Raw genomic sequence first — 244,072 nt, 5'->3', positions numbered from 1 at the left:
GTTCCCAGTGTGCCAAGTATGTGATGTGTATGCTCAGTCACTCAGTTGTGTCTCTTTGTGGTTCCTTGAAATGTCACTGCCAGGCTCCTCTGTCCATGGGATATTCCAGCAAGAATATTGGAGTGGGTTGCCATTCCCTCTTCCAGGGAATCTTCCTGACCCAGGGGTTAAACCTGAGTCTCTTGTGTCACTTCCACTGGCAAGCAGATTCTTTACCACTAGCACCACCTGGGAAGCCCTGTGCATAGCATGATCTGCTTCTATTAAAATTTGTACAACCATCCTATGGTATACCTATGCAGTAGATATTAATATTCTCATTTCATAAGAAATGAAGGCTTATCAGTATTCAGCAATTGGTCTAAGGTCTCAGTAAGCAGTTTAGCCACCCAATGAGAAGAGCTGACTTGTTTGAAAAGACCCTGATGCTGGGAAAGATTGAAGGTAGGAGGAGAAGGGGACGACAGAGGATGAGATGGTTGGATGGCATCACTGAGTCAATGGACACGAGTTTGGGTAAACTCTGGGAGTTGGTGATGGGAGGGAGGCCTGGTGTGCTGCAGTCCATGGGGTTGCAAAGAGTTGGAGACAACTGAGCAACTGAACTGAACTGAACTAATAGATCTGAGGGGTACAAGCCCAAAAGTCCAGAATTCCAGGTTCACTGGGCCCAAATTAAAGTGTCTAGAGACATTCCAGGGCTGCTCCTGAAGGCTATGGGAGAAGTCTTACTCATCTCTTCCACTTCTGGTGGTTCCTGGCATTCCCTGGATTGTGGCTGTATCCCTCGTCCCCCATGGTTACGCTGCTTCCTCTCTTCTGTTTTACTTAATCTTTAATCTTCCTCTAACTTCTTCATAGAGTCCTGCCCCAAGGCCACAGGTGCTAAGCATTTCACCAATGCCATTTAAGTGGACCCCAGAACCAAGGTCACCTCTGGATCTGACTAAGCCCCTTTGTGGGGCTTCCCAGGTGGTGCTAGTGGTAAAGAACCCATCTGCCAACTCAGGAGACATAGAAGACTTGGGTTCACATCCTGAGTTGGAAAGATCCCCTGGAGAAGGGCATAGCAACTCACTTCAGTATTCTTCCCTGGAGAATCCCATGGATAGAGCAACCTGCAGGCTACAGTCTATATGGTTCCACACGTTTGGACATGACTTAAGTGACTTAGCATGCAAGCCCCTTTGTAACCCTTACCAAAAGCCTCCTCCCTGGCCACCAATCACCACTACCAACAAGCTTCCTGATCCCATTTTAGGCAAAAATGCCCACCCCAGTGCTCACCCCATAACACTCTGACCAATCACCTATGTCACCCTTCCAGCAGGACTTCTGTCTTGAGGCTATAAAAATTGGCTACTAACCCAGGAAAAGCATCTGCTCTCCCTTGAGCAGTGATGCTATAGCTGTCCTAACAGCCCCCAGTCCACTGTGCTAGCAGCGCCCTCATTATCTCCGCTCCTATTCTCAAGAAAATCCCTTCTGAAATACTGTGTGTGGAAATTATTTTCCAACTGCCACTCAAACTGCCTAGACATGTGATTGCATTTAGGGGCTATTCTTATAATCAAGATCCAATCAGTCCATTCTAAAGGAGATCAGCCTTGGGTGTTCTTTGGAAGGAATGATGCTAAAGCTGAAATTCCAGTAGTTTGGCCACCTCATGCGAAGAGTTGACTCATTGGAAAAGACTGATGCTGGGAGGGATTGGGGGCAGGAGGAAAAGGGGACAACAGAGGATGAGATGGCTGGATGGCATCACCGACTCGATGGATATGAGTTTGAGTGAACTCCGGGAGTTGGTAATGGACAGGGAGGCCTGGCGTGCTGCGATTCATGGGGTCGCAAGGAGTCGGACACGACTAAGCGACTGAACTGAACTGAACTTATAATCCGGGATAGGTTCTACATCTCGAAAATCTTAACTATCTAAAAGGACTGTTTCCATTTAAGGTAACATTTACAGGTTCCAGGCATTAGGGCCTGGATCCCTGGTGGCTCAGATGGTAAAGCGTCTGCCTACAATGTGGGAGACCTGGGATTGATCCCTGCGTTGGGAAGATCCTCTGGAGAAGGAAATGGCAACTCACTCCAGTACCCTTGCCTGGAAAATCCCATGGATGGAAGAGTGTGGTAGACTAGTCCATGGGGTCGCAAAGAGTCAGACACGACTGAGCAACTTTCACTTTCAATGCTGCCGATTACACTGAATGTTGTTAGAAGGAGATCTGCCAAGGCCAGCAAAGGACTGAGCACAGCATCTGCCAATAGAAACCGAGTACATGTCAGTCCGTTTCCGCTTTTAAAAAATGGTTTCTAAGGAAGCCTCCCTAATATGGCTGCGATAAGGGCCAAAGCACAGCTGGAACACGTAGTAGGGTGTAAGAGACTAAATTTTTAGTTTCGGTTCAGCCGCTCAGTCGTGTCCGACTCTTTGTGACCCCATGAATTGCAGCACGCCAGGCCTCCCTGACTATCACCGACTCCCAGAGTTTACTCAAACTCATGTCCATTGAGTCGGTGATGCTATCCAACCATCTCATCCTCTGTCGTCCCCTTCTCCTCCCGCTTTCAATTTTTCCCAGCATCAGGGTTTAAAGAATGAAATAAAAGCAGAAGCGCTAACAGTTTGGCTCTCGCTACTTGGGTTTGCACATCACGCAGTCCCGGCTGCCTGCTAATAAGAGTCAGTCGTGTCTGACTCTGCGACCCCAAGGATTGTAGCCTGCCAGGCTCCTCTGTCTATGGGATTCTCCAGACAAGATACTGGAGAGGGTTTGTTTCCGCGCCCTCGTCCAGAGGATTTTCCCCATCCAGGGATGGAACCCAAGTCTCTTAGCTCTGCTGCACTGGCAGGAAAGCTCTTTATCCTTAGCGCCACCTGGAGCTGCCTGAGACCTCGCCTTCTCACAGTCTCACTCCCTCCCAGGAGGCGTCTCCATCTCTAGGTCCCGCCTCCTCCACGCACTCGACCCCCCTTCGCCCCGCCCACCTAGCTGGCCGTCCTCCTTCCGTAAAGTGTTGAAGGCGTGAGGACTTTCGCGGGGTGTTCATCTTACTGCCTATCAAACCCTCGCCCATTCTATCCAAGTAGGTCATCTTTTTCGGCCTCCAGTTTATTCTCCCAACGAATTAGATTTAATGAGCTTCATGGTGGCAACTCACCTGCTTTCAAATGAAAGTCGGGAGGAGGAACTGTGAGAATTAGACTGGCAATATTCAAGACAGCCCGCACGGAAGGGTCGGGTCCTATACACAGACCGGTCGCCTAGCCCGGGCCCGCGCTCCGCGCAGGCGCAGTGGGCCGGACTCGCCATGCCGACTGTCAGCGTGAAGCGAGATCTGCTCTTCCGAGCCCTGGGCCGGACCTACAGTGAGTGTGCGCCCCGTAGCCTGTACTCTGCGCCTCTCCTCGGAGGCTGGGACCCTCTTGCAAAAAGGCATTGTGGCCACGTTTATGCTGCGCGCAGGTTTTGGCCTCGGGCGTTCGGGGTCCAGCTAGGGTAGGCCAACCGCGTTTGTATTGCAGCCTCTGGGAACAGAGTTTGCCGCGGGTGTCAGGGCAGCACCCGCACGTGCTGGGCTCGCAGTGTCATTCATTCACGGGTCTCTTACGGAGCGCCTCCGGCGTACCTGATGCCAGGCGGTAGAACAGGAGTGAAGCTCCGGATGGCATTCCAAGTGTAGCCAGTGCAAGAAGAGCGCTCTGGGAGCTCCATTTGTGAGCAGGAGCAGGAGGGACAGCTTGCTTTCCTTCCTAGTTTTGTTTTATTCACGTTTACCTAACTCCGGTTATGTCCCATGTATTGTTCTTGGCGTTTTGGGAATACAGCGGTGCACAGGGCGCCGAAGGTCCACCACGTTCACATTTCTGATGAAAGGGGCAGATAATAAAACCAGCTTAGTAACTGTGCTGGTTTGGATACTGTTACATGCTAGCAGGGAAACAAAAAAGATACTGTGTTTGGAAAAACATTAATTAGGTGGTAGCCCTGAGTGACGAGGAGTCGACTCGGAGGACCTAGTCTTTAGGCTGCCCTTCATCTCTTCAGTGTTAAAAAAAACACTGCCACTGGAAAAAACGGGAATATAAAGTACACTTACCAATTATCCTATACATGTAGCAGTTGGAGTGACATCTGCCGTGTCCAGTGTTATCAGCTTGTGTAACGAGTGTAATAATTGGTTTGTGAGAGCTGTTTTTAGTTCAAGTACTGCTCTCTACAATAAGATACTACTGTGGAAATAAAGTTAGCTTTTAAAAACTAAAAGCTCTTCAGGTGTGCTTTTAGATACTGTGGTGCAGCTAAGCCTTGAACAGTCCAAGTTTGAACTGAGCGGGTCCACTTATAGAAGGTTTTATTTTCAGCAGTAAATACTGAAGTTCTACCTAATTTGTGGTTGTTGAATCCTCCCATGCAGACCGCAGGAGGGCCAACTGTAAGTTATACAGAGATTTCGGACCTGGTGGAGGGATTCGAACCCGAATCCCTACCTCCTTCAAGGGTTACCTGTATTCTTAAAATGTTATTCTCCCTAGTCTTTTGTCCTTGTTTAGTCGCTAAGTCTTGCCTGACTTTTGCTTCCCCATGGACTGTAGCCCTCCAGCCTCCTCTGTCCATGGGATTTCCCGAGCAAGAATCCTGGGAGGTGGGTTGCCATTTCCTTCTCCAGGGGATCTTCCGCACCCAGGGATGGATCCTGAGTCTCCCGCATTGGCAGGTGGAATCTTTACCACTGAGCCCCCTGGAAAGCCCGGTGTTTTGCCCTAAGTCCCTGAAAATAGTTGTAATGCTCTTGTCCTCTAAATGGGGCTCTTATTCGCGACACTGTTTATTTCATGCTGTGCTTTTTTATATTTCTTACCCATCCTTCTAAACCGTATTCTCATTAATTGTTTATGATATATCTGAATTACACAAGGTGGTATGTTGCAAAATTTGTTCAGGACAACTATGGTGAATTCCCACTTGGATATCCATATCTGGGAAAGTAAGAAATAATCTAGGTTTTAAAAATGGTAAGATTTATAGCCTATTTACCATCATCTGATGTTTTATTCTCTAGCTGCCCTCTCCCTTTTTTTCATATTGAGAGATATCAGGTAAACTTGATTATTCATAAATATCTGTTGACTGCTGGCTCATTAAAGTTTCACTCAGGAAGACTGATGTTGGTGTACTTCAGACAGTTCAGGAATAATACTCATCATTATTTATATTTTACGTGTTCCTAATGTTTTAAATGTTAATTAAATTAAGGTTGGATTCTGTACCACTGAGCCATCAGGGAATCCCTCAACCTACTTTTATTCTATTCATATTGCTCTTCTGGGCCAGTTTTGTCTCCTTAGTCCATCTGTTTTTTTTATCACTTTTCTGTTAAGATGTTTTCCTCTTGCCACTCGTTTTCTTGTTAACTGATTTGTTTTCACGGTTCTTCAATTCTGGGCCTGTCCTGCCTTGGTGTAATTGCTTGCAATGCTGCCAGAGCCACTTCTGTATATCATATAAACCCCAAAGATGTAGTTACTTAGGAGTGTCATTTTGTTAGAGGGAATTATTAAACATGATTTATTATTAGTTCTTCCTTGCATTTAATTGGTGAAATACAGCTGAACGGGATAAAACAAATTGTATGATAATTAGGACTCAGTAAAGGATTCAGTATATTTTAATGAGTCCAAACAATTTGGTCAGTAATCATTTAGTTATCTATAGATAATCCTCAAATTTAGCACCTTAAAACAATGGTCATTTGGTATATATTTCTGAGGCTCAAGGATTGGGGAGTGACTTAGCTGAGTGGTTCTGACTTTCACCTGGTTGTAGTAAAGGTGTCAGGTGTATACTCATCTCAAGGTCTAATAGGCTGGAGAGTCTTAATTCCAGGTTCACTCAAGTGCCTGTGGGCAGACAGCAGTTCCTTGCTGAGTTTTGGTCAGAGATTTCAGTGCTTCCCACCTTGACCTCTCCATAGGACTGCTTGCAACATGGTGACTCGTTTGTCCCAGAGTGAGAGGTCCAGGAGAGCAGATAGTCAAGAGAGAGCTCACAATAGAAGCCATAGTTTTTCCTAACGTATCAGAAGTGATATACCATCCCTGGCCATATCCTCTGGGTCACAGAGACCAGTTCTGGCACTGTGCAAGTGGAGACTGCAAAGGATGTTGGTACCAGAAGACCAGAGGCAAGTGTTCTTGGAGGCCAGCTTGGGAACTGACTAGTCCCGTCTGTCCTGTGGCCCCCAGTGATTCATGTTCCTCCCACATGCAACATGCACTCCCTCCCAAAGCCCCAAGAAGTGTCATCGCATTTCAGCAGCAGCTCAGAACCCAGTCTCTTCATCTAAATCAGGTCCAGCTGCGGACGAGGCTCTTCAGTGTAGTTCCCTAAGTACAGCTCCTCGAGTATAATTACTCTTGACCCGAGAGACTAAAGAGACAGGTTATCTGCTCCACGTGCGCCTAGGGCATTGTTTTTCAAAAGAGAAAGATGGGAGACACAAAGGAGTTACTGGTCCATGGTAGTTCTGAAATTGAGCTGGTAAATGTTGGAGATTCTTGATTAGAACTTCAGGCCTGGGATCTTTGTCCTTGGTTCTGCCCTACCCTCTAGTCTCTTGGTTCTACCCTCTGAGTGATGCTCGTTACTTTATTTTTTTGGTGAAAAGAAAGGACTCTTTACAACTGATTGGTTTCCTCAGTCTTCTTCCCACGAACCGATTTTTGAGTGTTCATTTCTTCCCATCTTTATCCCTTTTAGCTCCAGCTTGCAATGTTTGTGCATATGTATTTCTTTAAAAAAAAAAAAAAAAAACAACAACTCTGGATCTTCAGTCAGTTTTGTTGGTTTCCACTTCCTTGGTCAAAAGCCACACCACCCACGGATCTCTGAAATAAGCTGTTTTGTTCCTTGGGCTTCTGGTGACACAGTGCTCTTATTTAGACTCAGTTGGGTGACTGAATAAATTTGTGAGGCATATCCTTCATTTCTTGATCCATAGTGCCTTTTGTCTGAGTGAACAGTGTTTTTGATTTTGCTGAGTCTCTGAAGTGACTTAGCAGCAGCAGCAGCAGCAGCAGCAGCAGCAGCAGCAGCAAGAGTTTACAGTCACATTCTTGATTTCATCTTTAGACCATGTCTCCCTGGCAATGTTCTGGATTTGCTCTTTGCTCAGAAGTCATTTTTTAATCTTAGCATTTGTTACATCTGGGGAGACTGAGAATTTTTAAAACCGTCAAGTCCCAGCTTCTTATTGTTTGCTAGTCTTCCTCTCTCCTCTCACATTATAAACCACTGTGTCAGCACTGGATGGAAAGCTTAGTTACCATCACCTTGTTGAGTGGATGCATTTTCTTGAATCCCAGTAACCGTCAGCAACAGTGTTGCTAAGCTTGGCCTCTACATAAAAAGGATGCTGGGTCTGTCAGTTTCCAGTAACACTTCCTCACTTTCTCCATATGCTTACCTGCCTCTTTGTCAGAGGCTGAGGCTTCAAGTAACAGCTTTGTCAGGCACTTGAGGTTTTGTTTACCCTGTCAAAGCCCACCTCCTGACTCCAGAGCCTCTCTTGGTTTTGTTACGGCAGCACAGGGACCAAAGTCTGTGTTAGTTATTTACTGCTAGATCACTGATTGCACCAGTACGTAGGAGGCTAAAATGACAAGGCTTTATTATTTCGCACAGTTTCTGAGAGAGGAATCGAGGGAGGAGCTGCGTAGCTGGGAGAGCTGGCCCTGGGTCTCCCACTGGGTTGCAGGCAAGTTGTCAGCTGGGCGTGCAGTCATCTCAGAGCTGGGCTGGGCTGGACAGTATGCTTCCAGGTTCATTCATGTGGTTGTTTGAGACCTCAGTTAACAGGGTGCGAGCACCAGGAGGAGGGATCATTGGAGGCCTCTTTCACCTCCTGCCCTAGTTAATGATACCCCCCCCCCCATCTACACGTTCACCCCCACCAGGGACCTGGGAGCCATCCTAGGCACCTCCTGCTCACTCACTCTTCCCACCTCCCAGTCAGACTTTGAGCCTTACAGATTCTACCTGCCCCATTTCTCATATTCTTCCTTCTCCCTCACACTCACTGCTGCTGCTTTAATGAATTCCTCACCATCTCACTTGTTTGCCGTTGATTCTCTGCTCCAGTTCGTCTGCCACCCTGCCACCGTTATTTATTTATTGTTTTTGGCTGCACCATGCAGCACGTGGGATCTTAGTTCCCTGACCAGGGATCGAACCTGTGTCCCCTGCATTAGGATCGCAGTCTTAACCACTGGGGATGCCACGGAAGTCCCCTGCCAGCATTCTTTAAAGCAGGGGTCCCCGACCTCTGGGATCTAATGCCTGATTTTTCTGAGGTGGCGCTGATGTAATAAAAAGAGAAATAAAGTACATTAAATGTAATGTGCTTGAATCATCCTCCTAGGTCTGTGGAAAAACTGTCTTCCACAAAACCGGTCCCTGGTGCCAAAAAGGTTGGGTACCACTGCTCTAATAAGTGCAGATCTGATCATGCTGTTGCCCGGTTGGAAGTCCTGAAGTGTAACTCCCTGTTGCCTCAGGCAGGACGGAGGGCAAATCCCTTGGCATCAGGAGATGACTTCTCTCTACTTCTCCCATCATATCTCTTCCTGACATGAGCCTCATGCAGCATTCATATGGAATGTGCCAGATTTCTCATGCTGTTGTCTAACTCCCCACGGTCCCTGCCTAATGGACTCCTTTCTGTGAAGTTTTTCCTGACCCTCAGTTGATGACTTCCTTTGTGCCAACTCTGTACCTTGCACTCAACATATCTGTATTTATATATCTGGTTTGTTTACTGAAGTAGGGAGTAGTTACGGCAGGAATTGTATTTTATTTATCTTTGTAGCCCTGGCACCTAGTATAGTGCCAACTCATAGAAGATGCTCAATAAATGTTAACTTGGATTGAACTTCAATGTCGGGATCAGAGATCTTAAGACCAGCTTAACACTAGAATATACTGGTAATGATGGTTTGTGTTCCATTCTTTGTAACATGAAAACCCTGACAATGCTGTGTATCAGGTAGCAAAGCAGAATAAGATATAATTTAAAAGTAAGGAAGAGGACTATTAGTGCAGACCTGCTGTGTTTCAGGACACGAGGTGAAGCCCGTTATCTGCATGAACTCATTTAAATCTTTCCAACAGTTGCATGCATGGCTGTAAAATACTACTTTATGAGACATAGGAATCAGAAAGTTTCCATAAGGTAAGCTCTCAGGACTAGTGGAACAGTCAGAAATTGAACTCCGATTGAGCTGGCTCCAAAGCCAGATGTCAGGCCACCTCAGACAATTTGAAATGATAGCGTTTATATGACATGATTCCATTGTGTTGGATCTGTGATTTGGACCCACTTTACATTAGATCCCTGCTCGCACGTTGTTTTTTCTTCCAAGTAAATGTAAACTCCCCATGCTTACAATCAGGTAATCTGATTCTATAGCTGATATTAGTTAGGTGAATCAGCCCTTTTTTTTAATAGTTTTGTTTTTCTTTCTTTAAAAACTGTTTTTGATCAGGCTTTTTTTGTTTTTAAATGGTGATATGTGATGCCTGATATCTAGTATGTTCAGTGTAAGACAGTTAAAAAGATGCAGTATTTATGTGCTATTTGCATTTGTACCGAACAGATTAAAATTTGTAATCTCTTTTTTCCCCTAGCTGACGAAGAATTTGATGAACTGTGTTTTGAATTTGGACTGGAACTTGATGAAATTGTATGTATTAGATATTTCCTTAATATTCTGTGTCTCAGTTCATTACATTTTATCTTTGTTACCTTACGGTTAGACTAAGAGGAAACATTTGTGGGCCCTGGTGGTTTCTGTGTTCTCTGAGTTATGAGACTAAACTGATTCTAAGGTGTTGCTTTATGTAAAATCTCCGAAGGGGTTCATGCCTTTACTCGGATGCCGTCCCCTCGAGTCATCAGGAAGGGGTCTGGGAGCAGTGGAAACTGAGCTTCAGCCAGAGTTGCTGTCTCCTTGGCCTCTGGCCCCTCCTCCTCCCTTTCCTCTGAGCCCCAACCCACCTCTTCCCGTGCTTGTTCCAGTGTGAATTCATTCTTCATTTATTACTCTGTACATTGATGTTGTAAAATGAGCTCCTGCCTTTTGAAGAATTGCTTGTAAAAATGATTTTGAAACATTTTCCTGGTCTTTTGATTGTACAGTGATTGAAATGTTTAAAAAATAGCTTTATTTACCAAATAGATAACTAATATTGATTATGTATTGGAGACATTGTGCTTGTAACTAAAAAGACAACTTAATATTTCTTGGTAATTAGTGTTATTTTTTCCCCCCAAGCCTTCTTAATCTGTTCAGTGTATAATAACACTATAAGGTTAAAAAAGCCTTCAGACTGACAAAAACCTGTGTTGTCTTGTCATATTTTTCCTGCTGTTTCTTTACTAATGTTACAAAAAAGAATTTTTTAATGTTAATGAGCATCTATATGCTTGAGAAGTCAGCTGAGATTTCTATAGTATATATTAATTTTATTAGACTCAAAACTATGTTTGAGGTTTTGTAATATCTAAGCATTGGACTGAAGGTCAGAAAAATGAAGTATTAGTTTGAGCTCCCACATTTACTAGCTGTGGAACCATGGACATTACGTTGCCTTTCTGGGCCTATTTTTCTTCTGTGAAATAAGGAGTTTACATGTATGATCCTTTCAGGGATCCCTGTAGATCCTGCTGGGCTTCCCTGGTGGCTCAGACAGTAGAGAGTCTGCCTGCAATGCAGGAGGCCCAGGTTCGATCCCTGGGTCAGGACGATCTCCTGACCTGGAGAAGAAATGGCAGCCCATTCCAGTATTCTTGCCTGGAGAATCCTATGGACAGAGGAGCCTGGCAGGCTACAGTCCATGGGGTTGCAAAGAGGTGGACACGTCTGAGGGACTAACACTTTAACTTTCGCTTATCATAGATCCCTCTGGCTCTGAAGTTTCTGTGGTTATTGATTTCCATAACATTTTTGTTAGCATTGATAAACCTGCATTGATCACAGTCATCACCTGTGATCTTTGTATGAACTGAGATACTGAAAATGGGAGAAGGCTTAGGCAGCTATGTCTTTTTTGCAAAGGATCTCTAGTTATGTTTTCTCCCCTTCTTTATATGGGGTCTTGCCTGAAATCCAGCACCCCGATGAAGTGACTCATCTTCCTTCACTAAAACATTAGCAATTTTGTTGACCCTTTTGATGGAACTCAGTTGAAATTTTAATTTTTCCTGCCTCTTCTCACATCCTCCCCCGGCTCTCCCCCATTTCTTTTCTCCTCTTCCTCTCCTGCCCCCTTCTCTTCCCTTTGCTCTTTATCCTCTTCTTTGTTTAATTTTTTTGTTTCTTTAAAAAAAAAACACAACTTATTTTCCAGTTTAGTTCAGTTGCTCAGTCGTATCCGACTCTGTCCATAGGATTCTCCAGGCAAGAATACTGGAATGGATAACTAGTGGGTAACATTAGTGGTTGGAGTATGACTTCTAAAGAATTTGATTGGAAATAAATATATAGACAGTTTCCTGCCATGGTAAATGTAGAGAACAGAATTTAACTTCTTGGCAATGACTGTTTTTAAGAAAGTCTCTACAGTGTGGTGATTGAGATATTCCAAGCTTTTTATTCTGCACTGAATTTATTCTAGTGGTATTTCTTCTCCTTTCTCCCTCATTTGTTTTTGCTCTTGCTGCTCTATAGCCTTTACTGTCCTTAGGCCTCTTCCCATTGTACCTGTGAGTGAGTGAGTGAAAGTCACTCAGTTGTGTCCAGCTCTTTGCAACCCCATGGACTATACACCTATAATCCCTTCTGATTTATACCACAGCTTCTGATGATCTCTTCAAATGTTTTTGTTTGCTTTTATAGTATTATTCTCATCTTCATGTTGCTTCTAGTCTTGGGTGCCCATAGGATTTAGCTTTTAGAGTCATTATCTTATAAAAAGTTGCATATCTTTTCATTTTTTTTTCTTTTTTCTTTCTCTCTCTTTTTTTGTTGATTGGCTTGTGGGGTCTTAGTTCCCTGACCAGGGTTTGAACCCAGGCCCTCAGCAGTGAAAGTGTGGCAACCTAACCTCTGGACCGCCAGGGAATTCCCAACATAGCTTTTATTTGGTGAATTTCCTTTACTTTGTCTCATTGACACTTTCGTTTAGTAGGCAAAGTTTAGCCCATGCCTTGCTTTAGACAGCTTTCTGCTGCTCTGGAAAGAGCATGAATAGTGTAGTTACTTCTTTATAGGACTGATAATGACTTTTTTGAAAAAAAAATAGATTTATTTAGTTTTATTTTAATTTTGGGGTTTGTTTTAGACATCTGAAAAGGAAATTATAAGTAAGGAACAAGGTAATGAAAAGGCCCATGGGGCCTCTGATGTTGTTCTCTACAAAATCGACGTCCCTGCCAATAGATATGACCTGCTGTGTCTGGAAGGATTGGTTCGAGGACTTCAAGTCTTCAAAGAAAGGTAAGGGAGTGTATTCATTAAACCCGTGGCTAAGTGGGATTTCTTTTTTCTTTGCCTGTCATTATCAACAACCGTGTCTAAGTTTCTGGAAAAAAGCTTGTTGGACAGATCCACAGCTTTGGGTCTACATGGAGAGCTGACTGGAGCCTGTAGATGTAGTCATTGGAAAATTGAAAAAAAGAGTCATAGTCTTTCATTTGGGGAGCATATTTTAAAACTGGAGTGGTTAATGATTTTTATGGCTTCTTTAACAACTCTTTAGTGGGTTCGTGTGAGTTCCTTCCGTAATCCAGTTGGAATAGATAGTTCATGGAGTTGGTTAAAGGTTGGGAGAAAAGCAGAAGGCTACAACCCTATATGCTGTTTTTTTAAGAATTTTGAGGAAGCTCAGAAATGGAGCTTCCTGACTGGAAAACTGAAGATCTCATGACAGCTGTGAGCAAGTTAATTGACTTCTCTAGTTTCAAGCTTGTAATTTATAATGAAAGTCCCTTTCTGACTCTTCATGTAATATGTATAGAAAGTGATGAATATGTAAAGTGAAAAAGAGGTGAAACAGTAAAGCTATCAAAAATAATTATAAAGAACAGACTGTTGGACTCTGTGGGAAAAGGCGAGGGTGGGATGATTTGAGAGAATAGCATTGAAACATGTATATTATCGTATATGAAATAGATCACCAGTCCAGATTTGATGCATGAGGCAGGGTGCTCAGGGCTGGTGCACTGGGATGACCCTGACGGGTGGGATGGGGAGGGAGGTGGAAGGGAGGGTCAGGATGGGGAACACAGGTACACCCATGGCTGATTCATGTGAATGTATGTCAAAAACCACCACAATATTGTAAAGTAATTAGCCTCCAATTAAATAAATAATGGACATGGAAAAAATAATTATTTTTTGATTACTTACCCATTATCTTGTCAGATGCAAAAGAATATGAGCCTCAGGCTGATAGGCTAGACTTTGAAACTGTGAGGCCGTCAGACGAGAGACATGTGTTGGTGAAAGGGTGATAATAAGGCATTTGGTTAATAAGATGGTTAAAATTTGAGGGTTGACCCAGTTGCTTCTCTGCATGACAATCAGATGTTTATTTTTTATTCTTTGGTTGCTTTGGGTCTTCGTTGCTGTCCACAGGCTTTCCTCTAGATATGGAGATTCGGGACTACTCTCTAGTTGTGGTATGAGGGCTGCTCATTGTGGTGGCTTTTCATGAGATGCGGGTTTGATCTTTGGGTTGGGAAGATATCCTGGAGAAGGAAATGGCAACCCATTCCGATATTCTTATCTGGGAAATCCCATGGACAGAGGAGCCTGGTGGGCCTCAGTTCTTGGGTCGCAAGAGTCAGACAGGACTTAGCGACTAAAGCACCAACGCCGTCTCTTGTTGTAGAGCACAGGCGTATGGGCTTCAGTAGTTGCGGCATGCGTGCTCAGTAGTTGTGGCCCATGGGCTGAATTGCACCAAGGCGTGTGGAATCTTCCCAGATCAGGGATCGAACCCATGTCCCCTTGCATTGACAGGCAGATTCTTATCCACTATACCACCAGGGAAGTCCAGATGTTTATATTTTAGGGTCAGGGATAATCTCCTTACATTGTGTTTCCCAAACCTGCCTGATAGGAATTTAACAGGCACCTCATATGATTTTTATGATGAGAGAAAATTAGGAAAATGACTTAAAACCTTTGCTGCTCGAAGTGTGGACCAAGGACCAGCATCTGTGACACCTGGAAGCCTGTTAGAACTGCAGAATCTGTTTCTACCCCAGACCTCTTGAATCAGAATATATGCTTTAACAAATTCACCAGTTGATTGTAGGCACCTTGAGGTTTGAAAAGCACTGTTAAATCAATGATTCCCACCCTCGCTTGATATAACAATCACCTGAACTACCTTCAGAATGTACCATTTACCAGGCCTTTCTCTTGAATATCCTGATTCATTAGGTCCAGGTGGGGCCAGACCATCTGTGTCTGTAAGAAGCTCTGTTTTTCTGAGAAGTTCAAACTCTCATGGTTGGAATAAAAGTTAAAGGTTATTTAATCCAGCCCCTCAGCTGATGTTTAAGGGCCTCCATACAGTTTGCTTAATTAAAGGTTTTCTAGTCTCCTGAGATCCAGTGATGATAATATGCATTACCACGAGGCATCGTAGCCCATTTTTAAACAGCTAGAAATGTTAGAATATTTGTTAGGATTTTATTTTTAAATACTCAGCCCAAATTTGATTTGCTGTAACTTTAACCCATTGTCCTACTTCTGTGCATTTTGTATACTTTCTATACACAGAATAAATTAGTTTCAAATGTTTTGATTAGTAATGAACACATTTATTTTAATATTTTAGGATAAAGACTCCGATGTATAAACGGGTAATGCCTAAAGGAGAAGTCCAGAAGTTGATCATCACAGAAGAGGTAATAAGGATCAATTCTTATTTTTCGTTTAAAAACATCCCTTGTGTGTATGTATCTCTAAGGTGGGACAGAGTTGACCCTTCTGCCAAATGTAGTTTTCTTTGATCATTGTATATTTAGCCTCTAGATTGAAAACTGTCATTTTGTTTTTACCAAAAAGTGAAAGGGGACAGCATCTGTTTTCTGTGAATAATTTTGGAAAGTAACATCCAAATGTTTGCTTAAAATACTTTTGAGATAATTATTTAAATTGTGGTATGTTAATAACATTTAGAAAGAAAATCTCTTGGGGAAAGGCTGTTTTGGTAGAAATACTATGAGCAAACTGCTTGAAAGGTTGATTTTTTAAATCAATAATTCAGTAAATTTTCAGAGATCTTGCCGAAATGTAAATTCCATGAGGACAGTGACTTCCTCTTCTATCACCACTGTATTTTACTGTTGATTGAAAATTTGTGACAGCTGACTTTCTATTACAAGATATTATTACAAAGCCTTCATATTTACCATCTCTACTGATAAAATGAATTTCAGACAGCTAAAATACGCCCGTACGCTGTTGCAGCGGTTCTCCGAAACATAAAGTTTACAAAAGATAGATATGACAGCTTCATTGAACTTCAGGAGAAATTACATCAGAACATTTGCAGGTTTGTGAATGTATCTCTTTCTTGGTTGCTTCTCCCTCTTTCTCCTCCTTCCCTCCCCTTCTCTCTTCCTCTTTTCCTCCCTCTTTCCTTTCTTCCCCTGACCCCTGCAGACTTTAAAAAATTTTTTTCTAAAATAAATATATGTGAGAATAACAAGAAAGTTTACTGAAATTTAAATTTAAGTAAGTTTAAATTTGGGGGCTTTCGTGTGGCTCAGATGGTAAAGAATCTACCTGCAATGTGAGAGACCTCAGTTTGATGTCTGGGTTGAGAGGATTCCTTGGAGAAGGGAATGGCAATCCACACCATCTCCCAGAGCTTGCTCAAACTCATGTTCATTGAGTTGGTGATGCCATCCAACCATCTCATCCTCTGTCCTCCGCTTCTTCTCCTGCTTTCTATCTTTTCCAGCATCAGGGTCTTTTCTAATGAGTCAGCTCTTCTCATCATGTGACCAAAGTGTTGGCTCTTCAGCCTCAGCATCAGTCCTTCCAATGAATATTCAGGGTTGATTTCCTTTAAGAATGATTGGTTGGATCTCCTTGCAGTCCAAGGGACTCTCAAGAGTCTTCTCCAACACCACAGTTCAAAAGCATCAATTCTTTGGTGTTCAGCTTCTTTATAGTCTAACTCTCATATCTATGGACTTTCCATATGGCTCAGCAGGTATAGAATCCACCTGCAATGTAGGATACCTGTGTTTGATCCCTCGGTTGGGAAGAACCTCTGGAGAAGGGAAAGGCTACCCACTCCTATTCTGGCCTGGAGAATACCATGGACTGTTTAGTCCATGGGGTCTCAAAGAGTCAGACCCGACTGAACGACTTTCACTTTCTCATATCCATACATGACTGCTGGAAAAACCATAGCTTTAACTATATGGACCTTTGGTGGCAAAGCTTTTTAATATGCTGTCTAGGTTTGTTATAACTTTTCTTCCAAAGAGCAGGTACCTTTTAGATTTTTTAACTGTGTTTTCTCTTTAGAGATTTTTAAATAACTGAATTTTCTTATTCTGTCTTTGACATTGCTATACATCATTTCCCATACAGCTCCCTTTAGTGTGATGATCTTCAGATCAGTTTAATTCCTCAACTCCTAAAGGTCAAAGAAGGTAACAGTGGGAGTCCTTGAACTAATGTCAGTTTTTCAAAAATCCTAATAAAAGTTACTGATAGGAAACATCAGTCTTTGGCTAACATACCAAGTTTTTATATGTGGTCCTAAAATATAGCAACATAAGTTACCTCATACTAATCAAAGGTATGATTAATACTTACATATGTCTTGAATATAAAAGGAAAAAATTCTTATTTTTTAGTAATTGCAGTGATTGCAATTTGGTAAACTGTGGAAACTAAAAGAGGTTTGTGTGCAAGGGATGGGCTGGACACAGGGTTGGGAGGAGACCTTGGGTGTTTTCTGCTGGTGTGAAAAGTATTTTAAAAATAAAACACCTGTGGTTAAGTTCACACAGTTTATTTTCTTGAAACATTTTCGGGTACATGGTAGAAGAAGCTTTTTCTAAGATTCTGAATAACATTTATTCCAAGTTGTTTTATAGAATCTTGAAAATATGTCACTCTTAAGCAAAACAATAAGAATTTAAATATAGTTTCACCATATAGGACAAGATAGAGGATTTCTGATAGGCATTAATATAGCTAGTAAGTACTGGAGCCCTGTTATCTGTTCTGGTCATTTGAAGAATCTAATTTTTTAATCTAAATTGTAAGTTATTTCTTTACTTAATTCAGCTTTAAGTTGTGTTTTATGCAGTATTTCTGGAAATCATGAGCTTTTTCTAAGGGGATTTATAAATTATATCCTAATACTCTGATATGCCAGAGTCAGTAAATCCTAATTTGTATTTTTCAAGAGATATAATCATTTCACTTAAATTATAAGTGATTTATAGTAAACTTTTATTGGCATGAAAGTTGTTGATCTTCCCTTATTATCCTTTAATAGCTACAGTATCTGTATCCATATCGCCTCTTTTATGCCTGGGTCTTCTCTTTCCCCTTTGATCAGTGTAGCTAGAAGTTTTATCTGTTGCTTTAGTGGATATCTTTGTGTGTCAGTTTTCACAGATCTGGCTTTTGGTTTCGCTGATTTTTCTCTGCTTGTGTGTGTGTTTCTGTTTTTGTTGATTGTATAGTGTTCTGTCTAGGGCTAGTTAGTCCTTACTACTGAGGCAAGACCGTGTTCCTACTTCATCCGTGGCCCTGTGAAGGACGGGGTTTTCGGTCTGCGTTGGATGGTCCTTTCCCCTGCCTTGGGTGGTTTCCTCACATGCTCACCCTGACTGACACTCAGCAAGTTCTTGAGGGGCCCTCTGCACATCGCAGAGCTCTCTGTGTAGCTCTGTCATCTCTAGTACTCTGTGTGGGGACCTCTGGCCGCCAGCTTGGTCTCTCTCGGCTCTCAGCTGTGTCTCTTCAACTTCGGGAGTTCACTGGGCTCCTGCCTGACCCCCTTTCCTGCCTTGTGACTTGAAGTCCCTCCAGGCAGTCAGCTGGGCAGTCGTAGGGCTTACCTTACCTGTTTCCTGTCTCTCATCTCCCGTATCTCTTTCCTGTCCTTCATCACCTGAGGTCCAGTGCCGGCCTTGTCTTCCCTCTTTTGTGATTGTGTCAGGCAAGAGAGTCAGTCTAGTCTCTGTTACTCCTGGAAGTATCTAGCAAACTTTTTACTGCAATTATTTTATTGTTTCTCTCTCTAGAATCTCTTTGGTTCCTTTTTAACAAAGTTTCTCTTTTTTTCGCTAGGTTCCTTCAGTTGCTGCTTTTTCACAGCAAGACCTTACCAAAATTTTTGCCAGTATAATAAGTAGAATCTTGATTTCTATTTTTAGTTTTCATATCTTTTTATTTGGGGGATATTAATCCTTTTTCTTTACGTATGTAGTAGACCTTTTCTCTCAGTGTCTTTTGACTTATGGGGTCTTTTGATTGTATAAAGTTTACAATTTGGGTATAGTCAGTATTTATCAGTCTTCCTATATGACTTTTGTGTTTTGTGTCTTAAGGGATGTCCTTCTCCACAGTTTTAATTAAGCATTGTTCATCTATGTTTTCTCTGAATAATGTTTATGGTTCCTTGTTTGTGTATATATATGTGTGTATGTACCTATGTTTGCTCTTTGTTTTTCAAAATGCATAGCTCTCTGATCCATCCAGAATTTTTTTGTGATTGGCTTGAAGTTGAAATTTAGCGACACTTTTGAGATACTGTTTTCGGATTAAAAAACCAACATTAATGTCCAAGAAAACATGGATTTTCTTACTCATGGGTTTATCAGTTGTTGATTTATCTAAACTTACTGGACCATTGTAGTAGCTTTTTTGGTAGTGGTAGTAGTATTTTAAAAATCTGCATGGTGATTTGAAAATCCAGGTCATCTTTAGCAGTGAGTTTTATGGGTTGGTTTGTTGGGAGTATGTTGTGTTTCCGTTTTCATATGCACTGCTTTCTGATTGTGTACAGAATAAATTGTTATGGTAGAGGCTTTTGATTTTGTTCTTTTTCTCTGAGGAGTGGTTTCTGTGGCAGGCCATGGGTATATTTCTACCTGTGCTGACTTCTCAGGTTGTGCAGTGGTAAAGAATCCACCTGCTGATGCCGGAGACGCAGGTTCAATCACTGGGTTGGAAAGATCCCCTGGAGAAGGGAATGGCTACCCATTCCAGTATTCTTGACTGGGATATCTCATGAACAGAGGAGCCTGGCAGGCTACAGTCCATGGGGTTGCAAAGAGTTGGACTCAACTGAGCATGCACACATCTGATGCTAGCATATAAACATGTAACTCATTGAGTACAGTAACACTCCCTCTAGGCTTGTCAACAGCTCTGTTCAAGTCACCCATTAAAATCCTAGTCACCTGTCTTAGAGATTGAACAAAAGATTTATTCAGTTAGTTGATGTATAATGCTGTGTTAATTTGAGAATGAACAAAATTTGTTTCAACAAAATTTCAAAGCTATTTCATAGTTCATGTAATGTGAACTCAACACATTCCTTGATAACTAATGGTTTTATCCATTTGATATTTAGTTTAGACCTGCATAGTCTAAAACACATTTGAAGCCTTCTTAAGAATATCATAAATTCTGATTTCAGTTTCTCTTTTTGGATTGTCTGTTGGAAAGCTTAGAGTGAAATTTGTAATCTTCTGTGATAAGACTGTAGGCCTTGAGATTCTAATTTAGTATTGGCATTGTTCCTGGCTCCATTTTATATTCCTACTTCTGTTTCTTTCTTGCCTACTATATATCTTTAAGTTCCTAAAATTACCTTAAATCCTTAGAACAAATGAAATGAATAGCTCTTGAAATTTCCTTATTCAGTTTTAAAAGTAATTCTCAGTTCTTAAAATTAATTTCCATTAATAAAGCAATATAGCTATGTGACAGGAAATTTAGGAAAATATAGAAAAGCCAAAAAAAACAGAGGAGTTTTTGGGTGGTTTATTCTAACTTAATAAAACATTTATGTTTACTTGAGGACATTAGAGGAAATAGGATAAAGGGAAATATTAAAAAAAAGATAAAGGGTATGTTAATGTCCTATTAATAATAACATAGTACTTGGGAAAACTAGTAGAAGGAATTTCAGCTACTAAAATAATATGTTTTCAGTAGCTTTATAATTTCTTATATTTTTAATGGTTGTAAAGGTGTCATATAGTAACAGACTATTTTAAGGAATTGTCTACAAATAATTTTTAAAAACCTGTAGTCTTAAGTTTTGAGATCTTCAAATCTCTTCTTTTTCTCACTCTCTCTCCCGCTCTCCACATTTAGGAAAAGATCCTTGGTTGCTATTGGTACCCATGATTTGGACTCTTTGTCAGGTCCATTTACTTACACTGCAAAGAAACCTTCTGATATCAAATTCAAGCCTCTAAATAAGAGTAAAGAGTATACAGCCTGTGAACTGATGAACATATACAAGGTAAAGGTTGTTTTATCTTTGCATAAATCATGAAATTCCTCCAAAACCAAGTTATAATTAGGGTGATGTCATGAGTGCTTTTGAAAAAAATAACAGTGTCTGGGCTCCAACCCAGAGATACTGGTTCATTTGATCTAGAGTGAGTTCTGGCTCTAGTTTTATTATTACTTTTTTTAATCCTCTCGATATTTGTAATGTATACCTAGGATCAAGAACCACTTACATAGGTGCTACTGCACTGTAATATTCATATTTATGTATAATTAAAACTCATGCAAATATAAGGCACAATAAGATTTAGCTAGATTTTATGTGTGTGTGTGTGTGTGTGTGTGTGTGATGCACTATTGCAAAGTGCCTGCCTTCCACGATTAGCACTTTTGAGTCCAGCAGTGAAAATGAATTCAGTTGTCACTTTAAACTGCATTTAACAAATAGTAGAAGAGGTAGGTATCTTTTGGGAAAAGCAGCTGTTTATCTAAATAGTTTTGTATGGTTTGTCTTTTGCTTAAGGTGATTCAGGCTTACTCTGCAAATCTGTTTTGAGTCTTGAAAAATAGTTGTGGTCTCATCTTTCCTCAGTGGTAAAGAATCCGCCTGCTAGTGCAGGAGACATAGGTTTGATCCCTGGATTGGAGAGATCTCCTGGAGAAGGGAATGGCGACCCAGTCCAGTATGCTTGCCTGGGAAATCCCTTGGACAGAGGAGCCTGGTGGACCCAGAGTCCATGAGGTCAACAGAAGAGTCGGATATGACTTAGCGACTAAACAACAACTCATCTTTCCTCAGTAGGAGATGAGGCTGTATGAAGATTCTGAGACATTACTTTATATTAGAAAATATCATACATTTAAAACTTTGGGGCATGTTTTGTTATTTTTCTGACCACCCCCCCCCTTTTTATGCTAGGCATGTATGTAAACTAATTATACTGATAGAAATAAGTTAATTTTGTTTGTCTTAATTTTTTTTCAGACTGACAACCAGCTTAAACATTATTTACATATAATTGAAAATAAACCTCTGTACCCAGTTATCTATGATAGCAATGGTGTCGTCCTTTCCATGCCTCCAATCATCAATGGTGAGTTATTTCTTAAGTACCATAGGCGTTTTGCTATTTCCTTCTTAATCTTTAGCATTTCTGTGGAATTCTCAATTGTCTTGGCTGAATCAGTCAGAAGACTCAGTCTGAGAATCTGAGGTCTTTTGTGGATTTTATTGTAATAGTTCTTTTCATTTTTTCAATATTTTACTGGTGATTTTTATATAGTTCATAAATGTATACCTACTTATAAGGCTTCCTTGATAGCTCAGTTGGTAAAGAATCCTCCTTCAATGCAGGATAGCCAAGTTTGATTCCTGGGTCAGGAAGATCTGCTGGAGAAGGGATAGGCTACCCACTCCAGTATTCTTGGACTTCCTTGGTGACTCAGCTGGTAAAGAATCCACCTGCAATGCAGGAGACCCCGCTTTGTTCCCGAGGTTGGGAGGATCACCTGGAGAAGGGAAAAGCTAAGTTTATAAATATGTTCTGGTGCTAGTTCTCTAGATTCTGTTCTTCCAAAAGGTGTCGATATTTTGGTTTTAGCCTGTAATTCATTTCGTTAAAGTGGAATTCTGCTTGGCCTGCTGTTCTACAAATTAAAATTTCAGAACTGAAATTTACCCTCTTAATTTCTTTCTGAAGCTTTTGTTGAGAAGCAACTTGAATGTATTTACGAAATTTAGTGATGTCAAAGCCGTAGATGTTTGCCTTTCTGGAGGTGAGAGGGGGGTTTAGTTGCTTCACAATGGGAAGGAGAAACTTCCTCCTCCATATCTTGGACTCGAGTACTCATCGTGGGCTCTGGAGTGAGCCAGATCCAGGCCCAAATCTTAGCCTTGTTGTTTAATAGCTTGTGATCCTGGGCAGTGAGCTTAATCGTTGAATCTTACTTGTCCTGCCTGCAGCCCTGTCTTAGTGTTATGATGCAAATGAGACGAGGTGGCGTCTGTTAAGCAGCATACTGTGTAATGCACTCTGTAAAGCCTTTTTTAACATTGTTTTTTATTTTGTCTTTATTCTCCAGCTTATAATGGGAGATTAGAATAAAAGTTATGTATCTCCTTACCTCTGAGGTGTCAGCTTGTATTTGTAGAGTTCTTTAGTGCACCTTTATTTCTGAAACTGATTGCTTTGTTGTTACTGTTTTGTGTTTGTTGCAGGAAACCATTCCAAAATAACAGTAAATACGAAAAATGTATTTATTGAGTGCACAGGAACTGACTTCACTAAGGTAAATAAAACTTTTATTTTATTTTTGTTCTGTCAAGATAGATTCTTACCTCTGAGCCAAGACCACGTGACTGAACTTCAAAATTTGTTTATTTTTTAAATGGGACTGTATTTTAGAAATTTAGAAAATGAGAAAGGTGCTTGTGTTCTGTACTTTGGTTGTAGTGTGTGCTAAGTCACTTCAGTCACGTCCTACTCTTTGCAACCCTATGGACTCCAGCCCACCAGGCTCCTCTGTCCATGGGATTCTCCAGGCAAGAACACTGGAGTGGATTGCTGTGCCCTCCTCCAGGGGATCTTGCCAGCCCAGGAATCAAACCAGCATCTCTTACATCTCCTGCACTGGCAGGCGAGTTCTTCACCCACTAGTGCTACCTGGGAAGCCCCTTGGTTATGGTGCTTTCATTCAATTGACAAATGTTTAGTGAGCACCTACTCTCTTTCTCCGATGCCATGAATTTAACAATGAGTTACTTGTTCTTGATTTCAAGGAACTCATCATCTTTGTGAGAGAATTAGCCACATACATTAAAACAGTAAAATTGAGAATGGGATCCACATTGTAATGCCGTCTTTATAAGGAGTTCATCTTAGTTGGCTTAATTTGAATCCTAATTTTGTACTTTTGTGTACTTGGTAAAAAAAAAGAAATTAGGACCAGCTGGCTATAAAGTCTTATTTAGCAAACTGATAAAGAGTTTACACACACACACAAATATATTCAGAAAATCTAGAATACTAGTCATTCACACTTTTCATCACCACATATCAGATTGGAACATCATGACAGCTATTTTCTATAGCATAAGATTTCTTTCCACGTGTTAAGTAAGGCGTAGAGTTAGGTGGTAGTGAAGCAGATTAAGAAAGGTAGACTTGAATGGTTATAACTTTTATATATCAAATGTCGCTGGAGGAGTGCATGGCAACCCACTCCAGTATCCTTGCCCAGAGAGTCCCATGGACAGAGGACCCTGGAAGACTACAGTCCATAGGGTCACACAGGGACAGACATGACTTAGCATGGTATGGCATACCAAATGTACATTCAGAAATAGTGTTAGGTAATATATAATACCTGTTCCTGTTAAAAACTTTTTAAAATTTGTACATTAGCAGACCTTGGTTATCTTTCCAGAAGTTTGTATATAAGTATGAAATATATAAAACGCAAAGCATGTATACCAATGAGATTACTGTGTTTTTTCCTAAGCATTTCTTTTAATTTAAAAATGAACAAATCAATAGGGCCATCACTATGTGCCAAGCATTGTTCTATGTATTTTACACACACACACACACACACACACACACACACACACACACACACACACACACACACACACACACACTCTTTCTCTCTCTCTCTCTCTTAATCTTCATGTTAACCAAATGACGTAGGAACTTTTTTTATGTCTACTTAACAGACAGACTAAGGTACAGTGACAGTAAGTAACTTGTCCCAAATCAGACTGATGGTAAGTGATTGGGCCAGGGATCTGGTGTCTGGCTGCAGAGGCTTATGGGACTGATAAGGTTTACTGCTGTCGTTAGCCATCTGTCTTCTTGAAATCTGGTGAACCCAAGGGAGGGGGGTGGGGGAAATAAATGATTTGTCTCAGTCATGGATTGTAACTCTCAGAGAACTTCATAAATGCAGAACACCTGACAATAAGGTCAGGCCCATTCAAGCTCAGTTTTTATTCCATTTCTTTCTTTAAAATTTGTGTATGCAGGTTCATTTTTATATATTTGGAGACTAAATTATATTAAATATTAATTCATTTCCATTTGAGGGAAGAGAGGATTTTCATGTGTTACTATAATATTGTATTTTTTTCCTTTGCAGGCAAAAATAGTTCTTGATGTCATTGTTACCATGTTCAGTGAATATTGTGAGAATCAGTTTACGTAAGTTCATTTGGTATTTTTATCAATCATTGCCTGTTGTTCTGAAGTCAAAGCACTAGGGTCTTGTGCTAAATATAAAGATAAAAAATACAATTCCTGTAATTGGAATACATAATCTCTTTGGGGAGCTAAGACATGAATTAATAATGTAAAAGGTGATAAGTACTTTAAAAAGTTTCAGTGATGTTCTGGCTGTTTGTAAGGGCACATTACTGCCCTTACAGACCTCTTAGAGGCAGTGACAGGCTTTTTGTAAGGATCACTGGATTTGAGAATATAAACATGGAGCAATAGCAAAAGGAACAGCTGAACAAAGAGAATCATATATAAAAGCATTGTATCTTATATATACCAGTAAGACTACTGTATTTGTTCCAAGGCTAAGTTTTTATATAAAAAATTACTTCCCAAACCTATGTGGCCCTTACTGTATGCTAACATCTTTTTTTTTAAGTTGATTTGCATTTTAGTGGTTGTGTCAGTCAGCTTTCCTTGTATAACAACATGACTCTGGTAAAGCCTGGAACGTGCGTATCAGTATCAGCAGGGAGTTCATCGAGGATGTGTGCTTGGCAGGACTGGGAGATACACTGATCAAGGAGAGACGCAAGAGCCACAGGAAATAGAATAGTAATGTTGGGTCTTGGGAGGATTAATCTAGACAGCAGTGTGGGACACGAATAGACTGTGTTGATTCTACAGTTGTAGACCAAGGGAACGTTGTGTTAACCTCATGCATTCCTAGAATGTATGGCTCTTTTTTCCCTGTTAGGTTTTTGTTTTTATTTTTTTAATTCTATTTCTGTCTTTATTTTTGTTTTCAGGGTTGAAGCAGCTGAGGTCGTTTTTCCTAATGGAAAATTACATACCTTTCCAGTAAGTATAGAAGTGACTTGATGGTGATGACTTTGACAACAGTAGCAGCAATGATAATAGATATAGAGTGCTTGTGGTCTTTCTGTGAGTCCATCTACCCACCTACATGCCAGGCGTGATGCCATGTGCATCACGTGGCCTTAATCTTCACATTAACCCTATAAGGTTGGGTGCCACTATTAGGCCCTTGACCTTGAGATGTTAAATAGCTTGCTTGCCTATTACTATTGGTGGAGCTAGTGGCTTGCCTGCCTTATTACTAGTGGTAGAGCTAAGATTTAAGCTTGACAGTCCCAACACTATTTTATAGCACACTTCACTCCTGACACACTCCGTTATATCACAGGAGTTATACACTGTAATTCCTGTGGTTTATACCCTTATCAACTAGGTAACTGGGTAATTTATAGTTTCACCCCTTTTAAGGTTATACCAACTTGATAGACATGAGTTTGAACAAGCTCCGGGAGTTGATGATGGACAGGGAAGCCTGGTGTGTTACAGTCCATGGGGTTGCAAAGAGTCAGACACAGCTGAGCAACTGAACTGAAGGTTACTCAGCCTTTCAAACTTAGTCTATTCACATTTGATTTACCAGTTGCGAAAGGCCATCACTGTAACTAATAAAATTACATCTAGATGTGTTAATAAAACTAATTTGCTAGTAAGCAAAATTACTGTGAAGATACAGGATCTTGATAAAAAATTCAAACTAGCATTCTTAAACAACTGAGCTTCTTTCCCCCAAGATGGCTTCGCATACACAGGGTGGCCACTCTAACACATTCTTTCAGTGTCACTGTCAGTCTGGTTCTGATTCAGTGAGGACATTCTTTGATGAGCTCTTTATCTTTGGATTTTTCACAATTCCTCTATTACTTATGAGGTGAGTCAGAGCCCAGAATAGTTTCTGCTATTCAAATGGTTTTTAGAGTAGATAAAACCTGCCAAGATCAAAACCTTTCCCTTCCTGAAAACATTAGTATTTGGCATCGTATATTATTCTAGAGTATTTATTATAATTCGAAACAAATGTATAACTGTAGAAAGAAAATATTAGTCGCTCAGTCATGTCTGACTCTTTGCGACCGAATGGACTGTAGCCCACTGGACTCCTCTGTCCGTTGGCTTTTCCAGGCAGTACCAGAGTGCGTTGCCATTTTCCAGGGGAATCTTCCTGACCCAGGGATTGAACCTGGGTCTCCTGCATTGCCAGGCAGATTCTTTACTGTCTGAGCCACTAGGGAAGCATAACTGAAATTTTGGGCTGTAGCTATTTTTTGTTTTTTTTAATTGATTTTAGTTACTGTTACCAGTTAGCCTTTTTTATGTAACTACCCCAAGATTTACTGACTTAAGACAAGAATTATTTGTTTGTATCATGGTTCTGTGGTCAGCTGGGTAGTCTCCTAGGCTCGTCCCTGCCAGGCTCCTTCAGCTGGTCGGTCGGCTTGGCAGCTGGACGACCTGGGTCGTCCTCTCTTTCATGTTGCTTCTTGGCAGTGGGGCAAACAGGTCAAGTGTCTCGTCACCCAGCAACCTAACTTGGATTTCTTTACCTAGTGGTGGTTACACTTGGGTTGTAATGATGCTTCTGCTCTCAGAACTGCATTTTTTAGAAAATTTTGTATTGGGGTATAGCCAATTAGCAAGCAATGAATGTTGTGGTAGTTTCAGGTGAACAGCAAAGGGACTCAGCTATGCATATACATGTATCCATTCTCCCCCAAACTCCTCTCCCATCCAGGCTGCCCCATTAACAGTGAGCAGAGTTCTGTGTGCTATACTGTAGGTCCTTGTTGGCTATCCATTTTAAATACAGTAGTGTGTACACATCCGTCCCAAACTCCCTAACTATCCCTGCCCTTCAGCCTTCCCCCTGGCAACCCTAACCTGAGAACGGCATTTTGATTAGCAGGACTCTGGCCCACTGTCCTTACCTGAGTCCAAACAGGTGTTAAATTTATGGCCCTTTTGCTAGGGGCAGTTAAACTTCTGAGAATAATTCAGTGATAAGAAATACTCATAGGTAAAGCCTGGATTTTATGTGTGTGTGTTCCTGTCTCACAAGGTAGAGTTGTGTACTGTTTGAAGGAGAGTGAGGGCTAGTTCATCAGATGCTCCCAGGCCGGCTGGCTCCTGGAGCACGTTGATAGCTCGGACTGGAGCCTGGTTCCGTTCCCCGCCCCCTTAAAAAAAAAAAAAAAGAAGAGGAATGACTTCATAATACTCTTGGATTTAGTATGCTGGATAGTACAGTGCAATACATGAGTTATTCTTTTTTGGTCATAAACACCTACTTGCATGAGAGGAAATTGAAAGTCTTCAGCAGGATTTGTAAGCAGTGTAGAAATGATGTAATGCACCAGTATTTTGCTGAGGAAAATGGTGATTGACCATATAAAAGCAAAACACGTTTGGCATTTTGTAACATTTCTAAGCTTCTGGTTGTCTACGAATATCAATAGAATGTTCATTTACGAATATGATGTAGCAACTCATGTTCTGAAATACCTAGTTTACTTTTGATGTCTGGCTCTAATGGCAGTTGCTTGGTGGGGGTTAATGAAACTGCAACAACAACAAATTGAATTAGAAAGAAGCTAAGGCTGTATCTGGCAGAAGTGATTTAAGCTTCTCCGACTCTTTCTCTCTCTTAGGAACTGGCTTATCGAAAGGAGATGGTGAGAGCTGACCTAATTAACAAAAAAGTTGGGATCAGGTACACTCTGCATGCTTCATTTATTTATTTACTGTTGAATTCAAGAATGAAGTGCACACATGACTGCTTAATTTTTCCTGAATGAATGCTTAGAGAGGTTTTTCTGTCCCTTCAGAGAAAGTTAAGTGATGACAGAACCTCAGTTAGGATGTCGGGGGTCTTTTGGAATTCACAAAGACAGATTACTGTTTCAGGTAGTAGCATATTTTAAAACCAAATATAAACACGTTTTAAATAATCCAATGACATTTATGGTTTGTATGTTCTTGTTTCAGAGAAACTCCAGAAAATCTTGCTAAGCTTCTGACCAGGATGTGTTTAAAGTCGGAAGTCATAGGCGATGGGAATCAGATCGAGGTTGAAATCCCTCCGACCAGAGCTGACATTATCCACGCCTGTGATATCATAGAAGACGCAGCTATTGCTTATGGATATAACAACATTCAGATGACTCTGCCGAAAACGTACACCATAGCTAATCAAGTAAGATTGCACCCTTAAATAAACACTCCTTATTGTTAGAAACTGATTATTGAATGCCAGGAAGGCTTGGAGAGAAACAGAGCCTAGGAATTAAGCAGTCTTGGACATGCTTTGCTCTGAGAGGCATTTGCTGTGGAGAGGATACAAAACAGATGCCCCATTGATTAGAGTTCGTTAAAAACCTGTGATGACTGGCTCTTTGAAGAAAGACAGGTTTTGAGTTTGGAGCCCTCCTTGCGTCTCTAAGTAGGAGGTTCATTTTCTGATCCTGGGCCTGAAGGCAGAATGGTGTGTGGGGGAGAGCGAGGGAGGGTTTTTACCTTGAAGGAGGGGTGGTGGGGTGGGGGGGAGGGGATGGTGAGGTAGCACAGTAATGATGGGACTAGAACATATTAGGGTGGAAGGGCGGTTTCCTTTAAATGACAAGTTTTATAATTTTTTTTTTAAGTGGGAAATTTTGTTGAAGTGAAATGATTTCCTTCCCCCAGTTTCCCCTAAATAAACTCACAGAACTCCTGAGACAGGACATGGCAGCTGCCGGATTCACCGAAGCACTTACCTTTGCTCTGGTATGTTGTACACGTGTTTTCTGTCCTGCTAATGGTTTTCTTTAACTCTCTAGATTCCTTGTTCCGTGATGCTTTACATGAATTTATTAAGACTTACAAAATTTCCAAGCTCTAGAAGAATAACTTTTGTTACTTAGAGATTGTATAATTTCTGATACAGAAACGAAGATTTCTTTACTTAGTCACAGAAAAGCGTGAAGGACTAAACTAGTATCTGAGATGACAGACGACAGTGTATTTTAGAGTTTCATGTCATTGTTGAGGGCTCACGGTGAATTTCGTAACCAGAGTTATTACATTAAAATTTTTAGTCTTGATTCAGTTGTGGTGTGCCCGCTAGATGCCGCCCTGGTTGAGGGCTTGTGGACTGTTCCACATTAAACTTGTTTCTTTGTCTTTGAACATGTTCACAAACATTTGCTTTGAGTTGAAAAGCTGACATAAAAGGCCTGAATCAGGAAATGAATTTTATTACAAAATCAGACGGAAATCTCCTTGCCCCAGCAGATTGACCATTTGAAGGAAGGGAAATGTGTGTGCAATTTGTAGTTTCTTTTTCTCTTTTGCTGAGCTTTTCTGTGGTGCCCACAGGATAGTTCTTGAGAATTCAAGTCCGTTAGCGACGTAGGGTAAAAACCAAAACAACCAGGAAAGCTCCCCCCAACTCAATTCCAGCCCTAAAGTTCTCAGACTTTGATTTGCAGAAGAAAAGTAGTGGGAGTCACGACCAGTACATGGAGGGTTGGTGCGGCGATGCGGCCTGTCTCACGTCATTTTATTGATCATTTGTAATTCGTAGGATGTTCATGTTGGGAGGGACCTTCCAGACCTAGTCGGCTTAGTCGTTTCTCTGGCTTAGCAAGTCGTTCATTGAACAATATTTATGGAACATCTGTTATATGCCAGGTACTGCACTGGTGTCAGAGCCTGGGGCTGAGAGAATAAGCACCCGGCAATGCATACACAGAGAGCAGCAGTGTGACCAAAATCTGGCCTTTTCACTTCTAGAGGAGTGCTTTTTCCTTAGGTCGGACTGTGAAGGAACATTAGGTTTGAATACGGTGTTCATATATATGGACCATATATACATATGCTGTCAGGAACAGCAATGATTTCATGTAAAATGATACACACAGAAAGTTGCATAAGGAAATGAGTTTTTTTTGAAAGTGTGTTGTTTTTTTAAATTACAGTAAGTGGCAAGGGAAGTGACTTTGTAAGTACATAGCCCCACGCATCTCAGGGGAGACCAGTACCTACACTGCAAAGAGAATGGGTCTGGTGTGAAGGGCTTTATGTCTGAGATTCTGTCTCTCAGGGCAGCCCTGTGAAGTAGGTGTTTCTGTCTCTCACAGCAGTTAATTGAGGTAACCTGCTCCACTCCATGCAGCCAGTTGGCTGTGCACCAGGGATTCCAGACCAGGTCTGGCTACACCCCAGGCCTGTGACTGATGGACTCCCACTAGGAGTCCATTCAGCTGTCCCAGGTCATGTCAATACATTGTCACAGTTCAGGGTGGGAGAAGTTAGGTGCTAGAGAGTTTCAGATTTGTAGTAACAGTTTTCCTATAGGAATGTCAACATTACAGATATTTATGGTTACATACTTTATGAGCAGACCTTACGGAGCCTTATATATCTAGTTTTGCATGAGAATAACAGCCCTTCTTTTCATAAAACTCAGCCCTTGATTTCCCAAGCATAAGTACCTCACATAGCATCATGATTTCTGCTATATTTCCAAAAGTAGTAATATTTTCTTTTATGTTAGCTCACTTTTAAAACTAAAAACCTTCTTTAACCTTATTATAAGAATAGTATTCATAAAAATTATGAGCTTCATTTACTCGATACATTTTTTTCTAGCATTTTAAAACACATAAATATTAACATTGATAAACATTTCATCCTGTATACCCCACTACTACCCCTTCAGGATACCTGATTTAAATTTCTTCTTATCTCTGTCCTTTGTCATCCATCATAACAATAAAATAGAAGTCACTCAGATACCTAGCTGGGTAAGCTGTGTGTCTGTGGGGCCATTTTCATTTATACAGACAGTACTGGTTCTGTTTGAGAATAGATAGCATCGTGTTAATTGCGTTTCCTAGTTGATTGGTCACATTGTATCTAAATCTTGTTTTAAAAATTTCTCCATGTTATGGAGGAAAAAACGTTTATTCCCAGTGTGCCTGCCGCTGTTCCCCACCACTGCAGCTGTGGTGGTTCAGGAGCTCTTTTCTGCTGTGCCTGAATGTGTCTTCAGAATCTTTTCCAAAAGAGTGAAGCAGAAGTCTTCAGAACTGACAGTGGCATAAAATCCATCTAAACCCATTCGTTTTTTCTAAGTGAAATACAGACCACTAGTCCTTGACAATTTTGTAGAACAGTGCAATGAATATCACCCAATGTTGGAAAACATAAAAGAGTAATCTGATGATACATCAGTTTTCAAGTTAATTTTTAAACTCAGAATGTTAGCATTAAAACATGTGATAATTGTTTATTCTTAATAGTGAATTATTACCATCATTAATGGGCTTCCCTGGTAGTTCCAATGGTAAAGAACCCGCCTGCAGTGCAACAGGCCTGAGTTTGATTACTGGGTCGGGAAGATCCCCTGGAGAAGGAAATGGGAACCCATTTCAGTATTCTTGCCTAGAGAATCCCCATGGACAGAGGAGCCTGGTGGGCTACAGTCCGTGGGGCCGCAAGAGCCAGACACGACTTAGTGACTAAACCACCACTGCCAGTCATCATTAATATTTTTTGATCACTTACTTTGTGCCAAGCATTCTATTTCTTTATCTCATTACATTTATTTGACTTGCTGTATCTCCTAGTCATTGAGTTTTATTTTCATAATTCTGCCTACCATCCTGGTTTTTAAGAGTGAGTGGTGGGTGAGTGGGTTTTGGTAGGTGAGTGCTTAGGAGTTTCTTTATGACCCGGAGCTTCATCAAGCACGTATGCACAGAAGTTAAATGATGTAACTCAGGCCACTTGAATTCTTTTCTCAGTTCCACCCACTGTTCTGCCACAAGTCAGTGTGGATTTTGCAGAGGTTACAATAGTAGTCAAAACAGAAAGCTGTGTGAACACCAAGGAGGGAGAGAATTTCTTCCTGGAGTCATTAGGGATATTTTTATGGAAGAGATGTCTTTTAAGTAGAATCTTGGTGGGAGGTGGTAGACACAAGTTGGGCGGGAAGGCATTTCAGGTAAAGGTATGGAAAAGTAAACAGTTCAGGGAATGAGAAGGGAATTGTCGGAGATTGGACTGCTAAGGTCAATGTAGGAGGGCCCAAGTACAGGCTGTACCACCAACTCCATGTGAAAAAATGTGCTTTAGCTCTGCTCCATGGTTAGAACTCTGGTAAGGGAACTATTAATGTTGAATTGCATCTGCTGTGGACCTGAATGTAATTGAAATATGCTTATTCTTGGTTTACTCATTTATATCTTCTGCATCGCCATGAGACCATTACAAGTTGTTACAGCATTACATACTTTAAGGTTTAGTCACTGTGTTTCCATATTGATCTATTTTCATGTATTCCTTAGTGTTCCCAAGAAGATATTGCTGACAAACTGGGTATGGATATCTCTGCAACCAAGGCTGTCCACATAAGTAATCCTAAAACAGCCGAATTCCAGGTAAGGGTTTTAAGTAGATAAGAAAATGGGTAAAAACTGAGAGGAAGTACATGAGTTATGAAGTCTTGTCAGTTGTTTTATCTCAGGGGGCAGAATTTTAGAGCTTCTTTAGAATCTCTTCTTGGATAAGTTTATGTTGGGTTCTTATATACTTTGCTGACAAAACTTCTTAGGACATTTTATAATCTTTTCTTGATTAGCTGTATAGGTGGTTCTTATTTGCTTAGTGCTAACTAGCCCATCCTTTCTTATCTCAACTTTTCATTTCACAATTAATTAAAAAAAAATATTTTCAGGTTTCACCTCTTTTCTACCTGTGTATGAGTGAATCAACACCTGTTCCCAGAGCCTCCATTAAGTCTTTCGCTTTGAAATGAGTCGTTATACCAGTTCTAGACTCTGCTGACTGTGCCTTTCATTGTGATTGTCTCGTGTTTTGGCAGTTTCATGTCAAGGTTATGATACATATTTAAATGAGAGTGATGCTCCCTTAGAAGTAAATGTTAAGTGATATACATTATAGATTAGTGCACAAACTATAAAAAGAGCATTTCAAAGTTATAATGTCTTATTAATAAGTTTGAATTGTCTTATCTTTCATACTTTAATAAGCTCACTCTTTTTTCTTATGTATGCATATCTGTGATTTGTCTGGGCTTCCCCCATGGCTCAGCAGTAAAGAATCCACCTGCCAATGCAGGAGACGTGAGTTCGACCCTTGGGTTGGGAAGATCCCCTGAAGGAGGGCACAGCAACCCACTCCAGTTTTCTTACCTGGAGAATCCCATGGACAGAGGAGCCTGGCAGGCTACAGACCATGCAGTTGCAAAAACTCAGATACAACTGAAGCAACTGAGCATGCATGCATGATTTGTTTAACTGAGGCTTTAGAGAAGATCATGTCTATTAGATTCATTCTGGCATCAAAGGGAATGTTAGAATTGGAAAGAAATTCTTTTAAGAAAGTTAATTTCATCTGAATTTTGTGATTTGTGAGTTTCTTTGGATCTTGATTTTCACTTTTAAAAGTAGTAGCTGAATTAGTTTTTGACATTCTAAAGTTCTAAAAATGTTAAAATTTAGATTTTTTTTTAAAAGTTAGATTTAATCAGTAGAACTACTTACAAGTAGAACAGAGAAGCCTAATGCGCTGCAGTCCATGGGGTCACAGTCTGACATGACTGAGTGACTGAAGAGCAACCAAATGTGCAGATTAGAGCTAAACTAAGTAACTAATTGGCAATAATATGCATCAAGGACTTGAGTTCTGTCTCTGTATTGAGTGTCAAAACTTTGAAAAATCCTTATGCTAGTTTAGAAGGATTGTAGTAATGAGTTTATATATTTTGTTTTCTGAGGCCCACTGGCTTTTGTAAGATGTCGTAGGTGTTCTTTTTAATAAGAGGTACTCAAATTCATTTGGATAGAATGGAACAGGTGTTGATTCACTCATTATAAGTGGGTGGAAATTTTTCAGTAAATCTTAATGGATTTTTGAGTGTTTTTCCAAGTGTTTTTTTTTTTCTTCTAGGTTCACTTATCAAGCTTGATAGATATCTTACAGTGTGATAATGTTAGGTTCTTTAGGGTTTACATCCTGCCTATTTTATATAAGTGGAAAGAAAATAAATCAGAAGCACATTAAACGTCACTGTAAATAGCTGTACTTTAGCATGCATAAGAATCAATATTTCTCCGTTAAATACATGAGAGATGAGAGTCTGTGTGTTAGATTTGGCAGATTCTGTATTTTACCGTCACTTTACGAATAGCTATGTCCTACCATTACTAATGTGGCTAACAAATTATATTTATTTATGGTTAAAATAAATGTACATTGTTCATGGTCTTCTATCAGCTTATTGTCTAAGCTTATTCTTTCTTTTGCTCAATTCTTAACTTTGGGCTATTTTTTGGTAGTAGATATGTTAGAAAATGGATGAAATAAGAGAAGTGTTATTTATTGAAGTATGTGAAATTTAACTATAATTGTAAAGACAATTACAGAATATTACCATACCCCCTTAAATTAACAATAGTATTCCTAATATCCTTAAATATCTAATTATTGTTCAAATTTTCTCAAGGTTCTTTTATTTTTTTTAATTTTTTAATTAAAAGATAATTGCTTTATAGAATTTTGTTGTTTTCTGTCAAACCTCCACATGAGTCAGCCATAGGTATACATATGTCCCCTCCCTCTCATTTTAATTGTTTGTTTGATTTGGGATTCAAATGAAGTTCATACTTCAATGTGATATTGATTGATGTGCTTCTTAGTCTCTCTTAATCCACAGGTTGTCCCTCCATCCATTCCTCTCTTCCTCTGTCTCTTCCTCCTTTCACTTTGTGGAAGAAACTGGATCACTTACCCTGTGGAGTTCTCACATTTAGGGTTTTGCTGACTATATTTTGGTGGTCCCCTTATCAGTTCAGTTCTGTTCAGTTGCTCAGTCGTGTCCGACTCTTTGCCACCCCATGAATCGCAGCACGCCAGGCCTCCCTGTCCATCACCAACTCCCGGAGTTCACTCAGACTCACGTCCATCGAGTCCATGATGCCATCCAGCCATCTCATCCTCTGTCGTCCCCTTCTCCTCCTGCCCCCAATCCCTCCCAGCATCAGAATCTTTTCCAGTGAGTCAACTCTTTGCATGAGGTGGCCAAAGTACTGGAGTTTCAGCTTTAGCATCATTCCTTCCAAAGAACACCCAAGGCTGATCTCCTTCAGAATGGACTGGTTGGATCTTCATTAAGAATGAAATAACTATGCACGTTTTGCTGTTTGTTTTGGCTACTAAGCTGAAAACTGTGGTCATATAGCAGCTCATGGCAGCTTCATGGTTTTTTGTAGTGCCTACGTATTTGTATCCTGTTTTCCTCATTGTCCAGGTATTTTTTTATTGCATTTACATTTTCCCTGGTCCTAGTTTTTAAACATGTGATTTAATTTATGTTTAATCTATATAAAATATTTGTATTTTTTGTAATCTACTTCAATTACTTTGTGAAATAAAGCAGAACATGAAGTCCTGAAATTAAAAATTAAAAATGACTGGGATATTTAGGCATTGCATTTTCCAAAAGTCTTCCTGTGAGACCACAAAGTCTTGAGCTGAACATTTAATTCCTATTTGGTCAGTGCAATTTCACGTCTTCTCCTGCAGGTGGCACGCACGACCCTTCTTCCTGGCCTCCTCAAGACCCTAGCTGCCAATCGGAAGATGCCACTTCCTCTGAAGCTGTTTGAAATCTCTGACATTGTAATAAAAGATTCTAGCAGAGGTAAGAATGAGTCACCTTTGATTTGTATATTTAAAGCATTTTTTATTATGAAAATTTCAACTGTATATAAAAGTAGAGAAAATAATGTAACTACTCCTGTGATTCCAGCACCCAGCTTCAACAGTTATCAACACACACGTGGCCAGGCTTCCTTCATGTCTACTGCAACCCATTGCCCCATATTAGAGTAGTGTAAATCCTAGACATCATATAATTTCAGCAGCAAACACTTTAGTTTCTGTTTCTGAAAGATAAGGAATATCACTGGTTTGGCTTTTTTTTTTTTTAATAACCCAACACTGTTATTATATTATATCATTAAATATCTAGCTAGTGTTTGAATTTTTCCAGTTGTTTCATAAATTTAATTTTCATTACTGATTTGTGTGAATCAATTCAAGCAAGGGCCAGCTACTTGACTGTAGTATCTCTTATTTTTAATAGGAAACAAATTTTAACTGAATTTAGTAATATTTATGAAGAGCCCTATTAAAACCTCAACCTGAAAAGCACTGCGGAGTACTTTTTTCCTTATGTTGTGATTTATATGTGTATCATTTTGACATACTTTATATCTTACCATTCTGGTTTAGCAGTGATTGTTCCTATCAGTGTTGTCCAGTGATTATAAATCTGTTTTACCAGTTTTTGCTTCTTTTGAGTATGGTCTGATCTTGTTAGTACAGCAGGTTGTTTCATCTAGTATTTGGAATATAGTGGTTATTTAATAAATATATTAAGTATGTATTAAGTACTTAAACCTGATTTCCCAGAAAGCCAGTCTCATTCAGCTTTCTCCATATCTTCAGCTTTATATTAAAGTTTGACTTGACTGTTTGGAGTTGGTGAGCAGTGCCCTGAAAGGACTAAATGACTGGCAGTGTTTCTTTTGAGTCCCTGGATTTAACCGCTGAAGTCCCAGCAGTATTTATTCAGTCTACTGTAGACTCTGCAGAATTCAGTGTGTTGCTCTGAATCAGTTCACAAAAGAAGAGGCCTTTTCCTCAGTTTCTCCTGAAGAGGACAGTATGGTGTCATTGTGACTACCAGAAAGTAGTCAAGAACCACTGACTGTAAACCGGCCTGTGTTAGAGGTACAGCCATCTTGAGTGTTTGTGGTGGACTGTCCATCGCAAACCTTCCAGCCAAAGGCTGGATTCCGTCTGCTCCCCAGTATGTAGCCTGTCTTCAGTTAACAGTGTCACCGTGCGTTTGTACAGTGCTTTTTGCCTTTCAAAAAAAGTTTTTTTAAGGTACTTTCTCTTTTTTGATTGTTAAAACATCTCAGAGGCAAGTGGGACAAAATATTGTCCCCATTTAATATGCTGGAAAATTAAGACAAAAAACTGGTAATTTGTTCAGAGTCACTTAAAAATGAGGAACTTAGGGCTCGGCCAGGATTTTGGTCTCAGTGCTCATATCCTTAGAGAATAAAAGTTCATTTTCATATCAGTCCCTGTAGAATGTTCTTTGGGTGATAAATCTGCTGTAACAGAAAAGACATCTTCAGTGCCAGCTGCAAATAGTTTTGAGGGTTCTTACTGCCTCTAACCATCCTTTGGTATAGATAACTGAGAATTTGTTATTATCCCAACGTCAATTTTTTCTGTTAACTTTGACTTGTTATCTATCATACTAGTTCTTTGAGTTTTCTGTTTTCATCCTTGATGATCCATTCATATTTCTAAATATAGCTGCTGCTGCTGCTAAGTCGCTTCAGTCGTCTCCGATTCTGTGAAGTGGGTTGCCATTTCCTTCTCCAGTGCATGAAAGTGAAAAGTGAAAGTGAAGTCGCTCTGACTCTTAGTGACCCCATGGACTGCAGCCTACTAGGCTCCTTCATCCATGGGATTTTCCAGGCAAGAGTACTGGAGTGGGGTGCCATTGCTTTCTAAATATAGGGTTAGGTTAATTACTTGAGATTTCGTCAAAAGTTCTGTAATACTATTTCAGCACCAGGCCTCTTCCCTAGTAGCAGAGGCTCCTTGCGGGGCTCCCCTGCTCTCAGGCAGGCAACTTGGAGCCTGGAGGGTGTGGGTGAGAGGCGAGCTGCGGTCCCCACAGTTGCCATGGGCAGGCTTTACCATAGGTGTGGAGCATTTCACTCTACTGCGGTGCTGGGTAGGGTGCCTTTGCTGGGTTTCTTTTTCTCTGTGTTTCTTGGAAAGGCCCCAAGGCCTATGCGTGGAGGTTGAAAGAGAGTTGTTCTTAAATATGAGTGCCATAGGCCATCATTGTACCAATCCCCCTGGTGATGCTTCAGAAACCCCATCCATATATGTACTTCTTAACTTGAAGATTTGTATTTCTGCTGCACTTTTGTTTCCTCAGAAAGACTAGTTCTTCTCTCTGCAGCAGACCTCTTTTATAATGGTGTTTAGTCGTGATCATTCTGCTCTGTTTTCCACATCAATCCATTTTTTAACTGCTACTACTTTGGTCTTGCACCATTATGGCTTATTCTTTTTCCTTAAAATTTTCTGTCATACCAATGGCATTCGAGGAAGAAAGAAGGGGTAAATGTGCTCAGGAAGTCTACCATCTTGAAAACATAGGTTTGCTTTAATTTATGTGGCGTGTGTTTCCTGTTTAGGTAGGCCTGGATTCTGTTTCATAGCAAAAGAAGCGTTTCTGGTGGATTATTCTCACTGTGGACCTGTTGCCTCCCTGCCTGTCATCTGCTGTGCAGAGAGGACTCTGCAGGAGAGGCAGCCCGGCTCCGCAGGTCCTCGAGGGACTCTGCAGCCAGAGCGCCCGCATTTGAGCCCTGGTTCTGCCATTTGTTGTTCTGTTGCTAAGTCATATCCAACTCCCTGTAACCCCGTGGACTGCATGCAGCATGTCAGGATTCCCTGTCTTTCACTATTTCCCGGAGCTTGCTCAAACTCATGTCCATTGAGTCAGTGATGCCATCCAACCCATCTCATTCTCTGTCGGTCTTACCAGCTGCTTAACTTTAGACAGTTTAATTTTTCATTGCCTCAGTTTCCTTATCTGTACAGTGAGAACAACAATAGAACTTTATTCATGAGATTTGTTGTAAAAGTTAAGCCACATAGAAAGTTGCAGCCACATAATAAGCACTGTTTAGTGTGTGCTCTGTCAGGGTATTAGCAGTCCCTAAGGCCAGATACCTAGCATCTTGAGGTCTCTGGAAATTTTGAGAATGAATTAAAAATTGGCTCGTCATTAAAGGCTTAAGACAAGTGGGACTCACTTTTATCCAAACTTTTGACTTAATTGGTTTTTCTTCTGTTGTACACTTTTTTTTTTTTTTTTTTAAGGAAAAGAAAACCCAAACATACTGTGGGAATTTACTTAAAATAAGAAGGTTGGTTTTTAGCAGTTTATCACCCACTTCTTTTCAATGAATTAGTGGTGTTTTTACTGTCTCTCAAACCAGGAATCTTCTCTCTTTTGGATTTACATTAGCGAATTCCTCCTAAATAATGAAACAGTTTTGAAGAAAAAAATCTAGATCATCAAAGGTAAAATGATAGAGCAGTCTTCCAGTTAGCTATAAAAATGTCCCAGCTTTTCACTGGTGAGGGCAGTACTCAAACTATTGATTGAAAAAGGGTGAAGGTGTGTGGGAAGAGTGGTCAAGACATTCTCATTCGTTGTACTGCTTGAATGTATTTTTCAAGTTCCTTTTCTTCGCCAGGGACCTGCTTGGAATGAGAGAAAGGTTGCCAGCTTTGAGACAGACCAGTGAACAGTTTTTACAGGTGGTGTTGCAAGGGAGTGTGTAAGACACCCTGATCACACAGAGAAGGGAGTGATAACTGCCACTAACTGGTTTTGTGATGTTAGGGAAAGCCCAGCTCTCAGCGTCCCTTCAGTTTTGTGTAGCCAAGCATGTCTTCCAAGATGGAAATGGAAAGGGACTCTGTGCTGGAGTCAGTGTGACTCCCACAAATTCTGTCTGGCCTGCATTCCTGTAAGAGTGGATGAAAGCCCCTCAGCCCCCATTTGACCTCATCAGAGAGTTTCGTATGCCATTGTGGACTTTTCCACTGTCCATGACATGGGGCTGGCATCCTGCCCAGTGAGAGACTCGGGCACCCTCCTCAGTGAGGGTTTCCCCTCTGAGTCAGACACACTCTTGTTCTTTGAAGCTGAGCTCGTCACTGCATTTGTTGAATCATAAGATCTGCAGTTGCTGCAACGTTTAAAAAAAAAAAAATTAGTCCTGACTCAAGGGACTAAGCTGATTTATCCTTTTTAATGGGTAGAGTGATGTGTGTCTCTGAAACGAGAAGTTAAATGTAGACTCTGCTGTGGGGTAAATTATCAGCTTTATTGTAACAACGAAGCCCAATAGAGGCTGAACTGAAACCATCAGATCAGACTGCCGTGTGACTAACTGGTCTTTTTCAGTTGTTACGTTTGTCTTTTCAGTGTGGAGGAGAAACTCCAGACAATAGTAGAAGATCACTTCAGAAGAGCAGTTGTGGAGTGGGATTGCTAACCTTTGTGCCCACAAATGCAAATATATTTTGCCAAGTCCCACACTCTGGCTTTTTATTAAGTGCAGATTGAATTCTGCCTGTCACAGTTTATTCCACAGTGGTCCTTGAAGCTGCCAGGATGCCTCGAAGCTCACAATAATGGCAGGAGAACAAGCGTCATAGGGCTGAGTCTAGGTTTAAAAGGAATGATAGAAGGAAGACTTAGGTTGGCTTTGTAGAGCAAGTATATAGGGTGATTTACATTTAGCATGGTATGGACTTCCCTGGTGGTCCAATGGCTAAGGCTCCATGCCCCCAATGCAGGGGGCCCGGGTTTGATCCCTAGTCAGGGAACTAGATCCCATGTGCTGCAACTAAAGAGTCACATGCTGCATCTAAGGCCTGGCACAGCCAAGTCAATAAATACATTAAACTATATTTTAAAGGAAACATTTATATTTAAATAAATACATTTAGCATAATGCAGTCATCCAGTTGTCCGTTGACATATATCAGTGATGATCATATTGTGCCTTAAAGAATTTTTGTTTTATGCTTAGTCACTGAGTCCTGCCCAAATCTTTGTGACCCCATGGACTATAGCCCGCCAGGCTCCTCTGTCCATGGGGATTTTCCAGGCAGGAATACTGGAGTGGATAGCCTTGCCCTCCTCCAGGGGATCTTCCCAACCCAGGTATTGAAGCCAGGTCTCCTGTACTGCAGACAGATTCTTTACTGTCTGAGCCACTAGGGAAGAATTTGGGTTTCTAATACTTGTTCTAGTAGGAGAAATGGGTTAAAGGCCCTTGACCTGAGGAAGGTACAGTTATCTCACTGGGCTCAGCAAGGACGCTTGCTCCAAACCTTCAGTTCTTGCTCAGACCATTCCTGCAGAGCATTGCTTCAGTTGTGATTCAGTTCAGTTTAGTTCAGTCGCTCAGTCGTGTCCGACTCTTTGCGACCCCATGAATCGCAGCACGCCAGGCCTCCCTGTCCGTCACTAACTCCCGGAGTTCACTCAGACTCACATCCATCAAGTCCGTGATGCCATCCAGCCATCTCATCCTCGGTCGTCCCCTTCTCCTCCTGCCCCCAATCCCTCCCAGCATCAGAGTCTTTTCCAGTGAGTCAACTCTTCACATGAGGTGGCCAAAGTACTGGAGTTTCAGCTTTAGCATCATTCCTTCCAAAGAAATCCCAGGGTTGATCTCCTTCAGAATGGACTGGTTGGATCTCCTTGCAGTCCAAGGGACTCTCAAGAGTCTTCTCCAACAACCGCAGTTCAAAAGCATCAATTCTTTGGTGCTCAGCCTTCTTCACAGTCCAACTCTCACATCCATACATGACCACAGGAAAAACCATAGCCTTGACTAGACGGACCTTAGTCAGCAAAGTAATGTCTCTGCTTTTGAATATACTGTCTAGGTTGGTCATAACTTTTCTTCCAAGGAGTAAGTGTCTTTTAATTTCATGGCTGCAGTCACCATCTACAGTGATTTTGGAGCCCCCAAAAATAAAGTCTGACACTGTTTCCACTGTTTCCCCATCTATTTCCCATGAAGTGATGGGACCAGATGCCATGATTTTTGTTTTCTGAATGTTGAGCTTTAAGCCAACTTTTTCGCTCTCCTCTTTTCACTTTCATCAAGAGGCTTTTTAACTCCTCTTCCCTTTCTGCCATAAGGGTGGTGTCATCTGCATATCTGAGGTGATTGATATTTCTCCCAGCAATCTTGATTCCAGCTTGTGTTTCTTCCAGTCCAGCGTTTCTCATGATACACTCTGCATAGAAGTTAAATAAGCAGGGTGACAATATACAGCCTTGACGTACTCCTTTTCCTATTTGGAACCAGTCTGTTGTTCCATGTCCAGTTCTAACTGTTGCTTCCTGACCTGCATACAGATTTCTCAAGAAGCAGGTTAGGTGGTCTGGTATTCCATTGTGGTAGGGCTGTATTTCTTCTGCCCTGCCAAATTGCTGCTTAAATAGTTCTTAAACCTTCTCATTCTCCCTGCAGCTTTTCTAAATCAGAGAATGCTCTACTTCTTACCCTGCTTAGCTTGGATGTGGAAATCCAGAAATTTTTTTTTTAAACTTTGGAAGGTAATTTTTTAAAAATCTTATTTAAGATTCTTGTCTGTTCTGCTCCCTGCACCACCGTGGCTCCTGAAGCATAGCTGATTCACTGTTCTTCTATGATTTGGTTTGTTCCTTCTTTTTGCTGTTGGTTTGCACCTTTTATGTTTCTGTTCTATATTGTAACCTACTAAAATAAAGGGGCCCAATCTTTGTAGTTTTTTGTATAATTCTTTGCTGGATAAAAAGCTCAGTGGAAGCATTTTCATTATGAACTTGTAAAATACTTCACCTCTGAGAAATTGTCCATTAATTCTGCAGCCATTAAATATTAGGAGATTATCTAGCATCCACATGTGGAATGTGGCTCTCTGAAGAGGCTTATGTCATCAGTCTGGATTAATTTAATTTTACTACTTTATATTTTTGGCATGTAGAACTTCCAATTAATAATTCAAAAAGTATGGGTGTAGGGAACATTGACCTTAACAATATTTGAAGTAGCATCATTCACATGTGTGATGGCATCTTAACTGGGTAAATAACATCATTTTTAATACAGAAAGTTATTTTAGTACATTTGGCTCAACATAGTTAAGATCTCCTAACGTGACTATAATGTGCTCTGTCATGCGTTGAATATTGTATTTTTTTAACAGATAAAAATCCATTCCAGGTTCATGTTAACAAAATAAAAGCCAACCCACAAGGATGTAGCTTTTTCCTTCATGCATTGAGAAGGTCATAGTTTTTTTCCTCACATTTGTTTCTTGGCCTTCAGCATTATTTGAAAAAGAAAAGTCTCTACTTCAGTGCTGTAATATAGAAGTTAAGGGAAATTGTTCTTAAGTTTTATTATGTTTGTTTTTAAAATTGCAAATGTATTTGTAATATCTTTAAGAACTTTCCCAAATACATATTTTTAACTGTAATTCTATTTTCACATTAAAAATTAAAACCACGTGTCCACCTTTTCCCAAATCCTGCTCCTTTAATTAGTTGCCAGATATTCTCTACATGTTTAACTGTGTGTTTTACATTTCTGTATGTAGCCGCAGATCCAGGTACTTTTTAGTGTTCATTCAAATAGAATTGTGCTTTTTCTGTCTTGTTCTGTACTTTTGCCCTGTGAATGCATTCTGTCTACCTCATTGCTTGTTGTTGTTGTGTGTGTGTTTTCTTCATTTCTTGGCTTCGGCATGTGGGATCTTAATTCCCCGACCAGCGATTGAACTTGTGCCCCCCCTGCATTAGAAGGTGGAGTCTTAACCACTGGACCAACAGGGAAGGCCCCCTCCCCGCACCTCATTCTTTTTAATGGCTGCATAGCATTCCATTGTGTGGATATACTGTAATGTATTTACTCAGACTGTTATGATGACTTTAGATTGTTACCAGGGTTTTGCTAAAATACATCTACTGTAATGAGCATCCTAGTAGCCTTATACAAATACGTATTTTTTGAAGTTGGTCAGTCCATAGGTTTGAGCATTAAATGTTTGCTACCTTGTCAAATTCTCTACTAAAAAGGATTTTTTTAAAAAACACAAATTTGCAGTCCTATCAAAAGTGCTTAAAAGTTCCTGTTCTTCCACATTAGATCTAATTTTTAATGGTGTGTCTTAACGAGATTCTTACAGCTTTTGTGAATCATTAGGCCTACTCCAAATTTCTTCTGAAGGTAAGTAAAATTTGCAATATAAGCTATCATCTCATGGGTACCACCAATGTTAAAGAAATTTGTTGGATGGAATAAACTAAAGATCAGGATGATTTGTTATGTTCTGAGCTTGGCCAGACAGTTATTCTCAAGCTCAGTATCAGCCACCAGTTGACCTGGGAGCTTTGTTGGTTTCCCAGTAGGCTTTCTCCTAGTATCTTCATTTGGGCTTCTCTGTGAATGTGAGAAGAGAGATGGAAAGATTGACCTGGAGACTCTGTCCTTTTCCATTCTGTGCCATTTATGATAACTTAACGTAACACCCCTAATTTGTTTTTAATCATTCGTCCTTTGGTGAAAGAGAGTCTACACTAAGCAGAAGCCTGTTCTAAAAATTTGAATTGTATGCAATAGTCATTTACTAAGGGACTTTGTGTATCACTTTTCCCCTTTTTTTCTTCCTTTATAAAATCATTTGGCATGTTCTTGCAGCTTCCAGAGTTGTAGCAGCTACCCCTCCTCTTGGTGGTTTAGATCAGCCTCTCCAGGCATTACTTTGAAGTATGAAAGACACTGGTAATTTAGGCTGACATACTTGGCAGGCCCATTTAAAAGGCAGAATTGTGTGATGGCATGACACAAGAGGTCTGTTAACTGAGTTATAAAGAACTGAACATTTCCAACAAACCCTAGTTTTGGCATGAAATTTAAATAGTTCTTATTTTGTGGCATGCAGTCAGTGAACTTCCTGTGATGTAATATTGTCCCTCAGTGCAAAATCCTAGGAAGTGGAAATTTTACTAAACCTAGCAGTTTCTCCAAGACATTTCTGGGTGGAAGTGAAGTATATGGTTTTCTTCTCTTTCAATTCAGTCCAGTTAATTCAGAGGAAGTATTTTAGCAGGATGTGATGAAGCAGGTCTACAGGGACTGGTAGCATTTGGAAGAGAAAAAATAGCCCATCGGTGGGGGCTGCGAGAGGGCACCTTTTCAATGTGTTTAATCTAGTTCTTATGGTGGGTTTAGTATAAAGCCCTGAAATCAATGGCCTTTCTTAAAAATACTGTGACATTGAATTAAAAAATAAACAGCTTATTACTCTATATGTGTATGCTGCAAACATCCTGAAATCTTTCTTGATTGGAGTATAATTTTTTTTTAAGTCCTGTATTTTTATCCTAATTTCATTATTCTCATCATCAAAATCAATTTTTTAAAAAAAATTCTAAGTCTTTAAACCAGATGTTGTTTCTCTTATCAGAAAGGCAAGTTTTACATAATGTGGAGATCAGGACAGAAGTATTCCAAGGCAAAGGTTACCAAAATAGAGCTTCCAGTTTGTGTTACTAAGCTCTCTGAATGGTGGCATTACCATGGGGCTCTTCTCTCACAGCAAGAATGGGGCTGCAACGTAGTTTCAATACATATCTGTGTGTTAAAGTGGAAGCATGTGACACCAACAAATGGGTACCACATGGTAGAGATACCCAGGAGCAAGTCCGTAATATGAAAGGGATAAATTAGTTCTATTTCATTCCATGTTTTTCTCTTCAAGGGGAAGTGGGCGGGGGGTGGGGGATGGGGTGGGCGGGGGGTGGGGGATGGGGTGGGCGGGGTGAGCAGAGAGAGGGAAGAGAGAGGGAGAAGAGGAGAGGAGAGAGGGGTGTGTGTGTTTGTGTGTCGGTGTGCCTGTGTTCCTACAGAGCAATCAGTTCCCTCATTTTAATTAATGCATGTGGTTGATTAGTGAGGTTTGATGCCTGCCTGGGTGTAATATTAATTTTTATTCTGACGGCTTCGATTATAGCTTTTAGATAGCAAATATCTTTATCCGTACACGTGGAAGTGATAGACAATGAGGCTGGCACAGTACTGACTCTCCAACATCAGCTGGCTCTTGGGCAGGCTTAGAATGTGGCCACTGTCTGGTCCTGGCCTTGTTTAATTCTGTATATGCTTTGCTTTCTTTCCAGGCTTTATTGATTTATTCAAAAAATAATCATTGAGCATTTAGTCTGTGCAGGCCCTATGCTGGCTCTGACCTCTACCCTCTAGGGATACTTAGTGTAGAGTGTTTTGAACATAGTGGGTGCTAAGAAATGTTACATGGCAGGGACAGTTATTTCGCTATGTATGTTCAGTCCAAAGTTTAACTTAGAATATAATTTATATGAGTTACAACACTGATGATAGCTAGAAACTTTAGTTAACTCACTTTCAGAAATAATCTATTTCAGTTGCTTAACTAAAAGTCTTAAACATGAAAACTTTTGAAAATAAAAGCATCTGTTTAACATATCAAAAACATTTCAAGAATGCACATCTCTGACTATACAAGTATATTCATACATAAGTTTGCGCTTATACTTTCTTTATCTTCATCTAAATCCTTTAGAGATTTCTTCTAAATCCTTTAGAGATTAAGAGATTTCTGCTGTACAGTGGAGAGGGTGTGGGTTTTAAAGTTAGGCAGTCCTGGTCCAGTCTTGGTTTTGTAACTTATTAGCTGTGTAATTAATTACAGTTAGCTCCAGGCAGTTAGCTTGACTTTGGGCAAAACCTTTCTGAGCTTTTGTTTCTTCATCTTAGTTTCCCTGTGCATTTTCATGATACAATAAAAACCTAGCTAACACAATTGTCTTGAGAATTAAGATGACAAATAGGCTGATAGCTGCTAAGTCCTGGCACATAGTAGATAATTCATTCATGTTAGTTTTCCTTTCCTTTTACCATTTATGGACTCATTTTTATATTACTTTAATAGTAAAACACAATGCATTAAAATACTCATTTGTTTACTTGGATGTCTGGAAGGCAAAAGATATTGTATATTTTATGCAAATTATGGCTGTGAGAATAAGTCTGTGGAAGAACTTTTGCTCAATACATGCTAATATGAAGCAGCTTTTTATTTTGTTTGTTCCCCCAGATAGACATTAATTTGTTCTTTTTCTAATTTGAAAGGTAAAATGAAGCCAACGTTTGTTGTTTATGTAGAGCAGCAGTCTCCTCCAGAATTTATTAAAGGGCCACGAGTGTGTTTATCTGTTAGAAAGTTAAATGATCTCCAATGAATTTGAGTCTGTCTTTGTATGCTAATTTATTAATAAATTAGTTTTAAATTTTTCTAATCATCACTACAGATACAAAACAGTCCTATCACATCCCTAGACCCACATGTTGTCCCACTGTAGTCACATTCCCCCACCTCCCATCTAACCCTGGTGACTGTCTTGTTCTCTGTAGCCTTGAGTGTGTGCATGCTAAGTGCCTTCACTCGTGTCCAACTCTTTGCAACCCTATGGATTGTGGCCCTCCAGGCTCCTCTGTCCATGGGATTCTCCAGATATGAATACTGGAGTGGGTTGCCATGCCCTCCTCTAGGGGATCTTCCTGACCTAGGGATCAAACCCGCATCTCTTAAATCTTCTGCATTGGCAGGCAGGTTCTTTCCTGCTCGTGCCACCTGGGAAGCCCTCTTTGTTGCCTTAGTTTTCCCTTTTCCAGCATGTCACATAAATGGACTTACATTGTCCACTTACATTGCTGTATAAAACTGGCTTCTTTTCATTCATCTTAGTACCTTGAGATACATCTAATTTATCAAGACTACCTTATTACTGAGTAGTGTTCCATTGTATGGGTGAGCCAGTTTGTTATCTAGTCATTTGCATTTTTGCGATTCTTTTAAAAAATATTACATTTGTGGGACTTCCCTTGTGGTCTAGTGGCTAAGACTCCACACTCCAGTGCAGGGGGCCCAGGTTCAATCCATCCGTGGTTAGTGAACTAGATCTCACATGCTGTAACTAAGACCTGGCAAAACCAAATAAATAACTTTTTAAAATATCATAAGTTTGTTCTGATTTTCAAAGTAGAAAAAAAAAATTAATCAAGGAAGGTTGGAAAATAGATAAACTTTAAAAAATTTAATCCTACCCAAACATTACCTCTGTTAACATTCAGGTACATTTCTTTACATACTTTTTCCTGTGAATGGAATTTTTTGGTTTGTGGTTACATTCACGTAGTTGTATCCTTCTTAAATTGCTGTTTTTTTCATACTTTAATTGTGATGTGTAAATATGACATAGATAATTTAAAAAGATTATAAAGCAGACACTGGTTTAACCATCCAAGTTAAGAAATGAAATGTTGCCAGTGTCATAAGCTGCTCGTAAGACCCATCTCTATCGTATCACCTTCCTTTAACTGGACAGTCACTGTCCTGACTTTGATGACAGTCACTTCCCTGGTAGCTCAGTCAGTAAAGAATCTGCCTGCAGCACAAGAGACCCAGGTTCCGATCCCTGGGTCGCAAAGATCCCCTGGAGAAGGAAATGGCAACCCACTCCAGTGTCCTTGCCTGGAAAGTCCCATGAACAGAGGAGTCTGGTGGGCTGCAGTCCATGGGGTCACAGAGTCGGGCAGAACTGAGCAACTAACACTTTCACTCCCTTACTCGTTTCATAGTTTCCCAACCCGCCTGCACTCTTTAGACAGTGTGATTTGGCTTCGTTTCTTTTTGAACTTCATGGCCTCCCTTTTTTTGTTTCATTTACCATTATAAGTATTTGTTCTAGCTCTGCTATAATGAATCTTCATAAAGGTGCTTTTTGGAGAAGGAAATGGCAACCCACTCCAGTATTCTTGTCTGGAAAATCCCATGACAGAGGAGCTTGGTGGGCTGCAGTCTATGGGCTCCCAAAGAGTTGGACACAACTGAGTGACTAACACTTTCACTTTCAAAGATGCCTTTTAGCCCCATAGTATTCTGATGAGTGATTGTGTTGTAACTATGTAGCCATTTCCTAATTTGGGTTGTTTCTAATTTTCACTGTTGAAACTAACGCTTTATGTAGAAGTTATAGCTTTCTGTATGAATCCTTTTTTTTTGTATTTAAGATTATTTCTTTCGGATAGTTTTCTGCCTTAAAGAGTATGAAATTTTAAGGCTCTGAAAAATGTTGCTAAATACTAAACCAGTTCATACCACAATGAAGCCTATTGTTCACGGGCCAGCCTTGAGGGTTTTCCATACCTCCCCCAAGTAAAAACACTTCAGGGAACTTGATGGTTGAAAAATCATCTTGTCTTTCTGAGGTTGATTGTTTCTCCATATGCTTACTAATCGGTGTCCTTTTTTGTTGATTTTGCCTGAGTTTGTGTTGGGGTAAATCTGCTTCTTAGGTGATGATTAGCGTATCCTTCTGACCATTTCTTTTATTTTTTTATTTTTTCAGATGTGGGTGCAAGAAACTACAGGCATCTCTGTGCTATTTATTACAACAAGAATCCTGGGTTTGAGATAATCCATGGGCTTCTGGATAGAATCATGCAGCTGCTTGACGTGCCTCCTGGTGAAAAGAAGGGAGGATATGCGATCAAAGCATCAGAAGGTAAGACAGATCCATTGTCTAGAGTCAGCAATGCCGTAATGAGGAGCCCAAGCCCTGTTTGTGATAAAACTTTTTGGCTTGATGGCGGAGAGGGGGGACGACAGGGAAGTAGGAAATAGAGCTTCATATCAATTCGGCCCAGTTCAGTCGCTCAGTTGTGTCTGACTCTTTGCAACCCCATGGACTACAACATGCCAGGCTTCCCTGTCCATCACCAAACCCATGTCCATTGAGTCGGTAATGCCATCCAACCATCTCATCCTCTGTTGTCTCCTCCTCCTCTTGCCTTCAATCTTTCCGAGCATCAGGGTCTTTGCTAATGAGTCAGCTCTTCGCATCAGGTGGCCAAAGTATTGGAGCTTCAGCATCAGTCCTTCCACTGAATATTCAGGACTGATTTCCTTTAGGAGTCAATGGTTGGATTTCCTTGCAGTCCAAGGGACTCTTAGGAGTCTTCTCCAACTCCACAGTTCAAAAGCATCAATGCTGTGGTGCTCAGCTTTCTTTAAGGTCCAACTGTCACATCCATACATGACTACTGGAAAAACCATAGCTTTGACTGGACAGACTTTTATTAGCAAAGTAATGTCTCTGCTTTTTAATATGCTCTCTAGGTTGATCATAGCTTTTCTTCCAAGGAGTAAGCGTCTTTTATTTCCATGGCCGCAACTGCCATCTGTAGTGATTTTGGAGCCCAAGAAAATAAGTCTTCCATTGTTTCTCCATTTACTTGCCATGAAGTGATAGGACTGGATGCCATGATCTTCATTTTTTGAATGTTGAGCTTTAAGCCTACTTTTTATTCTCCTCTTTCACTTTCATCAAGAGGCTCTTTAGTTCCTTAAATCAATTAATTGTCCATATTTTCTAGAAAAACCTTTTTTTCATCCAGCATTTTGAGAAAACGCTTTTCAGAGCTCTTCCAGCACCACACAGTATACTTTTGTTCCGGCCGAGTGCCAGTAACCTCTAGTTACTGGCACCGTCAAGCCATGGCCAACCCACAGTCCTAACTGGAAACTGAGAGAACCTCAACTCATGACTTATGCTTACAGCCACCTATGTGAAGCCTTTAAGAAAAGGGAGAGAGAGTTGAAGTTAGGCTAGCTTAATGGTATATAGACTCCTAACACGCTAGTTTCTTGTCTGAGGAATTCTGAAATTTTTGCTTTTCATATCCCTATATCTTGAATCAGTGTATTTTGTTAGACAAGAAATCCAGAAAAGCTTGCAAGAAACATTTTACCACTTTATTTCCACTGTTTGCCTGACAGTTTTATAACTCTGGCATCTTAAATTTCTGTTGGAAAATTCACTTTTTCTTGAAGTGTTATTTAGCAGTACTTGTAGTGGTCTGAAATTTGGGGGGATATATTTTTGTTTTCCCCTTAGATTTATTTTTCTTAGTCCTCAAAGATAGCTTTTTACTGTTGTCTATTTATTTATGTTTAATTTGGAAGCTTATTTGAAAATGCAGTAGCCCTAAATAGATGAGCTTTTTTAAGTTGAAGATTTGTGGAGTTACATAAATTTTTTTAATAAAATTGAAAGATTACATACTGCAGGGAGTTACAGCCTTCTGTCACACCTCTCATTAACAGTCATCCAGTGAAGATATGTATTATTACACTTACAGAATTTTCAAGTGTTGGAAGTGGGTCTTGGAGTTCATCAGGTCCAGTTCCTTAGTCGGACAAGTGCGGGAGCCGAGGACAGGCAGGTTAAGTGAGTTGTGCTGGGTCACACGTGTAGAACCCAGGGCTCCTGCTTCCCAGTGCTCTGTCCACAGGGCCAGGTTGCCTGCCTTTATAGTGGGTTTCCGTACTCATTCACCAACTGATGCTTCTAGAATTCTGCTTTAAGGTCTGGTCATCCATGTTAACAGCAATCTGAGAGCTGATGTGACACCCTTTTTTTTTTTAAACCTTATATACAGTCTCTTCTCAGAAATTTTATATTTCATATAGAGATTAGCTAGATAAAAATCTGTTCACTGAAACATTGTGCCATTCCGAGATTAACTTTGTTTCTTGCTTGAAAGGTTGCAAAGATCTGACATGAAACATAGGAGCTTAATTTGTTGTGGCTATGACACTTTTATATGTAACAGTTATACTAATGACGTTTCTATAAGCCATAAACCAGTGTCTTAATAATGACTCTCCTGCCTCAGTCAGTTCCTTAGAGGTATTTCTCAGAAGAATCTGAGCTCCCAGTCGTGAGATAGGCTACATGAAGCCTGAGTAAGTAGAATACAGGTCATTCTGTCAAGGGACCTACGGGGGAATGACCATTGCACACCAACTCTCACACCTTGCTGCTAAGGCCAGTGCCTTGACCTTTCCAGAGAGGGATATGGTGTAGCTTCTTCAGGGTGTCTGGGAAAACACTAGTGAGTTTCTGGGAGGTCACATGAGCCTTTGAACGAATAGGTGAGAGACTGGAAGCAAGGCAGACCACTGGAGCAAAGCCAGAAATGACGGGAAACAAGGCCTAGTGCAGTTCTATTTGACTATAGGGTAAGGAAGAAGCTTGGGACCACAGTGTCCTGAGTGCTAGGATAAGGAATTTCAGCTAACTAACTGGAAAATTTTGAAGGTGCTGCTACTTCCCCTCCCCGCCCTTAAGTGAGTGATATGATTAGATCTGTACTTTGAAGGGATTAATCTGACAGCAATATGTAAGTTGGATGGCATAGAGAGTAGAGGGGAAGAGAATGGTGGAAAGGTGTTATAGTGTGTTTTAAAGCAGTGAGAATAAGAATTGAACTTGAATGTTGGCCAAAGCTACTGCAAGGAGAAGACTGATTTAAGAAGCTGGATGAAGGTAGAAGCTAAAGTTCTATTCTTAACATTCTAAACCTGTGAAATTATAATTTTAATCCTTATATCTTTTAGCATCAAGACAATACTTAATTTTTTTAATATATAGATGTCTGTTTTGGTTTGGAGAGAGTATGTGTGTGTGTCAGAAGTTGCATTCATAAACTGTAACCACTTATGATGTGGTTGTAGATCTTCATGTTCAGTTTTTTAGCCGACTTGTTATTGCTGTTTGATACAGAGGCCATATGTGTTTTCTTTTGAATTTACTTTGGCTCTCAGAATATTATAATGTTTTATTACATTTTGATTAATGACGAGCATGACTACTTTTTTTTGTTTTTTTTTTAATCTTTTTTTCTGATTGCCTTTTTTTTTTAAACGGTTAAAGAAACGGACCTAAAGAAGTGCCATTGTTAGAGTAAGTCAGCAGTAAAGTTGGTATAAGTTCTTCATCTAAAATTTCATATATATTTATCTCCTGAGTAAATTTCTACACAGGAGTTTGGTTGCTGAGGCATGTTTAGCTATATCATTTCCTCAGGTTTATTGTTAATTGCATATAGTTTTTTCTTCTTCAAGAAAAGGTCTTCCGAGTATCAAAATGTCAAGTAGAAACAGATGAAGAGCTACCGTTTCCTGCCATTCTTGATCACTGTGCTGTCTTCTGTTACTCTGGCATATGGTTTACCTTTTAATAATTAAAAGTCCCTGGTGGCCCTGCCATTGTAATTGAGCAAAGTCTGGTCACCAGAGAGCCATGCTAATGTCAGTTCACTGGCAGGTGTACCCAGTCTCTCTCTGTCCATTCTAGCAAACACCACTGACTGCCTTTCATGCCGCTTTGTTTGGTGGCAGAGGGGGAACAGACTTGATTCCCGTTTAAGAAACTTGGCCCTGTCCATTGTGAGAGAAATCTGGAGACTCATTTCATTGATCATCACATTGATCCCAGGGAGTTCTGGTGACATTTGCATGTAACCTTGCTTGATGCAGGCAGCAGACCTCTGCCTCCCCAGAGTCTCTGAGAAGCACTCTTGAGGCCTGTGACTGCAGCCACCGTTAGAAGCCATAGGCACTTAGTCTCACATAGTTTTTATTTGCTGAGCATCATGGCAGTTAAGAACACAAAAGGAACTAGGATGTCAAACTGCCAGTAAAATAAAGGCAACCATTGAGTGGGAAAAAAGAAAGCAAACCTTCAACCTTTTGAATCTGCCTGCCAATGCAGGAGATGTGGGTTCGATCCCTGGGTTGGGAAGATCCCCTGTAGAAGGAAATGGCAACCCACTCCCGTATTCTTGGCTGGAAAAATCCCATGGACAGGAGCCTGGTGGGCTACAGTCCATTGGGTCACGAAGACTCAGACACGACTGAGTGACTGAACAAGAGAGCATTGTGAGTGCTTCAGACATCTCATAGTGTTTCACTGGCATCAGATCAGGTCATTACAGCATATGTATATGCTTTTTTCTCAGACTTCTTCCCTCTGTTTTTGTGGTTTGTTGCAAACTAAATTATGTATGTTAAAATGCATTTGTCCTTTTCAAAAACCACCTCTGGGCAAGGAAAATTCCCAGCATTTTTGTGTTTACATCAGTTATGTGGTTCCTGGGCAAATTATGGTGAAAATCACTTCTTATAGAAGATTGCATTGACTCAAGTGTGTGTGTGTGTGTTTTCCCCTTTGTTACTATTTCAGTTTTGTTTATTCACAAATCTATGGAAAACATCAGTTTAACCTGAGACAAGATGGAAAAACAGAAGTTTTAGTACTTTAGTTTTGACAATTCTAATTTTCATGCTGCTCAGAATCCATTTTGTGAAATGAAAAATAACCTTGCAAGTAATAGGCACATTTAATCCTGTACCATATGTACTTATAGAGGGTATTTAAATACCTTCTGTTAGTGTCACCTAATGATCATTGACTTGACCTGTAGGTCATGACCTTTTCCCTTTTTCAGGACACCTGGGAAAGATTGCAGATGCTAAAAAATATGGGTGAAATTGTGACGTCTCCCTGGTCTTCACACTGGTTTTTAGTATAACATGAGCTTGGAAATACACGAGAATCATATATATTGAACAGTTTCTTGGAGTAAAAGTGTCCCGTTTATAGTCCCATTTATACAAGACATCTAGACTGGAGGAAGGAGTGATCTTTGTGGCATCTCCAAATTTTTAGTTACTGTCAACAAAGACTGTTAAGGCACCAATTTTAAAAGAAAAAATGTTTGGAAGTTTGTATGCTTCTGACCTTGTTACTGTGTGTAAAAAAATGTCCTTCATCCTCTGATTCTCTGCTTTTTTGGTGTTGGAGGCAGGCTTTCAGATACTGCTGTTTTTGTTATCTTCTTTGTGGGCTTTCTTAAGCGCAGTATTAAGTGCATCAGCAGGAATCACCCCACATCCAAGCAACAGGATGACATGGGGCCAAGGTGCTCATAAAAACCTGAGCTGTGAGCATGGTTCACGTAGTCCTGAGTTTCCTTTGTTTGTTTTTACTTTTTATTCATTTATAGAAAGTGTTCTTTTTGGCTGCGCTGGGTTTCCATTGCTGTGAGAGCTTTTCTCTAGTTGTGGCAAGCAGGGGGCTACTCTCTAGTTGCAGTGCGTGGGTTTCTCGCTGCGATGGCTTCTGTTGCTTTGGTCGGAGGTTCTAGAATGCAGGCTCAGGAGTTGCTGTACTTGGGCTTGGTTGCTCCAAGGCATGTGGGATCCTTCTGGACCAAGGATCGAACTGGATGTCCCTTGCATTGGCAGGCAGATTCTTAACCACTGGACCATGAGGGAGGTTGTGTTCTCGAGCATGCTTGTTTGTTTCCTTGCCTCACTCCCTCTTATACGTATGAGGCAAAGTTCTCTCCATGCGTGCTCAACACCCCGTGCTGTTGGTGAGCCGAGGAACCCACTTGACGACTCAGTGCTCAGTGCTGAGGTGGGTGCTGCACACCATGCCACTTGAATGTCTTGGTGGGCTCACTTTCCCACCTGATAGATCTTATTGAAACACAGTGTGTCTCAAGTTTTTTTAATCACTCCCTTAAGAAACGTTTTTGCACTTTTTCCCTAATTGCCCCTCCATAAAATGTTAATTTATAACAGTTTATACAAGAGTATAGCATTAAAAGCTATGCAGCAGATACAAAGTTAAATGTTAGTAGTTTTTTTCATGCAAGCTGCTAGGCTTGAAGGATCTCACTTCCCCAACCAGGGATTGAACCTGGGTTGCAGCAGTGAAAGCCCAGAGTCTTAACTACTAGGTCACCAGAATTTTCTAATTTAACTGTTGACTTAAAAGTACTTACTTATTCCTAACCCTGAACTGAATTTTAAAAATAAGGTTTATACTTTTTTACGTATGAGCCCAGACATGCAGACTGTTGTGCTACAGTCCATGGGATCGCAAAGAGTCAGACATGACTTAGCGACTGAACTGAACTGAAAATGTTAATACTGCTGGTATATTGCATATTTATTATGTACTCCATGAATATCTGGGCTTCATACATAAAAAAAATATAAACCTTATTTTTAAAATTCAGTTCAGGGTTAAGAATAAGTATGTACTTTTAAGTCAAGAGTTAAATTAGGAAATTCTGGTGACCTAGTCGTTAGGACTCTGGGCTTTCACCGCTGGGACCCAGGTTCAATCCCTGGTTGGGGAAGTGAGATCCTTCAAGCCTAGCAGCTTACATGAAAAAACTACTAACCTTTAACTTTGTATCTGCTGCATAGCATTTAATGTTATACTCTTGAATGAATTGTAGTGTATCAAATTATACATGCCAGTTGGCGATTGATTTAAATACATAACTGTAATCAAAAGTTTTTAAAAAACATTCAAAACTCACTTTTCCAGTGAAAGTAAAACACTTGAAAATTTTCTTAAAAAGTATTTTCAGGAAAAAAAAAGTATTTTCAGTGAATTTAACTTTTCCTTGATAAGAGAAAACTTTTAATTAGCTGGTAGTCAGGTGAAAGTGTTAGTTGCTCAGTCATGTTCAACTCTGCAATCCCATGGACTTGCAGCTCGCCAGGCTACAGTAGTCCATGGGATTTCCCAGGCCAGAATACTGGAGTGGATAGCCATTCCCTTCTCCACAAGATCTTCCCAACCCAGGGATTGAACCCAGGTCTCCTGCATTGCAGGCAGATTCTTCACCCTCTGAGCCATCAGGAAAGCCCCTGATAGTCAGGTATGTTGATGTTTTTTTCAGTGCAGCGCTTGATGTACTTAATGATGTGTTGCATAATAACTCTTTAAATTAGAAACTGATTTTATTTAATTCTCAAAGCCTGAGCTATGGACAGAAGCTCTCAGAATCATACATAAACAACATCCACAAGGCAGCCTATGGTGGCTCCTGGCACATGCAGGTCACCTCTTAACATGACCTCGAAGTTGAGCACTTGATACAGTCTTCCAGTCACAGGACCTGAGCCACCTGTCACCGTGGTTATGGAACACTGGTCTTGCACACATTAGCTATGTTTTCCACACCAGTGCTGCTCCCATGAAGCCCAAGACAAGCCAGTGAGATGAACTGAATACTAAGGAGAACAGTTTTGTTAAGTAGGGTTCAGCTTTGGGGGTCTCTAAACCATTGTAATGTAAGATTGTTTTCATACCTGCCTCCCCCACCAAGAACCAGTTTTCATCCCCCACTGAAAGTGCATGCTGTGACTTACAGTGTACTTTGGAGTTACTTCAGTTTAACTGTATGTGCTGGCCAAAAAAGAGAGAGAAAGGTATTTTTGTTTAACACCATATACTCCTTTTTTTCCTGCTTCTTAGACCTTGGCCTCCACTGTTCTGTAGAAAAGACTATGGCCCAAATACAAAGAGATGCAAAAGAAATTCATTTTGCAGTTTCAGGGACCCAAATCCTGAAAGTCGAAATGGTTTTTAGGGTGATTTGTATTACTCAGGTTTTTGGGTTTTTTTTTTTGTCTTTTTCTGATTCTTTTCCATTTTAGCTTTTACAAGATACTGAATATAGTTCCCGGTGCTGTACAGTAAATCCTTGTTTATTTTATGTATGGTAGTATGCATCTGTTAATCCCATACTCCCAGTTTATCCCACCACCTTCCCCTTTGGTAGCCATCAGATTGTTTTCTTTCTCTCTGAGTTGGTTTTGTAAATCAGTTCATTTGTACTGTTGTTTAGATTACACATGTGATAGAATATTCGTCTTTCTCTGTCCTCTCCTAATATGACAATCTCTAGGTCCATCCATGTTGCTGCAAATGGCATTATTTCATCCTTTTATGACTGAGTAGTATTCCATTGACTTTATATGCCACATATTCTTTGTCCATTTATCTGTTGATGGACATGTAGGTTGAGTCCATGTCTTGGCTATTGTAAATAGTGCTGCTATGAACATTGGGGTACACTAATCTATTTTAATTAGAGTTTTGTTCAGATATATGCCTAGGAGTGGGATTGCTGGATCATATGGTAATTCTACTTTTAGTTTTCTGAGGAACTTCCATACTGTTCTCCATAGTGATGTACCTGTTCGTTTTTCTCCACACCTTCTCCAACATTTATTATTCATACACTTTGATGGCCCTGCTGACCATGTGATGTAATACCTCATTGTAGTTTTGGTTTGCATTTCTCTGCTAGTTAGCAGTGTTGAGCGTATTTTCATGTGCCTGTTGGCTATCTGTATGTCTTTGGAGAAATGTCTGTTTAGGTCTTCTGCCCAATTTTATTCGGTTATTCTTTGTTGTTGTTACTGAGTTGCATGATCTTTTTGTATATATTGGACGTTAATCCCTTGTCAGTCACATTGTTTGCAAATGTTTTCTCTCAGTCTTTGTTCGTGGTTTCCTTTGCTGTGCGAAAGCTTCTATAAAAGTTTTGAAACAGTTACAAGCTTATTAAAAAAAAAAGCAGACGCAAGACAAAATACTGTTTTCTGAACTGTTTAAGAGTAAGTTGCCAACCTATACCCCTTAATACATTAGTGTGTATTTCTTGCAAACAAGGACATTGTGTCCTCCATAACCATAATATAATCATCAAAACCAGAAAAATATCTTTCATGTTAATGTTAACCCCATCTAATCCTTACACCGTGTGCAAGTTTTATCAGTTATCCTGTATATCACAGAATCACTTGTTGCCTTTAGCTGTCATGTCATGTCATTAGCCTCCTTCTGGAGAGTTCTAGAATAGTCAGTCTCTCCTTGCCTTTCATGACCCTGACACTTTTATTTCATAGTGTGTCCCTCAGGTTGGGGTTGTCGGATGTTTTCTTCCCAGTAGATTCAAGTTAGGCATCTTTGAAAGGATGTTGCAGACATCCTGTCTTCTTGGTGCATCCTGCCAGTGGCACCCAGTTTCTGTTTATCTCACAGCTGAGGAAGTCAACTTGACTCACTTGATCAAGGGTTTCTTTACTGTCAACTTATTCCTCTCTCCCTTACTATTAATAAGCGTTTTGGAGAGAAGAGCATTGAAATTATGCAAACATTCTGTTCCTAATCAGTGTTCCTATATGTTTATCTATCTCAGTACAGATTCATTATTTCCCATTTTATCCAATGTATTTTGTTGTTGTTCAGTCGCTCAGTCCTGTCTGCTTCTTTGTGACCCCATTGACTGCAACACGCCAGGCTTTCCTGTCCTCCAGAATCTCCTGGAGTTTACTCAAACTCATTTCCGTTGAGTTGCATCCAACTATCTCATCCTCTGTCACTCCCTTCTTCTGCTTTCAGTCTTTCCCAGGGTCTTTTCCAGTGAATCAGCTCTTTGCATCAGGAGGCCAAAGTATTGTAGCTTCAGCTTCAGCAGCAGCAGCAGCAGTCCTTCTAATGAATATTCAGGGTTGATTTCCTTTAGGATTGGCTGGTTTGATCTCCTTGCTGTCCAAGGGACTCTCAAGAGTCTTCTCCAGCACCATAGTTCAAAAGCATCAGTTAATCCAGCAGTCAGCTTTCTTTATGGTCCAACTCTCACATCCGTACATGACTACTGGAAAAACCATAGCTTTGACTAGATGGACTTTTGTCAGCCAAGTGATATCTATGCTTTTTAACATACTGTCTGGGTTTGTCATAGCTTTTCTTCCAAGGAGCAGTGTCTTTTAATCCGTTACTTATTCTGATGCTCATGTTGTCCTCACTTTGGCCAGTGGGAATCCCTTCAAGCTGGCTTCTGTGTCCTTTTAACATGTTCCTATTATTCTTTATTATTGTTAGCATGCTCTTGCTTTGGGCATAAGAGGATATTCCAGGCTTATCGTGAACTTTTCATTGTCCCATTTCTCCATCCTGGTTCCTTTTAGTGGGGAGTGGTGTCTGAAAGCCAAGATTTAGGCTTCTAGGTGCACACAGACATACCTGTATCTACTAATTTACTCCTACATCTATGTGTTTTGAAAACTATAAGCCCATATTAATATCTCCATTCCAATTCAACGCCTTAGGGTTCATTGCAGTTTTCTCCCTTTCAGTATTTGTACCTCACTTCTCCAACAGTGAAAAACCCAGTTCCCATGATTCGTCATTTATTCACTTACTTGCTCATTGCCCCTGTTTGTAACTGAACCCTCTCTTGTACCCTTAGTGTCTGCCCAGCTCATCACTCACTCTCAGACTCTAGCGGCCCTGTGCCTTCTCACTTGGGGCTGCCCCCTCTCATCTGTGGATGCCCTCCTTGCCCCCTGTAGCTCTGACACCCAGTGCCCACCCCAAGAATGGGGATCTCTGCCTTCCTTGGCCCCTTTAGGGCTACATTGTTCTGGAAGCGGGGAGAGGACTTTGTAGGTCTTAAGAAACTTTTCTTGGCAGGGAGGCTGTTACTAAAGTGAAAGGGAGAAAGTAGTTATATATGGTGGTGCTTTTTTGGAAGTGGTATAATATAGGAGATATACTTCTGGGCTTATCTTATATAGTTTCTGCCTTAGACCTGGAATCAGCTATATTGCCAAGTGGCCCTGGTTTCCTTTAGTGAGAAATCAAATTTAGATCACAATCTAGGCACTAAGGTTGCTCATTGCTACTGAGTGAGTCTTTGTTTCTAGGACTTTTCAAAATGCAGAGCTGAGGAAAACCTTTTTGTAAAAAAAATCCTATTTTTTAAAGAAAAGCATTGATTTCATATGGACAGTTCCAGTTTATATTTAGGATTAGAGGATTTTTACTTAATATGTTGGGCATTATCTTTATAAGGTTGTTTTTTTCACATTGAAAATCTTGGTTCCTGATGAATTTATATTATTATTCTATCTGTCTTTATTCAGAATAATAGTTATTATTACTAATAATATAATTGTTAGAAACAGTTTAAAGCTTTATCTTCAGTTCTTTTTGTATTTAGATAGCCTACAATAAAGTACATTTTGACCATTATTTTCCCAGTATTTTTATTTTTCTTTTTTTTTTCCTTTCAGACATTTATTTTTAGAACATCACTGATATTTCCCAGTATTTTTAACAGGCAAGACTGTAGAAGCCTTAAACAATGCTTGTGCTGGTATTTTGTAAATCTCATATTAATTCAGAGTCTGCTTTGTTTAAAAATGAGAAATGCATATTTTACTGTGGACTCTGGGGCTGTATGGAAGCAGAACCTTAATCAAGTATCTATTAATATCTGTCTTCTCTGGAGTTTCTTTCATCTGTCAGCACATTTCTCCTGTCCCCCTGTTAGGCTGCCTTTAGAGAGATAGACTTCTATATATTATATCATTGCTGGAATCCCACAGATTAACATTCATTTAAAGCATTCCTGATAATTCTCTATAAATGACAGGCAGACGATCTGACTCCATTCAGGCAGGTCCCTGTTGTGGTTTAGATCTTGATGAATTAGTTTGCTTTATCTTAGTGTTCATTAGCTGTGGTCTAGGCTCCCCCTCTTGAGAAATAAAGTGTAATAGTCACTTGGGTGACTTGGACAACCTGTCCCCCTCCTAGAAACATCTCCAAGCACCCACCAGCCCTGGTTGGTCGTGGGTCAGGGTCAGGAATGTCATCGTCTTGCCGGGGGTTCTTCGAGGCCAGATAGGCTGCGTGTGAGGTGGGCGGTTTGTCTTCAGACCCCAGCCCTCCAGCACTTAAAGCCTTGGTGGCCCATCCTATGTCTTGGTTTTTCCTTCTTCCATTCCTTCCCACCCCTCCAGGACTCTCATTGTAAACATTCTGCCTTTTTTTAAAAAAGGAAAATTTCATTTCAAGAAAGGATCTGACTTGAGGTTCAGTTGATACATACCAGTGTGAACTTGCTTTAATTTTTAGCACTTTCTCATTGTAAAAGGAGAAAATTTGGTCCCTTTATGGAAATGTTAGGTTATTAGCTTTAAAAAGGGTAGGCCAAATTTAGTGGAATAGAATAACTCTCTCCACCTTCTGAAACGACACCTGTTTGACAGCCATGCACACACTTCCTTATGTTTAGGAACAGGGGAAAGGAGAAATGTGGGAAACAGCAACGCGGCCCAGTATATTAGCAAATGTTGTTGTTGTTTAGTTGCTAAGTTGTATCTAACTCTCTGCAACCCATGGACTGTAGCCCATCAGGCTCCTCTGTCCATGGGATTTTCCAGGCAAGAATAGTGGAATGAGTTGCCACTTCCTTCTCCAGGGGATCTTCCCGACCCAGGGATCGAACCCAGGTCTCCTGCATTGCAGGCAGACGCTTTACCATCTGAGCCACAAGGGAAGCATCAGCAAATAGATAGACATCAATTAATTATTTGCCTTTCGTTAAACAGTAAACTGTGACTGTAGTTACAGTATTTTTATTTTGAGTGATGTTGAGGCCAGCCATAAAGAATAAATAGTTGAGCAAAAATAGATGATAAAATGCCTTGCTCTGAATGTCTCTAGGACTTCCTATTTCCTGTTCTGTGAGACCAGTTTTGATGTGCCCAGTATTCATCAGTAGCTGTTAAATGTTTTATCAGTGTTGTTATCACAGCCACTGTACCTTGGTATTCTTCTTCCAGAAGACAAAGTTTTCTGCTCATTCTCTTAATTCCCAAAGGGTCCTAGCTTGTTTATGAATTGTATTCTCTGAGCAAAGATTCTCCCTTAGAATTATCTTCCTGGACTGCTTTGATGCTTTTTTTTTTTCAGTTCCACAAGTAATTGGTACTATACAAGGGACAATTTTTAAAAAAAATCAGTGTTTTACAGAGCAAGATCAGTTCAGTTCAGTAGCTCAGTTGTATTTGACTTTGTGACTCCATGGACTGCAGCACACCAGGCTTCCCTGTCCATCACCACCTCCCGGAGCTTACTCAAACTCATGTCCATTGAGTCAGTGATGCCATCCAGCCATCAGGATAATCATATTTAGTTTGTGGTTTGTTAGTCCTACTATTGCTAGAAGTCCATCGTTTAACATTTTGATATGTAATGAACTATACAATAATTAGCATTGTTTTACTTGTGTGGTACTACCTTTGGTGAAGAAAGAGCAAGAAGTATTAATAACATATATGTTACAAGAACCCTATTTGTAGTAATGAATAACTGGAAACACTGCCAAGATTAAATACTTGAAAAACAGTTTGGCAAATGACATATAAATATAATGGAATGTGATAAACATGTAAATATAAACTAAGCTGGAAAAGCAGATGTTAAGATGATACAAATTCTTACTAAAATGCAAGGGAAGAATGTACTTTATTGGGCCCTAGGGGGCATGATCGCCAGTGAGGTATCACCTGTGATGGATTATAGTAACAGTAACTCCTGTGTGTTGGGTCAGGTTCTTCTGTAGTGTTAGCCCAGGTGATTTAGGACTTAATCCCTTTGTGCCAGTTTCTTCATCTGTAAAATGGGAATGATAGTATCTGTCCTGTCTCTACAGGGAGAGACAGACTGAGAACTTGGAAAGCATTTTGGAATGGCTGATCAATCCCCAGAGTTCCCTCAGGGTAGATGTTAGATCTGCCCTTCAGAAAGTCATCTTTGGCTAAAAGTCACAGACTCAAGAAGGAACTGGGTTCTCAGCTTGACTGTTACCTGGCTGGCTGGTTTTAACCTCTTTGGTATCCATTTTCTCATATCTGAGATAAACCTGGACAAAATCACTGCCAGGGTCATTTCCAGTTTTAAGATTCTGCAGGAGTTTAAATGTGTCAGAAGTAGCCTCTGCCACAGGGTCTAACGTAACAGCGCACTTTCTTCCCCGTTTTAGATGGTGTTACTGTGGTGCTTCTTTATCCACTCAAATTATTCCAGCCTTGTTTCAGGAATCTGAAACTTACTCTTTAAGGATGCCTGTCTTAGATGGGATAAGCTCTAGGTTTGTCCGTATTATGGTAATAATATTGCAGAGCATATGTTATTACGTCCTAAGGCTAGCGGTTGTTGGTCTTTTATTTAAGTGTTGTTCGTTTATTTAATTTTAAACTAGAAGAAGTTTGCACACAGGAAATGGACAGCTTGACCAAAAGTTTGAAAACACTATTCGTAGGCCTTCTGTGCCTCAGGCCACACACCGAGGTGCTCACTCTTGGGCCTATACTGTTGCCTGCCTCGGGCAGGTCTACTAATCTTCTTGTGCTTTGCTTTTTCCATCTGTAACTTGCTTGTCCTTGGGGGCTTGGCCAGGGCTGCATTGGGACCGAGTCACTCCCTTTACTGGGGATGGAAGATGAGTTGAAAGTAGGGTACTTTGTTTTCACAATCTCATTATTGTCTTCTTTCATGCCCTACTTGTCAGCTGGAATTTAATTCTGAAACTACAGCACATCTGTCCTAATGGCATGCTTGAAGTTATGTTTATTCCATGTTGGCCAAAAGTCTCAATTGAAAAGTTAACTAATTGTGAAGTTATAGATACAGTCTCAAATACACACCATTTCCAGTCTTTCCTTAATTAGCATAGAATAGTCTCTTTATTGTTGTTTTTATTCTTTCATTATAACTGTGGAGAAAGTAATAAATTCTGCATATTTTGCTGTCCTTTGACAGTTTTTATCAGATGAAAGAGTTGGAAAGACCCATTTTATTGATCCTGGGAAGCAGGATCTATACCTTTTATTTTTGAAGTTGTGATTCTGTATCTGTCCTGTGAACATTTAAGAAATGTGAAAATTTGGGGGGAAATGATTTAAGTGCAAGACAGATACAGGATGAGGGCGTTATTTTAGAATTTTGTTCAGTCACTCAGGTCATAAGTAAAAGACATGGGGGATTTGCTGCCAAGGATTCAGGGACATTTCGGGCACCCAGGCTAGGAGGACCTTCACAAAGACTGGAACGAGGTGCCAGCATGGAGCTGTCTTTCCAGGTCAGCTGCCTGCATTGCGTAGCCTCTCTGTGCGACTGCTTTCCTCCTCTCTTGTGAGCGCTCAGCAGTAACGCTGTAACAGGGAAGAGTGAAACCTGACTCCAGGCTGGATCTGTTTCTTTGACGTTGTTGTTGTTCAGTCGCGCAGTCAAGTCTGACTCTTTGCGACCCCAGGGACTGCAGTGCGCCAGGCTTCCCTGTCCATCACAGTTTGCTGGAGTTTGCTCAAACTCATGTCCATTGAGTGGGTGAGGCCATCCAACCATCTCATCCTCTGTCACCCCCTTCTCCAGCCCCCCAGTCTTTCCTTGGTATGTATGAGAGAAACATAGTTAAGATTAGACTTTAAAATAGATTCTAAGAGTGGTGATCATTTTGTGATGTATAGAAATATTGAGTCAACATGCTGTGCCCCTGGAACTAGCACGGTGTTGTAGGTCAGTTACACTGTAATAAAAAAAAAAGTTAATAAAATGACAAATATCAAAAGGTGATAGCCATGGAAATAAATTATAAATTTCCTTATACTAAGTAAAACTGGGAAATTTTGCAGTCAAGATTCTAAATGTTTAGTCATCAGGTGACTGTGGTGATCTATTAAAAAAAATAGTTCCTTGTTGAAGACATTTCTCCATTAGTTAGAAGCTAGGTAATCTGGACTTTGCTGATTTCCTTTTTAAGCATAAAGCCCAACAGGACTCAGTCCTTATTTGCAGGACAGATTTTGCCCTGCCCTGTTGATAGAAATACACTCATCTCACACATTAGCAAAGTAATGCTCAAAATTCTCCAAGCCAGGCTTCAAAGTATGTGAACCATGAACTTCCAGATGTTCAAGCAGGATTTAGAAAAGGCAGAGGACCCAGAGATCAAATTGCCAATATCCGTTGGATCATCAAAAAAGCAAGAGTTCCAGAAAAACATCTACTTTTGCTTTATTGACTACACCAAAGCCTTTGACTGTGTGGATCACAACAAACTGTTAAAGAAATGGGACTACCAGACACCTTACGTGCCTCCTGAGAAATCTGTATGCAGGTCAAGAAGCAAAAATTAGAACTGGACATAGAACAACAGACTGGTTCCAAATCAGGAAAGAAGTATGTCAAGGCTGTATATTGTCACCCTGCTTACTTAACTTATATGCAGAAGACATCATGTGAAATGCCGGGCTGGATGAAGCACAAGCTGGAAAAACTGGGAAAAACATCAATAACCTCAGATATGCAGATGTCACCACCCTTATGGCAGAAAGTGAAAAAGAACTAAAAAGTCTCTTGATGACAGTGAAGGAAAAGAGTGAAAAAATTGGCTTAAAACTCAACATTCAGAAAACTAAGATCATGGCATCCAGTCCCTTCACTTCATGGCAAATAGACGGGGAAACAGTGGAAACAGTGTCAGACTTTATTTTGGGGGGCTCCAAAATCACTGCAGATGGTGATTGCAGCCATGAAATTAAAAGACGCTTGCTCCTTAGAAGAAAAACTATGACCAACCTAGACAGCATATTAAAAAGCAGACAACATTACTTTGCCAACAAAAGTCCGTCTAGTCAAAGCTATGGTTTTTCCAGTAGTCATGTATGGATGTGAGAGTTGGACTATGAAGAAAACTGAGCACCGAAGAATTGATACTTTTGAACTGTGGTATTGGAAAAGACTCTTGAGAGTTCCTTGGACTGCAAGGAGATCCAACCAGTCAATCCTAAGGGAAATCAGTCTTGAATATTCAGTGGAAGGACTGATGCTGAAGCTCCAATACTTTGGCCACTTGATGCTAAGAACTGACTCATTGGAAAAGACCCTGATGATGGGAAAGATTGAAGGCGGGAGGAGAAAGGGACGACAGAGGATGAGATGGTTGGATGGCATCACCAACTCAATGGACATGAGTTTAAATAAGCTCTAAGAGTTGGTGATGGACAGGGAAGCATGGCGTGCTGCAGTCCTTTGAGTTGCAAAGAGTCAGACTCGACTGAGTGACTGAACTGAACTGATTGATAAAATGTCACTGTGAGCACAGGCTCCCTCTCTGAGCCCGTGCGGTGGGGGTAAGTGGGCCCACTGCTCTCCTGTCCAGTTGCCTACGACTCACTATGAGCACAGGCTCCCTCTCTGATCCCGTGCGGTGGGGGTAAGTGGGCCCACTGCTCTCCTGTCCAGTTGCCTACGACTTAAGGGTTAATGATGTCTGCAGGTGTGTGTTGGGATTAGCACTGTAAAGTTGTGTAAGGGGCTTTTCTTTCTTTTGATCTTCAGAAAGGGATGAAAGATAGCCATTACACTCAAGGGATTAGGCCCCCTCTCTTTAAAGACTTTAGGTGCCATAAATATTTCACATCATATGTAAGGTGAAGACTTCTGTATGTCTGGGGAAAGTGGGTGTTTTATATTACCAGTTGGAAATTATTTAGTCTCCACTTACAAATTAAATGGTCTTTGCAGAGAACTTTTCTTCCAGTCTGGAGTATACTAAGATCTGGAAAAAAACGTGTGTGTTTATATCATGGTAGTTACGGCAGTTTTTCCTCCTGATGTTCCTAAACATTTTTCTTTTTATGAGTTAATGTCTTACCTATATTGTGCCTTTCCCCCTTGGGTGGTCCCTCATTGCATTGAGGCACTCTAGAAAACAATAAAAAAAACTCCTGGTTCTAAAACTTTGAGAACCTCCACCCTTAAGAATGATACCTTGCTCATATAAGTGTGTGGTCAGTTTTCTTAAGCCCTATATTTTATCTTCCTTTTTCCTTTAAATTATTTAGAAAAGGAAAGTGAGGTTGATGTGCTCGCAACATAGTCATAGTTACTACCTTATCAAAAACTGGGGGGAAACCAGGAAAAAGTCCTTCGTGGAAAATTATGATCAGAGCCCCATTCTGCTCTTGGCCTGTCACCTAGTCTGTCAGTTTCACTCCAGAAATAGAACACTGGGTTTTCTTTTTTTTCCCTTTCGTGTGATTTCCTAGGCTGGGTTATTGGACCACGGACTGGATAATTTTATATATATCTAGTTGTATTAGAATTAGAGACTTGGTAGATGGAAAGGATTGGGTTTGAGTGGGTGCTGGCCCAAGAGTCAGCCTGTTAAGTGATTTTTCCTTCCTCCCATCCTATATTATTTACATAGTCATTTAGAACAGATTTAAAACGCTTTCTCTTGGCCCAGTGGCTTACTCTATCTATATAACTTTGCATTTTGTGTTTGTCCCTGAATTCAGAGGCTTATGGATGGTTATTTTTATTAAAGCTCATGACAGTAGCTTCTGTTACTTGCTGTGATGTGTATGATATACTGACTTTCCTTCTCCAGTGTTCTTCACCCTCCTTTTAATTCTGTTCTTTGCATTATGGAAAATTTGAATGATAAAGTACCAGATTGCCAGCAGTTACAGTTACGTGGGTGTGAACCTCGAAGCATATACTAGTGATGTGAAGAAAGGGAAAAGTAAAACTGTGCAAGTAGGTGCTTTTTAGAGATGGATTAAATAAAGTACCAAATGAATTAGTGGAAAACAGTCGATGGCGGGCAGGGGGGTGGTGGGTGGGCAGTGGGCAGAGGGGTGTTAAAGATTAAGGAATTAAGAGCTTCATGCTTGATAACACCAAGGAGCTTTCAGATTAGGGGTCTGCTCAGTTACCGCCTTAAGCTTCTGCTTCCGATGCTTCACACAATTACAGGAATAAACTCTATGCGTCAAGCTTATCCAAACTTTGGGCCTATAATATTACTCCGAAAGAAAAATGAGGGCAAAAAGAAACTGTGAAAGGTGTTTGGCAACGAGCAAGAGAGGGAGCTCACAAACTCTTTGAAGGTCAATTAGCCAGAAAATGTGCTAAAGACTGGGTGCTGTGCCGGATTACTGGCCCAAGAATTCCCCCAAGGTCCTCACAGTGGTCCTGCCGTTTCAGCACAGGAGACAATTACAGACCTGGAGGAGATGCTACAAAAGCTTTAATTAAGGGACTTACTTACACCCCACTAAGTTCTGGAAATTAAATTCTTGTTTGTGCTTAACTGACGTTTCTTTTGTGTGGGTTTCCACATGTATTTCAACAGAGAACACTCATTTTCCCCAAATCTGTTTTTCCGTTGGAAGCCATTTTGCTGTGATGGATACCATCAAAGCTGAGGGGTTTAATCAGGATAAAGAACTGGGTAGAAAACTGGGCTGAGAGGTTTTTTGGCTGGAGAGGTTTTGGTCACAGGTTGAAAATTGTAGTATTTATGTACCTTGGTACAACAGTAAACCAGGAACTCTGGGCTTAAATGAATAATTAAAAGAAGGCAGTTTGTAGAACTCACGTTTCAGAATCCCCCTTCACAAGGCAGCGTGGTTTCACTTGAATTTAATAACTTTATGATTCTGTACCCAGTAGGCTTCTCTTTCTCCAAAAATAATTTTGTTTACTGGTGAGATAAAAGGGGCCTCCGGCTATCATCCAGGTCTGATTTTTCATAAGCTTACACCCATGTTTAGGTTCCATTCAGATGTGATTTCTTTTACTTCTGGAAAGACTGATTCAGGTTGCCTGGCTTCTGGCTGGAGCACACTGATGTGCTGAGTGCCCCCCTCCTGCTGATGAAGGAGGCGCGCCTATCTTTGAACTCGGCCCTAATTGCTGCCTTAGCGGGGGTGTGTTCACTTTTTTTGTTGTTGTTAGTGAAGCATTTCTCTCTCTCATCCGCCCTTCTTTGAAGCCATTCACTTCTGCCTGCAAAGTTTGGTTTGAACCATGAAGATTTTTTTTAAAGCACTAAGAAATGCTTATGTTCTAGTAACTTGAAATTTTCTTTCAGTATGTCTGGTTCACATACAGCATCAGTCAGGTGGTACAGTGTCTCTCTGTACCCCTTACAAACTGGAAGGCACTTTTGTGTGCCTCTCAATTTATGTCTGAAGAAGAGAGGCCTTCAGCCTTCCGCTAACTTAACAGAGGCATCAATCAAAAAATTGTAAGACTTTGTTAAACATGAAAAAGGGCAAGAAAAGTGAAAATTGTCATCACGGTTTAAAACGGTTTTTGACACAGTGAAGTTATACAGAAACCCCACCACTGGGTTTAGTTTTTACGTGTGGATGGGCAGGGGAGGATCGGCATTGGATGCGAGGGCGAAGGATCCCCTTGGGAGCCCCGCACTGGGCAGCAGCTCCTCTGCAGGGAGGCCCTCTGACCCCAGGCAGTTGTGGAGGCTGAGACTTTTGATATTGGTGTCATTGACCATGTTCCCACACTTGGATATATTTGAAATAATGCATGATATGGTTTTCAGTTCTTTTTGCCTTTCTTTGGAAAGGAGGAACATTCTCTCTGGTGATATGAATGTTTTTGTTTGATCAAGTTTTTAACCAGTTAGTGAGCTCTAGTAGAGTTCAGTGCCGACTTCTGGAGAGAGGGCCAGCTGGCATTGTCATGCTTGCTAGCTAAAGAAGAACGTCACTGAATTTTGCTTTAAAAAGCGCTGATTTGAAAAGTTGTTTTATGAACTAAAAATTCAAAGTTCTTATCTCGCGGGCTTTATTTTGCTAACATTGTAGAACAGCACATCTGGCTTAGATTCTAAAATAGTTTGGTTTTATGCTTCAGTTAAAATGAATCCAATCAAATTGGAATTGGAAGACAGATAAAAAGGGAGGATTTTGGTACAGTGAGGATTCTTAAACATAGCAAGGTTATCAGGAAAGTTCTTCAAAACTTCCTCTCTGAATGGCCTTTAAAAATAGGGTTTTTTAGATACTGTGGTTTATTCAGATAGAATTCTATGTAAGGGTTGTAACTCTACAGTTCTTGGTTATACTGCTCACCACCAACCCTTTTAAAAACTTGTCATTTGAAGATTTATTTGGTGTGAGAGGGGGTGGTCTTTTTTTTGGGGGGGGGTCACATTGTATGGCGTGCGGAATCTTAGTTCCCCAACCAGGAGCTGAACCCTTGTCCCCTGCATTGGGAGCACTGATTCTTAACCACTGGACTGCCAGCAAAGTCAAACTTAAGTTCGTTTGGCCTGTTTTTTGTCTTTTAAGTTAGGTTTTTATTTTGACAGAATTAAAACATGCAATCTTTGTCAGATTTAACAGTGTTGGTAGTCACTAAGACCATACATTATCAATGAGTATGCTTTCTGTATTATTTCATGTGACCCCTCTCTCCAAGTGTGGATTAATGCACACAGCCAAACCATTATGAACTTCAAATGCAGTTCATTGAAATTCTTGCTTTTAATAGTAAAGCAGAATTACTTAGTTTGGGGAGATATGAGAAGCAGACCACCTTATATTTCAGCTGGGTTGCTTTGGGGTTCTTTAAGAATGATAGTTAAAAATGTTTTTCAGGAATGGAAACAAACACCCTTCCTAAGTCTCCAGCAGACTCTGACTTGATGGTAACTGCCCCCCCAACCCCCCTCCACCAGTTCTGCGTTTCTTCATTGTCCTGACCTTGGAGCCATTAGCAGGGACTCTGCCGGCTACTCTTTCATAAATAATGCACTCGCTCAGAAACGGCAGGCTGGAGGCTTGTGGCCCGGTGTTTTTATAGTTCATACGAGTAGACGTTTTGGTTGAGTCAGTGGGGAGCTGTGGACCTGATCCATTTTCAAGCTGGTGGTGAGAGAAATGAGTCAGCGTTTGCTTTCCCTCAGTAGAGTGTGGAGCGTTGCGACATGACTGTGCGGGGGGCTGGGTGTCTGTCTGCTCGTCTTTTAGCTGTTTAAACCTCAAGAACTGTTTCTGGGCTAGTCAGCCATATCTGTGTCATTGGCACCCGAGTGAAGACGGAACTTTCTGCCTGTCTTGAGTAAATCAGGGGTCAGGCCAGCCCTGTGTTGGGGCTAGCCTTTGCCGCGGTTTACAGTAGATGGTACCAGAATTTCTCAGAAGGTTCTTTTGCCCACAGGAATGTGGGTCACATTCTGGTCCAAGGCCTGCGCCTGCCGAGGACAGTGTAGCTTGTGTTCTCTGTGGAATGAGGTAGAAAAGAGTGCTGTCCTGAACAGGACGTGAATTCAGTGTAGACTCTGCATCCAGCAAGCATTACTATGAAGAACCTGTTTCAGAACAGGTTCTTCGCAGGCACAGTGGGGGTTGGTCTTACATTTCATTTTCCCTTTGTCCTCTTTCGGAGCAGTTCCTCGTCTGCACACCCACCCCCCGCCCCAAGTCTCCTCCCAGCTCCGCTCCTTCAGTCTCCTCCTCTTCATCCTGTCTGGACCACTGCAATAAAAACACAGGGTCCCCACTTTCATGTTTGCCCCTAACCTTTTCCTTATAAAGGTATCTTGAAGAAAATGCATCTTTTTAAGACCAGAGAGTGCGAGGGAGCACTGTGGTTTCATGGCCAGGAGTTTTAAAGAATAGTTATTTTTTAAAGGCGACTAGCAAGCTTTCGGTGTTAAATGTCTTGACATTTTCGCCTGGGGAAGCACTGATTCTTCTCTCCCTGTCCTTCAGGCCCTGTGTTTTTCCCCGGGCGATGTGCGGAGATCTTTGCCCGGGGTCAGAGCATCGGGAAGCTGGGAGTCCTTCATCCTGACGTTATCACCAAGTTCGAGCTGACTATGCCCTGCTCCTGCGTGGAAATCAACATTGAGCCGTTTTTGTGAAGATGAATCTCTGCTGTGGGGTTGTCTACCCGAGGGTCTTTTTCCTCCTGGATGCCCTTTAGTCGTCCCCACAGGAAGTCCACTTGTGCATTGATGTTGAATAAAGTAGAAAGCAGTGTCTGGCTCCGTGGGTGATGATACCATTCCCACGACCAGCCAGCTTGTACCACACACATGGGGTGTCTGTGTGAAGCTGCCTTGTCCGTGAAGGCCAGCAGGAGAGCCAGTCCAGAGAATCAGGAATGCTCCTCACATGTCAGAGCTTCCGCCATCGCCATCACTTCTGCAACCCGGGATCCCGTTCTTTGCCCTGATGAAATGAGAGAGCTGATTAGCGCACACGTTTGAGGTCAACTCGGGATTTTTATTTTTTGACATTTGATGTGTGTTCATCATTGGGAAACAATAATATAACAGCTTTTTAGAAAACCTTTAGGAATCGGTGATGGTCTAGTAGTTACAGCCTTTGGAGTCATTTAAAAGAAAAATGCACACATATTCAAAATATTTGAGCGTGGATACGTGGAGACAGCTAGAAGAGTTTAAAGGGAGACACTGGTACCTGGGCCCTGTGAATGTTAAACAGTATAAAGCTTACTTTTGCCCTAGGCCCCACATTTTACTGTGGTCAGTGTTAGAAAGTCATGGTTTTAAATACTCAGTAGAGCTAGTAGTTTCTGTTGTATTTTATAGGGAGGTATTAGATCTCTCTTCTGAAGCGAAGCTTCTGCCAGTCTGCCTTGTCTTACCCCCTCACTTACTTTAATATTTTGATCTAGAATCCTCCAGTAGGTACCATGTATTTCAAAAGCTAGATGAAATGTTTGAGAAAAGTTCTTAATTACCACCAAGATGAGATATGAAACAAAATAAAATGTAAAACTCTAAAAGTCCCCATAGAAATAGCTAACAAGGATAGACAGAAATTATGTTTATGGAGTTTTGGTGGCACCTAATACTGAGACCATATTCCTACCATGAATCAGGGCAGCAGTGTCCAACTTAGCAAGGTTTATGAACACACAGACTGTCGTCGGTTCCTTCCCAATCCTGTTGTAAGCAGATCTTCACATTTTCAGTAATGAAGTGAGGTACAACCATAAAAAATAATGCTCTTCAAAGGGTTTGTATCTAGCAAGAAATCTATAAAATTTCTTATAACTTGACAACCCAATTTTTAAAAATAGACAAAAGATTTGAACACACATTTTCCTAAAGAAGATAAATAAGCACATGAGAAGATGCTTAACATCACTCGTCATCAGGGAAATGCAAATAAAAAAATTAAAATGGCTAAAATTTTTAAAAACTGACTAGCAAGTGTTGGTGTGACTGGAGCAACTGGAACTGTCATGTGTGGCTGGTGGGAATGTATAGAGATACAGCCACTTTGGAAAATAGTTTGGCAGTGTGTTACATCATGAAACATACATCTGCCATCTAGCTGTTCTGCTCCTAGGCTTGCTTATGGCCATACAGAGAGTTTTATGTGGCTATTCACAGCAGTGTTATTCAGATGACTGGATACAAACAGATGAACAGATAAATATAGTATATTTATACTATGGAATACATCACAGCCCCAAAATACATCACATTCCTTTTTTAAAGGAATGAACTATTGATACTCAAAACATGAATGACTCTCTAAGCACTACATTAAGTGAAAGAAGCCAGACACAAGACTACGTGTGATTGCATTTATATGAAGAGCTGGAAAAGTCAAAGGCAGATTGATTGGCTGGAGCCTGTGGAAGGGAAATGGACTGCAAAAAATTAAGAGTTAACTCGGGTTTGGGGTAATCGGAATATCTGTATCTTAAATAAGGTGGTTTTAGTAGTTAAGTAGGTTATACCTCATTAAAGCTAGGAGACAAAAGTTAGTGCAACTTTTGTATTTTGATGTGAACGCCAGCAGATGTACGCTTAGGGTAGAAGAGCATGAATTTCAGAATCAGCATGTCAGCTTGTGATGGCTTACTGCTCCACTACCATTAGTGAGACATTGTTTCCCAGGTTCAAGTTCACTGATTGCAGTCAGGGTTTGTGAGTCAGGATAGCCATTGTTGAAGTGGGTGGAACCATTAATTCTGTTGGCAGCCACTGATACCTGTGTATCCCAGCAGGAAAGGGGAACAATCAACTCCAGCCACCATGTGGCATTCCTGCCCTCTGAAGCAGGAAGCAGTAGGAAGAAAAACAGTATTGGGTACATTAGATGGAGAACCTTCACTTACAAGTCGAGGCTCCACAGCAAGATGGTCTTATACTTGTGCCTGTTAGTGTTTCGAACTGGAGCCAGAGCAGTCTGTGGGCACTGCCTGCCAGAAAGCTTTCACTGGAGAAGACACACCTGCCTAGTAAAAACTGGGAGCCCTCATATTAAAAGGGAAGTTAGATATAATTGATTTTTGTTCTAGCTTACAGATAATTTCTTCAGCCTGATTTTCCTGCATTATTCTAGTTTATTGAGTATTTTCACATGTGATTTTTGTCTCAACGCATTAATTCTTTGGTTTAACAGTTGTAGGTCAGAGTTAGAATAGGGATTCTCCCTGACTTATAGGAAGAGAACAGCTGACATTCAGAGAAATTAATAATGTGCCCAGAAGTCACACGGCAATAAGTGGATTTGTGACACCTGGTAGAGGGACGTGGGACCCACATCTGAGTGTTTTGTGTTATTTACCTATTTATCCAAACGTGTTTTTTTAAATAAGTTTTGTTTTTTATATATAAAATACTAAGAAAATTAAGAACTCTTCACTACTTTAAAAAACTATACCAAGTAAGACCATCCAAGTAAGGGTAAGCTAATCTACCCTTCCTCCTGCAATCCTCTATCTAATCATTGTTAACGATTTAGTTTATGTTGTTCCTGACATTTTCCTTAGTTTGAACAGTCAGACCCATATACATGCTCAGAGTTCTGGGGTCATGCTCTACTTACTGGTTTGCAACGAGTTTTGGCTTCTACTTTCCATAGTGCAGTCTCATGACATTTCACTTAATACGCCCCATTTTTCCAGGCCAGTGCCTTCCTTTAGAAACCTACCTCATTCTTCTATATCATGCAAAAGTCTTGTGTGATGTCCACAATCTGGGCAGCTATGCTTGTTGATGAATCTTCAGTTGTTTCCAACTCCGCAAGAGTAAGCAGTGCTGCTCCGGTCGACTTCCCTATCCCTCCCCCTAAAACAACAGTCTTAGGGACCACGAGAAACCTGCCCTAAAGCACACAAGACTATAAACATCCACATTTGGTATTATCTTAGGTACCCGAATACCACACTGGCAAGGCGCAGAGCTAGCAGACTTCAGAAACCATGATGGGGAGTGTACCCAGAAGGGCCTTGCCTCCGGAGTGGGGAGAAGACTCGAGACTAAATGTCACTCTAGTTCCACCTAAAAAATCTTAAGACCCAGAAGAATCAAAACTATTTTCAAGGAATGAATTGCATCCTGGAACAAAGCTTAAGAATATGTATAGCCAGACAAGATACCCAGCACCCAAGAATCTCAACTTCACAGTATCTGGCATCCAATAAAAAATTATGAGGCAGGTGAAGTCGCCAATACAACCAGTAAGGAGGAAAGTGAATTTCAAGAATTAAAAATGACATAGCTGGTCAAACTAGTAGATAACTCTCTTCCATATGTTTAAGAAGCCAGAGGAAAGACTGAACAGGTAGAGACATGGAAGATGGGTATTTTAAATTAATATCAGTGAAAAAAATTATGATGTCTGAGATAAAACAGAAATACCCTGATGAAAATACTAATACCGATTGAATGGCAGCAGAATTGACGGACTGGCTTTGTAACAAATTTATGTTAAGCTGTGATTTTATTCCCCCCACAAGAAAAAGTCTTCCAGCCAAATATTTTTATTGGTACCTAGTTCAGATGATAAAAATGCTCTGGGTTTAGTGTGCCCTATGCAGTTTCCCTTCTCACGGCATCATCCATCTAGTTCCCAGGAGACAGACACTGGACTGGAAGCCCAGGAGGCTCTGCTCCTATTTAGGCTCACAGATGCAGGTTGATGGCATGACAGCAGTACCAACTGTCACCCTACCCCACCCCAAACACATTAAGGCTGGCTTTGTGTGTGTTAAGGAGACACTGACATTCTTTGAAACTCTCCAATGGGAAAGAATCTGGCTTGTGCTCCATCCATGGGGACCCTGATGTCATAGCAAGAGAGCAGGACCAGCAAGTGTGTTGAGTGGGTACAGGGAAGAAGCATCCCAGCTGAAACGCCAGCTACATCCTCGCTTGTCTTGCTGGCTTCTGCATGCCATGTAGACAGGTGTGGAAAAGGAAAAAGGGGTTTGGCTTTGTATGGCTTTCCCTTGTCTCACAAGGCTCCAGTTTTAAGAACTTAACTTTCTGTTCATGGTCCACATTGAGCTCTCATTCTTCTTAACATGCATCCTGTAAATAGTCAAGTCTGCACTGCAGGGCGGAGAAGACAATGGCACCCCACTCCAGTACTCTTGCCTGGAAAATCCCATGGATGGAGGAGCCTGGAAGGCTGCAGTCCATGGGGTCGCTGAGGGTCGGACACGACTGAGCGACTTTACTTTCACTTTTCACTTTTATGTATTGGAGAAGGAGATGGCAACCCACTCCAGTGTTCTTGCCTGGAGAATCCCAGGGACGGCGGAGCCTGGTGGGCTGCTATCTATGGGGTCGCACAGAGTCGGACACGACTGAAGCGACTTAGCAGCAGAAGCAGCAGCACTGCGGGGGTGCCCTACTTGCAGAAAACAATGCATGTGCGCTATATCCTAAAGACTCTATTAGGGAGCCTTATGTTCACAGGAATGAAGAGCTGCCATATGATTTTTAAGCAGCAAACTCCATAGTGCACTTAAAGTTCAAGCTTAACCAACCAAAACAGAGGCAGCTTTTATGAAAAGATCTATTTCCTAAAATGAGATATGTCTGCACCCTCATTCCACTTTGTTCTGGTTAACCTCATACTAGAGAACCAGGGCTTTATTTGTAATCATTTATTTCCAGTTGGTATGTGCTAAGTCGCTTCAGTCATGTCCAACTCTTTGTGACCTTAGGGACTGTAGCCCACCAGGCTCCTCTGTCCATGGGCTTCTCCAGGCAAGAATACTGAAGTGGGCTGCTACGGCCTCCTCCAGGGCACCTTCCTAACCCTGGGATTGAACTCGTGTCTCTTACATCCTCTGCATTTGTCAGACGGGTTCTTTACCACTAGTGCCACTTGGGAAGCCACTGGGTATGATTTGTAATCAATAAAGAACAACATGGAGTATTTACAGGTCCCTCAGAGAGACAGGATCATGGCAAAATATTTTTTAAAAAAGTTTCATGGCACTTAGCTCAAGGAACTGAACAGACAGGCGGGAGGGAGGTGTGGACACCAAGGACACAGATTGAGTCCCTTGCTGCTGTCATAACTGCCGAGAGATGAACAAAGGATGTGGGAGCTAAAGGTTCATTGACAGCATAGGGAAAGGCAACCCAAAGGTGAATATTTGAGTGAAGAGACTGAAATCACCTGTAGATGACACCTCCTCTGGATTATCCCATGTGGAGGCAAGGAAAAGAATTAAGGAGCTTCTTAGGCTCCCTTCCTGTTCTCGTGATCAGGTTCTGCCCCATCAAAGCCTCTTGCTCACTGTTTATCCCAGCCCTGCCATCACTGTTAACTCCCACACACATGCACACCACCATGGGTGTGGTCTGGCTCTTCCTTGTAAGAGCTGGAGGTGTTGTGGAAGTGTCTCTCGCAAGCTGTGCCCTCACCATAGAGCATCATCTTGTACCTACTTTGCATCACGTCTCCATGCAAACTCCATCTGTTCTTTAAGCCTGGCTCACACATTACCTCTCCTATGAGCCTCTGTTGAGTTGCAGAACTCAATTCCCACTGGGAGCTTATTTTTACCCTACAGCCTTAACAACTTTGGATCTTGGTTTGTAATTTCTGAGCCTGAGTCTTCTCTCTGCAGAGACCTCCATTTGGCAGACGAGGTCTCATCTAGCCTCACATGCCCATGGGAAGCAGCAAATTAGGTATTATGAAATAACATAGTGTTCAAGGTACAAACAGGATCCTAACTTAGCCTTGCAAATAAGAGTGTCAGCTTTCAAAACCATTTCAAAAAGCAAGGGATGCCTAAGGGGAGAGCATATCATTGCAATGATGTGACTGTAAAGTGGGGTCATGTCCATTTCATTCAGCAGACAGTGCAGTCACCTGTGAAAACCTTTTGCTTGGGTTTCCCTAGTGGTCCAGTGGTTAAGAGTCTGCCTGCCAACAAAGGGTTTGATCCCTGGTCTGGGAGGATCCCACATTCCGAGAGGCAACCAAGCACAGGCATCACAGCTACTGAGCCTGTGCTATGCAACAGAAGAAGCCACAATGAGAAGTCCAAACACAACTGGAGAGTAGCCCCCACTCTGCAACTGGAGAAAGCCCAAATGCAGCAACAAAGACAAGCGCAGCCGTAAATAAATTTTTAAAAAGAGAGCATTTTGCTTATCCAATATATAGCGACATTTATCTCCGAATATGGTAAGAGGATGCTCTTCAGTATCGAGGAGCTGAAGGAGGGGAATGAGTCATGCCATCGTACTGCTTCCTTTCTTTTCATCATACCTGTGGCTCCCGGGGTGCTCACCAATCTGCATGTGGCTGGGTCATGACGGCACTAGAGAACTGTATCCATTGTAGTTTACTCGTTTTGCAACTCCAAGGACTGTAGCCCACCAGGCTCCTCCGTCCATGGGATTCTCCAGGCAAGAATACTGGAGTGGGTTGCCATCTCATTCTCTAGGGGATCTTCCTGACCCAGGGATTGAACCCACATCTCCTGTGTTGGCAGGCAGATTCTGTACCAGTGAACCACCTGGGAAGCCCCAGAGAACTGTATAGCTGCTGTTTATTTTTGTCGCCTCTTTTCAACTCAGGTCCCATAAACCCTGAGGATCTAGGGGGGAAAAAATTGCAAGGAAGCAGAACACTGGCTTTTAAAGCATTTAATAAATCATAATCAAACGAAAATGATTTTAAAAAGAATAAATTTACATACAGTACATAAGTAAGACAGCTGAAGGTTTCCAAAATAGAAAACCAGAGCATATGGCCCTGAAACACCACATGCTTTGGTTATACTCGGGAAGCGTGAGTTGCCTATTTGGGCAAGAAAATTCTGTTACAGTGTGATCTGCAGGCATGTTGAGGGGTGAGTTCAGTCGTTGAGGGTTTTTTGTTCATGGTCTCCTCTGTCGTTTTTTCTACTGCATGATCTGGTTTGGTGGGAGTCTGGGCAAAACTGGTCTGGAATGATGGCTGTTTAGAATGACACTCACAAGAGGAAATGCCGTGGTCCAGAGTGCTTGTGGGTTGGGGGCAGGAGGGCAGTCAGGAAAAGCACATGCCGTTCTACCTGGAGGGGCTGATGATGCCAAGCGTCATCACGTCCAAATGCAGGGCTGGCCAGACCACAGCTTCTAAGCTTAGACTGGACACATCAAGATGAGCTGGATTTTGAAACTTAATCTCTAACTTCTGCTCAGCAGAGGCTCTGGACCAAGACAGGGCTATGCCGGCAGGGGGCAGTCTACCCCCAGAGAGAAAATCCAAAGATCAGAGATGGAAGGTGTAGTCTTGGGGGTTGGGGGTGGGGTTTGTGTGTGTTTGTGTGAAGGGCTGGGTAAAGTGAATGAGGAGGGCTGTGTGTGTGTGTTGCAGTTTGAAGCCATTAAAATGGTCTTTCTAAACAGTTTCTGCCTGATTCTAGGCCACAGAGCCGTCATGCTCAAAAACTAAGCTTGGCCTCACCAATATGCACTTTTTATTCTTTGGTTGATGTAACAAGTGACCAATCTGTGAGTCTTTCTTTACTGAGCTATGGCTACCATATTCATCCTCAATCCAAATTGTATAAATAACAGCCTTGAATACATCAATACAGCCGACTGCAGTTCTGTTGTTGGGGCTTAAAACTAAAGAGATGGCAGTAAGATTTATATACACACACAAATGAATTGCTCACACCCACTGCTATGACAATAATTACCACCCTTCTCAAGGATACAAGTGGGAAAAGCTGATCCTTTTGCCCGTTGGCTTCAGAGAAATCAACTAAAATCATTTTGTCTAAATATTACCCAGGGCTGTGATCTCAGGTCTGGCAGCCCACGGGGACAGGGGTATAGAGAGTGCCGCGTGCACTGCAATGTGGGGTGGTCTCGGGTGGGGGTGCCCGTGACCTGGGGCATCCCCCTACCAAAGTGCCACAGATGCTGGTCAGAGGATGATGTAAAAACAGGGAAACGGCAAGTCATTTTGACCCCTGCCTTCTAACTGTGAAAAATGTCAGAAGCATGAAGTCAAACATCAGAGATGATCGCAACCAAAAGGCCAGGGTGCGTCTTTGAAATCAGGACAAATGGGTGTTCAGTTTTCACGCTGGATGAGGAGGTAAGAACCTAACTGACCAGACCGGCAGATTTCCCCTCAAAGCGTGTGAGTGGTGAGGACGCAGGAAGTTATCAAGTATTGGCTTCAGCAGCTCAGGAGCTCCACCACAGGACACTTTGTTAACTGCCCACTGACACTCGCTTTTAAGAACACTGTTGACAGCTGTTCAGCTGTTCCTCTTCATTCTTGTTCCTCCTCCTCAAGGAGCCCCTGCAGGAGGGTGTTTGCCTAATGATCACCTTCCTAAGTCTAATAAGGACTTGCCTGGGGTCTAAAGGATGCTTGTTCCATAGAGAGGCTGACATTAATTACCCTTAAAATTGCCAAAAGATATGAGGTGGGGGGCATGGAAAGGGGGCCCTTGATTCTATTTAGCAGATGAGAAAATGGATTTAGGAAAAGTAATGGAGAAGGAAATGGCAACCCGCTCCAGTGTTCTTGCCTGGAGAATCCCAGGGACGGGGGAGCCTGGTGGGCTGCCGTCTATGGGGTCGCACAGAGTCGGACACGACTGAAGTGACTTAGTAGTAGTAGTAGTAGTAGTAGTAGTAGTAATGAAGAAACACTGGCCAGGAGGGAGGTCTAGGGCCCCAAGAAGGATTTCATTCACTGTTCTTCTACTGATCCACTTTAACAGGCCCACAACAGTGCCTTCCCAGTTTGTAAGAAAGCGAAAAAAGCTGGAGAAGGGCAGAGGGCTAGTCCCAAGTCACTCTGATGCAGGAGAGAGCCGCACACCCAGAGGAACCCGGATGAAGTGAGTTGGGAGCAGCCAGTCGGGTTCATGGTTCAGAAGAGGATAGAAACAAATGGTACCCAAATCCTGCAAAGTGTACAGACAAGGAGAAGTAGATGCCCCGCCGTCCAATGCGCACCTGACAGAGACCAGGACACATAGGGAAAGCAGTTTCTTGCCTAGGACCTCAGGGCTTTGCCCCGCCTTTCACACTTCCCGGGGAGGTTTACAGCACTCTTTCCCTGTGAGCTGGCACGGTCTCATGTGATCATAACGACAGAAAGTCACCCCGTCCAAGGAACGTCACCCTTCCTCTCGGACCAACACTGAGACTCGACGATGGGCAGGGTCATAATTGAAAAGAAAACCCGATGTCCAGCTTTCTGGGTCATGCTCTCCAGAACCCAGGGTGTTTGTGGCCACTCCTAAGCCAGGCTGCAATTCCTGCCAGCCCAGGGCTGGCCCAAAGTCCATGTAACAGGGTGGGGGACCCCAAAAGAGGTCAACTGTGGGTTTAGCCTGGCTTCATCCGTGACATGACCCTTACAGGCAAGTGGTTCCTGCAAGACAACTTTCCCCGCCATACAGCAGCAACATTTATCTTAGATATTATTAGCAAAATAGACATGTGACTTAAGGACAGTTTTTTTTTTTTAAAGAAAAATGTGTCATCAAGACTTCCCCACTCAACTTTTTGATGTCTCATCTAGTGATTGTTTGAGGGTCAGAGTAATCCCAGAAACCTGTGGAGCATTGGCACGAAGGTGGTAGCGCAGATGCCAACAGACGTGTAGGTGACAAACTTGTAAGGCACTTCGATCTCCAGTCTCCGCCTGGCCTCCTTGTTTCTGGTGACCACCTTGAACCAGGAGTACAACACTTGCAGCGAGAGCTTTTGTACAAGCTGACGGACCAGGAGGATCAGCACAATTCCCACAGTGAATTTGGCCAGACCCAAAACTAACAGGTCAGTGGTGAGCGGTGGGATGTTCTGAATAACAGGGAGAGATTCCATGGGCTCAGACACGAGCTGGAAAAAATGATTGATCCAGAACCCTATGGTCACCCCAGCCCCAGCAGCCATGATGGTGGTGGTGTCCGCCCTGGTCGGGCTGTAGTAATCGGACACGGGGTAGTTGTAACACAGGAAGAACGGCACCACTAGAACACACACGGGGAAGAGGGGACTGGCCGAGTCCAGGCGATCGATAAGGGTCCAGGCAGGGTAAGTGAGGACAATGAGGATGGCGGTGATCAGGATGCCGCCCAGCACATCCTGCGGGAAGGAGAGCAAAGAATGGTGAGAGCTCTTGCTGTATTAATTTCAAGTCAAGTAAAACTGATTTGATGTTTAAAACACAATTTTTACATTTATTTTATAATACTATTTGTTTAAGACTTTTTTTTGATGTGGACCATTTTTTAAGTCTTTCCTAAATGTGCTACAATATTGTTTCTATTTTATGTTTTGGTTTTTTGGCCTCAAGGAATACGGGACCTTACCTCTCTGAGCAAGGGATCAAACCCACACCCCTGGCACTGGAAGGTGAAGTCTTCCACTGAGCTACCAGGGAAGTCCCTTATAATACATGTATTTTTTAAAATGTTTGGTTCTAAACATTTTAAAAGTAGGAAAAACACAATCATGCTATTATTCATGATTGTATTGCTATTCATGATATGTCTTCCAGTTTTTCCATCTTTTAGAATAAATTTTATGTTTATTTTCTTAATGCATGGCTATAACCACACTTTCTTCAACCTTTTTTTTTTTTTTTTCATTCTATACTTTTAAAAAATTTGCTTTTTGGCCATATACTATGTGGTTTGCAGGATCTCAGTTCCCCAATCAGGGGCTGAACCCAGGCAACTGCCGTGAAAGCACTGAGTCCTAACCACTGGACCACCAAGGAATTCCCTTCAATCTATTATTTTTTATTTAATATTAGGTCACAGGGCTTCTCTGGTTGTTCAGATGGTAGAGAATCTGCCTGCAGTACAGGAGACGCGGCTTTACTCGCTGGGTTGGGAAGATCCCCTGGAGAAGTGAATAGCAACCCACTCCAGTATTCTTGCCTGGAGAATTCTATGGACAGAGGAGCCTGATGGGCTACAGTCCACAGGGGTCACAAGGAGTTGGACACCCCTGAGCAACCAGTACACCCACACCTTAAGTCATAAGGATTGTCATAATCTTCACAAAGATGGTGTCATTCTTTCTTGGCAGGCAGAGGGTGGAGGAGGAAGTCACTTTCTGCGGGAGCCATGTTAAAAGCAAGCGCACCATCATTACTTACGGAGTGCATTTATTTGGGGTGGTCTGGGAAGATATTTTAGATGTGGTGGTATCGAAGTTCCACTGTGCCCATCTGGGCACTACCACTGTCTTCAGAGACAGAGCTTCAGATAGTGTACATATTTCACTGGGTGCATGCACGATGCTTAATCAGTCCTTCAGGACACTTTAGACTCTGGTTTTCTTTCTTTGTTCCCATGTCTCTCTCTCCTTCTTTTCCTATTTTTTCTCTTTCTCCCCTTCCCTACTTTGCCTCCTTCCTTAAAGGCATGTTTAAAATATTTTTAACTCCTTAATGTCCTCCATTTTCTTCTTCCTTAGTGTTTTCACAGCAAAATTCATTAGGTGAAGTCTCAACATAACCAATTGGTTAATACATTTAAGTCAGAGAATGAGAAGCTTGCTATGGTTTTGTTACAGTTTCATGTGGGTTATTTTGAAATTTTATAATTGAAAAATTGAAACACTTTCTTCAATGCATTGGAAAATCTGGAAAACAAAAAGTAAAACATATGCATTGTAGAAAATCTGGGAAGCACCAAAAAGTATAAGAAAAAACAGATCCTTATTTCCGCTACCTACTGTCAACTGTGTCTATATTTTGGCATGTTGCCCTCCCACTCTTTTTTTCCCCATAAATATAAAATAGAATTCTAAAGAGTTGGTCTTTTTTATCCCCCCTAATTCTTCATTCATTATTGCTTTTGTTTAGTTTCTAATAAAATGACATCTGATTCAGGTAAACAATGAGTGAGAATCAGACCTTAGAAGTAAACACTGAGGCTAGAGCATTTTTCAGATTAGAGGGTACCCATTCATCCTTCCAATGTCCACATGTGTGAGCCCCTGCTGTACGCCACATTGCTAGAGGATCCAGTCTGAGCTAAACCATCACAATCCATGACTATGGGCAGCTTACAGTCTAGAGAAGAGACAGAGGATTGCCATTGTTGAAGAGGAAAAGTGGTCAGCTTGTGGATTGTGATGGTTTTAGGGCGCTGAAGAGTAAAGGGTCAACACAGGCAGGAAGTCCACAGGGTCCTAAAATCCAATCCACTTTGGAAAGCTTACATCGAGGGAACAACATGAAACCATTGACATGGCTCTCACTGGGTACCAACAAGACAAGATTTTATGACCGCAGTGGTGAGAAGGGATACAAGAAGGGCAAGAGTATGGGGATGGGGAGGCCACTTGCCTTCTCAGAGGAAGCCTTGTACTCTGCATGTCCTCCATGTGACCCCTGAGCTTCACCTGCTGTTACTTCTGCCATCCTTCTCCTCAATGACCCCTCAGGCCGCGTGGTCTTCATGATCACAGTCCCCATGACCATCCCCTGTGCTATGATTATCCATGGGTGTTGTCTTTGTATCTCCTGGTTATCCCGATTGGTCCAGGGATGGTCATGTGACCTGCACCAGTCCAATCAGACAAAACTGGAGGGTTTTGCTTGGGATTCTGGGAAAGAAATGTTCTTTCTTTTTCTGAACACTGGGCCCTGTGGGTTTACACCCTTTACTTAGTAGGCCTTCAATATTCAGCTTTTGTTAGTATTACCCTGCACCATCATGGCTTTTCTCTGACCTCCGAGAGGTCTCCTGCTTAGTTTCCTCCTTCAGATCCTAAACAGGGCATTCCCACAGATTCTGTCTTCAGACTGTCTTTTTTCCCCTCCATTTAGAGCTTGTGTAGATCCATGGCCCCATCTCTCCATTCTCTACCAGAGTAACTCTACCTAAAATCTTTTGTTTTCAGACATTTTTCTCTCAAACTTTGGTCCCACCTTTTTAAACTAACAGCTATTTTCATTCAGATGCCTGTCAACTCCCCTAACCAACTTGTCTAAAAGTCATCAACACCCAAACAGAAAAATAAGGAAATGAACACTTTATAGAAAAGGACCTATGAATGCCTTATAAACATGAAAATATACCTAAACTTACTCATCATCATAAGTGAAAATCAAACTAAGCTGAGGAGAAATTAAAATTTACATTCACACAAAAACAAGTATGCAAATGTTTACAGCCATTCTATTAATAATGTCCCCAAACTGGGAACAACCTCCATGTCACTCAAGGGGTAAACAAACTGTGCTATGTTCTTGCAATGGACTATTTCTTGGCAATAAAAAGCAACAAAATACAAATGCAGGCAACAGCTTGGATGAAGTCTCCAGGAAATCACGCTGAATGGAAAAAGCAGTCTCCAAGGGTAACATACTGTATGGTTCTATTTTTATGACATTCTCTGAAAGACAGAACTACAGGACTGGGGAACAGATCAGTGGCTGCCAGGGTCTGGGGGAGGGAGGGTGCAACTGCAAGGGGAGAGCATGGGGGACTCTGTGGGGTGACAGAGCTGTCCTGTGTTATGGCGGCAGTTACTCACACCGATCCTGGTATTCAAATCCAGAGAACTGGGACTTCCTGCTGATCCCGTGGCAAGCAAGACTCCGTGCTCCCAGTGTGGGGGGAGCCTGGTCAGGGAGCTAGATCCTACATGCCGTAACAAAGACCAGGTGTAGCCAAACAAATAAATATGTCTTTAAATATCCAGAGAACCATAAACCCAAGGCAAAATCAATTTTACTGTTCATTTAACACATGAAATTAAAAATGACATTTTAGACAAAAATAAGAAAGCTGGTGGGCGCTTTTGTTTTTGCTCATTAACAGTGCTGCATGTCCCATGTGTGAAGCAGTGCTCTGGCCATCCAGAGGTTCCCAACCCAGCCCTCTCTCCCCTCCCCCACAAACTGCTGATAAGGTACCCCTCACCCATCTGCATTAACAAAAATCCAGAAGTCTGACAGCATTCTGTTGATGAAACAGTAGGTGGGGGCAAAGGGACTCCTGTCTCTTAATTGTATGAATGCAAAATGGAGCAACACTTACGAGGAGGAACCTCGTGATATGTTTTTAAAAATTACACATTCACTTAACCTGACTTGCCATCTCACTAGGACTTGACCATGGAGATATACACCTGCCTGTGTCTATAATGAGCTCTTTACAAATTGTCCATTGTAGCATCATCTGTAACAGCAAAAGCCTGGGAAAATGCCAAGTTCTACCTGTAGGGAGCAGTTACATATAACCCTACAAACAAACACTCTGCAGCTGTAGAAAGAGTGAGGAAGCTCTCATATAGAATTGTAAAAAGCATGGTATAGAACAGCATGCTACCATTTTCCATGTTTAAAAAGCTGGTAAACTATACAGTACATTTTAACTTTAAACACAAATAGGTTCACTTGAAGGGCAGGGGATGGAGGTGGGAGGACTTTTCACAGGATACCCCTGTGTACCTTTTGAATTATATAAATGTACTGCCTCTGGGTTTCCCAGGTGGTGCTAGCAGTAAAGAACCCGCCTGCCAATACAGGAGACATGAGAGACGCCGGATTTGATCTCTGGGTGGGGAAGACCCCTGGAGGAGGGCATGGCAACCCACTCCAGTATTCTTGCCTGGAAAATCCCTTGGGCAGAGGAGCCTGGCAGACTGCAGACCATAGGATCACAAAGAGTCGGACAGGACTGAAGCGACCTAGCACAGACTGCCTCTGTTAAAAAATTAAGTGAAATAATTTTTGTCTCTTTTCTTCCAAACACAATTTGCCTTTCAATCCCCATGTGAAGTGGGGATCTCAGGTGATCTCATGGTATCCTCCACAGGGGACTGGTCAGATATAGTGATGGGGGGAGAGTGCAGCTGGCCTGCCAAAGCATCACCTGCTGGGAACAGAGGGTGTCTCGTGTTTTAGAGGAACATACATTTTGAGGGGAGGAGGAGGGCCAGGCACAATGAACTCAATACCCCAACACAAGCCTCTACTTTCTCAGTGGGGATAGGAGGTTCTGCCTCTCAGGGTGTATCCTGGCAGCCCCACTGAACTGATGTCTGAGCCCTGAAGAAGTTAGAGAGGATGAAAGCATTTTGCCTCCATCTACAAAACACAGAGCTAAAGAGGGCTGCTTGGAGATCCTTCTGGCAGAGGGCTAGCCAAAGAGAAGAATCCAGTCTTCCTCATCCCTTTAGGCCACAGTGCCCCATGTGGGCACTTTATGATACCACCTGGCAGGACATAAGTATAGCATCCAGATCATCCACTGTATCTGTTTGGCCTGGTGAGGCGGCCAAAGAGATGCTGGTGACACGCAAATCAGCAAGGAAGGATGCTGGCGGGGCAGGAACTACAGAACTTACAGCGACAACGGCATCTCCCAGACTGGCTGATGGGACAGTATCAGAAAGCTACTGGGCCTGGAGGGCAGTAAGCAAGTTCAAGGTGCTCATGGGTCACAGCCTGGGCAGAGAGCAAGGGACCCAGCAAAGCAGTCTTCACATCATGACGTCCAGCAGGACAACGTGGTACTCAGATGGGTTCATGAGCACATGTGAGATGCCCTCGGCAAAGTCCAGGCATTTTTTTTTTTGCATAAGCATTTATGTTAGAGGTGGGGGTTAAACACAGCTTTGCAGAGGGCTAGAGGTTCAGACTGACCCTGGAGGTGTTCAGGGAAATTCATTTATTATACATATTTCTGCTGGTGCCACCCCCATGAGTCCTAATGACTGCTCCTCTCTGTTACTACCTCTGGCCACCAGTCACTTCCACAGACTCCCCTCCTCCTTGATTCACAAGCTCCTGCACCTGCTGTCACTGCTGAATTTCCCTGCCTGCTGGCCATTCACCTGCCCACAGCATTCACTGACTGCCTTCCTGGTTGCCGTTTCAATGCAAATATTCACCAGTTTTAGTGTTAGTGTGCACTGGAAAAGTGAAAGTGAAAGTCGCTCAGTTGTGTCCAACTTTTTGTCACCCCATGGACTATACAGTCCATTTAATTCTCTAGGCCAGAGTACTGGAGTGGGTAGCCATTGCCTTCTCCAGGGGATCTTCCCAACCCAGGGATCGAACCCAGGTCTTCCACACTGCAGGTGGATTCTTTACCAGCTGAGCCACAAGGGAACCCCTGGAATTTAGTGTGCACTGGAATCACTAAATCAAATTTTCAGATAATTTTAAAGATGCAGATTTCAGAGGCCTGCCTTCTGATTCTGACTTGCAGCGTGGCCCAGGAGTCTGCATTTTTACATCCCAACATAATGCTCACGTAGTGAGTCAAAACAGAAACAACTCTGAGAAATACCAGCCTCTCAGTTGAGAGTCTGAGTCCTGCATGGTCTGGGTTTAATTAACCAATCATATCAGGGTTTCTCTCAGTCCTTTTCCGTTTGAACTTTCCACACCAGTCAGATAGGTCTATTTGCTTTCCCCAAAATGCCTGGCACAATTTTATCAGAATTCTGCATCCCTTTCATGTACATTTTTAGCCATCTTTATCTCTCAAGATATTATCAGCTCATCTAAGGCTCAGCTCAAAAGCTACTTCCTTTGCAGAGTATCTTCCTCTGCCTCCACAGTTGGAAATAGCCTGTCTCTGAACTGAATGTAAAGGCATTTGCTTAACAGCACTCAAAAAGCCCCTCTCTTAAATTGCCTTCGCTGTAGTTCTCTGTTCACATGCCTTTCTCCTGAGTTGACTGTAACACTGACTGGCAAGGAGGAAGTTCTCCTGAAACTTGACCTTATTCATCAAAGCTCCCAGCACAGTGCCTAACATGTCACAGATATTCAACTACAGAGATCTGGAGAATGTACCGCCTTTCTCTCAATGGACTATCCATAATACTTAAAACCCATTGTTAGGATTAGGACTTCCCTTGGTGGTTCAGTGGTTGAGAATCCACCTGCCATTGCAGGGGACATGGGTTTGATCCCTGATCTGGGAAGATTCCACATGCTGCATGGCAACTAAGCTCATATGCCACAAGGACTGAAGCCCAAGCCCTAGGGCTCTGCAACAAGAGACGTGACCATGGTGAAAAGCCCAGGCATCACAACTAGAGAGTAGCCCCCAATTGTCACAGCTAGAGAATGCCCACATGTGTTGATGAAGACCCATCACCAAAGAGAAATAACACATAATAATAATTTAAAAAACCCACACTGTTATACAATGGGCTTCTCTGGTGGCTCAGATGGTAAAGAATCTGCCCCCAGTGTGGGGGACCTGGGTTTGATCCCTAGGCTGGGAAGGTCTCCTGGAGAAGGAAATGGCTACCCACTCCAGTATTCTTGCCTGTAGAATCCCATGGACAGAGGATCTGGCAGGCTATAGTCCATGGGATCACAAAGAATCGAGCATGACCGAGTAACACTTTCACTGTTTTAATACATAGAAGACAATTTGCCTTCCTTCCCTCCCTTCCTTTGTACCTGCAGTTTACTTAGGAAATGAGACTATTTTTGGTCCACAGCCCTAGCATTTGAGGTGAAAGTAATTTTGGCCAACATGCCTGCTGCTGTGGAGCTTCTTTCTTTCTATCCACATAGTTGGGTTTTGGGCCATAACGCGAAAGTGAAGTTGCTCAGTCATGTCCAACTCTGCGACCCATGGACTGTAGCCCACCAAGCTCCTCCATCCATGGAATTCTCCAGGCAAGAATACTGGAGTGGGTTGCCATTTCCTTCTCCAGGGGATCTTCCCGACCCAGGGATCGAACCCAGGTCTCCCACATTGCAGGCAGACGCTTTAACCTCTGCACTGCCAGGGAAGCCCTTTCGGGCCATAAATGGTGGTGCTGTATAAAGGCAATTTAGATATTTTTGTAAGAAAAATACTTGAACCAGTTCTAATGAACTTTCTACGTTCATTTGGGGTCTCTACATTTCTGATAATAAACTTCTAAACAGCTTCCGCAGGATCATCAAAAAAGCAACAGAGTTCCAGAAAAACATCTACTTCTGCTTTATTGACTGTGCCAAAGCCTTTGACTGTGTGGATCACAATAAACTGTGGAAAATTCTGAAAGAGATGGGAATACCAGACCACCTGACCTGCCTCTTGAGAAACCTGTATGCAGGTCAGGAAGCAACAGTTAGAACTTGACATGGAACAACAGACTGGTTCCAAATAGGAAAAGGTATACGTCAAGGCTGTATATTGTCACCCTGCTTGTTTAACTTCTATGCAGAGTACATCATGAGAAACGCTGGGCTGGAAGAAACACAAGCTGGAATCAAGATTGCTGGGAGAAATATCAATAACCTCAGATATGCAAATGACACCACCCTTATGGCAGAAAGTGAAGAGGAACTAAAAAGCCTCTTGATGAAAGTGAAAGTGGAGAGTGAAAAAGTTGGCTTAAAGCTCAACATTCAGAAAACGAAGATCATGGCATCTGGTCCCATCACTTCATGGGAAATAGATGGGGAAACAGTGGAAACAGTGGCAGATTTTATTTTTTTGGGCTCCAAAATCACTGCAAATGGTGACTGCAGCCATGAAATTAAAAGACTCTTACTCCTTGGAAGGAAAGTTATGACCAACCTAAATATTACATTGGAAAGCAGAGATATTACTTTGCCGACTAAGGTCCGTCTAGTCAAGGCTATGGTTTTTCCAGTGGTCGTGTATAGATGTGAGAGTTGGACTGTGAAGAAAGCTGAGCGCCGAAGAATTGATGTTTTTGAACTGTGGTGTTGGAGCAGACTGTTGAGAGTCCCTTGGACTGCAAGGAGATCCAACCAGTCCATCCTAACGGAGACCAGTCCTGGGTGTTCATTGGAAGGACTGATGCTGAAGCTGAAACTCCGATACTTTGGTCACCTCATGTGAAGAGTTGACTCATTGGAAAATACTCTGATGCTGGGAGGGATTGGGGGCAGGAGGAGAAGGGGATGACAGAAGATGAGATGGCTGGATGGCATCACCGACTCGATGGACGAGTTGAGTGAACTCCAGGAGTTGGCACTGGACAGGGAGGCCTAATGTGCTGTGATTCATGGGGCTGCAAAGAGTTGGACACGACTGAGCGACTGAACTGAACTGAAACAGCTTCTAAAAAATAATGCTTGAAAATTCAAGGACAACTTTTTATACTAATTTTTTCAAGCTACTAAATTTATAGAAACAAAAAACTCACAAAATCCTCATCTGAGGATAGTATCTGACATTTTGATTTTGGTAGATTCTCAATGAGGAGGTGATCTTCATGTGTTTGGCACAGTACGTGGGACAAGAGGTCACTGTTCTCTGGGATGGCGAAGGTGAGCGGTGACGCTGAGGACAGGGTGTTCCTGTTCAGTCACTAAGTTGTGTCCTACTCTTTGTGAGCCCACGAACTGCAGCACACCAAGCTCCTTTGTCATTCGCTATCTCCCGGAGTTTGCCCAAATTCATGCTCCTTGAGTCAGCGGTGCTATCTAACCATACAGCATCCTCTGCAGCCCCCTTTTCCTTTTGCCTTCAGTCTTTCCAGGCATCACGGTCTTTTCCAGTGAGTCAGTGAACACAGAAGTGGGAGCCACTGGATAGCACTGGGATAATGATGTCCAGAAAAATGTGTATTTGGAGGTGGGGGAAGAGAAAAAAGTGTGCGTGGTTTATAAGGAGATAGGAACTCTATGGAAGATGGGAAAAGTAATGATGCAACAAAGCCTGATAAAGCAAAGACTTGAGGGCAAAAATGGCTGAATAAATGTGTTTTACTTTGTAGAAAACACATTTAAAACTCACTTTCAAGAAGAATGCAATTAGACTGCAAAGAGTACAAAATACACAAAATATTCACCACTTAGACCCAGTGATGGCCCTCCTAGGAATTTATCCTAAGAAAATGATCCGAGAAAAAGCTGCTCACAAAGGCTCTTAGATTGGAATGCTTCTTGTTATTTCAGTCTATACTGATGAAGTCCAAAAAGTTAACAGTGCTCCACTATAGGACAATCGGAAAACACAAATAAGCAAAAAGATGATAAAGAATGGAGCATATGTTGTAAAAAGAGTCTGGAAAGACATAAATCAAGCATAGTATAATGTTATTTACACCAAAAAGGAGATAAAATTGAAGACTGCTTTCTTATTTAATAACATAGCAGGAATATTTCCATTTGAAAAGATACATTTTTGCACCCTCTGCCTTTTTTTAAAAATAGTTTCAAAGTATCTGTAAGTGAGAATATCAAGCAGAATACAAACTCTACATGAAGGATGATCCTAATTTTAGATAAATCTACATTATCATGGAAGGATAAAATATCAGGAAACAGATGAATATATTAAGAGTAGTTTTCTTCTCTTTGGATATCACAGATGATGATTACCTTCTTCAGGCTTTGCAAATATTTTCTAAGTCTTCTAGTCAACACCTTTATTACGATAAAAATAAAATCAATGCAAAAAGTCAGGATGTTAAAATCAGGCTTTCAAAATAGACAAAAATGAAAATAATTAATTGATGCTTACAAATTTTTACATCATCCAAAATAATGAAATGCCCCCAAGAATCTATATGATAATCAAGATACCATCCTTCTATGATGTCGGTAACTTTTAAAATAAAGGCATAAAAAAAGGCATATAAATTGTGTGGCCAGTGTTATCCTAAAGATCACACTGAAATTTAATAAATCTTTAATTCAATTTACCATCAAGGCTCAAATGAAGCCTTTTAAATTATTTGGGGAAAAATAAATGATTACATGAACCTAATATTTTTAAAGTTAAAGTGCAGGAAGATCTATCTTAATGCCTTTGATTTTTGTACCTATTCTCATTTTCAGTTATAAAAGTTAATATACAGATAAAAGCTTGGGCTTTTATTATACCTCATACAGAAAACAATAATGAAGACCAGCAATCTAAAGTGTTTAGGAAAGAATCCTAATGGAGCTGTCCCAGGCATCAGAACAAATTTTAGTGAAAGCTCACACAAACACAAAAAACAACGTTTTTTTTTTCTGAGCCAAACAGAAACACTCTTCCTTTTGGTAAACTTCTCTAGATATTTCATCAGGCAGGCCTTGCGAACTCCCCGCAGTTGTGAATTCTAACCCTAGATCACATTCCCATATGCGGTTTACTGGGGCACATTTATATTCTACCCCAAATATCTTCACTGAAGAATGCCCTTGAACAGACCAACACAACACAAGGTTAGCTCACCAGAAAGAAGGGGAGAACAAACCCATTCATTCAATTGTTAGGAAAGAATGCATTCAGATCTTGGAACTATTTATGCTGAGAACTCTATGATTCTGGCATCTTCCCCTCGGCCAGGTCCCCTGCTGAGAATGTGAAGGGCCCTCTCTGCCCTTGGCTGCCTTTGGAGAGCAAGCTGAAGTCAGGAGCGGCGTAAAAAGCCAAGACCCTCTTCTTTGTAGATGTAGTGAATGCTCTGAATGCAAGCAGACCCTGACATTAAAACAAACTTTAACAAAACCCACACACCCGACAATTATTTTAAAAAATAATTTTTAGTTATAGATCAATGTTTCCTAGTTAATATACTCTTCTTCCATGCTAGCTCACAATTAATTCAATTTCTGAGAATAATGCAGATGAGATTCGATGGAAACCAAACAGCAAGAGGGAGGAAGCACTGTTCATGAATATGAATATAAACGATTACAGAGAGAAACCTACATGTCATGTAATTAGCATATGTATAGGGAAGAAGGAGTGAGTGCTTAATTTCAAAAATATTAATTTCCTACTGAAACACGCCAGCGTCCACAGAGAACCAAAAGCAGGGACCAGATTTACCTTGCCACGTGGTGTGAGTGTCAACAGTAGAACCTCCTGATATTCACACCTCTTTGAGTGGGCACTCTGTCATGACCGTTCTCTGAGCCATCTCAGATAGCCAAGCACAAGTTGAGCACTCAGGATCACTAGGTATGGAAATCTACAGTTATTCTGAAAACCTACTGGTGTTCAGGAGTAATTACAGGATGTAGAAAAAAGTATGCCAACTTTCACCTTCTGCTGTTTTAGAATAAATGCCCACTTGGAAAGTGAGCATATGCAATCCTTCATTAGAAATGATGTTGACATTTTTAACAGAAAATGGTTTTCTATAAGTGTAAGAAAAATTATATAAAATTTGTATGTTAGGTAAGGCAGAAAACCTCATTTCCACGTCTTCTGGGGGCACAGACCATTCAAAGATAATAGAAGGAATAATACTTTGTTTACTCCACTCTTTAACATTGATTAAAATTCTCAGAGTTTGTGAAAGAACAGGCTAAGTGATAGATTTGGGGGGGTGGTTAGAGATACAAATAATTGCTGTTAACCTCAAAGGTAACAGTTTGTTGCCCTGTAGAGCAGTACCAGTTTTGTATATAACCCAGCAATCATAAAGTAATATTTATCAAGCTGCCTGTAAATATTTAGTCCCTCTTTATATTTGACTGGTTCCTTCATTAATTAATCAGTTGAATAAAATCTTTGACACATTCATTTTATATTTGGACAAGCGTTATGATTTTACCATTTAAAAGTTATATTCTAACAAGTAGATAATTTTTCAATTGTTTATTCATATGACTAATTGTCTTGAATGATTGAATATGCATAATCCATGCAATGTAGGAATTTTTTATATTGTTTTCCTGTGTATACTCTCTTTAAACGGCACTGGTTTGCTCAAAAAGTAAATAAGGCAGGTATTAACGTTTCTTGACGTGGTAATATAATGAAGACATTATTGCATGCTTTTTATAATATCAACTAGAAAGGATTCAGGTAGACTATATATTTCTAAACTCCATATACAGTATGATTTAGGAAATAATCACTTCCTTGTCTCGGTTTCACAGAATCTAACAAGTCCAAACAGTAGATCTTCATGAAACAAGCTTCCCCACCCGTACTTCACATTAATATGAACAGTTCTAACTATAACGAATCACAGGGCTTGGCAGGTCAACAGGATTATGACATCAGATCAAACAAGCTTCCCAGGCAGGTTATAACATTGTCTGCTAAGCGGCTTGCAAGAATGACAAGCATAGGGAAGGGCAATCTGCTAGAAGACACAAAAGACACTGTCAAACATTTAAACGACTTTCCTCAGATCTGGGTGGGCAGAGGGGCCTCTGAGCAACAAGCGAACAGATGAAACTCATGTTCAGATGTAATATGATTGTTGAACAGGCCCACGCAAGTTGAAATGTAATTGCCATTGTCACCATACAGGCTAGAAAGCTGTGTAAAAACTGCTTCAGGGTTTTTGTGACTCCATCTTGCACTGGAGCCCACTGGGAACGTGTTAAAATGCAGAATCTAATTCAGCAGGTCCAGGTGGGGCCACAGGGTCTGCATTTCTAAGAAGGTCCCAGAAGATGCTGGGGCTCGAGCCGAGGGGACCACACTGGGAATGGTGAAGACTATCTCACCTTGCTAAATTCCAGAGGCCAGTATGGACTCCTCAAGCTGAACACGGTACAGTCGGAGCCCCCTGAGTGCTTTCGTGAAGTACACATTAAAAAAATAAAAAGCCTTCTGAATTATATGAGTACCATAAAATATATTCATACAGTACTTCAGTGAGTACTAATCCACTTTCCAATGCAAGGGAAATGGGTTCGATTCTTAGTTGGAGAAATAAGATCCTGCGTGTCACATGACTAGGGAGCCCACATGCTGCAACTACTGGGCCAGCGCTGTAGTGCTCACACGCCACAACCAAAGATCCTGCGTGCCACAACTAAGACCCTAGGAAACCAAACAAATATATAAATAAAATATTTTTTAAAGGTGATAGTAAATTTTGAAGGCCTTCGAGCGATGTGCCAATGAAGAAACATTTAAGTATAAAGCAGTCCCAGAGAAAGATCTTAAAAGTCTTCGTAGACTTGGTGACATGAGTACTCACATTAGAGGAAAATTAACTCTGCCTCAGTTCTTTGTCACTCACCCCGGGGAATGATGGCTCAAACAGTTGAGTCCTGCCTTCTTGTGTAGAAACAGAACTTCCTGGGGGGAATCCTTTGCAGCTTGTGTATCACAAGAGGAACTGGAGATTACTGGAGAATTTAAAAATGGCAGTCCTGCTCTGCAGACTGTTCTAGGTGTGCCCGATGTGGCCACACAATGTTTATGATGAGGCCGAGGGTGTGCGTGCTAAGTCATTTCAGTTGTGTCCGACTCTTTGAGACCCTCTGGACTGTAGCCCACCAGTCTCCTCTGTCTGTGGAGATTCTCTAGGCAAGAATACTAGAGTGGGTTGCCATGCTCTCCTCCAGGGGATCTTCCTGACCCAGGGATCGAACCCACATTTCCTATGCCTTCTGCACTGGCAGGTGGGTTTTTACCACTAGGATCACCTGGGAAGCTCCTATGAGGAAGCTGGACAATCTCAATTACAGGGATGGTCAAGTCCAAGTCATTGTGAGTGAAGTGAAGATGGTAACACCATGTAATTATTAAAGTGGAGAAATGAGATCCAAGACACAGTGAGGCACAGGACTGCAGTACATGCATGACCCTTTGTTTTCACATGTGGTGAGAGCTCAGGGATGTGGTGTGGAATCCAAACTGTGCCATAAACCTGTATACATGGAATAATTTTATGGAGGTTTCAGGGTCAGAAAAAAATCAAATAAACTACAGCACTTACAAGAAGCCCTGTATGCATTTAAAAATATGATACATGAAGAGTTTATTTCCTTTCCCCAGTGAATATGTTTTAAGGAACATTCCTATAGATACACACAAACACAGTCCTCAGTTATGTTTTGCAATTAAAATTAAGTACTCAACCTTCAGCTGATTTTCAGAGTATAGGATGCAAGGCAGCTAATTCACTCCTCTACATATCTGTCTGCTGTGTCCCAATCAGTGTTTATTTGATCACTAACCAGGCATACTTTGGTAATGAGACGAATTCTTAGGCAGTTTCATGGTTGTGATGGATGAACCATCCATCTGCCCTTTATGGCAATGTAGATACTACTATTTCTCTCTACAGGTAACTTGGCCCACCTTATCTCTCTAAACCCTTCAAGGTGAATTTCTTATTTTGAAACAGCATCACAGAGAAGATGGGTGGATATTAATTCTGTGGAGAACTTGGTTCCCTTTCTCAATCAGATCTAGGATGCAGGGTTATAACAACAAAGAGAAATTTTGAAAATCAATGGTTTGTGAACTGATTCCCAAACAATAAAAGGACCACAGACAAAAGCACTTTGAAATCCATGTATTTGTTTTATTGCCAAAATCCACATTAAGTGCTCTGTTTAAAAAAAGGAAAAAAAGACAGTACCAGGGAAGATATAAAAAATACAAGTATACAACCAATGAAGAGTTATTATTCATCACAGCAAAGTCTAGAATCTTCCTTCTCTTATAGGAAATTCTTATGTAAATAATAATGGAGCTCAAATATTTCTCTATTAATTCATTCAATAGTTATCTCATGGTTTTATTTTCAATTGGTTATTATGCTCCAAGAAATATATTCAGATAGAAGAAGAAGATATAACCTCTGTCCCTTAAATAAAAATAGCTTTATTGCTTTTGTCAAAAACTATTCAGGTTTACTATTACAGACACACTTCTGAGCCTTCTTCCATAACCAGCTTCCCTTCCCACACACATAATTTTACAGCTAATGAACCCATACTGTACAAGCTGTTCTGTAACCTGTTTTTCATTGACTGGATGTCATACACATTATTTCATTACTATAGAACTACATTATAATGGCTATATCACATTCTACTCTATGGAAACACCTTAGTTAACTACCTCTGATTGATGGACATTTACTGTTCTCATGTTTGCTACAAAATGCATTAATGAGCACCCTGGAGGGGCAGTATAGAATGGTAATTAAAAGCATGGATTCTCAACTCAAGAATGCTCAGTCTGAAGGCTCAGTTCATCTCTTACCAACCGTATAATCTTGGTCAGGTTTCTTAACCTAATCAGTGAGTCTGGAATAATAACAGTACCTTCACAGGGTCACTGTTAATTACCCTGATGAGGTCATTAATACACATAAAGCACTTAGAATGGTGCCTAGCAGATAAGTACTTTATAAATGGTTGCTATTATTTTTACTTTTACACCTGTGTAATTATATGCATTGGGAAATGGGCTAAGTAGTTTAGAAGGCTATGTATGTACACTTTAGATCTTTATACAGTCTACAAAGTGCCCTCCCAAAAGCTTATACTAATGGATTATCCATACTTTTGAAAGTAATCATTCTTGCTTGGCAGGTATGAGACCTGGAAACTCACTGCCATATGACCAAGATGGCTACACTGATTTAAGTGTACACTGTAAGCAAGTGGAAATGGTAAGATTCCAGTTCAGGGACACTAGAGGAAATGAGTCAGAGAACGCTAAACCTAGCAAAATGGAAGTGAAATGAAGACATTTCCAGAATAAACAAAAACTGAGAGAACTCACTACCAGCAGAACTATGCTAAAAGATATATGCTAAATAGAGTTATTTTAGGCAGAAGGAATCAGATGCCAGATGGCAGAATAAAACTGTAGGAAGGAATGAGGAACAACAGAAAGGATAAATATGTGGATAAACTTAAAATTATATTAAGTATACAACAATAAAAAATAAATCCTTGAGGGCAAATATTTGTAGAACTAAACGTCATTTAATAACCCATTCTTCTCAGGAAGTAGTAAAAGTACTAATTGCATTTGATGCTTATAAATCAAGGATATATATTATAATCTCTTGGGGAACCTCTAAAAGAATTATGCAGACTTCATAACAAGCTAATAGAGGAAGGGTAAGGGGAGAATTAAAATACTTGATTAATACACATGAAAGCAAAAGAAAAGATGAAGAACAGGGGGAGAAAGTTAACAAAGAACAATGTGGTCAATTTAAATCCAAATATATCAGATTACATTAAGTAACAATAGACTAAATATACCAATTAAAAAGGAAGGTTGTCAAGCTAAATTAAAATATAAAACCCAACTACATACTGCTCATAAGAATCACAATGCAAATATCAGGATACAGAAAAGGCAAAAAGTGAAAGGATGAAAAATGCTTTGCAAATGCTCATGAAAACAAAGCTGGTGTTGCTATATTAACATTAGACAAAGTAGGTTTTGGGACAGGAAACATTACTAGAGACAAAAAGGACATTTCATAATGGTGAAAGGGCCAACTATCAGAGAGGCAACAATTTAAAAACTGTATGTACCAAATAATATAGCTTCACAATATTTCAAAATATGTGGAAGGACAGACTAAAAGGAGAAAGAGAGAAATTCACAACCATAGTGAGTAATACACCTATGTAATCAACATAGTGAGTAATATATAGTGAGTTATACACCTCTTTCAGCAATTCAGAGAACAAGCAGGAAAAAATGATCAGTGAGGATACAGGACTTTGAAAATAATTTTAAACATGACCTAACATAAAACACCCAATGCAGCAACTACACAAAATACAATAAATTTGGGGGAAATCAATCTCAACAAATTTTAAGAAATGGAAGTCTATATATAGAGTACATTCTCTGACTAGAAGGAAATTAGGTAGGAATAAAATTTAAAACAATAATTAGAAAATTCCCCAATACTTGGAAATTTAAGTAATATACTTCTAAGTAGCCAATAGGGGAAATTAGAAAATATTTCCAAATAAATGACAATGAAAAAAATAATTTATATTTATAGGCTGCAACTAACCATATTTTTAGAGGCAAGTGTAGAGCCTTAAATGATATACTGCAAAAGGAGGACTAAAAATCAACTTCAAATATTCTAGAAATAACAGCAAAGTAATGCTGAAAGAAGGATGAAAATAATAACAAAAATTAATACATACACAATGGAGATCGAGAAAACAAAAAGTTGGTTCTTTAAAAAGACTACTAAAATTGATAGGTCCCTAAAAAAAATTGATCAAATAAGAATACAGATTCAGAAATGAAAAGAGAGAATCATCTTGGAATATGATCATGTTGCTGCTGCTGCTAAGTCGCTTCAGTCGTGTCCAACTCTGTGCAACCCCATAGATGGCAGCCCACCAGACTTCCCCCATCCCTGGGATTCTCCAGGCGAGAACACTGGAGTGGGTTGCCATTTCCTTCTCCAACACATGAAAGTGAAAAGTGAAAGTGAAGTCACTCAGTCATGTCCGACTCTTAGCGACCCCATGGACCACAGCTCACCAGGCTCCTCCGTCCGTGGGATTTTCCAGGCAAGAGTACTGGAGTGGGGTGCCATTGCCTTCTCCAATGATCATGTTAAGAGATGCAAAAAATCACTGAAGGAAATCCAATACTATTTAGGATGTTAAAAAAAACCAAACTCAAACTCATAGCAAATCAGGAATAAAAGAATACTTTCTAGTGCTGATAAATGGTACCAACAAAAAAATCTATAGCTAACATCATCCTTAAAGATGAAATATAAAATAGTTTCTCCCTGAGTTTAGAAACAAGAATAACCACATCATCATTTCTATTCAGCATCATACTAGAAACCTAAGCCCACATGATAAAGCAAACAAAAGAATTAAATATTAAAGAAAAAGTAAATTTGGTATTGTTCACCAATTACATAATTGTGTTAAGCAGAAAATCCAAAAGAACATTCAAGCAATTAATGGAATTAATTGAATTTACCAACATCACTAGATATGTCAGTGTACAAAGATCAACTGTATTTATACAAAAGGGCTATAAATTAGAAAATGAAACAAATACAATTTTCATCAACAAACATATTAATACATAATAATAAATCTAATATATAATATGCAAGACTGCTACAGAGTAAACAAGCACATTATTGAGCTTATGATCATCTTTGGGTCGGGAAGATCCCCCAAGGGAGGAAATGGCAACCCACTCCAGTATTCTTGCTTAGAGAATTCCATGGAGAGAGGAGCCTGGCAGGCTTCAGTCCATGGGGTCACAAGAGTCAGACATGACTTAGTGACTAAATCATCACCACCACTACAAGGTCCATGAATTTAAAAACTCACTACTACAAAAGAAGTCAATTCTCCCAAGTTAATCTATTAGAGTCAATATAATCTCAATTAGAAGTTTAGCATTGGAGAAAATGACAAACTGATTCCAAAAGCCACATGGAAATCCAAAAGACCAAGAATAATAAAAAATAAATAGTTTTCACAAAGAACAAAGTCGAGGACTTTTACTAGCTGACATCAAGACTGATTAGAAAGCTACAATAAATAAGAGAGCAGGGGACTTCCCTGGTGGTCCAGTGGTTAACAGTCTGCCTGCCAATGCAGGGGACAGGGGTTTGATCCCTGGTCCAGGGAAATCCCACGTGCCAAGGGGCAAGAAGGCCTGTGCTCCACATCTATTGACCCTGTGCTTTACAGCATGGGAGCTGCAACTACTGAAGCCCTCATGACCGGATCCCACGCTCAGAAACAAGAGAAGCCACTGCAGTGAGAAGCCCGCACACCGCATCTAGAGAGCGGCCCCACTCACTGCAACGAACAAAGCCCGTGCGCAGCCATGAAGGCCCAGCGCAGCCGTAAATGAATCAATCAACAAAATGAAAAAGAAAAAAATAAGAGAGTGGTATTGGCATGAAGGTAGACCACTAAACTAATGGTAAAGAGGAGTGAATATATATACATATACAGAGAGTGTATAAGGTCATCTGATTTACGGCAAAGCTGATACTTCAGTTAGTGGAAAAAAGAGAATCTGAATTTTCAATAAATAATGCTGAGTATGGTAAACAAAGTGGATCGCAAAATTAATTCTAAGAAGATTGTAAATCTAAGTAAGAAAAGCAAACTAATAAAACTTTTCAAACTAAGAGAATATTTTCATGACCTAGTGGCAGGCAAAAATATTTTAAAACAGGACACAAAAAGTTGTAAACACAGGTAAAGATTGATAACAGGAGTAGGTTAAAATTAATAACTTCTGTTCATTAAAGATACCACCAAGGGACTTCCCTGGGGGCCCAGTGGTTAAGACTCCATGCTCCCAATGCAGGGGGCCCGGGTTTGATTCCTGGTCAGGGAACTAGGTCCTGGATGCTGCAACTAAGACCCAGCCCAGGTCATATGACAAAGCCCCCATCAAAAAAAAAAAAAAAAAAAAAAAACCACCAAGAGTAAAAAGGCAAGCCAGAGAATGGGAAAAGAAATCCGCAGTACATTTATCTGACCAGTGACTTACCAATAAATCAGTAAAGAGAAGACAAACAATCCAGTTTAAAAATGTCAAAGATAAATAGGCATCCCACCAAAGAGGACATATAAATGACCAATAAAACATCAAAAGGGGCTGAATTCATCAGAAATAAATAAACAAAAACACAACAAAATAAAAGCACACAGCAATACTGTTAACACACCAATTACAATGGTGAAAATGAAAATGACCAATAAGGAATTTGTCTCCAAAATTTACAAACAGCTTATGACACTTAACACCATCAAAACAATTCACTCAAAAAATAGGCAGAAGCCCTGAACAGACATTTCTCCAAGAAGGCCATACAGATGGCCAATAGGCACATGAAAAGATATTCAACATAGTTATTAGAGAAATGCAGCTCAAAACTACAATGAGGTTATCATCTCACAGCAGTCAGAATGACTGTCATCAAAAAATCCACAAATGCTGAAGAGGGTGTGGAAAAAACGGAACCCTTCTACACTGTTGGTGGGAATGTAAATTGGTACAGACACAATGGAGAACAGTACGGAGGTTCCTTAAAAAAACAAAAATAGAGCTACCATATGACCCTGCAGTTCCACTCCTGGGCATATTCGGAGAAAAACATGATCCAAAAGGATACATGCACTCCAGTGTTCACTGCAGCACGGTTTACAATAGCCAAGACATGGAAGCAACCTGAACATCCATGGATAAAGAATGGATAAGAGTATATGGTACATATATACAATGGAATACCACCCAGCCTTTATAAAGAATAAAATAATGCCATTTGCAGCAACATGGATGGACCTAGAGAGTGTTATACGGAGCGAAGTAAGTCAGCCAGAGAAGGAGAAATATCATATGACATCCCTTATATGTGGAATCTGAAGAGCAGTGATACAAAAGAACTTACTTACAAAACAGAAAGAGACTCACAGACTTAGAAAAGGAACTTACGGTTGCCAGGGGAAGGGATAGTTATGGAGTTTGGGAAGGTCATGTACACACTGCTACATTTAAAACGGATAACCAACAAGGTGCTTCCATGTGCTATACAAGACCTATTGTATAGCACATGGAACTCTGCTCAACGTTATGCTCCAGCTTGGGTGGGAGAATGGATACATGTATGTGTACGGCTGAGTCCCTTCACTGTTCACCTGAAACTATCACATCGGCGATACTCCAATACAAAATAAAAGTTTAAAGTTTGGGGGGGGGAAAACAGAAAATGACTGACATTAGCGAGGACTGGCAAGAATGTGGAGAACTGGAAACCTTATACTCTAACTGGCAGGGGCGTGAAAGTGAAAGTTGCTCAGTTGTGTTCAACTCTTTGCGACCCCATGGACAGTACAGACAGTCCATGGAATTCTCCAGGCCAGAATACTGGAGTGGGTAGCCTTTCCCTTCTCCAGGGGATCTTCCCAACCCAGGGATCGAACCCAGGTCTCCTGCCTTGCAGGCAGATTCTTTACCAGCTGAGCCACAAGGGCATAAACTGGTACAATTCTTCAGAAAACACAACTGGACATCTGGAAGCTGAACTTGCCTTAATGATCCACTTCTGTTTTCATATTCAACACTAAAACATACATCTATGCTCTAAAAGGCACATCAAAGAAAGCTTTGCATCATTCACAATACTGTCAAGCTGGAAGCAACCCAAACATCCATCAGTAATAAAAGAGATAAGCAAACTGTGATATAGTTCTGTGGTTTAATACAGCATAAGAATAAAAATCAATGAACTAAAGTGACATTCAATATAGGTGGTGGTGATGGTTTAGTTGTTAAGTTGTGTTCCACTCTTGGGATTCTATGGATTGTAGCCCTCCAGGCTTCTCTTTTGGGATTTCCCAGGCAGGAATACTGGAGTGGGCAGCCATTCCCTTCTCAGGGGATCTTCCCAGCCCAGGGATAGAACGCAGGTGTCTTGCATTGCAGGCAGATTCTTTACCGAGTCATCAGGGGTCACAAACGAAACAGCGAAAGCAGCTCAGTGCTGAGGAAAGCATACTGTACAGTTCCATTTACACGAAGTTCAGGTTCATGGGGAGTGGGTACCTTGGAGGAGATGCAGGGTAAAGGACACAGGGACTTCTGAGATGCTGGTCAGGCTATATCTACAGTAACCTGGGTGGTGATTCCTCAGGTGTGCTTACTTATCTTTCCTTATCCTCTACTACTACTTACACACTTTTACACAAGGTAGCAGGTTTTCTCTTTATAAAATTCTCTAGTCCACTAAGAATTGCAGAATTTTTTCTCCACCAAGAATTGCAGAATTTTTTCTCCACCTCTGGCTACATCATCATTGCATTTATTAGATGAAAGGTGTGAAGCACTGAAGGACCATGTCTTCAGATACTCTTCTCCTGAGAATTGATCTCTCAAAGAGCCTTAAAGCTTCATGCTGTTGACCACTGCTCCAGGGTTCCCTTTTTACATGTTAAGACTCCTAGCACATTCAAGTCTGGGAGTTCTAGAATCTTTGAAATGGAGCATCCATGCCTGCACAGTATTTACTATTGGGTGCCACTCTCTATAGAACTTTTCACAAGTTTATTCTTACAGGCAAAACAAAACGATGTTGAAAAAGAATATTAAATATGGGAGACTTCCCTGGTGGTTCAGGGGTTAAGAATCCACCTGTCAAGGCAGGGTACATGGGTTCGATCCCTGGTCCGGAAAGATCTCACAGGCCGAAGAGCACCTAAGCCCATCGGCCACAACCACTGGGCCTGAGCTCTAGAGCCTTTGAGTAACAGCTACTCAAGCCCACGTGCCCTAGAGCCTGTGCTCTGCAATAAGAGACGCCCCTGCACTGAGAAACCTGGGCGATGCAATGAAGAGTAGCCCCTGTTTGCCACTAGAGAAAGCCTGTGCACAGCAATGAACACCCAAGGCAGCCAAAAATAAATTTTTAAAAAGGAATACTAGATGTGATCTCATCTGGTCTTCTACAGTGAATGCAATATTCAGACTAATGGCTGAATCTTATCAAATCTGAGTCAGTAAAGTACAAAGAAATAAGAAAGACTGATTTAAGAACAGATCTCAGTTGATATCTTTTACAATTCACTCAACATTTACTGTGCACTTACGGTCAGGCACTCTGTTGGGAATTGTGGGGCATACCAAGGGGAGGAAAATAAGATTCTTAGCTTCAAGGAACTCAGAATCTACTGGGACAGACAGACATGAATCTAACCAATCATATGCTTATATTATAGCTTGCTGTTACTGCTATGAAAGTGATATCTATGCATTAGAACACTAGACAACCTTAAGGGACTTTGAGTGAAAATCTTTCACGTGGCCTTTTATCTACTGGAATAGAAATATTTGTATATAACGTTAAAAGAGACAAATGTCAGAATATTCACATTCTTGCCTTTTCATTTGGTAAAATGTCACAGTTTTCCCTAGGACGCCTGCTCCTAGGAAATGATCCTAAATAGAATTTCCCACAGGGATTGTCAGGAATGCACCAGACGACCAAAGCACAATGGAAATTGTCAACTAGCACCCCCGTCCATTCCTGCCTCCCCTTGAACTTGGGCTGTGGGAAAGATCAAAACGACATTTCCTTGGCTCCTTTGGAAATCAGGTTCCACCGTTTAAATGCACTCTTAAGGAATCTGGAAAGTGGCAAAGAGATGGAGCATCTCTGGACAGAAAGTGGAAAAGAGATGGAACATCACAGGAAGGTGAGTTGCAGCAACAGGTCTGAGGACTCCAGCTCCTGGCTTCTCAGAGGCAACAAAAGCCATCACAGAGGCTCTAGCCTAGCATCAGTTCATGAGGTTGGTGACTGCCCAGAAATAAAGATTATGGACAGGGCTGGTGTTGACAAGTTGTCAGCAGCACTTTGACTTCTGGGTGACAGAGAGAACAGTGGGTTCTCCCTGCTCATCAAGCCCTTCTGACATTTTGTAAGCACTCCATTCCCTGTATTAAATTCCACTTTTCTGGGACTTCCCTGGTGGCCCAGTGGTTAAGAATTCTGCTTCCATGGGCAGGGTGTGTGGGTTCCATCCCTAGTCAGAGAAGTTCTGCATGGCACACAGTGCAGCCAAAACAAATTTCCCTTTATTAAAAACACCTAGAGCTGCTTCTATTTTGTGCCCTAATATAGCATCTTGGGCTTTTGTTATTGCTAAATAAAATTCTATTGTTTAGTTAGCATTTATCAAGCATGCGTTGATAGTTGTTAGGGAGAGTCCAGAAACAAGCAAAGCAGGAAAAAGAAACCAATTTAAGATTCAGAAATCTTTAAGGGAATTATAAAGAGTTGGCCAGAGACCTACAATGCATTTTAAAGTAAGAATTTAGAATTTCTTTGACTGGATTGAATGAGATACAGCCTTGGGTACGCAACATTACACTAGTTTCTTTGATTTCAAATGTTTAAGGATCTTTATATACTACTGTGTATTTGTCACAAACTGCTTGAAAGTGAAACTGACAGGCACTCAGTGTGTCTAACTCTTTGTGACCCCATGGACTATAGTTTGCCAGGCTCCTCTGTCCATGAGATTCTCCAGGCTAGAATACTGGAGTGGGTTGCCATTCCCTTCTCCAGGGGATCTTCCCAAACCAGGGATTCAATCTGGCTCTCCTGCACTGCAGGCAGATTCTTTACCATCTGAGCAACAAGGGAAGCCCATCTTTATCTGTATCTCTATTGTCATTAAAAAAGAAGGAAATCCTGCCTTTTGCAACAGATTGGATAAACTTTACAGGCATTTATGCTAAGTAAAATACATCAGACAAATAGTAAATGATATCTTACTTATACATGAAATCTAAAAAAACTGAAATCATAGAAACAGTAGGATCGTGGTTGCCTAAAGCTGGATGGTGAAGAAATGCAGAGATGTTACTCAAAAAGTACAAACTTCCAACTATAAGATGAACAAGGTCTGGGGACCTAATGAAAAGCCTGGTGTTTATAATTAACAAATGGTATTATACTGTACTTTATGCTTCGATGTTCTAAAAGAGTAGATGGTAAATCTTATCACTACCAAAAAACAAAAACAGGTTATTATGTGAGGGGACAGGGGTGTTAACTAACTTCTTTTGTGGTTGGTGGTTTAGTTGCTAAGTTGTGTCTGACTCTTGCAGCCCCATGGACTGTAGGCTGCCATGCTCCTCTGTCCATGGAATTTCCATTTTGCAATATATATCTATATCTAATTACATTATACACCTTAAATTTACATATGTTCAATATGATCAATAATATCTCAATAAACCTATAAGAAAAAAAAAAAAAAGAGGACCACCCAACATATTCCATGAAACAGCAGTTAGCTCCTCATTATTGCGGAGTATGGGGCTTCCCTGATAGCTCAGTGGGTAAAGAATCTGCCCGCAATGCAGGAGACCCCAGTTCAATCCCTCAGTTGGGAAGATCTGCTGGAGAAGGGATAGGCTACCTATTCCAGTATTCTTGGGCTTCTCTTGTGGCTCAGCCGATAAAGAATGCGCCTGCAATGCGGGAGACCTGAGTTTGTAAGATCCCCTAGAGACGGGAAATGCTACCCACTCCAGTATCTCAGACAGTCAGTTCAGTCGCTCAGTCGTGTCCAACTCTTTGCGACCCCATGAATCGCAGCATGCCAGGCCTCCCTTTCCATCACCATCTCCCAGAGTTCACTCAGACTCATGTCCATCGAGTCCGTGATGCCATACAGCCATCTCATCCTCGGTCGTCCCCTTTTCCTCCTGCCCCCAACCCCTAGCAGCATCAGAGTCTTTTCCAATGAGTCAACTCTTCACATGAGGTGGCCAAAGTACTGGAGCTTCAGCTTTAGCATCATTCCTTCCAAAGAAATCCCAGGGCTGATCTCCTTCAGAATGGACTGGTTGGATCTCCTTGCAGTCCAAGGGACTCTCAAGAGTCTTCTCCAACACCACACTTCAAAAGCATCAATTCTTCGGCACTCAGCCTTCTTCACAGTCCAACTCTCACATCCATACATGACCACGGGAAAAACCATAGCCTTGACTAGACGGACCTTAGTCGGCAAAGTAATGTCTCTGCTTTTGAATATACTATCTAGGTTGGTCATAACTTTTCTCCAAGGAGTAAGAGTCTTTTAATTTCATGGCTGCAGTCACCATCTGCAGTGATTTTGGAGCCCAAAAAGATAAAGTCTGACACTGTTTCCACTGTTTCCCCATCTATTTCCCATGAAGTGATGGAACCAGATGCCATGATCTTCGTTTTCTGAATGTTGACCTTTAGGCCAACTTTTTCGCTCTCCTCTTTCACTTTCGTCTAGAGGCTTTTTAGCTTCTCTTCAGTTTCTGCCATAAGGGTGGTGTCATCTGCATATCTGAGGTGATTGATATTTCTCCCAGCAATCTTGATTCCAGCTTGTGTTTCTTCCAGTCCAGCATTTCTCATAATGTACTCTGCATAGAAGTTAAATAAGCAGGGTGACAATATACAGCCTTGACGTACTCGTTTTCCTATTTGGAACCAGTCTGTTGTTCCATGTCCAGTTCTAGCTGTTGCTTCCTGACCTGCATACAGGTTTCTCAAGAAGCAGGTCAGGTGGTCTGGTATTCCCATCTATTTCAGAATTTTCCACAGTTTATTGTCATCCACACAGTCAAAGGCTTTGGCATAGTCAATAAAGCAGAAATAGATTTTTTAGGGAACTCTCTTGCTTTTTCCATGATTCAGTGGATGTTGGCAATTTGATCTCTGGTTCCTCTTTTCTAAAACCAGCTTGAACATCAGGGAGTTCACGGTTCACATATTGCTGAAGCCTGGCTTAGAGAATTTTGAGCATTACTTTACTAGCATGTGAGATGAGTACAGTTGTGTGGTAGTTTGAGCATTCTTTGGCATTGCCTTTCTTTGGAATTGGAATGAACACTGACCTTTTCCAGTCCTGTGGCCACTGCTGAGTTTTCCAAATTTGCTGGCATATTGAATGCAGCACTTTCACAGCATCATCTTTCAATTTAAACAGCTCAACTGGAATTCCATCACCTTCACTAGGCTTTGTTCACAGTGATGCTTTCTAAGGCCCACTTGACTTCACATTCCAAGATGTCTGGCTCTAGATGAGTGATCACACCATCACGATTATCTGGGTCATGAAGATCTTTTTTGTACAGTTCTTCTGTGTATTCTTGCCACCTCTTCTTAATATCTTCTGCTTCTGTTAGGTCCAGACCATTTCTGTCCTTTATTGAGCCCATCTTTGCATGAAATGTTCCCTTGGTATCTCTAATTTTCTTGAAGAGATCTCTAGTCTTTCCCATTCTGTTGTTTTCCTCTATTTCTTTGCATTGATCGCTGAAGAAGGCGCTCTTATCTCTTCCTGCTATTCTTTGGAACTCTGCATTCAGATGCTTATATCTTTCCTTTTCTCATTTGCTTTTTGCCTCTCTTCTTTTCATAGCTGTTTGTAAGGCCTCCCCAGACAGCCATTTTGCTTTTTTGCATTTCTTTTCCATGGGGATGGTCTTGATCCCTGTCTCCTGTACAATGTCATGAACCTCATTCCATAGTTCATCAGGCACTCTGTCTATCAGATCTAGGCCCTTGAATCTATTTCTCACTTCCACTGTATAATCATAAGGGATATGATTTAGGTCATACCTGAATGGTCTAGCGGTTTTCCCTATTTTCTTCAATTTGAGTCTGAATTTGGTAATAAGGAGTTCATGATCTGAGCCACAGTCAGCTCCTGGTCTTCTTTTTGTTGACTGTATAGAGCTTCGCCATCTTTGGCTGCAAAGAATATAATCAATCTGATTTCAGTGTTGACCATCTGGTGATGTCCATGTGTAGAGTCTTCTCTTGTGTTGTCGGAAGAGGGTGTTTGCTATGACCAGTGCATTTTCTTGGCAAAACTCTATTAGTCTTTGCCCTGCTTCATTCCGCATTCCAAGGCCAAATTTGCCTGTTACTCCAGGTGTTTCTGGACTTCCTACTTTTGCATTCCAGTCCCCTATAATGAAACGGACATCTTTTTTGGGTGTTAGTTCTAAAAGGTCTTGTAGGTCTTCATAGAATCGTTCAACTTCAGTTTCTTCAGCATTACTGGTTGGGGCATAGACTTGCATAACTGATATTGAATGGTTTGCCTTGGAGATGAACAGAGATCATTCTGTCATTTTTGAGACTGCATCCAAGTACTGCATTTTGGACTCTTTTGTTGACCATGATGGCTACTCCATTTCTTCTGAGGGATTCCTTCCCACAGTAGTAGATGTAATGGTCATCTGAGTTAAATTCACCCATTCCAGTCCATTTTAGTTCACTGATTTCTAGAATGTTGATGTTCATCCTTGCCATCTCTTGTTTGACCACTTCCAATTTGCCTTGATTCATGGACCTGACATTCCAGGTTCCTATGCAATATTGCTCTTTGCAGCATCAGATCTTGCTTCTATCACCAGTCACATCCACAACTGGGTATTGTTTTTGCTTTGGCTCCATCCCTTCATTCTTTCTGGAGTTATTTCTCCACTGATCTCCAGTAGCATATTGGGCACCTAATGACCTGGGGAGTTCCTCTTTCGGTATCCTATCATTTTGCCTTTTCATACTGTTCATGGGGTTCTCAAGGCAAGAATACTGAAGTGGCTTGCCATTCCCTTCTCCAGTGGACCACATTCTGTCAGACCTCTCCACCATGACCCACCCGTCTTGGGTTGCCCCGCAGGCATGGCTTGGTTTCATTGAGTTAGACAAGGCTGTGGCCCTAGTGTGATTAGATTGACTAGTTTTTTGTGAGTATGGTTTCAGTGTGTCTGCCCTCTGATGCTCTCTTGCAACACCTACCATCTTACTTGGGTTTCTCTTACCTTGGGCATGGGGGATCTCTTCACGGCTGCTCCATACCTTGGACGAGGGGTATCTCCTTACCCCCGCCGTTCCTGACCTTCAAGTTGGGATAGCTCCTCTAGGCCCTCCTGTGCCTGCGCAGCCACCACTCCAGGGGTTGCTCCTCGCAGCCGCCGGCCCTGGCCTCGGGCTCGGGGTGGCTCCTTAGGGTTACCGCCCCTGACCTCGGGGTGTCTCCTCCCGGCCACCACTGGCCTCGGACGCTGGGTAGCTCCTCCCGGCTGCCGCCCTGACCTGGGACACGGGGTAGCTCCTCTCAGCCGCCACCCCTGACTTCAGACGCGGGGTGGCTCCTCCCGGCTGTTCCTGTGCCGTCGCAGCTTGGCACTCTAGGCAGCTGTCTCTGATTTTGGACGTGGGGTTGCTCTTGGCCGTGCTTAGTGCGTCGGCCTGCCACCACTGCCGCCGCCTGTGCTTAGTGTGCCGGCCCGCTGCCAGCCTGGAGAATTCCATGGACTGTTTAGTCCATGCAGTTGCAAAGAGTCGGACACGACTGAGTGACTTTCACTATCACTACTGTGGAGTACAATCCACTGTATGGATGTACCAAGGTCTGTTAATCAATGTACTAGTTGAAGGGCATTTGCACTGTTTTCAGTTTTCAGAGTTTATGAATAAAATTGCTATATATCAATAAATATTTAATTACATGGTGTTAAATAGCTGAATATTGTTCCATATCTTGATATATAGTTAATTTAACCTGGTAGTTCCTTATTGTTACACATTGAATTGTTTTCCCTGTTTCCCTATTTTAACCTTATTCTAACCTAGAAAGCATATTAAAAAGCAGAGTCATTACTTTGCCAACAAAGGTCCGTCTAGTCAAGGCTATGGTTTTTCCAGTAGTTATGTATGGATGTGACAGTTGAACTGTGAAGAAAGCTGAGTGCCAAAGAATTGATGCTTTTGAACTGTGGTGTTGGAGAAGACTCTTGAAAGTCCCATGGACAGCAAGGAGATGGAACCAGTCCATTCTAAAGGAGATCAGTCCTGGGTGTTCTTTGAAAGGAATGATGCTAAAGCTGAAACTGCAGTACTTCAGCCACCTCATGCAAAGAGTTGACTCATTGGAAAAGACTCTGATGCTGCTAGGGGTTGGGGGCAGGAGAAAAAGGGGACGACAGAGGATGATATGGCTGGATGGCATCACCGACTCGATGGATGTGAGTTTGAGTGAACTCCGGGAGTTGGTGATGGACAGGGAGGCCTGGCGTGCTGCAATTCATGGGTTTGCAAACAGTAGGACACGACTGAGTGACTGAACCTTATTCAAATGTATATATTTGTTCAACTGTCCTTTAGGGTAAATTCTCAATTTTGTTAAGCAGTAGAAGCTAACAGAACATTATGAAGCAACTATAGGGCAATAAATAATAGAAAAAAAATCTCAATTCCTAAGTCAAAAGGTATGCCTCATGTATTTTGCTGCTTTTGATACCTATTGCATGAAATGGTCCTTTATGAGAACATCTCATTACTCAACCCCTTGTCAACATGAATTGCCATCTTTTAATTTTTTTACCAATCTCACAGGCAAAAATTTTTAACTGACATCTCACTTTTATTAATATTTGTGCTTCTTTTATGACTTTTAAAAATATCTCTATAAATACAGGTGGAGTTTGTTCTATTTTGGGGACATTTTTCTTTTGGGAATTGCCTGTTATGTTGGGCTTTTACTCACTGATTCCTTATATTAATTCTTTGTCTATCACTTAATACATTTATGTTTTTACCAATGACTTTCATTTTGTTACATATAGAAGCTTCTAAAAAATGTACGTATTCAGTTTGTCTAATCTTTCATGAATTAGTCCAACTTAATATATGGCAAGAAAGGTCTTTTTCTATTTTATATTTATATAAATATTCACTTATATTTTCTAATTTTTCCAAATGCTTTTTGAGACAACATGAAGATTATAGGAGCCTTCTGAGGTGAGGCAGACAAAGTTACCTTGCCCCTGCTGCTGCTACTGCTGCTAAGTCGCTTCAGTCGTGTCCAACTCTGTGCGACCCCATAGACGGCAGCCCACCAGGCTCCCCCGTCCCTGGGATTCCCCAGGCAAGAACACTGGAGTGGGTTGCCATTTCCTTCTCCAATGCAGGAAAGTGAAAAGTGAAAGTGAAGTCGCTCAGTCGTGTCCGACTCTTAGCGACCCCATGGACTGCAGCCCACCAGGCTCCTCCATCCATGGGATTTTCCAGGCAAGAGTACTGGAGTGGGGTGCCATTGCCTTCTAGCATATTGGATTTGCTTCTGCCTTCATGGATTTTAACTACTGATATTAAATATGTAGGATTCTTCTTTTCTTTTTCAAATTCATAATTTTTTGGCTGCACCAGGCAGCATGTAGGATCTTAGTTCCCTAACCAGGGATTGAACCTGTGCCCCATGCATTGGAAACATGGAATCTTAACTGCTAGACTGTCATGGAAGTCCCAGATTCTTCTTTTCCAAGGGGTGCATCTGCTTTCTGAAGAGTTGAACAGTTTAGGAAACTAGATTGATTTTTTTTTTTTCCCTTATGATTGGATTTGGTTCATAAATAAAGCTTTGTTTTCTGGCTTCACTGGGTAGTTGAGGAATCACAGGAAACCATTTCATCTCCCTTTTCTTTTGTTGCAGGACAAAATAGTAATAACTTAGAGAGAGGCAATGAAAATAAAGTGCCAGTGCATACAAATAGTTCCAGGAATGTCATAGCAATAGTGAACATAATGGCAGACATTTGTGTATATACTTCCCCAGAGGGTCAAAGAATCTTTTTTAAAAATCATGTAAAAAAATGGGAAGGTCTGACACATTTTACAAAGGTTGACTTTACAAACAAATATTGAAGACAGTGCTTTTCCCATTAAGAGAGGCATCTGATTACAAAATAGGAAGAAGCCAGATCCTCAGGTGACCCACCAGTCTGCACCACTCTGGTTTCTGGTGTGAGAAATAAATTTAATTTTCTAAAAAAAAAAAAAAAAAGTGGTGGGGGGATACAATTAGAAGCTTACAGAAAACCTTCACTTTCAAGGAGACTGTAAAACACTGATTCAAAAAGACAGAAATATGGAGACTGGCTTCTATGAAAGGGATTGGATCTTACTCTTATTTTACTGGTACCCTGGACTTGCATGGATCATGAATACAAGCCACAGTAGTGCCACGTCTGGAATCCATGCTCTGTCTCTGAATGTGCTTCTTTTTCATGTGTTGGAGAAGAATGAATGCATTCTCAATACAATAGAGACCTTAAGTACTGACCCCAGCTCCCTCTTCAGCAGTCTGGGGTATATAGACACTCTGGTGTCTTTCTTACTGAGATAAACTACTAGCTTCCTCATCACCACCTCTCCTGTCCACCTAGCCTCAAGGGACCACCTCTGTAGCTGCAGGCCTAGTCCGTTTGGCTTGGCTGCCCCGTCATTAGCCTCAGAGAGTTCCCTTACCTCCTGCCCCTTGTCAGGCTAATGGACAACTGTCATACTCCAGCATGTCTGGGCTTCCTTTTGTGGCTCAGCTGGTAAAGAATCCGCCTGCAATGCAGGAGACCTGGGTTCAATCCCTGCGTTGGGAAGAGCCCCTGGAGAAGGGAAGGTTACCCACTCCAGTATTCCAGCCTGGAGAATTCCATGGACTATATAGGCCATAGGGTTGCAAAGAGTTGGACTGTGACTGACTTTTACTTTCTCTTCAGCACGTCTGACAGCACAATCTACTTAAGCAGATTCTGAGGCTCCAGCTCACCGAATGTAGAGGTCAACCAGTTTTCATTGCAGCAGGAAGAAGAGTGGCTTCCAGTCTGAGGCAAACTGGCCTAGGACCAGTCTGTGCCTGAGCCTGACCTTCAGGGTTTGGCTCACTGCCCTAAGGAACCTCTGAACTCCATGTGATTCTGGTGCTTGGACCAGCTTCTGTCTCTGTATATCTTCTGTGGGCTTCACTCAAGGCTCAGTCCGGTTCTTCCTCCTAGATTTAGGGCCTCTCCAGTCATCTATGAACCTCACACTTATGGAATACCTGGGAAAAGCTGACCCAACAGTGGCCTTTTAGACAGCACTGAGAAAGCAGGTAAAAAATTAATTTCCCTATGTTTCTTGTTAGGAATACGTGTCAAGAGCAGTTCTTGCTGGAAATTGTGCAAAGTCCTAATTTTGGTTCATTTAATACAGAAACATAAAATACTTTCATTTCCTTTCGCATTATCCTAACAAATGGCTGTCTAAACTCTTCCTGAGGTGGACTGAATAATAATTATTTTGTCTTAAACATACACATATATACAACTTTAAAAACAGGAGATGAGGGTTTTACCATACTTATTACTTCTGAAACCAGAAATAATCCTCTATTTTAATGAAAGCATACAAATATTTCTTTCCAAGGTAAAGAGAAAACCATGCACATAATAACGCAGGAACTGATGCATAGAAATGTAACCAAACTCCCTTTTTATTTCAGTAACTAACTCATCCAACAAAATAGAGCTTCATAGGGTATAATTTATACTACAATTAGCTTTTTTGTCTATATTAAGTAAGGCAGTTTGAAGTCTCTCTCTTTTTTTTTGAATTTCAAAGACCTTGAAAAAAACACACCCAAAATGCTCTAGTCCAAAGCCAGAACATAGTTTTGTATGGTCTGCAGATAATTTAATATTTGAGAAACTGTTTCAACATCCTCCAACTCCAACCAAAACTAAAGCAATATTTAGGGGAAAAATAAATGAGTAAGCAAACAAAACCTAATATCTATATAATTATTCACAGATCAAGCAGTTTAGAGACAAAAAAATAGAGCAGACTTTCAGCTAATCCAAGTCCAAAATAATGGAACAATTATTCACTAACCTAACAACAAAACTCTAATTTCACTGTTAATGTATTGGGGGGTGATTGTGTTATCAGTTAAAAGACCTAAAATCCATTCTGTGTAAGTTGATTAATTTCAGGCATTACAAACAGTACAATCAGCCTTCCTGAATTTCTCTCATCCTTTCCCCACAAATACAACATCCCAGTTTTTGAAACAATAGGAAAATGCAATGATGTCAATGTACAAAGAACACCACTGGTGCTTTGCCTGTTTTCATCTTCTGGCAACAGACTCTAGAGAAAGTTTCCTCGGACATGCTAACTCTACCCATCCCTACCAGTCACAGTCCTTGCTCACACAGGCTGACTCCTGACCCACTCGTCCAATCACACCCCCTTGGATCCGCTTGGACAGTGTTTGGTGCAGCAAAAGGCTAATAACCCAGGCTAGGCCAATTAGACACTTTTTCTTAAAGTCTTCCCACTGCAATCCTTTCAGGAGTAAAACAGAAAGAGTTTAAGCCCTGAGTCTAGACTTAGAGGGAAGGCAACCCAAAAGGATGGATCTACCATGTGGAAAGATGCAGAGATGACTTTGGGGAAAAGAGGTAAAGGAAAGATCCAGTAAAGACCTAGACCCTGGGCGCTGCTCTCCTAGTGGCCACCTGCACCTCTGCCCTTCCTATGTTATATGCTGTGGTTATAAAAACCATTTCCTTTGAAGCTTATAAAAGTTTGAGTTGGTTTCTATTTGTATTCAAGGCATCCTGCCTCATGCACATGGTGAACACTTGAGTTAGGGCATTCTCAATTATGGTCAACGTACTGGTTGTTTTTCCAGTTCTTGCTCTTTGGGCACTGCCTTTGAAGCCCACAGGGGTGGCTTTTGGGGCCCTCTTTCTGCTCTGTGACCCTGTCCCCCTGGCCAGGTTCCCATGTCCCAGGGTAATGCCCAGTTCAATCAGCTTTATCTCTTCAAATGAAGGCCTGTATCTGAGAGAGAAACTGTTGGGAGCTGGGTTCTGTGCAGAGAGGCACTCTACAGGGAGAGGAAGACACATGTGAGGCTTGGTTGTTCAGTCCCATCTGTGTTGGATTCCATGGGCTACCCCATCTTTCCAAAATATTCTACCCTCTCCCCTGCCCCTTCATCTGGCTGTAACTGATTTACTTTCTAAACCAACAGAACATGAAATTATACACGAAAAAATTATTTCTGTAAACCATTGCTGAGGATGCTTCTTACTATGGGAAGTGTAGGATTTTAATAAAAATCAGCTTGGGCAAAAAAGAACAGCCAGCTTAGAGGTCCCCAGGTGTGGAACAAGAATGTCACCAGGGTCCCTGTGTTTTATTTCCATGTTTTGCCATAAATAATTCTAGTAAGTAAGTAAGTGTTAGTTGCTTAGTTGTGTCCAACTCTTTGTATATATTCTCTGTTTAGGGGATTCTCCAGGCAAGAATGCTGGAGTGGGTTGCCATTCCCTTCTCTGGGGACCTTTCCAACCCAAGGATTGAATCTGGGTCTCCTGCATTGCAGAGGGATTCTCTACCATCTGAGCCATGAGGGAAGCCCACAGATAGTGCTGACTTCTCTCAAAGTGTCAGTTGCCCAGAGTCCCCTGTGGGGACTACCGGTGTCATTCTTCACATTCAGTAGGAGCTTTAGAAATGTCTCCGTGCATGGAAGGACATCATCAGATTTGGAAATAGTAGCCAGGCAGTGGTGTAAAGACAGCTCTATGACATCTTTAAGAGTCACAACTAATTTGACTTGCTGACTACCTGACTGATGAGTGTGAGGTGCGAGGGTGGTGTTCTAGTTTCTTACTCAGGCGTCCTGGCAGAAGGAAGCGATGCCACGGCTGGTCTGGCCAGATGGCAACATGTGTGGGTTCAGTGCCTCCCCACGTTTCACTTGGGCTTGCCCAGGAGTCAGCTGAGCCCGTCCAGAAGCCTTGACGTAACAGCAGACCACTCATCTCTGACGGGAAGGATGTCTTAATGGGCAAGAGAAGCAAATAAATGACTGCGTTCCATGAACTATTCCTCCTCTTGATGCATGGAGAACCTTTTTTTTTTGTAGGTATATTAAATTATTTTTATCATCAACAGTTTCAATTATTGCACTTGACATGTAGTTCAGTTCAGTTGCTCAGTCATGTCCGACTCTTTATGATCCCATGGACTGCAGCACGCCAGGCTTCCCTGTCCATCACCAACTCCCGGAGCTTGCTCAAACTCATGTTCGAGTCAGTGATGCCATCCAACCATCTCATCCTGTCATCCCCTTCTCTTCCTGCCTTCAATCTTTCCCAGCATCAGGGTCTTTTCCAATGAGTCTAACTCAATGAAACTATGAGCCATGCCATGTAGGGCCACCCAAGACGGATGGGTCACGGTGGAGGATTCTGACGAAATGTGGTCTACTGGAAAAGGGAACGGCAAACAACTTCAGTAGTCTTACCTTGAGAACCCCATGAACAGTATGAAAAGGCAAAAAGATATGACACCAAAAGAGGACATATAGACATTTGACAAAGCATCAAGAAACAAAGCTTAAATAGTAGTTTTAGTAGGAAAAAATCAGTCTTTGGTCACCAAAAAGTAGTTTTATGGATTCCTTACCATCGCTCAAAATACACTGTTCCCAGTCTACTCAGAAGCTGCTATCTATAAAACACTATTACAAGGGGAAGGACAGAAAGTTTCCCATGTAATGTCATCAAATTTTCTGAAATTAGTTTTTATTGGAGTAGAGTTGCTTTACAATGCTGTGTTAGTTTTTGCTCTACAGCAAAGTGATTCAGCTGTATGAATACATATATCACCTTGTTTTTGGACTTCCTGCCCACTTAGGTCGCTACAGAACACAGAGGAGAGCCATTTATAGGAGGCTGGCAGCCTCCTGGATGACCTATGTGCTGTGAACGTCCGAGCTGGGTGTGATTAGAGCCATTCAGGCGGTGGACACAGTCGGTGCCTACGCAGCACTGTCCCCACCCTCCTCTTTTGTTCAGGCTTGTGCCCGTGCCCAGTTCTAGACAGTCTAGTCAATGGCTCTCAACCCTGGCTGCACGTTAAGATCAACCAAAGAGCTTTGGAAAAACACCAATGCATAGGACTGAATCTTTTACTGTGGTTAAACACACACACACAACATAAAATTTGTCATCTTAACTATTTCAAAGCGTATAGTTCAATGGTATTAAGAACGTTTACACTGTTGCCCAACCATCACTGTTATGCACCTGCAGAACTTTTTCGTCACCCTAAACTAAAACTCTGTACCCCATTAACAATAACTTCCTGTTCTTCCTCTCATCCCTCATGCTCTGGCGACCACCTTCTACTTTTATGTTCTGAGGGAATCCCAGGTGGCACTAGTGATCAAGAACCTGCCTGCCAATGCAGGAGACATAAGATAGCCAGGTTCGATCCCTGGGTCAGGAAGATCCCATGCAGGAGGCATGGCAACCCACTTCAGTATTCTTGCCTGGAAAGTACCATGGACAGAGGAGCCTGGCAGGCTATAGTCCATGGGTTCGCAAAGAGTTGGACATGACTTTACTTTCTGACTTTGTGAACTCGACACTCTAAGGACATCATATATGCACAATCATATTGTATTTCTCTTCAGTGATGGGTTTGTTTCACTTAGCATGATGTCTTCAAGTTTCTTCCATGCTGTAGCATGTGTCGGAATTTCCTTCCTTTTCAAGGCTGAATAATATTCCATTGTACACATGAACCACAGATTATTTATTCATTCATCCATCAGTGGACACGTGGGTGGCTTTTACCTTTTGGGTATTGTAAATAATGCTGCTGCTGTAAATCTGGGTGTCCAAATATTTTTGAAAAGTTTTCCATGGGATTTGAATGTGTAGCCAAGGTTGAGAAGCACTAGTTTGTGGCTATTCCTGGAGAATGTTAGGGGTCCAGGGGGGAGGCATGCCACCTAGTTGGCCTGGCCTGATTTAGCTGTTCCAAGCTAATTATAATACTCATTAGAGCCAGTAATCAGAAATAAACATGTCTGACTCCATCAACAGACTTGGACACCCAGAGGGTGGTGTAGGTTTTATTTACCCCACTATTTTCCAGATCGAGCTCCAAGCCTGTAGCCTGCAGAAGCTTACTAGTGTTAGTCTCTAAGTCATGTCGGACTCTTTGCAACCCTGTGGACTATCGTCTGCCAGGTTCCCCTGTCCATGGGATTTTCCAGGCAAGAATACTAGAGTGGGTTGCCATTTCCTTCTCCAGGGGATCTTCTCAATCCAGAGATTGAACCCGGGTCTCCCGCATTGCAGGCAGACCCTTTACCATCAGAGCCAAGAAGCTTACTAAGTTGCTGCTAAATAGAGAAGAGAGCAAATCCATAATTCAACTTCATCTTTCTATTGAAAACATGTGCTTTTGCTTCGAGAAATTATATATCATCCTACCCTGGGCCATGGGCTTCCCAGGTGGCTCAGTGGTAAAGAATCCATGTGCAAGGCAGTAGACTTGGGTTCCATACCTGGGTCGGGAAGATCCCCTGGAGAAGGGAATGGCAACCCAATCTAGTATTCTTGCCTGGAGAATCTCATGGACAGAGGAGCCTGGTGGGCTAAAGTCTATGCAATGGCAAAAGAGCTGGACACAACTGAGTGACTAAACCAGCACCACCACCTTGGATCACGTCTCTAGCCGTGGAGCCTGACTTGGATCTGGGCCTGAGTCAGGGTCTCAAATACTCTTATTTTTTGGCCCACTGTGTAGCACATGGGGTCTTAGTTTTCCAGACAGAGATGGATCCCACGTCCCCTGCACTGGCAGCATGGAGTCTTAACCACTGAACTGCCAGAGAAGCCCAGGGTCTCAACCTTAGGAGACAAAACTATGTAAGTAAAGGATGTCCCTGGATGCCAGTGGTGGTGCAGGATGGGGAGGGAGGAATAGCTGTGACTACGCGAAGTGCTAGACATGACTGGACGACTGGGCACACACACACACACACATACCCCTTGTTCTAGTTTCTCCTGGGACAGATTTTCTGGAATGGGTGGGGGGACTCATTCCTCACATCTCAAAGAGAGGCCTTAATGATCTTCCCCACAGATTTGTGCTTCTCCATCCCCTAACCTACTTTCAGACCTAAAGATAGACACAGAGCTGGATTCTTATTGAATCCAGGGTTTTCTGCACCCTCTATTCATGTCTGCAGCCCCACACTCTCATGTTTACTTTGGTTTTAATTTTAACCTGAGTTCCTAAGATCGCTTTTTAATAAACCCTATGGAAATTAAAAAGTTGCCCCAGATAAAAGAAATACTCAAACACCCAAGAGAGTTCTGCTTTGTTCCATATTCAAGCCTGTGGATGCATTTGGAGAGAACCCCTTTATGATGAGGTGCAGTGGTGTAGCAAATTGAGAATGCACTCCTCCCCTTTTCCCCTAAAGTCTTAGAAGCCACGCGACACACTGTGCGGAGGGACGGGAACAGCAGGGACCTGTCTTGGTGGGTAGATAATAAGCCTGACCCCTAACTGTTGTGTCATATTTTCACACTCCTTGCATCCTAGGCTGCACTCCAGGACCAGCATGGTGCAAAGTCAGCAAGGTCACACACAGGCAGGAGTTTATCTCAAACTGGGATGTTTAGTTCATCATGGAAAATTTCAGCACTGATTTTGATTTTTTTTTTTAATGTATTGCCTGAAAATCATTTCTCTTGATTCCAGAGTTGTTTGGCACCTCTTCAATTTCCTGCCTTGCTGGCCTCACCCTGGGTTCGGCCCCGGTTCCACTCAGGTCCCTACTTTCCTTGGAGTTAGAATTTGTTTTGTTTTGGGAGGAAAGCATGGGGTTTCCCTGGTGGTCCAGTGGTTGTGAATCCACCTGCTAATGCAGGAGACATGGGTTCGATCCCTGGTCCAGGAAGATCCCACCTGCTGTGGAGCAGCTAAGCCTGTGTGCCACAACTATTGGGCCCACGTGCCCTAGAGCCTGTGCTCTGCAACAAGAGAGTAGCCCCCTGCCTGCTCATTGCCACTAGAGAAATCCCATGTGCGGCAACAAAGACCGAGCACAGTCAAAAATTAATCAAATTTTTTTTTTTTAAAGAAGAAAGCATGATGGTACCGCCCTCTGAATCCCATGCAGCCATAAACTCTTGGACTCTGGATTTATTTTCCTTCCCATTCTCTGCTTCTGCCTATTTTGACAAACCCTCTCCCTAAATCTGTTCCCCTCTGTGGCTTCTGTCCTTCCACCCTCCACCCCTGGATGACCAAGGTCAGGCAAAAGAGGAGAAATAAGAAGGCCAGTGAAGGCTGGCCTTTCCCTCTGAGGCCTATGCTAATCCAATTGTTGAGCTTCATGTGGAGAGTAACACAATTAGCAAGGGCCTAGTCCTTTTTAAAGAAATCTATCACCAATTACCATGATAAATAGTGCCCATGGTAAGCCATGGCCAGCGTTTTGCTCTGGAACTCCTAGGCAGATGGCTGGCACACTAGGAAATAGAATTGAGTCATTTCAACTGTGCTAACTGTGGCAGCTCAAAAAAATTCCTAATATGGTTAAAAAAAAAAAAATGTAGACAGCTCTTTCAATGCAAATCCATTATGGAAGGAAGCAGGCCCATGATGATAGGCTCTTTTGACCTGCTGGGACTCCTACCCTGCAAGGGCAGCTAAGACTCCTGAATTTCAGAACCATTTCTGTGAGGACCTAAGTGAAGAACTTCATCCATCACTCAACATCCCTGATCCTTTGTGTGTTTCTGCACTGCCTGCTTCATCATCAGTAAACCAGCATGTAAACAAATTACCTGAATTTTCATTGTTGTTCTAGCCAGTCTAGCCCAGACCAGCCTACTTGATAGTATCTTAATGATTCATTACTATCATTATACATGTGCCTTAAGATAATCATTTCCTAATTCATTGGCCTGATGGGAAATAAAATTATAACCTTCACTGGCCTTCTTATGAAATGCAAATAGCTTTATAAACATATAGTGTGAAGAACACACTGGCTACACTCCTATTCAGATATCACCCCAAGACTCGCCCACAAAGCCTTACCAGGACCGTATGCATCCCAGTGTAAAGTCGGCTGAGACCCACCAACGTGGAAAACACCACAGCCATCATCAGTCCCAAAACAAAGGGATACTGCAGGGAAAGAAGAGAAAACAGGGCATTAGTTCAGGCTCAGACACACACAGTTTGATGTTGTAGAAGGGAAGGGGTTTCTGATCCATTAACTCCTAGTCTCAATCTCATATTCCTTAGGCCAGCAGTTTGATGATATAAAATCATTCCAAAAAATGGGAAAACTAAGGAAAGAGAAGGAGAAAATGCCTAGGAATGTAATTCTGGAAGGAAGTTTCACAACATACTGACCTGCAAATAAGACACACTGGAACTTGACCATACTTATTGTGCTCAAAGTTTTAGTGGAGTAAATGATTTTTTATTTCTACCTATACTTAAAACTTGTGAAATATACAGTATTTCCAAGAGACAAGGTATATGGATGGTGCTATAATTTTACAAAGTCCAACCAGGTACCTTCCCAAGATGTGCTGTGAAGATAAAGCTTGGCAACAACTGGCTTCATAGGGAAGTCTGGAAACAACAATGCCAAGCTAAGACTGGGATATCTTCACATTTGCAGATGAATTAATGAAAACAGTTGCAGGAATCTGGCTAATGATAAGTCATATAAGGAATACACAGATATGCTTATGAACTAGATATAGAGATATAATTCAGTTGCTTCAAGTACTAATGTCTGTGGTCTTCCATGGTGCTAAGAATAAAGATGACACAGAACTGTCTATACTATGTGAAGTTCTTTACAGTCACTCTTCACATAATCCTATGAAGTACAGTCTATTGTTAGCCCCAGTCTACAAATGAGGAAACCCTTCACCTTGATAATAAGTTGCATTAGTCCTGAACTTTTGCACAAAGATGGTTGCCCATCGATCATCCCATTTGATCCTCCCAACAGAAGCCAGGGCTCAGAGAGGTGCAGTGACTTGACCTCGGTAACACAGTCAGCAGTGACACAGTCTGAACGAGAAGCCACATCTTCTGAGTCCAAGCCAACATGTGCTTTCCAATGTAACATCTGAGTACAATGATATAGGGTTGTACCTCTTTTCTGAAGATTTATCATTAACTGGGTCTCTGATTTTAATTGAAAAAGTGTTAAAAAAGGAATGAGCTAATGCAGTCACAATTTAGAGGCTGGGTATTAGCCTAAACACATATTTAAATAAATAAACCCATTTTTAGGGCTGTTCACGAGTAAACAACCTAACTAGCTAAATATATTTATCATTAAAAATCAAATAGAAAAAGAACAACTCAGGCCTTAAGAAAACTGTTTCATCATATGAGCTGTAAAGAAGTTTTTAACAAGATCCAGGTGGCCTTAAAATAAGCATATAAATGACTGTTGTTGCTTTCCTGCAGTCAGCCCCACTTGTTGCTTTTTCCCTAAGAGAAGCAAGTTCACAGGCTTCTCTGGATGCTGACAGCTTCCAGTGATGGGGCCACTGATGGGAGCACTATGTCCTTCTGGGACAGATGGCATGGGGGCAGTACAACATAGATCAGAAGTCTGCATCCAATAAACTCCAACACTATTGGGGAGCTAAGACATTTTTTTTTTTTTTTGAATCCTGGCATGACATTTAAGTTGGTTAAGATCAAGAGTGGTATGGGGGCTTCCCAGGTGGAACAGTGATAAAGAATTCGTCTGCCAATGTAAGAGACGCAAGAGATGCAGCTTCAATCCCTGGGTCAGGAAGATCCCCTGAAGTAGGAACTGGCAACCCACTCCAGTATTCTTGCCTACAGAATCCCATGGACAGAGAAACCTGGTGGGCTACAGTCTATGGGGTCATAAGAGTCAGACATGACTGAGCACACAGTCAGATATAATCCTACACTTGTCCCTTTCCCATTTAGGAGACTGAGGTCAAATCCCAGGTGACCAAATAGAAAAGCAGATGGAGTCAGGACCTGACACTAATCTTATTCTCTCCCAAACCCAAAATAAGCCTTCCGTTTTATCTACAACCTGAAACATGGAATGCCTCTGGGTTTTTGGTGTAAAGAGGGCAGGAGAAGCAATGCTGCCATTTACACATGAGACTGCTAGTGTTAGCAAAATCCAAAGTTTTCAACAGGTAAAAGATATAATTTCTGAAATTAAGCACCAAAATGGAGCAGAAGTTCTCAGATAGGAAAAATACATCTTCATTAAAGTAATAATATAACTTTTATTTATTTTCAGCCATGCTGCGTGGCTTCTGGGATCTTAGTTCCCCTCTCAGGGATTGCACGCAGGCACCAAGGTCTTAACCACTGGACCACCATGAAATTCCCAATAGTATATAACTTTGAAAAGGTCTTGCTACAATTGGCATTTAAGTAGATAATAAATGAAATTCTATTTTCAACACTTATTAATCTCCTGTCATTTAGACAAGCTTTCTAGAAAATGTGGACTGATTATTTCTAATGGCTGAGCCCCGAGAAAGGGCAGATGCATCTTTGGGAGCTAATTTGAGCCCAGATTCTACTTCACCCTGGGCCCTGGGATATCAAGCTCGAGGATTTGGTGAAATCATCTCCACCCTGGAGAGGCGTTTACCAGGATCACCAGCCCCTCACATCTCTTGCAAACAGAGGATGCAGGCAGTGACTTAAGAGCCATCTGGTCAAACAGCTCAGGGTGAAAATGCTTTCAGAAGGTGGAGACCACACAGCCCAGTGATGCTTGTTTTACTCTTATTATCAATGGTGTCCGCTTTCACTCTTGGGCATAACCTGCTTTGGACACTAAATCATATGGTCAGTTCATTGATAAAGAAACCATCACTGTTCAATAAGTGTTCCCCCATCTTTACTTCATAAGTTTCATTGTCCTTCAAAAAAAAAAAAAAGCAAAACCCCTGAAGAAAATCCCCTCTTTGCCCTGAAGTCCTGAAGCAAAACCCTTCCTTGTTCCCTCACTGGTGATAAACGGTGAAGAAGAAGAATCACTGTCTCACCTGGTACCTGTCCATGGTAGAGATAAGGAGGGTGAAGGAGATGGCCGTGGCTGCCATGGCGTGGGTAGACGGCATCCCATATTCAGCGATCACTCTCTTCTCGAGTTTCACCACAGGAGGGGAGAAGGGGCGGGGCCACTTCAAGATCTCTTTGGTTACCTGGCCAATATACATCACCAGCTGCAAAACCAAAGGATAGAAGTAAGGCTAATCAAACAAGCAAAATAATAAACTCCTGGATTCTGTGAATTTATTTTGAGGTTTCCTGTTGTTTGGCTGATATCACCTTTCTCTCTGACCCAGTTGCTCATTGGGGAAGTCTTGTAGGATGATGTATTCATTGTTTGAAAACAGAAACAGGCCTTATGGATTCCAGAGGGTCACTGGGCAACCAAGACGTGACACTTAAACATCTTACTTTGGTCATATAGTTAACAAACATTTAGACAGCCAAGCACTGGCCTAAGAGCCTTACAAATATTAACTCAATCCAAAAACAACTGTAGAATGCAGACCCATTTTACACAGGGTAAGGTACAAATCATCGCATATAGCTAGTAAATGGTAAAGACTTTTTGGATTGAAATCCAGGGAGTTTGGCCTCAAACTATGTGCCTTAAACTACCACAGTAATACTTCAGGGATGGTCCTGGACTAAGATAACCTAACATTCAAAGCAGACAGTCTTTATTTTCAAGTTTTAACCAGAAAAGTGACTGTTCTTATGGAACTTCTGGCTTAAAATTTTTTGAGTGCCACTTTTATTCCTGATATATGTAGGCAAGATACGGATATAATTTAATGTTATCCAGTAATGGACAGCATCATACAATAAATGGTGGGACGATTTTCAACCGTAAAACACAATTCAGTCTGGAATTTTTTTCAACTGATTTTTTTTTCCCCACAATGCCCTTAATGTAAAAAGTCCATTTCTCTTTCTCCCATAAAGCACAACGTAGAAATCAGAATTGATTTCCATACCTTCATCCCATACCCGAGGCCAGGGGTGGCGGCCGGGAAGAGCAACCCACATCCAAGAAGTGGTGGCTCTGCTGGCGCAGGAGGGCCTAGAGGAGCTATCCCACATTGAAGGTCAGGAAGGGCGGTGGTGAAGAGATACCCTTAGTCCAAGGTAAGGAGCAGCAGCTGTGCTTTGCTGGAGCAGCCATGAAGAGATACCCCACACCCAAGGTAAGAGAAACCCAAGTAAGATGGTAGGTGTTACAAGAGGGTATCAGAGGGCAGACACACTGAAACCATACTCACAGAAAGGTAGTCAATCTAATCACACTAGGACCACAGCCTTGTCTAACTCAATGAAACCAAGCCATGCCTGCGGGGCAACCCAAGACGAGCGGGTCATGGTGGAGAGGCCTGACAGAATGTGGTCCACTGGAGAAAAGAATGGCAAATCACTTCATTATTCTTGCCTTGAGAACCCCATGAACAGTATAAAAAGGCAAAATAATAGGATACTGAACGAGGAACTCCCCAGGTCAGTAGGTGCCCACTATGCTGCTGGAGATCAGTGAAGAAATAACTCCAGAAAGAATGAAGGGATGGAGCCAAAGCAAAAACAATACTTAGCTGTGGATGTGACTAGTGATAGAAGCAAGATCTGATGCTGTAAAGAGCAATATTCCATAGGAACCTGGAATGTCAGGTCCATGAATCAAGCAAATTAGAAGTGGTCAGGCAAGAGATGGCAAGAGTGAATGTCGACATTCTAGGAATCAGTGAACTAAAATGGACTGGAATGGGTGAATTTAACTCAGATGACCATTACATCTACTACTGCGGGCAGGAATCCCTCAGAAGAAATGGAGTAGCCATCATGGTCAACAAAAGAGTCCGAAATGCAGTACCTGGATGCAATCTCAAAAACGACAGAATGATCTCTCTTCATTTCCAAAGAAAACCTTTCAATATCACCGTAATCCAAGTCTATGCCCCAACCAGCTGAAGAAACTGAAGTTGAACGATTCTATGAAGACCTACAAGACCTCTAAGAACAAACATTCAAAAAAAATTTTCTTTTCATTATAGGAGACTGGAATGCAAAAGTATGAAGTCCAGAAACACCTGGAGTAACAGGCAAATTTGGCCTTGGAATGCGGAATGAAGCAGGGCAAAGACTAATAAGAGTTTTGCCAAGAAAATGCACTGGTCATAGCAAACACCCTCTTCCAACAACACAAGAGAAGACTCTACACATGGACATCACCAGATGGTCAACATCGAAATCAGATTGATTATATTCATTGCAGCCAAAGATGGAGAAGCTCTATACAGTCAGTTCAGTTGCTCAGTCGTGTCCAACTCTTTGCGACCCCATGAATCGCAGCACGCCAGGCCTCCCTGTCCATCACCATCTCCCGGAGTTCACTCAGACTCACGTCCATCGAGTCCATGATGCCATCCAGCCATCTCATCCTGGGTCATCCCCTTCTCCTCCTGCCCCCAGTCCCTCCCAGCATCAGAGTCTTTTCCAATGAGTCAACTCTTCACATGAGGTGGCCAAAGTACTGGAGCTTCAGCTTTAGCATCATTCCTTCCAAAGAACACCCAGGACTGATCTCCTTCAGGATGGACTGATTGGATCTCCTTGCAGTCCAAGGGACTCTCAAGAGTCTTCTCCAACACCGCAGTTCAAAAGCATCCATTCTTCAGTGCTCAGCCTTCTTCACAGTCCATCTCTCACATCCATATATGACCAAAGGAAAAACCATAGCATTGACTAGACGGACCTTAGTCAGCAAAGTAATGTCTCTGCTTTTGAATATACTATCCAGGTTGGTCATAACTTTTCTTCCAAGGAGTAAGCGCCTTTTAATTTCATGGCTGCAGTTACCATCCGCAGTGATTTTGGAGCCTAAAAAGATAAAGTCTGACACTGTTTCTACTGTTACGCCATCTATTTCCCATGAAGTGATGGGACCGGATGCCATGATCTTCGTTTTCTGACTGTTGAGCTTTAAGCCAACTTTGTCGCTCTCCTCTTTCACTTTCATCAAGAGGCTTTTTACCTCCTCTTCACTTTCTGCCACAAGGGTTGTGTCATCTGCATATCTGAGGTGATTGATATTTCTCCCAGCAATCTTGATTCCAGCTTGTGTTTCTTCCAGTCCAGCATGTCTCATGATGTACTCTGCATATAAGTTAAATAAGCAGGGTGACAATATACAGCCCTTACGTATTCCTTTTCCTATTTGGAACCAGCCTGTTGTTCCATGTCCAGTCCTAACTATTGCTTCCTGACCTGCATACAGATTCCTCAAGAGGCAGGTTAGGTGGTCTGGTATTCCCATCTCTTTCAGAATTTTCCACAGTTTATTGTGATCCACACAGTCAAAGGCTTTGGCATAGTCAATAAAGCAGAAATAGATGTTTTTCTGGAATTCTCTTGCTTTTTCGGTGATCCAGCAGATGTTGGCAATTTGATCTCTGATTCCTCTACCTTTTCTAAAACCAGCTTGAACATCAGGAAGTTCATGGTTCACATATTGCTGAAGTCTGGCTTGGAGAATTTTGAGCATTACTTTACTAGCGTGTGAGATGAGTGCAATTGTGCGGTAGTTTGAGCATTCTTTGGCATTGCCTTTCTTTGCAACTGGAATGAAAACTGACCTTTTCCAGTCCTGTGGCCACTGCTGAGTTTTCCAAATTTGCTGGCATATTGAGTGCAGCACTTTCACAGCATCATCTTTCAGGATTTGAAACAGCTCAACTAGAATTCCATCACCTCCACTAGGCTTTGTTCACAGTGATGCTTTCTAAGGCCCACTTGACTTCACATTCCAAGATGTCTGGCTCTAGATGAGTGATCACACCATCACGATTATCTGGGTCACGAAGATCTTTTTTGTACAGTTCTTCTGTGTATTCTTGCCACCTCTTCTTAATATCTTCTGCTTCTGTTAGGTCCAGACCATTTCTGTCCTTTATTGAGCCCATCTTTGCATGAAATGTTCCCTTGGTATCTCTAATTTTCTTGAAGAGATCTCTAGTCTTTCCCATTCTGTTGTTTTCCTCTATTTCTTTGCATTGATCGCTGAAGAAGGCTTTCTTATCTCTTCTTGCTATTCTTTGGAACTCTGCATTCAGATGCTTATATCTTTCCTTTTCTCCTTTGCTTTTCGCCTCTCTTCTTTTCACAGCTGTTTGTAAGGCCTCCCCAGAGAGCCATTTTGCTTTTTTGCATTTCTTTTCCATGGGGATGGTCTTGATCCCTGTCTCCTGTACAATGTCACGAACCTCATTCCATAGTTCATCAGGCACTCTGTCTATCAGATCTAGACCCTTAAATCTATTTCTCACTTCCACTGTATAATCATAAGGGATTTGATTTAGGTCATACCTGAATGGTCTAGCGGTTTTCCCTACTTTCTTCAATTTGAGTCTGAATTTGGCAATAAGGAGTTGATGATCTGAGCCACAGTCAGCTCCTGGTCTTGTTTCTGTTGACTGTATAGAGCTTCGTCATCTTTGGCTGCAAAGAATATAATCAATCTGATTTCAGTGTTGACCATCTAGTGATGTCCATATGTAGAGTCTTCTCTTGTGTTGTTGGAAGAGGGTGTTTGCTATGACCAGTGCATTTTCTTGGCAAAACTCTTATTAGTCTTTGCCCTGCTTCATTCCACATTCCAAGGCCAAATTTGCCTGTTACTCCAGGTGTTTCTGGACTTCCTACTTTTGCATTCCAGTCCCCTATAATGAAAAGGACATCTTTTTTGGGTGTTAGTTCTAAAAGATCTTGTAGGTCTTCATAAAACCGTTCAACTTCAGTTTCTTCAGCGTTACTGGTTGGGGCATAGACTTGGATAACTGTGATATTGAATGGTTTGCCTTGGAGACGAACAGAGATCATTCTGTCGTTTTTGAGATTGCATCCAAGTACTGCATTTTGGACTCTTTTGTTGACCATGATGGCTACTCCATTTCTTCTGAGAGATTCCTGCCCGCAGTAGTAGATGTAATGGTCATCTGAGTTAAATTCACCCATTCAAGTCCATTTTAGTTCACTGATTCCTAGAATGTCAACGTTCACCCTTGCCATCTCTTGTCTGACCACTTCCAATTTGCCTTGATTCATGGACCTGACATTCCAGGTTCCTATGGAATATTGCTCTTTACAGCATCAGATCTTGCTTCTATCACCAGTCACATCCACAACTGGGTATTGTTTTTGCTTTGGCTCCATCCCTTCGTTCTTTCTGGAGTTATTTCTCCACTGATCTCCAGTAGCATATTGGGCACCTAATGACCTGGGGAGTTCCTCTTTCAGTATCCTACTATTTTGCCTTTTCATACTGTTCATGGGGTTCTCAAGGCAAGAATACTGAAGTGGTTTGCCATTCCCTTTGCCAGTGGACCACATTCTGTCAGGCCTCTCCACCATGACCCGCCCATCTTGGGTTGCCCCGCAGGCATGGCTTGGTTTCATTGAGTTAGACAAGGCTGTGGTCCCGGTGTGATTAGATTGACTAGTTTTCTGTGAGTATGGTTTCAGTGTGTCTGCCCTCTGATGCCCTCTTGCAACACTTACCATCTTGCTCACTAAGCGCAGGCGGCTGCAACGTGGCTCACTAAGCGCAGGTGGCTGTGACGTGGCTCACTAAGCACTGCAGAGAGGAGCTACCCTGCGTCCGAGGTCAGGGACTGCAGCTGAGAGGAGCTACCCCGCATCCGAGGTCAGTGGCGGCCAGGAGGAGACATCTCGCCTCCAAGATCAGGGGCGGCCAGGAGAAGCCACCTCGCGCCAGAGGGCAGGGGCGGTGACCTTGAGGAGCCACCCCGAGCCGAGGCCAGGGCCGTCAGCTGGGAGGAGCAACCCTAGGAGCGGTGGCTGTTTAGGCACAGGAGGGCCTAGAGGAGCTGTCCCACGTTGAAGGTCAGGAACGGTGGCGATAAGGAGATACCCCGTGTCCAAAGTAAGGACCAGCGGCTGTGCTTTGCTGGAGCAGCCGTGAAGAGATATCCCACGCTCAAGGTAAGAGAAACCCAAGTAAGAAGCTCTATACAGTCAACAAAAACAAGAACGGGAGCTGAATGTGGCTCAGATCATCAACTCCTTATTGCCATATTCAGACTCAAATTGAAGAAAGTAGGGGAAACCGCTAGACCATTCAGGTATGACCTAGATCAAATCCCTTATGATTATACAGTGGAAGTGAGAAATAGATTCAAGGGCCTAGATCTGATAGACAGAGTGCCTGATGAACTATGGAATGAGGTTCGTGACATTGTACAGGAGACAGGGATCAAGACCATCCCCATGGAAAAGAAATGCAAAAAAGCAAAATGGCTCGCTGGGGAGGCCTTACAAACAGCTGTGAAAAGGAGAGGTGAAAAGCAAAGGAGAAAAGGAAAGATATAAGCATCTGAATGCAGAGTTCCAAAGAATAGCAAGAAGAGATAAGAAAGCCTTCTTCAGCGATCAATGCAAAGAAATAGAGGAAAACAACAGAATGGGAAAGACTAGAGATCTCTTCAAGAAAATTAGAGATACCAAGGGAACATTTCATGCAAAGATGGGCTCAATAAAGGACAGAAATGGTCTGGACCTAACAGAAGCAGAAGATATTAAGAAGAGGTGGCAAGAATACACAGAAGAACTGTACAAAAAAGATCTTCGTGACCCAGATAATCGTGATGGTGTGATCACTCATCTAGAGCCAGACATCTTGGAATGTGAAGTCAAGTGGGCCTTAGAAAGCATCACTGTGAACAAAGCCTAGTGGAGGTGATGGAATTCTAGTTGAGCTGTTTCAAATCCTGAAAGATGATGCTGTGAAAGTGCTGCACTCAATATGCCAGCAAATTTGGAAAACTCAGCAGTGGCCACAGGACTGGAAAAGGTCAGTTTTCATTCCAGTTGCAAAGAAAGGCAATGCCAAAGAATGCTCAAACTACCGCACAATTGCACTCATCTCACACGCTAGTAAAGTAATGCTCAAAATTCTCCAAGCCAGACTTCAGCAATATGTGAACCATGAACTTCCTGATGTTCAAGCTGGTTTTAGAAAAGGTAGAGGAATCAGAGATCAAATTGCCAACATCTGCTGGATCATGGACAAAGCAAGAGAGTTCCAGAAAAACATCTATTTCTGCTTTATTGACTATGCCAAAGCCTTTGACTGTGTGGATCACAATAAACTGTGGAAAATTCTGAAAGAGATGGGAATACCAGACCACCTGACCTGCCTCTTGAGAAATCTGTATGCAGTTCAGGAAGCAATAGTTAGAACTGGACATGGAACAACAGACTGGTTCCAAATAGGAAAAGGAGTACGTAAGGGCTGTATATTGTCACCCTGCTTATTTAACTTCCATGCAGAGTACATCATGAGAAACGCTGGACTGGGAGAAGCACAATCTGGAATCAAGATTGCCGAGAAAAATATTAATCACCTCAGATATGCAGATGACACAACCCTTGTGGCAGAAAGTGAAGAGGAACTAAAAAGCCTCTTGATGAAAGTGAAAGAGGAGAGTGAAAACGTTGGCTTAAAGCTCAACGTTCAGAAAATGAAGATCATGGCATCCAGTCCCATCACTTCATGGGAAACAGTGGAAACAGTGTCAGACTTTATTTTTGGGGGCTCCAAAATCACTGCAGATGGTGATTGCAGCCATGAAATTAAAAGACGCTTACTCCTTGGAATAAAAGTTATGACCAACCTAGATAGCATATTCAAAAGCAGAGACATTACTTTGCTGACTAAGGTCCGTCTAGTCAAGGCTATGGTTTTTCCAGTGGTCATGTGTGGATGTCTGATTTGGACTGTGAAGAAGGCTGAGCACCGAAGAATTGATGCTTTTGAACTGCCGTGTTGGAGAAGACTCTTGAGAGTCCCTTGGACTGCAAGGAGATCCAACCAGTCCATCCTGAAGGAGATCAGCCCTGGGATTTCTTTGGAAGGAATGATGCTAAAGCTGAAACTCTGGTACTTTGGCCACCTCATGCGAAGAGTTGACTCATTGGAAAAGATTCTGATGCTGGGAGGGATTGGGTGCAGGAGGAGAAGGGGACGACAGAGGATGAGATGGCTGGATGGCATCACTGACTCTATGGACGTGAGTCTGAGTGAACTCCGGGAGATGGTGATGGACAGGGAGGCCTGGCGTGCTGCGATTCATGGGGTTGCAAAGAGTTGGACACGACTGAGTGACTGAAGTGAACTGAACTGACCCTCCCAAGACACATAGGTCTGTTAAGAAAAGACTGTTACTATGCCAGAGAGCTTCACATCACAAGTTTCAAGATTTCTTACAAAAGAGGGAAGAGCAACCTGCTTAGTTAAGTCTCTGCATATGCAACTCCAAGTGTGGCCTGAGGACTGTCAGCATCCACACCCCCTGAGGGCTGTTGTATAGGCTCTTGCTTGTACCTGCGGGAGTAGAACCCTCATTTTCCAAGGCTCCTAGGTGGTTGCTGTGCACATGAGAATTTGAGCACGGCTTTTCACTATAGTCTTGCACTTTGTCATAGGCTTTAATTATAAACCTCCTCATCTTACCATGACTGTATTGATCTTAGTAGACAGCATACTGAAAAGCAGAGACATTACTTTGCAAACAAAGGTCCGTCTAGTCAAGGCTATGGTTTTTCCAGTGGTCATGTATGGATGTGAGAGTTGGACTATGGAGAAATCTGAGTGCCAAAGAATTGATGCTTTTGAACTGTGGTGTTGGAGAAGACTCTTGAGAGTCCCTTGGACTGCAAGGAGATCCAACCAGTCCATCCTGAAGGAGATCAGCCCTGGGTGTTCTTTGAAGGGAATGATGCTAAAGCTGAAACTCCAGTACTTTGGCCACCTCATGCAAAGAGTTGACTCATTGGGAAAGACTCTGATGCTAGGAGGGATTCGGGTCAGGGAAAATGGGACGACAGAGGATGAGATGGCTGGATGGCATCCTTGACTCCATGGACGTGAGTCTGAGTGAACTCTGGGAGTTGGTGATGGACAGGGAGGCCTGGCGTGCTGCAGTTCATGGGGTCACAAAGTGTTCGAATGACTGAGCAACTAAACTGAACTGAATTGAAAAGCTTTATTTAGCTCATGATGACTGGAGTTACTTTGCTTTGGAACAAAACCCATGGAAGAGTATTTCAAAATACTTTGGGTTAGTCAGCCAGATTGATTTAGAGTTTCCCATATTCTGGTGCTTTCTTTTAATTCATCTTGCTGTCGAATTCTGAGCATTGCCCCAGTGCACTCAATATCCTCCAGAAGGCGCTGCATATGTTTTTTTTTTGCTTGGCTGGCACTTTGCTCTGAGTTAAAAATCAAGAACCACTGCCTGAGCACAGCAGGTCAAATCCAGAGGCTTTAAAGCCTCAGTGACAATCACTCCAAATTCTGTAGCTGTGATTTCTAATCAGACTTTGAAACTTAACCCCTTTACCATTCCCTTCTTACCAGAAACTACTGTCTTGAAACCAGCTTACACTTCTATGTTTCTGCCTTCCTCCTGTGAGCCCATGACACCCGCATTAGACTATTTTCTGGGGGAGCTGAAAAACTTGCAGATGCTATTGACTACTAAGAATTTCTCCAAAGATGCTTGAATATATTTCTCAATCCTGTCTCTTCGTCGCTTATCAATATCAATAAAATATTACAGGCATAATTACTAACTCTAGTTCACTCAAAAATACTTAGAATCCTCAGAGAGGAAACATTAAAATTCTAAGAGTGAAGACAGACTAGATGACCCTCATTCAGACAAAATTTAATTTCCTTGAAGTTCATGAGCTTCTTTGATTTCATTTATCTTTTGCCTTCTCTGTCTGAAGGTTGTTTTTAAGAATGCAGGCAATTGTTGGTTTTATTTAAAAGTATTCTCATAGCAACACAATTGTGTCTGATCAATAAATTACAAATAGCAATTACTATAATGGCAGCGCTCTTTGAATAAGAGCAAGTGAGGCGATGTTTTTCAAGTTGTAGGAAAAGAGCACCACTCTCAGGATGACCAATCCTGTCTCTGCCATTGCATTCATTACAGCAAATCAACAAGGTGCCCAGGCCTGTATTGGGGCCCCATCCTTGAGCAGGGAAACCACCACACAGAGGATCTCACCATAATGCAAGCATGCTTTGAAAAAAAAAAATCATCCACAGAATTCTATGGGTATATATATACGTAGAGATAGACTTTGGTGCAACATGGGGGAACCGGGAGTCCTGGGGCTGAATGTTAAAAGGAAGACTGTTTAACTAAGGTGAGGGATGAACAGAGAAGAATCCAGGTTGCAAGAATAGCATGAGCAAAGACTTAAAGAAGTGATGTTGGGTGGAGCTCCTAAGTCGTTAGGACCAGTGGCATTTTTTGTAATATTTATTTTTATTTATTTGGCTGCACCAGGGTCCTTAGTTGCAGCCTGCGGGATCCAGTTCCCTGACGGAGACTGAACCCAGGCATCCTGCATTGGGAGCATCAAGTCTTAGCCACTGGAGCATCAGGAAAGTTCCCAGTGGAGTTTAAACTGTGAGACACACCATGTATTACAAGGGCTGAGACTAAAGGAACTGACCATATGAGGTGTTGAGGAGGAGGGGGAGCCTCGAACTTCCATACAGCACTGAAGAGGTGCAAAATGATACAATCACTGTGGAAAAACAGTTTGGCAGTTTTTTAAAAAGCTAAAACAAATGACTGCCATAGGACCCAGCCATGCCAATCCTAGGTATTTACCCACAAGGAGTGAAAGCATAAGTCATACATAGATTTGTCCATGAATGTTGATGGCAGCTTCTTTAACAGCTCTAAACTGCAAACAACCCGATTTCCATCGTGGAATAATCATGCAATTGAATTGTTATTTAGTCACTAAGTTGTGTCTGACTCTTTTGAGATTCCCATGGACTGTAGCCCACCAGGCTCCTCTGTCCATAGGATTCTCCAAGCAAGAATACTGGAGTGGGTTGCCATTTCTTCCTCCAGGGGATCTTCCCAACCCAGGGGTCAAACCCACATCTCCCGCATTGGATTCTTTACCATTGAGCCATCATAGAAGCCCATACAATTGAATACTTCTCAGCAGCAACAACAAAATGAACTACAGAAGTCAAGCTACAGCACAGATGAATTCAGTTCAGCTCAGTCACATCTGACTCTTTGCGACCCCATGAATCTCAGCACGCCAGGCCTCCCTGTCCATCACTAACTCTTGGAGTTCACTCAGACTCATGTCCATCAAGTCTGTGATGCCATCCAGCCATCTCATCCTTGGTCGTCACCTTCTCCTCCTGACCCCAATCCCTCCCAGCATCAGAGTCTTTTCCAATGAGTCAACTCTTCACATGAGGTGGCCAAAGTACTGGAGCTTCAGCTTTAGCATCATTCCTTCCAAAGAAATCCCAGGGCTGATCTCCTTCAGAATGCACTGGTTGGATCTCCTTGCAGTCCAAGGGACTCTCAAGAGTCTTCTCCAACACCACAGTTCAAAAGCATCAATTCTTCAGCCCTCAGCTTTCTTCACAGTCCAACTCTCACATCCATACATGACTACTGCAAAAACCATAGCCTTGACTAGACAGACCTTTGTTGGCAAAGTAATGTCTCTGTTTTTCAATATGGTATCTAGGTTGGTCATAACTTTTCTTCCAAGGAGTAAGCATCTTTTAATTTCATGGCTGCAGTCACCATCTGAAGTGATTTTGCAGCCCCCCAAAATAAAATCTGACACTGTTTCCACTGTTACCCCATCTATTTCCCATGAAGTGATGGGACTGGATGCCATGATCTTCGTTTTCTGAATGTTGAGCTTTAAGCCAACTTTTTCACCCTCATCAAGAGGCTCTGTAGTTCCTCTTCACTTTCTGCCATAAGGGTGGTGTCATCTGCATATCTGAGGTGACTGATATTTCTCCCGGCAATCTTGATCCCAGATTGTGCGTCTTCCAGCCCAGCATGTCCCATGATGTACTCTGCATAGAAGTTAAATAAGCAGAGTGACAATATACAGCCTTGACATACTCCTTTTCCTTTTTGGAACCAGTCTGATGTTCCAGGTCCAGTTCTAACTGTTGCTTCCTGACCTGCATACAGGTTTCTCAAGAGGCAGGTCAGGTGGTCTGGTATTCCCATCTCTTTCAGAATTGTCCACAGTTTATTGTGATCCACACAGTCAAAGGCTTTGGCATAGTCAATAAAGCAGAAATAGATGTTTTTTTCTGGAACTCTCTTGCTTTTTTGATGATCCAGCAGATGTTGGCAATTTGATCTCTGGTTCCTCTGCCTTTTCTAAAACCAGCTTGAACGGTTCACGTACTGCTGAAGCCTGGCTTGGAGAATTTTGAGCATTACTTTACTAGATCTTGGAGAAGGAAATGGCAACCCACTCCAGTACTGTTGCCTGGAGAATTCCATGGACTGAGGAGCCTGATAGGCTACAGTCCATGGGGTTGAAAAGAGTTGGACAGGACTGAGCAACTTCACTTTTACTCGATCTTAAAGTAATTCTGCTGAATGAAGAAGTCAGATCAAAAACAAAACAACAGTACACACTATCGATTTTGTTTATATAAAATTCTTCCCGCCTCCCCTTTTATTTTTTAGCATGGGGGATTCTCAGTTTCCAGACCAGGGAATTGAACCCATGACCTCTGCAGTGGAAGCGCAGCATCGTAACCGTTGGACCTCCAGGGAAGTCCCTGTATGTATAATTCTTAAAAATGGAAATGACTTTACAAAATAGAAAGGAGGTCAACAGTTGCCAGGAGGGAAATAAATAACAAATGGGCTTGAAATTTCTCAGTGACAAGGATCTAAATTATGATGATTTTAGGGGTATGTACACATATCAAAATGTGCCACATGGTACATTTCAAATATGTGCAAACTTCATGAATAGGGGCTTCCCTAGTGGCTCAGAGGGTAAAGCGTCTGCCTACAATGCAGGAGACCCGGGTTCAATCCCTGGGTCAGGAAGATCCCCAGGAGAAGGGAATGGCAACCTACTCCAGTACTCCTGCCTGGAAAATCCCATGGACTGAGAAGCCAGGTAGGCTACAGTCCATGGGGTCACAGAGTCAGACAGGACTGAGCAACTTCAATCTATCTGCAATGCAAAAGACTCGTATTCAATCCCTGGAATGGGAAAATCCCCTGGAGAAGGAAATGGCAGCCCACTCCAGTATTCTTGCCTCGAGAATCCTATAGACAGAGAAGCCTGGCAGGCTACAGTCCATGGGATCGCAGAGACATGACTGAGAGACTAATACATACACACACACACACACACACACACTTCGTGAATACACTAAAAATTACTGAATCATACACTTTTAAAAAATGAATGAATAGTATGTGAATTACACCCAATAAAACTAAGTATGTACAGTTTATTACATGTCAATCACATCATAAAAAATTGTTGTTGTCTTAGCCAGCTTGGGCTGCTGCAATGAAGAGCCACAGACGGGATGGCTTACAAACAGGAATTCATTTCTCTCAGTTCTGGAGGATGAAGTCCAAGATCAAGGCACTGGCAGAACTGGTAACTGGTACAGACCTGCTTCCTGGGTCACAGACAGTATCTTTACAGCACTTGTAAAGGCTCCATACTGTATGATTTCATCTATGTGACGTTTTGATAAAAGCAAACTACGGAGACAGTAAAAAGACCAGTGATTGCCGAGGGTTGGGGACACGGGTAAGTGGAGCACAGGGAATTTTTAGGGCATTGAAACTATTCTGTATGATACTCTAAGGGTGAATACACATCATTATACGTTCGTCCAAACCCATAAAATATACAACACCAAGAGTGAACCCTAATGTAAACTAAGGACTTGGGATACTGGTGTGGGATCCTCAGTTGTAACAAATGTCCCATTCTGGTGGAGCATATGCATGTGGGTAAAGGGGCTATTTATGAATACTCTATAATTCCTGCTCAATTTTGCTGTGAACCTAAAAACCACTCTAAAAGTAAAGTCTATTAAAAAGAATACTGTGGCAGAAGAGAGCTCCATTTAGTTCTCAGGGAAGGAGTACAATGATTAACTCATTATGGCGTGCCTTCCGTGAAGGACTTTGCTCTGCATTGTTAAAAGGCCCTTCTACCTAAAGGAACTAAATTAAGTTCCGTCATCCATCACGCTCCTTTGGGCTGAGGCCTCCAAGGCCTAAGTGTAAAAGCAAAAATCCATGGGGAGGCGAGACAGGAAGCAATTACAGCTCATTAGCCTCTGCCACCTGGCTGGTCCCCTGCCTGGTGCTGATGGGTCTAGGGCCCCGTGGTGTTTCACGATGAGAAATTAGCCTACTTGCTTATTTCTCCCCTAATTACCGTAGCCCATGGAAAGAAAATCCATTTCTCTTGATCACCTACTGCTGTCCCCAATCAAATAGAAGGCACAAATTCTGCCCAAATGCAGTGTATCTTCAGAAGGCGGAAGAACTTCCAACCTAGGATCATCACTGATGTCTGGGGCTCTTTGGGGCGAGCAGAAAAAACAGCACTGTTTCTCTTAGCGTGGTGGCCTTTCCTGCTTATTACTGGGTTGGCCAGGAAGTTTGGGTTTTTTCGCAAGATTTAACAGAAAACCCGAACAAATTTTTGGCCAAGCCAATACAATCCAAAATGACAATATTTCCATGTCTAACACAGCTCTGATGAACAGAACTTTGGTCTTCAAGCCAGGATAAATAAAAACCTAGATAGTTTAGGAAACAGAAGAATCTTGAAATAACAAGACCAGTAAAGCCCCACAGGATTTTAAAGAACAACCACACATTGATTTTTTTATGCTCTGGGATTGCTCGCTGCCCACCCCTCTCTGTCTTCCTCCTCCCAAAGAATCCCCCCTCCCCAAGCATCCATCTCCCCCTCCCCATGGTGTAAGGGCTTCACTGTTATAATAAAGCTGATTCCTCTGCAGGGTGGAAGGAACACGGAGAAGCTCTTTTCAAATTACACCTCCAACGCCCCTAAAACCACACATTTTTAAACTCTAACATCTTTCTTCCCTCTGGCTTCACCCATAGTCCACATCACCACGGGGGAATCATAGTGCAAGCAATTAACTAAGAGGCATGTAAGCTGTTTCAGGTGGTGCAGTGGTAAAAAAAAAAAAAAAATCGCCTACGAGTGCAGAGATGCAAGAGACACGGGTTTTTGATCTCTGGGTTGGGGAGATCCCCTGGAGGAGGGCATGGCAACCCACTCCAGTATTCTTGCCTGGAGAATACCATGGACAGAGGAGCCTGGCAGGCTATAGTTCATAGGGTCTGAAAGAGTCGGACATCACTGAGCACACACACATACACACACATACACGCAAGATGTTACTCAGGTCTCATGGGGCAGAAACATTGTGAGTCACTAGGGTTTATGGTCCACCCATATGGTTTTTCCTGTGGTCATGTATGGATGTGAGAGTTGGACTGTGAAGAAGGCTGAGCACTGAAGAATTGATGCTTTTGAACTGTGGTGTTGGAGAAGACTCTTGAGAGTCCCTTGGACTACAAGGAGATCCAATCAGTCCATTCTGAAGGAGATCAGCCCTGGGATTTCTTTGGAAGGAATGATGCTAAAGCTGAAACTCCAGTACTTTGGCCACCTCATGTGAAGTGTTGACTCATTGTAAAAGACTCTGATGCTGGGAGGGATTGGGGGCAGGAAGAGAAGGGGACAACAGAGGATGAGATGGCTGGATGGCATCACGGACTCAATGGACGTAAGTCTGAGTGAACTCCGGGAGTTGGTGATGGACAGGGAGGCCTGGCGTGTTGCAATTCATGGGGTTGCAAAGAGTCAGACACGACTGAGCGACTGAACAGAACTGAACTGATTGATAGATTTATTTTTAAAAAGCCAGGAATTCATTTCCTCATTCTAGAGAACAATGTGGAGAAGGCAATGGCACCCCATTCCAGTACTCTTGCCTGGAAAATCCCATGGACGGAAGAGCCTAGTGGGCTGCAGTCCATGGGGTCGCTAAGAGTCAGACACGACTGAGCGACTTCACTCTCACTTTTCACTTTCATGCATTGGAGAAGGAAATGGCAACCCACTCCAGTGTTCTTGCCTGGAGAATCCCAGGGACGGGGGAGCCTGGTGGGCTGCTGTCTATGGGGTCACATAGAGCCGGACACGACTGAAGTGACTTAGCAGCAACAGAGAACAATGAGATGTAGCCCAAAGACCACAGCTTCTCTATTCATCCCATTTCTTAATCTGTCCAAATTAAGCTCAGTCCTCCTCTCCTCAGGTTACTAACACTGTAATTTGGATAAAGAAAGACCAGACACCCAATTCTTAGGTATGAAGAGGAAAAGTTAAAATTTTACATGACCTCCTTCTCCTTCTGCCTCTGTAACTCAGCCTGCCCCTTGCAAAGTCTAGGTCACGCAGGTCATGTAGCCTTAGAAAGTGGGGACTTGCAATACTAGGAACTGGAGTTTATCTCACTCACCCTTGTCCTACTCTTTGCAATTGCCCAGCCCCTGCAAACCTGCTTAATCATGCAGGTCCAGGTCAGGCATCCCTCCCGCGCACATGAAACTCCTTAGTTTAAACCAGCCTATTAACAGCTAGTGTTGCCTACTACAGTCTGTCTATAAAAACTCTGTAATCCCTTTGTTCGGGGCTCAGTGCTTGGAGCGTTAACTCCTCTGGACCTGCCGACGTAATAAACCTGAGTTCTCCAGCTCTCCGAGTGTGGTGCTTGAGTACTGGTTTCTGCAATAGGCACATATTCAAGAACCCTGAAAATCCATGTCCTCACTGAAATTTGTACATGAATATTCTTAGCATTATCCTTCACAATAGCCCCAAAGTTAAAAGTTTAAACTGAAGGTCCATCAACTGATGAATGGATTTAAAAAACAGGGTACATCCGTACAATGAAGTATTATTTGACCTTGAAAAACAATGAGGTACTGATACATGCTACAGCAAGGATGACCTTTAAAAACCGTGTGCTAAATGAAAGAAGTCAGACGAAAATGACAAATATGGTATGATTCCATTTACATGAAATGTTCAGAATAGGCAAATCCATAGAGATTAGTGGTTATCTGGGGGGTAGGGGCTGTTGGGTGGGTGGAATGGGGAGTGAGTGCTAGTGAACATGGGGCTTGTTTTTAGGGAGATGAAAATATTGTGGATGTTGATGGTGGTGATGGTTGCACAACTCTGTGAATATAGTAAAGCCATTGAATTATTTTCTTTAGAAAGGTTAATATTATGGTAGGTGAACTGTATCACAATGAAAAAAAAGAGAAACTAGATATCAAGATGGATTCTGAAATACCTCTTCTATGTGTCCCTGAAGTCTTTCATTTCAAAATGTTAGTGACAATGCCTTCAAATGTTGATTCAATAGAAGCAGCTATGGCTGCTACTGATACTTTCTTCAAAAGTCCTGCCCAACTCTGCCCCTAAACCCCAGTTCTACAGGGCACTGAGGTGGTGACTGCCCATGACACAGAAAGCTGAAAGTCCTACCTACTCAAACTCATGAAGATGGGATTCATTTTAAGAGCAATTTTAAGCTCTGGAGCCTTTTTAGATCAATAGTTTTACCCCCCCAAAAAAGAGAGAGAGAGAGAGAGAGAGAGAGGAGTGACTGCACTAGCCTGTGCAGCTTTTGTTTACTCAGAGTTCTTTTTCTCTCCCAGGAATACACACTGCTCTGTGGCCTTCTATTTGGCTTCAGGGAGTGGATTAAAAGCAGCTCTTTGTTATGGTTATGGGGGAACATTCGAGAGACTACTGCTTACCATTCAGTGTAAAGGTTGTTTTCGCCTGGTGAATGTCCTCTCATGCTTGTGGCATTGTTTTTATTTACTTTAAAAAATTCAAAGCCCTTCTATAGTGTGTGTCATGTGGGTTTCTGTGTGTCTGTGGGGGATTGGGTGGGGTGGGGTGGATGGGGTGATGGTGAATCACTGGGACACGCAATTCGAACTTCAAACTAATAAAATTTCATTCCATGCCTGAAGCACTGAAACAAAGAAATTACAGAGCAAACACCATAAATCACAGAAGGTTATCAGCAAACTGGTCTTGACACAGTCCACGTCCTATAAAAATTAAGATTAATAAAGAAAGCACAAATGGCAGGTAAGAAAAATAAAACAATTAAGTGACAACACTTTCCTGTTTCTTCTAATGCTCCAATTTTTCAAGCTCAGATCTGCTTCTGAAATTTTTGAAGACAAACACTAAAGGTACAAAGATAAGTAAGCAAGTCATATATGTATGCATGTCTTTAGGAAAGTTACTTTAAAACAATTGAGGCTTCTTTTCCTTATTAAGAATGACTTGGGTTGAATAATAACTAGTATTAGTACAGTGATTTGAAAGTGTATTTTCACTGACATAATTTGTTTTACTATTCATATCATTCCTATTTTACAGATGAGGAAATTGTAAAACAGGAAATGCTTAAAAGAAGGTGAAAGGAAAGTCACTCAGTCGTGTCCGACTCTTTGCGACCCCATGGACTGTAGCCTACCAGGCTTCTCAGTCCATGGGATTTTCCAGGCAAGAGTACTGGAGTGGGTTGCCATTTCCTTCTCCAGGGGATCTTCCCGACCCAGGGATCAAACCTGGGTCTCCCGCATTGTAGGCAGACACTATCCACTGAACCACCAGGGAACCTAAAGACAATACAATGAGTAGAGAAGCTGAGTTTGAATTTTGCTGATTCAAAATCCTAAGGTCTTTTCACCCCACCCTCTCAAACCTGGCATGACAGTTATTACTGAAACCAGACACCTATTTTTAAAGAACCCAAATTCTATGATCCTAACCCATTAGATCCATGGAACACTCCCTAGAGGCTGCCTGACTCTCCTGGGGGCTAAGAGTCTTAGATATCACATCTGATGAGACAGTTGCCAAATACTTATCCACACCACTCCAACAATGACCAGTCCAGCAGAAGTCTGGGACCAGTGTCCTTTACTCACCACTGGACAGATGTCACATCCCAAATGGCACCCATTGAGGGAATGGGTGTCTTCAGTCTTAGGAAATGCGGAGCGCGCAAAAGCTAAAACATGCAGAAGCCCATCTTCCTTCAGAGAGCCAACTAACCACAAAAGCTGGAAACAATTCAACATTCACAGCAGGACACTGGCTAAATTATGTAAATATTAAGAAACCATTGTGAGATATACTGTTAAATGAAAACAGTGAAAGGCACCAAGAGTATATTTTGATCCTATTTGTAATTTAAAAAATGTATTTATAAGCAAATGCGTGTATCTTACAGGGCAAACTGTGGATGGTGGATCCACTGGGGGTTAAAACTGCAGTTGGTGCCTTGTGTGTCATTTGAGTTTTCATGCAAAAACCAATAAGGCTTGCTTCCAATAAAAATGTAAGTGCTGCAAAGAAAACTTCTCATTATTAGACTCTTCCTTCACATTTCTAAGTATATCAATTGTCAGTCCTGCTGACCACAGGGGGGGAAAAAAAACACTGCAAAATAATACAAAAAGATCAAAACTTTTACTTTATAGACCGCTGAAAGCAAAAATGCAACATTAGCCACATGCCATGCTCAACTTTCTCATATGATTAAAACCACAAACTGAAAAAAAAAAGAAAGAAAAAAAAAAAACCCCACAAACTATTCTCATCTCCAAGCACGCTGCCACAGATCTCTGTGGGTAACCCAGCCAACCAGTCTAGGCAACAGTCACATACATACACAAAAAGGCATTTAAGTATAAATTTCAATTAAATATAGTCTCAGATTTTTCAAGCTGAAGAGAAGTCCGTCTTCAGCCTTGACTGATGGACTATTCATCTGAGACTCTTTCTGCTCTTAAGTGAGTGAGTCAAAGTCACTCATTCGTGTCCGACTCTGCGACCCTATGGACTATAGAGTCCATGGAATTCTCCAGGCCAGAAAACTGGAGCGGGTAGACTTTTCCTTCTCCATGGGATCTTCCCAACCCAGGGATCGAGCCCAGGTCTCCCACATTGCAGGCAGGTTCTTTATTTACCAGCTAAGCCACAAGGGAAGCCCAAGAATACTGCTCTTACCTGCACCCAAAACAGTAAAACCTGCTAACAGGATTTCTTCACAAATTAGAACCCCTCCCCCCAATTCAGGAAAATTGCCCCAAAGAAATTTCCCCAAGCAATTTGAGCCAATAGCCCTACATCTAAACCCTCTGCCAATCTACTCCACCAACTAGCATTATCTTTGGTCTTTATGAGGTAAAAACAGCCTAAAGTACCAGCTTTGTAATATTTTCAAGATCAAGTCAACATAGTTTTTTGGGGTTGTGTTTTGGGTGGCGGGGCCTACACTGCACCAGGCATGTGGGCTCTTAGTTCCTCAGCCAAGGATGTAACTGGGGCTGCTGCACAGGAAGTGCAGAGTCTTATCCACTGGACTGCCAGGGAAGTCCCCAAGTCAGCACAGTATTAACTGGAACATAGCTAGATGGCCAATGGAACACTTTTTCTGTCCCTCCTACCAAGCTGGGTTTGGAGGTCTCCTCCATGCTCTCATTCACTCTGCCTGGCTCTATGAGGGTTTTTTAAATGATTGTCACTCATAAACCATTTTCTAGATTCTGTTATATCCATGGACCACTCATTTTATTATCACTTTAATGTTGGTCTTCAAACTGATTCACTCCTTTTCAGTGAAACACTCAAGAAAACATGATCTGATTGTTATATTTTACAGGTACACACTAAAACCAAGCTGTATATATTTAAAGAAAAAATGAAAAAAACTCATTTCATGAACTAGGCTCTTGGGGTGACAGGCTCCTGGAAGATTTGATTTGTTCTGGATTTGACTTGCTATCTGGAGATGTGTGAGCTTCCCCGGTGGCTCAGTAGGTAAAAAATCTGCCTGCGATGCGGGAGACCTGGGTTCGATCCCTAGGTTGGAAAGATCCCCTGGAGTAGGAAATGGCAACCCAATCCCATATTTTTGCCTGGAGAATTCCACAGACAGAGGAGCCGGTTGGCTACAACCCATGGAGTCGCAAAGAGTTAGACACAAGTGACTAACACTTTCACTTTTTCACTGGCGATGTATTGTCAAGTACAATAACACCAAGAAGTCAATGAAGGACTTCCTTGTGGTCCCACACTTTCACTTTTTCACTGGCGATATGTTGCCAAGTACAATAACATCAAGAAGTCAATGAAGGACTTCCTTGAGGTACAGTGGCTAAGAATACTTCTGCCCATGCAGGAGACGCAGGTTTCTTCCCTGGTCCAGGAAGATCCCACATGTGACTAAGCCCATGCGCTACCACTGAGCCTGCATGCTGCAGCTACTGCAGTCCGAGCGCCCTAGAGCCCATGGTCCCTAACAAGAGAAGCCACTGCAGTGAGAAGCCCACATGCTGAAACTAGAGAAGAGCCACTCACAGCAACAAAGACCCAATACACCCATATAAATACATAATAAATTAAAACCAACAAAGAAAGGAAGTCAATGAAGCGAGAGTCCAGGTTGCCTCCATGACAACTACTATTGCACTTTGGATGCTGGGGTGGGTATCGTCCTCAACAACCACATCATCAAACATTTTTTGTTATGACCATGAATCGGACCAGAGCAAATGTGTGTGGGGTTTTATGGTTCATGTGGACTCGAAGGAATCTGAATCCTGGTCTATCCTCCTTGGCAAAGGCATGAGACAGAGAGAGCCCCTCAGCTACTGCAGAATCCTTGCCCCAATGCTACCCCCAATATCCTGAGAATCTTCCATCCTTTCTATACAGGTATCATCCAGAACTGGTGAAAAGTAGGGGACTTAAGTGTCTTCCTTTGTTGTACATCATGGGTACCAACAATAAGATCTACACTGTATACAGTTGGGACACAGATGAGGACATAAAACCCATGGGGACATAAAATGGACATCATAATCACTGACATTATAATACATTATAGTCACCAAAATCCCCCCAAAATTAAACAAGAAAAAACGTTGGTGGTCTGCAATTTACACACTGATTTGAAACAGCTAGGGAGTGAGCCCTCTGCCACCTTCCCGAGGAAAAGCCCCTCTTGAAGGTAGACAGACTTGAGTGTTGAAGGCAAGTGAACCAATATAAATCTGCGCTCCTAACACTTACAATGAAACAACAATTCACAACCAGCCTTCTCCTATTTATATCATTTCAGTCCTATTATTTATATTATTTCAGTATGCTTATAGTACATTTGAAATATTTCATATATATTTAATAAAATGTATAATTCAATATCATTTTACTACATAGTTTTTGCTATAATAGAAGGAACTCCTGACCATCCCTCATGAATCAACCTTGCTCTTGATTCTCATCCTTTCTCTTGTCTATCTTTTCTCTCTCTCTTTTTTTTTTTTTAAATGGGATATGTAGTCTGAACAGACTCTTTTTACCAGAGGCGTAAAATTTCAAAATTTCCATAGGTCTCCCCAAAGCAGAATGTTCCAGAGCAGGTGATTAGGGCAAAAGGATGTTATGAGTGCTATCCCTTGAATGGGCATATTTTCTTCAACTAGAAATAAGTCAGTTATATATCATTTCATATCAAGCTTCAAAATAAGACAGGGCACTTCAACTCTTTACTCCTTTCTACCCATGTTTGTAAAAGGCAATTCAACTCTGTAATCGAAGATGTCTCAAAAGACAGTACTTAAACAGAGTAAATCCTTTGTCAGTAGTGGTACCATTTTTAATACTAACCATTTCTAATATTAGCTTCCACGATGAGCTATCATTCTCCCCAGCACTCCCATCTTTAGCAACAGCAAGCTAGAGCTTTTCCACACATGCATTAATAATGAGCTGCTGCTCCCTTTATCTAAATCCTCACTTGCTTATACATACATCAGCTTGGGACCCATTTAGATGTTAAAAACCAACATTGCTAACAGCAGCCTATGTATGATGCATGTTATAAAGCAAATATGAGCTATGCTTTGGCAGTAATTCAGAAAAGTGCTATTCTCCACCTTCAAAGGACCCTTCCTGGGAAGTCGCTCTCTTATTTTTCTGCATAGGTGTAATAAGATGATGATACTGGTAGGTGAAACTTAAATAATAAATTTATAACCTGGAAATTTTCCCAAGACATTTTCATGTGCATATCCTGATTCCTGGTGATTTTAAAAAAAACAAAAAACCTAATCGAGCAATTCTAGACCAATAACCCTATTTCATCCATATTTTACAAATGTGCCCCCATTTTATCACCCATGTTCTATGAATGAACCTATCTGTGCCTCACCAAAGAGAAATTATGAGTGTGGCATAAAGAACAGCTGTCCAGACCTTTTCTAAAGCTCAGGTCATTCTAATGTTACCCAAGTAAACTTGTATTTCCCCATAAAGACTGAGACAGCATTTGTCTTAAAAATGCTGGTCATAAAAACAAAACATTTTTTTAAACCTGTCCTTCCCACCTCCACCATCATTAAAAACCTAAACCCATGACAAAATAAAAACAGCTCTGTAGACTATACTATCTGGGTTTTTGTAATGTGTCTCATAATTTTCTGGAAAAAAAATATTCTGTTGGAAAAAGCATGTTGTTGTTCAGTCACAAAGTTGTGTCCAACTCTTTACGACCCCATGGACTACAGTATGCCAGGCTCCCCTGCCCTTTACTACCTCCCGGAGTTCACTCAGATTCATCTCCATTGAGTTGGTGATGCTATCTAACCATCTCATCCTCTGCTGCCCCCTTCTCCTTTTGCCTTCAATCTTCCCCAGCATAGGTAACATTAAAACGAGATTCTAGCTTATTATACCCTGAAACACATCTTGCCCTAGAGAATGTCTAGGCTTGAATTACCCTGAGACAGCAGAAAATGTGACCGCACTGCACTCGCTTGTATTTCTACGGAAGCATTTGTGTATAAGAGCCTCTGGACATGGTGTGAGGTTGGAACACCAATCATGATGACCTGATGAACCATGAACCTAACATTAGGCTAATGGTCATTGACATTCTGGGTTTCCCTGGTGGTTCAGCGATAAAGAACCCGCTTGCCAGTGTAGGAGACATGGGTTCGATTCCTGGGTTGGGAACATCCCCAGGAAAAGGAAATGACAACCCACTCCAATATTCCTGCCTGGGAAATCCCATGGACAGAGAAGCCTAGCTGGTTACAGTCCATGGTATCTCAAAAGAGTCAGACACAACTTAGAAACTAACAACAACATTGACATTCCACACCTAGTTTTTCAGGCTATCACAGGCTTTCCTTACATGTTCTGTCAGAGTTCATTTCACCTTTGTCTCCAGTTTACAATCTTGTAGAATTTAGGAAAGATTGGGTGTGTGTGGGGGTGGTCACTCAGAAGAAATTAAAAAGATTTATGTCTAAAGGGATTTTAAAACTCCAGAGTCAAGTCACACCACTGTATCCACCCAAGTTCTGAATGACCATCAACCACATCTCTGTGGCCTGCCTTCTTTGTGACCAGTTAGCTGTACTGCACAGAAAGGAATCTGAATTTGTGGTGCTGATACACAACGCTTGCTATAGCCCTAAGGAAGTAAAACCATTTTTCACTGTGAAAGCAATGTCAGACCTACTGTTTCCCTGGATTTGGTCCCCTTCAAACCCCAAACTCTCCAGTCTAGCTGGAGAATTCTTTGTTTCTAAAGGCTGGTATTGCCGGCTGCATTTCCTTGTGCTAGAAACCTCTGCACACATGTTGGGGGGAGGAGAAGCACCATTTCATGATGAGATTCTCTGTCATACAGCAGTCCATGAGCAAACGAAATTACCAGTTAAGAGGGTGGGGAGGAAATGGAGAGCTAAGGAAATGCATAAGAATAAAAACTCAATATGCAGGCTAACAAAATTACGGGAGCCATAATCACAGGATGTAGGAAAGAAAATTCACTTATGACCATGCAGATGATGTCCACTTTCAGTGAAGGCGCCCTGGATATGCATCTACTCAACTCACCAGGGGAACAGCCAAGCAGACTCTCATATTTCTTTACACAACAACTATTTCCATTCTCAGGTTGACGTCACGAGCTGGGCTATCAACACTGGGCAAAGCCAATTTCCTACTCATTCTGAATGACTGTCGACATGGTGACTGTGCAGAGGGAGTGGCTATCAACCTTGTGTGCCAAAGTTGGTTGAGCCAAAGTCAAGAGACCTGGGACTACCCTGGTGGTCCAATGACTACCCAATGCAAAGGTCCTGGGTTCGATCCCTGGTCAAAGAACTACATCCCATATGCTGCAACTAAGAGTTTGCATCACGCAGCTAGAAGACATAGGTGCATTTAAATAAATATTTTTAAACAGAATTTATTTTTAAAAAATGAAGTCTTGGGCTTCCCTGGTGGTCCAGTGGTTAAGAATCTGCCTTGCAATGCAGGGGACAAAGGTTCAATCCCTGGTCTGGGAAGATCCCACATGCCACAAAGCAACTGAGCCTGTGTGCCACAGCTATTGAAGCTGGTGTGCCCTAGGGCCTGTGCACCACAAGAGAAGCCACCGCAATGAGAAGCCCATGCACCACAAGCAGAGAGGAGCCCCTCCTTGCTGAAATTAGAGAAAACCTGAGCGTAGCAGCGAAGACCCAGTGCAGTAAAAAAGAATAATAATAATAAATTAAGTAAGTAAAAATAATAACCTCAAGAGACCTGAATATACGATCTCTACAACAGCCTCAATCCACTAGATGTTTATCAGTGTCCCGGACATTCCTCACTGTTCTGCCCTCAACTTCTGGTTATCACCTCTCTTTTGTCTGAATGGAAATCAGGGACATTCTTGTAAAAGTAAGGATCCACGCTGTGATGGCAGCACTGCTCCCCTGAACACCCTTCACTGCCATCAGAAGCCCCAGCTTCACGTCTCACTTGGGAAAGTAACAGGCCCTGGTCTGAGATTTAACCTTCCTCCTGGGAAATGTACAAACCCTGTGAATAGTCTCTTTTTATGGCCCTAAAGTTCAGGTGAAGGCTCTCACATCTCACAACTGAAACCGCTCAGTCTGAGTGCCTGAATGAACAGTTCTCTTGACCTTGAGATTTAATTCCACTAGCTGGTCACACCTTTCTGACAAGCAAGGTTCGGACATACACCTAGTCAGGCTCAAGGTGAGAGCTTACCATGCTCAGCTCTGGTCCAGGTCACCAGCAGTCTGGTTCCTTGGCCTCTCTGCCAAGAGGCCACTAGTCTAGTAAGTCCTACGACAGGGCCTGCTTGGAATAAACTTACTGACATTAACTTCTAGAGCTCAAAAATGTAACTCACCACCTCCTGAAATGAAAATAGTCTAAGAACTAAGATTACAGTGCCTTTGACATGTAGACATTTTCTAGCCCATCATCTGCAAAAATCAAGTTTTTCATTTGGCTGCAATGATGTCTTTCCTCCAAAAGACTGCCTTCCCCTCCTCTGTCCCTTTAAACACACCCCATCCATCCTCCATTCTCCCATCCTCCCCCCCACTCCTCCCCCTCCTTTTGCTGCTTCCTCTTCATCCTTGGCAGGATGCCTTCATTACAAGGTTTCTCCCAGGCAGAGAAGAATGGGTTCTCCTCCCCTGGAGTTAGATGACTGTCCTCCTGTAGAGCCAGTCTTTGAGCAGGACTAGACAAGCATCCCAGAGAACTCCCTTCCTGACGCCTGTTCACTGCAGGGAGTGAAGGAAGGAGGCTGGATGGACATAGGAGAGGCGGAGCGGGGAGAGCAGGGCACCATTGATTTACCAGCCGGTCAGTGAGTGATTAACTCTAGCTAGTAAAAGGGGCTGTTGATCACACAGTCAGTACCTCCCCAACAGGACGGTAACTGGGGCTATAACCTCCCTGTGACCCTTTGTAATGAGAGAAGCTTGACTTGAGAAGGCCAGCCTCAGCCTTCCAGGCTGACAGGCACATCTATGCTTTCCCCTCGGAGTCCTTTCCTCTGCAATTTCTACATTCCACCGTCAGGCTGGGGTCCTTAGGATGATGAGCAATGCCACAATTTTTACAGAACTCTTTGATGAGGTGCCAATGGTCAGTTTTCATTCCAATCCCAAAGAAAGACAATGCCAAAGAACGTTCAAACTACCGTACAATTGCGGTCATTTCACATGTTAGTAAGGTAATACTCAAAAATCCTTCAAGCTAGGATAGTTCAATAGTACATAAACAAAGAATTTCCAGATATACATGCTGAATTTTTAAAAGGCAGAGGAACCAGAGATCAAATTGCCAAAATTTGTGGGATCATAGAGAAAGCAAGGGAATTCCAAAAGAAAAAAAAAAAAAATCTACTTCTGCTTCACTGACTACACCAAAGCCTTTGACTGTGTGGAAATTCTTAAAGAAATGAGAATACCAGACCACTTTACCTGTCTCCTGAGAAACCTGTATGCAGGTCAAAGAGGAACAGAACTGAACATGGAACAATAGACTAGTTCAAAATTGGGAAAGGAGTATATCAAGGCTGTACACTGTCACCCTGCTTTTTCAATTTACAGGCAGAGTATATCATGTGAAATGCTGGGCTGGATGAAGCTCAAGCTGGAATCAAGATTGATGGGAGAAATAAACAACCTCAGATATTCAGATGATACCACTCTAATGGTAGAGAGTGAAGAGAATCTAAAGGGCCTCTTAATGATAGTGAAAGAAGAGAGTGAAAAGCAAGCTTAAAACTCAACCTTCAAAAAACAGAGATCATGGCATCCAGTCCCATCACTTCATGGCAAACAGATGGGGAGAAAGTGGAAACAGTGACAGAGTTTATTTTCTTGAGCTCCAAAATCACTGCAGACAGTGACTGCAGCCATGACATTTAAAGGCACTTGCATCTTGGAAGAAAAGCTATGACAAACCTAGATAGAGTATTAAAAAGTAGAGATATCACTTTGCTGACAAAGATCCGTATAGTCAAAGCTATGGTTTTTCCAGTAGTCATGTATGGATGTGACAGTTAGACCATAAAGAAGGCTGAGCACCAAAGAATTGATGCTTTCAAACTGTGGTGCTGGAGAAGACTCTTGAGAGTCCCTTCGACAGCAAGGAGATCAAATTAGTCAATCCTAAAGGAAATCAACCCTGAATATTCATTGGAAAGACTGATGTAAAGCTGAAGTTCTAATACTTTGGCCACCTGATGCAAAGAGCTGACTCATTGGAAAAGACCCTGATGCTGGGAAAGATTGAGGGCAAGAGAAGAGGGCGGCAGAGGATGAGATGGTTGGATATCATCATTGACTCATTGCTCACTCAATGTGAGCAAACTCTGGGAGATATTGAACAACAGGGAAGCCTGGCGTGCTGCAGTTCATGAGGTCACAAAGAGTAGGAAGCAACTTAGTGACTGAAGAACAATAAACAGATTTGAATCACAGGAAAAGTTTGGTTTTAAAGTTAGAAAAGACCACCTCAAAGGTGTCTTTCCACTTAAAATCCAGCTGTCTTTTTAGAAGGCTTGTTTACCATTTAGACTTGTTCGGAATATTGGTTTCCAAATGAATACAGAAATTAGTTACAAAGACTGTTGATAATTTTAAACATTTTAGATTTGCCATAAACAATTTCAATATGAGTAAATTGTAAGTAAAATCAGCCCTGTGTCCAAAAGCCACCTCCATGGGAAGGTTTTTTCTGACCACCTGACCTAAGACAGCTTCCTGGCACCAGTCTGCATACCCTGCTTTTATTTTTCTTCACAGAAGTCTACTCTGCCTGCACTTAGACTATAAATTTTGATTTATCAGCTCCATCCCCACCCACAAGGGGATGCTTGGCCCAGAGTCTGGGACAGTGCCTGGTTCTGACTCAGTTTTGGACCTTTGCCCTCTCCACCTATCTCAGCCTGGAGCTCTCTCCCCTGGGCCTTCAGCTGTCTGGCTCTTTCTCATACTATAAGACTTAAGTGAAACTACCACCAAATGCTTCTTCTTGAACAGCATTTCTAAAGTAGGTCTCTGTTCTCACCCTGATCATGCTGTAAACAATAACTGTACAATCTTCAATTTCTATTTTGACTTATTACTCTCTTTTGCCTACAAGTAAACTCCAGGACAGTAGGATGGAGTTTGTCTTGTTCACTGCTTCATCCTTAGGACTTAGCATAGTATTTCATAATCGATCTTGCTGGATGTTTTTCAAGTGAATGAATGAATGACTAACTAAGTTGTTGCTTACCAATCACAAGGTGAGAAAGAAAATCTGAGGCTCTTTTAAAAAGGCAAATAAAATCTGGCTTCTGGTTCAAAGACCCCTTTACATTTGAGAAACATAAAACATAGAATTACTACTTGCTTACAGAACAGGCCTTGATATCTTGACCAAATTTGGGTCCTGATTGTCCATCAGGGCCCTGCAGAATGACTCAGGATGGGAAACAACTACTTTTTAAAAATTAATTTTATTTTTATTTTTGGCTGTGCTGGTTCTTCATTGCTGTGTATAGGCTTCCTCTAGTTGCAGTGATCACGGATCACCCATTGTGGTAGCTTCGCTTGTTGCAGAGCATGGGCTCTAAAGCAAGGGTTTAGTAGTTGTGGCATACAACCTTAGTTGCCCTGAAACATATGGGATCTTCTCAGACCAGGGATCGAACCCATGTCCCCTGCATTGGCAGGTGGATTACCACCAGGGAAGTCCAACAATTTCACTTTAAAAACATCTCTAGGATGCTCTCTTAGCACTTTATAGATTTTTCTAATGTATCTTTAGTACCCTGAATTGTAATTACTTTACATCTGTCCCCTCAAGGGGGACAGCTCTGAAATCCTCTTCATAGAATTATGAATCTTTACTTATTTTAGTCAATAATTATGTATTGCGCTGCTACTACATGCCAAGTTCAAGGAATAATAAAGAACCAGCTAGCAGAGAATGACGCAGTGGTAAAGAATCCACCTGCTAATGCAGGAGACGCAGGTTTGATCCCTCAGTAGGGAAGATTCCCTGGAGGAGGAAATGGCAACCCACTCCAGTATCCTTGCCTGGAGAATCCAAAGGACAGAGGAGTCTGGCGGGCTACCATCCATGGGGTCGCAGGATTAGACACGACTGAGCACACAAGTGGACAATACAGGTTCAAGGCTTTCTAGAGACAATGTGTGTGGTGAGACTTGAAGCTGATAGCAGGGGCAACAGTAGAAGGAGGGATAAAGTCAAGGGTGGGTGTGTCTGCAGGGCAGGACCTGAGGTGGATGTGGGGGTCATCAGCAGATAGTTCTGTGATTCCAGAGAAGAGAATAGATCGGGGGAAGGTTAAAGGTAGAGATTTAGGCAGAAGTCCAATTATTTTAAGGTGCTTGGACATTAATATGTTCTAAACAGTGGACCATCGTCATACTTGCACCTGAGATAGGTCACTCTATATAAGACCAGAGAGCTAAATGACGCACCACTGGGCTCCCGAGATAGCTCATTCTACAGGCTAGCATCCGGTCCCATCACTTCATGCAAATGAGACGGGGAAACAAGGGAACAGTAACAGACTTCACTGCAGATGGTGACTGCAGCCATGAAATTAAAAGACGCTTGCTCCTTGGAAGAGAAGCAATGACAAATGTAGACCGTGTGTTAAAAAGCAGATGTTACTTTTCCAACAAAGGTCCGTAGAGTCAAAGCTATGGTTTTTCCAGTAGTCATGTATGGATGTGAGAGTTGGACCATAAAAAAGGCTGAGTGCCAAAGAATTGATGCTTTTGAACCGTGGTGTGTGAGAAGGCTCTTGAGAGTCCCTTGGACATCAAACCAGTCAATCCTAAAGGAAATTAATCCTGAATATTCACTGGAAGGACTGATGCTAAAGCTCCAATACTTTGGCCACCTGAAGTGAAGAACTGACTCATTGAAAAAGACTCTGATGCTGGGAAAGATTGAAGACAGGAGGAGAAGGGGACAACAGAGGATAAGATGATTAGGTGGCATCACCAACTCGATGGCCATGAGTTTCAGCAAGCTCTGGGAGGTGGTGAAGGACAGGGAAGCCTGGCAAGCTGCAGTGCATGGGATCGCAAAAAGTCAGACACAACTGAGTGACTGAACAACAACAATATGCTGTGGGGTGGATGGATTTGAAGGTCATAAGAATTGCTGTAAGGAGATTCATTAGATGGTTAACATGAGCAGGCAAAATAAAGATGATATAGGCTCGAAGTGAGGGAATATTTCCAGAATTGTAGGAAATGTAAAATTACAAGTGCCCAGTAGAGTCCCAAAATCTTTACTAAATGAATAAAAGGACACACTGGGGCTCCCTGGAGAATGAGACTCCACTCACTAGCCCATCTGAGAAGTGACGACCTCATGAACAGGAATGGTTTTAAGTTGACTGTCTTTACTTTGTAATTTTTCTGTTTTATATCTTCCCCTGTGAAGGAAGATCATTTAGATGTTTCACCTTAAAAGTCCTGCTTTTGGTATCTACCAAGCTCAAGAAAAAGATAAGAGAAAAAATGCCACTTCTATTGATAAACAACTTCAGACTTTACAGCTTGTAGCCAGCACTCTAGGGGAAAATTAAGAATCTTAGGAGGTAAAATTTTATAGGTTGGGACTTCTCTGGTGGTCCAGTGGTTAAGACTCCAGGTTTCCACTGCAGGGAGCTAGAGTTTAATCCTCAGTTAGGGAACTAAGATCCTGCATGCCATGTGGTGTAGCCAACAAACAAACAAGCAAAAAATTCTGTGACAACTTCTTTAATACTATGTAAATCCTAGTATATAATTTCTAAGTTACATACTAGAATATCTAGGGCTAAAAAAATATTGTATGCCTCCTTACTACAGACCTTATCATACAACTGGCTAAATTAAGGCCCTTGAATTATGGTACATAAAGTAGAACACATATTTGATAGAGTTAATCAGTAGCCTAGATGTCCTAGTAGAATTAAAACCAACTTTCCATACATTACTTTAAAATGATATAGCATTCCTTAAAACCTTTATTTTTTGTGGAGTATTTATTCTTTTGAAATAGTAACAAAACAAGGTGATTGACTACCTGGACACAGCTGAGAAGATGCTGCTGCTGCTGCTGCTAAGTCGCTTCAGTCGTGTCCGACTCTGTGCGACCCCATAGACGGCAGCCCACCAGGCTCCCTCGTCCCTGGGATTCTCCAGGCAAGAACACTGGAGTGGGTTGCCATTTCTTTCTCCAATGCATGAAAGTGAAAAGTGAAAGTGAAGTCACTCAGTCGTGTCTGACTCTTCTCGACCCCATGGACTGCAGCCTACCAGGCTCCTCCGTCCATGGGATTTTCCAGGCAAGAGAAGGAGATACCATACAGCAAATTCTAGTTAATGCTGGGAAAGCCAATCCTGAAGTTTATCTAAAGCAAATCTTCTGTCCATGGGATTCTCCAGGCAAGAATACTGGAGTTGGTAGCCATGCCCTTCTCCAGGGGATCTTCCTGGCCCAAGGATCAAACCTGGGTCTCCCAAATGGTAGGCAGATTCTCAACCATTTGAGTCACTGAAGAAGCCCCCATATAAAGCAAGAGACAATAGAAATAATTTAATACTGAGGAGTGGAAGGTGTTTTTGTAGTTACATTTGAATGTAGCTCTCTCTAGCATTTGTGATTTGGAGCTATAATAATAAAGTTAGGAAATCACTTTGTGTTTGAACAGCAATCTAGTCTCAAGTGTATGTGAAATACTAGCCTAAGCAAAATAACTGCTTCTTCTCATTTTCTTTAATGTTTATATGCTGCTTTGGTTAGAGGAAGAATTCAAATGCTTTCCTGAAAGCTATTCAGCAATACAAAAGATTGTATGTTGCATTAGAGGGAGTAGACACTAAGCACATTTTGCCAAAATGATCTTGGAAAGTGAGAACTATAGGACAGCACATAGAGGGACTTCAGGGTTGAATTCTCTTTCTATTGTCTTTATCAAATGAAAAACAAATCTGGATTTAGGCAAGGACAGCTTTTAAATGAAAGGACTGGAAGATCTCTCTGATCGTAAGATCTGTGAGTATTCAAAGACCAGGCAGAAAAGGGCTTTTCTTTCATCCAGAGGGATGATCAGTACTGCAAAGGTGTTCTCTGGGTGTGGGGAGGTGGACAGGGCAGTGGATCAGAGCCTTGTTTATCCTGTGGTCAGCTTATCCTCAGGAGGGGCTGTGTGCTGGCTGGTATGAGATGAGTCAAAATTCAGGGTCTAGCCATGGAGGAAAGCTCAACTCAAGTTTGATCAAGTCAAGGTAGCAGGTATTTTGACCAGATAGGCCAGTGGGGATGGAGTTAAAATCATTTATAAATCAAAGACTGGGAACTAGAGGGGTCATGACCAGCCTTGTCACAGGTAAACAAGGAGGGGGTGGGGCTGTGAGCCTTGTCTAAGTCATCCGGAGAAGGATGGTTCCTTGTAGTAAATCATTCCTAGAACACAAAAGGGTGAGTGGATTATCTTCATGGTTCCTGTTTTCTAGGAGCATAGGGCTCAGGTAGAATTCAATAGGATCACCTTCTTTCATTTTTCAGCCAGCAGTGTATTTAGGGATTTATCTAATCAGGTTTTTATTTGCAGAAGAAAATATAGATTAGTATTTTAAGATAAACTCTGGCAAACCCCTTTATGCTCTCAGACCATCCGCATCTCTTAGGTTGAATGTGTCACCTGCAAATTGGCACTTGCCATCCACTTCTTCACTGCAGCTGCTGACCTTCAACATCCCTGAAAGGAGTCCAGGGTGGAGATCAGGAAGGAGGCACTCAGTGCTCTGGGAAAACTGACAGGTCTTCAGATAGATATTTTTAGGAGAATATTTTATGAGCCCAATTCTTGCATCTCCTTGTATCTAGAAAGGACTAAAATTCTTCATAGTGATATCTGCTCCTTGTGCCTAGAGATTAGCAAAAACTTGCAAAAACTATGAGTCTGATTGCGTGTATTCCCTCTTTACTAAAATCACATGTAAACTGACTCCCCCCATGCCTTTTTGGAACAGTTTCTCAGAGTTATCTGAAATGGCATCTCCTGGACTACAGTCCTTATTTTGTCCAAAATATAACTTAATTCACAACTCTCACACTGTAGGTTTTGTTTTACTTTTTTTTCCAGTCAACAAGGGCCAGCTGAGTAGGGGCTTCAGGAGCTTTCTGAGAAGCTGACAGAAACTGAAGCCAAGGCTGCTAGTACTGAGTGAAAAGGAACAAACTTTCCTTTAAAAGAACACCCCCCCCCCCCGCCACCCCAACACACACAAGTTGTCCAGTCTTTATTGAACGTTTAAATGTCTTTAAATCCTTTAATTTCTAGCCTGTTGGACTCTTTTTGAAGATTCTTCATTTGATTCTTAAAGAACCTTTATATTAAGCTTGACACAGTACAATGAAGTAAGAAGGGGGCTGGAGTGAAAATGAGATCTGGGTGATATTAATATCTCATCCTCAGTTTCATCTTATGTAAATGTAGGCATTAATATCACAAAAATGCTGCTGGATTGAGATAAGAATATGCTTGGAAGGGCTTAGCCATCTGTGGAGTTGTATGCTTTTTTAAAACATTATTTTAGAAACAATGACTCTGGAACTTCTTTTTAACATGCTCCTGACATCACATTTTAGCTACAGATATGCTACAGAACTTACTTCTATAGAGTTTAAGTCCAGCTTTTCTTAGAGTGGAAAGGAGAGCTGGCAGGAGACCACATACACTCTCATAGCACTTCATCATTTTAAGAGGCAAGAACATGGTCACATCATTTAACTTTTTTCACTCTTTGGCTGTGGTGCACTTATGAAAACAAGCAGGACACTGTGGGGCTTCTGGGTGCAGGTACCTTTCTGTTTACCCTCCAAGACCTTCCTCGAGTTCCAAAGAGCAGGTTCAAACCATTGCTAACCAGGGAAGGGAGGGGATACAGAGACGAGAGAGGAGCGGCTAAGGAACAATAGTGCAGTCTTGGGGCACGGTCCTTCAGCTCAGTTCAGTTCAGTCACTCAGTCGTGTCTGACTCTCTGCAACCCCATGAATCGCAGCACGCCAGGCCTCACTGTCCATAACCAATTCCTGGAGTTCACTCAAACTCATGTCCACCGAGTTGGTGATGCCATCCAACCATCTCATGCTCTGTCGTCCCCTTCTCCTCCTGCCCTCAATCTCTCCCAGCATCACAGTCTTTGCTAATGAGTCAGCTCTTCGCATCAGGTGGCCAAAGTATTGGAGTTTCAGCTTCAGCATCAGTCCTTCCAATGCACACCCAGGACTGATCTCCTTTAGGATGGACTGGTTGGATCTCCTTCCAGTCCAAGGGACTCTCAAGAGTCTTCTCCAACACTACAGTTCAAAAGCATCAATTCTTTGGCACTCAGCTTTCTTTACAGTCCCAACTCTCACATCCATACATGACTACTAGAAAAACCACAGCTTTGACTAGATGGACCTTTGCTGACAAAGTAATGTCTCTGGTTTTTAATATGCTGTCTAAGCTGGTCATAACTTTCCTTCCAAGGAGTAAGAGTCTTTTAATTTCATGGCTGCAATCACCATCCGCAGTGATTTTGGACCCTCCAAAAATAAAGTCAGCCACTGTTTCCACTATTTCCCCATCTATTTGCCATGAAGTGATAGGACCAGATGCCATGATCTTAGTTTTCTGAATGTTGAGCTTTAAGCCAACTTTTTCACTCTCCTCTTTCATCAAGAGGCTCTTTAGTTCTTCTTCACTTTCTGCCATAAGGGTGGTGTCATCGCATATCTGAGGTGATTGATATTTCTCCCGGCAATCTTGATTCCAGCTTGTGCTTCTTCCAGTCCAGCGTTTCTCGTGATGTACTCTGCATAGAAGTTAAATAAGCAGGGTGACAATATACAGCCTTGAAGTACTCCTTTTCCTTTTTGGAACCAGTCTGTTGTTCCATGTCCAGTTCTAACTGTTGCTTCCTGACCTGCATACAGGTTTCTCAAGAGGCAGGTCAGGTGGTCTGGTATTTCCATCTCTTTCAGAATTTTCCACAGTTTATTGTGATCCACACAGTCAAAGGCTTTGGCATAGTCAATAAAGCAGAAATAGATGTTTTTCTGGAACTCTTGCTTTTTCGATGATTCCGCGAATGTTTGCAATTTGATCTCTGGTTCCTCCACCTTTTCTAAAACCAGCTTGAACATCTGGAAGTTCATGGTTCACGTATTGCTGAAGCCTGGCTTGGAGAATTTTGAACATTACTTTGCTACTGTGTGAGATGAGTGCAATTGTGTGGTAGTTTGAGCATTCTTTGGCATTGCCTTTCTTTGGGATTGGAGTGAAAACTGACCTTTTCCAGTCCTGTGGCCACTGCTGAGGTTTCCAAATTTGCTGGCATTTTGAGTGCAGCACTTTCACAGCATCATCTTTTAGGGTTTGAAATAGCTCAGCTGGAATTCCATCATATCCACTAGTTTTGTTTGTAGTGATGCTTCCTAAGGCCCACTTGACTTCACATTCCAGGCTGTCTGGCTCTAGGTGAGTGATCACACCATCGTGATTATCTGGGTCATGAAGATGTTGTTGGTACTGTTCTTCTGTGTATTCTTGCCACCTCTTCTTAATATCTTCTGCTTCTCTTAGGTCCCTACCATTTCTGTCCTTTATCAAGCCCATCTTTGCATGAAATGTTCCCTTGGTATCTCTAATTTTCTTGAAGAGGTCTCTAGTCTTTTCCATTATATTATTTTTCTCTATTTCTGCACTGATCACTGAGGAAGGCTTTCTTATCTCTCCTTGCTTTTCTTTGGAACTGTGCATTCAAATGGGTATATCTTTCCTTTTCTCTTTTGCTTTTCACTTTTCTTCTTTTCACAGCTATTTGTAACACCTCAGACAGCAATTTTGCTTTTTTGCATTTCTTTTTCTTGGGGATGGTCTTGTTCCCTGTCTCCTGTAGAATGTCACGAACCTCTGTCCATAGTTTATCAGGCACTCTGTCAGATCTTGTCCCTTAAATCTATTTCTCACTTCCTCTGTATAATCATACAGTGAAACCAGGGGCAGGGTCCTGGTTCCCCCTAAAGGGATACATGTAACAATATATTTGAGCCTACAAAACTAAAAATGCCAACAAATGAAGATATTAGCATTCTTCATACTATTGTTATGCCCAGTGTCCGAGTCCCCAAAACTGAGAGAATAAGACATCCACAGCAATGCAAAAGCATAAAGGGGTTTATTGCTAGCTCGACCTAGGGCTCAAGTCTCATCCAGCACAGTGGAGTCTTGACGAGAGCCCCGAGCTCTGAATCACATCTACTTTTATACAGACAGTTCTTTGTTCCTGTAACAGCATAGCTGATTGGTTAAACCATACGAGAGCGCGGGACTTTTAAACCTCGCATCCCTATCCGGATTGGCTCAGGTCTGGTGCGGGCGGGGGGCTACGGGGATTTTTTTCTGATTGGTCGAGCTACACTGCCTGCGGGAGTTCCCAGTGCCTCAGCTTTCCTAGAGACTAAACCTCAGGCCTAGCCTGCCCCTTAGAGCCTGTCCTGTCCTAACAACATGTTAAGGAAACCAGAAAAGCTCTTCAAGAGACCACCTGAGGCCAGATTAAAGCAGCCTCAGAAACTCATTAGACTACCTAAAACCAGATTAAAGACCCTGCACATACCCTAATTCTTATCAGCAATCCCACCCTCAAACCATTGGTATAAGATGCCTCACCAAATCCTCCTTGGGTTAGGATACAGTTTTGGGGGGCAGGAGCTCTACCTGGTAAGACAGTTCTTTCCTACTTCACCCAAAAAGCTGTCCCCAAGAGTCCATTCAACACCACTGCAGAGTCAGAGCTTTCAGCATCACCTACACAGTTTAGGGATGAGATATTACATTACTGGTGGGAATTAATGAAGTAGGCTCATGGTTACAAGACCATCAAAGAGAAAACTACAAAATTTGAGTTTAAATCTGTAAAAATATAGGATTCATAAGATGATATAAGAGACACCTTCAAGAGATTACTATGCTTGTCTTCTTGCTTGGATCAGCGTTCAGTGTTTAAATACAGGTATCAGAATTCCAGCCTGCAAAGGATGAAAGCTGTCCAGGTGACCACAAAAGAGTATTCAACCTTGTCTGGGTTTGATTTTGGGGTTTCCAGGTGGTGCTAAAGAATCTGCCTGTTAATGCTGCTGCTGTCGCTTCAGTCGTGTCCGACTCTGTGCGACCCCATAGATGGCAGCCCACCAGGCTCCCCCTTCCCTCGGATTCTCCAGGCAAGAAAACTGGAATGGGTTGCCATTTCCTTCTCCAATGCATGAAAGTGAGAAGTGAAAGTGAAGTCGCTCAGTTGTGTTCAACTCCTAGCGACCCCATGGACTGCAGCCTACCAGGCTCCTCCGTCCATGGGATTCTCCAGGCAAGAGTACTGGAGTGGAGTGCCATTGCCTTCTCTGGCCTGCTAATGCAGGAGATGTAAAGAGACATGGGTTTGATCCCTGGGTTGGGAAGAACCCCTGGAGAAGGAAACGGCACCCCACTCCAGTACTCTTGCCTGGAGAATCCCATGGACAGAGCAGAGCAGCCTGTTGACCTGCAGTCCATGGGGTTGCAAAGAGTTGAACACAACTGAACTGACTAAGCATGCCTGCACAGGTTTGATTTGGGAGTCCCTTCACCTTGGGTTTTCTAGGAGAATTTCCTTCAGAAAAACTGTTCTACTTAGCAAACATAATTTCTAAACCAGGGCTGATCCTATACATAGCTTTTTATATCTTTATCTTAATGGTAACACACCGAAAAGGCTCTAGGTGGCTTTATGCCTATTTTATGAATTTTCCTTAAAACATATACTTCATGAATACATATAAAGTTACACAAAATTAGCATCCATAAGAGAGCTAGATAACAGCTTAACACAGCTTAAAACATCATTTTAGGCAGCTGAGATGTTTTAAATAAAGACAGGCACCTGGTTTTCTGAAACTCAGGCTCTTGACAGAGTAATAGTGATTTTAATCCTTTTTGTGTTAAAGACACACCCTTTTGATTGCCCTGTAGGGGAAAAAAGTCTAGCATTCTTTGTAGATTAGCAGACTTTTTTTTTTTTAAGCATAAAACCCAGACTTATACACTTGAAAAGCTTTCCTACAGTACAAATTCAGGTTTAAATTTCTGAATCCGGTCCCCAAAGGGCAAAAGCCTCAAAGAACACTCAGCTTGTGTGGAATGCTTACCCCAGTGAATGAGCCCCATTCCTTTTTTTTTTTAATGAATTCTCAAGAAACGACCCTGTTGTGGTCTTCGTTGGCTAAAGAAAAGTGGAGCCGTTCATTCCAGCCCCCCTGTATCCATTCTTTCTAAATATTTTCCCCAATTATGTAGACAAATGCAGAAAATTGCTCAACCTTTATCTCAAATAGCCCAGGTTTAAGAAGTTCTGGTTGGGGGTGTGGCTGGGCTGGGAGGGGCTCCCATGGGGGCAGGGCAGCCTGCACACAGGTGTGCCATGCATCCTAGCCTTAGTATTCAATCCAGAGTTTTATTTTCTCCTTTGACTGAACCTTCTGTTATGGCCTAATAAAGAAATCAGTTATTTTATTTTGCTCATTTGGCCTTTGTTGATCAGTGTCAGGTTAAAAGGAAGTCAGTTTACTGCTTCTCAGTTGCTAATTTCCAAGTTCATGTGTTTGGAAAAACCCTCAGAATGTCGTTTCCCATTCCCTAGAGTCGAAATGCTAACGTATTTCAAAAACACTTTCAAATTGAACAAAACTTTTTTTCCCTTCTGATTTCAGTGCCCGTGAATGCCAGAAGAAATTTAATTTTCAGAGGAACAAAAACATAACATCTTTTTCTAGTTAAATCAGAGCATATGCAATGCAAACAATGGATTGTTATGTGTTCTCACACACACACAGACACAAGCTCAGAGCAAGACTGTGTGCTTGATGTTTGCCATTGTTTGTGCCTGGCCTAAGATCACTAAACCTTCAGCAAACCTGACTATCACTTGGTTTTCACTTCCAGGGCCAAGTGATTCCTGGTGACTCAGATCCAGTGGATCCAACAAAGGGTCTCAGAACTTTTTTCAGAGAATCGCTAACTATTGTTCCTTAGAGGGACCCTAGGATCCCTGGTGGCTCAGAGATTAAAGCATCTGCCTCCAATGCGGGAGACCTGGGTTCGATCCCTGGGTCGGGAAGATCCCCTGGAGAAGGAAATGGTAACCCACTCCAGTATTCTTGCCTGGAGAATCCCATGGATGGAGGAGCCTGGTAGCTACAGTCCACGGGGTCGCAAAGAGTCGGACACGACTGAGCGACTTCACCTTCACCAGGAGCAAACTGTCAAGGCACGTGTGGCAGTCACCTGGGGGAAGCTGTATTGGGCCAGATGCATTGTTGAAGCCAGAACATATGATTTAAAAAGACAGAATATCATAACTAAAACATGTATCACCATTATTATTTTTATAACTGTGACACTTTCAAAATGAGAAGGACCCTGTGATCATTTTGCTCAACTCCACATTTCAGAGGTGGTCGAACTGAACCCAGAAATAAACATTACTAGGCTAATTATTAACAAACTCTGGACTAATTACATGCCCATCTGGAACAGTCAGTAGTTATGAGCCCATTCTAGCTTGGCCTTGACTCCAACCAAAATACCTCCCTCTATTTTACTAAAGTGTATGCTAAGTAAAATAGAGGTGGAGCAATTCTCACTTGGATTAGAATCCAAGTTTTCTAATTCTTAAAGGAATTAAGATTGAATGATTTCTTTTAGGTTAAAAGCTTAGTGAGTCATCCCATCTCATTCCTTTTTTTTTTTTTTTTTTTTTAGGTATGCACCATGAACCCCAAGACATGGTTAGTGTAAAATCAAACCATTTACCACAAAGTAGCAGATTAACTGTATCCTGTGATCAAAGAGTGTATAAAGACAGACAAGCAGCAGACAAAATAGAAGGAAAGGGGGACTCACCCTTAAATCAATAAATGAGGATCTAGGGAACTTTTTCTTCTTTGCTCAATTTTTTATGAGTATGGTTCATACTTGTAAAATGAAAAAAATCAAATTAATTGTGCATGTTTAATAAACAGAAAAGCCTGACTGCATTTAACACTATTAAGGGAAAAGGTTAGTGAGAACAGTGGTTTATAGCCAGGATTCTGGAATAAGATATTCAAGAGTTCAGATCCTCAGTCTGCTCCCTACTGGCTATGTCAGCTTGTCAGGCCTTCCATGTTGTGCTCCCACTTTTGGACCAGAAGAGAGACTGAGCACCAAAGGACTGATGCTTTCCAACTGTGGGACTGGAGAAGACTCTTGAGTGTCCCTTGGATAACAAGGAGATCAGACCAGTCAATCCTAGAAGAAATCAATCCTGAATATTCACTGCAAGGACTGATGCTAAGGCTCCAATACTTTGCTACCTGGTGCAAAGAGCTGCTGCTGCTGCTAAGTCGTGTCAGTCATGTTTGACTCTGTGCGACCCCATAGATGGCAGCCCACCAGGCTCCGCTGTCTCTGGGATTCTCCAGGCAAGAACACTGGAGTAGGTTGCCATTTCCTTCTCCAAAGCATGAAAGTGAAAAGTGAAGGTGAAGTCGCTCAGTCGTGTCCGACTCTTTGAGACCCCAGGGACTGCAGATCACCAGGCTCCTCCGTCCATGGCTGCCATTTCCTAGTCCAGGAGATCTTCCCAACCCAGGGATTTAACCCGAATCTCCAGTGAGATTGGCAAGCAGATTCTTTACCACTGAGCCACCTACAATACCTCACTCCCCAACATCTATAGGGTCCACGGCCCTGTGTTCAGCACCCAGACAGGACACAGTTAGCTGACTTCAGCTCACAGAGAGCTGTCATCGTCTCGAAGGCAGGCACAGAGGCTCTGCACACAGCCGTGTGCAATTTACGTTCATGAATTCCACACTGCTATTTATTCATAAACAGTTAGGTTGTGGCACTTTGAAAATGACACATTCACTCCGCCTCATAGAGGACACAATAAGGACACAGGAATTGGACTCAATCCAACAGGGAGAGCACTGGGGCTGGGCCTTGGGTGGCGGCCAGGACCCACTGTAGGATGCAAGAGGCCAGAGAGGGCACCCTGGGTCAGAGTCTTCCCAGGAAGCCTCAGTTTCCCAGATTAACCCTCAATTAGCTGAGACCCAACTCCCCCTCAAGCAGACACAATGCCTCCTGGCCAACGAGCCCACTGAGGCCACTGGCACAACAGAGCCTGACTGGCATCTGGTGGCAGCTGGGCCTGGGAGGAAAGGAACAGAGGTCAAGGCTGTTGGCTGCACTGAGGAGAAGTGGCTATGAAGGGTACATCCGCGGAAGCCCCAGGGCCACACTGGAGAAAGGAAAGGGAAGACAAGAGCCAACTGCCATTATGTTTAACAAGACTGGGTTGGTCTAGTACACCCTAAGCTTCCAGAACATTCCGGAGGCCAAAATACAGTATGGCCTCTCCGGCTGTAAACTGGAAGAGCACTCGGCTGATTAGAAAAAAACCTTTTCTTTCCCGTCTCAGCCTAGAAGACACTTCTCATCCAGTGGGAGGGTTGCTGAGGGGTGCAGGGCTCCTCCCTCCTCCACCGGAGGCTCCTGAGGCAAAGAGAAGTCAAATCCCCATCTCCTTGTGGGACAAAGGCCAATCTTAGCCTCAGTCCTCCTTTTCCACTTGGCTGTAGTGCCAAATACAATCAGGAAATAGAGTGTTTGTCGGGGCACCACAAGCCTGAGGGGACAGCAGGCTGCCTCCTCAGACCTTCTCTATTCCCTGCCCCCAACCAAGGTCCCAAAGCCCTTCTCCCCTACCAGGCCCCTGGAACGCCCCGGCCTCTTATGGAGAGTACAGAGTCTGGGACACACAGTCTGAAAAGAAAGGGGGGCACTCAAGGGATCACCACACAGAGAATTGGGAGGCCAATGTCTGAGGAACCTGGGACGTGTATCTGCTGCACGTGGAAGGCACTTGCTAACAGGAAGATATATGGAGCCTTCCAACCAAATAGGCCAAGCATCCTCTGAATAACTGGATGGAGCTGGGAGGGGGAAGTAGAATTTAGCCATTTGAGGCAAAATGCTGCAGTGGAAAGGAATGGATGGGGTGGGGAGATAGACATGTATTCCACTTACTGGATGTGTTCCCTTCGGTTTTCTCACCTGTGAACTGGGTAAAGTAACTGGCGAATAGAGGAGGCTCTTGAGCAGTGGCTGTGAGAATCCTACCCATTTAAGAAGGCAGCTTTGCAAATAGGATTGATTGATTAAAAAAAAAAAAAAGAGCATTGTTAAGATTTTACTTCAAAATTTCCTCTGAAAGAAAGGCCCCTGTGGCCTATTGATTAGCTCATTTTTCTTTTGTTTTGTTTTACAAATAAATGGGAGAGGCTCTGGGACAGGTCCAGCCAAAAGGGTGCTTTGTAAAGAAAGGCCCTTAGGGATGGATCCCCTGCAGAAAATAGGGAAGGGCAGCTTTGGGCCTGGTCCCAGAAGCCAGCTGAATTCAGAAGGTGACCTCCTGAGACCCTGTCCTACTGGAGGCTCCATGGCTCAAGGTCTGGATATAACATGGCAAAGGCTGTTTTTCTTGGTAAGACACTTAAAGCTATGATAAAACCAAAAGGAGGGGAGAAGAACTAACTGCATATCCAAACTCTGAAATTGAAATGTTTAATTTTTTCTGCGTTGTCTTAGCAGATCTAAACTAAGTTCATCCTTAAAGATATTCTGCCCTCCAGGCTCCTGGTGTTTCAGACAGTTTCATACCTAGCTAAGCTGGAAAGTAATCACACATCCAGGAGATAAAGTGAAGCATTTAGAAGCGATGCTTAGGGGTGAAGAGTAGGGGGTGCTGGTGTCTTTGTGGGAGGATTACAATTCTGCTCAATCAAACCCTATCCAAAAATCAGCATTTCAAGTCTTAGGTTGAAAAGAGAGACAGCAGTGGAGGTGAAAACTGAAATTCAGATAGGACTTGAACCCACAGTCCTTTAACTGAGATCATACACCTGGTCTCAGGACTTAATAACACTTAGGTTTTTGATGTCTGGTCACAGAAAGGCATCAGTGAGAGAGAAAGGAAAGAAGTGGATTTATTTAGAGAGAGCACACGCCACAGAGTGTGGGCCAACTTAGAAGAAGAGAGGCCCTGAAATATGGGGCAGTTAGTTTTTATGGGCTAGATAATTTCATAGAATAATGAGTGGGAGCTAATAGTTGAAATATTCCAACCATTTCAGGGAAGGGCCTGGGATTTCCAGACCACCGCCCATTTTCTGGTCTTCTATGTATGGTTAGCCTCAGAAATGTCTTGGATGTGTTGTTTAGATGCTAATATATTTCACTGTTCGGTCGCTTAGTCATGTCCGACTCTTTGTGACCCCATGGACAGCAGCATGCCACACTAACATATTACAATGATAGTATAATGAGGCTCAAGGTCCACTAGAGGTCTAAGTTCCTGCCATCTTGTACCTAGTTGGCTCTAACCAGTTTTTTTTCATGTCCTATGGCCATGTCGGAGAAGGCAATGGCACCCCACTCCAGTACTCTTGCCTGGAAAATCCCATGGATGGAGGAGCCTGGTGGGCTGCAGTCCACGGGGTCGCTAAGAGTCGGACACGACTGAGCAACTTCACTTTTACTTTTCACTTTCCTGCACTGGAGAAGGAAATGGCAACCCACTCCAGTGTTCTTGCCTGGAGAATCCCAGGGACGGTGGAGCCTGGTGGGCTGCCGTCTATGGGGTCGCACAGAGTCGGACACGACTGAAGTGACTTAGCAGCAGCAGCAGCAGCATGGCCATGTCAGGGCTTCCCAGGTGGCTCAGTGGTAAAAAATCTGCCTGCCACGTAGGAGACACAAATTCTATCCCTTTGTTGGAAGATCCCCTACAGAAGAAAATGGCAGCCCACTCCAGTGTCCTGCTGAAGAATTGATGCTTTTGAACTGCAGTGTTGGAGAAGACTCTTTTGTGAGTCCCTTGGACTACAGGGAGATCAAACCAGTCAAACCTAAAGAAAATCAACCCTGAATAATTCACTGGAAAGACTGATGCTGAATCTCCAATACTTTGGCCACCTGATGTGAAGAGCCAACTCATTGGAAAAGACTCTGATGCTAGGAAAGATTGAAGGCAGGAGAAAAAGGGGATGACAGAGGATGAGATGGTTGGATGGCATCATCGACACAATGGCCGTGAGTTTGAGCAAACTCCGGGAGATGGTAAAGGACAGGGAAGCCAGGCATGCTGCAGTCCATGAGGTCACAGAGAGTCAAACACAACCTAGCAAGTGAACAACAACAACCAGTACTCTTGCCTGAGAAATCTCATCACCAGAGGAGCCTGGAGGGCTACACTCCATAGGGAAGCAAGAGAGTCATGAAAAGCTACTAAATCCACAACGAAATGGCTATGTCATTCTTTTAAAGGTTGTGCCCTCCCCTCTTCCCTCCTGTTTCAGGGGTGGGGTGGCAGATGAGCTCGAGAAGAATGTGGTCACATTCTCCAGTCATCATCAAAAGGGGAGGGGGGCAGATCATTTTTCAGGTAATGACGGTGATAATTAGATCCGAATCTGTTGAGTCCAGGTTTTCAAGTTGTTTTTTTTTTTTAACCTACACTAAAACCAAAACATTTCCTCATTGTGAAAAGCGAACCAATACAGTTTGCATAACAAACCCTCTAGAGACATTTACTTAATATTTAACCACGGCTAAATTACAAGATTCTACTTCAGAGGGACTGGTCAGAACCTCTCACTCCTAATTCCATTTCATTCACTGCAAGTTACAATCCGGCCTTTGTTGAATACTTTTCAAGACTCATTAATCTCAAGCAAGAACCAACTTAACAGGCAAGACAACCTTTTGAAGTGAAAGGTGGTAGTGGTTTAAACAGAGGATTAGAAGATAATCACATTAAAAGTCATCTTTTGGCACTAAAATTGTCTGGGGGCTGTGAATCAGGGCTGGGAGAGGCTGTTTTGCCCTCCTCTCTTACCATGTCTTGGACTCCCCTGTGACACAGCCAGATGGCAGTCTGCCCACATCCAAAGAGACACCACTGCATTTTGACATGTTATCACACAACTGCCTCTTAACCAATTTATGGAACCCTTTATAATACCCAAGACTCTACTGCAGTTAGACACTAGGTTATAGGCACAATTTAAACATAAAATGTTAGATCTGCTTTGTAATATAGATATCAGCCAGCTAGCTTTCAATAAGGGCTTCCCTTGTGGCTCAGCTGGTAAAGAATCCTCGTGCAATGCAGCAGATGTGGGTTTGATCCCTGGGTTGGGAACATCCTCTGGAGAAGGGAAAGGCTACCCACTCCAGTATTATGGCCTGGAGAATTCCATGGACTGTACAGTCCCTGCAGTCTCAAAAGAGTTGGACACAACTCAGCGCCTTTCACTTCACTTTAGCTTTCAATAATCACAATGTGAGAGATGTGAAACCCATCATTTTAAACTCAAGCTCTTCAGCATAAGTTAATTTGACTTGGAAGAGGAGGAAAGGAAGGAGCTGCCAAAAGGAAACCTTCTGCTGTTATGACCTCCTTATTGACAGGATTTTGAGAGTACCCCCCCCCCAAAAAAAAGGAATTTCTAGTTACTGAGCAACTCAGCATTTCCTTTTAAAGCATTTCTTTGATTGTGTTGAACACAAAACAGCAAACTATCTAACAAATATTTAGAGGTGGATTTGATATGCATTTCTAATGTATCATCATTGAGCAGAAGAAAGCAGCATGTAAAACCATATTAGCATTCAGTCTGCAAAAGAGATGACAGGGTTTTTTTTCTTGTAATTCTGTCCAGCATTTAGTCTTTGCTTTCTTACTCCATGCCATGGATGGCTCTCTTAAGTGTCACATAGTGAACAAATAAAGAAGAGTCATGACCATGTTATGTACCTCCCAAGGTCCTCTAGCTGAGTCCTTTCATTTTGAAGCTAGGGATGCTGCAGGCCAGAATCAAGAAGTGAGTGCCCTGAGCAAAGTCTCACTGCTAGGATTATAGTCCAAGTCTCCCGATATTTTAACCTGGTCCGTGGCTCTGTGCCCCAATTAATTGTCTATCCTCACCCCCAACACAGCTGCTTGGACCAAATACAATCAATATATGCATTAGCCAGAGATGGGTGCAGTTGTGCTACACAGTGAGCTGGGTTATACTGTCTTAGAACTCTGAACCAAAAGACAGGAAGTTACCAGCTGGCATCAGGAGGTAAAGAGGCAGATCCGTAGAGTCACTGCTTAACTGTAACAGAAACCAAGCTGTTCACTGACATCAGCCCCCGTGTAGTTTTGGCTCCTACGGAACTCCTTGTAACCTGACAACATCTCCCCTTTGAGCCAGTTTTGAGTGGAAACCAAAACCAACACCCTATAAATACCACCCTCGTGTTCCTTTCATGGTATTAATATTTCAGGATCAGGAACCTCTGTGTGTATGTGTGTACACAGTCATGTCTGACTCTTTGCAACCCCATGAACTGTAGCCTGCCATGCTCCTCTGTCCATGGAATTTCCCAGGCAAGAATACTGGTTGTCATTTCCTCCTCCAGGGGCTTTTCTTGACCCAGGAATTGAACCTGTGACTCTTGCATCTCCTATATTGGCAGGCAGATTCTTTACCATTGCACCACCTGGGAAGCCTGGGAACCTCTGAGTGTGCATGTATACTAGGTTGCTTCAGTCATGTCCAACTCCTTGTGATCCTATGGACTGTAGCCTGTCAGGCTCCTCTGTCCATGGGATTCTCCAGGCAAGAATACTGGAGTGGGTTGCCATGCCCTCCTCCAGGGATCTTCCCAACACTGGGATCAAACCCTGTCTCCTGCAATGGCAGGTGGAGTCTTTAACACTAGTGCCACCTGGGTGTGGGGCCCTAAATGGGAAACCTTGAAAAAAGAAGGGCTAGCTTTGCAGTTTAGAGCTAAGATGGTGCCTGGCGGACGAGATGAGGGCATGGCCTAAGTTTGTTAAAACCTTTGATTGGCTCTCTTGATTTCCGTGCACGTGGACAGCACGTGATCACCATAGACTCTTGTTACAATGAAGCGCATGATGACTTGACCTTTAACGTGACTGGTGCAACTATGGTATATTAAGATTTGACCTTTAACATGATTGGTGCAACTATGGCATATTACAATTTGACCTTTAACGTGATTGGTCCAACCCTCGCAAAACCCCTTTGCTTGCCTATATAAACCAAGAGTTTGTGGCAATAAAGCAGAACTGCTTAGGCAGAACTTCTGTCGGCTCTGGTTGTCTCTGGCTTGCCCAGGGGCTGGGTTGGCGGACAGCAGGCTCACCTCTCCTCAGGACCCCTCGGCTTTGCTGAGGGAAGTTCCACTGCCTCTCTCTTTCTGTGGAGCGCCCCCCGTACCTGGGAAGCCAGGAACCTCTGACCAAACCTCAGAGCTGCTGATAGAGGTGGGAGCAGCACCCTCCCCCAACATCAACACTCCTTGAACACTCAAAGAGTTCATCAAAAGCCATAAATTCAGAAGGATTGAGGGGGGCTTCCCTGGCCATCCAGTAGTTAAGACTTCTCACCTCCACTGCAGGGGGTGTGGGTCTGATCCCTGGTCAGGAGCTAAGATACTGCATGCTGTGTAGTATGGCCAAAACTTAAAAAAAAAAAAAAAAAAAAGGATTGAGGGAATTAAAAAAAAAAACAACAAAAAAACATGAATTATTAGAAGCGAGATTACCCCTGCCTGGAAACTCAGAAGCAACCAGGGCCTTCAACCAGACCTTCAACAATCAGAAAAATTCTTAAGAACAGTTTGGATAGGGTGACAATTACTTAAAAATAACCACATATGGGTCAGAATGCTGAGGACTGTATCCTTCGATGTCATTATGTAAAAGAAGTGTTTACAAATGGGAAAACAAAGGGAAAAGAAAATTCCCAAGACAAATTAAAAACTTTCCGGAGTTTGGGCAGTGAGAATCAGGTTTTCTAAAGGCTGGTTGCCCCCGAGTAAACTATTTCATGGCCAGGGAAACTCCAGGTCAGAAAGATTTGGTGCCTGAAGATGAGAGTCCCAAATTCAAATGTTTTATAGGGGTCAAGGACTTCCCTGGGGGCTCAGTTGGTAAAGAACCTGCCAATCCAAGAGATGCGGGTTCAGCCCCTGGGTCAGGAAGATCCTCTGGAGAAGGAAATAGCAACCCACTCCAGTGTTCTTGCCTAGCGTGCATGCACACACATACAGGCCATGGAGGTCACAAAAGGTAAGGCAACAGAGTGGTGAGGTTCCTACCTAAACTAATGTGAACACCCTGCATAAAAGCATTGAAATTCAATTTTAAGGGATTTTCTTCTACTCATGATACCATCAACTTACATACCACTTCTCAAAATCTTGAATTTCTAAAAATCTTATTTAAAGACACACGGCCTCTGAGACTTGGAAAATCAATAGTTCAATCTCACTTGATGCTAACCGATAAAGAGAGATTAGAAAAGACCCTTTAAAATATACTCAAAAGACAGACTGAAAATTCACAAGAGTTAACACAAGTAGCATCTGAAAAAAAATTTTTAGTGATATTAAAAATATATGAAAATTAATGGAGGTACCATTATGCTACCTCATGTTACAGAGCTGAACACCATGCAGTTTCAATGAAATTGGAGCTAACCTTTTTAAGGCACAAGCAATATTCTATTTTCTTTTTCGGTGGGGCTGTCACCACGCCAAAATGGAAGGCAGGAAATCAGATAATCACTCAGTTGAGCAGTGACTCCTAAAGTTCTATGGATAACATCTCTTATGAGGGTCTAATGAATAACCCATTCATGGCCTTTTCTGTTCCAAGGTCAAAGATTCTATTGAATCGAACGACAGGTAAAAAAACCTTGATAAGTGACAGAGGAAGAAAATACCTCATTGATGTTTCTCAGTTAACTTTTTAAAAAAAGCTTATCTAAGTTTCCTGGGATAAAATACTTTTGACTTGTCAAGAAAGGTCTATGAAAGACACTTAAGGAGTAGATAAAGTTAATAAATCCCATATGGGCAAAACTGAAATGCAATCATAGCAAATATGCAATGGAACAGAACCTAGGGCAAGTTGTCTGAATGCTTAAAGCCTCAACTTCAACATCTCTTAAAAGAAAAAACAAAAAAACAACAAAAAAAAACCAGTGAAGGCTCTTAGTGTAGTTCAGTAGTATTTTTCTAAGAAACAATGGTGGCCCTCTCTTGCACAAGAGGCCTTAGGGCTCTGGATCAAATCCACTTAATCCAAAGTGATTCTTTCTACATGTTAGTTTCCTGATTGCCAATAGTCATGTCTCAGGTACTGGCAGGATTAAACTAGGTAGTATATGTAAAGCACTATTACACTGAGTGTCCTCAATATATAACATGGCTTATTATTTGAAGTATTACAATCCCAATCCATAAAATGATAAAACTGATACCAACTCATTGTTATGAAGATCAAAAAAGATAATGAACATGGGGATGCCAACAAATGCGATTAACAGAGGTGGAATAGACAGGAGGAACAATTACAACTGTGAAAAGAAAGCTGTTCATGTAACCATAAATTCTGTTAAGTTGCTTCAGACAATATGAGTCACTCCTAATATAACAAATTATTTTTAAAAGCAATAAAACCTGCTGAGACTTTATCCAATGACAACTGTCAAATTAATATGCAGTTCATCAAGAGATCTGGCACTCTTGAACATAGCTATCTTTCAAAGGATTTTGAGTGAGATAAGATGTTTAAAGTTAGGGGACTTCAAATTCTGTCCCTTATATAATAAACATTTTTTCATCCTCACCCCTTAAAGAGACAGCCACTAATTTAGTCATATCCCTTACAGAAGACAGGCTGCCACAGGAGGAAACTGATTGCCCCAAAGAATCTCACCCTTTTCCATCCCAGGTGGCCCTAGTAGTAAAGAATCCACCTGCCAGTGCAGGAGATTTAAGAGACATGGGTTGGATCCTGGGGTTGGGAAGGTCCCCTGGAGAAGGGAATAGCAATCCACTCCAGTATTCCTGCTTGGAGAATCCCATGGACAGAGGAGCCTGGTGGGCTACCATCCATGGGGTCACATGGACTCAGACATGATTGAAGGGACTAAGCGCTTAGCATGCATGTCCATCCCACCTCCCTTCCTACCTCCCTGTGACACCATCAAGAATTTTCCTTCCCTCCATCCAGTTACAACAGTGGAGCCAAACCAAGCCTCTCCCATTATTATCTCCACAACTGAGGACAGAGCAACCACCTTCCCACCTCTCAGTATCTGTCCCCTCCAAAGCTCTACCTCCCTTTGCCCTTCCTTCCTTCCCTCCCTGCAACCCTCCTTGGATCCACCACTGTCTCTCCACCATTAACTGCCAAGAATGCCTCACTGATACAAATTACATAACCCTCTACATGGGTGCCTTGTGGCTCTGACCATTCACTCATCTCTAAAAGCAAATAATAGGCTGCCAAAGCTCACAACAAATAGCACATTCAAAGGCGGCTCTTTCCTTTCTCAGGTGAAGACTTTACTTGCCCACTCTCTGACAAAAGACTCGTAATTCTACCTTAAGTGGGAAATCCTTTGAGTGCTCTGAAATCAGGACTCCAAAATGAAAAACCACCACCCACGATGACAATCAGAGTCCCATAACCACTGCCTCCTTACAGGGTCTAAAGATGTTCCTGATCCCTCAAGAAAAGTTTTCTACCCTCAGTGAGGAAGATAACTGACCTCAAACTGACTGTACACAGTATAAGATACTGCTGGGTTATTAAAAATATTTTGCATCATTTACCACACTCAATGACCATAAAAGTTGGATTGAAAAAGAAAATTCTCAGAAAAAGGGGCTTCCCTCGTGGCTCAATGGTAAAGAATCCACCTGCCAATGCAAGAGACATGGGTCGGGAAGATCGCCTGGAAAAGGAAATGGCAACCCACTCCAGTATTCTTGCCTGGGAAATCCCATTGACAGAGGAGCCTGGCGGGCTACAGTCCATGGGGTTGTAGAGTCAGACACATCTTAAATCTCGGAAAATAAGTGACAAGAAAAGGAATGCAAGTACCCTGGATCTTGGGTGCACATTCGCATCCTAAGAACAGGAGTGCTCCCAGCTCCCTCTCCTCCCCCAGCCGCTCTAGTGGACATCACCGGCTCTGCAGGAATGGAAGACACTTCAGAAGGGAGGGGAACAACTGCGCTAACGTTCATCTCTTCCAAGATTCTTATGCTTCTGCACGTTCTCATTGGATCATACTTTTAGATGTAAGCTAGATTTCAGAAGAGGGCCAGCTGGGAGACAGAGAAAGGAAACAGTGACTTGTAGAATGAGAGAGAAAAGGAGCAAATAAGCAGGAAGAATTAGGGGCCAAATAATCCTGACCACAAGCCTGAGGGATCTTAGTTGTCCTTTAGGCCCAAGACTTCAAACCAGGCCTTGGAATTCTGCATTTCAAGGATGCTTTTGTTCAGTTGGCATATAAAGCTTTTAAAATGCAAGCCTAGGACTTTCCTGGTGGCCCAGTGGATACGAATCTGTGGGTTAATGCAGAGGACACTGGTTTGATCCCTGATCTGGGAAGATCCTACATGCCGTGGAGTAACTAATAAGGCCATGCACCACAACTACTGAGCCTGTGAGCCGCAACAACCGAAGCCCAAGCAGCCTAGGGCCCACACTCAGCAAGAGAAGCCATCGCAATGATAAGCCCAAACACTGAAATGAAGAGTAGCTCCCACTCACCACAGCTAGAGAAAGTCCGCACAAAGCAACGAAGACCCAGTGCAGCCAAAAATAAATAATAAAAACCATATTTAAAAAAACTGTAAGCCTTCATTTAAAGACTTCACAGAAAAAAGAGATCTGACAGTTCCACCCTGTTTTTCCTCTCTTGGGCAAGGGTGGTGGAGAGGGGCAGCCACTCCCAGTTCCCCGAGATGCCTCCCCACCCACCAGGGCTCTCCACCCATCACTTCACTGTTTTATTTCTACCCCCTGCCTGTTGTGACACTTGCATTTATGGCTCCAAACAAGACCTCTCTCTCACCACTTCTACAAATGAGAAAAATTAAGCCCCAGATGTGCAGCCACAGCTTCTCAGAACAGAGCCGCCTGAGAACCCTAGTACCTTTACACATGATCAAGTGCTTCTGAAGCTCAGTTTTCAGGGTGGAATCTTGAGTTAAGGAAACAGCTGTGCTGGCAGCCTTGTCCCTGAAGCCACCATCTCTTGGCTAAACAATCTTTGACCTATCTTTGACCTAAACAATCTTTGATCAATCTTTGATCTTCGCCTTCATGGACCCATCACTATGCATTACATGCTTATAGCAACCTGTAGATCCCTCCCACATGCTAGACCATGCTGTGAATGTCTTCAGGATTATTCTGGGAGATGCACTTTATTAACACTGTTTTACAGGCTCAGGACAAGGGCACACAAACGGGTGCATTGGCTGAGCTTCAACTGAACCCAGGCCAATCTGATCCCAGGGCCTGGATGCTCACAGCACACCTTGCTACTATCTCCCTCCCTCAATTAAAAAAAAAAAAAAAATCAGAATTTAGTCCTGAACAAAGTTCAATGATAGGGTCTGAAACAAAACATCAGAAGGGGCTCCATCTCTCCCCCTGGAATTGTCAATGGGTTTCCGTATATAGGCCAGCTGCCCCCCTAATACTAGAAATTCCCTCAAATTAAAGCTGCCCTGCCTTATATGTCCTTGTGTCTAATAGGTATGGAGTAGTCACACTTAAAACCACTTGGAATTAAGTCACACTTAATACCAAATCATGTCTTTCCTCTCCTAGGAATTCCAAGTGGTATTAGTCAACATCTCCTATTTTCAGTTTTTGATCAAATTTTACCAAAAGGGACTTCTTGAGAGGAGGCATTTATGCCCCATCTTGGGTACTGGGCTACAGTCCATGCGGTCACCAAGTGTTGGTCATGAGTGCGCATGCACACATGTACCACCACTGCTAGGATTCTCAGAAAGGTCATTTCTCCAAACATCATCTCTCTCCTCTCCTAGTCTTACTCACCCATAGCTTTAGCAATGTATTTCCTTTCATTTTCCCAAAGTAAACCAGGTAAAAATTCAGCTCTAAGTGATTTTTTAAAAAAGAGCAAATATGCAGAGTACTAAAGCAGATGGCTTTTGCAGAAACAATACTGGTCCATAAGTAATAATAATACTTACAACCCATATGATGGTCAGTCTTCTGGACAAATAAGGATCTATATTCCAGTGAGTGAATGGAAGGAAAGTGATGTAGAACACTTCTTGTCCCAAAGCAGCTGAAAATCGGAACAGGTAATAGTAGAAATAATTCTTCACGACATACTTCTGTACATAAGCCTAAAGACAAAAGTTAGAAGGCTCTGTGAGTTCACTGAACAGGCCACCATAAAGACGAGTTTTAAAAACCTCCGTCTGGGGACCTCTCTGGTAGGTTTCAGCCCTGATAAGGGAGCTAAGATCCCTCATGCTTCAAGCTGAAGCCAAAACAAAAACAAACAAGAGAACAACAACAAAAACCACCTCTATCTACAACTCACCGGGTTTCAATTGCCAAGTTGCTGCCTCCTTTTCCATTATTAATTACTGGTTGGCCAAAAAGCTCGTTCGGGTTTCCATATGGTGTAATAGGAAAAACGGAGCGAATTTTACATTATCATTGTATCAACCCAATACATTATCATTATTGTCCGAATACCGTGTTATTGAACATCTATCTATCCACCCTGATGTGTCCACACAAACACAGATAATGTGTTTTTTATATTGTTGCTGTTTAGTCACTAAGTCACATCTGACTCTTCTGCGACTTTATGAACTACACAGCCCGTCAGGCTCCTCTGTCCATGGGATTTCCCAGGCAAGAGTACTGGAGTGGGTTGCCATTTCCTTCTCCAGGGCATCTTCCTGACCCAGGGATTGAACCCGTGTCTCCTACACTGGCAGGCGGATGTTTTACCATTTCATAAATTTAAAGTAGTAACATCCAAGACAGAAATATCAGGAGAAGACACACAAAAAAACTCAAAGCCTTTCTCCTGAGTGCACAGAAAGCTAGAAACTCGAGGCAGCAGAACTCTGTGAGGGTCTCTGACTGTGGCGGCTTCCCAGGTGGCGCTAGTGGTAAAGAACCCGCCTGCCGATGCAGGAGACATAAGAGGCGTGGGTTTGATCCCTGTGTCAGGAAGATCCCCTGGAGGAGGGCACAGCAACCCACTCCAGTGTTCTTGCTTGGAGAATCTCATGGACAGAGGAGCCTGGCGGGCTGCAGTCCTTAGGATCACCAAAGTGGGACACAGCTGAAGCGTGCATGCATGCTTATGGTAGACAGGAGAATGGCCCCAAAGGTGATCCTAATCCTTAGAACCTGCAAACATGTTACCTCATGTGACAAAAAGAAGTTTGCAGATGTAATTAATGATCTCGAGGTCTAGCGGTCACCCTGGATTATGTGGATGGACTCAAGGTAATCACAAAATCTAAAAAAATAAACAGGAGGCAGAAGAGCCAAGTCAGAAGCCCAGTCAAAATCTGAAGATGCTACATTGGTGACTTTGAAGATGGAGGAAGGAGCCATGATTCAAGGAATACAGGCAGACTCTAGAAGCTGGAAAAAGTGAGGGAAAGGACCGACCTCTGCTTGAGGCTCCTGAAGGAAGGCACCTTTGCTGATGCCTTGATTTCAGCCAAATTAAGAACCATTTGGACTTCTGCCTTCCATACATTCTGTAGCCACAGAATAAACGGCTGTTGTTTTAAGCCACGACTTTTGTGCTAATTTGTTGCAGCAACAAGAGATAGCTAACATGAAGACTTTAGAAAAATCACTTGCTGATGAATGTTTGTAATTTACCTTTTAAATGGGATTTGTTAAAGTCAACCCACTACAGTGACAACCTAAGAAACAGCAAGTACACCTGGGTCTGCTAAAATGCACTCCCATTTTCTATCATCCTGGTAGTAGAAAGGGAGAAGAGGGGAAAAAAAAAAAAAAAATTTAAGGATATTAAAACAGGAGTAAACAAACAATCTATTTTAAAATATGGTATATGTCCTCAAATTATGGTATAATTGTAATGAACTTAAAAAAACAAAGTCACCCCGCTAAATGAATCTTAAAAAATAGAATTTTAATGTTAGTGAAGGTAGCTGTGAACTTCATAAAAATAAAATCAAAGTAAAAAGCCAGTACTGAAAATGAGGAGGAAAAAAGGCAGCCCTACCACAGGACTGACTCTGTCAAGGGTCTTGTAGGTCTGGATTTTTGGTTAGCTTTTACATAATGTCTGAGGTCCTTGAATCCTGGGGGAATTCAGAGAATAAGTTATATGCATTTATTTTGCAAATATTGTCTATGATGCCTCAGAACTTAGGCTGGGTGCCAAGAATATTCAGATGAGCCAGGCATGAAGCCTGGCTTCAAGGAGCTCTTATCTGGTGGGGGTGGGTGGGCATCAAAATCTATAATTTGAGGAAATTAATTTTTAAAGGACCAATATTTTATTTGAAGCCTTGAAAAAGGCCAAGAGTGCTTTTATACTTTAAAAAAAAACATGACCTTGGAAATTGCCAGAATATGAACTGTGCTAGACACTGCTGGCTACCTACCAAGTATGCACCACTTTCTTTCTCCTCTCTCTGAGTTTCCCGATTTTATTCCAGTATGTCTGCCTCCCCTACAGAGCCCAGTGTCTCAGGCGGGAGTTGACACTGTCCTTGGCTCCAGAGGTACATCTAGATTCGTGTAAACCAGTCACGGTTAAGTTCAAATCTTCAGCCTCAAAGCCCAGCGGTACATGACGCCATCTGCGAGAAAGTTATTAGTCAGGAGTAAAGTTACTAGTCAGGCGCATACAAGGTAAGCCTGAAGTTCATCTCTCTTTGGGGAGCAACTTTACTTCTAAGTGAATTCAAAGGAGAGAATGGATCCATCCTCAAGAGCAAAGACAATAAAGCACAAAACGAATCAAATAAGGAAGTGTATAGTTCTACCTCTCTGCCAAGATAACTATGGCTAGACGTGCAGAACGAGGTCAAGGGACCGTGATGAATACTTAAGTGACAAACTCCTCCCTCCTCCTTCTGTCACTCATTATCTAAAGTGAGGACTAATCTCTACAGACTCTGTTTTATAAACATACACCCAACAGGCTTGACCTTTGGCCAAATCCTGTGAAGAGACCCTTTGTATGTGAAGATTAGTTATTTTAACGCACCAGCTGCCAGGTACACTTGGGACTCTCTCCTGCTTTGAAGCTTTAGGAGGAAACACTTGCCAAACTTTGACAAGGGTCAAGCCCCTCCCTCCTGTCATTTCACAGTACCCAAGGGCTTCCCTGGTGGTTCAGACAGTAAAGAATTCACCCGTAATGCCAGAGACCTGGGTTCAGTCCCTGGGTCGGAAGATCCCCTGGAGATGGGCATGGCAATTCACTCCAGTATTCTTGCCTGTGGAATTCCATAGACAGAGGAGACTAGAGGGCTACAGTCCATGGGGTCACAGAATCAGAAATGGCTGAGTGACTAACACTTAAATAATAAACACTTAAGTGTTACATGACATCATAAACAATCAGCAACAACCATACCCTACCCTAGAGACCTATCTGAGACCAAGCTCAATACCTTAATCTTAGTAAATAATGGAAAAATTTGCCAAGGATGACAGCAAACTGCTTTAGTGTTACAAGTAACTAATTAATATCTTTAGGCATGCTTTCTAGAATCTCTTAGGAACTATTTTTTTGGTGGAGAACAGAATCCTCTCTAAATCTTAGGAACAAAAAGCAAAAATGAAATTTAAAATATCAACATGTATATGAAGTGAAGTAAAAGTCGCTCAGTCGTGTCCGACTCTTTGTGACCCCATGGACTATACAGTCCATGGAATTCTCTAGGCCAGAATACAGGAGTGGGTAGCCTATCACTTCTCCAGCAGATCTTCCTGACCGAGGAATCAAACCAGAATCTCCTGCATTGCAGGATTCTTCACCAACTAAGCTATTAGGGAAGCCCCCAACATGTATATAGGGCAGCTAAAGGAGTTTTTAGGTAACATCTCTATATGTAACTAAATAGCTTGAGAGCCAATATTTGTCTCCAAATTCTTAGGAATTATACATACTATAAATAATTAAGTACTTGTCTTTTCAGAACAAGAATCTGTTTCCCTTGTAGGAGATCACAGTGTGTTTCACTTTAATATATCTCTGTAAAGAAGAATTTTAGTTCCAGGGTATGTGTTGGTCCCACTGGGAACAATTAGAGGGAGCAGAAACTGGGGTTAGAAAAAGAAACAGTAGGTAAAGTGAATGGCAGAGAGAAGAGAGAAAAACTGAGAGACAGAAAATCAAGTCCCGGAATGAAATATCTACATTCTACGTAACTGGCCACACACAAAGGGCTTACATCCCAGGCAGTGGGGCTGCATTTCTGGAGCCCAGACTCAGGAGGGAGGCGGTGATTAGCACCCAATTTTTTAAACAAAAGATCAGGACAAGCACTGAACATACAGGTGGGTGGAGAGCTCTTTTTAGAAATAAAATATCTCTTAGTATGCCAATCATCTGCCTTAAAGAAGTTTCTAGTAAACAACAGAAGACATGGTGGAAATTACCCATATATCCATCATTACTAACTGTAAATTGTCACTGAAATTCTCATTTGTCTGTTTCACCTATTGATTTATTTTCCTGAAAATGAAAGAAAAAAATGTTTTTGCAGGAGCAGGGAAAAATACATGATCTCAGTCTTTCAATGCCATCTTTCCCTTTTGGTCACACATTCCTCAAATGCACATTCTCCTAAAATGGGGGGTTTGGTAAACTCATGTTTGGAGGGGAGAACAGCTCCTCTGTTTTGCAAGTACTGCAATATTCTGTGTTCTCTGCAAGGCTGCCTTCAACAGATAACTAAGTCAGGACAATGAGAGAGCAATACAACTTCACCCCAAGATGAAGACAAAGAATGCTGCCAATATATGACTTTTTGACTTAGCTTTGCCCCTAAAACACCTGAATGGTGTTTGGTTTTCCAAACACACACAGAGGAGTCCTAAATGCAAAGGAAAAATGGCCAGGTCAGCACCACTGACTGTAAGAAGGGCTGACCCAGACAGCAAAGACGTGAATGCCCAGCAGACTTGGCAGCTGGCCCAGCTTCTGAGCTTTCAAAGGAGGAATACAAGAAATGTTTTTGGCCAAAACAATGTATGACCTTGGGGAAGTCAATTTGCCTTTTTGAACCTCGACAGCCTCAACTGCAAAGGACAGAGTAGTTTAATTGGCTTTTAATATACAAAAAGAAAATTCTGTCCATGGAATTCTCCAGGCAAGAATACTGTAAGAGGTAGCCATTCCCCTTTCCAGGGTATCTTCCTGACCCAGGGATCTTACCGTGTGAGCCGCCAGGAAAACCCTAAGTAGGGAAGGGCCCATTGAATAGAATGTTACCCCAGGACCTATTATGCAAAATGATGTAAAATTGAAACTAATTGGTTGAAAGTGAGGTGGGGCCCAGGGAACCTCTGTTTCAGCTCAGACACTATCTCACACCACAGCCTCCAAGTTTTTCTCTGAAATATTCCCTCAAAGCAGTTCAATAATCAGTTTGAAAACCACTGACCTTAATCTCTGCCAGACCTCATATAGCTAACCTCCTGTAATGAAACTCTGGCCTTGAGTATACAGGCTATAAGCATTCTGACCTTAAGGTCTTCAAAGGACTTGATAAACCCTGCGCCAATGTCATTGAAGGTCATATGAATTATCTCCATTTTTTTTTTTTTTCTGATTAGAGTTGTAAATGTAAGGATTCTTCCAAAGGTCATGTTTTAGATACTACTCTTTATCTCAACACAGCCAGAAGAAGTTCACATCCGGGGAGGGTAATATCTCAGGCTCCACGTGGCCTGTATTAAATTGGAAGCAGTAGAAAGAGCTCCTTCTCCTTGGCTGAGAGATCAATCTCTACAGAGTACAGCACAATCTTCCTTAAAAATAACTTTAGGACACAAAGCTTTTCTAGAAGACACCAAACAGCAGCATTTCCTTCAACGTGGCTTTGCTTTAGAGAATTTTTACAGACCAATGAGAAAGAGGCAAGAGAATCCAGAGCTAATAGACTTGGAGGGAAGAGTCCAGGAAAGGGGAGGTGCAGAGCTGATAGTTAGGCATATGAACTCTGGAGACAGAGTGTCTTGGATTAAATCCAGGCTGCTCCAACACTCACTACCTGAATGAACATCTCCCAAAGGCCTCAGTCTCCCCTTCAGCAAATGGGAATAACAACAGTACATACCGCATGGAGACACTGGGAAGATTAAATTGGAGTGTGCTGCTCTGCTATGTGCCAAGCAGTCAGGTCAGAGCCAGGCGGAGAAATGTTGCTCTAAGACCTACTTGATGGCCAGGAATGATGATGGTAGCAGGGAGGATTTCCCAGAAAGCGTTTCTCCATTCTAACACGCACGCGACTCACCTGGATCTTGTTAAATGCTGACTTTGATGCAGTTCACCTGCGGCAGGGTTGCGAGTTCTAATGGGCTCTCAGGTGATGCAGATACTGCCAGGTTGCCCACCCACGGACCAGACTTTGAGTAGCAAGGGGCAAGGACATTCCCAGTGAAGGGGTTTTAAACCCAGAAGGAAGGTTCTTAGGTTTAATTCTCAGTGTTAAGAGGAAGCCTCAATTGGAGTTTAAGAGAGTAAGAGAGCATGATCAAAGTGACAGGTAAAAATACTCGTGACAAACCAGAGGGAGCAGTTAGTGAATTCCATGGAGGATCCCACAGCAATCTGAGTGCAGGAACTGAGCCCCAGCGTGCCCCTCAACCACAGGAGGCACTGACGGGAAGGGCACGAGGAAGAGGCATCCCATCGAAATGGCAGGGGATCAACCAATCCACTAACAATGCAGAAAGAAAGAAGCTGTCCCGGGCTCCCTGCCTTCATCTGAGAAGACTTTGCATAAATTCCTGGATGACAAATCCAAAATTAGTCAAAGAGCCATGAAGTGTGAAAAACATTCCTAACCTCTCAGACCATCACAGAAAAAGAAATCTCATTTCCCTAAAAAGGGCTCTTGTACCACCGTCCGAATCCTGACTTGGAGACAAGGTTCTCTGGCTCTGCAGGCCAGAGTATCCGTCCGTATGTTCTCTGCTAAGATAGAGGCAGCACTTTTTTTACTTTTTGAGGAAAAGATTAAAACTAAGAAGAGAGGGGTTGGGAAGGAGAGGGTAAGATGAGAGAGTACCATGGAAGGACATACAATACTAGATGCAAAATTAGATAGTGGGATTTGCTGTATGATGAGGGGCGTTCAGACTAGTGCTCTGTGACCACCTAGAGGGGTGGTGGGATGGGGTGGAAGGTGGGAGGGAAGTTCAAGAGGACAGGCACATACCTATACCTATGGCTGATTCATGTTGATACATGGCAAAAAATAATATTGTAAGTCAATTATCTTCCAATTAAAAATAAATAAATCTAAAAAAAAGAGAGAGAGAGAGAGGACTTCCCTGGTGGCTCAGTGGTAAAGAATCTGCCTGCCAATTCAGGGGACACCAGTTCAATCCCTGATCCAGGAAGATCCCATATGGTGCGGAGCAATTAAGTCCATGTGCCACAACTACTGAAGCCTCTGTGTCCTCCAGCCCATGCTCCACAACAAGAGAAGCCACCGCAATGAGAAGGTCACACACAGCAACGAGACAAACTGGCCCCCACAACTAGAGAAAAGGCCACGCAGCAACAAAGAACCAGCACAGCCAAAAATAAATAAAAATAATAATTATTATTTTTAAATGAGAGTGTTCCATTAAAATCAATGCTTTTTGGAATTCTAAACTGCTTTTTTAACCCAACTTGGGAAAGCCTTCGTCAGCGCTAGTTACATCTGCTGTACACTCACCCTACACATGGATTCTTCTCATCAGCTCCCGGGGGCTGTCATCTTGGCATCATTTTCCAAGGTGGGAACCACTTCATGTGCTTGCAGTTTTGGGAGGAAAGGGACATCAGCCTAGTCTCCAATCTAACAGTCATTTATGGAGACTGGGGCCTCCGGAGAAACGCCTTCCATGGTGGGAGTAGTGTCCTGAAAGGTAGGCAATTCGGGACTAAAACTCTAGCCTTGCCTAGCATCCTCAGTTGTGCCCGACTCTCTGCGACCCCATGGACTGTAGCCCACCAGACTCCTCTGTCCCTGGGATTCTCCAGGCAAGAATACTCATGTGGGTTGCCATTTCCTTCTCCAGGGGATCTTCCCAACCCAGGAATTGAACCCTCATCTCCTGTGGCTCCTAGCATTGGCAGGCGGATTCTTTACTACTGAGCCATATGGTAAGAATTTCTAATCTAGAGCCTAGAGATGAGGAATGGCAAATCTAAGGAACTTGACCCCTCTTCATTAGAGCCTACACTTTGCCAGGTTTGGGTCCTGCTCCCTGTCTCTGAAAGACTAGCTTTGGTGGACATGTCAGGACACACTGCAGAGATGGAGCATTTGTAAATAAACACTCCAAGTTATTATAAAACAGCCAAGTACAAACCAAGCAATGCCCCCCTATTTGTTTTAATTGAAAGTGGCAAATCTTTTGTAGAGAGAGGCCACATCTACACAGATCATGTATTCACTGCTTAGACTTTGTGCTCAGTCACTTCAGTCGTGTCCAGCTCTTTGTGACCCCATGGGCTGAACCTTCGCCTCCTGCATCTCTTGCACAACAAGCAGATTCTTTACACTTTAGGGATAGAAGATTGACAACAAGCGAGATTATTTCATTTAGCAATGAGCACTATGATGAAATGAAAGCAGGATCAGGTGATACCAAATGATTTGTGTGTGTTGGGGGATGCTCTCCAAGGAGGAGACTTTTGAGCTGAGCCCTGCATCAGGAGATGAGCTGGTTCCTTTGGGGTCCAGGGTTAGAGAGACCACTTAGCAAAAGTCCCCAAAGGAGGAACCAAGCCTGTGTACCGGGATGTGACAGGTAAAAAACAGAGAGAGGAGATGAAATTAAGAGCAGAAGCTAGATCAAGCCAAGGTTTGGCATCTCAGCTGAGAATAACAGCAAGTCCCTGAAAGGTTCCAAATAAGAATTTCATTATTTGAACTCTGGCAAAACTAAAACAAGCTTTGGCTCTGAAGCCAAGGGAAAAAGCCAGGCTTTAATTATTTTGTTTTTAATTTCTTAAACTTAGTGGAGAAATATTAACTAGCAGTGCTAAACTTAAAAGCCTCTGGGGTTTGAAGAAAAAAAAAAGCCTCTGAGGGTGGAGTCCCATTGTTGAAGTAGACATCAATTTATTTGAATTTCTGTCTCTTTCCTAATATGCTTCCATCACTTTTAATTACTCTCTCTTTTTTTTTTTTTTTTTCAGTTTAGGAAATCAAGACTTTGCAACCTAAAAAGAAAATTAAATGATGATCACTCAGGAAGCCTAAGGAAGATTGACAGTGTCCCTTGAAGGGGAAAACAGAAGGGACAAGAATGCATGAGGGTGTCCTCTTTCATCTTGCAGTTCAGATAGAATTACGAGTTGGGTGATCTGAGATGTCATCTTTGTGCTTGGGTGATTAATATTTCACGATGGCGAGACTGAAAGTCAATAAAATGGAAGGACAACTTCTTCAAATAAAAGAGCTTGAAAGGGAACGGCATGCTAATCACTTTCATCTGCTTCGTTGGCATTTGCTGGGATCACTCAGTCTGTGTTCCAGAACAAGAGGGAGGCTCAAGAGAACTGAACTGAATGTGGCTTTTATTTACAGTGACGTTTTCGTTGTAGCCTTTTCCACAATTTGAGCTTTGCTTTCCTCTGGACCATCCATCAGATTTCAGCTCCTCCTCTGAATGTTTGATAATTTCTTTCTCTTTTCCCCAGAGACCAGCTCTCATATCGGGCACCATCAGAAAGGGCGAAAGGGACAAGGATTATTAAATTCTGTGAACCAGGGTGACAACAATGCTCGAACTGAACCTAGAACTGGATCTCACAACTCGACAAAATGCAGCCTCATCATCGCTGTTAGAACTGCGCCTGAAACACGAAGTATCTGCCGAGGAACCAAATGGAGGATTGAGAGAGAGAGAGAAGAGAGAATGAGAGGGGAGGACAGCACTTGGCAGAGACCAGAGACAGGGCCTCTGCGAGAAGTCCCTCCACAGTCAGTAAGAGCAACCAGAGTTGACACAAAGAATAGAAATCACTGCTCTCATTTTCAGAGCGGGTGGGAGAACCAGCTGCCTTTTAAATTCTCAGAATGTCTTAAGAACAACTATTTTGCAAAACAGTTTGGATCTGCTAAAACCTGAACCACACTGTGCCAAACATTCTTCCATTTAATTGTTAAGCCCTTGTGCGTTCAAGGAGATTTCTGATGCAGATGTTTCTGATTCATTTATATTAACTTATCAAAAGGACATTTGGACGAACTATAGGATGTTCAAGAGTCTTATAAGCCTGGGTTCGTTAGTTTTAATGCAGGAATTCTACCCCCTACCCGGATGCATATACTCAGAATTCAGAACTTGGAAGGACTGACTCAGTTCTGCTCTAACCTGGCAGCATGAACTCACCCACTCCTAATTCCCTTCAAGAAACATTTGCTAAAGATTTATAAAGGCACCACCAAAATATGGGTAAAGGGGGTCAAAGATATAAACTTCCATTTATAAAATAAATAAGTCATGGGGAATTAATGTTCAGCCATGGTGACTACAGTCAATAAGACCATAATTGCATATTTGAAAGTCTGCTGAGAGTAAATCATAAAGGTTTACACCACAAGGAAAAAAATTCTGTATCTATGTGTGGTGATGGACACTAACTAGTCTTACTAGTTAGATGATCATTTTGTAATATATACAAGTATTAAATCACTGTTGTACACCTGAAATTAATGTGTTATCTGTCAATTATACCTCAATTAAAAAATTTTTTCCTTTTAAAAAGGCATCACCAAAATGTAAGAAACTATTCAGATACATCTTAAGTTTTCTCCTTGGTGATCTTTTATGTATGGAGATTTAAAAACAAGGCTTCCCTGGTAGCCCAGTGGTTAAGAACTTGCCTACCAGTGCGGGGGACACAGGTTCGATCCCTGATGCCGTGGAGCAACTAGGCTTGTGCGTCACAACTACTGAGTTTCTGCTCTAGAGCCCAGGAGATGCGACTACTGAACCCCGCGGGCCCTAAAGCCAGTGCTCTACAATGAGAGCAGCCACCGCAGGGAGCTTTTCTTTCTTGATCCCTGCCTGCCCCTCTCTGGGGCACTGTCCTTACACGGTGATGGGTATCACAGGTAAAGCAGGGATGGGGCATTCTGCTGAGAGGGTCTCACTCTCTGCACGCTTCTAAGGCCTTGTCTACACCAAAAGTTCTTGGGAGGTTCCATCAACTTCCGTCACATTTTCAAACCACAGTTCCCTCTGGAAGCCTATCTCTGAGCAAATTTAAAGCCACTGGTCACAAAAATAAACTTAGGAAAAGCTTTGAAATTGTGCATACATACATAAAAGAACATTAAGAAGAAAGCCATGCTGGGTGAGAACAATGGTCCTCCCCACCCAGCCTGTTTCTGGGCACACTGATTTCCTTATGTCCTGTGAGGGTTGTTTTTTATTTTGTTTTCACTTTTAATTTTTTGAATTAACATTTGGGCTTTTTATATCATTTGTTTTTTTCCTGATTATCTGATGATCACTTGTTATTCTTCTGATGAACACATTTAACTCTAGAACATGAGGGATTTCAAAAACTGTACAAAATAAAAATTACCCAGTATCCTAACCCTCAGATTCAGCCCTTATGAATATTTCCATTGGTCTTTCTCCTCTCTGGTGCCCAAGCATGTGGCCTGTGTTTATAAAAATTGAGATTCTACTGAATCTTAAAATTTTAAGTATTATTTATTGTATTGTAAGCATTTCCCTATATTATTTTAGATCATGATTTTGGTAAGGTTTAACCATTTAAGCTTTTTTTTGTTCCACCTTTACTGTGACCCCCCTCCCCCTTCTTACACACCCATTCTCATAGCAAATCCCAGGACAGACCAAGACTACAAACACATCCGCAGGCTGGATGACCAAGAATCTTATCTCCCAAGAACCCCTTTACTGGAGTTCCCCACCCACTTCTGTTAGAGCCCCCAGAGGTATTGTTCCACGGATGCTGTCTCACCTTGCTCATTCCTCAGTGTTGCCAATGATAACCGTGCAATAACTGTGCACAGCAACAACATTCCCTGAGACCACCTGTCTGCATTTTTTGGTCTTACTGTGGCTTGCTTGTTTTGTTTTCTGGTGACTTCAAGTCTCTGCCAGATTTTGCAGAAGCATCAGGGATACAGTTTAAGGTGGCAACTTTACTTTCACTGTTCACTTTCATGCATTGGAGAAGGAAACGGCAACCAACTCCAGTGTTCTTGCCTGGAAAATCCCAGGGACGGCAGAGGCTGGTGGGCTGCCGTCTATGGGGTCGCACAGAGTCGTACACAACTGAAGTGACTTAGCAGCAGCAGCAGCAGCAACGGCCACAGTTATAAGGGCTTCCCTCGTAGTTCAGTTGGTTAGAATCACCAGCCTTGGGCAACTCTGGGGAAGTTTGAATTTTTCAACTGTGCAGTAGATATAATACCAGCTCCCTTCCAGAGCCTTTAGAAGATAAAAAGAAGTTACTTATGTAAACCACACTACACCACACCAGACACAGTGTGAGCTCCAGAGATGGTAGCTGTATTTACACAGTTTTAGAGGCTGGTGGGCTGCCGTCTATGGGGTTGCACAGAGTCGGACACGACTGAAGTAACTTAGCAGCTTAGTAGTAAGGTGTTTCCCAGGTGGCTCAGTGGGTAAAAAAATCTGCCCACAATCCGGGAGACCCAAGTTCAATCCCTGAGTCAGGAAGATCCCGTGGAGAAGGGAATAGCAACCCACTCCCGTATTCTTGCCTGAAGAATCCCATGGACAGAGGAGCCTGGCGGGCTACAGTCTATGGGGTCACAAAGAGTCCGTCACAACTGAGCTACTAACACACACACACACACACACACACACACACACACACACACACATAAATACTAAGGATAGTGTCAGAAGTGTCTGGTTATAGGAGAAAGCACAGAGGAGGGAAAGTAGATGAGTTTAAAAAACAAAGATATTATGGAAGAGGAGGAAAGGGAGCTGTCCTGGCAGGAGGCTGGAACTGCGACAGAAAGAGAAAGGGAACAGGGACATTCCAGCTGAAGGGAACGGCCTGAGGGAGAGATATGGATGCAGCAAGGCACAGTGCTCCTGGAACAGAACCTGGTCCACATGCCTGGAGTGTAAGGCGTTTATAGCAGGGATCGTAGGCAGCAAGGCTGGAAGGGGTGACTAGAACCAGAGAGCAGAGTCCTGAAGGCGGTAACAAGGAGGATGGGTTTATCATGTGGGTAATGGGGGACCTTGGACGAGGGGTATCTCCTCACCTCCACCCCTCCTGACCTTGAATGTGGAATAGCTCCTCTAGGCCCTCCTGTGCCCGCGCAGCCACTGCTCCTTGGACGTGGGGTTGCTTCTCCCAGCCACCGCCCCTGGCCTCAGGCATGGGGTAGCTCAAGGAGATCCAACCAGTCCATTCTGAAGGAGATCAGCCCTGGGATTTCTTTGGAAGGAATGATGCTAAAGCTGAAGCTCCAGTACTTTGGCCACCTCATGCAAAGAGTTGACTCATTGGAAAAGACTCTGATGCTGGGAGGGATTGGGGGCAGGAGGAGAAGGGGACAACAAACAATGAGATGGCTGGATGGCATCACTGACTCAATGGACGTGAGTCTGAGTGAACTCCAGGAGTTGGTGATGGATGGGGGGCCTGGCGTGCTGAGATTCATGGGGTCGTAAAGAGTCAGACACGACTGAGCGATTGAACTGAACTGAACTGAATGGGGGACCACTGAGTGTGTTTGAACAGGGAAGTGTCATGATCAGAGGTGTGCTCTGCACGGCCCGCTCTGTGCTCACAAAGTTCATCCTTTCTCTGTGATTCCCCCCTCTTTGCAGGCTGACGTGTTTCAGGAGAGGTCAGACACCCTTGCACCACAGCCGGGAAACCACTTCTCAAGCTGTGCTCTTAGAAGGTCTCACACACAACCTTTCAATGCCACCCGCAGCCCGGGGTGAGCCTCCTGGGCTCCGGGTTCCTTATCGGTGCTCCCAGACCTCCGTGGACCATCAGGGAAGACGAAGAAAGCTTGGTTCCTGTTTCTGGCCTTGGCTCTGCCGTGTGGGATCTGAGGATACAGTTATTTAGCAAGAAACCACAGGGACAAAAACAAGTTGATGAAACCCAGAGAAAGTGAGTTCCTCTGTGGAAGGCGGCCAAATGCCACAGGCTGTGCTGAGACCCACCCCAAACGAACCCTCAGGCTGCGGGCTCCAGCTCAGTTCTGTCACCGAGGGACACACGCTTCAGAGGCCTCCCCCACCAGCGGAGACCACGGCTCCTACACCGTAGGACACAGAACTCACTGAAAGTACCACAGTGTGGAAAATGTGCTTCTTATTTCTTTTCCTAGAATACTATTTCCGGAAAGCGCTATGTGACCAGAACCGATGACCCTGAGGCAGAGATGGTCAGAGAAACGTGGGTTTGCAGCCCCGATGATGAAGGGAACCAGACCAAAGTAAACAATGGAGTGTCTCTGCCTGCTTCCACAAGGATGCTGACAAAGCAGTGTGAACACGGGTTGAAAGAAAAGACACTTCTCCCTTCTCTCTTTTACATCTTTGGCATCTGTTTGTCTGCTGGATCCAGTCTTTCTATTTGCTGTAATTTCTCACTTTTATAGAACCATCCCTCTCAGCCCACATCACCTTCCAGTCACCATGTAGTTTCTCCTTTTCTCTGTTTTACAGAGAAATTCTTTGAAAGAGTGTAGAGACATTCTGTTCCAATTTGTATCACTCCTGGGGTCCTCACAGGCCTCATTTCAGAACAGTAGACAGAGGTCCATGTATGCAAAGCTCTGCCCACTGCATCACACCACACACACACACACACACACACACACACACACACACACACACACACACTTCCTTCCCCTCCCCCGTACCACTTTCTAAACTGGGATGGAAACCTGCCATCCTAAGCCAGTTGAAATCACAAGTCATTGCCACACTGTCGTAAATCGAGGCTGTTTTTGTGTGTTAGTCGCTCAGTCGTGTTCAACTCTTTGCGACCCCATGGACTTTAGCCTACCAGGCTTCTCTGTCCATGGGATTTTCCCATGGCAAAAATACTGGAGTGGGTTGCCATTTTTTTCTCCAGGGATCGACTTGGGGTCTCCCACTTTGCAGGCAGTCTCCTTACCATCTGAGCTACCAGGGAAGCCCAGGAAATGAAAGTTACTCCAGCTAAAATAATGACTTCAGCATCATCCATTATCCTTTGAAATGTGGTCCCCAGACCCAGAGCATGGGCATCATTGAATAGCAGTTCAGAATGTCAAGTCCACCCCAGACCTGAGGAATCCCTGGGAATTTTAACCCGATTCCCCAGGGGATTCACATACACATTGAAGTTGGAGAAGCGCAAATCCACATCTGATGAGAAAAATAAGATTGGATGGAGGTACTAAGGTTTTACAGTGCTCTCTAGGCCTATGGACACATGAAAGGGGAAAACTACTTTAAGACAGAAAGTAGATTGATGGTTGCCCACGGCTGGAGCTAAGGTGGGGAGGAAAGGGGGAAGGGCACTAATGCGGATGAGTTTCTTTCTAGGAGGATGAAAATGCTCTAAAAATGGCTTCTGGTGAAAGTTGTACAACTCTGAATATACTGAAAATCATTTAGATAGGCTCATTGCATGGTATGTTACTTGTATCTCAAGAAAATTTAAAAATAGAAATAAAAGCCCTTAAGAGCCTTGGAAACACCAAACTGAAAATTCATGATTCCCACTGCAAAAGAGACCACTTGTAGAACCAGATGTTGAAGGGCACCTCCAGTAAGAGACTGCTCTATTATCTAGGATGGTGAGATTTAACGGGCATGTTAGGAAACAGAGTTTCTTCCAACAGGGCAGCACTGAAATGGTCACTGGCTCTTAAAATATGAAAGCTTCCATGCTGCCCTTAGAGCCAGGCCCCAGGGTCCGTGTGCTAGACTCTGTGATGTGGACGCCCCACCCTGATCCTCCTCCAGCTGTGTCCTTCTTCCCTGAGCAAGGGAAGATGCTCAGGCTGCTAGATCCTTCTGCAGACACCTGGTGGCCCAGCATTCCCTGCCCAAATGCCAGAGCTTGCAGGCAGGGCCTCTGCAGGTCTCTCCCCCAGGGTCGTCCTTCCTAGGGTAAATGAGACCGCTGGTGTGCGTGCATGCTCAGTCATTTCAGTTGGGCCCGACTCTTTGCGACCCCATGGACTGCAGCCCGCCAGGCTCCTCTGTCCAAGGGATTCTCCAGGCAAGAATATAGGAGTGGGTTGCCATGCCCTCCTCCAGGGGATCTTTCCAACCCAGGGATGGGACTCGAGTCTCCCACGTCTCCTGCACTACAGGTGGATTCTGTTACCTATTGAGCCAGCGAGGAAGCCCGAGCACTGGTGTGCACTCTCCCAGACCCAAGGGCTGGCTAGTGTGAGGAAGAAGACTGGGCACACAGGAATCCATCGTACAGCCCCAGGCAGTGACAGGCTGGCTCCCTGATGCCACAGCAGCCCAGCGAGGAACTCTGGGGTCTGAGAATTTTAACTACGAACCTAGCTTTCCAAGTCACATGAAGATCGATATGTCAAGGTAGAAGGACAAAATCTATCAAATGTAATGCTTTGTGGGTGTCCCTGATGGCTCAGTGGTAAAGAATCTTCTAGCCAATGCAGGAGACACGTGTTCAATCCCCGATCTGGGAAGATTCTACATGCCACGGAGCAACTAAGACTGGTGCCACAACTACTGAGAATGTGCTCTAGAGCCCAGGAGTTGCAACTACTGAGTCCAAGTGCGGCAGCTACTGAAGCCCACTCACCCCCGAGCCCATGCTCTGCAACAAGAGGAGCCACCACCACGAGAAGGCCACACACTGCAACCAGAGCGCAGCCCCTGCTTGACACGCTAGAGAGAAGCCCGAACACAGCAGCAGAGCCCCACTGCAGCCTAACATTGAATTGAAAGTACAAAAAAACATAACGCTTCTTTAGCTTGATAAATATCCTGAAAAACGACTTTGACCTATGGAATCTTTTTCTCCATTTGTGCACTTGTCCTAAAACCGAACCATTTTAGAGATCAATTATATTTTTCTTCTAAGTTTGTCAAGCAGTCAGTGAATATTTGTGGTTTTCTCCTGAGCATGTCATATTTTATAGGTAAATATTAATTATTCATTAAAGGCCAGCCCATCTTTTCATAGCTTCATACATAATTAATGCTAAGGATCTTTTTTGCTCTAAAAGTATAAGAAGTTTTAGGTTAAGAAGCATCTTCACTGTGCTTGCCTTCATGTATGCCTCATTTACAAAACATGATAATTGAAAAAAAGAGAAAAACAGGAAATAAAGAACAATGAAAAAAAACCCACTGAATATTTTACAACATTCATAAAGCTTAAAGATCCTCTCGGGCTACTGTTCTTCTCCTGTTGCTGTCGTTCAATTGCTTAGTTATGTCTGACTCTGTAACCCCGTGGACTGCAGCACGCCAGGCTTCTCTCTCCTTCACCATCTCCCGGAGCTTGCTCAATCCCATGTCCACTGAGTCGATGATGCCTTCCAACCATCTCATTCTCTGTTCTCCTCATGTCCTCAGGCTTTCCCAATGGAAAAGCAAATTCTCAAGAAAAAAAAAAACACAAGATGCTGGAGACGTTTTTTTTCTAATAGCAGAAACCGCTTAAATGGACCTTTAGGGAGAGGAGGAATTTAATGAGTTGAACAGTAAGAGTTTAAAGAATCTTTCATGGCTCTCTGACTCTTCTCAACTGATAGTTTGGTGACAGATTATTAGAAGGGGCGATTTTGCTCTTGTGTCACATGGGACTCCAGTGTGAGCAGGAGAAGCAGCCATACTCATCAGGACCTCTCAAAATATTGGAATTACTTTTATTCTGTGTGAGCTGTGAAGCTGGGGCCAAGCTCGTGAGTTTACTTTGCCCTCCTGTGAGCGCACAGATGTCACCCACGCCTGGTGCCAACCCAGTAGACTCCCGCTCAGATGTATTTCCAGAACGGCTCCCCATCCTATGTGTGGAACCCCATCTGGATTCCCTGTGGGAATGCAGCAATTTTTCCTTTGTAGTGAAGATTAGGTTTAAATACAACAATTTGTATAGCACATGCTTCAAACTTTCCGACATTTTGGAAGCTGGGGTGGTAGGGGAGATGGGGAGAATGATCTCAGATAAGACTGTAAATTTATAAGTTGCCCTGCAGTTGTGCTGGCCAATATGGTAGCCATATGTGGCTATTTAAGTGTAAATGTAATTAGATAAAAATTCCAGTTATTTAGTTGTACTAGTTGCATTTCAAGGGCTCAGCAGCCACATGTGAGTAATGGCTACCCATGTGGACAAGCACAGATACAGAACCTTCCCATCTTCATAGAAAGTTCTATTGGAAGTGCTGAATGAAGAGAGTTTCTGTGTTTTCCTTGTAGTCCCACCAAGCCTCCCTATACTCACGCTGTTCTTGGGACTATGATTTCCTATATAGCCATGTGTTTGCAACTTGAATCACCTTATCCTTATTTTCAAAAAGCAGATAGTAACTGATGTACAATCTACACAGCTTCATGGCTTTGTGAATAAACAAAACAACATTTTAAAAAGGTGAAAAAAAGCCTAATTGATCAAATATCAAGCAATAATTTCATAAATCCACCTGTCAAGTATGACAGAACAGCCAAAATGACTTTATTCAAATATCAATCAAAGAGAATCAATTCACAACTCAAAACAAGCAGACTGAACAACCTCCATCCCCAGTGGCTTCTCACTGCACTCAGAATAAAGTCCAAATGTCTGACCATGGTCAAGGACCTGAGATCTGACCACTGCTCTTTCTTCCTGCGTCTCTGTCCACCTCGGTTCATAGGCCAGCCACCCTGGCCTTCGTTCACTACTTGTTCCTTCAGCATGATGAGCAGTTCCCACCTTCTTTATTGAGCAGGTCTCTGCGTGGCTGGCTCCTTCTCATCTTTGAGATGCCAGCCCCTCAGGGTTTCCCCTGCGAGATGCCTTCACTGGCGACTTTCTCCTCAGCTGCATTGTGCGACTCTGATATCTTCTTTCTAATTTGTACCCCACTTGAGTGCTTTTTACTCTTGGACTTGTTTCCTTGTCTATGCTGGACTTCAAGCTCCTGGAAAGCAGGAAGCTTGACCTCTGACTTCCTGTGGAAACCCTAACATCCAGCACAGTGGCCATGTTCTGCCCACCACATGGCAAGCACACAATAAACACTTGTTGAACAAACAGACACAGAAACGAAGAGTGAGCCAAAGGCTCTGGATGGAAGGGGCCTTAGAACCGTGCAGAAGTCCATCATGACCACCCGGGGAGGTATGCAAATATACACATTTGGACTCCACTCTAACAATCTGACTTACTAGGTCTGGAGGGAGGCTCAGTTGGTCTGTTTTTTACAAGTTTCACTGCTTAGTCTGATCACTTCACTTTCAGAGGAGGCAACTCAGGCTCAAACTTGCCTGAGTTTCTAGCTAGTCAAACAAAAACTCTCATTGTGAAAATCAAATATCATATATCAAGCCATATATGTGGAAAATAGGAAAATGTTATAGATGGACCTATTTGCAAAGCAGAAATAGACACACAGACATTGAGAACAAATGTGGCATGGGGGTGGGATGGATTGGGACTGGGATTGACATTATATACACTACTATGTATAAAATAGGTAACTAATGAGAACATACTATATAGCACAGGGAACTCTACTCAGTGCTCTGTGATGACCTGATTGGGAAGGAAATCTAAAAAAAAGAGGGGATGTATGTACATGTACAGCTAATTCCCTTTCTGTACAGCAGAAAGTAACACAACATGGTAAAGTAAGTATATTCCAATAAAAAATTTAAAAATAAATGCGTGCTACCACAGGGATCAAAGATCCCACATACCGCAACTAAGACCTGGTGCAGCTAGCTAAACAACAAATAAAGAGAATTGCTGTACCCCATCAGGCACTAAACAACCATGCCTAGGCAGTAAGTTCCAAGAGAAAAGCAAGAGAGTTCCATAAAAACATCTACTTCTGCTTTATTGACTATGCCAAAGCCTTTGAGTATATGGATCACAACAGTTCAGTTCAGTTCAGTCGCTCACTCGTGTCCGACTCTTTGCGACCCCATGAATTGCAGCATGCCAGGCCTCCCTGTCCATCACCAACTCCCAGAGTTCACTCACACTCACGTCCATTGAGTCCGTGATGCCATCCAGCCATCTCATCCTCGGTAGTCCCCTTCTCCTTCTGCCCCCAATCCCTCCCAGCATCAGAGTCTTTTCCAATGAGTCAACTCTTCGCATGAGGTGGCCAAAGTACTGGAGCTTCACAACAGACTGCAGAAAATTCTTAAAGAGATGGGAACACCAGACCACCTGACCTGCCTCCTGAGAAATCTGTATGCAGGTCAGGAAGCAACAGGTAGAACTGGACATGGAACAACAGACTGGTTCCAAATTGGGAAAGGAGTATGTCAAGGCTGTATATTGCCACCCTGCTTATTTAACTTATTTGCAGAAAATATCATGCAAAATGCCGGGCTGGATGAAGCACAAGCTAGAATCAAGATTGCCGGGAGAAATATCAATAACCTCAGATATGCAGATGACACCACCCTTATGGCAGAAAGTGAAGAGGAACTACAAAGCCTCTTGATGAAAGTGAAAGAGGAGAGTGAAAAAGCTGGCTTAAAACTCAATATTCAAAAACTAAGATCATAGCATCCAGTCCCATCACTTCATGGCAAATAGATGGGGAAACAAAGGAAACAGTGAGAGACTTTATTTTGGGGGGCTCCAAAATCACTGCAGATGGTGATTGCAGCCATGAAATTAAAAGATGCTTGCTCCTTAGAAGAAAAGCTATGACCAACCTAATCAGCATATTAAAAAGCAGAGACATTACTTTGCCAACAAAGGTCCGTCTAGTCAAAGCTATGGTTTTTCCAGTAGTCATGTATGGATGTGAGAGTTGGACTGTAAAGAAAGCTGAGCGCCAAAGAATTGATGCTGTTGAACTGGTGTTGGAGAAGACTCTTGAGAGTCCCTTGGACAACAAGGAGATCCAACCAGTCCAAGAGAAATCAGTCCTAAAGGAGATCAGTCCTGATTATTCATTGGAAGGACTGATGCTGAAGCTGAAACCCCAATACTTTGGCTACCTGATGTGAAAAACTGACTCATTGGAAAAGATCCTGATGCTGGGAAAGATTGAAGACGGGAGGAAAAGGGAACGACAGAGGATGAAATGGTTGGATGGCATCACCGACTCGAAGGACATGAGTTTTAGCAAGCTCTGAGAGTTGGTAATGGACAGGGAAGCCTGGCGTGCTGCAGTCCATGGGGTTGCAAAGAGTCAGATACGACTGAGCGACTAAACTGAACTGAGGCAGTAAGATTCCATGCATCCCTGCTCAGTGAACATGAGAACATGTTTTTAAATCAGTGTATATTATCCTGTTACTTTTAGTGCCATTGCAATGTTGTTGTTATTATTCAATCGCTAATTTGTGTCCAACTATTTTCAATCTCATGAACTGGAGCACACCAGGCTCCTCTGTCCTCCACTATCTCCCAGAATTTGCACAAACTCATGTCCAATGAGTTGGTGATGCTGTATAACCATCTCACCTTTTGGCTTCAATCTTTACCAGCATCAGGGTCTTTTCCAATGAGCCGGCTCTTTGCATCAGGTGGCCAAAGTATTGGAGCTTCAGTTTCAGCCTAAGTCCTTCCAGTGAGACTTTTGCAATACCATCAGTCTAAAATCTGAGGCACAAAGCTGCTGAAGCAGCAGTCTATGAAAATCAAAGAAGCACTGTATTCTTTCTCTTCTGATAAGAGAAAGAAGAACCCAGGAGGGCTGTGCCCTGGGCTCAGCCCTCAGATGATTGTGAGGTTTTTGAGTCAGCTACAGTCAGCAAAGAAGGTTTAGACTCCTTGGACACATCCAAATAAGTTTTTACATACTTATTAGACTAGATAAAGAGGCAGCTGGATAGTGCCATGTGTGGTCACAGCTGTTTTTGAAATAGAATTATGGCTTTCAAAATAATCACCATCAACATAATGAGGAATAGATTATACTTTTGTTAAGCCCCATGAAGAAAATACACAAGTCACTTTATAGGGCATTTCTCTTCCTTCAAAACAGCCCCCAGATAATTGATTTAGTAGGTATTCTGAAAGTTGTTTTGGAATATTGCTTCAGTGAGTTTTATTAAATCTCTGCTTTCAGCACTCCCGCCCCATCCCTTAAGTATGATTTCTACTCATTTGTTATTTTTTACTAAAAGTGAAGAAATTGGGGCAGGGATGGAATTCCAATTAATTATGAGTTCCAATCAATTAATTCCAATTAATCCCAATTAAATGTGAACTGTAATTAATCTTTTTGATGTTATAAAGAAAATATGCAAAAAAAAGTTGCTAATTATAAATCAGTAGAGAGTAAACTTTCCCTGGTGGGTCAGCTGGCAAAAAAATCTGCCTGCAATGCAAGAGACCCTGGTTCGATTCCTGGGTCGGGAAGATCCCCTGGAAAAGGGTTAAGCTACCTACTCACTCCAGTATTCTCCCTGGTGGCTCAGATGGTAAAGAATCAGCCCACAATGTGGGAGACCTGGGTTCGATCCCTGGGTTGGGACGATTCCCCTGGAGGGGGGCCTGGCAACCTATTCCAGTATTCTTGACTGGAGGATCCCCATGGACAGTGGAGCCTGTGGGGCTACAGTCCATGGGGTCGCCAAGAATCAAACACAACTGAGCGACTATGCACACAGAGAGTAAACTAAATGGTTAAAAAATTGTGTCACCCCGTTTATCCAGAGAGCTCTCAGAACTGACTGGAGAAATCCTTCCATCAGAGTTGGAGTTCTAGGACACACTGGGAGGCCGGAGAGGTATCAAGGTTGTTCTTCTAATATCAGTCTCTCTCCTCTAACATGACCAACACTTGGCATCCCATACCCTTACTTCCCAGGGGTCAGGCTGAGGGGGGTAGGGAACATGGCATCCGAGGTGGAAGCTCCCCTCTGGTTCCTATGAGGTGGTCTGCCACTCATGTCTCCCCCAACACGTCTTGTGTTCAAGAGACTGAAACCATCAGTAAGCAATTTAATTTCTCCCAGGAGCATTATGGATCCTGGCTGAAACAGAACTCTTCCTGCTTTGAGAATATGGCCATCTGTCTACCAGCAACAATTTTCTTATCCTCAGCTATGCCTAGATGATTTCAAACTAATGATATTTGCAGAAAGATGTTCAGTAGCTAAATTGTATCAGACTCTTTGCAACCTCATGGACTGCAGCATGCCAGGCTTCCCTGTCCTTCACCTTCTCCCAGAGTTTGGTCAAACTCATGTCCACTGAGTTGACAAAGGCGGCAGCCTATAATGACATGGAAGATGGGAAGAGAAGAGAAGGATGATTGAGAGGATACAGCAGTTTTTGATGGTGCAGGAGAAAACATGGTTTACATTTAATATTATTTTTCTTGAGTAGTAAATGATTACTTTAGATTGAAGCAAATTAAATTAACAATATTTGATCATTCTCGATGTATAAATAGCAAGTTCTTATGGTTTAACCCATGAATATAGAGTTTCTGATTTTATCTTAATTTTTAAATTTTTTTGGCAGATTTTTCCTATTCACTCTTACAGGCTCAGAAACTAATTTAAAAAAAAAAATATTTATTTATTTACTGGGCTGCATCAGGTCTTAGTTGCAGCACTCAGGATATTCGCTCTTCATTGAAGCATGTGGGAACCCTAGTTATAGCATGCAAACTCTTATTTGTGGCATGTGGGGTCTAGTTCCCAGACTAGGGATTGAACCCGGGCTCCCTGCATTGGGATTGAGGAGTCTAAGCCACTGGACTACCAGGGAAGTCCCCAGAGGTTCTCATTTTAAAAGAGGAATTCTGCGGCTTCAAGTGCTTATTTGAACTTGGAGAAAGGCTTAAACTTCTCTTTGCTGACCAGACCAACAGAGCCAAGGTCACAGAAGACAGTCCTGCATTTTGAATTCTGACCTCCTTACTTTGGCTTGGCCCATATGTAACTGGCTTTTTAAAAGTTAGTTGTCAGAATCTTTTCCCAGGTGGTGTTAGTGGTAAAGAACCCGCCTGCCAATGCACAGTGTCAGAGATGCCAATTCGATCCCTGGGTCAGGAAGATCCCCTGGAGAAGGAAATGGCAACCCAGTATTCTTGCTGGGAGAATTCCATGGATAGAGGAGCCTGGCAGGCTCTAGTCCATAGGGTCGCACAGACTCGGACATGACTGATGCGACTTAGGATGCATGCATGCCAGAATTGTTAAACTCCCTAGAATTCATACTTCTTTGGGGAATCAAAGTCTGGCAACAGTGTGAGTTCCCACAGACCCTGTGATGAAAATCAGCTGATTCGCCTACGGGTCTGCCTTCTTCAGGGCCAGCCTGTGTCCTCCATGTCCATCCAAGTCTTAAACCTGACCACCTTTGCATCTCACCTGGCCCAGGTGGGCTTTCCAGCCCAAGGCTGTTAATGCTCCTGTGTCCTCACCCAGAATCCCAAAGACCAGTTAACCAGGCGCCCCCTTCCCTTTTCTGCAGCCCAGCCTTCTCCTCCCTCACCCTTCAGACAAAGTTCATTTGGTTCCAAGCACCACAGAGAGAGAGACAAGGCAGAGAGTGCTGGTAGAAGGCAATGTGTGTAGTAATCACACAAACAAACATATGTTTGCAAAATCTCCGCAGACGGGAATTCTCCAGCCTCTTTCTCTAATCCAGTCCTAATGTTCAGCAACCTTCACTGTCAGGAAATTCTGGCATGAATAACCCAAATCCTTCACGCATCTTAAACCCATTTCCTCTGACTCTCTGCTCACTGGAGATGGGGAACAGCTGGTTACCGTTCTCTGTACCAAGTTCCTTGTCAACGAGATGACTGGATTCTGGCTCTGGACCACTGTTATAATTAGGAGTCTGACCAGTTTCACATTGTGCAGTCTGCAAAAGCATGTCAAATGGGAAGATACACTTCTGAGGAGGCTGTGCTTTAGAAATGTGCCATTGGGGGAACACAATCCCTAGCCACACCACCAGGCTGCTCACAGTTTACAAACGTGTGAATGTGAGGTTTCGGCGTGGAAAAAAAAAAAATACATTTTTCTGAGGCTAGCTCTGCAATGTGAACACATCAAAGGAGACAAAGACTCTATAAAAGACACCAAGAGAACCAATACACAGAGTGAGCATTTATTTATTCTGGGCTTTCTGTGCTATTACCTGTATTATCTCAGAGACTCCACATCTAGGCACTAAGGCAGAAATGAGGATTAGGCCTGCTTTCCAGAAGAGGACACTTGGCCACACAGAGGCTAACTTGTCAAGTTTATACACCTGTGAGTGACAGAATAAGCACTGAAACCCAAGCCATTGGAGTCTAGAGCCTACAACCCCTCAACCATCTCTCCATCCTGCCCATAAACCCATGCTGGCCCAGACAGCTCAGAGAATGGAACATAGTCCCTGTGTTTAAAACTATTGGCCAGTGACGACCAGGAAGTCATGGCAAAAACCAGGTGGCTGGTCCCTGATATAGAGGACTGGCAAAATTCAAAGAAGCTTGACGCCATCGAGGTTGACTTCTTCTCATATGCAGAGTCCGACAGGAGATGCTTGGTCTCCACTTAAAGGCAGACGTTAAGTGGTTCCCCAGGTCCCAGCTGGCAGACTTCCCCACTATATGCTCTAGGGCTCGACCTGAATCAGAGGCCAGGTTCTGCCAATTACCGCCTGGCTGCTCTGGATCCCAGCCTGCCTGCCTCAGTGTCCCCGGAAGAAAAGTGGTGATGATGAAGCTGCTTCCTGGTGATGCTAGAGACACATCTCTCATCACTCTCCATCCCCGGGTTGAGCTGTATGTCTCCTCACTGCACTTATCTCCACCTGATACTTTGTTTCTCTGGTTGTTATTTTGCCTTCTTCACTAGCCTGTAAGCTCAATAGTGAAGGAGCTTGTCTGTTTTATTCACCATTGTATCCCAGTGCCTAGTTCAGCACATGGTGAAAGTGAAAGTGATAGGCAGTCAGTCATGTCTGACTCTTTCAACCCCATGGACTGCAGCCTGCCAGGCTCCTCTGTCCATGGGATTTTTCAGGCAGGAATACTGGAGTGGGCTGCCATTTCCTTCTCCAGGCAATCTTCCTGACCCAGAGATTGAACCCGGGTCTTATACACTGCAGGCAGATTCTTTACCATCTGAGCCATTAGAGGAAATCAGCATATGGTAAACTGCTGGTTAATATTTGGAGAATCATGAAATCATTAGGAGGATTAAGTGAAAACACCCATGGAAAATTTAATAAATATTAGTTTTTCTTCTCAGTTTTTGCCTTCAAACTGAATAATCTGTTGTCTTATGTGTCTGATTTATCAGCTTTGGTTCCCTTTATGGCTATGCAATGACTACTCCAATCTTTCCTTGTACAGCTTTGACCTCGATATCAGGGTTCTTTGCTGCCCAGAGAATACCTCCTGAATGGCCCAGTAACTCAATTTTTCAGCATAGCATCTAAGACATCATTAATTGCTTACTAGAAACTACTCATCTCCCTTTGGCTTATTAGCAAAATGAAACTCAGACTGGACTTTGGGCAATGGGGCAAGTCAACCTGGACGATTCTTTTTCCCTTACCAGCCTCATTTGCCAAAGACTTGGATGTAACTAAGAGACTGAGCAACAAAAAATTCTCAGCCTAGCATTGAAGAATCTACTGAAGGACTTCCCTGGTGGTTCAGTGGTTGAGAATCTGTCTGCCAATGCAGGGGACACAGGTTATATCCCTGATCAGGGAAGATTCCACATGCTACAGGGCAACTAAGCTTGTGCACCACAACTACTGAAGCCTACACTTTAAGAGTCTGTCCTCTGCAGCAAGAGAAGCCACTTGCAATAAGAAGCCCACGCATGGCAACCAGAGAGTAGCCTCTGCTTGCTGCAACTAGAGGAAGCCCTTGCACAGCAGTGAAGATCCAGCGCAGCCTAAGTAAATATTAATAATAAAAATTTTTTAAAAAGAACAGATTGAAGAGCCAACTAGCCAACTTCCACTCTTTTCCTCTGCTGTTGTCAGTCTGGTTTCCTAAGTGTCCCTTTCTCATGGCACACTCGTTCCCACCACCTGTATTTCACTCTGTGGTGCCCTCTTTCTGGAATATTCTCTCCATCTCCTCCAACATTACAAATCCTCTTCATTCTTCAAAACCTATCTTGTCCTTTCTCTCAAGCCTCATCCAAGGACAAAGCTCCTGGGCTAGTGTATAAATGAGGCAGGTGGTGGGTCCACCTAAGCCGGAGTATTGGAAGGATTCAAAGAGGGCAATGTCCAGGGCTTCTTTTAATCAGCAGTCATCTGTCTTTTCCATGTACTCCCACCCACAGCAGAGTCTTTTTTTGTTTTAATTTTTTTAATTTATTTATTTAAATTGGAGGCTAATTACTTTATACTATTGTAGTGGTTTTTGCCATACAGTGACATGAATCAGCCATGGGTGTACATGTGTTCCCCATCCTGAACCCCCCTCCCACCTTACTCCCCAACCCACCCCTCAGGGTCATCCCAAGGCACCAACCCTGAGCACCCTGTCTCATGCATTGAACCTGGACTGGTGATCTATTTCACATATGATAATATACATGTTTCAGTGTTATTCTCTCAGATCATCCCAACCTTGCCTTCTCCCACAAAGTCCAAAAGTCTGTTCTTTACATCTGTGTCTTTTTTGCTGTCTCACATACAGGGTCATCATTACCATCTTTCTAAATTCCATATATATGCATTAATATAATGTATTGGTGTTTTTCTTTCTGACTTACTTCACTCTGTATAATAGGCTCCAGTTTCATCCACCTCATTAGAACTGATTTGAATGCATTCTTTTTAATAGCTGAGTAATATTCCATTGTGTATACATACCACAGCTTTCTTATCCATTCGACTGCCGATGGACATCTAGGTTGCTTCCATGTCCTGGCTATTGTAAACAGGGCTGTGATGAACTCTGGGGTACACGTGTCTCTTTCAATTCTGGTTTCCTCAGTGTGTATGCCCAGCAGTGGGATTGCTGGGTCTGTTTTAATTTTTTAAAAATATTTATATATTTTACTGCATAGGGTCTTAGTTGTGACCCTATGCAGTCACAAAGATCCCACACAGGATCTTTGTTGCATCACGCAGGATCACCAGACTCTCTAGCTGTGGCATATCAGCTTAGCTGCTCCTCAACATGTGGGATCATAGCTCCCCGACCAAGGATTGAACCCACATCCTCTGCACTGCAAGGTAGCACCGATCATGAGGTTAAGTCCTCTAAAAGCAGTGTCTCTGATGGCCTAACCAGTCCAAAGTGATTCTATGTCTCTCCCCTGGGGACCACTACCTACATCCAAGAGTATCAGGCAAAACATCCTCGTCCCCAGGGCAGCACACATCATTTCTGAGGGTGTCCTAAAGGCTTCTACCCTGGGAACCCCAGCCTTTCTCCCTTACTTTGGAATTTTCTAGACCAGGAGCTGCAAATTCAAATGCCTACATGGATTAAGCAAGTCATGTAAATCAGCAAAGCCAAGCAACAGCAGGTGTGGGATAAGATGTGGTGGAAGCCTGTTCTGGTTGAGAGAGGCTTCTGCAACTGGGAAGCAGCCTCTTCCAGTCATACAGGAATGCAAGCAGGTACTGCTCCAGATCTCATTTTCTTAGAAAAACAGAAGCCAGAAAAATCTAGAAAGATGTTGCTAGTAAAACCATGTTTGAACAAAGCATATGTGTAGCCAACACTAGGTTTGCCTCATTTGTGACCTCTACTTTGCAGTTAAAGAAGAGCCACCCCAGGCAAGGTCAGGTCCCAGCAGTGGAGGTTAGTTACCATCTTTATCACACATGGTTCCCCATAAGGGTGGGTGGCCTTATTTTCAAAACTCCACACCTTGTCAATGGAAAAAAGGATCAGGGGAGACCCTCCTTTTCCCTGGTCACCAGATAGTTAACATTCTCCTAGGTTGGGGTTTGGCCAAGGATTGACAGAAACCTTGACACCCATATGTTCAAACCTTTATCTTATTACTCATGGATACAATTTCTTTTCCCATTTCTAAGTTTTAAACTTACAAAGTTCTAGTCTTAAGCATGAAATCTCTTTGACACAAGCTGCAACAAAAAATCTCCAAGCATTTTTTTCCTAGATGATATCCACATTTATTGTTTTCAAAAATCTGACATCAGCTGTCCTATATTTGGCATGTTTCAAATCCTCTTAATGATTCCATTAGGAATCTTAGAAGCATCTTCTTTTGAAATGTTCTCTTCAAGTTTTCTAATGGGGAATGAGGGAAGCTGAGAAAGGAAGACCTTGCTCAATTCCACATCGATGATCTTGGAGAATTTGTCCTTTCCCCTCAGGTCATGCTCATCTGTCTCCTTGTCTCCCCGACAGACTGACAGTTCTTCGAGAGCAGGAGTGGCAGGCCCATGTCTCTTGCTGAGAGCTCAGAGTGTGACCCCTGATCTGGTACATCATTAGATGCTTCATGCAGATTGGCTGAACATGAATAGTGTCTTTTCAGAGCAAGGAACACTCTAAAATGCACTTCCCACATGCATGAGGGGAAGCGGGACCTAGGAAAGCATTTTCGTGGCAGATGATCAGATGCTGTGAACTATCAGAAAGAAGGAATGCCAAATTTAATACATTTTAGTGCAACAACTGAAAGTATAAGCTGGGCCCAAATTTTAAGGTAGAAGCCACTAGGAAGTGGCATGGAAAGATTTGCACTGCTTGTATCAACTTTCCTCCTCCCCACCACTCATGCCCTGCCATCAGAGATTCACTCCAGACAAGGTTCTTGGATAAAAAATAGCAGTAGGGATATTAGCAGTAGTAGGAGCCAGAGTAAGTAGCATTGGTGGTGATGGGCTGGCAGAAATGATGGTGAAGGGGCTTCCCTGGCAGCCTACTGGTTAAGACTCTGCATTTCCAGTGCAAGGGACACAAGTTCCAACCCTGGTCAGGAACTGAGATCCCACAAGCCACAAAGCAAGGCCAAAAAATAAAATAATAATTTTTTTTTTTTTAATGATGGTGAAAATAGTTAGCATTTGAGGGCTAGCTTGCAGCTACAGCAATGTGTCTGGCATTCCCACTGATGATCTTATTTGCATCTCAGGACTCTTGGAGGTGTTGTTGGTGTTCAGTCCCTAAGCTGTGTCCAACTCCATGTGACCCCATGGACTGCAGCATGCCAGGGCTTCCCTGTGCTTCACCATCTCCCAGAGTTTGTCCAAATTCATGTCCATTGAGTTGGTGATGCTAACCATCTCACCTGTTATTATTCTCCTGCTCCTCAATGTTTCAGAGATAAGGTGACCAAGGTCACAGTGTTTGCAAGTGTAAGAAGCCAAGCACTGTTTTGGCCCATTCCTTATACTGCCTCCCTGCAAAGTACAGCACAGACATGGAACACATGGCCTTCTGCTGGGGCACAGGCAGCGATGAAAGGTTGCCAAAAGTTCTGTAGCACATGACCCAAGTTAACACCAACAAAACCTATGGTTGAAAAGACAAAAACAGGAGAACAAACTATGGCAATGCCTGCTCCTGGCAGAACACAGATGACCTGAGGCACTACCAGCAAAAAGACATGATTGGAGGCACATCAGAAAGGAACATTACTGCTTTTCCTTCTCTCCAGGCTGGCCCCTCCTAAATCCTTTCCTTCAGTAAGAAAAAAAGGCAAAATTAAAAAATAAAATTCACAGGGTAACACATGATATACTACTTCCTAAGATAATTTCTGATCTTAATTGGTGACATACTTTCAATTTTAATATGTGATCATTTTTAGGGGATTAACTACTAAAAATGTCATTTTCCTTTTAAGTGTGGGTGTCTGATAAAGGTCAATACATGAAAATATGCTGATTCCTTGTGATTCAATCCTTCGTCACTCTGATCTCTGGTTTGTTCACACAGCCCCTTGCTCACTGATCCACAGATTCTTGCTCTGCTTTTGGTCAGAATCGTCAGAATACTGAGCTAAAACAGTGTCTGCTCTGAAGAAGGAGGAAGTTAGTCCCTGAGTCAAATCTTTCCAATGTGACTCCATTATATTATAGTGGATTCATAAATGTTAGACACGTCAGACTTCATACATGAGTACAGAATCGCACTGCAAAAAGAAATCTACTTATTAAAAAATATTTGGAGTTTTAGCCAAGAGATACTCATGCAGTTAACCCCTTAGGAATTGGGTCTTTTATATGCTCAAGAATATTTACATAACTAAGCAAATTTTATGATACTTTATGATACAAATTTTATGATATGTATCTAATATTCACAGAGACATGAACATAAACTCTACAATTAAGTTGTTCAGTGTTTTTTCTGTGCTTATGAAAAATATCACCCAACAAAGCCAGAAGGGGTGGGGGAAAGGGCTGAAGGAAGATATTTTTAAAATATACAAGTACAGAGACTTTGCTGGCAGTCACGTGGTTAAGACTCTGCAATCACAATGCATGGAGTACAGGTTCAGTCCCTGATTGGGGAGTAGACCCCACATGCTGAGTGGCATGGCCAAAAAATAAAATAAAATCACTTTCAAACTCATCTTAAAAAATGGTAAAAAAAAAAAAAAAAAAAAACTTAAAAAAAAGAAAACAAATGTTAAAAATAAAAATACACTAGTACAAAACATTTTAGATATTGTCATAATATCTGCTATAAGCAGTGAATATTGCTGTTGATTACATCATGCCACAGACAGTACATCCCATAAATGGAAAGTTGAGTCAACAAAGAAAATCTCTTTTAACTCACCCTTTCATAAGATTAAAGGAGATTAAGGAAAAAAAAAAAAAACCCACATATGATCCTTTTATTATAGATACAGAAAAAGAATTCAACACAGTTGAGCCAAAATTCACGAGAACATTTCTTGTCAAGCAAGCTCTAAAAGGCAGGGGAAAACTAAATCAAGTTTAATACTCTATGGTGAAATGTTAAAACCATTTGCTTAAAGTCAACAACAAGACAAGAATGTGTGGTAGGTATCACCACTTCTGCTCAACATAATACTTGAAGGTCCTTATCTGTGCAGTAAGGCAGGAAAAAATAGATAAATGAAAGGTATAGGAATCAAAAAGGAAGAAATAAAATCCATTTTTAAAATTTTCATAACAAACACAAAGAAATATGAGACAATTTGTTGGACTTAATAAAAGTTTGGCACAGCTGCCAAATCAATAGACAAAATTCAATTGCATTCTAACACATCAGCAGAAAACCAATTTCAAAACATTGCTTTGATACTAACAAAACCATAAGACAGCTAGGAATAAATCAAGCAAAAAGGTACAATATTTTATGGGGAAAGTTGTACAACTCTACTGAAAGAAACTGAAAAGAATTAAATAAATGGCAGGGCTTCCCAGGGGCTGCTAGCGGTAAAGAATCCACCTGCCGACTCAAGAGTCACAGGTTTGATCCCTGGGAGGGGAAGATCCCCTGGAGTAGGAAGTGGCAATACATTCCAATATTCTTGCCCGAAAAATTCCATGGACAGAGGAGCCTGGCAGGCAACAGTCCATGGGGTTGCAAAGAGGTGGACACAACTGAAAGACTAAGCACGTCTGACTAAGCACATGCACACACAAAACCTGACAAAGATGCCACACAAAAAGAAAACTACAGGCCAATATCACTGATGAACATAGATGCAAAAATCCTTAACAAAATTCTAGCAATCAGAATCCAACAACACATTAAAAAGATCATACACCATGACCAAGTGGGCTTTATCCCAGGGATGCAAGGATTCTTCAATATCTGCAAATCAATCAATGTAATACACCACATTAACAAATTAAAAAATAAAGCCATCAGTTCAGTTCAGTTCAGTCGCTGCGTTGTGTCCAACTCTTTGTGACTCCATGAATCACAGCACACCAGGCCTCCCTGTCCATCACCAACTCCCGGAGTTCACTCAGACTCACGTCCATCGAGTCAGTGATGCCATCCAGCCATCTCAACCTCTGTTGTCCCCTTTTCCTCCTGCCCCCAATCCCTCCCAGCATCAGTCTTTTCCCATGAGTCAACTCTTTGCATGAGGTGGCCAAAGTACTGGAGTTTCAGCTTTAGCATCATTCCTTGCAAAGAAACCCCAGGGCTGATCTCCTTCAGAATGGATTGGTTGGATCTCCTTGCAGTCCAAGGGACTCTTAAGAGTCTTCTCATGATTATCTCAATAGATGAAGAGAAAGCCTTTGACAAAATTCGACATCAATTTATGATAAAACTCTCCAGAAAGCAGGAATAGAAGGAACATACCTCAACATAATAAAAGCTATATGTAACAAATCCACAGCAAACATTATCCTCAATGGTGAAAAATTGAAAGCATTTCCCCTAAAGTCAGGAACAAGACAAGGGTGCCCACTTTCACCATTACTATTCAACATAGTTTTGGAAGTTTTGGCCACAGCAATCAGAGCAGAAAAAGAAATAAAAGGAATCCAAATTGGAAAAGAAGAAGTAAAACTCTCACTGTTTGCAGATGACATGATCCTCTACATAGAAAACCCTAAAGACTCCACTAGAAAATTACTAGAGTTAATCAATGAATATAGTAAAGCTGCAGGATATAAAATCAACACACAGAAATCCCTTGCATTCCTGTACACTAATAATGAGAAAATAGAAAGAGTAATTAAGGAAACATTTCCATTCACCATTGCAACATAAAGAATAAAATACTTAGGAATAAAAAAAAAACTTAGGAATATATCTACCTAAAGAAACTAAAGACCTCTATATAGAAAACTATAAAACACTGGTGAAAGAAATCAAAGAGGACACTAATAGATGGAGAAATATACTGTGGTCGTGGATCAGAAGAATGAGTATACTACCCAAAGCAATTTATAGATTCAATGCAATCCCTATCAAGCTACCAAAGGTATTTTTCACAGAGCTAGAACAAATAATTTCACAATTTGTATCGAAATGCAAAAAACCTCGAATAGCCAAAGCAATCTTGAGGAAGAAGAATGGAACTGGAGGAATCAACCTGCCTGACTTCAGGCTCTACTACAAAGCCACAGTTGTCAAGACAGTATGGTACTGGCACAAAGACAGAAATATAGATCAATGGAACAAAATAGAAAGCCCAGAGATAAATCCACACACCTATGGACACCTTATCTTTGACAAAGGAGGCAAGAATATACAATGGATTAAAGACACTCTCTTTAACAAGTGGTGCCGGGAAAACTGGTCAACCACTTGTAAAAGAATGAAACTAGAACACTTTCTAACATCATACACAAAAATAAACTCAAAATGGATTAAAGATCTAAACGTAAGACCAGAAACTATAAAACTCCTAAAGGAGAACATAGACAAAACACTCTCCGACATAAATCACAGCAGGATCCTCTATGAACCACCTCCTAGAATATTGGAAATAAAAGCAAAAATAAACAAATGGGACCTAATTAAACTTAAAACCTTCTGCACAACAAAGGAAACTATAAGCAAGGTGAAAAGACAGCCTTCTGAATGGGAGAAAATAATAGCAGATGAAGCAACTGACAAACAACTAATCTCAAAAATATACAAGCAACTCCTGCAGCTCAATTCCAGAAAAATAAATGACCCAATCAAAAAATGGGCCAAAGAACTAAACAAACATTTCTCCAAAGAAGACATACAGATGGCTAACAAACACATGAAAAGATGCTCAACATCACTCATTACCAGAGAAATCCAAATCAAAACCACAATGAAGTCCCATTTCACACCAGTCAGAATGGCTGCTATCCAAAAGTCTACAAGCAATAAATGCTGGAGAGGGTGTGGAGAAAAGGGAACCCTCTTACAATGTTGGTAGGAATGCAAACTAGTACAGCCACTATGGAAAAGAGTGTGGACATTTCTTAAAAAACTGGAAATAGAAGTGCCTTATGACCCAGCAATCCCACTGCTGGGCATACACACTAAGGAAACCAGAATTGAAAGAGACACATGTACCCCAATGTTCATCACAGCACTGTTTATAACAGCCAGGACATGGAAGCAACCTAGATATCCATCAGGTGATGAATGGATAAGAAAGCTGTGGTACATATACACAATGGACTATTACTCAGCCATTAAAAAGGATACATTTGAATCAGTTCTAATGAGGTAGATGAAACTGGAGCCTATTATACAGAGTGAAGTAAGCCAAAAAGAAAAACACGAACACAGTATACTAATGCATATATATAGAATTTAGAAAGATGGTAACGATAACCCTGTATGCGAGACAGCAAAGACACATAGATGTATAGAACAGTCTTTTGGACTCTGTGGGAGAGGGAGAGGGTGAGGGTGGGATGATTTGGGAGAATGGCATTGAAACATATATAATATCATATATGAAATGAATTGCCAGTCCAGGTTCGATGCATGATACTGGATGCTTGGGGCTGGTGCACTGAGATGACCCAGAGGGATGGTACGGGGAGGGAGGAGGGAGGGGGGTTCAGGATGGGGAACATGTGTATACCTGTGGCAGATTCATGTTGATGTATGGCAAAACCAATACAATATTGTAAAGTAAAAAGAAAAAAAAAAGAGCTAGACATAATTTGTTTAGGGATGACTGTATTATAAAGATACCAATTATCCTAAAATCAACTTATAGATTTAATACAACTCCAAATAAAATTATGTTAAAACTGACTTCATCTACAAATTATTTTGGGCTTCTCAGGTGGCAAAGAATCCACCTACCAATGCAGAAGATGTGGGTTCGATCCCTGGACTGGGAAGATACCTCAGATTAGGAAATGGCAACTCACTCCAGTATTCTTGTCTGGGAAATCCTATGGACAGAGGAGCATGGCAGGCTACAATCTACAGTGTCCCAGAGTCAGACATGACTGAGTAAGCATGCACACAAATTATTTTTTAGGAAAGTGAAGAATATTACTTTTGAAAAGAAAACTATCATTCATTTAATTTTTGAAATTAGTAATTAGGCCCTTCCCTCATGGTTCAGATGGTAAAGAATCTGCCTGCAATGCAGGAGATCCGAGTTCTATCCCTGGGTTGGGAAGATCCCCTGGAAAGGAGATGGCAACCCACTCCAGTATCCTTGCCTGGAAAATCCCAAGGATGGAGGAGCCTGGCAGGCTACAGTCCATGGGGTTGTAGAGTCGGACATGACTGAGCACCTAAGGCTAAGTTTTATTTTAAAATAAAAATGGATGGATTCTTAAGTTATTCAATTGAGAACCACATCAAACATGCGGCAATGGTAGTTGAGATGCCCTAAGTCCAATCCTACTTTAAGATCCCTTTACTTTAATCACTGTCATCAGATTAAGAGGAGCCAAGATCCAGCACAAAATATGCCCAAGATATTGCCATCAGGTAACTAACAAGCTAAACCAGCTAAAAAGTAAAAGTGAAAATGAAAGTCCTATTCTTTGTAACCCCATGGACTGTAGCCCACCAGGCTCCTCTGTCCATGCGATTTCCCAAGCAAAAATACCAGAGTGGGTTGCCATTTCCTTCTCCAGGGGATTTTCCTGACCCATGGATCAAACCTGCATCTCCTGCATTACAGGAGGATTCTTTACCCTCTGAGACATCAGGGAGCCCAAACAAGCTAAAAACCACTTAATCATTTGGATCTACAACAGTAAGAAGAGATCTTCCAAAGATCTTATAAAGAAACAAAAAATCCTTGCCAAAGGTTGCTTGAAGGGTAGGGGGTGACAACAGACAACATCTGCTTTTCTTAAGACCTTCCTGAGCTGTCTAATAAAACATTTTGGGCCAAGAAAACAAGAGATCCTTTGCTGGCCAAATCTTTAATTGCATTATTATTCCCAATAGTTCAGAAGAACATTATTTAAAGCTCTTGGAATTTCACATGGTTGTTCGGACAGACAAGGAAAAGGTGTTCTGTAATTTCACTCAGGGTTCTTATGCATACATGGAGGGAGCCATATTGTTTTTAAGAAGGCTTTCATGTAAGCCACATGATTTACTAATATTTCCTCAGGTATAGATCATGACCAATACAGCTGATATTTGAGACTCTCTTACAAAAATGCCAATGGTAATTTTTTAAAAAGAATTCTTACATGGAGTAATGTTAGTAATCTTAGTAACTAATATTCCTCAAAAGTACAAAATGGCCTAAGACTTTTTTCTATAAAACAACAATGCTTTAATCTTATCTAAACATAAAACCACTACCTTCTAGAGCAAAAAAAATTATGCAGAAAATACAGAAAAGCATGAATAAGAGAAAAGTTCCAAATTCCCAGAGAAAACCACTGGTAAGAGTTGCTTCATCCCTACAGACCCTTTAAAAAGTTGTTCAAACATGAACTTATACAGTTTTTAAAATTGGGTCATAAATATTTTTTATATTTGCTCTTTTTTTTGGGGGGGAAGACAGGTTGAACCATATATCCTGGATGTTTCCATGTCTAGAAATATATGGAATTTTAATAAATTTGAGATACCCTTTCAATATTGTGATTAAGTTTTCCTTTTGTAGAAGACAGCTGAAAAAACCTTTTACAATTAGATATTTGATAAACACTTTCTGGTAAAAACTACTTGTGGGAGGGACTTCCCTGGTGGTCCAGTGGCTAAGACTCCATGCTCCTGATGCAGGGGCCCTGGGTTTGATCCTTAGTAAGGGAACTATATCTCACATGGCACAACTAAGATCGGGAACAGCCAAATAAACAAACTAAAAAAAAAAATCTACCTGTGGGAGAAAAACATAAATCTAACAAACAGGGGTGAAGGGGGCCTACCACTTGCAGAGTATATTGTTAACCTTGAGAGCAGGAAAAGCAGCCATTAAAATATGAACTTGTGAGTTTCTTTTCAGCTAACCCATTGCCATAGCTTCAGTGGTGCTGTGCTCAGTCGTGTCCAACTCTTTGCAACCCTATGGACTGTAGCCCACCAGGCTCTCTGTCTGTAAGATTTCCCAGGCAAGAATATTGGAACAGGTTGCTATTTGCTATTTCAGGGGGTCTTCTCAACCCAGGGATCGAAACTGTGTCTCCTGTACCTCCTGCACTGGCAGGCCGGTTCTTGAACCAGCTGAGCCATGGGAAGCCATAGCCTCGGCTCTTGAAATTTGGAGTGCAGTTGAAATAAAGAGAAATCCCCATTGCCTTTTAAATATATCAGAGAGAATGCTCTCTTTTATAATTTTTCAAAAATATATTTAGTTATTTGGCTGCACTGGGTCTTAGTTGTGGCATGTGGGATTGAGTTCCCTAACTGGGGATGAAACTGGGCCCCCATTGAGAGCTTGCAGTCTTAGCCACTGGACCACCAGGGAAGTTTCTCTTTTACAATTTTTAATTTAAAATCGGTCAACTATCCTCCATGAAATTACACACGGGCAAAGTAAACCTCTGGCAACCCACTCCAGTACTCTTGCCTGGAGACTCCCATGGGCAGAGGAGCCTAGTAGGCTGCCATCCATGAGGTCGCAAAGAGTCGGATACGACTGAGCAATTTCACTCTCATGCACTGGAGAAGGAAATGGCAACCCACTCCAGTGTTCTTGCCTAGAGAATCCCAGGGACGGAGGAGCCTGGTAGGCTGCCGTCTATGGGGTCGCACAGAGTCGGACACGACTGAAGTAATGCAGCAGCAGCAAAGTAAACCTTAAACATCATCTTATGGTGAATAATCTCTTCATTTTAGTGTATACACTAAATACACTAGTGTGTTTCAGCTAGAGCTATGCCACAGGGGGGAAAAATAGGTGAAATAGTAGAAATGGAGCACAGATCTCAGATAACTCTTTCAAGATGTCACGAGGTTCAAGAAAGACAAGGGTGTGAGACTCTAGGCAGGCTGAATGCAGATGTTCTGTCCTGGGTAAGGAAGGGGTGAAGATTTTCAGCCTGTTTGTAGACATAAAAAACGACAACTGAGGGCAGACAAATGATGTGTGAATTTGACCTGCTTGTAGCATCAAGTTGAACTGATGTAAAAAACAGAAACCAACATTTTTTAATGTAAAAATCCTGCAGTTATAAAACGAATCAGTCGAACAAAAGTTAAGGGCAAACGTGCTTTTTGTGACCCTCAAACATTTCCCTGTGTTCATCCTAGGTAGATAGGTGAGGCCAGTGAGGAGGTTTCCAACCACCCCAGTTCTGGAAACAGAAGGCCCTCAGAGGAAGATCTCCCCAAGGTTGCACACTGGGTTTTCAGTTTCTAAGTCATGTCTGTCTCTTTGAGAGCGCCCCCCCACCCCGCCATGCACTATAGCTCAGGCTACTCTATCCATGAGATTTCCCAGGCAAGAACACTGGAATGGGTTGCCATTTCCTTCTCCAAGGGATCTTCCCCACCCAGGGACTGAATTCAGGTCTCCTGCATCTTCTGTCTGGCAAACGGATTCTTTACCACTGAGCCACCTGGGAAGTGTGTGTGTGTGGAGTGCCTGCAATTAGAGTTGTGATGCAATTAGAGTATCCGGGACCCATTTTTACAAGGCAGTATTGATTTTTAAACTGTAGATTCACAAGCAATAGCAAAAAGGTAGTAAGCAAGCTCCTGTATAGCCTTCACCCATTTCCTCACAGAGGTTACATTTCACATAATTACATCTCACATGATTACATAATCAAAATCAGTAATCTTTCTACTTGTAGAGGCTAGTTAATTATTAATATTTCTGTCTGGAGTCAAGAAAGTATGTGGATCTCATGAGTAAAATGTACTCTAGAAAATGCTCCTCTTTTAAAAAAACAAAACCAGGAATCGAACATTGGTGCAATGTGTAGAGTTATAACAATTTATCACACATGTAGATTCACTAAGCACTACTGTCATCAAGTTATAAAGTTTTTCCATCACCATAAAGATATCCCTCATTACCACAAAGATATCCCTCGTTACAACCCTTTTATAGTCATGCCCCTCTGTTCTTAATCCCGGGCAATCATTAATCTGTTTTCCCTCTTTATACTTGTGTTATTTCAGAAATAGATAAATGGAATCATGCAATATGTGACCTTCTGAGATTGGCATTTTTACTCAGCATAATGCCCTTGGGATCTATCCAAGTTGTTGGGTCTATCAATCGCTCATTCCCTTTAACAGCTGAGTAGTGTTCCATGGTATGGATGTACCACAGTTTGCTGAGCCATTATCTGCTGAGGGACATTTTGGCTGTTCCCAGTTTGGGGGTTATTATAAAGCTGCCATGAACGATCATGTGCAGATTTTTGTATGCATACGTTCTCCTGCCTCTAGGAAAAATGTCCAGGAGTGCAATTGCAGGTTGCATGGTAATGTTTGTTGGTGTTTAGTCATTAAATCATGTCCAACTCTTTGCAACTCTGTAGACTGTAGGCCAAGAGAATGCACTAGTCATAGCAAACATCCTCTTCCCTACTTATTTAACTTCTATGCAGAGTACATCATGAGAAACGCTGGGCTGGAGGAAGCACAAGCTGGAATCAAGATTGCCAGGAGAAATATCAATAACCTCGGATATGCAGATAACACCACCCTTACAGCAGAAAGTGAAGAACTAAAGAGCCTCTTGATGAAAGTGAAAGAGGAGAATGAAAAAGTTGGGTTAAAGCTCAACATTCAGAAAACTAATATCATGGCATCCAGTCCCATCACTTCATGGGAAATAGATGGGGAAACAGTGGAAACAGTGGCTGACTTTATTTTTCTGGGCTCCAAAATCACTGCAGATGGTGACTGCAGCCATGAAATTAAAAGATGCTTACTCCTTGGAAGGAGTGTTATGACCAACCTAGACAGCATATGAAAAAGCAGAGATATTACTTTGCCAACAAAGGTCCGTCTAGTCAAGGCTACAGTTTTTCCAGTGATCATGTATTGATGTGAGAGCTGGACTATAAAGAAAGCTGAGCACTGAAGAATTGATGCTTTTGAACTGTGATGTTGGAGAAGACTCTTGAGAGTCCCTTGGACTCCAAGGAGATCCAACCAGTTCATCCTAAAGGAGATCAGTCTTGGGTGTTCATTGGAAGGACTGATGTTGAAGCTGAAACTCCAATACTTTGGCCACCTGATGCAAAGAGCTGAATCATTTCAAAAGACCCTGATGATGGGAAAGATTGAGGGCAGGAGGAGAAGGGGACAACAGAGGATGAGATGGTTGGATGGCATCACCGACTCGATGGATATGATTTTGAGCAAGCTCCGGGAGTTGGGACAGGGAAGCCTGGCGTGCTGCAGTCCATGGGATTGCAAAGAGTCAGACATGACTGAGCGACTGAACTGAACTGATGAGAGGGTTGAGATGGAGGCAAAATTAAGTGATCAACAGATGATAGTCCTGCTTCTCCAAAAGCAATCATTATGCCAGAATATACTACTAAATAAATATTGGGAATATTCATTCCATTCTTTCTGTTTGAGGATATGTGTGTTGTAAATGACCGTGGCAAGACGGCTGTTCTGAAGCCTCCTCAAGGAACCATGCAGAAGAGGGAGACCCAAAGCAGGGAGGACTCTGGAATTGTCTGCCACCCTCTGCACAACAGAACAGATTTGTTTCCCTGCTTTGCAGTCATAATATTATAAAGTGAGGGGAACATCCTCTATGCATACATTGCCTTCTTGGCTCAGAGTTGCCAGAGGATAAATGCTTAACTCTTACAGAATCTTCAGCCCCTGCCCAAGGCTACTGAAGTATCACAAACATGTCACAGGCTGTGAATGATAGACCTGACCGGGAGGGAGTAGGCAGAAGGACCAGGGGGCCAGGCACAACTTATGTAAACCCTGTGTCTGGAAGGGAGCTATCACCCCCAACCCCCATCATCCTTCACTCTTTCAGGCTCCAAATATTTTCTTTTTACAAGGAAAAATTAGAAATCCATTAGTTGTGAGATTATGTTAGCTGATGTACAGTGGAAGATCTTAATACACAATGGATAAACTGAGGAGACCATCAAAACCCAGTAAGGAAATCATTAAAATCATTAAAATTAAAATCATTAAAATCACAGTGGAAAAGTGGATACAGGATAAAACCAGACCATTCAAGAAAATAACACAAGTATCTGCTAAACAAAAGAAAATTACTCAACCTCACTAGAGATAAAAAAAAAATACAAAACCAAAATAATGAGATGCTTTCACCTGCTATCAGTTTGGCAGATTACTTTTTTAAATGAATGACAAAATTAGAGGATGAAAGTATACAGAAAAAAAAGATATTTATAATGCCTCAAAATAGTGCCCTATAAGATACTTATTAATTACAAAGAGAAAAACATTTATGGAAGACATCACTGAAGCAGCTTAAAAGATCTGTGAAGTTAAAATTACTAGGAATGGAACAAACCCACATCATGTGCATCCTATAATATCTTGCTTGTGGCATTCCAGCTAAAATTATAGAACCCGAATGGAATCATGGGAAAACATCAGACAAACCCAGGTTGAGGAATACTGTACAAAATAACTGGCTTGGACCCTTCAACAGTCAAGGTCAGAAAAGGCAGACTGAAGAACGTCCAGGTTGAACTAAACAGGCATACCAATTACACACAATTTTTGTCTTTGTATAAGATCCTAGAATAGCAAAAAGGGATTAGTAGAGCAATTCATGAAAACTGAATAAGGCCCATAGATTACATACTATTTCCTCATTTTGATAATTGTATTGTGGTTATATATGATGTTAACATTAGGAGAATACTGGTCAAGAGTATATAGGAATGTTTTATATTATTTTTACAAACTTTTAAAAGTTTTATTTCAAAACAAAACTTAACAATGCTTTAAAGATAATACTTGATGCTGTCCTTTATTCATAGAAACCTAAGTGTCGACAGACAGTAGAACATATAAACACACTATTGTATGTTCCTGCAATGCATGCCAATGGGCATGAAAAATGTACAGCTTATATGATTCATTCATATGAAGTTCAGGAGGAGGTGAGACTATGCTCTGGTGATGGGGGGAAATCAGTGGTTATCTGGGGGTGAGAGTGGTATTTTTTAAAAAGCATTCTAACTACTTGGCTGTGCTAGATTTTAGTTGCGGCATGTGGGATCTAGTTCCCTGATCAGGGATCAAAATCGAGGCCCCTGACTTTGAGAGCTCAAAGTCTTAGGCACTGGACCACCAGGGAAGTCCAGGGGAGCTTTTTGAGGTTCTGGAATGCTCTATATTTTCATCTGGGCAATAGTTACTGGAATCCAGACATATAGTCGTATTTACATTTATTATACTGAAGTTATACTGCACTTATACTGAAGTTATATTTAATAAGGGCTTCCCAAGTGGTTCAGAGGTAAAGAATTTGCCTGCCAGTGAAGGAGATGCAGGAGATGGGAGTTCAGTCCCTGGGTCTGTAAGTTCCCTTGGAGGAAGACATGGCAATCCACTCCAGTATTCTTGCCTGGGAAATCCCGTGGACAGAGGAGCTTGGCAGGCTACAGTCCCTGGGGTCCCAAAGAGTCACACAACTGAGCATGCACACAGTATATTATAATAAAGAAAAAGAAAATGCAAAAAAGATAATAAATGCTGACAGTAGACTAGCAGTCTTGGATTGCTGTTCAGAACAATAACTGAGACACATTTTCCAAAAAGCAATTTGGCGGTTAGTGTGAAGAGCTCTGAAATGAGCTTTTCTTCCAGTTCTCTAGAAACAATTAAATATTTAAACTCCAGTTGAAGTACAAAGATAAACAATGAAACAATCAAAATGCATAGTTAAGAAAATGCTTTAAAAATCTAAGTTACAATCATCTGATAAACTATAATACAAATATTAAATCATATAAAGACTATCCAGTGATCTGGGGAAACACTCATGATATGAGTGACAGAAACTGATCTCAGTGTTATACCTTCACAGGATGTTGATTACGTAAATATTCTATGTTTTCCAGAGATAAAGGGAAGTACTACTTTAAAACGTTAATATTTTTCTCTGGGTTGCAGAATTATGACAGGATTTTGTTTTCTTCGTTATACTTTTTGCTGTCTTTCACTATTTCTAACATGAACATTCATTCCTTTAATAGTGGAAAAGCATAAACATTAATTTCAAAGTATCTAATAGCTTCCTGGTTGAAAAAAATCAGATCAAGATTCAGAAAGGAGAAAACCAACTTCTAATAGAGCCTCCTTTCACCTATCATGCTTTTAACAAAATCTTTGAAGTTCTACTTCACCGCCACCTTTTAAGTCACCTATCATATCAAGACAGGATTTTTTTTTTTTTTTAACTGCAAAAACAAAAAAAGTTCACCTATGCCCTTTCCCCATCAATTAAGCCCTGGCCTCTCAGCTGCCCTGGTGACTCAGAGGGTAATGAATCTGCCTGCAATACAGGAGACCCAGGTTTGATCCCTGGGTCAGGAAGATCCCCTGGAGAAGGGTATGGCCACCCACTCCAGTATTCTTTCTCGGAGAATTCCAGGGACAGAGGAGCCTGGCAGGCATAGTCCATTGGGTCCCAAGGAGTGGGACACAACTGAGAGATTAACACACCCTTTTTCAGCTGCCAACATTCTACCCTCAGAAGCCCTCTTTGCAGGATCATTAACTCCTCCCCTCCTCAGTCCCTGCTTTGATGAGCTGTTTCCCATAAAATGCTGTGAGAACAAAGTTTTTGCCACTTGGCAAAATCAAAACATACCCAGAGATCAAGTTTCTCCTGCAGGCATGATTGCTAAATACACAGCATTAACAAAAAAGCAAGAATGAATCCGGTGTTTTGTTTCATTTTGTTTTATTAAACAAAGAGGTATAAAACTGCCACTTAGCATTTGAGGGAGTAGAGGCAGTATTTCTAAATGGTTCCAAGAAACCAGTACTCCCCATTCCCAAAATTCCTAACCCTGCTCTCAAGATCTCAGGTGGTTCACCTCTTTCCCTACTGCCATCCACCCTGGTACACGCCTAAGGATTCTTTCTTTGTTTTCAAAACACTTTGCTAATTAGCCTACACTGTTTCAAGCCAGAGTCAAGAGGAAAAAAAAATGTGAATCACAGTCTTGCCGGATTTTTCAGTATTTCATTTTCTTAATAGTGGCTCAGACGGTAAAGAATCTGACTGCAGTGCAGGAGACCCAGGTTTGATCCCTGGGTCAGGAAGATGTCCTGGAGAAGGGAATGGCTACACACTCCAGTATTGTTACCTGGAGAATTCCATGGACAGAGGAGGAATCTGGCGGGCTACAGTCCATGGGGTCAAAAAGAGTCAGACACAACTGAGCGACTAACACTTTCACTTTTTTATTTTTTTAATATGTAGAAAATATCTCACCAGGCAAGCCAGATTATAACAACCAGTGTATGCCCCAATTTTAGTATTTCCATAGCTTTCTAACAGAGAAAGGAGCCTTCCCAATGTGTTGCCAGGAAACGGTGACAGTATTATTTTCTTCCGGAAAACTGTGTACCAAATGAAATGCAAGAAAAATGCCATTGCTCGAGACATAATTCTTATCAGGACAACAGAAGATTTAATCATTAACTGTACCCACAGAAGCAAAAGTGCTTTTAAAATTGGGAAGTTTCAGCCTCTTAATTATAAGTCAGAAGTTAAAATTAGATCAGACTTGCTATCAAAAGCCTTCCTAAAATAGTCACCTAATCACATTTTTAAAGTTGGCAGGTGTTTCACCATCATTAACTTCTAGCGATACCTGAATTCCCTTCACAGTGTCCAACAGAAGAAAGCAAACCAATTAAAAAAAAAAAAAGTTATTCATTAATCAAAATCCTTCATCAGTTTCCTGGATAAAAAGGAAGGCGCTAACACTTGAAAACACCATTAAGCTTAAAGGAGGACACAGTCAGGCAGAGTGGTCGAGACCAAATGACCCCAGTTCTGACAGGGGACATCACATTTCTGCCAAGAAAGAAAAGGTTGCGCTCAGCACAGTTACATGCTTCGTTCAACAGGGAGTGCCAGGTACCTGTTGACAGATTAACAGGTTCCAGGCGCATGTTAGCTTGAGAATGCATAGGTGAGGAAGAGAAACCTGGCCTCTTCTCCCCCTCCTCATTACCCCAGTTCCAACTTCACAAAAAATGCTGGAACCAATGATTTAATTGTGATTATGTGCAAGTCTTCAGAGAACCAGAGACTAGCATGTTTTGGCTGCAAGTGGAGACCCACTCAGGTCCCCTCCAGTGAGTTACATAAATCCTCAGAAGTTCTTGGGCTCCAAAATCACTGCAGATGGTGACTGCAGCCATGAGATTAAAAGATGCTTGTTCCTTGGAAGAAAAGCTCTGACAAGGCTAGACAGCATATTAAAAAGCAGAGACATTACTTTGCCAACAAAGGTCCATCTAGTCAAAGCTATGGGTTTTTTTCATCATGTATGGATGTGAGAGTTGGACAATAAAGACGGTTGAGTGCCAAAGAATTGATGCTTTTGAACTGTGGTGTTGGAGAAGACTCTTGAGAGTCCTTTGGACTGCAAGGAGATCAAACCTGTCAATCCTAAAGGATATCAATCCTGAATATCCATTGGAGGGACTGATGCTCAGGCTGAAGCTCCAATACTTTGGCCACCTAATGTGAAGAGCCAAACCACTGGAGAAGACCCTAATGCTGTTAAAGATTGAAGGCAGGAGGAGAAGGGGATGTCAGAGGATTAGATGGTTGGATGGCATCACCAACTCAATGGACATGAGTTTGAGCAAACTCCAGGAAATTGTGAAGGACAGCGAAGCCTGGCGTGTTACAGTCCATGGGGTGGCAAAGAGCTGGACATGACTGAGCAACTGAACAATAACAAGGACACAGACTGTGTCGGCCTCACCCTAAGCCACTCTGTCCTGAAAGTCAGCAGTCCTCCCCCCTTCAGAAGTGGACTCTACCCTTCAAGACTCCTGCTGCTTTCACCACCCATTGCTGAGGACTCTCTGCCTTCCTACTGCTTTCTCTGTCATGAGACTTCTGCTTACGACCTCCTCTTTCTTTCTGAAGTCCATCACCACTCTACCATTTATGTCCCTACCTCTGGGTCTTCCATTCAGACTCCCTAAGGGAGCCACTAAATTGGTTCCCTTAGTCACCCTCCATGATGCAGTATCCCAGTTAGGTGAAGTTCCCATGTGGGGTTGCATCATAAAATACTGACCAGCCTAAACAGGCTGCCTTTGACTTAGGGCTGATCGCTGATCCAATCAGCTTTCAGCTGTAATGATGGGGTCCCATGATTCAAAACATGGCAACTTGCATCTTAAACCACTTGTGCTCTCTTTCCTCCTAAGGCATTTTTAGGTGCAGAAGACACTCAAAGTATCACCAAGGACCCAAAACAGATACTAAGGCTTGATTTTATGTTAGTCTCATGTTTGATGCTGTTTGACTATAACATCGCCATTTCTTTTTTTAAAAAAATATGTATACAAAGCTAACAATGTTGTGATAATTTCAAGTATACAGCAAAGGGATTCAGTCATACATATCCTTGTATCCATTTTCCTCCCTGTTTAGGATTTCCCAGGTGGTGCAGTGGTAAAGAATCTGTCTGCCAGTGCAGGAGATGCAAGAGACAAGTGTTCGATCCCTGGGTCGGGAAGATCCTGTAGAGAAGGAAATGGCAACTCGCTCCAGTATTCCTGCCTGAAAAATCCCATGGAAAGAGCAGCCTGGTGAGCTACAGTAGACATGGGGTTGCAAAGCATAGGACACGACTGAGCAAATAAGCAATCTCCCCTAAAATCCCCTCCCTTCCCGCTGCATACTGAGCAGAGTGCCCTGGGCTATATACAGTGGGACCTTCCTGGTGATTCATTTTAAATACAGCACTGTGTAAAAGTCAATCCCAAACTCCCTTAACTATCTCTTCCCCCATTCTTACCCCCTGGCAACCATAAGTTCATTCTGTAAGTTTGTGAGTCTGTTTCTGTTCCTTTCTTTCTAGATTCTGCACACAAAGGATGACATCATCATTTCTTAAATGCTTCAGCACTAGGTCCCTCAGTTCCCCACACAGGCATCACCATTCAACCTCACACTCTTTCTCAGGAAGCACAGTGACACCTCAAGAACCTTTCTCAAGACCAAGTCTGAGCTGAAAATTCTGATTGGCACATGGGATGAAACTGACTTGCTATTCCCTGTCTGTAGGATGAGGTCCAAATTCTGCAGGAAGCCACACTTCAACTCTGGCTCTAGCCCAACACTACAGCCAATATAACACCAACTTCTTTACACAACTGGATAATCTTCATTTGTCCTTCCAGATCCACTCTCCATGTTTCTCCAGTGTGGGGCTGACCGTGAATTGCATCAGCCCAGGCTCCCTGGCTTCTGACTGAATTTGGAGGGAAAGAGGCAACTGTTGGGATAGGAGAAGGCATACAGAGAAGTTAGAAATAAGTTTCCCTTTCAGCTCCTGCCCGGTTGTGGCAGTTTCTCCACTAAAGGGCTCATTTCCGTGAGGGGCCTCTCTGATGCTAAGCTCTCCTTGGGTCTGGGGATACCAGAATGCCATCGTCTCCCCTCACCTTTTTAGGCTAAAGTCGTCTGTTTTAGGATACTTCATCATCCCATGCTGATTTTTCCCAACTCTTCCTACAGCTTTGTAAAGGATCCCATCTTTGAACTTCAACTGCTCATTCATTCCCCCTTTAAAAGGTCCCACATATTCTACATTCTTCCCATATACTCTGCAGCCTGTCTTTTCTTTTTAATATGTATTCATTTTGCTGTGCCAGGTCTTAGTTGCACCACGCAGGATCTTTAGTTGTTGCGTGTGAACTTCTTACTTGTGGTATGTGGCCTCTAGTTCCCTGACCAGGGATGGAACCCGGGCACTGGGAATGTGGAGTCTTAGCCACTGGACCTTTAGGGAAGTCCCTGCAGCCTGTTTCCCCATCTTTAAAAATCATACTAATATGATACACTGGTTAAAATACTAATGTGCTATTTTTAACCAAGATCCATATTTTACTCAGATGTCCTTAGTTTTTACCGAATGCTTTTTTTTGTTCTGTTCCAAGGTCCCATCCACGACTCCACAATTACACTTCTTTGTCTACTGCCTTAGGTTCCTCTTGGCTGTGACTGTTTCTCAGACATCCCTTATGATTGATGACCTTGACAGTGTTGAAGAGGACAGGTGTTTTGTAGAATGTCCCTCAACTGGGATTTGCCTGGTGTCTTTCTCATGATTAGAATGAGAGTTTGGGGGAAGAGTTTGGCTTCCCTGGTGGCTCAGAGGTTAAAGTGTCTGCCTGGAATGCGGGAGACCCTGGTTCGATCCCTGGGTTGGGAAGATCCCCTGGAGAAGGAAATGGCAACCCACTCCAGTACTCTTGCCAGGAGAATCCCACGGAGGGAGGAGCCTGGTAGGCTACAGTCCATGGGGTCTCGAAGAGTCGGACACGACTGAGCGACTTCACTTTCACTTCACTTTGGGGGAAGAAGGTCACAGAGGTGAAGTGCCATTTTCAACACAGATCAAGAAATTATCATGTCAGTGCACACCAAGAGCACACACATCAACATGACTCACTCATCACTGTTGACATCAGCCTGGATCATCTGGCTGAGGTGGCATTGTCAGGTTTTACACTGTAAAATAACTCTTTTTTTCTCCCCGTCTCCCTCTTTCCATACTGTACTCTTCAGAAGGAAGTCACTATGTGCAGCCCACACTTAAGGAGAGGGAAGTTATGATTTCTCCCCCTGGAGTAGAGCCTATGTTTCCTTTTTTTCTCCATTCCTTCATTTCTTTCTTTCTTTTTTTTTTTTTTTTTTGTAAATTGCAGTAAAATATGGTGACTCAGTTGGTAAAAAATCCACTTGCAATGCAGGAGACCCAGGTTTGATCCGAGAGACAGGAAGTTCCCCTACAGAAGGAAATGGCAACCCATTCCAGTATTCTTGCCTGGAAAATTCCATGGACAGGGGAGCCTGGCAGGCTGCAGTCCATGGGGGGGGGTGGGGGTGGGGGGGTGGGGCCTGGTGGGCAAAGAGTTGGACCTACTGAGCGACTAAACCACCACTACCATATATAACATAAAAGTTGCCATGTAATCATTTTTAAGAGTTTCAGTGACCCCTTATCAGTAAACCATCTGTCTCCTGCTGGAACTCTTTTTATGCCAAGATGAACTTATCACTACTCACCGAAAATAATAGTAATGTGTCTTTATGTTTCATTACATGAGATTTCCATGTAAGAAAAACAGAGTCTCATATTTTCAAGTATTTGCTACCTACTGCCCTTTAAGCCTTGATTCAAAACATCATGGGTTCCCCGATAGAGATCACCATGACTCCTGCTCTCGTCTCCCTGACCACCTATTTCTCCTTGAATTCTAGTATTTGCTGCATTGCATTATTTTCTTGGTGGCTTTCCCAGGGCAGGAACTGAATCTCCTGTAGCTTGTACCTTTAAGGCTGAGAACTGTCCTAGAAACACAGTAGCTGATCAATAAATGTTAGCTGGCAATCAAGGAAGCAAAGATGAGACAGAAGCAGAGATGGCCTATTTTCTCCAAAGAGTAAAGAGACTGTTAATATCTAAGACTGGTGAGGGTGTACGAAAAGCTGCACTCATAGCTATGTATCCCTCCACCCTTTCTGCATGACAAGTTGGTAATACTTATTGAAAGCCATAATATATACATATTTCTACCCAGCAATTACAAGCCTGGAAATTTAAATTAAGAAAGCAATCAAAGACTGACATCAGTCTTGGCAATGATTTTTTGGATTTGACACCCAAAGTGGAAGCAACAAAAGCAAAGAGAAACAAGTTGGACTACATTCAGTTAAAAGGCTTCTGCATGGCAAAGGAAACCTGGGAAGCCTTGAGGGCATTATGCTAAGTGAAATAAGTCAGATGAAGATAAATAATGTATGATCTCACTTATATGTGGAATCTAAACAACAACAAACAACTCACAAATACAGACAACAAGTTGACGGTTGCCAGAATGAGGGTGGGGCTTCCCACATGGCTCCATGATAAAGAATCTGCCTGCCAGTGCAAGGAGATACAGGACGTGTCGGTTTGATCCCAGGGTTGGAAAGATTCCCAGGAGAAGGAAATGGCTATCCACTCCAGTATTCTTGCCTGGAGAATCCCCTGGACAGGAGTGCCTGGCAGGCTACAGTCCATAGGGTCACAGAGTCGGACATGACTGAGAGCATGCACACACATGCACGCAGAGGTGGGAGGTGGAGGACAGCAATGAGCAAAATAGATGAAGATGGTCAGAAGATACAAACATCCAGTTAAAAAATAAATAAGTCATGAAGATGTAATGAACAGCATGATAACTATGGTTAATACTGTATTGTCTATTTGAAAACTGCTGAAAGAGCAGATCTTAAAAGTCCGGATCATAAGAAAAAGAACTGTAACTCTGTATGGTGATGGATGTTACCTAGACTTACTGTGGTGATCACATCACAATATATACAAATATTGAATCATGTTGCATACTTGAAACTAATAAGTTGTGTCAGTGATATCTCAGTTCAAAAACTAGACTGTCGGGACTTCCCTGGTGGTCCAGTGGTAAAGAATCTGCCTTGCAATGCAGGGAACGTGGGTGGGTTCAGTTACTGGTTGGGGAACTAAGACCCCACATGCTTTGGAGCAACTGAACCCATGTACCACAATGAAAGAGCCTGTGTGTCGCAACTAAGACTCGATTCAGCCAAATAAATAATAAATATTTTTAAAAATAAATAAATAAAAACAAGACTACCAAGATATGTGGGGCTTCCCCAGTGGCTCAGCAGTAAAGAATCTGCCTGTAATGCAGAAGCTCCAGGAGACATGGGTTGGATCCCTGGGTGGGGAAGATCCTCTGGAGAAGGAAATGGCAAAACTCCAGTATTCTTGCCTGGATAATCCCAGGGACAGAGGAGCCTGCAGGCTACACACAAAAAAATAATATTTTTAAAGCAGAAACTAGAAAGAAACTAAAGGCTTACCAAGAGGTGGACTAAATTATAGTACATCCATGCTATGGAGCAATATATAGCCATTAAAATTCAGGCTGAACATTTACCAGGTGCTTATCTTTCAGCAGTGGTATAATGGACATGGGTTTAACTTTTTCTTTGTATTTTTTCTCATATTTTTGCATCGGAACCATATCTGCAACTAGGAAAAAAAATGATCAAATGTACCTTTTCACAGAGGCTTATTTTGCCATTTCCAACCTGAGCATCCAGCTAAAGATCAAGGCTTGAAGGCTGATTGTTGGACAGTTTAGATATAATCAAGTCAAAATGCCAATAGACACCATGACTGCTGCTTCCAGCCATCACTACCCTTGTCCTAAACACACTAAGGGAGGTGGGTCCCAGGGAAAGAGATTCAGAGCTTCCTACTTCTGTTTGCCAGCTTCTCTGGGGCCCCGGGCTTCACAGGTGGCTCAGTGGTAAAAAATCCACCTGCCGATGTACAAGACGCAGGAGACACAGGTTTGATCCTTGGTCTGGGAAGATCCCCTGAAGTAAGAAATGGTAACCCACTCCAGTATTCTTGTCTAGCAAATCCCATGCACAGAGGAGCCTGGCGGGCTACAGTCTATGGAGTCACAAAGAGTCAGACAGGACTTGGCAACTGAGCACACATACACTGGGGCCCTACTTCTGACCTGGATCCTGGACGTTGGTTTTTTGCTTGTTTGTTTTTTTAATTTTTTATTTAACTGCATCAGGTGTTAATTGCGGCATGTGGGATCTAGTTCCCTGACCAGAGACCAAACCTGGACGCCCTACATTAGCAGTACGGAGTCTTAGCTGCTGAACCACCAAGGAAATCCCTGTTTGTTTTGTTTTTAAAGCTTCTCTAACTGACTGTAATGTATAGCCATAGTTGGAAACCCAAGGTTCTATTCCACTCTACTCATTTTGAGGATGGACAACAGAGGCCTGCTGCTGCTATGTCGCTTCAGTCGTGTCTGACTCTGTGCGACCCCATAGACGGCAGCCCACCAAGCTTCCCTGTCCCTGGGATTCTCCAGGCAAGAACACTGGAGTGGGTCGCCATTTCCTTCTCCAATGCAGGAAAGTGAAAAGTGAAAGTCAAGTCGCTCAGTCGTGTCTGACTCTTCAAGACCCCATGGACTGCAGCCCACCAGGCTCCTCCGTCCATGGGATTTTCGAGGCAAAAGTACTGGAGTGGGGTGTAATTGCCTTTTCCCAACAGAGGCCTAGAGAAGTTCAAAATGACATCAGCACAGAGCTAGACCCTGGTCCTTTGCACTTTAACAAGCCAATAAAATTAAGGGTGGTGTTTTATAGATTGACAGTCTTGGAGGACCCCAAAAATTTTAAGAGGAAAATGCGGATGGAGTGCAAAGACTTCTAAAAATAACCTACTTATCAAATAGTATTTATCCAGCACAGTGCAATTTGGAAACATTAACCACAGTCTAACGTAACAATGGGAAAGGCACTACAAAATCTAACTTGATGCAACTGTATTGAGCAAGCAAAGAGGACAGAAATCAAAATACCATTGTATTCAAGGTTGGCTTTACTCCAGAACAAATAAACGTAATTCTGTCCAGGCCTTTGTCCCCCACTTAGTTGGGTCCAAAGACCCCTGCCTAGTGCTCCTGGTGACTTCCAAGAATGTCCTCCTCTGGTTACTCCTGCAAACCAGTTACCTTTACAAACCAAGAGCAATTGCTCCTCTTTCCATTAAGTCTCTACCCTGACTGAGAACAGTCCCAATACCTCACACGTCCTCCATGATGGAGACAGAATAAGGCCTCGAGCTGGTTTCCGAGGAAGGTGCACATGTGGAAAGAAGTTTAAACGTAAGTCACGGATCTGACTGTGTAATATCAGGAAAGTCCTCAACAAAGCATTTAACTCTTTAGGACTCAAACTTTTTCTGTCTGTGACACGTAGGCCCACTGGGAAATCTATGAGGTCCAGTCTAATTTATACCATGACAGCTTTGTGCAAGTTCAGCCCAGCCTGGTTTGTAGATGATGTAGTTAATCTTTAAGCTAGAAGTGTGTGGTGTTACAACAATGTGTAAAGGAAGCCCTTCTTCATTTTCCTACTTGTCCCTGCTTTATAAGCACTACAAGAAATACAGAAAGCATGAAAGGTAAGAAAAAATTAGACTTTTACTATCTGAAGTCACTCAGGGGCTTCCCAGATGGCTCAGGGGTAGAAAATCAGCCAGCTGCAGGTTTGATCCCTAGATTGGGAAGATTCCCTGGAGGTGGAAATGGCAAGCCACTCCAGTATTCTTGCCTAGGAAATCCCATGGACAGAGGAGCCTAGAAGGCTCCATATAGTCCATGGGGTCACAAAAGGTCAGACACAACATAGCAACTAAACAACAACAAAGCCACTCAGCGAAGAAAACAACTTCTCTGTTGTCTGATATATCTTAAATCAATACCTTGGTGCTGCCTGACTTCTAGATTATGTGGAAAAATTTGATTTTCAATATTTATACTTCAGTTTTTGAAAATCTTCAGTTTCTTATCTTGAATGTTGAACAGTCTCTTTGTCATGATATAACGAGCAAAGTGTTGGATGGGAGGGGGAAACCCTACCATTTGGTTCACTGAACACCCAAGCAGTAAGAAGATACTTCTCTGCAAAAAAAAAACCTCCTTGTTAAGCTTTTAAAGGGCAATTTTATATTGCAATCTGCACTCACTCATTTATAAAATTCACTGAGCTCTCAGGCACCAGGTCATGAGGAGCAAATAATAAGCACTGTAGACAAGTTTCCTGCATTCTTAGAGCTTATCATCCCCTGGAAGAGGCTAGCAATAATCAGCCACAAAGTGGTACGCTAACCCACGTGATAAAAGCTGTGATGAAAACTGCTAAGAAAAGAGAATCTATAAAAAGAGGAGGGAGATTGGAGAGTGAGTGAAAGTGTCTCCTGAGGAACTGACCTTTGAAACTGAAGGATGAGTGGGAGTTAACTCAGAGGATGGACAGGCAATTCAGACAAGCCACAAGCCAGGCAGAGGCCAAGGGGAAGAGTAGCTAATTGGAGAGAAGTTTTGTCTGCTGTCCCTTTAAGGTCCTATCAATTATCTGAGGGCAAGTATGCAATCATCTTGCTTTGGGAACTCCACCTGTACTTGCAAAATATGAATCTTCCCAAGTCACTTGATACCAACCCACCTTTAAAAACATTATCCCATTATTTATCAAGTGCTCTCATTTTTTTGCCCATTGCATGTGGGGATTTCCTATCATGGATTTTGAACCCTCTTACATGATCTATAGTGAGTGAGGTCCTGTGTAGGATGGAAAGGGAATTGGGGATCTAAGTATACATATAGCTGATTCACTTTGCGGTACACAGCATTGTGAAGCAATTTTACTCCAATTAAAAAAAACTGTTTTAAAAGAGGAAAGAAAGGGGATGACCCTTTCATTTCCTTCACTGAAAGGAGCAAGATAACTCCTTTCTACAAGAAAACCTGCTCCTCTTGCTTTTAAAGGGCAGGAGGTTTCTTTTCCAGATCTGAAAGTTAAATGACTAAGGGTAAGGTTTGAAACAGTTTGAGAAATACTAGTGGAAAACTGTGCTCTTCCTCAGCTCCCTGGACTAAAGAAACAGAGTAGATGCTAGAGAAGAGAGCAACAGGGAGCAGCCCATGCATCTACCTGTGGATATAAACTGTGTGCCCAGAAAATGCCAGACAGCGTTTCAGGAATGAGGCAGGTTCTTAATCTCTCCTCTCTGCACCATTTTAAAGAGAAAGCAAGAGGAAAGGGGCAGGGGCTCTGGAAGGTCTCTAAAAGTTTCTGGGTGTCCTGTGGGATGGAGAAGGAAACTCAAAAGGAGAAAAGAAAATATCGCGGAGGAAGATTTCTCTGGAGTGGAACCCACCGCCCACCCCCACCCTCTAATTAAATCCTACCATTTAACCCCCACAGTATTCCATTCCCCGTGAAAGCCAGGTTCTTCATAATTCCTCAGTTAATAGATCTAGAAGTCTACACATAAATACATGCCACCTTCCTGTCATCAAACTTCTAGGAAGAAAAAACGCCTGGTTTCCTCCTCCACCACCAAGACCACCACCCCCATCAAAAAGTTGTAATCCAACGTTTCCCTTTTCCTTTGTCACACTTTCCACCTCCCCTGCGGGAAGGGCACAGATGCTGTCCGGGCCCAAGGTGTCTCACTGCTGCCAGGAGTCCGCCCTCCCAGAGGGCAGCCCTGCGCCCTGGCACGTTGGCATCTGCAGCCTGTCTCGTCTCTCGCTCCTGGAGTCCTTGTGCACTGCGCCGATGCGCTGGCTTCCCAAAGCCGCAGTGGATTGTATAACCACACTGTGCAGCCTGAAGGACAGTGTCGTGAGTCTCCCTCCTGACAGCATCTGTTCAGAGTCACTTGGTGTCGGCTAAAAAGAGACCCACCAAGCCAGCGGGACCCGAAGGCTCTAGGGGAAGGTGGGAGCGAAGCGCGCTGTCTGGACAACAGCACTGTTAGTAGGCGGTGGGGTGGGTAAATCTCTCCAGCAGCAGTATTTAAACCCGCAGTTCTGTCTGGAGAGCCGGCGGTGCAGGACGGTGAGGAGCAAGCGGAGTTCAACTGCACCATCTTAGTGTGGATCAAACAAAGGGGATGGCGCGGAAACTCACAATGAGGGAGGGGGGAGTTGTCGGAATTTCTCCCCAGAGAAGCCTCTCCCGAAAATGACAATGACATCTCCGCTCCTCTTTTCAATTATGTAACTCTCATACATTTGGAAGAATATACATGAACATATACTTAGCACGGCAGAAAATCTCTAAAGAGACTCTTTAAAAAAATCTCTAAATAGCTTTAGCTCAGGGTCCATCTGAAGTCTTAACAGACCTAGTTGTCACCTGGCAGCGTTAGAGGGTGTCATCCTAGGGGTGGGACTCACTGCGCGAACAGCCGGGTCACCACCGGCGACGCGGCCCTCTCGGCTCGGCAAGAATCGCCGGAAGCCCCTCGCCGCGTCGCGGGGTCGGCTGGACCTACGCAGGCTGCAGAGCGATCTGCCCCTTTCACCTCCCCCCTCTGCGAACACCTGGCCCGTGGTTACCTGCGGGGCCGCCAGTCTCCGCAGCCCATTGGCCGGCTCCCCGGCGCCCTTGCCTTTGGCGGCGGGGAGATGCCCGAGCTCGGGCGTCCGCGCCTCGCCGTCCGCGGGGCCCGCGCCGTTCTCGCTGGGGCCTTCATCCGGCGCGGGGAAGAGCCCGCAGCGGCGCTGGAAGCGGGCGACGAGCTGGGAATCCTGCAGGCTCCAGAGCAGCTCGGCCATGGTGCTCCAGGAGCAGCCGCCGCCGCCACCGCCCGGTGCCCTCTGCTCGCGCCTTCCCTCCCGCCCTCGCCCGCGCCGGGCTGGGCGCTCGGGGTGGCTGGCGGGCGGGCGGAGCCCGGGGCGCCAGCCAACAGGTGCGCCGCTCGGGTCCTAGCGCCCGCCCCCCGCGCGCGCGGACGTCCAGGTGTTCGCCTCCACCTTGCGCAGGGCACGTCCCGGCTCCTTTCCTTCCGGCGGGCCCGCGCGGACTCGGGTGATCTCTGGCGTCCGGCAGGCTCGAAACTGGGCGAAAAGGTACAGGTGTCCCCACCCCTGTCGGCTGGTGCATAAGTGCCACCTAATGGGGAGCGGCCGCGCACGTGTGGATCTGCGTGAGTCCACTTGGCGCGCACTGGCCGATCGCTTAGGGACCTTCCTGTTCACTATTGATCTCAAAGAGAGGTGAGATTTTCCACCACCACCATCCACCCCCCCCCCCCCCGCAACTCCCCGCATCCAGCCTCTAGTCTCTGCTTTTACCCACTTCTGGCAGGGAGCGCGAGCCCCGCTAGAGAACATTTTTTGAGTTCTTGCCAAATTCTGCGTGATGTCTCATCTCCCCACAGCCCCAAACTTCTGCGACATTGCTCAAGAACCAACCGAGTGGGTTTCGAGTGGATTCCGAGTCATCCCTCCGCCTCCCTGCCCTTGCCCTTGTGATTTGGCAACTGGGGAACACCTAGATACGTGGAGAGGAACACTGATTCTTTCTTTCTTGGTGTTCCGCATTAAGAAAGATGGTGCTTGCCCCTCCCACCGACTTTTTTTTTTTCCCCACTCTGCCTTTAGACACTTGAGACCCAACGAGAACAAGGTGTTGAAGGATCTGGAGGAGTTGACTTCTCCTCGTACCAGCGCGGGCTTTAGATATCTCAGCAGAAGAGCAAAGAAAACATCCTGCCTGTCGACCTTGATTTTGCCTTCTCCCTCCTGAATCCTCTCGAGACACTGCACTTCCTCACAGAGAAAGCCAACAGTCAAATTAGGCCCAGCTGACCAGCCTGCAAGGAAAGTGCAATTCAATCCGTCTTCAGTCTGCAGCTGAAGCCTGGGGTTTCCTGGTAGCCCCCATGTAAAGCTGCTAAGTATTTGGTTGCACACATGACTAGGGAGACACACCTGCACATCACCGATCATGTTTATCCAGTTGTCAGTTCAGGCCAGGAAGTCTTTCGGATGTACCCTTCAAGGATGACGTGGTCTCCCTTGTGTCTTCGTTTCTGCTCTTCTTCCCAGTCCTGTCTGGCAAGCAAGATCAAGGTGGCTGAGAGAGCAATAAAATTCTTGGCAAATAACCATTTTCTACTTAATTTACAGAAGAGACACCGAACTGCTGGCCCAATCAGGCTGTGTCACACAAAGAGATGTTCAGTCCTAGAAGCAGAAGGCTCCTCTTCCATCTGCTGTGGTCATTTACAGCCACTGGGACCAAATTCTAGAGAAGGTAATGGCAACCCACTCCAGTACTCTTGCTTGGAAAAATCTCATGGATGGAAGAGCCTGGTAGGCTGCAGTCCATGAGGTCTCGAAGAGTCCGATATGACTGAGCGACTTCACTTTCACTTTTCACTTTCACGCATTGGAGAAGGAAATGGCAACCCACTCCAGTGTTCTTGTCTGGAGAATCCCAGGGACGGGGAAGCCTGGTGGGCTGCTGTCTAGGGGGTTGCACAGAGTCAGACACGACTGGAGTGACTTAGCAGCAGCAGCAGCAGGGACCAAATTCTGTAGGGTTTTCTCTTTTTTTGGCTGTGCTGGGTCTTTGTTGCTGAGCATGGGCTTTCTTGAGTTGCAGTGAATGAATGGGGCTACTATCCAGTTGTGGTGCCAGGCTTCTCATTGCAGTGGGTTCTCTTATTGCAGAGCATGGGCTGTAGACGTGAGGGTCCAGTAGTTGCGGCACATGGGTTTTAGTTGCTCCCCAGCATGTAGAATCTTCTGGGACCAGGGATAGAACCTGTGTCCCCGGCATTGGCAGGTGGATTCTTAACCACTGGACCACCAAGGAAATCCTGTGGTTCTGTTTTTAAAGTAGGAATTGTGGCTCAGGACCTTTTCTTTTTATATAATAAAGAAATATGCTTTCCCATGAAGACACTTAAGTTATATAGTTCCCAAATTTGATGTTGTGATTTCCCTTTCTCCCAAATAGTAGAGTCAAAGCCAAACATGGCATATGGAGCACAAGGCCAAAAAATGCATATTCAGACAAGGCATTTTTATCCCCTTGGGGACTGGGTACTAACCCCAGCTTCCAGTGGCTTATGACATCACTGTGGGCCTCAGTTGCCTTCCCTGATGAAATGACATTCCTTGATTCTTGGGTGTGGCAGTCCTTGTCTTGAGGCAATATCACGCCATCTCCTTCTTTGTTGTCACAGAGCATTCTCCCAGTGTGACTCTCTGTGCCCAGATCTCCCTCTTCTTATAGGGACACCAGTCCCAGTCTTTGGATTAGGGTCTATTCTAAACCAGTCTGGTGCATCCTAACATGATTACATCTGCAAAAATTACATTTCCTCCACATTCACAGGTTCTGGGTGCACATGAATTTGGAGCAAATGCTACTCAACCCAGTTAAGTGTCAGGTTGGCCAAAAAAGCTCCTTTGAGTTTTTCCCACAAGATGTTATAAAAAAATATAAATTCTGTGTTACAAATTATAAGCTTTTTGGCCAACCCAATTCTTACTCTGTGCCAGGCATGTGCTTAGTACTTTCACACCATAACTAATTTAATCACATTTTATCCTCCCAGTAGCCCTCTGAATTAGCCACTCATCCTTCATGTATTTGACAATTATGCATTTACTAATGTCAGACACTATTCTAGGACTGGGGATGCATCAGTTAAAAAACCAGAGCTCCTAGATCATGAAACTTATATTTTAGTAGTGTTAGTCACTCAGTCATATCTGGCTCTTTGCGACCCCATGGATTGTAGCCCACCAGGCTTCTCTAAGCATTCCCTGGTGGCTCAGAGGTTAAAGCATCTGCCTCCAATGCAGGAGACCCGGGTTTGATCCCTGGTTCAGGAAGATCCCCTGGAGAAGGAAATGGTAACCCACTCCAGTATTCTTGCCTGGAGAATCCCATGGACGGAGAAGCCTGGTAGGCTACAGTCCATGGGATCGCAAAGAGTCAGCCATGACTGAGCGACTTCACTTAGGCTCCTCTATCCAAGGGGATTCTCCAGGCAAGAACACTGGAGTGGGTAGCCATGTCCTCCTCCAGGGGATCTTCCTGACCCAGGGATTGAACTTGGGTCTCCTGCATTGCAGGCAGATTCTTTACCATCTGAGCCACCAGGGACAGCTATTTTTAAAAAATCAAATAAATCTGTATTTTTAGTGAGTGACAAATGCCTTGGAGAAGCACAAGGTGGTTGGGGCAGGAGGCAGACGTGCAGGTAAGATGGTCACCTCCAAGAAGAGGGTATTGGTGCAGAGACCAGGAAGAAGAGGAGCCCACTTGATCCAGATCAGGAGAAACAGCAGTCCAGTTAGAGGACACTGCACTTGTAAAGGCCTTGAGGCCACCAAAGCTTGGAGTATTGGACAAACCACTGGGAAAGGAACAACCTGGTAGTGTTGTAGGAAGGGGGAGGCCCTCCTTTAGGGCCCCAAGAGCGTGCTCTTGTCTAACACTCAGAATTGTCTGAGGAGACATGTGCTGACAAAGCAAGAGATTTTATTGGGAAAGGGCGTCCAGGTGGAGAGCAGTAGGGTAAGGGAACCCAGGAGAACAGCTCTGCCACATGGCTCACAGTCTCGGGTTTTATGGCGATGGGATTAGTTTCTGGGTAGTCTTTGGCCAATCATTCTAATTCAGTCTTTCCTGATGGTGCACACATCACTCACCCAAGATGGATGCTAGCGAGAGGGATTCTGGGAAGTGGATGGACACGCAGTGTCTCCTTTAGACCTTTCCTGAACTCTTCCGGTTGGTGGTGGCTTATTAGTTCCGTATTCCTTACCAAGATCTTCTGACATAAAACAACTCATACAAATGGTTACTAAAGGGCCTGGCCAGGGTGGGCCAGTTCAGTGTGCTTCCCCTAACTGTAGGAGAGGCTTGAGTACAAGGATTGTCTTGGGAGAGGTGGGGTCTAGGAGGACCATTTAGACTATATATACATAGTCGCTCAGTTGTGTCCATCTCTTTGTGACCACATGGACTGTAGCCTACCAGGCTCCTCCATCCATGGGATTTTCCAGGCAAGAGTACTGGAGCAGATTGCCATTTCCTTCTCCAGGGATCTTCCCAACCCAGGGATCAAACCGAGGTCTCTTGCATTGCAGGCAGACGCTTTACCGTCTGAGCCACCAGGGAAGCCCCAATAGGACCATTTAGACTATAACAAATAATAAAGAGTTAGGGGCTTCCCTCATAGTTGAGTCAGTAAAGAATCTGCCAGCAATGCAAGAGACCTGGGTTTGATTACTGGGTCAGGAAGATCCCCTGCAGAAGGAAATGGGAACCCACTTCAGTATTCTTGCCTGGAGAATCCCATGGACAGAAAAGCCTGGAAGGCTGCAGTCCATGGGGTCGCTGAGGGTCGGACACGACTGAGTGACTTCACTTTCACTTTTCACTTCCATGCACTGGAGAAGGAAATGACAACCCACTCCAATGTTCTTGCCTGGAGAATCTCAGGGACCCGGGAGCCTGGTGGGCTGCCATCTATGGGGTCTCACAGAGTTGGACATGCCTGAAGTGACTTAGCAGTAGCAATAAACCACCACAAAATAGTAAAGTGAAAGTGTTAGTCACTCAGTTGTGTCCAACTCTTTGCAACCCAATGGATTGTAACCCACTGGGCTCCTCTTTCCATGGAGTTCTCTAGGCAAGAATACTGGAGTGGCTTGCCATATACTCCCACTTTACAGATGAGAAAACTGAGGCTCAGAGATGGGAAACTAACCAAAGCCACACAACTAAGTGCCAGAAAGTGAAAGTGAAGTTGCTCAATCATGTCTGACTCTTTGCGACTCCATGGACTGTAGCCTACCAGACTTCTCTGTCCATGGGATTTTCCAGGCAAGAATACTAGAGTGGGTTGCCATTTCCTTCTCCAGGGGATCTTCCTGATCCAGGGATCGAACCCAAGTCTCCAAGTGCCAGAAGGAGGATTCAACTCAGGTTTTACTGACTAAAGCGTAATCTATTACTAAGCCACATTCTATTCCTGGAATTTATCTTCACTGTTTACTTTTGTATGGAAAAGTTTTCCCAGTGTGTAGTGAGTGCTCAGTAAACACTTTGGGAATGTTGTTTCAGATTAAGAGTACACCTCACAGTTTTTAGAGCTTTTGGACTCATTTGTAAATTTTTGCATGTGAATTCTACAACCCTCAGAGACCAGTGGTTTTGAAACGGGAAAGAAGGGTGGTGGTGGGGGGGGGGGGGGGAGTGGGGGTAGGGCACAACTTTCTAAAGAATGACACAGCCTGAGGACACAACATAAACAGATTAGAATTAAATGGGTCCAAGATGGCAGACAAGTCAACTTTGATTAGACCTTTCTCCTCAATCAGCAAGCTAAATGACACACCCAGAGGTTCCAGGATAGCCCAAAGTCACCATCAAAAGACCAAAAAGTGGGCAATAGGTGGCTCAGAGGTTAAAGCGTCTGCCTCTAATACAGGAGACCTGGGTTTAATCCCTGGGTTGGGAAGATCCCCTGG

General features: G+C 42.5%; 2 protein-coding genes across 2 annotated transcripts; one reads left to right on the top strand and one right to left on the bottom strand.

The window, feature by feature from the left end:
- The first annotated feature begins 3,318 nt into the window (after positions 1-3,318).
- Positions 3,319-72,756, top strand: FARSB (phenylalanyl-tRNA synthetase subunit beta). The gene is made up of 17 exons (XM_068967732.1): positions 3,319-3,376; positions 9,693-9,748; positions 12,348-12,502; positions 14,856-14,925; positions 15,460-15,575; positions 20,384-20,534; positions 21,510-21,618; positions 22,743-22,813; positions 24,662-24,723; positions 25,548-25,599; positions 28,260-28,321; positions 28,597-28,804; positions 29,293-29,373; positions 32,940-33,032; positions 36,199-36,316; positions 49,748-49,903; positions 72,448-72,756. Exons 1-17 carry the CDS (start codon positions 3,319-3,321, stop codon positions 72,597-72,599), a joined length of 1,770 nt encoding a protein of 589 aa, XP_068823833.1. The 3' UTR covers positions 72,600-72,756.
- A 9,773-nt stretch (positions 72,757-82,529) lies between these two features.
- SGPP2 (sphingosine-1-phosphate phosphatase 2) lies at positions 82,530-238,348 on the bottom strand. Its single transcript, XM_068968483.1, has 5 exons — positions 238,130-238,348; positions 180,983-181,141; positions 126,872-127,051; positions 123,885-123,974; positions 82,530-83,081 (listed from the first exon to the last, which is right to left on the bottom strand). Exons 1-5 carry the CDS (start codon positions 238,346-238,348, stop codon positions 82,530-82,532), a joined length of 1,200 nt encoding a protein of 399 aa, XP_068824584.1.
- Positions 238,349-244,072: the final 5,724 nt, after the last annotated feature.

Source organism: Capricornis sumatraensis, chromosome 3, assembly GCF_032405125.1.
Source record: "Capricornis sumatraensis isolate serow.1 chromosome 3, serow.2, whole genome shotgun sequence".
NCBI classification, from domain to species: Eukaryota; Metazoa; Chordata; class Mammalia; order Artiodactyla; family Bovidae; genus Capricornis; species Capricornis sumatraensis.
This window is presented reverse-complemented; position numbering and strand designations above follow the sequence as displayed.

Coding starts and splice junctions, on each gene's coding strand:
- FARSB (XM_068967732.1), top strand. CDS start 3,319: ATGCCGACTGTCAGCGTGAAGCGAGATCTGCTCTTCCGAGCCCTGGGC. Junction 12,503..14,855: donor CTTCAAGTCTTCAAAGAAAG/GTAAGGGAGTGT, acceptor TTAATATTTTAG/GATAAAGACTCCGATGTATA. Junction 28,322..28,596: donor AACAAAAAAGTTGGGATCAG/GTACACTCTGCA, acceptor TTCTTGTTTCAG/AGAAACTCCAGAAAATCTTG.
- SGPP2 (XM_068968483.1), bottom strand. CDS start 238,348: ATGGCCGAGCTGCTCTGGAGCCTGCAGGATTCCCAGCTCGTCGCCCGC. Junction 123,975..126,871: donor CTACCATGGACAGGTACCAG/GTGAGACAGTGA, acceptor CTTTCCCTGCAG/TATCCCTTTGTTTTGGGACT. Junction 83,082..123,884: donor CTGGGATGCATACGGTCCTG/GTAAGGCTTTGT, acceptor TCCTTCCCGCAG/GATGTGCTGGGCGGCATCCT.